The sequence below is a fragment of the Ranitomeya variabilis genome, chromosome 1 (assembly GCF_051348905.1).
Source record: "Ranitomeya variabilis isolate aRanVar5 chromosome 1, aRanVar5.hap1, whole genome shotgun sequence".
Classification (NCBI taxonomy): domain Eukaryota; kingdom Metazoa; phylum Chordata; class Amphibia; order Anura; family Dendrobatidae; genus Ranitomeya; species Ranitomeya variabilis.
This window is the reverse complement of record NC_135232.1, coordinates 881087378-881375735: the sequence shown is the minus strand read 5'-3', so window position 1 is coordinate 881375735 and position 288358 is coordinate 881087378. Positions and strand designations below refer to the sequence as shown.

Sequence of the window (288358 nt, the reverse complement as noted above, 5' to 3'; positions counted from 1 at the left end):
TTCTTGCTGTAGTTTTTATAAAATCACTATTTTATTAGGAGGAGATTATCACTAGAGGACTACTTGGTCTGCTGCCAGGTAGTCCAACCACACCCACATCACTGACTGGCAGCATTTTTCCTATGCACAGTGTACACAAGTCTACCAATCAGTGGTGTGGGCGGGGTTATGCAGGGCTCAGCATTTAGAGAACTGGTTGATCTGCAGCAAAGAAACACATACATTCCCCCGGAAGAAGCAAGACGCGAAACGCGCGTTGGGGCCTTCAGGACTACACGTGCAGGTTATGTATAGCACCCATTATTCATGCTGGTACTATAAGTTTAATATGGGGCATGGCGTGATTGCCAGCCCCCTATGCACAGCACTATTATGATTTCAAATAGACTAGTGGCAGAAATACTAATAGGCTTACTAAGCACTTAGCACTTTACTCTAAGTATATTTTCTCTTGGTACTGATCCAGGCATATTGAGGTAAGGGGTGAAACCCCTACTAATAAGTGATATATAGTAAAAAGCCTGGGTTCACTTTCCAATAGAAACTTTATCTGTTTATCCATTGATTATTCTAAGTGCTTTGGAGCATTTGTATGTGATTGCTGCATGTAGCTTTGCACCTGTGGCCTAAGATTGTATGTGTATTAGGGTTGAACAATTAATATAAATGTTCAATTCTCTAGTTGCCTACTCCTGGCCTAATGGATATTGATCATGTGCACTAAAGAAATACACCAGACACAGTCAGCTGTAACTCTCCTTGATCAATGTGTGGCTCAGCTCCAAGAAGAGATTTATTAGTCAAACACAATGTTATATATCTCCTGTAAGGGGGCTCGGTTAGCTCTAAAATGGGAGTGATCGGATGTATTCCATTGGTTAGTGGGTTGGGCATGAGCAAGTCCATGGGCGGATCCATGAGGTCATCAAGGTGGGTTGGTCCGTGAGGTCATCAGGATGGGCGTCACTGTGGGTGGATCCATGAGGTCATCAGGATGGGCGTCATCTTGGATACCAGACCATGCGGCATGCTAAAACAGGAAATGGCGGCCATCTTCAGTGTCTTCATTGTTCTTCTTGGATACCAGAGCACATGGCTCTGGTATAGGAGATGGCAGCCATCTTAAGTGTCTTACTTTGTCTGAGGAAAACTTATGTAAGGTTAAACAATACATGTTATGGGTTACTTCTCTCAATTACCTTATGTGTTGAGGTTAATTAAGTATTTGATCTTATGGCTCTCCTCAACAGTCCCCCCTAAATACTTTATTAACCTTTTCTTTTATCTTGATCCCACCGTGGTTCCCTAACCCATCGATGTTAAGTGTTATTATGACATCAGAGGCTTCATGACAATATGGATGCTATAGACACCAGAGAATGTGTGACCGATTATGGGTATACTGCGGAGGTATATCGGAGCGTGTTACCAGTGTCCTCGGGACTTCCCAACCTGCTGGATCTATTACTCTCCAATCTCCCATCTCCATGGTTACTTACAGTAAAATACACATGTGCGACTAACCCTGTTGTACACATCCTAGATCTGACCGTCTTGCCCGGGAGGGGGAATTGGAGTTTTCACCAGTTTGAGACAAGTTTTCCCTTGTGGAAAACCTCCCTTTGTAGCTGGACTTTGACAAGCAGGTCAGATCCTACTCTGTCCCTACCTGTCTAAGAAGTTTACAATGTGAGAGATGGATCCAGGAGGCGCTCAGCAACCCTGACCGAAGTATGAGTAGTCAGGAGCACTTGGTAGGGACCCTTAAATCTCGACTCCAGGGATGTCTTTCTGATGAACTTCTTTACCAGCATGTAGTCACCAGGTTAGAAAGTATGGGTACCTTCACTGGAATCTGGACCTGGAATGGATGATAAAACTCGTACATGTGTTACTGACAGTTCTTTAGTAACAACAATTAACAACAATTACAGAATTTACAAGAGTATCACTTCCCAAGGCTAGCTGTTGTGGAAAATATTGACCCAATCTTGGAGGCCCCCCCAAAAAGAATCTCGTATGGTGTGAGTTTGGTGGGACCCCTTGGAGTGTTTATAACTGAGTATAAGGCAACGGGCAAAATGTCTGTCCAAGGAAGTCTGACCTCCTGACTGGCTTTCAGTATTTTATTTTTGAAGGTGCCATTCAGTCTTCCTACTTTCCCACTGCTCTGAGGGTGATATGGAGTATGTAAACCCAAATCCGCTCCCACCAGTGTCCATAGTTCCTTAGTCAGTGCTGCAGTGAACGCAGGTCCTTGGTCACTCTCAATTACCTCTGGGACCCCATATCTGCAGACTACTTCAGTCACCAGTCTCTTAACAGTCACTCTGGCAGTCATGTTTGTTACTGGATAGGCTTCGGGCCATCCTGAGAACATGTCAGTCACTACCAGTACATACTCGTACTTCCCTACTTTTGGCATTTGAATGTGATCAATCTGAATCCTCTGAAAGGGATAAAGTGGTTTAGCCAAATGTTTCTGAGTAACTTTCTGAGGCGGTGCTGGATTGCATGTTGCACACACAAGGCAGGACTTGAAATATTTTTGGGTGACAGTAGAGATTCCAGGTGCCATATAAGTCTTCCAAATTAGGTCATTCATCTGATTCTTGCCTCTGTGGGTGATACCGTGTGCCCATTCTGTCACTGAAGGGTACAGATTACGGGGTAGACAGACCTTTTTGTTCATCCTCCAGACTCCATCTTCATCCTTTTTAGCTCCTCCTTCTTGCCATGACTTCTTCTCATCATCTGATGTCTTGTCTTGATGTAGATGGATGATCCTCATAAGAGAGCCTTTAGTCCCTTCTTCAGTGTCTTGTGACACGTACACCGCTGCTTTTTCTTTCCCAAATGGATCCACAGCATAGGTTTTTGCTGTTTTGTCAGCAAAGAAGTTCCCCCTTGCTTCTGGAGAATCCAGTCTCCCGTGAGCTTTGATCTTGATCACTGCAACCTTTGAAGGTAGATCCAGAGTGACCACAAGTTCTTGCATGGTAGCAGCATGTTTTAGAGGAGTTCCACTGGACGTTAGGTATCCCCTGGCTGCCCAGATACTGCCGAAGTCATGAGCCACTCCAAAAGCGTATCTTGAATCCGTGTAGATGTTGACCACCTTCTCCGTCGCTTCCTGACAAGCCAGCATCAAAGCTTTAAGTTCCGCTTCTTGTGCAGACATGTGCGGTGGTAGCGATCCAGCTGAGATGATCAGGTCATGTGTAACCACGGCATATCCCGTATGGAATCTTCCTGTTTCATCTGCAAATCTGGAACCATCAGTGAAGAACGTCACGTCAGCATGAGGGAGTGGGTCTTCAGACACATTTTTTCTGGGAGGCTGCTTCTTCCTGCATTTGTTCAAGACAGTCATAATCCTCTGAGTGTGTAGAGGCATCTTCTCCGAGAGCATCAGTATCATCCACATCCCCCCTGGAAAGAGGAAGCAGCGTGGACAGTTCTGAGGCAAGTCGGGGAAGCTTGAGACACAGAGTCCAGGCGGGCAGAGTAGTAGCCGATTGGTCTTGTTCTTCCCCCATGTTTTTGTGCTAGGACTCCGGAAGCATGTCCTGCTACTTCACTGACAAACAAGTAAAAAGGTAGTTGATAATTTGGGATTCCAAGAGCTGGTGCAGACTGTATGGCCTGTTTAAGAGCGTAGAAAGCTTCCACGGATTTAGTACATAGTGGAAACGCTGACGTCTTGAGGTCATCGTACAATGGCTGCATCAGCTTTGAGGCATCTGGAAACCTTTGGCAACAATAATAATTGATAGGTCAGCCAACTCATCCGAGGCCCTTGTCTTAGGTTCTTGGCAGAACTCAACACCAGAGTCCCATGTCTCGTCATGCTCCTGTAGAAAGGCATCGGCTGTTTTTCTGGATCTAGAACTTGGTTCAACAGAGTAGCAGCTTGCTGGGGTGTAAACTTGACATAGATGGTGGGCTCCTCAGACATGAGCATTGGCACTGTTGGCGGTGGCACCTGAGGCGGGAGTAGAGATGGCACCGGGAGTGCAGATGTAGTCCCTTGTTTATGAGGAGCAGGAGGAGGTAACAGTCCTGGAATGAGGGGCTCTATTTGGGCAGCTCCAGTATCATGGTATGGGCTCCAGGTGACGCAGGCAGTCTTAAAAGCTTTAACAGTCCTGTCCTCATTAATGCGAGTTATTGCTGCACGAAGTTGTTGAGCACTAACGTCTGGATGAATAGGGTCATAAGTAGGGGTCACAGTGTGTATGATCATTCTACACAGGAGATTGCCAGCTTTAGTCACCGCTACGTCCCCAACAGCTATCTGACCACGTGACTCAACAATGATTCGACTGTCAGCTTGAATAGTCTCCCCTCCTGCTTCCACTATAGCTCTAGCTACACCTCCATTGTGCTCTAACCGAGAATTGGCAGCATTAACAATAGCGTCTGTCTTCATTGTTGTTATGTCACCCTTTCCCACCACTAACAAGGGTCCCTCAGGAAGTTCTTTTTCAAAAATAGGTTGCCAACATTCCCTCCCCTTTGTGCTTCCTGTGCTATTGGTATCCCCCTCCCACATTGAGCCCCCCCTTGATACAGTCGCCACCGTCCCATACAGGTGTGCGCTTGGCTGCGAGACAGCCTGTGAGGTACTGGGCATAGGGTTATGTAGGCTGCGTGAGAGTGCTGTTGTGGAAGCATTGGGAGGAGAGGCCGCTGCTTGGAGCATCTCATGTGGGTGTGCGGCTAAATTGGCAGTGGAAGTTACAGTAGAAAGGGTAGGTGCTGGGGACGATCCAGGTGGGAGGACTGCTGGATTCACAACAGGAGTGATAGAGGAAAGGGTTGGTGCCCCATTGGAAACAACTGAGATAGGAAACATGGGTAAAGCCTGTTCACTTCCCGAAGGAATATAGTATTGGCCGTTAGTGGTCATTACTGGGTAACAAGGATTTGGTGATGTGGCGTGTAGCCTTAGTCTGAGATGTTCACCACCAGAACCAGCACATTCGCCATCCACAACATGGCCGCCGTCAGAATTATATTTACCACCAACAAGATGGCCGCCATCAGAATTATATTTACCACCAACAAGATGGCCGCCATCAGAATTATATTTACCACCAACAAGATGGCCGCCATCAGAATTATATTTACCACCAACAAGATGGCCGCCATCAGAATTGTATTTACCACCAACAAGATGGCCGCCATCAGAATTATATTTACCACCAACAAAATGGCTGCCGTCAGAATTATATTTAGCACCTGGCTCTGGGCCACCATTTTGGCTGCTATTACATTTAACACATTGGCCATTAACAAAATGGCCACCATTACATTTACCACATGGCTCTGGGCCACCATTTTGGCTGCTATTACATTTAACACATTGGCCATTAACAAAATGGCCACCATTACATTTACCACATGGCTCTGGGCCACCATTTTGGCTGCTCTTACATTTAACACATTGGCCATTAACAAAATGGCCACCATTACATTTACCACATGGCTCTGGGCCACCATTTTGGCTGCTATTACATTTAACACATTGGCCATTAACAAAATGGCCACCATTACATTTACCACATGGCTCTGGGCCACCATTTTGGCTGCTCTTACATTTAACACATTGGCCATTAACAAAATGGCCACCATTACATTTACCACATGGCTCTGGGCCACCATTTTGGCTGCTATCACATTTAACACATTCGCCATTAACAAAATGGTTTTGTAATACACAACTCAAAACTCTATTCTTTCTATTCCTTTTCTCTTCTACCCAATTTCCAATTTTTCCTTTTTTTTTTTTTTTTTTTTTTTTTTTTATATACAGACTTTCAGAGACTCTTTCTCCTGCCCTAGCAATAGACAACAATCCATTATCTTCTAGGATACCTTTTCTTTCTTTCAAGACAAGCTTCCACTCCAGGGGCTGTAACCATCCCCCCTTCTGGCATTCCACACAATTTCCACTAATGTGCATGAGTCTAACTTGCCATCTGAATTTGGCTTAGTGCCCATACGGCAGAACTGCATTACTTTCTCCATCTTTCTATAGATACACAGTATATATATCTATCTATCAAGATAACAAACACCAAACAAACAATAAGACGGGGGAGATGACTCAAACCTGAGATTCTAAAGGGAACTGAGTCTGCAGTACCCAGTTCCTATTGCTTCTTGTCACGTGGTCCCTGTCTGACTTCCGTGCTCCGTACTTTACAAACCAATTATTCCCTACTTTGTCAAATTGCTCCCTAACTTACCGGTCTCCGTGCAGAGTCAACTCACTCGATGTCACGGGGCAAAAAAAAAGAAAAACTATAAATTTAATTGGCCCAAACTGAGCCAATTCGCTCCAAGTTTCAATGAGCCGCTACACAATTTATTATGCCCGAACTGAGCCAATTCGCTCCAAGATTTACCGGGCCCCCCTAGGCCGAGTCAATTCACTCCAGGTCCTAGTCTCTCTTGTACATAACTGAAAATCTTATCACAGGCGACAACCGTATACCACAGACAAAAATTATTTTTCTACACTTGCTTGCATTCCTTCTCTATAAAAAAAACCTGCTTATCCCGTTCTCCACATGCTTTTCTTGCTCATCCTGTTCCAAACACAATGCTTCTCCTTCTGTAAACACTTGCTTATTCTTTCTTTCCTAGAAACCTGTTTTTCCTGCTCCAAACACAATGCTTTTCCTAACTACCAGCCATCTCCTTCTGTAAAAACCTGTTTTATCACTTGCCTATAGCCCTCTGTAGAGAAAAAAAACTTGCATCTTTTTAACTTTTAAGTCATCTCCCCTCTTCACAACATGTAACAGGCAGTAGGCAACTAAAACGTGACGGTTCTTGCAATTAAATGACCAGCAGCGGAGAGACCCTTTCTGCCGTCTTACAGATACCAAGAAAACCGGACACGGTCAGGCAATCTGCACAGGATACCCCGAAAGACACAGGTAAAGACTACAGATTATAAAAAAAATCAGCAGACTTACCGTGTTCTGTTAAAGAGGTGATCAGTCTCCAGATTCGGGGTACTCAGTGCATCCAGCCGTTCCACCCGCCGGTTTTCAGGGTTCAGGGCTCTCCTCTGCTGGCCCCAGGTTGGGCGGCCAAATATTAGGGTTGAACAATTAATATAAATGTTCAATTCTCTAGTTGCCTACTCCTGGCCTAATGGATATTGATCATGTGCACTAAAGAAATACACCAGACACAGTCAGCTGTAACTCTCCTTGATCAATGTGTGGCTCAGCTCCAAGAAGAGATTTATTAGTCAAACACAATGTTATATATCTCCTGTAAGGGGGCTCGGTTAGCTCTAAAATGGGAGTGATCGGATGTATTCCATTGATTAGTGGGTTGGGCATGAGCAAGTCCATGGGCGGATCCATGAGGTCATCAAGGTGGGTTGGTCCGTGAGGTCATCAGGATGGGCGTCACTGTGGGTGGATCCATGAGGTCATCAGGATGGGCGTCATCTTGGATACCAGACCATGCGGCATGCTAAAACAGGAAATGGCGGCCATCTTCAGTGTCTTCATTGTTCTTCTTGGATACCAGAGCACATGGCTCTGGTATAGGAGATGGCAGCCATCTTAAGTGTCTTACTTTGTCTGAGGAAAACTTATGTAAGGTTAAACAATACATGTTATGGGTTACTTCTCGCAATTACCTTATGTGTTGAGGTTAATTAAAGTATTTGATCTTATGGCTCTCCTCAACATGTGTACAGGTCCTTCTCAAACAATTAGCATATAGTGTTAAATTTCATTATTTACCATAATGTAATGATTACAATTAAACTTTCATATATTATAGATTCATTATCCACCAACTGAAATTTGTCAGGTCTTTTATTGTTTTAATACTGATGATTTTGGCATACAACTCCTGATAACTAGTGTTGAGCGATACCGTCCGATACTTGAAAGTATCGGTATCGGAAAGTATCGGCCGATACCGGCAAAGTATCGGATCCAATCCGATACCGATACCCGATACCAATACAAGTCAATGGGACTCATGTATCGGACGGTATCCCTGATGGTTCCCAGGGTCTGAAGGAGAGGAAACTCTCCTTCAGGCCCTGGGAACCATATTAATGTGTAAAATAAAGAATTAAAATAAAAAATATTGCTATACTCACCTCTCCGACGCAGCCTGCACCTTACCGAGGGAACCGGCAGCGTTGTTTGCTTAAAATTCGCGCTTTAACTTCCTTACGCGAAGTCCCGGCTTGTGATTGGTCGCGCGCCGCCCATGTGGCCGGGACGCAACCAATCACAGCAAGCCGTGACGTAATTTCAGGTCCTTCAGGATTTTAAAATTACGTTCCGGCGTTGTGATTGGTTGCGTCGCGGTCACATGGGCGACGCAACCAATCACAAGCCGTGACGTCACGGGAGGCAGGAGACGCGCGCATTTTAAAATGTGTCCATGGCTACACCTGACCGTTGTAAATAATAACGAGAATCAAACATAAAAAAAATTTTTATGTTTGATTCTCGTTATTATTTACAACGGTCAGGTGTAGCCATGGGTGCGAAATTTTCACCTTCTTTGGCTAACCTGGTCATGGCTTTTTGGGAACATAATTTTATTTTTTCAGTTTATAATCCTTTTCTTTCCCAAATTAATTGGTATGGCAGATACATCGACGATTTACTCATCATTTGGGCCGCCGATGTATCTGCCATACCTGATTTCATTAGTTATCTCAATTCAAATGAATATAATTTACGGTTTACGTATAGATGTGAACAAAAACAAATTGATTTTTTAGATTTGAATTTAACGGGTAATGATGGCCAAATTATTGAGACGAGGACTCACCATAAATCTCTGAGTGGTAATACCATACTACATGCTGAAAGTAGCCATCCGGTACACACCATTCAATCTATCCCCGTTGGGGAATTCGTTAGAATCAAACGTAATTGCAGCAATGCAAATATTTTGAAAAATGAAATTGATGTAGCTTCGGGTAAATTGAGACGTCGTAATTATCCACCTTGGATGCTTGATAGAGCTCAAAAAATAGTTGCTTCAAAGGAACGTGAGAATCTAATTGTACCTAAAAATTTGATTTCTTCAGCACCTATGTTTGTCGATAGGAACAGCAAACCATATGTTTGTTTTCAGTTCAGCTCACAGTTTAACAAGATGAAAAACATAGTTAATAAATTTCTACCAATTCTCTATGAAGATGCTAGTCTGGCCACAATTTTGAGCACAGGAATTAATGTAATATCTAGGAAAGCTTTGACTATCGGCAATAGGGTTTCACCAAGTATGTTCCGTACCCATATAAATAGTAGTAGAACCTGGTTAAATTATACGGGTTTCTACAAATGTGGTGGTAACAGATGTATAACATGTGCTCATGCACTAGTTACCAAGACATACAAAGATTCTACGGCTTCTCAGTGTTTCAACATAAAGCAATATATCAATTGCAATACAGCCTTTGTAGTTTATAAGATAGATTGTACTATATGCAATCTATCTTATGTAGGCTGTACCTCTCGTAAATTAAGAGTACGAATCACGGAGCATTTGCGGGATATAGGGAGGTCGGGTGATTTAGGTCGTTCTATGTCGGCAGCATCCAGACACTTTAATGTTCAACATGCTGGTAGCACAGAAGGTTTTCGGGCATATGGTATTGAACGAGTTAATAAATCCTTGCGAGGAGGTGATCTCAGACGCTGTCTTCTAATGCGGGAGGCGTTCTGGATTTATCACCTGAACACTCGCTCCCCTGCAGGGCTTAATATACGCAATGAGTTGATGTATCATTATTAGGATTTTTGTGTCATGAATATTTGAAGATAAAGCTTATTTTAATTATGTTCATATTTGAATAATTGTATAAATGTAATAATGTCTTGATTTTTGCTTTTATGTGTGTATATATATATATTTTATACATCAGCAGGACCTTTCTCTGTCATGTGATTTTGGGTCAGTTGGTCATTGGCTGATGGTAGCTATATGAAGTCAAATGTTCATTTATGTGTAGCTTTGACAAAGATCTGCTAAGATCGAAACGCGTAGCTCGTTTCCTACCGTGCCATGAAGAGTTATTCAGCCTGTGTTTTTAATATGGACTAATAAAGAATTGGAATTTTATATTTTGGAGCTGGAACGAATCCTTTCTTCCTTTGTCAATGCAGCTAGCTATCAGGAGATTTTGGAGCACTTCATGCTTCCATCGGCTGAAATGCTTTATGGAGATGAAGATTTCATTTTTCAGCACGACCTGACACCTGCTCACAGTGCCAAAACCACTGGTAAATGGTTTACTGACCATGGTATTACTGTGCTCAATTGGCCTGCCAACTCTCCTGACCTGAACCCCATAGAGAATCTGTGGGATATTGTGAAGAGAAAGTTGAGAGACGCAAGACCCAACACTCTGGATGAGCTTAAGGCCGCTATTGAAGCATCCTGGGCCTCCATAACATCTCAGCAGTGTCACAGGCTGATTGCCTCCATGCCACGCCGCATTGAAGCAGTCATTTCTGCCAAAGGATTCCCGACCAAGTATTGAGTGCATAACTGAACATTATTATTTGATGGTTTTTTTGTTTGTTATTAAAAAACACTTTTATTTGATTGGACGGGTGAAATATGCTAATTTATTGAGACAGGTTTTTTGGGTTATCAGGAGTTGTATGCCAAAATCATCAGTATTAAAACAATAAAAGACCTGACAAATTTCAGTTGGTGGATAATGAATCTATAATATATGAAAGTTTAATTGTAATCATTACATTATGGTAAATAATGAAATTTTACACTATATGCTAATTTTTTGAGAAGGACCTGTATTCCCCACAGTACGGTACTATATTGTTATTTTTATATATTTATTCATAGTTGTTGTCCTAATTGACACTTAATAAAATTTGTTAGATTTTATACTGTGACTCTGCTTCCGCCAGTTTCCTTTTTTTTGGGTATTAGCAAAGAAACACAGTTTCTAATAGAAACTGAAGCTTCCAAAAAAGTGATGCATCGTTTGCATATAGCTGTAGGGTGGGCCCCTAGAGTCCATTCCCCCTGTGGGCCTCAGACACCCCAGTCTGACCCTGCTCTGCAGTATACTTTTGCAGATCATCTCTTATAATAACTTCAAAAGTTACGCACACTACTGATGTCAGACTTACCGGATGGGCGGTGCACAGAACTAACTTCGTATCTTTCTTAAATATCGGTACCACATCAGCCATCCTCCAATCCTGTGGCACCACGCCTGTTACAAGAGAGTCTAAAAAGATGATATACAGCGGTCTGTACATTTAAAAAGTTTTTCTCTTTGAACACCTCAAATACTTGAAAGTAAATGATAGGAATGGGATTTGCCTAGAGTGTGTGACAGAAAGCAAATTTCCTTTTCAAAGAGCTGTTAAGCCACCAGCAGTGCTCTAGTCTGGCAGCTCAGGCGGAAAAGTGTTCCACCGAAAGCTGTTATGTGCCGCCCGTCGGTATAAAATGAGCAACAAAACAGCTGAGATACGTATTAAAACTTGTCAAGCAGTGCTCAGCCTGATGGCAGAAACATGCTTTATATTTCTCTTTACAGTACAGACAAAAGACTCTGTACTGTACTGCTACCACCTTCACGAGGAGTGAAGATGATGATCCCCTTGGACTGGACCCCACATTTCCCATAATAAAATAACCAGAAAATCGTATCATAAAATTCACAGGATATAACAATACAAAATCAGTAAGGATTGACATGTTATTGCAACATGCGGTCCCCAAGTGGGGGTAATGCACTGGATCATTGGTAACAGTAATCTCCATATACAATGAATAGCCTACAAATATACGACTGGAGTGCTTTTTTATGAATAAAAGGTATTTTTTATTGAGGTAATAGAATACAATTTGTAAAAACATATAATATACATGCAGGATAGACCACTATACAATCCCATGGTAATAAAAGAAGATAGTAGTGCAGCGCCCCAGAGTCCTGGTCGTTGCAGTACTGTTGCTCCGCCACTAAGGGGGGCTATGGTACGTCTGATGGCACTGAAGGAGTTCACCTGACCAGGTATCACAGACACCAATACATTTCACAGTCTGGCCTCCAGGGGGAGCTAAGGGCACTATGCATTAGACCACTCCTCACAGTCTGGTAAAACTGGGGGTTGGATAGGAAGTTAGATCAGAAAGCTGACTGGGTTGGAACCAGGCAACACCTTGTGGCAGAGGGTGTTGTAGGGGAAGATTCAGAGGGGTCCCTGTCAGGGGTGGGATCCTGACAGAGGCCTAGCAACCAGAGAGAACGTTACGGGACCGCGCCTGCACGACATAGCGGCGGTACCCCAAGAAAGGACAAGAAGCGAGGTTTATTGTGCTGAGTGAGAAACGAGATCAACGCAACAAGGAGAATACCAGTAGGAGTCGTGCTGTAAGACGAGCGCAGGAGAAGAAGAGGGGCGTGGAGTGGGCGTGGACCAGCTGAAGAGCGCGAAAGACAATGGCCGCCCAGTCTAAATATTTCTGCACTGTGAGGACGTGTCCGTCAGCAGCCGAGATGCGCCTTCTGATTCTCGATGGTGGGCGGAGACAGAGAAAACGGAACCGCCCACGAAGGAGAGAGCGGGAAAAGGATCAGGAAGCGACCCACGTGGAGGACGCCATGGCCAGCAGCTCGAGACCCGAATGTGGGGTTGAAGCAGAAGTCTCCCCCAACTACCCGGATGAGCACCGCAGCCAATTTTCCACGGACAGCGCTGATCTCTTGCAGGCTGAGATGGGGGCCTTGATCCACCAGCTCCTTCAGCTGAACGTGAAGGCTCAGGCTCCGCACCAGGTAGCGCCGGAAGGAAGTTCTCTGGCATCGGATCCTGTACCGCTACCGGAGTTGCTGCTGAGGCCCTCGCCGACACAGCCAGCGGAACCCGCCGTGGGGGAGGAGCCTGCATCGGCTGGTGAGTTTGCCGACCCCGTCCCGCTGGCAGAGGGCTTGTTAGTAGGCCCCGTTGCGGCACCCCCTCTCCCTGGGACCCATAGACCCCAGCGCCTGTTACCATGGGAGGAGACAACGGGTATGGAACGCTTCCTGAAAGCCCCAATCCCGCCAACTACCCTGCTGTGTGAGGCCCATGCGGAGCGCACGGTATGCCGCTGGGTGAACCCAGGATCCAACCTCATGGGGTTCCCCAGGGTGAAGACACGGGAAGGGGAGATGGTGCAGGCCCTGAGCTGGGAGGAGTACCAGACCCAGCTGGAACAGCAGTGGGAGAAGGAAAAGGCGTACCAGGCCGGGCTGGAGACCCACCATCAAAAAGACCTGGCGGTCAAGGACCGGGCCCGCAAGGACCCCACCGCTCACCAGGCCCCGCGCAGGCAGGGCACCATTGTCGCCTTCAAGCTCCGCGGAGGCTGGGGCTTTATAAAAGAGCCGGGCCTATATGCCGAAGTCTTTGTCAACCGGCGGGATGTGGAGTCGCACCTCAGAGAGGGCCACCCAGACTGGGATCTCTACCCGGGGGACGAAGTCAATTACACCCGGCATTTTGGGGAAAAAGGGTGGTTCGCCCTGAATGTCCACAAGAAGCGCAGCCCCGTGACACCCTCGACTGAGGTGTCGGAGAAGCTGTCCCCCATAGCCAAGGTGCTCCCTTGTGATCAGCCCACGGTCATCACCAAGACCACCATGGTCACTCCAACGTGCACTATGGTCAAGACCACGACCTGCAGCATCGTCACCTCAACCACCCTCGTGGCCAGGGAGGCGCCTCTTCAGGTGGGCGGTGCCCCTGCTGCTCCAGAACTGAAGACAGTGGGTACGCAGACCCCCGGGATGGGACAACGAACCCCCTTACGCAGTACCGGGCGGCAGGCAATACCCAAAGGGGTTCCCTCCGCCGGTGCTGCCTCCTGATTGGTTCAAGTAAATGTTCTAATCCTCCGAATATGTAAATAGTTAACTGTTTGTCCTTCTGATGTTTTTGCTGCTACAACCCGATCAGGGTTAACTCTTAAAGGGATCCCTTTGTTTACCCGGGATCCCTTCTTCTGCTTTTTGTTTTTGGTTTCCTGTTTATTCATCATTGAAAGAACTGCTGAATCATGAACAATGCATGATTACAAACTTTTTGTACATAGTTTGCACCTTCTTAAAGGTGCTCTCTACTGGTTTTACACAAGGAAAGGACTCTTTGCGAAGACACTGGTCTTGGAACCAGCACCGGAGTCCTTACTGCGAACAGACTTGCAGCGTGAGAAGTTGCACTACCTCATAGAGACTTGGTCCCCTCTTAAAGGGAATGTTCAAATATTGCACTTATGAACAGTGTTGCCTTAAGATGGTTAAATGGCAATAATGTCTTGAAAGAAGAAGTTAAATGTAGCTAACTAGTTGATTGTGAGAAATGTTTAATGATGTTGATAGAAGAATGAGGACAGAAAGTGAACCCGTACGGGGTTAGTCAGTGAGTCCTCCTAGGAGCCATACAGAGATGGCTCAGTAATCCTGAACTGAAAGATGGATGATAAGTTCTATACCGTGTATAGTAGTAGAAAGGCAGTAGGCCCGGGCGGAAAGGGGCGGTCCTGTAACAGAAAGGAGAGGCAGTAGGCCTGGAGCAGATAGGACAGGCGGTCCTGCAGATGTAAAGAAGGAGAATGCAGAAAGGTTGATTAGCCTTTTAGTGTTTTATGAGGCTGGAGTCACACTTGGCGTAAGACAAAACGCCACGTATAATACGTCCATACTACGGCCGTAATACGGAGAAATGTTCCCAAAATATTGATCCGTAGTCAGGGTGTGTCAGCGTATTTTGCGCATGGCATCCTCCGTATGTAATCCGTATGGCATCCATACTGCGAGATTTTCGCGCAGGCTTGCAAAACCGACATCTAATGGATTTATGTGCTCAAATGTTCGGGAAAACATATATACAGTATATATATATATATATATATATATATATATATATATATATATATATATATGTCATTGAGACACATATATATATATATATTCTGTATTTAGATTTCATTCAGCGCGATATCTGTGAACAGCCGGTAATTCAATTGCCGGCTTTTCATTTCTCCTGCACAAACCCGACAGGATATGAGACATGGTTTACATACAGTAAACCATCTCATATCCCCTTTTCTTTTGCATATTCCACACTACTAATGTTAGTAGTGTGTATGTGCAAAATTTCAGCGCTGTAGCTGCTGAAATAAAGGGTTAAATGGCGGAAAAAATTGGCGTGGGCTCCCGCACAATTTTCTCCGCCAGAGTGGTAAAAAGCCAGTGACTGAGGGCAGATATTAATAGCCAGGAGAGGGTCCATGGTTATTGGCCCCCCCGTGGCTAAAAACATCTGCCCCCAGCCACCCCAGAAAAGGCACATCTGGAAGATGCGCCTATTCTGGCACTTGGCCACTCTCTTCCCACTCCCGTGTAGCGGTGGGATATGGGGTAATGAAGGGTTAATGCCACCTTGCTATTGGAAGGTGACATTAAGCCAGATTAATAATGGAGAGGCGTCAATTATGACACCTATCCATTATTAATCCAATTGTTGGAAAGGGTTAAAACACACACACACACATGATTTAAAAGTAGTTTAATGAAATAAACACAGCGGTTGTTGTAATAATTTATTGTTCTCTCAATCCATCAGGAACACCCTCGCTTGGAAAAATAATAAACGCACAAGATACATACCCTCTCTGATGTCCTATCACGTCCCACGAGGTAATCCATCTGAAGGGGTTAACTAATATTACAGGCAGGAGCCCTGCTAATGCAGCTGTGCTCGTGCTTGTAATTCCCCGGCGAATGAATGAAATGTAGGTCAATGACCTACATTTCCTTCAGTCGCGGTGATGCGCCCCCTGGTGGATGTCCTCATATGACCCGGAGAGTGGGAAAAAGTTCCCAGGCTGCAGTTCATGAGAACATCCACCAGAGGGCGCCTCACCGCGACTCAATGTAAGTACAGATCCTGCTTTCCTTTCAGCACCCGGGGATTACAGGTACGAGCGAGTGGTTTATCGCAGCTCGTGCCTGTAATATTAGTTAACCCCTTCAGATGGATTACTTCGTGGGACGAGACGGTTCACCAGAAGGTATGTATCTTGTGCGTTTATTATTTTTCCAAGCGAGGGTGTTCCTGATGGATTGAGAGAACAATAAATTATTACAACAACCGCTGTGTTTATTTCATTAAACTACTTTTAAATCATGTGTGTGTGTGTTTTTTAACTCTTTCCAACAATTGGATTAATAATGGATAGGTGTCATAATTGATGCCTCTCCATTATTAATCTGGCTTAATGTCACCTTACAATAGCAAGGTGGCATTAACCCTTCATTACCCCATAGCCCACCGCTACAGGGAGTGGGAAGAGAGTGGCCAAGTGCCAGAATAGGCGCATCTTCCAGATGTGCCTTTTTTGGGGTGGCTGGGGGCAGATGTTTTTAGCCACGGGGGGGCCAATAACCATGGACCCTCTCTAGGCTATTAATATCTGCCCTCAGTCACTGGCTTTACCACTCTGGCGGAGAAAATTGCGCGGGAGCCCACGCCAATTTTTTCCGCCATTTAACCCTTTATTTCAGCAGCTACAGCGCTGAAATTTTGCACATACACACTACTAACATTAGTAGTGTGGAATATGCAAAAAAAAGGGGGGATATGAGATGGTTTACTGTATGTAAACCATGTCTCATATCATGTCGGGTTTGTGCAGGAGAAATGAAAAGCCGGCAATTGAATTACCGACTTTTCACTAACAGCGCTGCGTATTTCTCGCAAGTCACACTGCAGGTCCGTGTGGAATCCGTATTTTTCTCGCCACCATAGACTTTCATTGGCGTATTATTTGCGCAATACGCTGACAAACGCAGCATGCTGCGATTTTGTACGGCCGTAGAAAGCCGTATAATACTGAACCGTAATATACGGCTAATAGGAGCAGCCCCATTGAGAAGCATTGTGCCGTATGTAATGCGAGTTTTACGTACGTAGTTTTTGCGCTCTTACGTACGTAAAACACGCATGTGTGACCCCGGCCTTAGAAGGTCTTTAGTGGATTCAGTGTGTACGTCCTTAAAGGCAATGTTAAATTATTGTTCAAAAATTTGCACTTAGTAGAATACCCGGTTGGGTAAAAGAAGTTATTTATAGTATGTTACTTAAATATTTAACCATGTTTGTAACGTTCAAGTGTCCTCACCTCCCATAAAGGGAAGCTCTGTCAAAGTTTACTTGTTATTGCATTTCAAAAATTGTATGTCTTTTTGCTGACATGTATTGTTGTTTTCTTCCCAGTCCAGGAGTACTGGATTTAACTGGGGGGAGTGCAGTGCCCCAGAGTCCTGGTCGTTGCAGTACTGTTGCTCCGCCACTAAGGGGGGCTATGGTACGTCTGATGGCACTGAAGGAGTTCACCTGACCAGGTATCACAGACACCAATACATTTCACAGTCTGGCCTCCAGGGGGAGCTAAGGGCACTATGCATTAGGCCACTCCTCACAGTCTGGTAAAACTGGGGGTTGGATAGGAAGTTAGATCAGAAAGCTGACTGGGTTGGAACTAGGCAACACCTTGTGGCAGAGGGTGTTGTAGGGGAAGATTCAGAGGGGTCCCTGTCAGGGGTGGGATCCTGACAGAGGCCTAGCAACCAGAGAGAACGTTACGGGACCGCGCCTGCATGACATAGCAGCGGTACCCCAAGAAAGGACAAGAAGCGAGGTTTATTGTGCTGAGTGAGAAACGAGATCAACGCAACAAGGAGAATACCAGTAGGAGTCGTGCTGTAAGACGAGGCAACATCCTACTGAGGCGCGTAACCGGTGGCCGGAACGCCGAGGAAGTATAGAGCTCCAGGCCAAACTTCAAACCTACGGCAGGACAGTCAGTTATAGGCGGGCTGTCTCACCCAATTGACCTAGGAAGACACAGGGGGGTAACAACAGGAGTGGGGCGACGCTAGAGTCCCGGAAGAGCTCCGAGCCTCCCCGTCATACGGGTGCGTCCTAACCATAAGATCTGGGGGACGTGGAAGAACATCAGAATCGAGTTGTGAGGGAACACGAGAAACAGACACAACAGTTGTGGGGACTATCCCGTAAGCACAGCAGGGGAGGACCACAACACACAAGCGCTAGAAGGTAGGCACAGATTTCCACCTGCAAAGGGAGCTCTGGATGTGCCATCGGACCGGCCAGGCTTGCGCAGCCTGGTTAACCGTATTCCGGACTGAGGACCCTGAAGCCTTCAGTAAAGAGGTAAAGAGACTGCAACCTGGTGTCCTCGTTATTGACCGCGACCGGCACTTCACAGCATCATCACCACCCACACCCTCCATTGGGCGCCCCTCAGCAGGGTCACGGACCGGGTCTAGCCACCGTGACAACCCCAGAGCAGAGACTCAGAGGCCCGGTACCGGGTACCCCTCGGCCCTGCGGCAGTGGGGGCGCTACAGTAGTATTACATGTATAAAAAATGTAATGGGGTTTTGCCGAACATATAAGATTACAAGAATAGTCTATTTAGAAGGCAATATAGTTAAGTGAGGCACAAAGTGATCATTATTCTGTGCTATTAATTAGAGTACAGCTAATTTTTAAAAATTCGGTACCGATTATGATCGGCGGCGAATATTGCATTTGTAATATTCGCCGAATGTCATTGGAGTGAATGGGAGTAGAAATGAATGAATTTGTTCAGAGCCAATCATCAAACATAAATTTGGCACAAATAGGGCACTAATATGGTACGAATAGGCAAATTCATATTCGGCGACCTATTCTGAACATTTTTGATACCTCATTAGGTGATTTCACTAGCATGTGCTATAGTGAGCGCTAGGACATTTCTATATGTTGTTAATGAGACCGGCTGGTTTATTGATTGAAGTGCTGTATGTAATTGGATAGGGTCCCACCCCGTTGTATATCATATGGCAAAGAATCAGGTACTACAATTGAATAATGAAAAATCGGAGGAAACAGGAGTATTTAGGGTTAAAAAGTCGTAAACTTTATTACAAAAACATATAAAGTAATATAAATATATTCCAAAAAAGTAATATTAAAACCGGATTATGTGCCAGATCAATAGCGCCACCTATACCCCAATAGTATATAATACATAGTGAGAGGTAAAGAGAAATGTATGTTCCAAATACAAAATATCTATGTCCAGACCAAGTGGTCAGAATGTGCAAATATGCAGCAGGAACAACACTCACCAAAAGATAGATGGGGAAGGTGGCACTAGGTCGCATCCAAGAGCGGCCCAACGTACGTTTCGCTTTTTCAGTATGCCAGCTTTATCAAGGGGTAAAGCTGGCATACTGAAAAAGCGAAACGTACGTTGGGGCGCTCTTGGATGCGACCTAGTGCCACCTTCCCCATCTATCTTTTGGTGAGTGTTGTTCCTGCTGCATATTTGCACATTCTGACCACTTGGTCCGGACATAGATATTTTGTATTTGGAACATACATTTCTCTTTACCTCTCACTATGTATTATATACTATTGGGGTATAGGTGGCGCTATTGATCTGGCACATCATCCGGTTTTAATATTACTTTTTTGGAATATATTTATATTACTTTATATGTTTTTGTAATAAAGTTTATGACTTTTTAACCCTAAATACTCCTGTTTCCTCCGATTTTTCATGTTTACATGGAGTGGGGTAACCTTGTTCCCTATGGCGTAACTGTACGCAACATTTGAAGCATAATGTGGTTGTCTGGTAATCTGTTTATACAATTGAATAATGTAGAAAAAATTATTTAATTGTATGGTCCAATAGAGTGTATAGATAACATTTTGGTTAACGACCTTTATCAAACACACACTGTGAAAACCATGATATAATACAAGAAAAATGTAAAATAAAGTATATAAATATACAAAAGACACTCTTAGCAACTGAGACTATATTACAAAAGCAGTAAAGAAAAATCTGACTATATACACATGGTGTTAGGGTTGGCGGAATGCACCGAATATATATTTATTAGTAGTAGTTGGTGCGTTCGCAATCCGGGATCCACCATGCAGGAAAGAACCTGCTGCTAGATATGGCGGTACATTATAGTAGTATAAACGAACTCTGTTACTTCACAGAGTCCGTTAGTAAAGAGAATGCTGTACCCTGTTAGCTTCACAGGGGAACACAGCTACTTAGTAGAGCAGATGGTGGTCATGCAGTCAAATGCAAACACGCAGCTCCTCTCCGGTGGAGCCGGAATTCTGATGGCTATACGCCAGCCCTGAATCCACTCATGAAACTCCTCGCCGGAGGTGCCAGCATTCTAGGGGCTTATTTCAGTCGGGTCCCCGAATACACACGCATGAAACTCCTCGCCGGAGGTGCCAGCATTCTAGGGGCTTATTTCAGCCGGGTCCTTGAATTCACACACACACACATGACCACACTGGCGCTGAGCTCATACATAAATTGACACTAGCGCATGGCCGTGCGGTCGTGAGAACCTTTTATAGCTGCAGCAACTTCAGGACCTTCCAAGAAGGACCAATGGAAGACTTCCACAGAACTTGATCAGGTACATGACCTTCCTGGAGGACCAATGGAAGTTGCTGCAGTACCTGAGCATGTGACCCTTGATCTCCATTGAGAGATCTTACCCTGGGCATGCTCAGTGTGTGCAAAGCAGGACTTAGGCTGGTTTCACACTTGCGTTTTTGAACGCATGCGTTTTTTAAAAAAAACGCATGGTGCAAAAACGCATGTAAACGCATGTAAACGCTGCGTTTTTTTGACGCATGCGTTAAACGCGTGTGTCCAAAAAACGCAGCGTTTACACGCGTTTACATGCGTTTTTGCATGCGTTTGCGTTTTTTTTAACATTTTTCCAAAAAAAAAATAAATAAATAAAAAAAAACCCAGACACAACCAATGGGAATAGAGAGGGCGTATATGATTGTCTCTCAATATATTGACCCTAGGGGAACAGAAATTTTCAGAGCTTGCTACTGTTTCCGGTGTCACGATGGATCTTTCTATGGATAACTTTTATTTCAAACTGGAGTTCAGCTTCAAGATTTTCATTGCCTGTGTTTTTGCTTGGGAGCAAGACCGAAACCGCCAAAGATGGAGAAGGAGACAGCGTCGGCGTTTTTGGAGGCACCCCATCATTGAAGTGCGTGAGAGCCGTGGAGCATATCACACGCTCTATGCGGAGCTGAATGCCAACCCGGAGAAATTCCAGGATTATACCAGAATGTCTCAAGATTCTTTCCGGGATTTACTGGCTCGTGTTGAAGGATCCATAAGGCGACAGGACACACGGCTCCGTAGAGCGATTCCACCTGAGGAACGTCTGTTAGTGACATTACGGTACGTTCCTAAACTAAACCAATGACCGTCAACTTTGTTGTTATGACATGTTTTCTATGTTTTTTTTTTTTTATTATTTATTTTTTTTTAAAACACACCATTAGAGCCGATTTTTAATTTTTTTTGTTTTTGTTTCTTTTTCTTCTAGATTTCTTGCCACAGGAGAGAGTTTATCTTCCCTGCACTTCCAATATCGCCTTGGAATCTCAACCCTCTCCGGAATTGTTGTGGACACCTGTCGTGCGTTATGGAATGCACTCCGTGAGGAGTTTATACCCGTACCCACCGTGGACATGTGGCGGGAAATTTCAACGACATTTTTGAACGTGTGTGATTTCCCAAACTGTTTAGGGGCGGTGGATGGAAAGCACATCCGCATTGTCAAACCGGCCAGAACCGGATCTGAGTTTTATAATTATAAAAAATATTTTTCGGTAGTGCTTATGGCAATAGCGGATGCGGAGTGTCGCTTCATCGCCGTGGATATTGGAGCTTTTGGCCGTGGCAATGATTCCCAAACCTTCAAGACCTCGGATATGGGCCGTCGGTTGTATGGCAACAATTTTAATTTTCCCCCTCCACAGCCTCTCCCCAACACTCAAGGCCCACCGCTGCCATTTGTTATGGTTGGGGATGAGGCCTTCCAAATGTGTGAAAATCTCCTGAAGCCCTATTCTAGTAGGGACTTGGACCACACTAGAAGAATATTCAACTACAGACTGACCAGGGCCAGAAGAACCGTAGAGTGCAGCTTTGGCATTCTTGTTGCTAAATGGCGCATTCTTGCAACAGCCATCAATCTAAAAGTGGAAACAGTGGACGAGGTGGTCAAAGCCTGTGTGGTGCTACACAATTATATAATGGCTAAGGAGCGACCCCACATTGAACTTGATGAACCTGTTGCACACCCATTGCCTGATTTTCAGCATCACCCGATGCGGTCAACTGCAGCCGTTGGTCTTATGCGGGACCAATTTGCGGCCTATTTTGTGTCCGATATTGGACGTGTGTCATGGCAGGACAATGTTGTTTAAATGTCCTGTTGTATGTTTATGTTTACCAATTATTAAACACTGATAAACATTTTTCTAATTAATAAACTTTTTTGTGTTCACCATGTCTAATATCTTTTTCCTCTCTAAACAAAGGTTGACCAAAGATGGGCAGTAGATATGTATATCATATTTTGTAATCCAAAACCAGGAGTGGGTGATAGTTGTTGAGGTAATAAATTTTAAATTTTTCATCGTAATTTACCTATGTTGCACTCCCTATTTTGGTTTTCAAAGAATGATATAAACCACGGGCCCCATACTTATAATAATGGTACAAAATTTTTATTTATTTTTATTTATTAATTCTAATATTGTTGACGTCATTGCGTCAAGACTGTCACGGTCTCTATATCCATCAAGTCAAGTGTAAGCAATAATAAATTCATGATAAACATATACATGATCATGAATTCACAATTTCTTACACCTGGCCTGGTGAGCATAGATATGTAGAGTGTGAGAACACTTGTCCCATCTGTTTGACAACCATTGTCACATAATGAGCTATATAGAATATGGTGAATATACAAGGCAGTAATCAACTTAATCGGTCAGGTATATATTTTGACATATGACCGGTTCAGTTAAGTTCTGAACTTGATTTCCACCATTTTCTCTTTGTACAGTGACACTACACTAGGTACAAAAATAAAAGAGTATGGAAATAAGTACTATTTTTTTGGCCAACTCATATCTGTATACTAAAGAAACACATATAGATGTTGTCTTGTATTTTATACTACTGGAGATATGTGTAGGCCAAAAGAATAAGTGTGTGATGAAGTTTATTGGTGTGTATTGAGAAAGGTGATAGACACAATAAACCAAACATAATTTTTTCAAATAAACTTTTTTTTTATTGAGGAAAAAGAAAACAAATTTATTTTTTGGTACCGCGCCGGGTTGAACCACGCCGGCTTGGGGTTGAGTAACGTAACTGGGGGGTATTCAGAACTGAAGCCTGGCTCACCATGGAGGAGGCAGAGGTGGCAGGAGAATGGGCAAGAAAACTTGAAGGGTCTGGAAGTTCGGGGATGGGGCTTAAAACATGAGGGGCTTGAGACACACTGGAATGTTGAGACACATCGGTAGGTGATGGGGGAGGAATAATCAAAGTTTTTTGTTTTTTATGCGTTTTGCCAGTTTTACGTTGGGTTTTCCGGGTTGGGGGAAGTCTTCTTGGGCTATGTTGTAAAGTGTGGGCGGGAGACACGTCAGGACCCGGCTCCACACAGTCAGTCTCCATTGTGGAGCGCTCGGCAATGTCTGAGTCCAATGGGGGGAAAGATAAACTCACGCCTGGGTCCTGGTGCCTCGTTGGGGGGGGGGAAACAAAAACCCTTCCAGGATCCTGGTGCCTCGTTGGGGGGGGGGAAACAAATCCCATAACAGTGTCCTGCTGCATTGCTGGTGGGGGGGAACATAAAGCCATGGATGTGTCCTGCTGCATCAGGGTGGGTCCTGCCTGGAAAGGTATGGCTTGGTCGTGCTGCATCATGGGGGGCCCAGGGCGATACGCCATGGATGGGTCCTGCTGCATCGGGGGGTGTCCTGCCAGGAAAGCAACGCCTCGGTCCTGCTGCATCGGGGTGGGTCCGGTCCGGTATGCAACGCCTCGGTCCTGCTGCATCGGGGTGGGTCCGGTCCGGTATGCCAGGCCTCGGTCCTGCTGCATCTGGGGTGGGCCGGTCCGATATTGCATGGATGGGTCCTGCTGCATCGGGAGGGTGCCGGCCCGATAAGCCATGCCAGGGTCCTGCGTCCTCGTGGTGTCAGCGGAGGAGGTCCAAGCCGGAGCAGCGGTCGTCACGGTGGTGGCGGTGGGATGTCCAACAGCACTCGTCATCGTGTTGGCGCTGTAGTGAAGTACACCTGTAGAGGGAATAGAGGTGGCCGTGCAGTGGTATGCAGCAGAGGTAGGAATAGTGTTTACTTGTGACAGTGACGGCACAGTTGGATAGGCCGCCACATTACGACTCTGACTCTGCTGCATAGCCTGCACAAAAGCAACATTGCAGGCCTGCATCACACTCAGCTGGAGATCAGGGCTAAGGTGTTCCGACATGCCCTCTAGGATTTGATTGAAAAAATGATGAGCTGGCTTATTGAGGTCGGCTTTCAATTGATCAACGCTTTTGGCGACATCCTGGATGCGGCAATTTAAGAGATTATGGTTCACATCCATTCTGTCACCTAAAGCCTTGATAGCATCATGTAAAACCGAGCTCAAGTGTAAAAACTCGGGCATGAGGGACCTATCCGAAGCCCTCTGTCGCTGCCGGGATGAGCCCGCCAAAATGGGTGCAGCGAAAGAGGACTGCGAAAGGGGAAGACCTGAGGGGCCAGCCCCCTGGTCTCCAGTGAGTGTGGAAGACCCACCTGGTGCTGCGCTGCTGGATGGCTGTGACGGGTCCGTGGCTTCCGGCTGAAGGACCGCTCCAGCACCTGTGGCGACAGTCGTGCAGTGTGTGCTGTGAAAAAACAAAACAGAAAATTAATACCAAACTATAACAAGACGGTACATCCTGTGGAATTAAAAGTGACAGATTATGTCAATGCAATACAACCGGAGGCATGTGAGAAATACTTACGTTCTCATGAGAAGGACCGGTCTCAGGAAGGCCAACACACGGTGGTATTTGTAGAGCCGGTGCCTTGCTCCGGAACCACTAGCTGCACTCTTCTCTGCACGTAGGTCACAGTTGAAGCGGTCCTTCATGGAACGCCAACGTGTCCTTACTTTTTCCACTGTGAAATAACAATAAAATATAATGGTCAGAATAAGAACTTTTGGCCGTGCTCTTGTGACTGTGTGTGATGACAGAAACTACGAAAAGTTTCTTTCATCACACACAGTCAAGAGAGCATGGCCAAGGTCTGTTGCTTCACACTACCGTGCAATACTTACCAAATGCATTACGGACCCGTGGCGTGGAATTCTCCCAGCCATCCCACAACGCTTGGGCCACCTCACTCCACAAACGACGGAGAACAGTATTGACGGCGTGCTGTTTATCCCGGCTGTCCCACAACGGGACTCGCTCCTGGACCAGACTGATCAGCAGGTCATTATCAATCCGGTCGTCGTCCCGTTGTGAAACCTAAAATTAAAACAAAATCATTTAAGTTTGCTCAACCACATTTGTAAAAAATAAGACACGAAGATGAGAAAGGGCAGGAATATGAAAGACAACTTTCAGAAAAGGATGATATAAGAAATATGTATAGAAAAACAAGGGTACAGAAAGGAAGTTAAAAGAATATTACAATAAGGACAGTCTGCCTGGTATACATACCCGCTGCCGTCTTCCACCTGGACCTTGACTCCGCTGCTCAGTACCTCTCTGTCCCTCTGTTGAAGTGCTCTATAAAATTTAAAAAAAAAAATTGCCTCATGTGTCGATGTGACAGTCAATACTTACCAAGCTGACGTACAAAAAACATACCTCGCTCACGTGATCCACTTCTGATTGACGTGGCTGGAACTCCTCATCAGACGAGGAAACCGGAGAAGACATTCTGATGCGTGTTGAAAGAAAAAAAATAGAAGAAATTAGGAGATGTAGATCCAAAAAATTGAAAATGAATGCATTGGCTAGGATATACTCACATTGCTCTGTGTCTTGTCCAAGAATGCGTCCGGGCAGGGTGCTGTCTTCTTTGGAGTCTGATGAGAAGTGACCAGAAACTTCCCCCCACCTTCCCTTTATAACCTTGCTGCTATGGGGGAGTCTTATCAGTGTCTAGACATCTTTATCTACAGTTAATTCAGTGGTGCCAAAAAAAACGCATGCGTCAAAAAAACGCATGCAAACGCATGCAAACGCATGTCAAAAAAAACGCATGCGTCTCCATTGACTCCAATGCATTTTTTTGTCCAAAAAAAACGCATGTAAACGCATGCGTTTTTTTAGGAAAAAAAAACGCCCCTCAAAATACTACAAGTTGCATTTTATAAAATGAACGCATGCAGTTAAAAAACGCATGCGTTCACAAACGCGTGCAAACGCGTACACCAAAAAACGCATGCGTTTTCAATGTTAAATATAGGGGAAAAAAACGCATGCGTTTTTTTTGTAAAAAACGCAGCGTTCAAAAACGCAAGTGTGAAAGCAGCCTTAGTCCCAGAAAAGCCTGCTCGCCGCAGACCAGTGCAGGGTACAATAGCAGAACCTGGAGAGGCAGCAGTAACCCTTTGCACAGTACCAGATTCAGTGAGACGCTGGGACTGATGTCTCCGCTGAGCAAGCTCCACTGCGGCTGATGCAGAATAGGAGACCGCAGCAGACATGGCTCGAGATTCCCCCTGGGCAGTGGCGGGAACTCGACTGCTAACACGTGGTCCAAATTGATGGTACCTCTCGTTTAATGACAGAAAAACCCACAATAGTGACAGAAATAACTTAATTCTGACAAAAGTATTAATAAATAGAAAAAAATCTATGAAAATAAACAAATGAAAGTCAGACATTGGTTTTCAACCATGCTTCCACAGAATAAAAAAAAATAAAACTCATGAAACAGGCCTGGACAGAAATCACTGTACCCTTAACTTAATATTTTGTTGTACAACCTTTTGAAGCAATCACTGCAATTAAATGATTCCTGTAACTGTCAATGAGACTTCTGCACCTCTAGACAGGTATTTTGGATTACTCGTCAAGAGCAAACTTCTCCAGTTGTCTCATGTTTGAAGATTGCCTTTTCCAGACGGCATGTTTCAGCTCTTTCCAAAGATGCTCAATAGGATTTAGGTCAGGGCTCATAGAAGGCCACTTCAGAATAGTTCAATATTTTCCTCTTAGCCATTCTTGGGTGTTTTTAGCTGTGTTTTGGGTCATTATCCTGTTGCAAGGCCCATGACCTGTGACAGACCAAGCTTTCTATACACCCTGTGCCAGATGCAGCAAAGCAGCCCCAGAACATAACAGAGCCTCCTCCATGTTTCACAGTAGGGACAGTGTTCTTTCTTGATATGCTTCATTTTCCATCTGTGAACCTAAAGCTGATGTGCCTTGCCAAAAAGTTCCATTTTTGTCTCATCTGTCTATAGGACATTCTCACAGAAGCTTTGTGGCTAGTCAACATGTAGTTTGGCAAATTCCAGTCTGGCTTTTATGATTTTTTTTTCAACGGTATCCTCCTTGGTCGTCTCCCATGAAGTCCACTTTGGCTCATACAATGACGGATGGTGTGATCTGACACTGATGTTCCTTGAGCTTGAAGTTCACCTTTAGTCTGTTTAGAAGTTTTTCTGGGCTCTTTTATTACCATTCGTATTATCGGTCTCTGATTTGTCATCAATTTTCCTCCTGCGGCCACGTACAGGGAGGTTGGCTACAGTCCCATGGATCTGAAATTTCTGAATAATATGTGCAACTGTAGTCACGGGAACATCAAGCTGCTTGGAGATGGTCTTATAACTTTTACCTTTAACGTTTGTCTATAATTTTCTTTCTAATCTCTTGAGACAACTCTTTCCTTCACTTCCTCTGGTCCATGTTGAGTGTGATACACACCATGTCAGCAAACAGCACAGTCAGGATCTGTGGCCCTATATACAGGTCCACTCACTGATTCCAAGATTGTAGACACATGTGATGCTTGTTAGTGGACACACCTTGATTTAACATAGCCCATTTTATCATTTTATTTTCAGGGGAACCATCATTTCTGTCCAGGCCTATTTCCTGAATTTTATTTTATTTAATTCTGTGGAAGCATGGTTGAAAAGCAATGTCTGACTTTCATTTGTTCATTTTCATAGATCTTTTATTTATTATTACTTTTGTCAGATTCAAGTTATTTCTGTGACCATTGTGGATTTTTCTGTCATTAAACGAGGGGTACAAACAATTTTGACCACATGTGTAAAGGCACAAAAGTTGGAAACGTAATCAAATACATAATATGTAATGTTCTTTAGTGGTAAGTATAGGAAAAATAGGTCAACATGGGCACCAGATTCAAGATATCCATCTGAGTTTACTGAATTGTGGAGAGAATGGTAGAAAAATGACTGAACAATAGTGTATGGCTACTGTGTTAGCGTTAGGAGGGCAGCTCTAGGAGAATCACGGCCATCATCACTAGGAACAATGTGACACAGGAATGCAATGTGACCCTACACAGCACACAAAAACAAAAGTCACAGGGATAGTTGGGTTACTCTGTTACCATAGGTAAACTAGCTCTGATTTTACTTCTACCTGGTCCTTCTTTTTGGACCAGAGTGTTCATGGACTAACGATTCAGAGGTCTCAAGCACCATGTTCGTTAAGCCCAGTGATTGGTTGTAAATGTCACATGCGTTAGTCATGATGTCACCATATTAACAGAGACTGTGGCCACCAGTGGGAGATGCAATGCTGGAAAAGTGAGTCAAGCTCACTTTGTTATTTTTAAACTAGTCAAGTCTTGGCTATAAAAAAAGTTAATGCTGGAAAGAGGTACGGATTGGGGCTGAAATTCAGCCCTGGCATTTGAAAACACACAGGCCCATGCTGTCCCCGTCCCCAAGCACTAGATGGGATATATTACTAAATTTACCTTTACAAAAAACCCAAAACATAGTCAGCTTACCTGAATATCGGCAATTTCACACCTGTTCCTGCACGGAAAAGTTGAGCACTCAGTCCATAGAAAAATCGATGAATCCAGCAGGAATGTAGTAAAATCACTAAATTTATTTCTTCATTTTTTTTAAAAAAAAGGAAAGGGTTGTATCCTCGGCGTCGGAAGAACGCTGCCATGTGTGCATAATGCTGTAAGAAATTATAACTTATTTACAAGTGGTGTACCATAGGATACAACCCTTTCCTTTTTTTAAAAAAAAATTTCTGTAAATTTACCTTTGACTGAGGAAAGCAAGAATTACTACCAGACCAATATTTCTAATGATACCCGTGGCCTGCTGGGGTGAGTGATGGAGCCAGAAACTTTGTGCTGCATCACAACTCTTAACAGTATGGGTGTCTTGAGAACACAGATTCTGCTAACAACATAGCAGACAAGGCGGCCCACGACCAGACAGGCCCTTCTGGCATTTGCCAGAATTGCCAGATGGCCAGTTTGGCCCTGCATACAGGTATATACTATATACAGGAGGAGATTACATACAGGTACATTCTATATACAGGAGGAGATGACACACAGGTACATTCTATATACAGGAGATGACATAAAGGTATATACTATATACAGGGGAGATGACATACAGGCAGGTACGGACTGGGGCTGAAATTCAGCCCTGGCATTTGAAAACACACAGGCCCGTGCCATCCCGGTCCCTAAGCACCAGATGGGATATATTACTAATATTACCCTGGATGGAGGAAAGCAAGATTTACTGCACGACCAATATTTCTAATGATACCTGTGGCCTGCTGGGGTAAGTGACTGAGTCAGCCACTTTGTGCTCTGTCACAACTCTTACCAGTATAGATGTCTTGAGAACACTGATTCTTTTAACCCCTTCATGACCCAGCCTATTTTGACCTTAATGACCTGGCCATTTTTTGCAATTCTGACCAGTGTCCCTTTATGAGGTAATAACTCAGGAACGCTTCAACGGATCCTAGCGATTCTGAGATTGTTTTTTCGTGACATATTGGGCTTCATGCTAGTGGTAAATTTAGGCCGATAATTTTTGCGTTTATTTCTAAAAAAAAATCCGAAATTTGGTGAAAATGTTGAAAATTTCGCAATTTTCAAATTTTGAATTTTTATTCCATTAAACCAGAGAGGTATGTGACACAAAATACAGGTCCTTCTCAAAAAATTAGCATATAGTGTTAAATTTCATTATTTACCATAATGTAATGATTACAATTAAACTTTCATATATTATAGATTCATTATCCACCAACTGAAATTTGTCAGGTCTTTTATTGTTTTAATACTGATGATTTTGGCATACAACTCCTGATAACCCAAAAAACCTGTCTCAATAAATTAGCATATTTCACCCGTCCAATCAAATAAAAGTGGTTTTTAATAACAAACAAAAAAACCATCAAATAATAATGTTCAGTTATGCACTCAATACTTGGTCGGGAATCCTTTGGCAGAAATGACTGCTTCAATGCGGCGTGGCATGGAGGCAATCAGCCTGTGACACTGCTGAGATGTTATGGAGGCCCAGGATGCTTCAATAGCGGCCTTAAGCTCATCCAGAGTGTTGGGTCTTGCGTCTCTCAACTTTCTCTTCACAATATCCCACAGATTCTCTATGGGGTTCAGGTCAGGAGAGTTGGCAGGCCAATTGAGCACAGTAATACCTGGTCAGTAAACCATTTACCAGTGGTTTTGGCACTGTGAGCAGGTGCCAGGTCGTGCTGAAAAATGAAATCTTCATCTCCATAAAGCATTTCAGCCGATGGAAGCATGAAGTGCTCCAAAATCTCCTGATAGCTAGCTGCATTGACCCTGCCCTTGATGAAACACAGTGGACCAACACCAGCAGCTGACATGGCACCCCACACCATCACTGACTGTGGGTACTTGACACTGGACTTCAGGCATTTTGGCATTTCCTTCTCCCCAGTCTTCCTCCAGACTCTGGCACCTTGATTTCCGAATGACATGCAAAATTTGCTTTCATCAGAAAAAAGTACTTGGGACCACTTAGCAACAGTCCAGTGCTGCTTCTCTGTAGCCCAGGTCAGGCGCTTCTGCCGCTGTTTATGGTTCAAAAGTGGCTTTACCTGGGGAATGCGGCACCTGTAGCCCATTTCCTGCACACGCCTGTGCACGGTGGCTCTGGATGTTTCCACACCAGACTCAGTCCACTGCTTCCTCAGGTTCCCCAAGGTCTGGAATCGGTCCTTCTCCACAATCTTCCTCAGGGTCCGGTCACCTCTTCTCGTTGTACAGCGTTTTCTGCCACATTTTTGCCTTCCAACAGACTTACCATTGAGGTGCCTTGATACAGCACTCTGGGAACAGCCTATTTGTTGAGAAATTTCTTTCTGGGTCTTACCCTCTTGCTTGAGGGTGTCAATGATGGCCTTCTTGACATCTGTCAGGTCGCTAGTCTTACCCATGATGGGGGTTTTGAGTAATGAACCAGGCAGGGAGTTTTTAAAAGCCTCAGGTATCTTTTGCATGTGTTTAGAGTTAATTAGTTGATTCAGAAGATTAGGGTAATAGGTCGTTTAGAGAACCTTTTCTTGATATGCTAATTTATTGAGACAGGTTTTTTGGGTTATCAGGAGTTGTATGCCAAAATCATCAGTATTAAAACAATAAAAGACCTGACAAATTTCAGTTGGTGGATAATGAATCTATAATATATGAAAGTTTAATTGTAATCATTACATTATGGTAAATAATGAAATTTAACACTATATGCTAATTTTTTGAGAAGGACCTGTAGTTAATAAATAACATTTCCCACATGTCTACTTTACATCAGCACAATTTTAAAACAAAATTTTTTTTTGCTAGGAAGTTATAAGGGTTAAAATTTGACCAACGATTTCTCATTTTTACAACAAAATTTACAAAACCATTTTTTTTAGGGACCACCTCACATTTGAAGTCACTTTGAGGGGTCTATATGAGAGAAAATACCCAAAAGTGACACCATTCTAAAAACTGCACCTCTCAAGGTGCTCAAAACCACATTCAAGTAGTTTATTAACCCTTCAGGTGTTTCACAGCAGCAGAAGCAACATGGAAGAAAAAATGAACATTTAACTTTTTAGTCACAAAAATGATCTTTTAGCAACAATTTTTTTATTTTCCCAAGGGTAACAGGAGAAACTGGACCACGAACTTTGTTGTCCAATTTGTCCTGAGTACGCTGATACCTCACATGTGGGGGTAAACCACTGTTTGGGCGCACGGCAGGGCTCGGAAGGGAAGGAGCGCCATTTGACTTTTTGAATGGAAAATTGGCTCCAATCTTTGGTGGACACCATGTTGCGTTTGGAGAGCCCCCGTGTGCCTAAACATTGGAGCTCCCCCACAAGTGACCCAATTTTGGAAACTAGACCCCCCAAGGAACTTATCTAGAAGCATAGTGAGCACTTTAAACCCCCAGGTGCTTCACAAATTGATCCGTAAAAATGACAAAGTACTTTTTTTCACAAAAAAATTATTTTAGCCTCAATTTTTTCATTTTCACATGGGCAACAGGATAAAATGGATCCTAAAATTTGTTGGGCAATTTCTCCTGAGTACGCCGATACCTCATATGTGGGGGTAAACCACTGTTTGGGTGCACGGCAAGGCTCAGAATGGAAGGCGCGCCATTTGACTTTTTAAATGGAAAATTAGCTCCAATCGTTAGCGGACAACATGTCGCGTTTGGAGAGCCCCTGTGTGCCTAAACATTGGAGCTCCCCTACAAGTGACCCAATTTTGGAAGCTAGACCCCCCAAGGAACTTATCTAGATGCATAGTGAGCACTTTAAACCCCCAGGTGCTTCACAGAAGTTTATAACACTGAGCCGTGAAAATAAAAAATAATTTTTCTTTCCTTAAAAAATGATTTTTAGCCCGGAATTTTTTATTTTCCCAAGGGTAACAGGAGAAATTGGACCCCAAATGTTGTTGTCCAGTTTGTCCTGAGTACGATGATACCCCATATGTGGGGGTAAACCACTGTTTGGGCGCACGGCAGGGCTCGGAAGGGAAGGCGCGCCATTTGGCTTTTTGAATGGAAAATTAGCTCCAATCATTAGCGGACACCATGTCGCGTTTGGAGAGCCCGTGTGCCTAAACATTGGAGCTCCCCCACAAGTGACCCCATTTTGGAAACTAGACCTCCCAAGGATCTAATCTAGATGTGTGGTGAGCACTTTGAACCCCCAAGTGCTTCACAGAAGTTTATAACGCAGAGCCGTGAAAATAAAAAATATTTTTTCTTTTCTCAAAAATGATTTTTTAGCCCACAATTTTTTATTTTCCCAAGGGTAACAGGAGAAATTGGACCCCAAAAGTTGTTGTCCAGTTTCTCCTGAGTACGCTGATACCCCATATGTGGGGGTACACCGTTTGGGCACACGTCGGGGTTCGGAAGGGAAGTAGTGACGTTTTGAAATGCAGACTTTGATGGAATGCTCTGCGGGCATCACGTTGCGTTTGCAGAGCCCCTGATGTGCCTAAACAGTAGAAACTCCCCACAAGTGACCCCATTTTGGAAACTAGACCCCCCAAGGAACTTATCTAGATATGTGGTGAGCACTTTGAACCCCCAAGTGCTTCACAGAAGTTTATAACGCAGAGCCGTGAAAATAAAAAATCATTTTTCTTTCCTCAAAAATGATGTTTTAGCAAGCAATTTTTTATTTTCACAAGGGTAACAGGAGAAATTGAACCCTAATAGTTGTTGCCCAGTTTGTCCTGAGTACACTGATACCCCATATGTGGGGGTAAACCACTGTTTTGGCACAAGTCGGGGCTCGGAAGGGAAGTAGTGACGTTTCGAAATGCAGACTTTGGGAGGGAGCACCATTTGACTTTTTGAACGCAAGATTGGCTGGAATCAATGGTGGCGCCATGTTGCGTTTGGAGACCCCTGATGTGCCTAAACAGTGGAAACCCCTCAATTCTAACTCCAACACTAACCCCAACACACCCCTAACCCTAATCCCTACTCTAGCCATAACCCTAATCACAACCCTAACCCCAACGCACCCCTAACCACAACCCTAACCCTAATCCCAACCCTAACCAACTTTAACCCCAACATACCCCTAACCCTAACCACAAGCCTATTCTTAACCCTATTTCCAACCCTAGCCCTAATTCCAACCCTAACTCTAATTCCAACCCTAAGGCTATGTGCTCACGTTGCGGATTCGTGTGAGATTTTTTCGCACCATTTTTGAAAAATCCGCAGGTAAAAGGCACTGCGTTTTACCTGCGGATTTACAGCGGATTTGCAGTGTTTTTTATGCGGATTTCACCTGCGGATTCCTATTGAGGAACAGGTGTAAAACGCTGCGAAATCCGCACAAAGAATTGACATGATGCGGAAAATACAACGCAGCATTTCCACGCGGTATTTTCCGCACCATGGGCACAGCGGATTTGGTTTTCCATAGGTTTACATGGTACTGTAAACCTGATTAGAACACTGCTACGAATCCGCAGCGGCCAATCCGCTGCGGATCCGAAGCCAAATCCGCACCGTGTGCACATAGCCTAATTCTAACGTTAACCCTAGTTCTAACCCTACCCCTAACCCTAGTTCTAACCGTAGTTCTAACCATAGTGGAAAAAAAATAAATATTTTCTTTATTTTATTATTGCCCCTACCTATGGGAGTGATAAAGGGGGGGGGTTCATTTACTTTTTTTAATTTTGATCACTGTGATAGGTTTTATCACAGTGATCAAAATGTAGCTGGAACGAATCTGCCGGCACTGCGCATGGGCCCACCATTTTGGAAGATGGCGGCGCCCGTGGAGAAGACGGACGGACACCGGGAGGCTCGGTAAGTATGAGGGGGGGGAAATCGGAGCATGGGGGGTGGGATCGGAGCACGGGCGGAGCGGACAGGAGGACGGGGGAGCGGACAGGACTACGGAGGGGAGCGGAGCACAGGATGGAGGACTGGGGAGGAGATCGGTGGCGGTGGGGGGGACAGATCAGGGTTTCCAGCCATGGCCGATGATATTACAGCATCGGCCATGGCTGGATTGTAATATTTCACCAGTTTTCATAGTGAAATATTACAAATCGCTCTGATTGGCTGTTTCACTTTCAACAGCCAATCAGAGCGATCGTAGCCACGGGGGGTGAAGCCACCCCCCCTGGGCTGAAGTACCAATCCCCCTGTCCCTGCAGATAGGGTGAAATTGGAGTTAACCCTTTCACCCGATCTGCAGGGACGCGATCATTCCATGAAGCCACACATAGGCGTCACAGGTCGGATTGGCACCGACTTTCATGACGCCTACGTGGCGTCATGGGTCGGGAAGGGGTTAACAACATAGACAAGGCAGCCCATGACCAGACAGGCCGTTCTGGCATTTGCCAGAATTGCCAGATGGCCAGTCCGGCCCAGGATGGAAAACACATTTAAGGCTATGTTCACGCTTTGCGTTTTTGTCTGCGGTTTTCTGCTGCATTTTTTTAATGAAAATTAAAAGCAGCTATTTACAATACCAGCAAAAGCTATGAAATATCAGAAATCTCAAGCAAATGCTTGTTTTTACTTTCCTGACTGAATTGGAAAATTGCTGTATTTTTGAAAAGTGCAACATGTCAATTCTTTTAGCATTTTTCAGAAAGAAAGAAAGCAATAAGTGCAGAAACACTTGCTTTTACCTTTTGCAGTGTTTTGGAGGAAAAAAAAGCAGGTACAGCAGAATGTGAAACATTTATTTTTGTGATTTTCCCAAAATTAAACTATAATGTCTTGGTATCTTCACATTAGCATAGATGTAAGTATTAGTACGGTTTAATTAAATTTGTGATATTTGTAAAGTAAACCATGCATGACCTGATATGTGTGCTATACCAACTCAATGACCTACCAATGTGTAAAAGTAAAGAAAGTCCTGCCAACTCAATGCCCTACCAATGTGAAAAAATAAACAATTAACAAATGAATTTTTTCCTGGAGCATAATAATATTGATGTTCCCACAGGGCACTGGAACAGCAAATTTAACCAAAAAGAAAAATATGTTCCAGGACAAAATGTAATGATACAGATTGCCAAAAATATAATAAACTTTATTAAGTAGAAACCCTAAAGACAATTAAATACAAATAAATCCGACAGTGCAGACAAAAGCTAAAAATTGGTGGGTGACAACAGAGGGAACCCCAACTATAAATAGTTAAATATTACTTGCATTATAATTTAACAATATACTGTATATACAAATAAGTTGTAGGGTTTCTACTTGCTCAGTTGCGCTTGAGGTAGGCACAGAAAATGGTTTCAATAAAAATGTCCAGGCTGGTTTATTAAATACTTCATAAACTGCTCAGGATAACCAAACAAAAACAATCTCTTATGGCACGAAGTGAAAACACAAAGTAAATAGTAAATACAGTAGTGCGGGTTCGCCCGCTTGGATTAGCATCCAGCTCTTGAGTCCTTAGCAAACAGAAGCAATACTGGAGGTATGCACACCTCCTCACACAGACATTGAATGAGACAACTAGTCTCCTTTTTATATTCCTTACCATATCCCCAGGGTGGTGATATGTGAGCAGCCAGTCCCACTCATAATAATATAATAATAATATTTATTTATATATCGCCAACATATTCCGCAGCACTTTACATTATACATATACATCTCTCTGACTGCTCATAAACCCGTCCCTGACACAACTCTTTCGGCACTCTACTTGCTAGAGCCTGCTTTCGCGGGCTTACATCACTCAGGCTACTAATCTCGATGATACATATCTCCCATCGAGGACCTATTCGGTGGCCATCTTACAAAGTATCCAATAGTAAAAAAACATGTAGATATTTATACAGTGGCATGTAAATGTTTGGGCACCCCAGGTCAAAATACTGTTATGTATATTATGTGATATTGTGAACAATTAAGCAAGTTGAAGATGAAATGATCTCTAAAAGGCCTAAAATTAAAGATTGATAAATTTAATGGTATTGGAGTAGCACTGGAAACGTTTCAGCCCTTAACGAGCTTTCATCAGTCACGTGCTGTGCCTTTTAGTGTGTGTTAACCATATCTTGGTTAGAATACAGATCATAGATTGTGCAGTAAATGGCTGCCTAGTGGTAACGTGGTATATATTGGTGGTATGCAAAGTGCTTAGGAGCTCATATATGTCATATATGTCGTCAGAGGAAATAGCCTCACTGGGGAGGGCCCGCACTTTGGTAAAGGCTGGAGGGGAGTTGCCGGCATAGAAACGGGGGCTGGAGAGGAGCCGCCTCATGTATCAGTTACCCTCACAGACGCGGTATCCGCCGCTAGCGGCGGATACCGCGTCTGTGAGGGTAACTGATACATGAGGCGGCTCCTCTCCAGCCCCCGTTTCTATGCCGGCAACTCCCCTCCAGCCTTTACCAAAGTGCGGGCCCTCCCCAGTGAGGCTATTTCCTCTGACGACATATATGACATATATGAGCTCCTAAGCACTTTGCATACCACCAATATATACCACGTTACCACTAGGCAGCCATTTACTGCACAATCTATGATCTGTATTCTAACCAAGATATGGTTAACACACACTAAAAGGCACAGCACGTGACTGATGAAAGCTCGTTAAGGGCTGAAACGTTTCCAGTGCTACTCCAATACCATTAAATTTATCAAACTAAAAGATTTAAGTTGAGTGCGAGACTTTTTTATTGTACACTGTATGGTTTGGGAACCTAGTCTCTGCACCGAAAATACAGCTGTGCACACGGCGTTTATATATATAAAATTAAAGATGACACATTTCCTTTACACTTTAGACATAAAAATATATATATATATATATATATAGATAGAGAGAGATAAATAACCAGACATCCACATTATGTTATAAAGCACTGCATAAGTACCGGCAGGAAAAACACATATACCCTACTCCATATAAGCATGAAAAATCGGAGGAAACCGGAGTATAAAGGGTAAAACAAATAATATTTTATTATAACAACACATCAGAATATATAACACATTTAATAAAGCTAAAAACAGGATGATGTGCCGGATCAGAATGGCATCACCAATGCCCCAGGGGAGGGAAAGGCTGCTCCAAGTGTAAAACTGCATTCATCAAGGCCAAGTGGTCCAAAAATATATTTCAAAATAAGCAGCAAGAGCAGCACTTACCAAGGGGTGAGATGGGGAAGGTGAGCCGGGATCACATACACGAACGCCCCAACGCACGTTTCGCTATTAGGTGTGTCAGCTTTCTCAAGGGGATAGCTGAATGTACCGGTAAGGACCTTTTTATCTCATTGGTGGTAACAGTGGGGCTGGTCACATGTTGTGAACCAGCCAATTGTCCCAGCACTAGCGGCGCGTGCGCGCTGCGAGCCGCAGGTCCTGCGCCGGCCGTGGCGTCAAGCCCTACCGCGCATGCGCAGGAATATGAATTCACTGCGCAGCTGCGGCAGGCCTGGAGACGCCAAGGCAGGAGAAGGAGCCGCGGCATACACAGCGCGCACGCGCACGGCTGAATGGACATAACCCACACAGCTCCCCACAACATCTAGCGCCAATGCACGGTAAATATACAGTAATGCAGAGAGAGGGCTTTCATCGTTTTCATATTCATAATTTCTTTTTCTGAGTAGAAGTAAAGATGCCCTTATGTCAGGCGCAATGTGTGGGAGACTTGAAAATCCTGCTGGAAACATCTAGGAATATGTCTGGGATAAGCGGATCGATGCCAGGATACATACAGACTAAAACATAAAAAAACAAATAAATATTAAAAACAAATATACATTATTAAGATCCAATTATATGATCCAGGGGATGCAAAATGATGGAAAAGAAAATGGGGAGTCAAATAGGCCCCAGGATATAGTAACATCTTACAGGAAAGAGGAAAAACTCAATGCCTCATTGAGTCCATTAGGGACCAAGGTGTTGAGGCGAACTATCCAGTTCGCCTCATGTTGGGCTAAGAGTTTTTTGTAATTCCCACCCCTCACCCCAAGATGTAGACTTTCGATCCCTCCGATCCGAAGAGACCCCGCGTCACAATTATGGAAAGTCCTAAAGTGACGCGGGATAGTCTTCAGCTCAGAGGGATCGACCACCAGCCTGGCTGCGCCAATGTCACGGACATGCTCACGCACCCTAATTCTAAGTTCCCTAGATGTTAAACCAATGTAGATGCGGGGGCAGGCACATGTGGCATAATATATTACATTACTTGTACCACACGAAATGTGCTGTCTGATCTGAAACTGTCTGAGCCCATCTGATGTCTCAAAAGTAAAAGTCCGTTCGACATTGGCGCAAGCCAGGCAGTGGCCACACCGAAAACACCCCAGGAGAGGGCCCCGAGTGCCAAAAATATTTTTAATTGGTGGAACATAATGGCTCCTAACCAGGAGATTACCTAAATTCGGTGCCCTCCTGGCTGTCATAGCGGGGAATTCACCTAGACTCTTCCCCAGGGCGGGCTCTGTCATCAAAATAGACCAGTGTTTCTTCAGGATGCCCCTCATGTTTTGCCATTCATGATTATATGTACCAATAAATCTGATGGTATCATCATTGGTATTAGTTTTCTTTCTTTTATTAGCATATAATAGGTCACTGCGCCGAGTTCTTCTTGCCCTATCAAACCCACGCTTGATACTCCTGCGGCTATAGCCGCGTGCCAAAAAGCGGGATTGTAGGTCCACCGCTTGATTTTGGAATTTTTGGTCGGATGAGCAGATCCGTCTCATCCTAAGGAACTGTCCGACCGGGACAGCTCTGATAGTGGTAGGATTGTGTGCTGAATCTGCACGAATCAAAGCATTGACAGAGGTTGGTTTTCGAAAGACGTCAGTCTGGATATATCCGGCATCGTCAACCTCCAGAGTGACGTCTAAGAAATCAATTCTTGTAGAATGGTACTGATAAGTCAATCTAATATTAAATGGATTCGTGTTTAATTGGGACATAAAATCCTCGAGCTGCCGCGGGGTACCCGCCCACATGAAAAAAATATCATCAATATAACGAAGCCAGCACAGCACATGGTCAGCGGCCCCCGCGCCCCCGTCGCCAAACAAGGATCTCTCCCAAAATCCAAGGAAGAGATTAGCATACGAGGGCGCGCAGGCCGCACCCATGGCCGTGCCGCGCTTCTGTACATAAAAAACATCTTTAAAAACAAAAAAATTGTGGGTCAGGACAAACCGCAGCAGCTCAAGGATAAAATCACACACAGAGCTGCCCAGGTCGGAGGCCCCCAGGAAGAAACGGACCGCATCCAGACCATGAGTATGATCAATGCATGTATATAGGGTTTGAATGTCGGCGGTGACCAGTAATACATGTGGTTCCACTGAGACGCCATCGACCCTCGTGAGGACGTCCGTAGTGTCCCGGACATAAGATGGAAGATTTTCCACCAAGGGTTTTAAAAAATAGTCGATAAATTTGCATATCGGGTCGGATAGACCATCGATGCCAGACACTATCGGACGCCCAGGAGGGTCAACGGCGTCTTTGTGGATTTTAGGCAGAAGGTAAAAAGTTGGCGTCTTGGGGGACCTGACCGTCAACCCCTCCAGCATCCTTTTGTCAATAATACCTTTCTCACGAGCCTTAATAAGAATTAGCTGTAACTGAGATGAAAAAGAGGCAACCGGATTATATGATAATTTTGAGTAGGTATCAGCATCCCTCAACTGTCGGAATGCCTCCCTCTCATATTTATAGCATGGCCAGACCACGATGTTGCCCCCCTTGTCCGCTGATTTGTATACCACGTCTTTATATGATTGTAGCTCTTTGATGGCCTGTCGTTGTTGTTGTGTAAGATTATCGAATCGACGTCTGGTGGATAATTCCTTGAGATCTTCAGATACCAACTTTGTGAAGATCTCAACGGCTGGACATAAAGAAAAGGGGGGAAACCTCGTGGACCTGGGCATAACAGTTGATGGAAACCTACCTGGATGAAACGTGGTTTGTTCATCAAGGAGGTCTTGTAAATTCCGTAGTGCCTCCACTTCCATCTCAGTCAGCGTCTCAGTTGAAGATGTTTGTTTGTAATGTAATTTCTTTAAGATAAGTTTTCGGGAGAAGAGGTGCAAATCTTTTAATGCTGAAAAATAATCAAAGGAATTAGTGGGGGAGAAGGTCAGGCCCCTCCCAAGAACATCCAACTGGGCATCTGAAAAAACACGGGATGACAGATTAAGTACCTGTAGCCCACCCTGGGGTCCGGGTGTTGGCCGTCCTCCTTGAGGAGCTTTATGTTTGGCAGCTTGTCGGGTGACAACCCCCCTGATGGGTGCAGCCGGTGTAGAAGTCTCACCAGAGGCTTGTGAGTGGTTGGTGGGTTTATCAAATGTTGTATAGGGTCTCCTGGAGGTGGACCTTGATCGTGAATGAGAGAAGGGTCTATCACGAGGGCGAGATCTCTCATTAGGCCCGCGCCATCTATAGACATTGCTGGTCATCCTATCATTGGTGTCCCTTTTGAATTTTTTGGCTTTTACAGCCTGTATCTCATTAACCCATTTTTGCAATTCTGCATCAATTTCATCATTGAATTGCTTCAGGGCATCTACTGACATATCTCTTTTAAGGGTGACCTGCAATATTTCCATTTCAGTTTCAATCTCATTCAAATTCTTGGTATCAATTTCTTTTAACAATTCCATGTGGCCTTTGGAGCAGGTGTTAGAAAATTCTTCCCATCTGGTTTTAATCTCCTCATCAGTAATTGGAAATGATGGGAACACCTGCACCCTAAGGCCACGAGGGATCAAGCCCTCCTCCAGGTATTTTTCTAAAAAGGTTTTATTCCACCAGACTCTTGTCCTTTTACGTAATAGTTCCTTAAATCGAATCATAGTTTCCCGGAGGTCATTATTCGCCCCATGGGCACCCCCATTACCATCATCCTTAAGTGTTAGATCAATCTGGGCACGCCAAATCGAGTCCTGTGCCCTATAATCCATGGAACACTGGAAAATAACTGTGAAAAACACAGCGGCAATTAATAGAGATAAATAACCAGACATCCACATTATGTTATAAAGCACTGCATAAGTACCAGCAGGAAAAACACATATACCCTACTCCATATAAGCATGAAAAATCGGAGGAAACCGGAGTATAAAGGGTAAAACAAATAATATTTTATTATAACAACACATCAGAATATATAACACATTTAATAAAGCTAAAAACAGGATGATGTGCCGGATCAGAATGGCATCACCAATGCCCCAGGGGAGGGAAAGGCTGCTCCAAGTGTAAAACTGCATTCATCAAGGCCAAGTGGTCCAAAAATATATTTCAAAATAAGATATATATACACAGTCCAGACCAAAAGTTTGGACGCACCTTCTCATTTAAAGATTTGTCTTTATCATCATGACTATGAAAATTGTACATTCACACTGAAGGCATCAAAACTATGAATTACCTTATGTGGGATTACATACTTAACAAAAAAAGTGTGAAACAACTGAAATGGTGTCTTATATTCTAGGTTCTTCAAAGTAGCCACCTTTTGCTTTGATGACTGCTTTGCACACTCTTGGCATTCTCTTGATGAGCTTCAAGAGGTAGTCACCGGGAATGGTTTTCCAACAATCTTGAAAGGGTTCCCAGAGATGCTTAGCACTTGTTGGCCCTTTTGACTTCACTCTGCGGTACAGCTCACCCCAAACCATCTCGATTGGGTTCAGGTCCGGTGACTGTGGAGGCCAGGTCATCTGGCGTAGCACCCCATCACTCTTCTTCTTGGTCAAATAGCCCTTACACAGCCTGGAAGTGTGTTTGGGATCATTGTCCTGTTGAAAAATAAATGAGGGTCCAACTAAGCGCAAACCGGACGGAATAGCATGCAGTTGCAAGATGCTGTGGTAGCCATGCTGGTTCAGTATGCCTTCAATTTTGGATAAATCCCCAACAGTGTCACCAGCAAAGCACCCCCACACCATCACCTCCTCCTCCATGCTTCACGGTGGGAACCAGGCATGTAGAGTCCATCCGTTCTCCTTTTCTGCATCGCACAAAGACACGGTGGTTGGAACCAAAGATCTCAAATTTGGAATCATCAGACCAAAGCACAGATTTCCACTGGTCTAATGTTCTTTAGCTCAAACAAGTCTCTTCTGCTTGTTGCCTGTCCTTAGCAGTGGTTTCCTAGCAGCTATTTTACCATGAAGGCCTGCTGCACAAAGTCTCTTAACAGTTGTTTTAGAGATGTGTCTGCTGCTAGAACTCTGTGTGGCATTGACCTGGTCTCTAATCTGAGCTGCTGTTAACCTGCGATTTCTGAGGCTGGTGACTCGGATAAACTTATCCTCAGAAGCAGAGGTGACTCTTGGTCTTCCTTTCCTGGGGCGGTCCTCATGTGAGTCAGTTTCTTTGTAGCGCTTTCATGGTTTTTGCCACTGCACTTGGGGACACTTTCAAAGTTTTCCCAATTTATCGGACAAATATATACATAAATGAGAATTTACGAGCAGGACTAGTATTATGGCGCCGTTTCATTGATGACATCCTCTTTATTTGGAATGGCTCATCCACAGACTTACAATCTTTCATTTCAAATCTAAACAACAACGATTATGGGTTAGAATTTACACCTACTACCAGTAAAACTAGAGTCAACTTCTTGGATTTAATCATTTGTGTGGAAAATGATAAATTACAAAGTGTTATCGTAAAGATACTGACTCAAACAGTTTTATACACATAACTATTTGTCACCTACCCATCTGGCTCACATCCATCCCTAAGGGACAATATACGAGTATTAGACGCAATTGCACAAATATTAAAGATTATCGCACTGAAACCAACCAACTAATGGCAGAATTTGTGACAAAAGGGTATGACCTATTAGCTCTGAAACAATCCAGACTAGAAACAGACAATGTCACTAGGGAGTCATTGATCCATAAAACAAAGGAAAATACTCTCCAAGAACAGATATCCCAACTACCAATTGTAACCCAATTTCATTCTGATTACAAAAATTTAGAAATATAATACATAAACATTGGCCAATATCGCATGGGGATAAACATATTGTTGACCTATAACCACATCAACCCAAATTTGTGTATACTAAAGAACAGAATTTGGGCCTCCTACTTGCCCCGACCACAAAACCAGTAGCAACTAACCACAACAATAAACTACTAATATCCAAAATTACAGGTTTTATACCATGTGGCAAATGCCCCTGCTGCCAACGCACTAAGTGTGGCAGAAAAATACATACTTCCTTTAGGCTATGTGCACACGTTGAGGATTCACAGAGTATTTTTCCGTGCAGAAACGCTGCAGATCTGCAAGTGATTTACAGTACAATGTAAATCAATGGAAAAAAAAATAGCTGTGCTAATGGTGCAGAAAATTCTGCATGGAAAACGCTGCGGATCAAAAGAAGGAGCATGTCATTTATTTGTGTGGATCTGCAGCGTTTCTGCACCCATTGACTTGCATTGAGTCGGGCACATCCACAGCAAAACCGCAGATGTAAAAAAGATTTGTGGTTTATCTGCGGGGGAAACGCTGCAGATCGGGAAGAAGGAAGTGTGTGGGTGGAGACTGTGCGTGTCTGTGTGTGCAGGCCAGGGCTGTTGAGTCGTGGAGTCGGAGATAGTTTTGGTTGGAGTCGGAGTTGGTAGAAATGTACCGACTCCAACTCCAGCTTTAAAAAAAATGTATTAATATTTCATAATTAAATTTTCACATGAATTTTATAAATGTTACTCAAATATATATGTTCTATCAAACTATGAACAACAGTGATAAGCAGTTCTGCTGGAGATAGAGACATTTCTTACTTCTTGTGTGTCACTGTTCTCCAGTGCCCTTATCTAATCTTATACTTGGTTAACCTCATGGTGCCCCAAGCCCCCTACTTACAATGTATGAAACTAAAAGTGAAAATGTGTTGCAAATTCTTAGTAGTAAAGCTCCTCCTCTAGACAAGATGTTTACTAGGTGTGCATCTTCCAAGCATCTCACAGCTGCTACTCAGAAGAGGAAGACTGTAAGTAGTATTATCCTTTCAACAAACTTTGCATCAGTTAACTGTGAGTACATGAGGAATAACAGTATTACTGACCACTATATCAGTTGTACGACCTGGCAATAATTTTGTACAATTGTTTTTAGGAAAAACAATTGTCATTTGGATTGTGAATGCAGAATTAAAAACCTGAGAATGTCAAAGAAGCGTCACATTAAATCAGCTGTATTTGAACATTTCACCATCACTCAAGATAGAAAACATTATGTCTGTCAGTGTATGACAAATGATCCAGACGAAAACAAATGCTGTGAAGCCAAGATCAGTGCATATTCAGGCAAAGATAAAAATGCTCCTACCAGAGCTTCTAATCTAAAGAGACATTTACAGCGCTTTCATCCAGAAGTACTGAAAGCAGTGGATGAGAAAATGGTAATTAGTTCTTACCGGTAATTGTATTTCCAGGAATCCACCTGACAGGACCATTGGAGGACGTCCTTCTTACCCTCAGTGGGACAGGAACCACAAGCAGTTAAAAGGACCCTCCCCACTCCACCCACCAGTGATTTTCTAAGTACCACATCTGGATGGATGCAAAAAGAGAGTTTATTAACAATTATACACCAATGTTACATCACATTAGTCAGTAGTATAAGTTTGCAGTGGGAGGGAACTAGTAGTGCTGTCAGGTGGATTCCTGGAAATACAATTACTGGTAAGAACTAATTACCGTTTTCCAGTCCACCACCTGACAGCACCATTGGAGAAATACCAAAGGATGTTTAACTAGGGTGGGACTACTGCATGTAATACTTTTCTACCAAAGGCTAATTGGTCCGATACGACATCTAATTTATAGTGTCTAGCAAAGGTAGAAAGACTAATCCAAGTCGCCGCCCTACAGATCTGCTCAGCTGAGGCACCCCCCTTCTCTGCCCATGATGTAGAAATGGCTCGTGTTGAGTGGGCCCTAAGAGTGTCTGGGGGATCTTTCCCTTGGTCTGTATATGCTAGGCTAATCATGTTTTTAATCCATCTAGCAATGGTTGATTTTGCTGCTTTACAACCCCTATTTGGACCACCGTATTGTATAAATAAGTTAGTGTCCCGTCTCCAGCTTTCTGTCGCCCCCAGGTATTTTAGAACAGTCTCCCTAACGTCAAGGTTATGGTAGACCCCCTCTTTTGCGTTTTTAGGGTGTTGGCAGAAAGAAGGAAGGATTATCTCCTGATTTATATTGGTAGAGGATACTACCTTGGGGAGGAAAGCTGGGTTAGGTTTGAAGACTATTCTGTCGTCAAAGATTTGAAGATATGGGTTCTGGATAGAAAGAGCCTGCATCTCCCCCAGCCTTTTAGCCGATGTGATGGCAATTAGGAAGGCAGTCTTAAAGGAGAGATTGGCTATGTCCATATCTTCCGACAGCAAGTAAGGGGTTTTACACAAAGTGTTAAGGACCAGGTTTAGGTCCCAAGGAGGAGTTAATTTCCTCACAAGTGGCCTCATTCTCTGCGTGGCCCTGGAAAATCTCGCTATCCAGGGATGGGAGGCTAGTGATGTATCAAAAAAGACACTAAGTGCTGCAATCTGTACTTTTAGAGTACTAGGCCGAAGGCCCTTGTCAAATCCGAGTTGCAGGAAATCGAGGATTCTGGGAATATCTGGTTTTGAAGTATCCACAGGACCCTCTCCCAGGAAGGAGCAATATCGCTTCCAGATCTTGTTGTAAATCGCCGAAGTCACCGGCTTTCTGCTTGCCTGGAGTGTGGTAATGACATCTTCTGACAAGCCTCTGGATCTTAGGGTTTGCCGTTCAGGATCCAGGCAGATAGGTGAAGAGAGTCTGGATTCTTGTGGAATACCGGACCCTGAAGTAGAAGGTCCTGTCTGTTCGGTAGAAAGACTGGTTCTTCTGTTGACATCCTGGACAGTAGAGAAAACCAGCTTCTTTTCGGCCAAAAAGGAACCACCAGGATTACAGTTGCTCTCTCGTCTTGTATCTTCCTGAGTGTATTCGGTATCAGAGGAAGAGGCGGAAATGCGTACAGGAGACCTTCTCCCCAATACTGAGACAAGGCGTCTACTCCTATGGCTCCATCTAGAGGATTCAGAGAAAAAAATGCTCTGATCTTTGCGTTTGACCTGGTGGCAAAGAGGTCCACCTGAGGTGTACCCCATTTGTGGCATAGACTGCTGAATACTTCCGGGTTCAGTTTCCACTCTCCGGGATGTACCGACTTTCGGCTCAAGAAATCTGCTACCTGATTCTTGGCACCTTCCAGGTGAACTGCCGAGATGGATTTGACAGATCTTTCTGCCCACCTGAAAATCTGGTCTGCTAAGTGTTGCAGTGGTGGATGTCTCGGACCTCCCTGGTGTCTCAGAAATGCCACTGCTGTGACATTGTCGGACAGTATTCTCACGTCTCTGTCTCGGACCAATGACTGGGCCTGGCACAACACTTTCCAGATCGCATACAGCTCCCTGAAATTTGACGATCTTGCCGCAATCTGAGGAGTCCATTCTCCCTGGTAGTATATTCTTCCTATATGACCACCCCACCCATATTGACTGGCGTCTGTGGTAACCGTAACACAGGGATCGAGTATCCATGGTACTCCCTCTCTCAGGTTCCTCGGGGTGGTCCACCAGGTTAGGGATCTCTTTACCGACGGAGACACAACCATCTTCCTGTCTAGGGAACTCTGTTTCCTGTTCCAGGATCCTAGGACTTCTCTTTGCAACTCCCGCGAGTGGAATTGGCTCCATCTCACACAGGGTATGCATGCTGTCATGAAGCCGAGTATCCTCATTGCCTCTCTTATGGAGGGGGTACTTCTTCTGAATCGACGGATGTGCCTGATCAAGGCCTCTTGTCTGTCTTCTGGTAAAAAAGATGTTCTTAGATTGGAATCTAAGATCACCCCCAAAAATGTTATTCTGGAACTTGGGACCAGGCAGGACTTCTTCCAGTTCCCAATCCACCCCAGCTCCTGTAGGATGGAAAGAGTGAAAGTGCAGTCTATTTTGAGGAGTCTGTGATTTCGCCATTATCAGGAAGTCGTCCAGGTATGGGACTATGGTTACATTCTGGTTCCTTAGATAGGCCACAACTTCCGACATCAGCTTGGTAGAAATTCTGGGCGCTGAAGCAAGCCCGAAGGGGAGACATCTGAACTGGAAGTGATGTACAATCCCCTTGTTCATTATGGCAAATCTCAGGAATTTTTGGTAGGAGATGTGTATCGGGACATGATAATATGCGTTGCTTAGGTCTAGGGTACACATTACCATGTCCTTGTCTATTAGAGGCGTCGTGGACTTTATAGATTCCATCCGGAATCTTTTGTACCGGACCCATTTGTTTAGTGGTTTTAAATTTATAATCGTCCGGGAGTCCCCGGATGGTTTCTTTATTGAAAACAAATGAGAATAATGGCCTTTGCCTCTTTCTGAGATGGGAACTGGCACAATCGCCTCTAAATCCAACAGCTCCCGGATGTTTGTCCACATGGAGGAGTCGGAGAGCGGGCAGGGTCGGGTTACTACAAATCTTTCTGGGGGACTGCTGGAGAACTCTAATTTGTATCCCTGTGCAATCACCTGAAGAATCCAAGGATTCTGGGACACCTTCTGCCAACCCCCTAGAAATTTTTGTAAATGACCTCCCACCTTGATGTCATTTATTTGACTTTGGTGTACCTGCACTTGGGAAGATAGAGTCTCTACCTTTTCCTCCCTTGGGATAAGACCACCTCCCAGTCTTCCCTTTCCCCCTGTAGTCTGTCCTCTGACTAGGTCGGGATCTACGAAAGGGCTGATATTTTTTGGTATTCTCCTCAGGGAATCCCTTCTTTTTATCTGAGGCTTTTTCTAGGATATCGTCTAGAATAGGCCCAAATACTTTATTCCCTGAGAATGGGATTCCACACAATTTATTTTTTGACTGGAGATCCCCCGACCAGGTCTTTAGCCATATGGCTCTTCTGGCCGCGTTAGACAGAGATTCGCTTCTAGCCGCGAAACGTACAGATTCGGCAGAAGCGTCTGCCATAAAGCCTGTTGCGAGTTTGAGCAATGGCAGGGATTTTAGGATAACCTCTCTGGAAGTTTTGGCTTTGAGATGATCCTCTAAATCGTCAATCCATAAATGCATTGACCGGGCTACAGATGTTGCCGCTATATTGGCCCGTATTATTGCCGCGGAGGACTCCCAAGTTCTCCTTAGCAAACCGTCCGCTTTACGATCCATAGGATTTTTTAACGCGGAAGAGTCCTCAAATGGAATTGAGGTCTTCTTCGCCACTTTTGCTAGTGGGACATCGATCTTGGGAACTTCATCTGTTATGATCCTAGTGGCAAGGATCGCAAGTTTGACTAGCTAAGAACTAAACCGACGACCAGCTCTGTGAAAGTGGTATCTGGATTGACCGCAACCTGATCCTATCCGCAAACAACTATAGGCAGCCGTGGAACGTTACCTGGAAATCCTAGACGTCTCTTCACGGCCTGAGAAACTACCTATTCCTAGAGGGAAAGTAAAGTCCTTACTTGCCTCAGAGAAATGACCCCAAAGATATAGAAAAGCCCCCCACAAATATTAACGGTGAGTTAAGGGGAAAGCACAAACGCAGAGATGAAATAGATTTAGCAAATGAGGCCCGCTAACACTAGATAGCAGAAAATAGGAAGGGAGCTGTGCGGTCAATAGAAAACCCTAAGCAAAATATCCACGCAGAGATTGCTCGAGCCCCCGCACCAACTAACGGTGCGGGGGAAGCAACTCCATACCCCAGAGCTTACCAGCAGCAAGAACTCACATATTAGCAAGCTGGACTAAAACTCATCATACACTGAAATCATATTGCAGACTGATGAGCAAAAAATAATCAAACTGAAACTTAGCTTCTCCAGAAGAGACTGAAAACGAAGATAATCAGGGGAGATCAGAATAGCACTGAATACATCGACAGCCGGCAACAAGTGGAGGTGAAGCAGAGCTAAATAGGAAACTCCCTAGTGCATAACGAGGCAGCTGTTCCAGCCACAGATCCGCAGGATAACAAACAAAGCCACCAGGGGGAGCCCAAAAACAAAACTCACACAATACCACCTGTGACCACAAGAGGGAGCCCGAAAACAGAGTTCACAACAGTACCCCCCCCCTTGAGGAGGGGTCACCGAACCCTCATCAAAAACCCCCAGGGCGATCAGGGTGAGCCACATGGAAGGCACGAACCAAATCAGCCGCATGAACATCAGAGGCGACAACCCAGGAATTATCCTCCTGACATAGCCCTTCCACTTAACCACATACTGAAGCCTCCGTCTAGAAATACGAGAATCCAAGATCTTCACCACGTATTCCAATTCTCCCTCAACCAGCACAGGGGCAGGAGGCTCAACCGAAGGAACCACAGGCACCACATACCTCCGCAACAACGACCGATGGAACACATTATGAATAGCAAACGATGCTGGGAGGTCCAAACGAAATGACACAGGGTTAAGGACTTCCAAAATCTTATAAGGACCGATAAACCGAGGCTTGAACTTGGGAGAGGAGACCTTCATAGGAACAAAGCGAGAAGACAACCACACCAAGTCCCCAACGCGAAGTCGGGGACCCACACAGCGACGGCGGTTGGCAAAGCGCTGAGCCTTCTCTTGTGACAGCTTCAAATTGTCCACCACATGATCCCAAATCTGATGCAACCTATCCACCACAAGATCCACTCCAGGACAGTCAGAAGGCTCCACCTGACCCGAGGAAAAACGAGGATGAAACCCCGAATTACAAAAAAAAGGCGAAACCAAAGTAGCAGAACTAGCCCGATTATTAAGGGCAAATTCGGCCAATGGCAAAAAAAGCCACCCAGTCGTCCTGATCAGCAGAAACAAAACATCTTAAATAGGTTTCCAAGGTCTGATTAGTTCGCTCGGTCTGGCCATTCGTCTGAGGATGGAAGGCCGATGAAAAAGACAAATCAATGCCCATCTTAGCACAAAAGGTCCGCCAAAATCTAGACACAAACTGGGATCCTCTGTCGGAAACAATATTCTCAGGGATCCCGTGCAAACGAACCACATTTTGAAAAAACAGCGGAACCAACTCGGAGGAGGAAGGCAACTTAGGCAAGGGCACCAAATGGACCATCTTAGAAAAACGATCACACACCACCCAGATGACAGACATTCTCTGAGAGACAGGGAGATCTGAAATAAAATCCATGGAAATGTGCGTCCAAGGCCTCTTCGGGACAGGCAAAGGTAACAGCAAACCACTGGCACGAGAACAGCAAGGCTTAGCCCGAGCACAAATTCCACAAGACTGCACAAAGGAACGCACATCCCGCGACAAGGAAGGCCACCAAAAGGACCTGGCCACCAAATCTCTGGTACCAAATATTCCAGGATGGCCTGCCAACACCGAAGAATGAACCTCGGAAATAACTCTGTTGGTCCATCTATCTGGGACAAACAGTCTCTCCGGTGGACAACGGTCAGGTCTATCCGCCTGAAACTCCTGCAGCACTCGTCGCAAATCTGGGGAGAGAGCAGACAAAATCACCCCTTCTCTGAGGATACCAGTCGGCTCAGAATCTCCAAGAGAGTCAGGCACAAAACTTCTAGAAAGAGCATCAGCCTTCACATTCTTCGAACCAGGCAGGTACGAGACCACGAAATCAAAACGAGAGAAAAACAATGACCAACGAGCCTGTCTAGGATTCAGCCGCTTGGCCGACTCGAGATAAATCAGATTTTTGTGATCAGTCAAGACCACCACACAATGCTTAGCTCCCTCGAGCCAATGTCACCACTCCTCAAATGCCCACTTCATAGCCAACAACTCCCGATTACCGACATCATAATTCCGCTCGGCAGGCGAAAACTTTCTTGAAAAGAAAGCACATGGCTTCATCACAGAGCCATCAGAGCTTCTCTGCGACAAAACAGCCCCCGCTCCAATCTCAGAAGCATCAACCTCGACCTGGAAAGGAAGAGAGACATCTGGCTGCCATAAGACCGTAGCCGAGGAAAACCGGCACTTCAGCTCCCGAAAGGCCTCCACAGCCGCAGGAGACCAATTAGTAACATCAGAACCCTTCTTGGTCAAATCCGTCAAAGGCTTAACAACACCAGAAAAATTAGCCATGAAGCGACGGTAAAAATTAGCAAAACCCAAGAACTTCTGAAGACTCTTAACAGATGTAGGCTGAGTCCAGTCATGAATAGCCTGAACCTTGACTGGGTCCATCTCAATAGTAGAAGGGGAAAAAATGAAACCCAAAAAAGAAACCTTCTGGACTCCAAAAAGACATTTTGAGCCCGTCACAAATAAAGCATTGGCACGCAGGACCTGAAACACCATCCTGACCTGCTTAACATGGGACTCCCAATCATCAGAAAAAAACAGAATATCATCCAGATACACAATCATAAATTTATCCAGATACTCGCGGAAGATGTCGTGCATGAAGGACTGAAAGACAGAAGGAGCGTTAGAAAGTCCAGAAGGCATCACCAAGTACTCGAAATGGCCTTCGGGCGTATTAAATGCAGTTTTCCATTCATCACCCTGCTTAATACGCACACGGTTATACGCACCACGAAGATCTATCTTGGTGAACCAACTAGACCCCCTAATGCGAGCAAACAGATCAGATAACAATGGCAAAGGATACTGAAATTTGACCGTGATTTTATTTAGAAGGCAATAATCAATACAAGGTCTCAGGGAACCATCCTTCTTAGCCACAAAAAAGAATCCCGCACCCAGGGGGGAGGAGGAGGGGCGAATAAGTCCTTTCTCCAAAGACTCCTTTATATAACTCCGCATAGCAGCATGCTCCGCAACTGACAAATTGAAAAGTCGTCCCTTAGGAAACTTACTACCAGGAATCAAATTTATAGCACAATCACAATCCCTATGAGGAGGTAGAGAACTGAGATTGGGCTCATCAAATACATCCTGGTAGTCCGACAAAAACGCAGGGACTTCAGAAGGAGTGGATGAAGCAATTGACACCACAGGAGCGTCGCCATGAATTCCCTGGCAACCCCAACTTGACACAGACATTGCTTTCCAATCCAGGACTGGATTATGAGTCTGCAACCATGGCAGACCCAACACGACAACATCATGCAAATTATGCAGAACAAGAAAGCGAATCACCTCCTGATGAACAGGAGTCATGCACATGGTCACTTGCGTCCAGTACTGAGGTTTATTCATAGCCAATGGTGTAGCATCAATACCCCTTAGTGGAATAGGGAATTTTAAAGGCTCCAAAACAAAACCACAGCGCCGGGCAAATGACAAATCCATCAGGCTCAGGGCAGCACATGAATCTACAAAAGCCATAACTGGGTAAGATGACAGGGAACAAATCAGGGTAACAGACAAAATGAACTTAGGCTGTAAAGTACCGATGGTGACAGATTTATCAATCTTTTTTGTGCGCTTAGAGCATGCTGAGATAACATGAGCTGAGTCACCACAGTAAAAGCACAACCCATTTTGCCATCTATAATTTTGCCGTTCACTTCTGGTCAGAATTCTATCACATTGCATAGACTCAGGTGTCTGTTCAGAAGACACCGCCAAATGGTGCGCAGGTTTGCGCTCCCGCAAACGCCGATCAATCTGAATGGCCAGAGTCATTGACTCATTCAGACCTGCAGGCGTAGGGAACCCCACCATGACATTCTTAATGGCTTCAGAAAGACCCTTTCTGAAATTTGCAGCCAGGGCACACTCATTCCATTGAGTAAGCACCGACCATTTCCGAAATTTCTGGCAATACACCTCTGCTTCATCTTGCCCGAGAGAGGGCCAACAAAGCTTTTTCAGCCTGGTTCTCAAGATTAGGTTCCTCATAGAGCAATCCAAGGGCCAGAAAAAACGCATCCACACTGAGCAATGCAGGATCCCCTGGCGCCAATGCGAAGGCCCAATCTTGTGGGTCGCCGCGCAAGAAAGAAATAATAATCTTAACTTGCTGAACGGAATCACCAGAGGAACGAGGTTTCAAAGAAAGAAACAATTTGCAATTGTTCTTAAAATTCAGGAACCTAGATCTATCTCCAGAAAACAACTCCGGAATAGGTATTCTAGGCTCTGACATAGGACTGTGAACAACAAAATCCTGAATACTTTGTACCCTTGCAGCAAGATGATCTACACTGGAGGCCAAACTCTGAATATCCATGTCAGCAGCTGAACTCAGAGCCACACCAAGATTAAGAGGAGGAGAGAAGCTAGACACACAGCAGCTAGACACACGGCAGCAAAAAAAAAAAAAATTCCTCAAGGCTTCTCTTCTCCTGCTTCTGCCATGCAGTTAACACTTTATGGGCCGGCTGTACTGTTATGATCCTAGTGGCAAGGATCGCAAGTTTGACTAGCTAAGAACTAAACCGACGACCAGCTCTGGGAAAGTGGTATCTGCATTGACCGCAACCTGATCCTATCCGCAAACAACTATAGGCAGCCGTGGAACATTACCTGGAAATCCTAGACGTCTCTTCACGGCCTGAGAAACTACCTATTCCTAGAGGGAAAGTAAAGTCCTTACTTGCCTCAGAGAAATGACCCCAAAGATATAGAAAAGCCCCCCACAAATATTAACGGTGAGTTAAGGGGAAAGCACAAACGCAGAGATGAAATAGATTTAGCAAATGAGGCCCGCTAACACTAGATAGCAGAAAATAGGAAGGGAGCTGTGCGGTCAATAGAAAACCCTAAGCAAAATATCCACGCAGAGATTGCTCGAGCCCCCGCACCAACTAACGGTGCGGGGGAAGCAACTCCGTACCCCAGAGCTTACCAGCAGCAAGAACTCACATATTAGCAAGCTGGACTAAAACTCATCATACACTGAAATCATATTGCAGACTGATGAGCAAAAAATAATCAAACTGAAACTTAGCTTCTCCAGAAGAGACTGAAAATGAAGATAATCAGGGGAGATCAGAATAGCACTGAATACATCGACAGCCGGCAACAAGTGGAGGTGAAGCAGAGCTAAATAGGAAACTCCCTAGTGCATAACGAGGCAGCTGATCCAGCCACAGATCCGCAGGATAACAAACAAAGCCACCAGGGGGAGCCCAAAAACAAAACTCACACAATACCACCTGTGACCACAAGAGGGAGCCCAAAAACAGAGTTCACAACATTCATCCCACACTTTAATGTCCTCAGGATTGTAGGGTAGACAAAGTCTAAATTCCCTGGGAATCACTAGCTTCTTCTCCGCTTCCTGCCACTCTTCCAGGATCATGGAGCGGATGTGGTTGTTGACGGGGAAGACTTTTGACACCTGGGCATGTAATCCGCCAAACATCTCGTCCTGGATCGAGGTCTCCTCTGGTGTATCCTGTAGCTGCATGGTGTTACGTACAGCATAAAGAAGCTCATCTGTGTCTGCTGCGGAGAAGAGATATCTCTTCCCTCTGCCCACAGATCCGTCTCTTTCTTCCTGGTCAGAATCCTCCGAAACCTCACCCTCGGAAGAGGGGCTAGACTCCCTTGGCCTCTTCCGTGAAGTCTGCGGTTCTGACTGAGTTGCCTGGGAAAGATTCAAGCTTGAGATAGAAGCCTGAACTTCCTGTCGAATCATGGTCCTCATACTGGATAGTAGCGTCGTCTGCTCATCACCCACAATTTTGGATGTGAACGATTTGCACAATGGTTTTCGCCAATTTTCTGGAAACTTAGTGGCACAAATCTGGCATTTATTTTTCCCCGATTATTTTCTTTCAGTTGTGGGGATGGGGGGCTCAGCCTAGGACAAATAGACATACGTGGGCACCGTAAGTAGGGAAGCAGGGGGGAGGGTTGAGCTTTGTGGTATGGCTTTTACATAGCCTACTCACGTGCCCCTGAAGCTGGTCAGTCCCCTCAGCTCTGGTAGTCTCCTCCATGATGAGGATAATATTACTATACAGCCGTGTGCACCCTTGTCAGGATAGCCGGCGGAAAAAAGACCCCCATAGAATGTTTATATAGGTTTCACCTGGTTGATCCTGCCTCCTTACCGCGCCCCGCGCGGACGACCGTGCTGAAAGGCCTTCCAGAAGGCCGGCGCCGCCGCTGGCGTCCCCCAATCCGATGCTCGTCGTACCGGAAGTGATGCGGCCCATCGACCGGAAGTGACGCGGCCGCGGGTCCTGGAGCCGGCAGCGGCTGCTCCTGTTGTGAATTCCGTTCTCGGGTTCCCTCCTGTGGTCATGAGTGGTACTGTGTGTTTGTTCTTGGGCTCCCTCTGGTGGCCTTTAGCGATATGGCTGGTCTGTGGCTGGGCTCAGCTGCTTCATTTCCTGCTATGCTGTTCCTATTTAACTCACCTGGACCTTCACTTGTTGCCTGCTGTCGTTGTATTCAGTCCTGATTCTGATCTCTCCTGGATCTCCCTTGTGACCTGTCTCCTACTAAGAAGCTAAGTCTTGTTGGTTCATTTTGCTCATTATTTCCTTGAAAACGTTTCTTAGTATATATGAGTTCAGTCCAGCTTGCTTTAATGTGATTTTTCGCTTGCTGGTTAGTTCTGGGGTGCAGAGTGCGCCCCTCACATCGTGAGTCGGTGTGGGGGTTCTTGCATTCTCTGCGTGGTTTGTTTTTGATAGTTTTTGTACTGACCGCACAGATTCCTAGCTATCTTCTGTCTGTCTAGTGTTAGTGGGCCTCATTTGCTAAACCTGTTTCATTTCTATGTTTGTATTTTCCCCTTAACTCACCGTTATTATTTGTGGGGGGCTGTCTAAAACTTTGGGGTTCTCTCTCTGAGGCAAGTGAGGTCTTTGCTTTCTCTCTAGGGGTAGCCAGTTCCTCAGGCTGTGAAGAGGCGTCTAGGTTTTTAGGAAACGCTCCACGGCTGCCTTTAGTGTGTGTGGATAGGATCAGGATTGCGGTCAGTATAGCTTCCACATCCCCAGAACTTGTCCTAATATTCTGGTTTACAGGTCAGGTCAGTTTTGTGATCCTACCACCGGATCATAACAGTACAGCAGGCCACAAAGTGTTAATGCAGCAGAAGAGGGAGAAGAGAAGTCCTGAGGTCATTTTTTTTTTTCCTCTACAGTGTGTTTTGCCTCTCTCCTCCCCTTAATCTCTGGGTGGTTCTGAATTCAGCTGCAGATATGGACATTCAGAGTCTGTCTTCCAGTGTGGATCATCTCACTGCAAGGGTACAAGGCATTCAGGATTATGTAGTCCGCAGTCCTATGTCAGAGCCTAAAATACCAATTCCTGAGCTGTTCTCCGGAGATAGATATAGGTTTTTGAACTTTAAGAATAATTGCAAGTTATTCCTTTCTCTGAGACCTCGCTCCTCTGGTGACTCTGTTCAGCAAGTTAAAATTGTTATTTCTTTGTTACGTGGTGACCCTCAAGATTGTGCATTCTCTCTGGTGCCAGGAGATCCTGCATTGCTAAATGTGGATGCATTTTTTCTGGCGCTTGGATTGCTTTATGAGGAACCTAATTTAGTAGATCAGGCAGAAAAGATTTTGCTGGCTCTTTCTCAGGGTCAAGATGAAGCTGTTTACTGTCAGAAGTTTAGGAAATGGTCTGTGCTCACTCAATGGAATGAGTGCGCCCTGGCGGCGATTTTCAGAAAGGGTCTTTCTGAAGCCCTTAAGGATGTTATGGTGGGGTTCCCCACGCCTGCGGGTCTGAATGAGTCAATGTCTTTGGCCATTCAGATTGATCGGCGTTTGCGGGAGCGTAAACCTGTGCACCATCTGGCGGTATTTTCTGAGCAGAAACCTGAGCCTATGCAATGTGACAGGATTCTGACCAGAATTGAACGGCAAAATCACAGATGTCAGAATGGGTTGTGCTTTTACTGTGGTGATTCTGCTCATGTTATCTCAGAGTGTTCTAAGCGCACAAAAAGATTCGCTAAGTCTGTCACCATTGGCACTGTACAACCTAAATTCATTTTGTCTGTTACTTTGATTTGCTCTCTGTCATCCTACTCAGTTATGGCTTTTGTGGATTCAGGTGCTGCCCTGAATTTGATGGATTTGTCATTTGCCACGCGCTGTGGTTTTATCTTGGAGCCTTTACAATTCCCTATCCCACTAAAGGGAATTGATGCTACGCCATTGGCCAGGAATAAACCTCAGTACTGGACTCAAGTGACCATGCGCATGGATCCTGTACATCAGGAGGTGATTCGCTTTCTTGTGCTACATCATTTGCATGATGTTGTCGTGTTGGGTCTGCCATGGCTGCAGGCTCATAATCCAGTCCTGGATTGGAAAGCAATGTCTGTGTCAAGTTGGGGTTGCCAGGGGATTCATGGCGATGCTCCTTTGGTGTCAATTGCTTCTTCTACTCCTTCTGAAGTCCCTGAATTTTTGTCGGACTACCAGGATGTATTTGATGAGCCCAAATCCAGTGCCCTACCTCCTCATAGGGATTGTGATTGTGCTATAAATTTGATTCCTGGTAGTAAGTTCCCTAAGGGACGACTTTTTAATTTATCTGTACCAGAACATGCCGCTATGCGGAGTTACGTAAAGGAGTCTTTGGAGAAGGGGCATATTCGCCCGTCCTCGTCCCCTTTGGGTGTGGGGTTCTTTTTTGTGGCCAAGAAGGATGGTTCTCTGAGACCCTGTATAGATTATCGCCTTCTAAATAAAATCACGGTCAAATTTCAGTACCCCTTGCCACTGTTGTCCGATCTGTTTGCCCGGATTAGGGGGGCCAGTTGGTTCACCAAGATAGATCTTCGAGGAGCGTATAATCTTGTGCGCATAAAGCAGGGCGATGAATGGAAAACAGCATTTAATACGCCCGAAGGTCATTTTGAGTACTTGGTGATGCCTTTTGGGCTTTCTAATGCCCCCTCTGTCTTTCAGTCCTTCATGCACGACATCTTCCGAGAGTATCTGGATAGATTTATGATTGTGTACCTGGATGATACTTTGGTCTTTTCTGATGATTGGGAATCTCATGTGAAGCAGGTCAGGATGGTATTTCAGGTCCTGCGTGCCAATGCCTTGTTTGTGAAGGGCTCTAAATGTCTCTTCGGAGTCCAGAAGGTTTCCTTTTTGGGCTTTATTTTTTCTCCTTCTACTATTGAGATGGATCCAGTCAAGGTCCAGGCTATTCATGACTGGACTCAACCTACATCTGTGAAGAGTCTTCAGAAATTCTTGGGTTTTGCTAATTTTTACCGTCGCTTCATCACTAATTTTTCTAGTGTGGTTAAGCCTTTGACGGATTTGACCAAGAAGGGTTCTGATGTTACTAATTGGTCTCCTGCGGCCGTGGAGGCCTTTCAGGAGCTGAAACGTTGGTTTTCTTCGGCTCCTGTCTTGCGCCAGCCCGATGTCTCTCTTCCCTTTCAGGTCGAGGTTGATGCTTCTGAGATTGGAGCAGGGGCTGTCTTGTCGCAGAGAAGCTTTGATGGCTCTGTGATGAGAACTCACAGTGCTTTCTTTTCAAGAAAGTTTTCGCCTGCCGAGCGGAATTATGATGTTGGTAATCGAGAGTTGTTGGCAATGAAGTGGGCATTTGAGGAGTGGCGACATTGGCTTGAGGGAGCCAAGCATCGTGTGGTGGTCTTGACGGATCACAAGAATTTGACTTATCTCGAGTCTGCCAAACGGTTAAATCCTAGACAGGCTCGATGGTCGCTGTTTTTCTCTCATTTCGATTTCGTGGTTTCATATTTTCCGGGTTCGAAAAACGTGAAGGGTGATGCCCTTTCTAGGAGTTTTGTACCTGACTCCCCGGAAGTTTCTGAACCGGCTGGTGTCCTCAAAGAGAGGGTGATTTTGTCTGCCATCTCTCCTGATCTGCGACGGGTGTTGCAGGAGTTTCAGGCCAATAGACCTGACCGTTGTCCACCGGAGAGACTGTTTGTCCCGGACAGATGGACCAGTAGAGTTATTTCCGAGGTTCATTCTTCGGTGTTGGCGGGTCATCCTGGGATTTTTGGTACCAGGGATTTGGTGGCGAGGTCCTTTTGGTGGCCTTCCTTGTCGCGGGATGTGCTTTCCTTTGTGCAGTCCTGTGGGATTTGTGCTCGGGCCAAGCCTTGCTGTTCTCGTGCCAGTGGATTGCTTTTGCCTTTGCCTGTCCCGAAGAGGCCTTGGACGCATATTTCCATGGATTTTATTTCGGATCTTCCTGTCTCTCAGAGGATGTCTGTCATCTGGGTGGTTTGTGATCGTTTTTCTAAAATGGTCCATTTGGTGCCCTTGCCTAAGCTGCCGTCCTCCTCCGATTTGGTGCCACTGTTTTTTCAGAATGTGGTTCGTTTGCATGGTATTCCGGAGAACATTGTGTCTGACAGAGGATCCCAGTTTGTGTCCAGATTTTGGCTGTCCTTTTGTGCTAAGATGGGCATTGAATTGTCTTTTTCGTCGGCCTTCCATCCTCAGACGAATGGCCAAACCGAACGAACTAATCAGACCTTGGAAACTTATTTGAGATGTTTTGTTTCTGCTGATCAGGATGATTGGGTGACTTTTTTGCCATTGGCTGAGTTCGCCCTCAATAATCGGGCTAGTTCTGCTACTTTGGTTTCACCTTTCTTTTGCAATTCTGGTTTTCATCCTCGTTTTTCCTCGGGTCAGGTTGAGCCCTCTGACTGTCCTGGGGTGGATTCTGTGGTGGATAGGTTGCAGCAGATTTGGAACCACGTGGTGGACAATTTGACGTTGTCACAAGAGAAGGCTCAACGCTTTGCTAACCGCCGTCGCTGTGTGGGTCCCCGACTTCGTGTGGGGGATTTGGTATGGTTGTCTTCTCGTTATGTCCCGATGAAGGTTTCCTCTCCTAAGTTCAAGCCTCGGTTCATCGGTCCTTATAAGATTTTGGAAATCCTCAACCCTGTGTCATTTCGTTTGGACCTCCCAACATCGTTTGCCATTCATAATGTGTTCCATAGGTCATTGTTGCGGAGATATGTGGTGCCTGTGGTCCCTTCTGTTGATCCTCCTGCTCCGGTCTTGGTCGAGGGTGAGTTGGAGTATGTGGTGAAGATCTTGGATTCTCGTATTTCGAGACGGAAGCTTCAGTACTTAGTTAAATGGAAGGGCTATGGTCAGGAGGATAATTCCTGGGTTGTCGCCTCCGATGTCCATGCGGCCGATTTGGTTCGTGCCTTTCATTCAGCTCGTCCTGATCGGCCTGGGAGCTCTGGTGAGGGTTCGGTGACCCCTCCTCAAGGGGGGGGGTACTGTTGTGAATTCCGTTCTCGGGTTCCCTCCTGTGGTCATGAGTGGTACTGTGTGAGTTTGTTCTTGGGCTCCCTCTGGTGGCCTTTAGCGATATGGCTGGTCTGTGGCTGGGCTCAGCTGCTTCATTTCCTGCTATGCTGTTCCTATTTAACTCACCTGGACCTTCACTTGTTGCCTGCTGTCGTTGTATTCAGTCCTGATTCTGATCTCTCCTGGATCTCCCTTGTGACCTGTCTCCTACTAAGAAGCTAAGTCTTGTTGGTTCATTTTGCTCATTATTTCCTTGAAAACGTTTCTTAGTATATATGAGTTTAGTCCAGCTTGCTTTAATGTGATTTTTCGCTTGCTGGTTAGTTCTGGGGTGCAGAGTGCGCCCCTCACATCGTGAGTCGGTGTGGGGGTTCTTGCATTCTCTGCGTGGTTTGTTTTTGATAGTTTTTGTACTGACCGCACAGATTCCTAGCTATCCTCTGTCTGTCTAGTGTTAGCGGGCCTCATTTGCTAAACCTGTTTCATTTCTACGTTTGTATTTTCCCCTTAACTCACCGTTATTATTTGTGGGGGGCTGTCTAAAACTTTGGGGTTATCTGTTATGATCCCAATGGCAGGGGACCTCAGAGATTACAGCAAAGTCTGCAAAACATAAATACCAGCTCATAGGGAAGTGGTAACTAGGCTGACCATATACCTGATCCTAGCACAAAACACTAACAGCAGCCGGGGAACGTGCCTACGTTGATCCTAGACGTCTCGCGCCAGCCGGAGAACTAACTAACCCTATCAGGGAAAATAAGACCTCTCTTGCCTCCAGAGAAAAGACCCCAAAGTAATACAAGCCCCCAACAAATAATAACGGTGAGGTAAGAAGAAAAGACAAACGTAAGAATGAACTAGATTTAGCAAAGAGAGGCCCACTGACTAATAGCAGAATATAGTAAGAAGACTTATATGGTCAGCAAAAAACCCTGCAAAATATCCACGCTGAATATCCAAGAACCCCCAAACCGACTGACGGCGTGGGGGGAGAATATCAGCCCCCTAGAGCTTCCAGCGATAACAGGAATCACATTTTGTACAAGCTGGACAAAAAATATGAACAATGCAAATGATCAAAAGCACGAAAGCAGGACTTAGCTTATCTTGCAAAGAACCAGGACCTGCAGACAGGAGCAAACAGAAGTGAACTGATTACAACGATGCCAGGCACTGGACAGAGAATCCAGGAAGTTTAAATAGCAACACCCCAGGCCTAACGAAGCAGGTGAGTACCAACCTGGGAAAGGACAATCCAAGTGCCAAACCACTAGTGACCACAAGAGGGAGCCAAGAAGTATAGTTCACAACAGTACCCCCCCTTTAAGGAGGGGTCACCGAACCCTCACCAAGATCACCAGGGCGATCAGGATGAGCAGCGTGGAAGGCACGAACCAAATCGGCCGCATGAACATCCAAAGCGACCACCCAAGAATTATCCTCCTGACCATAGCCCTTCCATTTGACCAAATACTGAAGCCTTCGTCTAGAGAGACGAGAATCCAAGATCTTCTCCACCACGTACTCCAACTCGCCCTCAACCAACACCGGAGCAGGAGGCTCAACAGCAGGAACCACAGGCACAACGTACCGCCGCAACAAAGACCTATGGAACACGTTGTGAATGGCAAACGACACAGGAATATCCAAACGAAAAGAAACCGGGTTAAGAACTTCCAAAATTTTATAAGGACCAATAAAGCGAGGCTTAAACTTAGGAGAGGAAACCTTCAGAGGGACATACCGAGAAGACAACCAAACCAATTCCCCAACACAAAGTCGGGGGCCCACACCGCGGTGGCGGTTGGCAAAACGCTGAGCCTTCTCCTGTGACAACTTCAAGTTGTCCACCACATGATTCCAAATCCGCTGCAACCTATCCACCACAGAATCCACCCCAGGACAGTCAGAAGACTCAACATGACCCGAGGAGAAACGAGGATGAAAACCAGAGTTGCAGAAGAATGGCGAAACCAAGGTAGCGGAACTAGCCCGATTATTAAGGGCAAACTCAGCCAACGGCAAGAAGGTCACCCAATCATCCTGGTCCGCAGAAACAAAACATCTCAAATAAGCCTCCAGTGTCTGATTAGTTCGCTCCGTTTGACCATTAGTCTGAGGATGGAAGGCAGATGAAAACGACAAATCAATGCCCATTTTAGCACAAAAAGAACGCCAGAATCTGGACACAAACTGGGATCCTCTGTCGGACACGATATTCTTCGGAATGCCGTGCAAACGAACCACATTCTGAAAAAACAAAGGAACCAGATCGGAAGAGGAAGGCAACTTAGGCAAGGGTACCAAATGGACCATCTTGGAAAAACGATCACACACCACCCAGATGACAGACATTCCTTGAGACACCGGAAGATCAGAAATGAAATCCATGGAAATGTGTGTCCAAGGCCTCTTCGGGACGGGCAAGGGCAAAAGCAACCCGCTAGCACGAGAACAACAAGGCTTAGCCCGAGCACAAGTCCCACAGGACTGCACAAATGACCGCACATCCCGTGACAAGGAAGGCCACCAAAAGGACCTAGCCACCAAATCTCGGGTACCAAAAATTCCCGGATGCCCTGCCAACACCGAGGAATGAACCTCGGAAATGACTCTGCTGGTCCATTTATCAGGAACAAACAGTCTGTCGGGTGGACACGAGTCAGGTCTACCAGCCTGAAATCTCTGCAACACACGTCGCAAATCCGGAGATATGGCCGACACGATTACTCCCTCTTTAAGAATACCAGCTGGCTCCGAGACTCCAGGAGAGTCAGGCACAAAGCTCCTAGAGAGAGCATCAGCCTTAACATTCTTCGAACCAGGCAGGTATGAGACCACAAAGTCAAAACGAGAGAAAAACAATGACCAACGAGCCTGTCTAGGATTCAGGCGCTTAGCAGACTCGAGATACATCAGATTTTTGTGATCAGTCAAGACCACCACACGATGCTTAGCACCCTCGAGCCAATGACGCCACTCCTCAAATGCCCACTTCATGGCCAACAACTCCCGATTACCAACATCATAGTTCCGCTCAGCAGGCGAAAACTTCCTAGAGAAAAAGGCACATGGTATCATCACAGAACAACCAGAGCCTCTCTGCGACAAAACAGCCCCAGCACCGATCTCCGAAGCATCCACTTCAACCTGAAAGGGAAGTGAGACATCAGGCTGGCACAAAACAGGCGCCGAAGTAAACCGGCGCTTCAGCTCCTGGAAGGCCTCCACGGCTGCAGGAGCCCAATTAGCCACATCAGAACCTTTCTTGGTCATATCCGTCAAAGGTTTAACAACGCTAGAAAAATTAGCGATAAAGCGACGGTAGAAATTAGCAAACCCCAAGAACTTCTGAAGACTCTTAAAAGACGTGGGCTGAGTCCAATCATGAATAGCTCGGACCTTGACTGGGTCCATCTCCACAGCAGAAGGGGAGAAAATAAAACCCAAAAAGGAAACCTTCTGCACTCCAAAGAGACACTTTGAGCCCTTCACAAACAAAGCGTTATCACGCAAAACCTGAAACACCATCCTGACCTGCTTTACATGAGAATCCCAATCATCTGAGAAAACTAGAATATCATCCAGATACACAATCAAAAATTTATCCAGATACTTCCGGAAGATATCATGCATAAAGGACTGAAACACTGAAGGGGCATTAGAGAGCCCAAAGGGCATCACCAAGTATTCAAAATGACCTTCGGGCGTATTGAATGCAGTTTTCCATTCATCTCCCTGCCTAATGCGCACAAGGTTGTACGCACCACGAAGATCTATCTTGGTGAACCACTTGGCACCCTTAATCCGAGCAAACAAGTCTGACAATAGTGGCAAAGGATACTGAAACTTAACAGTGATTTTATTCAGAAGCCGATAGTCTATACAAGGTCTCAAAGACCCGTCTTTCTTGGCCACAAAAAAGAATCCCGCACCGAGAGGGGAAGAGGATGGACGAATATGCCCCTTCTCCAAAGACTCCTTGACATAAGAACGCATCGCGGCATGTTCGGGTACAGACAAATTAAATAATCATCCCTTAGGAAATTTACTGCCAGGAATCAAATCTATAGCGCAGTCACAGTCCCTATGAGGAGGAAGAGCACTGGACCTGGACTCACTGAATACATCCTGATAGTCACACAAATACTCAGGAACTTCTGAAGGAGTAGAAGTAGCAATAGACACCGGCGGAGAATCACAATGAATTCCCTGACAACCCCAACTTGAGACAGACATAGCCTTCCAATCCAAAACAGGATTATGGGTCTGTAACCATGGCAGACCTAAAATGACCAAATCATTCATTTTATGCAAAACAAGAAAACGAATCACCTCCCGATGTTCAGGAGTCATGCACATGGTCACTTGTGTCCAATACTGCGGTTTATTTTCCGCCAGTGGCGTAGCATCAATTCCTCTAAGAGGAATCGGAACCTTTAAAGGCTCCAGGACAAAACCGCAGCGCTTGGCAAACGACAAGTCCATAAGACTCAGGGCAGCACCTGAATCCACAAATGCCATAACAGGGTAGGAAGACAATGAACAAATTAAAGTCACAGACAAAATAAATTTAGGCTGCAAATTACCAATGGTGACAGGACTGACAACCTTGGTTAGGCGTTTAGAGCATGCTGATATAACATGTGTAGAATCACCACAGTAAAAACACAGCCCATTCTGACGTCTATGATTTTGTCGTTCGGTTCTAGTCAGGATTCTATCACATTGCATTGAGACAGGTGTCTGTTCAGACAACACCGCCAGAGGTTTAGCGGATTTGCGCTCCCGCAAACGCCGATCAATCTGAATAGCCAGCGCCATAGAATCATTCAGACTTGTAGGAATTGTAAAACCCACCATCACATTCTTAATGGCTTCAGAAAGGCCATTTCTGAAATTTGCAGCCAGAGCACATTCATTCCATCGAGTAAGCACGGACCATTTCCGAAATTTTTGGCAGTACACCTCAGCTTCATCCTGGCCCTGAGAGATGGCCAGTAGAGCTTTTTCTGCCTGAATTTCAAGATTAGGCTCCTCATAAAGCAATCCGAGCGCCAGAAAAAACGCATCAACATCCGCCAATGCAGGATCTCCTGGCGCTAACGAGAAAGCCCAATCCTGAGGGTCGCCACGCAAGAAGGAGATAACAATTTTAACTTGCTGAGCTGAATCTCCAGACGAACGAGGTTTCAAAGATAGAAACAATTTACAATTATTCCTAAAATTCCTAAATTTAAATCGATCTCCAGAGAACAGCTCAGGAATAGGTATCTTAGGCTCTGACATAGGACTGCTAACAACAAAATCCTGAATGCCCTGCACACGTGCAGCAAGCTGATCCACACTAGTAATCAAGGTCTGAACATTCATGTCTGCAGCAAAGCTTCAAGCCACTCAGAGATAAAGGGGAGGAAGAAAAAAAAAAAAAAAAAAAAAAAAAACTCAGAACTTCTTTTCTTTTAATCCCACTTCAGCAATGCATTAACTATTTATAGGCCTGGCATACTGTTATGATCCCAATGGCAGGGGACCTCAGAGATTACAGCAAAGTCTGCAAAACATAAATACCAGCTCATAGGGAAGTGGTAACTAGGCTGACCATATACCTGATCCTAGCACAAAACACTAACAGCAGCTGGGGAACGTGCCAACGTTGATCCTAGACGTCTCGCGCCAGCCGGAGAACTAACTAACTAACCCTATCAGGGAAAATAAGACCTCTCTTGCCTCCAGAGAAAAGACCCCAAAGTAATACAAGCCCCCAACAAATAATAACGGTGAGGTAAGAAGAAAAGACAAACGTAAGAATGAACTAGATTTAGTAAAGAGAGGCCCACTGACTAATAGCAGAATATAGTAAGAAGACTTATATGGTCAGCAAAATCCCTGCAAAATATCCACGCTGAATATCCAAGAACCCCCAAACCGACTGACGGCGTGGGGGGAGAATATCAGCCCCCTAGAGCTTCCAGCGATAACAGGAATCACATTTTGTACAAGCTGGACAAAAAATATGAACAATGCAAATGATCAAAAGTACGAAAGCAGGACTTAGCTTATCTTGCAAAGAACCAGGACCTGCAGACAGGAGCAAACAGAAGTGAACTGATTACAACGATGCCAGGCACTGGACAGAGAATCCAGGAAGTTTAAATAGCAACACCCCAGGCCTAACGAAGCAGGTGAGTACCAACCTGGGAAAGGACAATCCAAGTGCCAAACCACTAGTGACCACAAGAGGGAGCCAAGAAGTATAGTTCACAACAGTTATCTCTCTGAGGCAAGTGAGGTCTTTGCTTTCTCTCTAGGGGTAGCCAGTTCCTCAGGCTGTGAAGAGGCGTCTAGGTTTTTAGGTAACGCTCCACGGCTGCCTTTAGTGTGTGTGGATAGGATCAGGATTGCGGTCAGTATAGCTTCCACATCCCCAGAACTTGTCCTAATATTCTGGTTTACAGGTCAGGTCAGTTTTGTGATCCTACCACCGGATCATAACATGCTGCGCTGAGAGCGCTTGCCGAAAATGGCCGCGGCCGCATGCTAGGAACAGCCGCCGTCTGCCCCCAGCCGACAGCGCCCGGACCGAGAGCCCCCAGCATGGAGAAACGGACCTTGGACCCAGGAGCAGCGCTACACTGGGGAGGCTGAGGGACCCCCCATCGCAGGTATCAGCCGCAGATATCTTGCGGCGGGGAAGGGAAAGGCTGGGCCCCCCGATCCCCACCATCTGCACAGCACCGTCGGAGGATATGCTTGCAGTTCCTATCTGCAGTGGGACAGGAAAAACACTGGTGGGTGGAGTGGGGAGGGTCCTTTTAACTGCTTGTGGTTCCTGTCCCACTGAGGGTAAGAAGGACGTCCTCCAATGGTGCTGTCAGGTGGTGGACTGGAAAGACTGCATCCAAACCAATGAACCAGTGCCCAGCTCTTCCAGCCAAACAAAGGAGCAGAGAACTTTGCAGCCATCAGTTGCAAGATATTTTGTCAGTGACAAAGTTACTGTGACAATGACAGTTGATATATTTAAAAAACAGATCATAGAGCTTGTTGTAAAGGATAGTGTGCCTATTTCATTATTTTCACGAACAGCTTTTATGTGTCTGAATGGGGAAATGGCCCGCAAGCTTGGTGTTTCTCTGGAGAGAGAGAGAGTATTAGAAAATTAGTAATCGAAGAAGCTTTTAAGCAAAAGGAAGAACTTAAAAAAAACTCTCAAGGGACGCTTTCTGTTTCTTAAAATGGATGCCTGCACAAGTCAGAGTGAACTATTTTGCCATCAATGTCCGATTTGTTTGTGACAAAAATGAAATAGTTACCAAGACATTGGCAGTAAAAGACACCAAAGCTCATCACACCAGTGAGTTTCTCCAGGTCTTGGTGGAAAAGGTTCTGCAAGACTATGAACTTAAAAAAAAGCAAGTTCTTTCTGTCGTAACTGACAATGCTTCAAATATGATAAGTACTATTAAGCTAATGAATGAGAGTAATGATGGTGACCAGCAGGTAGAAGAACATTCTGGGTCCACAGACACAGAAATGTTTGAAATAGAGGGACACAGTATTGTAACTGAGGAGCAAACTGAAGTTGCTTCAGATGAACAGCAACATGATAGTTTAGATGATCTTGTTGAAACTGTGTCAATACGTTCTTTCATTCATCACATGCGCTGTGTTGTGCATACGCTACAGCTGGCTATAAGAGACAGTCTGCAAGAAGGACATGCTGCTGCACTGATTGGCAAGGTGAGAAAATTGGCTACTGTTGCCAGAACCCCTAAAGTTGACTCAATTTTGAAGAGACGTGCTGGAAAAGGGGCAATTATTGATCAAGCCACACGATGGGGCAGTACTTAATGATTCAGCGCTTGGTTGAACTGAAAACCTTTCTTGTAGACATAGCTAACCCTCAACTGACGCTAAATGAAAGTCAGTGGAATCAGGTGACTGAGCTGGAAAAATTGCTAGAGCACCCATTTACAGTGACTAAAAAATTACAAGCAGAGGACATAACTCCAGGTATTTTCTTAAAGGAGTGGAAGAAACTGATGTTTCGCCTGTCCCAAAGAGGAGGGTTAATTGCAAGTGGCATTGCTACATCAATGAAACGGAGAGAGGAGCTACTATTACAAAATAACATTCTTTTGGCAGCTGCTTATGTACACCCAGAATTTTTCATGAGCACTAAAAGAAATTGAGAAATTTGACCGTTCATCAAAAATAACAGTGCAACAAGCGATTCCTCTGTATCCTGACATTGTCAAAGATGTTGCCCAAGTGGTTACTGCTTTGCCACCAACCCAAGTTAGTGTAGAGAGGTTGTTCTCTGCTCTCAAAATAATTAGATCAGATTTGAGGGCATCCATGAAGGAGGATCTGGCAGAGGCAATACTTTTTCTGAGGACAAATTTATAGATTTCTTCTTATTAACTGCATAACCGTGTTTATTGCATATTTACTTACAAGAGTTTATAAAAGTTTATAAAAGTTATTTGCTATATTCTAATTGTATTCTAATAAATATAGTTTTTGCTCTAAGTGGTCTGATTACTTATATGATGGTGAGAAACTGAATAAGCACGATGTTAATATTTTATAACAGTAAATTTATTGTTACGAATTGGCCATTTATGAAGGAGTTGGAGTCGGAGCCGGAGTCGGAGCCTGATAAAATCCAGGAGTCGGAGTCGCAACTGTGGCTTACCGACTCCACAGCCCTGGTGCAGGCAGGCTGTCTGTGCGTCTGCCGGGGCGTGTGCGGGGCTGCCGAGGGTCTGCGGAGCTGTCACGGGGCTGCTGGGGTCTGTGTGGGGCTGTCGGGAGTCTGCGGGGCTGTTGGAAGTCTGTGCGGGGCTGCCGGGGGTCTGTGTGGGGCTGCCGGGGGTCTGTGTGGGGGTCTGTGCGGGGCTCTCGGGAGTCTGCGGGGATGTCGGGAGTCTGTGTGGGGCTTCCGGGGGTCTGTGCGGGGCTGTCGGGAGTCTGTGTGGGGCTGCCGGGGGTCTGTGCGGGGCTGTCGGGAGTCTGCGGGGATGTCGGGAGTCTGTGTGGGGCTTTCGGGGGGGGAGGTCTTTGGGGGGGGGGGGGTGCGTGTGTGTGTGCAGGCATCGTCCGATGGGACTGCAAGTCCCATCGAGCTATGCCTGCTACAGTGACAGTGAGTGACACATTAGCCAATGATGGGTCAGTAGTAGTCCCATCATCCGGCTATTGTGTTGAATGTAAAAAAAAAAAAAAAAATTAATACACACATACAGTACATACAATATACAGTAAATACAACATATGACATACAGTACACACAACATACAACAGTTCATACAACATATGACATACAGTGCATACCACATATAACATACAACAGAACATACAACATACAGTACATACAACAGAACATATAACATACAACAGTACATACAACATGACATACAGTGCATACAACATATGACATACAGTACATACAACATACAGTACATACAACATATGACATACAGTGCATACAACAGAACATACAACATATGACAAACAGTACATACAACAGAACATACAACAGTACATACATATAGAAATACAGTACATACAACATAGAGTACATACTCACCATCACCTTGATCCCCGATACCATTGCTCACCTGTAAAAAATATTAAAATAATAAACAAACACTATACTCCCTGATCCGCAGAAATCCAATTAATATTTGTTTTTTCGGCTGAAAACTAGTTTTTAAATTGGGTTTCAATAAAAATGCCTTTTATAGCCTGTGTGCTGCACTGTCTATGGCTGGTGCAGAATGAGCTATTGATTTTACTCACTTATATAGCGCAATTAATTCCACAGCGCTTTACAGACATTATTGGCACTGTCCCCATTGGGGCTCACAATCTAAATCCCGTAGCGGTATGTCTGGGAGGAAACCCACCAAACACGGGGAGACATACAGACTCCTTACAGATGATGTCCTTGGTGGGATTTGAACCCAGGACCCCAGCGCTGCAAGGATATAGTGCAGAGAGGCCACTGCTCCTGCCCTGAGTTAACTGAGAATCCATCAGTGAGTTCGTTCTCCCAGACTTAAAGGGTTTATCCCTGGGCGCAGTTTAGTATTAGAAAAACAAAGCACGCTGTACTCACCTTACCCAGGTCCACCAGAATCGCCATTGCTCTCGTGTATGGCATTGCCTGCGGTGCACACGTCACATTGACAGCCCTGTAGCCAATCAGTAGCTCAGAGCCTCTGCCAGTACGGATGGACCGCCCCTCTCAGCACTGCTGAGCTCACTGATTGGTTGCCCCGCTGTCGGTGTGATGTTAGCACTAAAGCCATTGGCAGACATTGGGAGCAGCGGTGGAGCGTTGGTGGTGGACGCGAGTTAGCGCGGTTGGTCTCTCACACCAAACAGCGCCCAGGGACACAATAAAAAGGAGACAAATGTTTTAAAGGCTTAAGACAGAGTCTGGTGACGATAATTCATGGCCACAGACCACATAACATGCAGAGACACTGGGCCTGAGGTAAAAGCAAGTTAGGGCAACATTTGTAACGAAACCCAATTGGAAAAATGATGCTAAGCCCCAAATACACAAAATTAGATAAAAAAAGGTTATCTCCAATAGATGGGCGACCCCTATAACGCCCCGCTGCGGTATGCGCCCCTCAGTGGCACACAAATGGGGTCAGCTCCTCCCCACCACTGGGCTGTGAAGCCCCTGGGCCCCTGTGTAAGTCCTGGGGCCCACAATCAGGCTGCAGTGCATGTGCCCCCTGCAGGTGAAAACAAAGACTGACAACTGCAGATGAATCTGCATCACCCTGCATAGAGCACAGCCTTCCCCGAGCCGTGACCCGCAGTGCCCGCCGACATAGAAACCAGAGCAACGCCTTCATCATCATCACGCCGATATTCGAATTTCGCAATGCTAAGTAGTTTGTCCCTCTCAGCGTTCCGTACACAGGCACACTGGAATAGACCATTTTCACCTTATGCCGGGGGAAACAATGTGCGGCATGTTTATACTACAATTAGATCCAAATCTGTAACTATTACTTATCTAAGTATATTGTGCCCTCCAGGTCAACTACAGTTATGAATGTGTTCTGCTTTATCTAAGGCATGAAATGCTATCAACTCCGAATGGTATAGTCCGGCCCGGATGACGACACGTAACGTCACTGGGGAGAGTAACCAATCAGCGCTTCGTTCCAGGGAAATTCAAATTCATAGCGTCGCTGGCAGCTGGGATGGGAGGGAGAAGATAGCAGCTGTACCTGGTGGCGACATGTCTGTGGAGGACGCGGTGAAAGTGTGCCTGAGGGTCCGGCCGCTCATCCTGAGGTAACCGCCGGCAATGGCCCCAGCTCCGTATATGTGGGACTAGGGTGGGCTGCGGCCGGGGAGAGGACACCCAGCGCGGCCCTGCCCTCCTGCTGTCACCAGAGGAATGGCGTCCGCTCAGCCTGGAGTAAGGGGCCAGTGTCGGCCGCAACCACCATCCCATTGAGGAAGCGGTGCAGGTCCAGCCACAGGGAACAGCTAATAAGACGGGGGGGCCTGGTGTCACCCCCCACCAAACAGACAATGATGACATATCCTAAGGACAGCCATTAAAGGGATCCTGTCACCAGAGGAATGGCGTCCGCTCAGCCTGGAGTGATGGGGCCAGTGTCGGACTGGGGTGACAAGGGCCCACCAGTAACATTGACTTTAGGGGGCCCAGTTTTCACCTGCATACAAATATTACACTACCTTCATTCCCAAACTTACCTACATCTCTATCTATATATATATAATTGTCTAAGGGTCACTTCCGTCTGTCTGTCACGGATATTCATTGGTCGCGGCCTCTGTCTGTCATGGAATCCAAGTTGCTGATTGGTCTCGCCAGCTGCCTGTCATGGCTGCCGCGACCAATCAGCGACGGCCACAGTCCGATTAGTCCCTCCCTACTCCCCTGCAGTCAGTGCCCGGCGCCCGCTCCATACTCCCCGCAGTCACGGCTCACACAGGGTTAATGCCAGCGATAACGGACCGCGTTATGCCGTGGGAAACTCATTCCGTTACCGCCGCTATTAACCCTGTGTGATCAAGTTTTTACTATTGACGCAGCCTATGCAGCGTCAATAGTAAAAACATCTAATGTTTAAAATAATAATAAAATAAATCATTATATACTCACCTTCCGACGCTCCGGTGACCGGTCCATGTAAGCGGCACGTTCCGGTGGTAAGGATGGTCCGGGAGAAGGACCTTCCATGATGTCACGGTCATGTGACCGCGACGTCATCACAAGTCCTGCGCGAGAAGGACCTGCCGTGACGTCACGTGACCGCGATGTCATCACACCCTGGGACTGGAAGCTGCAGCCTGCACCCTACGCAGGCGACAGAACTACAACGCGCCTGCAAAAGGTGAGTATATGTTTATTTTTTTAACCTGTGACATACGTGGCTGGGCAATATACTACGTGGCTGGGCAATATACTACGTGGCTGGGCAATATACTACGTGGCTGGGCAATATACTACGTGGCTGGGCAATATACTACGTGGCTGGGCAATATACTACGTGGCTGGGCAATATACTACGTGGCTGGGCAATATACTACGTGGCTGGGCAATATCCTACGTGGCTGAGTAATATCCTACGTGGCTGGGTAATATCCTACGTGGCTGGGTAATATCCTACGTGGCTGGGTAATATCCTACGTGGCTGGGTAATATCCTACGTGGCTGGGTAATATCCTACGTGGCTGGGTAATATCCTACGTGGCTGGGTAATATCCTACGTGGCTGGGTAATATCCTACGTGGCTGGGTAATATCCTACGTGGCTGGGTAATATCCTACGTGGCTGGGTAATATCCTACGTGGCTGGGTAATATCCTACGTGGCTGGGTAATATCCTACGTGGCTGGGTAATATACTACATGACTGCCCAATGTACTACGTCGCTGGGCAATGTACTACGTCGCTGGGCAATGTACTACGTCGCTGGGCAATGTACTACGTCGCTGGGCAATGTACTACGTCGCTGGGCAATGTACTACGTCGCTGGGCAATGTACTACGTCGCTGGGCAATGTACTACGTCGCTGGGCAATGTACTACGTCGCTGGGCAATGTACTACGTCGCTGGGCAATGTACTACGTGGACATACATATTCTAGATTACCTGATGCGTTAGAATCGGGCCACCATCTAGTATAATAATAAGCTGGGTAGTTTAGTCAATGAATGATGAGATGCTGTTTTTTTCTGTACAGAGTGAATAAAGTGAATTATGCCAAGTACTGCCCATACAGAGGGATTGAGGGCTCAGATCTGCACAGGGGCCCACCGGGGGATTTCCCTGTTAACCTGTGGGCCCGTCCGAGCCTGGATGGGGCTGTCAGGAAACCGCTGTTTTCATAATTAAAGGGGTTATCTGGGACTTTACCACTAAAGGGAATCTGTCACCCCATTTTTCGCCTATAAGGTGCGGCGCAGAAATAAATGTTAGATTATACTCACCCAGGGGCGATCCGATGGGTGTCGCGGTCTGGGGCCTCCCATCTTCTTACGATGACGTCCTCTTCTTGTCTTCACGCTGCGGCTCCGGCATACTTTGTCTTTGTCTGTTGAGGGCAGAGCAAAGTACTGCAGTGCGCAGGCGCTGGGGAAGGTCAGAGAGGCCCAGCACCTGCGCACTGCAGTACTTTGCTCTGCCCTCAACAGACAAAGACAAAGTACGCCTGCGCAGGAGCCGTAGCGTGAAGACAAGAAGAGGACGTCATTGTAAAAAGATGGGAGATCCCGGACCGCGACGCCCATCGGACCGGACCGCAGCGGGTCCGCCCCTGGGTGAGTATAATCTAACCTTTATTTCTCATCTTTCAGGTTACATCGGGGGCTTATATACAGCATTCCAGAATACTGTAGATAAGCCCCTGATGGCGGTGGCCACAGCTTACAGGCGAAAAAATGGGGTGACAGGTTCCCTTTAATGGCTGTCCTTAGGATATGTCATCATTGTCTGTTTGGTGGGGGGTGACACCGGGCCCCCCTGTCTTATTAGCTGTTACCTGTGGCTGGACCTGCACCGCTTCCTCAATGAATGGTAGTTGCGGCCGAGCATCCCTTGCTCACATCAGTAAGGGGTAGGTGTGCAGTGCCCGGCCGCAGCCCCTATTCCATTGATGTAGCTGTACAGGTCTGGTCACCGGGGACAGCTGATTGGTGGGGCGGCCATATGTCACTTCTACCGATGAGACTTTGAGACCTATCATAAGAACAGACCATTCATGCTAAAAGTCCCAAACAACCCCTTTAAGTCTCCTGTTAGGACTGCTCACTAGACTAAGTCCCATCAGTGATTGACAGCTGTCTCTGCAGGCACCGCTTGCTCTGTGAAAGATCACGGCCATGTGACTTGCCCTATAGACTATCACAGGTAGGAATAATATGTTGTATGCTAATGACGCTCCGTCCCGGCTCTGCTGCGAGTGTCAGTGCTCCGGATCTCTTCCATGAGGGAAGCACAGCACAGCTGCAGAGGAGACGGAGAAAATAACTTCTCAATCTACTGAAGTCGGCATGAGAACATAGTGGCAGATCTGCCGTGTCCCATAGCATTACATTGGTCCGAGCGCTGGGCAGTGTGTTATACGCCATACAGGCTGTGTCCATGAAAATCAGACATCTGACTGAGACCTGATACGAGAGCCGTCATCAGATAGGACACTCGCCTGTAGATCCCAGGAAGGGCATAGCTGAAGCAGTTACCCGGTACTCTTAGCTTTGCATATGGGGATGAGGACTGACGGACCGGTGGTTCCTAACTGCCTGCTATTCTACCCTGTGACTATTTCTGCTAGCTTAGAGCGATCACAGACTGAGCCTGCCGGCGACTCTTCTGTTTCTGCTGACTTCCTGGTGACAGAGCAGCTCCTTTTCTTCCACTGCTCTGCTGAAGGAGCATCTCTACCGATGTCATGCTGATTGACAGCTGAGCTGTTCCTCCACTGCCTAATTGCGGGAAGTCGGCTGTCAATCAGGATAATATCGGCATCACATCTCCATCGATAGCAGCTCTTCTTCTAGGCTGCTCTATGTTGATGTGAGGTGAAAAAAAGGGGAGATGCCAGCAGAGCGAGTCCCGGGGCCGAACATCAGGTAGTTGTCGCCTGCCTGTTGGTTCTTAGCCCCATATACAAGAATAAAGTCCCGGATAGCCCCTTTAAATGATGAAAACACAAGTTATACTGGATCTCTTCCGAAAAACTATGCATGAATCTTCTCAAGTCCCCCTGCTCTATACTATGGGGCATGCAGATTATTTTTTTTTTATTGTGACAGGTTCCCTTTATTTTAGCTGGAGCAAAGTGTCACTTAGTCACAGGAAAGGCGATGATTTTTAGATCGATGGGATCCCACCGAGCACGAGAAAGTTCTCCCCCTTAGGGCTCATTTCCACTGGCGAGAGACAAATCGGTCCGTAATCTGGACCGAAAAAAGGGATGTAGCGTATGCGATTGTCATGCGAGTGCAATGCGATTTTTAATCGCACCATCCGTATGACATCCGTATGCAATCCGTTTTATTTCTCTGCAACTATTTTTATACAGTCATTTACAGGACATGGACAGTGTTCTAGGCCACAGAATGGTGATGTATCCGTAAAAAACGGACGGAATACGGATGGTCCGTATTCCGTCCGTTTTTTTTCTCGCACCCATTGACTTGCATTGGCGATTCTCATCCGAGACTCGCAGCAAATCGCAGCATGCTGCGATTTTTTTCTCAGTCCGATTTCGGCTGAGAAAAAAAATCGCAAATGAAAAGACACCTATTGAATAACATTGGTCCGAGTGCAATCCAATTTTTTATCAGATTGCACTCGTCCGTTTTCCTCGCCAGTGGAAATGAGCCCTTAGAAGGGAGTGTCAGTGTGCAATGTATTAGAGTTGGTCACACTCCAAATATTTCTTATCTCCATTGTATTCTATAGCTTAATCAGGCCAGCCCTCCTCCTGTGTCACAGGGATGGCAAGGAGGATCTCTCAAGGAGTGGAGCTTGTTGACAAGGGATGGCTGGGAGAACCCGTGAGGAGAACACTTAGGCCGGGGTCACACTTGTGAGTGTGATGCAATAAACTCTCATCAGTACCCGGCACTTGGACCGAAGCGTACGACTGCATAGAAATACACGCAGCCACATCTCTGGTCCGAGCGCTGGCGGCAGTGCCAAACTCACAAGTGTGACCCCAGCCTTACGAGTGGCCACAGCTCTGCAACAGCCCGGAGTCCATCAATGTTTTATTCACTTTGACAGTAAATCCATTTGGTATCATGATGGGCGCAGTGATCTGTATTACACTAACGTCCATCCTCTAATTTACAGAGAACAAGGAGAACAAGTGAATCTAGTATGGAAAGCTGAGAACAACACCATTACTCAAGTTGATGGCTCACGGTCTTTCAATTTTGGTAAGCACTTGTAGTTCTTGATATTTGATATCTTGCTGTTTTTAAGGCAATGTTTTATGCTCTATATAAACCTACTGTACTTTCTGATTTAAATTGAATCTGTCACTAGATTTTTGCTAAGTAATCTGAGAGCAACATTATGTAGGGGCAAAGACCCTGATTTCAGTGATGTATCACTTACTGAGCTCCTTGCCGCAGTTTTGATAAAAATCACTGTTTCTTTCTCACTTCATTGGGGGCACAGGTAACCATGGGTGTGTGCTGCTGTCGCTAGGAGGCTGACACTATGCAAATAAATAAAGATAACTCCTCCCCGGCAGTATACACATTCTGACAGGCACCAGGCAACTCAGTTTTTGCTTAGTGTCTGTAGGAGGAGGACCTGGATCTAACACCAGATCCGCTTTATTTTTCCTTACAGGGTTTTGTTGTGTGTTATTAATCATTTCCCCTTTCTTTTTCAGATTTCTCTTCTGGGTAACAGGGTGCAGTTTTTTTCTCACCCTGTTTTCCCTTCATTATGCGACCAAGATATGTGGTATCGTCCACTTCGCACCCTCTCGGTCTCGCTGGGCAGGACTCTGTCCCCTGTCACCCTTATGGGTGTTTCAGGGGGACTATCTTGGTGGCCAGTCCTCGCCCTATCCCCTCCTCATCCCTGAGAGGAAGACGGCGGTCACCTTCGGTGGCCTCCCCCTTGTCAGGGGTTGACACCGTCTTCTGTGCCGGCTCCTGACGTGATCCTCGACTGGGACAAGATCAGGTACAGAGAATCTTTTCTCTCAAAGTCCGTCCTCAGTCAGTCCGTCCTGCCTTTTCATAGGGACTTAGCTTCTTTAAGCACAGCCTCCGCAGCGCTACCTTGTGCAGCGCTTTCCACAGTTTCGGGCGCTCCTTTTATGGGGGCACGTTTGGGGGGACATAGCGGACACTCCTTTACTTGAAATTCGCCCCTTTTCTTCCCTGCAGCGTGCGCTTCCCTGCCGCTGCTTCCGGCGGGCTTCGCACGGTAAGGTCACACCCCAATGCTTTTCAGCGCTCCCTCTCTGGATATTCTCAGCGCTGGGTACGTCTCTCCATCGAACCCAGCGCTGGTATTGGTCATACTTAGGCGGGCCACGTCCCTCTATACCGCCGTCCTATCAGGTCGCCGGTTTTTATTTGCTCGACCATGCCCCTTCTGCCCCTTGACCAAGGGGCAGACTTGAGAAAAGAACCAGAAAGCGGTTTCTGTCTAGTTCTTCATCCACTTCTCCGGACCCCACTGCGTCAGCTGGAATACCCCCTCTCTGCCTGTTTCCCCTCCTCACAGGCGGACGTCGGGTCAGATGTATCGTCTCAGTCGGAATCTGACTCAGATGCAAATCAGACTTCCGAGACGCAGGATATGGTTGACAGCCTTATCTCGGCCATTATTCAAACGCTTGAGCTTAAGGAAGAAGAGGCCGCTTCTCAGGACATCTCCGTTTCTTTCAAACGGATGAAGCGTCCTTCTAGAGTTTTTCCCAATCACAATGAATTTGACAGCACTACGTCTAGACACTGGGAACATCCCAGTTAAAGCTTCCCGGGAAGGAAACGTCTGGACATTCTATACCCTTTTGATTCAGACCTTGTTAAGAAATGGTCCGAATCACCCAAGGTAGATCCTCCTGTGTCTAGATTATTCTCCCAGACAGTGCTGTCCATACCTGATGCGGCTTCTCTGAAGGACCCCACGGATAGGCAAATCGTCCTTTGAAGCTACTGGCGCCTCTCTCTGTCCCAATTTCGCCTCTTCTTGGGTGGCGAAAGCGGTGTCAGCATGGGCCAAGACCCTACGCAGAGGCATTGTAGCTTCGGCTCCTGCACAGGAGTTAGCGGATTTAGAAGATCAGATTTCACTTGCTGGGAAATTCCTCTTGAATGCCTCTCAGGATGCTGCTGCTTGCTCCGCTAGGGCAAACGGCAACATTGTCGCCATTCGCCGTGTCCTTTGGCTGAAGGCGTGGAACGCAGATCCCGCTTCCAAAAAATCCCTCACAGGTCTGCCATTCCAAGGATCCAGGTATTTTGGCGCACAGCTAGACCAAATGATTTCAGACGCCACTGGCGGTAAGAGCACTTCTTCAGCAATCTAAGCCTAGGCGTCCCTTCAATAGAAAGGGTCCCCAATCCTTTCGCTCCTTCGCTTAATCGGGTGGTGCCTCTCAGAAAGACTGGCCCTTCTCTCAAAGGGAACGAAGGAAGCCTTCTTTACGACCTACCCCTCACTGGAGAGCTAAAAGCCGCTCCTCCAAGTCTTCCGGTCCTCGCGACCACAGATTTTCTTCTAAATGACGGGTCACCCCCACCTGGAAATCTTTCCAGGGTGGGAGGCAGGCTTCTTCGCTTCAGAGGCTTGGTTATCGGTGGTCGACGATGCCTGGGTCAAGGAGATCGTTACATCAGGCTACAAAATAGAATTTTTTTTCGCCCCCAGGAAGACGTTTCTTCCTCTCTCGTCCACCCAAACAGCCCTCCCATGTACCAGGGCTTCTCTGGGCTGTCGATTCCCTCCTCGCCTCCGGGGTAATTGTCCCAGTCCCTTCCAACCAGCGGTTTTCCGGCTTTTATTCAAATCTTTTCGTAGTTCCGAAAAAAGACAGCTCTCTTCGCCTGATTTTGGATCTCAAACAGTTGAACCGCCACCTCTGGATTCGGCATTTCAAGATGGAGTCTCTGTGCTCTGTGATCGCTTCCATGGAACCGGGGAAATTTCTGTGCTTTTGTGGACATTCGGAATGTGTACCTACACATCCCGATTTTTGTGTTCAGCACCAAAGGTTCCTTCGTTTCACGATCCAGGACCAGCATTTCCAATTCACGGCCCTTCCGTTTGGCCTGGCATCCGCTCCCATGGTCTTTACGAAGGTAATGGCGACGGTCATGGCCATCCTCCGATCGAAAGGTATTTTCCAGTTCACCATCCTGACAGCACCATTGGAGAACGTCCTTCTTACCCTCAGTGGGACAGGAACAACAAGTGGTTAAAAGGACCCTCCCCACTCCACCCACCAGTGTTTTTCCTGTCCCACTGTGGATAGGAACGGCAAGCTTTTCCTCCGACGGTGCTGTGCAGATGGTGGGGATCGGGGGGCCCAGCCTTTCCCTTCCCTGCCTCAAGATATCTGCGGCTGATACCTGCGATGGGGGGTCCCTCAGCCTCCCCAGTGTAGTGCTGCTCCTGGGATCGGATCCGTTCCTCCATGCTGGGGGCTCTCGGTCTGGGTGCCTGTTTGCTGGGGGTGTATACGGGGGCCATCTCCAGACGGCGGCCGATCCCAGCATGCGGCCGCGTCCATCTCCGGCAAGCGCTCTCAGCGCGGCAGCCGCTGCTGGCTCCAGGACCTGCGGCCGCGTCACTTCCGGTTGCGACGAGCGCCGGACAGAGGGACGCCAGCGACGGCGCCGGCCTCAGGAGAGGCCTTTCAGCACGGTCAACCGCGTGGACGCGGTAAGGAGGGCAGGATCAACCAGGTAAAATCTATATAAACGCTTTACGGGGGTCTTTATGCCGCCGGCCATCCTGACACAAGGAGCACACGGCTGTATGGTAATTTTGTCCTCACTATGGAGGAGACTGCCAGACCTGAGGGGACTGACCAGCTTCAGGGGCACGTGAGTAGGCTATACTAAGCCATACCACAATGCTCACCCCTCCCCCTACGTCCCTGTCTACAAAGAGCCACGCAGAGAATGAGACCACTTCTGAGAAAATCAACTCCTTGTGACCTAAACCTGGTCCTTAATACCCTGTGTAAACCCCGTACTTGTTATCAGAAGATATGGGCATAGCCAATCTCTCCTTTGACCCCTTCCCGACATCTGACGTTATAGTACGTCAGATGTCGGGTCCCCTGCTTTGATGTGCGCTCCGGCGGTGAGCGCACATCAAAGTCGCGACATGTCAGCTGTTTTTTACAGCTGACATGTGCGCGCAATAGCGGCGGGTGAAATCGCGATCACCCGCCGCTATTAACTAGTTAAATGCCGCTGTCAAACGCAGACAGCGGCATTTAACTACCGCATCCGGCCGTGCGGCCGGATATGAGCGCATCGCCGTCCCCCGTCACATGATTGGGGGTCGGCGATGCTTGTACATTGTAACCATAGAGGTCCTGGAGACCTCTATGGTTACTGATCGCCGGTGGCTGTGAGCGCCACCCTGTGGTCGGCGCTCACAGCACACTGGCATTTCTGCTGTGTAGCAGCGATCTTATGATCGCTGCTGCATAGCAGAGCCGATCGCGTTGTGCCTGCTTCTAGCCTCCCATTGAGGCTATAGAAGCATGGCAAAAGTAAAAAAAAAAAAGTAAAAAAAAAATCTGAAAAAAATAAAAAATATAAAAGTTTAAATCACCCCCCTTTCGCCCCAATCAAAATCAATAAAAAAAAAACCCAACCTACACATATTTGGTATCGCCGCGTTCAGAATCGCCCGATCTATCAATCAAAAAAAAAAGCATTAACCTGATCGCTAAACGGCGTAATGAGAAAAAAAATCGAAACGCCAGATTTACGTTTTTTTGGTCGCCACGACATTGCATTAAAATGCAATAACGGGCGATCAAAAGAACGTATCTGCACCAAAATGCTATCATTAAAAATGCCAGCTCGGCACGCAAAAAATAAGCCCTCACCTGACCCCAGATCACGAAAAATGGAGACGCTACGAGTATCGGAAAATGGCGCAATTTTGTTTTGTTTTGTTTTTTGCAAAGTTTGGAATTTTTTTTCACCACTTAGGTGAAAAATAACCTAGTCATGTTAGGTGTCTATGAACTCGTACTGACCTGGAGAATCATAATGGCAGGTCAGTTTTAGCATTTAGTGAACCTAGCAAAATAGGCAAGCAAAAAACAAGTGTGGGATTGCACTTTTTTTGCAATTTCACTGCACTTGGAATTTTTTTCCCGTTTTCTAGTACACGACATGGTAAAACCAATGATGTCGTTCAAAAGTACAACTCGTCCCGCAAAAAATAAGCCCTCACATGGCCAAATTGACAGAAAAATAAAAAAGTTATGGCTCTGGGAAGGAGGGGAGTGAAAAACGGAAAAAGCTCCGGGGGTGAAGGGGTTAAAACTGCCTTTCTGATTGCCATCACATCGGCTAAAAGATTGGGGGAGATGCAGGCTCTTTCCATCCAGGACCCATATCTTCAGATCTTTGACGACCGGATAGTCTTAAGACTTAACCCAGCCTTCCTTCCCAAAGTAGGGTCCTCAACAAATATAAATCAGGAGATAATCCTTCCCTCATTCTGCCAACACCCTAGAAACACAAAGGAAGGGGTCTACCATAACCTTGACGTTAGGGAGACTGTTCTAAAATACCTGGGGGCGACAGAAGGTTGGAGACGAGACACTAACTTGTTCATACAGTACGGGGGTCCAAATAGAGGTTGTAAGGCAGCAAAATCAACTATTGCTAGGTGGATCAAAACCATGATAAACCTAGCGTATACAGACCAAGGGAAAGATCCCCGGATATTCTTAGAGCCCATTCAACTCGAGCTATCTCTACATCATGGGCGGAGAAAGGGGGAGCCTCAGCTGAGCAAATTTGTAGGGCGGCGGCTTGGACCAGTCTTTCTACCTTTGCTAGACACTATAAACTAGATGTCTCATCAGATCAGTTAGCTTTTGGTAGAAAAGTATTACATGCAGTAGTGCCACCCTAGTTAAACATCCTTTGGTATTCCTCCAATGGTGCTGTCAGGATGGTGAACTGGAAAACGGTAATTAGTCTTACCGGTAATTGTATTTCCAGGAATCCATCCTGACAGCACTGCTAGTTCCCTCCCACTGCAAGTTTATACTATTAATTATAGTATGATTAATTATTAATGTGATGTAACATTAGTATATACTGTTGTTAAACTCTTTTTTGCATCCATCCAGATGTGGTACTTAGAAAATCACTGGTGGGTGGAGTGGGGAGGGTCCTTTTAACCGCTTGTTGTTCCTGTCCCACTGAGGGTAAGAAGGACGTCCTCCAATGGTGCTGTCCTGATGGATTCCTGGAAATACAATTACCGGTAAGACTAATTACCGTTTTTGTAATCCCCTACATCGATGACCTCCTCATGAAAGGTCCGTCTCGCCGGACTTCGGTCAGAACCTCCAGATCACTCTGGACACGTTGACCCGCCTCAGTTGGATAATCAACGACCAGAAGTCCACCTTGATTCCGACCCAACGTCTAGAATTCCTGGGCATGGAATTCAACACCATTCAGGCCCAGGTCTTCCTCCCAAGGGAGAAGTTCCTTTCTCTTCGGAGGGGCATCAAAGCCCTAAAGTGTCCTACTCCTCTACCTCTAGCTTTGCATGAGGGTTCTGGGAAAGATGGTCGCTTCCATGGAAGCGGTCCCTTATGCTCAGTTCCATTCTCGCCCTTTCCAACTGGCCCTTCTGTCCGTTTGGGACAGGAGTCCACTTTCCCTAGACTGCCCCTTTCTCCCTCTCAATGTGAGACAGTCTCTCACTTGGTGGACGCAATCCACCTCCGTTCTGCGCAGGAGGTCGTTTCTCCCTCTCCGCTTGCAGGTCACCACTGACGCCCGTCTCCAGGGGTGGGGTGCGGTCTTTCTCTGCCTCACAGCCCTCGGTCGCTGGACTGCTCAAGAGGCACATCTCCTGATCAATCTCTTGGAGATCAGGGCTATCTTCCTAGCCCTCCTCCGCTGGCAGTCCCTCCTCTCGGGAAAATCAGTCTGCATTCAGTCGGACAACGCCACAGCTGTGGCTTACATAAACCACCAGGGAGGGACTCGCAGCATGCAGGTCATGAGGGAAGTGACAAAAATTCTATGGTGGGCAGAGAACCACGTCCCCTCTATTTCTGCTGTCCACATCCCAGGGGTGGACAATTGGAAAGCAGACTTCCTCAGCCGTCAGGGGCTCATGTCAGGCGAGTGGGCTCTTCTCCCCTCTGTCTTCGACCAGATTTGTCAAAGGTGGGGCGTGCCGGACGTCGACCTCATGGCCTCAACCACAAGGTTCCCCAGTACGTATCCAGATCTCGGGATCCGATGGCCGTCGGCTGCGACGCCTTTGTGATTTCGTGGGCCCAGTTTCAGATGCCTTATCTGTTCCCTCTTCTCCCCTTGCTTCCAAGGGTCACCAAAAAGATAGTCAGAGGGAGTTCCCGTTCTCTTAGTAGCTCCAGATTGGCCCCGCAGGGCCTGCTATTTGGAGCTGGTGAACATGTTAGCGGACGTCCCCTGGAGACTTCCAGACCGTCCAGATCTTCTATCGCAAGGTCCTCTCTTCCACCCGAATTCTCGGTCTCTGAATTTAATGGTATGGCCGTTGAGGCTTGAGTCCTAAAGGATGCAGGTTTTTCTCAACGTGTCATACAGACCATGATAAGGGCTAGGAAACCAGCATCTTCCCGTATCTACCATAGGTGTTGGAAGGCCTTTTTCCGATGGTGCGATAACGGTCTGTCTCCTATATCTTTTTTTTTTTTTTTTTCCCTGCCTTCACTTCTTGGCTTTCTCCAATCAGGTCTCGATTCAAGCCTCTCTCTGAGCACGTTAAAGGGTCAAGTCTCGGCTCTGTCAATTCTTTTTCAAAGAGACTTAGCTTCTCTTTCCCAGGTGAGAACCTTCCTTCAGGGGATTGCTCATATATAGCACCTTCTTACCATCCTCCGGTTGATCACTGGGACCTCAACCTTGTGCTCAGCGCCCTCCAGTGCGTGCCTTTTTGAACCGATTTGGGACATTTCTTTCCCGCTTCTTTCTTGGAAAGTAGATTTCTTGGTCGTCATCACCTCAATCAGGAGAGTTTCTGAGTTGGCGGTGTTGTCCTGTCGTTCTCCCTTCCTGATCCTACACCAGGACAAAGTTGTCTTTCGGCCTGTTCCTTCCTTTCTGTCGAAGGTGGTTTCGGCTTTTCACATCAATGAAGACATCGTCCTTCCTTCGTTGTGCCCTTGTCCAGTTCATCCTTTGGAGAAATCTCTCCACAATTTGGATGTGGTCAGGGCTAATCCGAGTCTTTCTTTCCAGAGCTGCTCCTTTTCGTAAGTCTGATCCTCTGTTTGTTGTCTCGGAAGGGGCTCCCCGCCTCAAAATCCACAATTGCTCGGTGGATCCGTTCGGCTGTCCTGGAGGCATACCGTGTTCAAAATAAACAGCCTCCCCCGGGGGGAGAGAGCTCTACCCGGGCTGTGGGAGCTTCCTGGGCAGTTCGTCACCAAGCTTCGGCCTCACAGGTTTGCAAGGCCGCAACGTGGTCCTCCATGCACACCTTTGTAAAATTCAACAAGGTGCACACTCAGGCTTCTGAGGATGTAGGCCTGGGTAGGAAAATACTGCAGGCGGCGGTTTTGCACTGGCCGACCTAACTCTTTTCATATTATCCCGCCCTTGGGACTGCTTTTGGACGTCCCATGGTTACCTGTGTCCCCCCAATGTAGCGAGAAAGAGGGATTTTTGGTTCTTACCGTAAAATCTTTCTTGGAGCCTTCATTGGGGGACACAGCACCCTCCCTTAATTTTGTACCGTGTTGGCTAACGGGCCGTTGTTTTGGGTTGGTACATAGGTTGAGTTTGTTTATACTGGCTCCTACTACTGCTTTTGCACCAACTGCGTTGCCTGTCGGAGGGTGTATACTGCCGGGGAGGAGTTATCTTTATTTGCATAGTGTCAGCCTCCTAGCTACAGCAGCATACACCCATGATTACCTGTGTCCCCCAATGAAGGCTCCAAGAAAGAGATTTTACGGTAAGAACCAAAAATCCCTCTTTTCTGTGCTGCAAATCTACCGCTTCTCTGAATGCTGAGCTCTGTATAACTCCGCCCACATCACTGATTGGCAGGTTTCTCCCTATGCACAGTGTACACAGAAAGCTGTCAATCTGTGGTGGGATTATACAGAGCTCATGAATATGGAGGGTTACCTGGCAGTAAGTTTACTAGTCTGCTAATGATCTCCTGCTGAGAAAACCCTGCAACAAGCAGGTTCAGTAAGTGACACATCGTTGCTCTCATATTAGGTGACAAAAACCTGGTGACAGATTCCCTTCAATTAGTGCCATTGTTGGCTAAAGGTACCTTCACACGAAACGACTTTGAAACGATATCGCTAGCGATCCGTGACGTTGCAGCGTCCTCGCTAGCGATTTCGTTTCGTTTGACACGCAGCAGCGATCAGGATCCTGCTGTGATGTCGCTGGTCGCTGAATAAAGTTCAGAACTTTATTTGGTCGTCCGATCGCTGTGTATTGTTGTGTTTGAAAGCAAAAGCAACGATACCAGCGATGTTTTACACTGGTAACCAGGGTAAACATCGGGTTACTAAGCGCAGGGCCGCGCTTAGTAACCCGATGTTTACCCTGGTTACCAGCGTAAAAGTAAAAAAAACAAACAGTACATGCTCACCTGCGCGTCCCCCAGCGTCTGCTTCCTGACACTTACTGAGCGCCTGCCCTAAAGTGAAAGTGAAAGCACAGCGGTGACGTCACCGCTCTGCTGTTAGGGCCGGAGCTCAGTCAGTGTCAGGAAGCAGACGCTGGGGGACGCGCAGGTGAGCATGTACTGTTTTTTTTTTTTTTACTTTTACGCTGGTAACCAGGGTAAACATCGGGTTACTAAGCGCGGCCCTGCGCTTAGCAACCCGATGTTTACCCTGGTTACCCGGGGACCTCGGCATCGTTGGTCGCTGGAGAGCGGTCTGTGTGACAGCTCTCCAGCGATCAAACAGCGACGCTGCAGCGATCGGCATCGTTGTCGCTATCGCTGCAGCGTCGCTTCGTGTGAAGGTACCTTAAGGTTGTGTGCAATCTTTGTGAGAATAAGAGCTGCTTCTCACTTGCGAGAAATACATCCGAGTCTCGCAGAGCGGAGCGTGCGGCTGCATAGCAATACATGGAGCTGCACGCTCCGCTCTGGAGTGCCAGAGCAGGGTTTTAACCTGCGAGACTCGGACGTATTTCTCGCAAGTGAGGAGGAGCCCTTAGTGTTTGCCCCCTTCCTGATTTCCTATTCTTTTGCAAGTTCGTCACATTAATCACAAAATGCAGTTTTTAAATGTTCTTTATTAAGGGGAAAAAGAAATCCAAACCTACAGGGCACTGTGGAAAAAAGTGATTACCCCCTAAACCTAATAACTGGTTGGGCCACCTTTAGCAGCACAACTGCAGTCAAGCATTTGCAATAACTGGCAATGAGTCTTTTACATTGCTCTTAAGGATTTTTGGCCCACTCATCTTTGCAGAAATGTAATTCAGCCGCATTGGAGGGTTTCCGAGCATGAACCGACTCTTTTTAAGGTCTCAATCGGATTAAGGTCAGGACTTCGACTAAGTCACTCCAGTCTTAATTTTATTTTATCAATCGCCCATGAGGGCACCACGAGAAATGGGATCTACCCACTAAGGACAGGAAATCTACAGACTGAAAAGGGCAACAGCTCTCCTTCGCATCAGTTAGTTTCTTGTCCTTGACGAGGGAACCTCGCACAGTCTTACCTGTATCTGTGGAAAAGATGAAGATTCTATCCCATTCCTGGCCGGCCGGTTCAGGCAGTGATCCCTTCTCTGCCTTCGCCAGTCCAGGATCCTATGCGGGCGCAAAGTGAGCGGCATACCCAGGCAGGTGATTGGCAGTTCTGGCATGGCAGGGGCGCGGCGGCTGTTATGACCAATGATGCGTCCGAAGGGTGGGCTCATCTAAGGAATCATGTTCAGTAAGAAGGGGAGCGTGCCCGCTTTGACTGGTAGGTGCCAGGAGGCGGGCGGATGTATCTGGGGTACCGGAGTGAGCACAGAGGCCAGTATATAAAGAAGCTGGCGCCTCTGCTCTGGTCCTTCCCTGTCTATTCATGAAAATGGAGACTGATCCAGGGCGGCAGCAGGAGCACGTTCGGTGGCGTCCTGTGCCAGTGTGGGGGGCAGCAGGACCTCAGAGATGGGGGTTCTGCAAGAGATGGCAGATCCCGTCAGTGAATCTCGAGCAAGGTGGACAAATCTGCTGCCTTCAGAGATGATCTCCCAGCTGAGAGCCGTCCTTCCTTTTAGATGGAAAAGAAGTGTGTGGCTAAAGCCAAGCATAAGGAGTGCGCTCTTTCTAAGACTTTATTGCCCAACTCCTATCAGAAAAGGCTATGTCAATCCTGCATAGAACAGACAATGGTGGAGACCCCTAACTTTGCCACTTAAGATCCACCACTTATTTAGCTAGGTAATTCAACCCAGTAATAAGACGTAAATGGCAAATGGGTAAAAATAACTTTTATTTAACTCAAAAAAACAAGAACAAAAAAGTCACGTTATGACTTATTAAAAAGTGCTATGTGCAAGTGAGTGATGTGCAAACGGACCCAAGCAAAATGTAGAAGGTCATTGTGTGGGTATCTAACACAAAATTCAGAGATCCCGTTGCTTATAAAGTGCAGCAGAGCTTACTAGCATTGCCCCATTGGGTCCTATAAAAAGGGCCAAAAGTGTGGATACAATGTAAGCCTAATAGTTTTGATACGCCAAGCATCAATTTAATAATGACAGGTTCTCCTGCTATTGTATCTTCCCTAGTCATAGCATGATCATAATCAAATGGTAAACATGCTTCTAGAGAACCAACCTGAGGATATAGCAAGCACAAAACATATTACAGAAAACGTTATATAAATGAAAAGCATTCAGGATAATGCATGATCTGATGCCTTTTAAGTCCATAGTACATGCAGCACAAATATAATGTAAGTATCAAACTACTGATTATGACCCATTAATATTGTGGTCTATGTAGTAATACAGGAACGTTCTCTCCATGTATGCGGGAGTTATTTATACCATGATACTCCCTATTCGGTATCTGGTGGAAGTCCTTCCCATAGTCTCCCCTTGGGTATGTGGAAGGCAGGATGACACTATCCCTCCGTTAGTGGTTAGTTGGATCAAATCAGTCCAGTGGAGTTCCACAAGTTGCTAAGATCACATGGGTTGTCGCCACTGATTCAAGCCCCACAGGGTGGGGGCCTCATCTATGGAGGGAGTTCATCCAGGGAGTCTGGACTAGGAGTGATAGAACACTTTCATCAAATGCAAAGGAATTGCTAGCGGTAGACCAGGCTGTAAGTAAATTCCTTGTATCCCTGCAAGGACAGCATGTCTGGATACTCTTGGACAATCAAGTGTCAGTGATTTACATAAGATAAGTCTCCGGGAGGGAACTCTGTCCAAATCATTGATGGAAGTGACAGATTGCTTGTTCCAGCTATCAGCTTGTCATCTCCTTTCCCTGATGGCTCTACATACTTAAGGGAACGAACTTCTTAAGCCAAAATCTGCTAAGACTAGGAGAATGGGAGATGAATCAGCACATCTTCAATCAGATAGTTCGGATGTGGGGTCTCCCAGTTATAGACCTGTTTGCCAGCAGACTAAACCAAAAGGCGAAGGAGTTTTGTTCCTTGGATCCCAGGGAGAATTTCTTGGTGGTAGAGTCTTTCCTGGCCCTGTGAGATTTCAGTCTGGCATATGCCTTCCCTCCAGTAGCCCTGACTCCGCTAGTCCTAAGAAAATCAGGACCGCAAAGGGACATGTTGATTGCTCACTTCTGGCCCAAGACACTGTGTCTTGTGGCTATGAACTATGTCGGTGTGTGATCCATGGGTTTTTCCGAAGGTCCTGAATCTCCTTTCTCAAGGGCCAGTATAGCATCCATGAGCTGCCAGCCTCCACTTGATGGAATTTGAAAGGGTGCTGTTAAGGGAGAGAGGTTTTTCCCTTAAGGTACCTTCACACTAAGCGACGCTGCAGCGATATCGACAACAATGCCGATCGCTGCAGCGTCGCTGTGTGGTCGCTGGAGAGCTGTCACACAGACAGCTCTCCAGCGACCAACGATGCCGAAGTCCCCGGGTAACCAGGGTAAACATCGGGTTGCTAAGCGCAGGGCCGCGCTTAGTAACCCGATGTTTACCCTGGTTACCAGTGTAAATGTAAAAAAACAAACACTACATACTTACATTCGCGTCCCCAGGCGTCCGCTTCCCTGCACTGTGTAAGCGCCAGCAGTAGCAGGGCACAGCGGTGACGTCACCGCTGTGCTTTGCTTTCCGGCCGGCACTGACACATTCAGTGCAGGAAGCTCTGAGCAGCAGCGCGGACGCCGGGGGACCTGACGGACATCAGAAGGTGAGTATGTACTGTTTATTTTTTTACTTTTACAATGGTAACCAGGGTAAATATCGGGTTACTAAGCGCGGCCCTGCGCTTAGTAACCCGATATTTACCCTGGTTACCATTGTAAAACATTGCTGGCATTGTTGCTTTTGCTGTCAAACACAACGATACACGCCGATCTGACGACCAAATAAAGTTCTGAACTTTCAGCAACGACCAGCGATATCACAGCAGGATCCAGATCGCTGCTGCGTGTCAAACACAACGATATCGCTATCCAGGACGCTGCAACGTCATGGATCGCCGTCGTTATCGCTGCAAAGTCGTTTAGTGTGAAGGTACCTTCACATTAAGCGACGCTGCAGCGATATCGACAACGATGCCGATCGCTGCAGTGTCGCTGTGTGGTCGCTGAAGAGCTGTCATACAGACAGCTCTCCAGCGACCAACGATGCCGAAGTCCCCTGGTAACCAGGGTAAACATCAGGTTACTAAGCGCAGGGCCGCGCTTAGTAACCCGATGTTTACCCTGGTTACCAGTGTAAATGTAAAAAAAACCAAACAGTACATACTTACATTCTGGTGTCCGTAACGTCCCCCGGCGTCTGCTTCCCGCACTGACTGTGAGTGCCGGCCGTAAGGCACAGCACAGCGGTGACGTCACCGCTGTGCTCTGCTTTTACTTTACAGCCGGCACTCAGTCAGTGGGGAAGCGGATGGCGGGGGACGTGTGACAGACACCGGAATGTGAGTATGTACTGTTTGTTTTTGTTTTTTTACATTTACAATGGTAACCAGGGTAAACATCGGGTTACTAAGCGCGGCCCTGCGCTTAGTAACCCGATATTTACCCTGGTTACCATTGTAAAACATCGCTGGCATCGTTGCTTTTGCTGTGAAACACAACGATACACGCCGATCTGACGACCAAATAAAGTTCTGAACTTTCAGCAACGACCAGCGATATCACAGCAGGATCCAGATCGCTGCTGCTTGTCAAACACAGCGATATCGCTATCCAGGATGCTGCAACGTCACGGATCGCTATCGTTATCGTTGCAAAGTCGTTAAGTGTGAAGGTACCTTTAGTCTCCTCTCCGCCCTGCTCCAGATTAGAAAGGCAGTCACGACCAAGATTTATGCTAGAACTTGGAGAAGGTTCTTGTCCTCCTTGGGGTCGAGGATAGGGCTCCTGTGAGCAAGATTTTGGAGTTTTTATAGAAGGGTCTTGAGTTAGGATTGTCCACCAGTACCCTAAAAGTGCAGGTGGCGCTTCTCAGAGTGCCATACAGCTGTGATTTGGCCGGTAATTTATTGGATATCTCGGTTTAAAAGCTTTGTTGAGATATAGGCCCATTTCTAAGACAAATTTAGTACCATTAGATTAAATTTGATACTGACAGCTTTATTTGAGCCCATAAAATCTGTAATTCTTAAAATTCTTTCACTCAAAACCGCTTGTTCGTAGTGTTAACATCAGCCAGAAGAGTCAGTGATATTCAGGCTCTTTCCATCGCTATGCCATTTACCCACATTAGATGATGGGGTAATCTTTAAACCAGATCCAGCTTACCTTCCCAAATTAGCGTCTAGATTCCATAGACTACAAGAAGTTGTCCTTTCCTCCTTTTTTGTTCTAATCCAAAGAACCAGAAGGAGGAAAGACTTCGCATGCTGGATGTCAGAGGATGCGTAATCAGATACCTGTCCACCATAAAGCTTGAGAAAGTATAGGTCATTGTTTGTCCTTCAGGGGTCTAGAAAAGGGTTTTAATGCAGCAAAACCCACAATTGCTAGATGGGTTAGGGAGGCTATTTCTTTAGCCTAGTCATCAAGTGGCACAGCGGTCTCTGAGAGGTTGAAGGTTTATTCCACTCGGGCTGTGGAATCCTCCTGGCTGGAAAGATCAGATGTCTCAGTAGAAGAAATATGTAAAGCAGCAACATGGTCTTCTTCCACTTTCTATAGGCATTATAGATTGGACGTGGGTACATCTTCCTATCTCGCCTTTAGGGAGAAGGGTGCTCCAGGCTGTGGTCTTTCCCCTGAATTTTTGTTCTCTGTAATTCTCTACTGGTGCTGTCATGAGTGATTGGTAAAGTCTAACTTACTTTACTTTACCGGTAATGGGATTTTTTGGGGGATCCAATTACCGGTAAGTAAGACTTTCCTTGAGCCATATACAGGTCCTTCTCAAAAAATTAGCATATAGTGTAAAATTTCATTATTTACCATAATGTAATGATTACAATTAAACTTTCATATATTATAGATTCATTATCCACCAACTGAAATTTGTCAGGTCTTTTATTGTTTTAATACTGATGATTTTGGCATACAACTCCTGATAACCCAAAAAACCTGTCTCAATAAATTAGCATATTTCACCCGTCCAATCAAATAAAAGTGTTTTTTAATAACAAACAAAAAAACCATCAAATAATAATGTTCAGTTATGCACTCAATACTTGGTCGGGAATCCTTTGGCAGAAATGACTGCTTCAATGCGGCGTGGCATGGAGGCAATCAGCCTGTGACATTGCTGAGATGTTATGGAGGCCCAGGATGCTTCAATAGCGGCCTTAAGCTCATCCAGAGTGTTGGGTCTTGCGTCTCTCAACTTTCTCTTCACAATATCCCACAGATTCTCTATGGGGTTCAGGTCAGGAGAGTTGGCAGGCCAATTGAGCACAGTAATACCATGGTCAGTAAACCATTTACCAGTGGTTTTGGCACTGTGAGCAGGTGCCAGGTCGTGCTGAAAAATGAAATCTTCATCTCCATAAAGCATTTCAGCCGATGGAAGCATGAAGTGCTCCAAAATCTCCTGATAGCTAGCTGCATTGACCCTGCCCTTGATGAAACACAGTGGACCAACACCAGCAGCTGACATGGCACCCCACACCATCACTGACTGTGGGTACTTGACACTGGACTTCAGGCATTTTGGCATTTCCTTCTCCCCAGTCTTCCTCCAGACTCTGGCACCTTGATTTCCGAATGACATGCAAAATTTGCTTTCATCAGAAAAAAGTACTTGGGACCACTTAGCAACAGTCCAGTGCTGCTTCTCTGTAGCCCAGGTCAGGCGCTTCTGCCGCTGTTTATGGTTCAAAAGTGGCTTTACCTGGGGAATGCGGCACCTGTAGCCCATTTCCTGCACACGCCTGTGCACGGTGGCTCTGGATGTTTCCACGCCAGACTCAGTCCACTGCTTCCTCAGGTTCCCCAAGGTCTGGAATCGGTCCTTCTCCACAATCTTCCTCAGGGTCCGGTCACCTCTTCTCGTTGTACAGCGTTTTCTGCCACATTGTTTCCTTCCAACAGACTTACCATTGAGGTACCTTGATACAGCACTCTGGGAACAGCCTATTTGTTGAGAAATTTCTTTCTGGGTCTCACCCTCTTGCTTGAGGGTGTCAATGATGGCCTTCTTGACATCTGTCAGGTCGCTAGTCTTACCCATGATGGGGGTTTTGAGTAATGAACCAGGCAGGGAGTTTTTAAAAGCCTCAGGTATCTTTTGCATGTGTTTAGAGTTAATTAGTTGATTCAGAAGATTAGGGTAATAGGTCGTTTAGAGAACCTTTTCTTGATATGCTAATTTATTGAGACAGGTTTTTTGGGTTTTCAGGAGTTGTATGCCAAAATCATCAGTATTAAAACAATAAAAGACCTGACAAATTTCAGTTGGTGGATAATGAATCTATAATATATGAAAAGTTTAATTGTAATCATTTCATTATGGTAAATAATGAAATTTAACACTATATGCTAATTTTTTGAGAAGGACCTGTAGAGGTGGACTTGCTGGTGCGTTTTGGATCATTATCCTGCTGCATAACCCAAGTGTGCTTCAGTTTGAAGTCATGAACAGATGCCTGAACATACACCTTCAAGATTTTTTTCATAGACAGCAGAATTCATGATTCCATTTACCACAGCAAGTCTTCCAGGTCCTGAAGCAGCAAAACAGCCCCAGACCATCACACTACCACCACCATATTTTACTGTTGGTATGTTGATCCTTTTCTGAAATGCTGTTATTTCTATGCCATATGTAATGGGATATACACATTCAAAAAAGTTCAACTTTTTTCTCATCAGTCCACAGAGTATTCTCCCAAAAGTCTTTGGGATCATCCAGATGTTTTCTGGCAAAACTGAGAGGCGCAAGCAGGTCCTATTCATGTGATTTCTTAATTGAGAACAGTTGTGACAGTAATCAGGCATGCGTGTGGCTAGGGAATTTGAACTCTGCTTCCCAAAGGTGTGATAAACCACAGTTAATTTCTGTTTTAAGGGGTTGGTGGACAATCAATTTTTCACACAGGGCCCTGTAGGTTTGGATTTTTTTTCCCCCTTAATAAGTACCTTCATTTTAAAAACTGCATTTCGTGTTATCTTTGTCTAATATTTAAATTTTGTTTGGTGATCTGAAACATTTAAGTATGACAAACAAAACAAAGAATATGAAATTAGGAAGGGGGCAAACACTTTTTCACACAACTGTGTATAGTTAGAATCACTGTCTCCTATGAACATCATCCACAGGGTTGTCTTTAGCAGAACTTGCCCCAGCCTGCACATTACATAAATACCTCTGTCAGAGATGGATAGCAGAATCTGGCTGTGCTCTGCTCCACTTTCAGCTGATAGCTGGATAACAGCCATCTTCTGCCTGATGTATTGCATCTCCTGAGCTCACACCCTATGAGTGCCGTACATGTACAATGATTATTGTTAGAGCGGTTGCCCACTCAATCCTTAACAAATGTGTTTTGACTATGATTTGTGGATTTTACTAATGATCAAGTATTAAGCTATGTCTGCACAGATGTGTGTGGTGTGTTTTTTGTTTTTGTTGTGTGGGGGGTGTTTTTTTAATTTTTTTTTTTATTTGAGACGGCCATGGACTGGTCTGGTCACATTCTCCTCCATTATCCACCATTTTGAGAATAGTAGCATCCTGCACTTAGCCCATAAGCGTTCTGAAGAATGAGTATATCTGTTTGTTTTTTTTTTGTTTTTGTTTTTTTTTTAAAAAACATTCATGCCTAGGGAAAAAAAAATGTATTCAAGCATTAAACAACCCTTTTAAGCCCGATATAAAGTGCTGTTTGCACAAGGTGGTTATCTTTTGACTGTTACATCCACTTGGCAAGGATTTGGAATTATATTGATCATATCTTTTACAACATCCTAAAATTAATTTAGGATACTTTTGAAGTCTGGAGTTATTTATGCCAGTCTTGAACCTATGGAACCCTACAGTACTGTGCGTCCGTTATTAAAACGCCGTTTTATAGATTTGGCTAAAGTTTGTACTGACCTGCACCAAAAAAAGGCAAACTATTGTGAGCTCGTGTTTTTAGTTATAATTAGTGATGAACGAGTGTTATCTGAGTATCTTAGGCGTGCTCGATTTAATATGTTTGAGTCCCTGCTGTTGCATGTCTCGCGGCTATTCGACTGTCACAAAACATCTAGACTCTATGCTTCTGTTAATACATCCCAGAATTGCATGTCTTTTTTGCTGCTGCATCACACTGTTGACTCATGTTCAGTTTATGATCTATTAGTATACCCAAGTCTTTTTCACATGTGCTGATTCTTAGCCCTATTCCTTCCATTCTGTATATGCTTTTTTTTTTTTTTTCTTTTTTTTTTTTTTTTAATTGCCCAGATGTAGTACTTTGCATTTTTCCCTATTAAAAAAAATTAAAAACTATTCTGTTAGTTGCTGCCCACTGCTCCAGTTTATTTACCTTTTTTTGAACTCTCTCTCTCTCTCTCTCTCTCTATTCTATCCTATCCTATTCTATCCTATCCTATCCTATCCTATCCTATCCTATCCTTCCTAGCTTTGTCAGCAAATTTAATCGGTGTACCCTCAATTCCCTCTCACAAATCATTGATAAAGATGTTGAAGAAAACAGGGCCAAGGACAGAACACTGTGGTACCCCACTTGACATTCTTCCAACTGGACATGCAGCCATTTACGACCACTCATTGAGTCCAATCACTAAGTCGGTTATGAATCCACAATTGCCTTGTCCATTCCATACTTATTTTTTCAATAAGGATGGTGTGAGATACTTTGACAAAAAACTTGCTGAAGTCAAGATATACTATATCTACAGCATTTCCCAGATCCACCCAGTCAGTGATTGTCATAGAAGGAAATTAAGTTAGTCTGACATGACTTATTAGTTACAAACCCATGCTGACTCTGGTTAATCACTTCATTCTTATCCAGGTACTTGCATACATGTTGTTTAATCATTTTATTCAAAGATCCTGGTATAGAAGTTAGACTTACCGGCCTATGGTTCCCTGAGTCCACCTTTTTCTCCTTTTTGAAGATTGGAACAACATTTGCTCTTCTCAAGTCTTCTGGGACTTCTCCTGTTCTCCATGAATTTTCAAAGATTATGGAGTGGTTCAGAAATTTCATCTGTTATCTCCTTCAGTACTCTGGGGTGTAATTCATCTGACCTGGAGACTTGAATTCATGTTAAGTGTTTCCTCACTATCTTTCTGTTTATAGATATCCTGGATTCTTCTATTCCTTTAATAGGACAGTGAAGATCAGTCCATGGTACATTTCCTTTCTGAGAGAAAACAGATGCAAAATAGGAATTTAAAAGCTCGGCCTTCTCAACATCCTTTCTTACCTCTTCATCATTTTCATCCTGTAAAAATCCTATAGAATCTTTGACTTTTCTTTTACTTTTGACATATCCCCAAAATCCTTTTATATTGATTTGTCAGCTTTAGATAATCTGATTCGTGCCCTGCAGGTTCTGCAGAGAGCGTTATATTCTTCTTTATCAAATGGAAAGAGGGATGCATATATAAACATTTTTCTTCCTTTTAGCATGTATTTTAAGTTCTGTGTTCATCCAGCTTGTTTTCCTTAAATGCTTCGTATTCTTCCCTCTTTTTGGAATTGATAACGATTGTGCTTTGAGAATCTAATTTTTCAAGATTTCCCATCCTTCCTGGACATTTTTGTCCTTAAGGATATCCAACCATTGGATCCCTCCGATTCTCTGAGTCCCTTTTTTAAAATCTGCCTTTCTGAGATTTAACCTTGAAGTCTGAGTCTTCACAGGTCTTCCTCCTAGTTATCCAAAATTCTAAAATAGCATGGTTGCTACCTCCTAGGGTCCCAGCCACTCTTACCTCCTCAAGCCATTTCCTCCCTGTTTATAAGGATTAGATCCAAGGTAGCAGATCCCCTTGTTTTCTCCCCTACCTTTTGGAAGATAAAGTTGTCAGCAAGAGAGGATAAGACTTTGCTTGACCTGTTAGTTTTGCCTGAGAGAGATTCCCAACAAATGTCTGGATAGTTGAAAGCTCCCATGACCACTATATCATATTGTTTGGAGAACTTGGCCATTTGATGCATAAAAAGTTCATCCATAGCTTCAGCTTGCACAGGCGGCCTGTAGTAAATGCCTACAATGGTGGTCCTTTTCCGTTGTCCTCTCCTTGTATTCTTAGAAGACTAGGTATAAGGGTATTGGAATGAGCACTAACATGAAAAAAAAAACTTGTATTCTTACCCAGACAGTTTCCGTTGAACTCCAAGTCTCTGAAGCTTCAATCTCTGCAGATGTACGCTTTTCTAACATGCAATGCAACACCAAGTCTGTTTCTTGCTAATAAGTTGTATCCTTCTAGTCTTGTATTCCAGTCATGTGTATCGTCCCACCAAGTTTCAGTGATTCCAATGACATCATATTTATTTTCCTGTGTTAGTAGTTCCAATTCTTCTTTTTGTTTGCCCATGCTTTGTGCATTTGTATAGAAACATTTTGGTTTGTGATTGGTTTCTCTTTCTCTAATATTTTTATTATTTAGATTTTTTTGGTCTTTGTTCTTCCCTTCTACTTTTAATAGCAGAATTCTCAATAGTAGTTGTCGGGTGTAAGGTCTTTTCTGGCCTTTTGCTTCCCTTCCCATATTCTAGTTTAAAGCTCTCCTGATGAGTGTAGCAAGGCGACTTCCAAATACATGTTTTCCAGTCCATCCAGTTTTCCACCCCATCTCTAGCAAGCAGTCCATTGTATAAATAATTCACTCCATGATCCAGAAATCCAAATCCTTGCTGACGGCACCATCGACGTAGCCCGTGGTTCACCTGCAAAATCTTATTCCACCTCCTACCTAAGTTTTCAAAGTCACTGCAGATGGTTTCCAGGTCCTTTCTTGTGGTGTCATTTGTCCCCTCATATTAGCAGGAATTGGTGGTCGTCTGAAGAGTCCTGCTATCCTGTCCGACACATCTTTAATTTTTGCACCTGGAAGACAGCACATTTCTCTTGAGGTTATATCCGGTCTGCAGATTGCGGCCTCTGTTTCTCTCAACGGGGAATCCCCCATGACTACAACTCTCCGTTTCTTCCTCACAACATTTTTCTTTCTCCATCCAGGAGGACTCCTGAGGGCGTACAAGGTTGTTGTTTGTGGGCAAAGTCTTATCTTGATTGTATTTCTCCATTGTTCTCCTGTGCGAGAGCCTGGTACAGTTTCCTTGAGCAGTATGGGTGCTGACAGCCTCCCAATCCTCCTGCTTATGTGTCACATGCTCCCATTTCTCTGTTTCTTCAGGTGTACTTAAAATTTCTTCTTTCTGCAACATGAAGAGATAATTCTGCTCTAAGAACTCTTCACTTTCCTTAATGATTTTCAATGTAGCTAACCTCTCTTCTAGATTTTGCAACTTTTCCTCCAACAGGGACACAGGCTTGCTTTTCTGGCATTTGAAGTTTGTCTTTTCCACTGGTAAGTCTGTGAACATGTAGCAAGAAATGCAGCTCACCAAATGGCTCCTGGCCTCTTCCATGTGTAATAACGTGCAGGTACTGAGTATGTCACCACGGAACAGACAGACCAACAGTTGAGGGGTTTAATAACAGGAATTAGGTTCTCCTCGCAGGGAGGAAGCAATGGAAAATAACTAGCAATAAAACAATGCAAAAATACGGGAGTTAAACAATAAAACAGAATTAATCAGGATTTCTTGAGAAAAGAACACTTATCAGTCTCATGAGGCCTTGCTTGGAGGGTCGTCTTCTCCAACGTAGGCGCCGAGAATCAGCGGCACTTGTCGTTCCTCTGTGGTCCGTGAGCAGAGTAGTCTCTGAGAGCCTGCTGCCTGGGGTTTCGGGAGTTAGTGTGGTATGCACAGGCTCTGAGTCTTTAACTTTTATAGCACAGCCAGAAAATCAGGGCTCCGCACTGTTGTCTCTGTACCAGGAAAACAGGGGCTCTGCACTGTTAAGTCTCTGTACCAGGAGTCAGGGGCCAGGGTGTAGTAGTCTCTCAACGGGTCTCAAAGCGCCCCCCTAAAGTCACAGCAGAGTCCGCTTTAAGTACTCACTGGATGCAGTCTTTCTGGGCAGTCTCTACAAGATGCAGTCTTTCTGGGCAGTCTTTCTCTCTCTCTCTTCTGGAGCGCAGCTGCACCCGGCTCTGCACGCTGTTCTGCAAGCTGCTCTCTCCTGCATGCGTCCCTTTCCCGCTCTCTGGCTGCTTCCCTGCTGTCCCAGTCTACAAGTCTCTCCCCTAGGGAACCTGCGGCACAGCTCAAAGGTTCCGGGCACATCGCCGAGAAGGTAACCGCCCCCAGACTCTTCTTGTACTTTTAACTCCTTACACATGTTCTTACTGTTAAACAGAAATCAAAGAGGTGAAAAACATGCCAAAATTTGCACGCCGAGTGCACCAAGTAAGCCTAGGAGTGTGTGGGTATGCTTGCACATCTTGTGCATTAGCGCTTGCTATTCCCTCCTCACCCTATATGCTTGACACAGTGTCCATATGATAAAGACCCAGGACAAATCGAAATGTTCTTTTTGGCTTTATCTCTCTGTCCTGATACCTCACATGTGTTGCTGTGCATATTTCACAATAAAAAAAACTGCAATTGATTTTTAGAATGTGGTGTATACTGAGTCTGGCACCCTGGAATAATACCCCCATTCTACCAGCACCTTCCCCTATATCTGAGCGCAGACCAATTAGCTCCATCTCAAGATATTCTTAGTCACCACTCCCATTTTTTTTTTAGTGAGCTGTGACTGTTGCCACTCCACGCACGCTTGGACCAAATAAGCTCATTTTCCAGCAGACGTTGCAGTTTCCGCTGCCTGGGCAGCATTGTAATGTTATTTACCTGCAGATTAACTGTACATCTGCAGGTAAATAGCATTTTGCAAGGTGACCGTTCCTTTTTAACCATTCAGCATTTCTGGAAACCTAAAGCAGTTAAGGCCTCTTTCATAATTCCGTCTGCTGGCAGGCGTTGTGACGTATCGACGGACGTCGTGCAAATAGTGAACGTGTGTAACGCATCCAGTGTTTCGACGGATGCGTTACACACGTTGTTGCCTGAATTTTAATGGAGAAATTTCCGGGACACGAGAGAGAGACTGACTTTTCCCCGGGTTGGAATATGCTTCCAGGCATGCTCAAAAGTAAAAACTGCATCCGTCACCGGATTCCTGCGTTTCACAGTGTGTGCAGGATCCAGTGTTCATAGGGTCCCATTCTGTTTTTTTTTTTTTGCTCTTGGGTTTTGTCTGTGGAATGGTCGTAGTGTGAGCGTGCTCTTAGGGTACCGTCACACAATACCATTTACATCGCTACGACGGCACGATTCGTGACGTCGTAGCATCGTATGATTATCGCTCCAGCGTCGTAGACTGCGGTCACACGTTGCAATCACGGCGCTGGAGCGATGCCGAAGTCCCCGGGTAACCAGGGTAAACATCGGGTTACTAAGCGCAGGGCCGCGCTTAGTAACCCGATGTTTACCCTGGTTACCAGCGTAAACGTAAAAAAAACAAACAGTACATACTTACATTCCGGTGTCTGTCCCCCGGCGTTCTGCTTCTCTCCACTGTGTAAGCGCCATAGCCGGAAAGCACAGCGGTGACGTCACCGCTGTGCTCGCTTTCCGGCTTGCCGGCGCTCACAGTGCAGAGAAGCTGAGACGCCGGAGGACAGACACCGGAATGTGAGTATGTACGGTTTGTTTTTTTTACGTTTACGCTGGTAACCACGGTAAACATCGGGTTACTAAGCGCGGCCCTGCGCTTAGTTACCCGATGTTTACCCTGGTTACAAGCGAACACATCGCTGGATCGCTGTCACACACAACGATCCAGCGATGTCAGCGGGTGATCAAGCGACGAAAGAAAGTTCCATACGATCTGCTACGATGTACGATTCTCAGCAGGATCCCTGATCGCTGCTGCGTGTCACACTGCGATATCGTATGGATATCGCTAGAACGTCACGAATCGTACCGTCGTAGCGATCAAAATGGCACTGTGTGACGGTACCCTTACACATGCACATATGTCAACTTATCCTCCAGCTTATTTCCTTGGCTTTGTAGAAATCTCACTCCAGTCTTTGACTAGAGTGAGATTTCGGGTGTAGGGAGTGCCGCCACACATCACAAATTTTTAGACGAGCTGTGGCATCCTGCCCCGGCACAGCCAGAATGAGAAACTGAAGTGGAAATGCCAAAAGTTGCCAAATTTTTGTGCAGCTCCTAGTTGCACCTAAGTTTTGAAAAGTCACAAAACTTTTACGTTTGACTTCTGGTGGGGCCTTTTTGATCGGGGCCCTTGTCTGCACATGTCCTGAGGGCCGCTCTATAGAGTCTTATCAGGAGGGTACAATAATCCTATTTATTGCCTTCTTAATTTACAATACTTGGCCCTAATGCCATTATCTTGGCTTATAAAAATGACATGTAAAGTCTTCTATTTCATTTTTCAGATCGTGTCTTTCATTCTCATGAAACGACAGCTCAGGTTTATCAGGAAGTAGCGGTTCCCATTATCCGTTCGGCTTTACATGGTTACAATGGTGAGTAGCTTCTGCCTCTGATCCAGCGTGACTACAGGAGGTGCTGAGTTGGTGATAATGTTGTTTATATTTCTATTAGGCACTATTTTTGCCTATGGGCAAACCTCTTCGGGAAAAACATACACCATGATGGGTGCACCAAATAACTTGGGAATAATCCCTCAAGCTGTTGGAGAGGTTTTTAAAATCATTCAGGAGGTAAGTTTATTGGCCGCTCGTCGCATCACTTGCGTTATTTTTTTCCTTGCATATTTAAATCTCCAGCATGTAAATTTTCAGTGTTTTTGCGGAAGATTTCACTCCTCCTAATAAGTAGAAAAAAATCTGCATCTAAAAGGCCCCCCTATGCATTTTTCCTGCCAAGAGATGCAGAATTTCTTTTTCTCCTACGTATCATTGGGGGACACAGGACGAATGGGTGTTATGCTGCTGCCACTAGGAGGACACTAAGTTAAACACACACAAAAGATTAACTCCTCCCCTGCAGTATACACCCACGGGCTGGACAATCCAGACCCAGTTCTTACTTAGTGTCTCAGGAGGCACTTGGGTCCTCTGGACCCCACCAATTTTTGGATTTAACGGAGAGAAGGGAGCGACAGGCAAATTTTCAGCTCTGATCTCTCCCGCACCAACAACTGGCAAGTACATGGAGCGTTCCTCCTGTATCCTTTCCCGCGACGATGGATGCCAGCCCTGGCTCACTTTTCAGTGTGGCGACGGTTCCTTAGCGTTCCGATCTCCCTCCCTCCCTCCCTCTCAGGCGACCACGGGGACTAATCATCCACCTAAGTTTCCTGGAGCCAGGGCACAGCCGGACAGACTGACATGGCGTCCGTGCAGCCGCCCACTGCATCACCACTGAATATAGCGGATGACGCACGGCGGCAGAGGCTCTCCACCCTCTCCCTACCAAGGTGAAGGTGGATGGAGCATCGGTTCCATCGCACAGGGTAAGTGCGGGGACCGACGAGCTGACAGGAGGGGGCCCCCTTTCTCTCTTACTAATGCGGCTCTGCAGCCGCGGGGCAGCGTTGTACTTCTGAGGGGGCACGGCGGGCATTCCGGCGCTTCGTTGGTGCACTGGCAACCCGGCCCGGGCCGGACTCCAGCGCCCGCCTACATGCACGCCAACGCCCGCCCATGACACGCCCCCTCCCTGGGCGCTTCTCGTTCCCGAGAAGCGCCCTTCTCACATCTCGGCGGCCATCTTGGACCGGGAAGTACGCTGGTGGCTCTGCAGCTCCGCAGCGCACAGGACTTCAGGATCTACCTGCCAGGCCACCGCAGACACTTTGGTGAGACGCACGCATTAGGATTGTCTCCCCCCCTGCCAGTACGCTCACTTAAATCACAAACATGTCACAGTCTAGGCAAAAACGGATTGGAAAGACCCACTCTGTTATTTTTGCTGTGTGCACCTCCTGCAAGGTATCTCTGCCCCGAGGTCACACTGCTCCGCTGTGCACCGCCTGCGAAATGTCTGCGGCACAGGATACTCCGGCCTCTGTCCCGGAATGTAGCGAGCCTAGTACCCCCGCATGGGCGTCCTCCCTTGCTCGATCTGTGGCATCCTTGGAAAGGACGATACAGTCCCTCCGTGAGCCGTCCCTTACCCAGGGCACTTCCACGGATGATGTAACGCGGTCTAAGAACCCCTCTCGGCCTAGAGGTCGTACCGCTTCCAGAAGCCCTCACTCATCTAAAAGGTCCAGGGTAATATCTCCGGTCCGTGATCAGCCCTCCGGCTCAGAGAGCGATGTCTCTCGCCACTCATCCCCGACTCATAGCAGGGAATCCTTCCTGGACGACGCATCCAACGCGTCCTGTTCCCCAGAGTATCATCACGATCAAGAGACCCTAGATTCTCTCATAGACTCTGTAAGTCAGACCCTACAGTTAGAGGAGGAAACCCCGTCCAAGGCGGTTCATCCCGTGTCATTCGGGCGAACCACAAAGGCTCATAAATTTTTTCCTACGCACCCTCAATTCAAGGACATTGTCGATCTCCATAGAGTCCGTCCGGATAAACGTTTCTCGGGTCAGAAGGCTATGCAATTGAAGTATCCGTTTGCTCAGGACCTAGCTAAGGAGTGGTCTCAGTCACCCTCCGTGGACCCGCCAGTGTCGCGGCTAGCCACCAAGGCGGTTCTATCTTCCTCCGAGGGTGCGTCCATCAAGCATCCCACTGATAGACAAATTGAACAGATGGCTCGTTCGGCCTTTGAAGCCTCCTCGGCTTCTCTCTTTCCTTCTTTTGCCGTCACGTGGGTTGCAAAAGCCATGACCCATTGGGCTGAGTCTTTAACCTCTACAGCACTACGTGCCGACTTACCCCCCGAAATTTCACACCTGACCACTCAGATTGCCAGAGCGGGGGACTTCGTAGTTTCCGCATCCTTAGACGCGGCCAACTGTGCCTCACAGGCAGCGGCCAATGCGGTCACGATCCGCAGATCCCTTTGGCTCAGGGACTGGAAGGCGGACTCGGGCTCCAAAAAATCCCTCACGTCTCTTCCATACCAGGGCGAACGCCTTTTTGGGGACAAACTAGACAAAATAATCGCAGACTCTACAGGAGGAAAGAGCAAATTCCTTCCCCAGCAACGAACTTTTCGGCCCTTTCGCAACCAACAGGGCCGAGGCCGATATTTCCGTTTTAACTCCAATTGGTCCAATCCCTCCTCCGCGCCACCCGGCGTCGGGAGAGGTCAGCGCAAGGACAGAGTCTCCCAGCCGTCTTACAAACCTTCTCCCTCCTGGAGAGGCAGACCCAGACAACAGGGATCCCGAGGGCCCAGACCTAACAGGTCTCCACCTCAATGACTTTTGGCAAATGCCGAGGGACACCGACAGAGTTGGCGGCCGCCTACTTTTTTTTCGGGACGCGTGGCTCTCGGTAGTTCCCGACCGATGGGTCCGCGACCTAGTGTCCTTCGGTTACAAGATAGAGTTTGTCTCTCTTCCCCCATCTCGTTTCTTCCAGTCCCCTCCTCCCAGAGCAAGGGTCCGTCAGTATTTCCAGGCCATAAAGTCGCTATGGGAAGACGGGGTCATCATCCCGGTACCTCAGAACGAGAGGTACCAAGGTTTCTATTCCAATCTTTTCATCGTACCAAAGAAGGACGGATCAGTACGTCCAATATTAGACCTCAAGCTTCTCAACAAGTACGTTCGCGTACGTCAATTCCGCATGGAGTCTCTCCGCTCGGTAATTGCCTCTCTGGAAGAGGGCGAGTTCCTTGCATCTCTAGATGTTCAAGACGCTTACCTGCACATTCCCATCCTACCGTCTCATCAGCGCTTCCTCCGCTTCGCGGTCCAGGGGCACCATTTTCAGTTTGTCGCCCTACCCTTCGGGCTGGCCACCGCTCCTCGGGTGTTTACCAAGGTCATGGCAGCTGCCGTGGCCATTCTCCATGCTCGAGGCATAGTGGTGTTGCCCTACTTGGACGACATCCTCATAAAGGGCTCCTCTTTTCGATCCTGCTCAGAAGCAGTAGACGTCACCATAAATACCTTTTTGCGCCTGGGTTGGAAAATCAACTTCAAAAAATCTTCCCTAGTCCCGGCTCAATCCATATCCTACCTGGGAATGATCCTAGACTCCTCTCAGGGTCTAGTACTACTACCTCCGGAAAAGGTTTCCACTCTACAGAGAGAAGTCCGAAAGCTTATCCAACCTCGCCCTCACTCCCTACGCTTCTCCATGAGGGTACTCGGCAGGATGATGGAGGCAGTGCCTTTTGCTGTTTTTCACCTCCGTCCCCTACAGCACGCCCTTCTAGCAGTATGGGACAGGAATCCCGCCTCGCTCGACCGCCGTCTCCTGCTCTCTCGCCCAATCAGGCAGTCTCTCAGGTGGTGGAACAAGAGGTCCTCCCTGACTCGGGGGAAGTCTTTCCTTCCGGTGCACTGGCTGGTTGTCACAACGGACGCCAGTCTCTTCGGCTGGGGTGCAGTGTTCCAATGCCACTCGACTCAGGGTCGCTGGTCCCTGCAGGAATCCCAGCTGCCCATCAACATCTTAGAGATTCGGGCAATCAGACTGGCTCTCCGCCAGTTTCATCCGTTCCTTTCCGGCCGCGCGGTCAGAGTCCAGTCCGACAACGCCACTGCGGTAGCCTATATCAACCGCCAAGGGGGCACTCGCAGCAAAGCGGCCATGGCCGAGGTAACGCTCATTCTCCGCTGGGCCGAGACCAACCACTCCATACTCTCAGCAGTTTACATCCCAGGCGTGGAAAACTGGGAAGCGGACTTTCTCAGTCGCCACAGTCTCGATCCCGGAGAGTGGTCTCTCCATCCCGCAGTCTTTCACCAGATATGTTCTCGATGGGGGACTCCGGACGTGGATCTAATGGCATCTCGCCTCAATTGCCAGGTTCCCGTTTTCGTGGCCAGGTCTCACGACCCCTCAGCCCTCGGAGCCGACGCTCTCGTCCTCTCATGGCAGGGTTTCAGACTCCCATACATCTTTCCTCCAATTCCCCTTCTGGCGAAGGTGATCAGGAAGATCAAGGCAGAACGGATTCCAGTAATTCTCATCGCTCCGGACTGGCCACGCAGGACATGGTACGCCGAGATGGTTCAACTGGTCTCAGACGTACCTTGGAGGCTGCCGAGCCGCGCAGACCTCCTGTCTCAAGGGCCCATTTACCACCCGATCTCAGAGGTCCTGTGTTTAACGGCGTGGCCGTTGAGTCCTGGGTACTGAGGCAGAAGGGGCTGCCCCAGACGGTTATATCTACCATGCTCCGCGCACGCAAGCCTTCTTCCATGCGCATCTACCACCGCGCCTGGAAGGCATACTTCGCCTGGTGCAGGGATCGGAGACGTTCTCCCCTCCGTTTTTCTATTCCTCACATTTTGGAATTCCTTCAATCAGGCGTAGACTTGGGCCTTGCCCTCAGCTCTCTTAAGGGCCAAATTTCTGCTCTCTCGGTTCTTTTCCAGAGAAGGATTGCAAACAGACTGCAAGTCAAAACCTTCATCCAGGGAGTTTCTCATATGGTTCCGCCTTACAAAATGCCCTTGGAACCATGGGACCTGAATCTGGTCCTCTGTGCTCTTCAAGAGCCCCCCTTTGAGCCCTTACATGAGGTGCCCTTGCTGTTCTTGTCGTGGAAGGTCGCCTTCCTCGTGGCTGTCACGTCTATTAGACGTGTCTCTGAGCTGGCGGCTCTGTCGTGCCAACCACCTTTCCTCGTTTTCCACCAGGACAAGGTAGTTCTGCGGACATGTCCGACTTTTCTTCCGAAGGTCGTTTCCTCTTACATCTTAATGAAGAAATTGTCCTTCCCTCACTTTGCCCTGCTCCTTCCCACCGCACGGAAAGGGCTCTCCACACTCTGGACTTAGTGAGGGGTCTCAAACGTTACGTCTCCAGAACGGCGTCTCTCCGTAGGTCAGACGCCTTGTTCGTTCTTCCGGAGGGGCCACGGAAGGGTCTGCCCGCTTCCAAGGCCTCCATTGCCAAGTGGATTCGTTCCGCCATCCAAGAGTCCTACCGTGTCAAGGGTCACGCCGCACCTCCGGGGATCAAGGCTCATTCTACCCGGTCAGTCGGTGCGTCCTGGGCCATCCGGCACCAGGCATCGGCTACTCAGGTCTGCAAGGCTGCTACATGGTCCAGCTTGCATACATTCACGAAGCACTACCATGTGCACTCTCAGGCTTCGGCAGACGCGTCCGTCGGTAGGCGAATCCTACAAGCGGCAGTGTCTCATCTGTAGCTCGTAGGCACGCACAGCATTTATAACTTCTTGTTACCCTCCCAGGGACTGCTTTGGGACGTCCCATTCGTCCTGTGTCCCCCAATGATACGTAGGAGAAAAGGAGATTTTTGTGTACTCACCGTAAAATCTTTTTCTCCGAGTCAATCATTGGGGGACACAGCACCCTCCCTGTTAGCCTAGTTGGCTCGGTTATTCTCTTCAGTCCGTGTTTTGACTATAACATGTTTACTGTTTTTAACTGGTTTACTCCTACTGCTTTGTTACCGAACTGGCTCTGGATTGTCCAGCCCGTGGGTGTATACTGCAGGGGAGGAGTTAATCTTTTGTGTGTGTTTAACTTAGTGTCCTCCTAGTGGCAGCAGCATAACACCCATTCGTCCTGTGTCCCCCAATGATTGACTCGGAGAAAAAGATTTTACGGTGAGTACACAAAAATCTCCTTATCGCCTCATTGGGGGACACAGATAACTGTGGGTGTATGCTGCTGCTGCTAGGAGGCGGACACTATGCAGAAAAGGAAAAGGGTAGCTCCTCTCTGGCAGTATACACCCACCGACAGGCACCAAGTACCTCAGTTTGTGCTTAGTGTCTGTAGGAGGCGGACATGGATCTCCCCAGATCCGCAGCTAACCTTTCTTTCTACAGGTTTGTTGTGTTTTATTAATTCTTTTTGTTTTTGAGATATTAAAGCTTCTGGGAAACGGTGTTCATTTCATTCTGCCTTCCCCTGATAGGCGGCTGAGCGACCAGTGTGGTGTCACCCACTCTGTCTCTCTCAGGACCGCCGGCAGGACTAGCTCCCCTGTCACCCTCACAGGTGCTCCAGGGTTGATTTTGGTGGCCAGTCCTTGCCATGTCCCTCCTCACCCCTCTCCTCGGAGAGGGCTGAGAGGAAAACGGTGGTCACCGGCGGTGACCTCCCCCCACCTCCCTAGGGGGTTGATGCAGTCTTCTACACAGTTCTGGAGTCGGTGTGGGACGAAGGTTTCATTTATCCAGCGACCCTCCCACTCCCCGGGCCCCTGGACGAGTCTAGCAGACTACGGACAGTCAGGTAAGTATTTCAAATGTCCCGCGCTCAATCGCTCAGTGCCGCTCCATCGCTAAGTGCGGTCGCCCCATACCTTTCCCTGGCAGGCACGCTTCCCCGCACTTTCACTTTCGTGCGGCTGGACTGGCCTCACCCCCTCCCTGCATGCGTCCTTCCAGCGTTGTCTATCTCTGGCCGCCGATCCTATCACCTTGCAGGGACATGCTCCTTTTCCGTTGTCCTATCACTTCGCCTTTTTAAATAGGCCACGCCTCCCTTCTTCACACGGCCGGCTTTGCGTTCCTCTATCTTGGAAACAGCACAGCTCCTCGTGTGCCACTCTGCCGCGGAGGGATTCTTTGCCCTGGGGGACACAGCTACTCTCTGCCGCTATCGCTGGGTCCAGTAGGCCCCATCTTTAGGCTAGCTCCTCTCTGTCAGTATATCCTCTAGCCCTCTGTGGCATAAGCGTATCAGACTCTACATATGTCCATCTCTGCAGGGGCTTCTCTTCCCAAGCCTACTGTAATACATTACACTTGCGCTCGCTGCAAGAAAAAGTGGTCAGGCCAATCATCGCCTTTCTGCCAGTCCTCCTACCATGTCTGCTCCGCAGGAAGCCTCCGACTCTCGGGAGGAGTGCACTCCCCCCTCTCCCAGAGTGGGACGTTGCTGCTATGTCCCAGTCGGTCTCTGACCTGACTAAGGTATCCCAGTCTCTGGTCCTGGCGCTTGAACGATTTCCACTGCTCTCTGCAGCCACCAGTGCTCCGAACGTCCCTCATGGCGATTCGCAAGCACCTGATATCGTCCCTCAAAGAGACAGACCAGCCAGCCGTTCTAGGAAGAGGACTCTGTCTGGCTCTTCATCCACCTCTCTGGGTCCCTCCGCACCACCCAAGCTGCTCTCCTCTTCCCAATTCCTCTCTTCGGAGGTGGACCTTGGGTCGGACATAGATTCCCAGTCCGGGTCTGACTCTGATTCAGTCCAGACTTCTAGTATGCAGGCAATCGTTGATAGTCTCATGTCGGCTATCTCTCAAACCCTCAAACTTAAGCAGGACGAGGCTCCTTCCCAGGATGCTTCCGTTTCCTTTAAGCGAGTAAAACTGCACTCTCGTTCTTTTCCCAACCACGAGGGGTTTGAGTCTACCTTGTCTAAGCACTGGGAGCATCCCGAAAAGCGTTTTTCGGGCAGAAAACACCTGGACCTTCTGTACCCTTTTAGTGCCGATCTTCTTTCCAGGTGGGCAGAGTCCCCCAAAGTGGACCCGCCTGTTTCTCGTCTTTCTGTCAGAAGTTTCTGTCCTTACCGCTTGTAAGCTTGTGCGGCCAGAGCAAGTAGCAGCATCGTGGCTATTCGCCGCATCCTTTGGCTGAAGACGTGGAGCGCAGATACCACTTCCAAAAAGTCCCTTACCAACTTAGCCTTCCAGGGTTCCAGGCTGTTTGGATCTCGCCTAGACCAGATAATTTCGGACGCCACCGGAGGCAAAAGCACCTCTCTCCCTCAATCGCTCATTTGCAGCCTCGGATTCCTCATCACAACAGGAACGCGCCTCGGGCGAATGACGGAAACCCTCTTACAAGCCAGCCCCCAGCTGGAGGCCTAAGAGCCAACCTTCAAGGGTCTCTGGGTCCTGTTCCAACAGATACTGTTCTAAGTGACAGGTCGCCCCCACCTGGAAACCTTTCTAGGGTGGGAGGCAGACTTCTTGCTTTCAAGGACGGCTGGTTGTCGGTGGTCAGCGATGCCTGGGTCACGGAGATCGTCACCTCCGGTTACAAGATCGAGTTTTCTTCCCTCCCAGTAAATATCTTCTTTCTTTCTCGTCCACCAAGACAGCCTTCCCAATTACCTGGCTTTCTTCGAGCAGTATCTACTCTGGTCGCCGCAGGTGTAGTTGTTCCCGTCCCTTCAAACGAACGTTTTTTGGGATGCTACTCGAATCTCTTCGTAGTCCCGAAAAAAGACGGCTCTCTCCGTCCTATTCTGGACCTGAAATTGCTGAATCGTCACGTTCGTCTCCGCCACTTCAGGATGGAATCCCTAGGGTCAGTGATAGCCGCCATGGTGCCGGGGGAATTTCTCTGCTCAGTAGACATTCAGGGTGCTTACCTACATGTCCCTATATGTCTGAGGCACCAGAAATTCCTTCAGTTTGCAATTCAGGACAATCTCACTACCAAATCACGGCCCTCCCTTTTGGCCTGGCATCTGCCCCGAGGGTTTTCACCAAGGTCATGGCCGCTGTCATGGCCATTCTTCATTCCAGGAGATTCTCATTATCCCTTACCTGGACGATTTGCTGATCAAGGGATTTTCTCATCAAGACTGTGCACGGAGTCTTCAAATTTCTCTGGACACTCTGACCCGTCTCGGCTGGATCATCAACCGAGAAAAGTCCTTTCTGACTCCCTCTCAGCGTCTGACATTCCTGGGCATGGAATTCGACACGAACTTGGCTCGGGTATTTCTCCCGAAGTACAAGTTTTCCATTCTCCGCAAGGCAGTCCAGTCTCTAAAACATCCATCCCCTGTCCCCTACGATTCTGTATGGGAGTTCTGGGAAAGATGGTTGCTTCTATGGAAGCCATGCCTTTCGCCCAGTTCCACACTCGCCCCCTCCAGCTCTTCCTTCTGTTCTGTAACAGGACCTCGACTTCCCTCGACCGTCCAGTTCGTTTGCCTTTCCATGTACGGCAGTCCCTAACCTGGTGGACCCTGTCCTCCTCCGCCCTGACGGGGAGGTCCTTTTTCCCCCCTTGGTGGCAAGTCATCACCACCAACACGAGTCTCCTCGGTTGGGTAGCAGTCTTCCGAAAACACACAGTGCAGGTTCGCTGGTCCATCCAGGAGAGCCTCCGAGTTGGCAGCTTTATCCTGCCGACCTCAGTTTCTCGTCCTACACCAGAACAAGGTAGTTCTTAGACATGTTCCTTCCCAAGGTGGTGTCCGCTTTCCACATCATTGAGGACATCATCCTTCCCTCTTTCTGTCCTTCCCTGTTCATCCTCTGGAAAAGTCTCTTCACAAACTGGACGTGGTCAGAGCCATCCGGATCTATCTTTCTAGAACTGCCTCTTTTCGCCAATCCAATTCTGTTTGTCATCTCTGAGGGCCGCCAAAAGGGTCTTCAGGAGTCAAAGTCCACGATCTCCCGTTGGATTCGCTCAGCTATAACTGAAGCCTACCGCATTCGTGAGAAACTGCCACCTCCAAGGGTGCAGGCCCACTCCACCAGAGCTGTCGGAGCCTCTTGGGCTGTTCGCCACCAGGCTTCTGCCTTGCAAGGCAGCAACTTGGTCGTCCTTGCACACTTTTACGATGTTCTATAGGGTTCATACCCAGGCCTCGTCTTGGTAGGAAGGTACTGCAGGCGGCGGTTTCGCATCGGCCGACCAGAGCCTTTTCTATTAGTCCTTTTCTACCCACACTTATCTGGGACTGCTTTTGGACGTCCCACGGTTATGTGTCCCCCAATGAGGCGATAAAGAAATAGGGATTTTTGGTTCTTACCGTAAAATCTTTCTTGAAGCCTTCATTGGGGGACACAGCACCCTCCCTGCTTGTTTTTTCTACCGTGTGGGGCCTAAAAGCCCTAGTTGAGTTGGTACTTATGTTTCTGAGTTCTGTCGCTTCTCCTACTGCTTTTTACACCAACTAAGGTACTTGGTGCCTCTCGTGGGTGTATACTGCCAGGGAGGAGCTACCCTTTTCCTTTTCTGCATAGTGTCAGCCTCCTAGCAGCAGCAGCAGCATACACCCACGGTTATCTGTGTTCCCCCCGATGAAGGCTCCAAGAAAGAGATTTTACGGTAAGTACCAAAAATCCCTCTTTTCTGCACCAAACACTTAACATGTGCCCACACCATAAAGTGGTTGGCCACTGTTTATTTTCAAAAATATACTCAAAAAACCAAATTATATGCCACTTGGTGATGTTATTAGCAGATCAGTGCTTATTTCTTGTTGGTAGTATTTTCCATGGGCTTCATTCTAAATATGGTCACTGATGGGGTAGTTTGTGAACCGACGCATCCATGAGTAGCCCTGTGTTGCACAATCAGAAGTCTCCCCTGTGCAATAACGGCCAGGAGCACCGGGTAGACTGTAGAGGACTGCACTAATAAGGGGGAAATCCTTCACAAAAGAAGAAATCAACACTTGTATACTGTTTCCACCACACTTGTGAAATTAAACATAAAGTGATCAACCCTCTTAAAGTGCTTTTCTCAAGTTTAAAAGTTATCCTCTATCCATGGAATAGGTGATACGTTTCTGCTAGGGGGTTTGACCCTCCATGGCCCCCACTGATCCAGAGCAACAAGCCCAGCTAAATGGAATGGAGGCCAGTCAGGCTTATAGTCTATGTCTTTGATGTAGGCCTTCGCTGTTATCCAACGTTTGTGAATGCAATTGTCCGTTCCATATTACACGTATAATAGATATGGTCCATGTTGGCTTCCAACAGATATAGCTATATTCCCATAGAACACACTATACCCAGCAAAATCCAAAACAGAACTTTTATAATATTCACAGAGATATATTTATAGCACTCATAAGAAGGCACACAAAGCATCTCTGAACCACCTGGCCGTGACCTATGGTTAAGTAATTTGGCTCCCATTTGGACAGATGCAGAATATATAGTGCGGTTACTCCCTTTAGGGTAGGTCTTTATTTGGAACAATTTCCTATCATCCAAAAATAAATGCAGCAATTGAATGGAAGATGGAATATTCACAAAAAAGAAGTGAACACCGCACCCATCGTCAGTTTAACTGGCTTTCTGGTGGACTGGTCTGGCCACGGGCTCCACTAGCCATTGTATGGACAGGACATCTGTGCTATATGTGAGGGAAGTTTCCCTGATAACTCATTCTGCGCGGTCAGCCTTAGACCGTGTAACACAGGCTATAGATTGCAAATTTTCTTAATGCAACCCAATTGCAACAAAACATGTTTTAACCCCCAATTACATGCATTTAAATAGAAAAAAAATTTCCCATAAAGGTGGAACTTTAGTGAATTAGCCATATCCTACTCCAGGAACTCTTCATTAAGAGTGGCGTGCACAACACCAATCCTAATGGCTCGTCCCTCTGTGTTCGTGTATTATAACGCTATATTACAGATTAATGCAGATGTCCTGGATCCATTACTCACCACACTATTACCAGACAGATGTATCTGTTACAGGTTTCAGCTTGTGGCTAAAGCCACATGTGCTAGGTTGGCTTCAATGTCTATCTGTGTACGGGCCCCAATGATTGGATTGGCCACAGGCCTCCTGACCGGATCTGGACAGCCTCACATATGCCTATGAAGCTGTTGAGATTGGAAAGCTAAGCAAGGACCTTAAAACCTGTCTTCCGTGCAATCTGCAAGAAGAGCTGACATAATTGAAGGGAATGCCAAACGTTGCTAGTACAGCTTTTCTCTGGCACATCTGGTTGTAACCTCCACATCATCTTTGTGTGACCGTAGCCTAACCGTATGAATTGATGAGGACTTGATTTGTTGTTGTTCTTAGATCCCAAACAGAGAGTTCTTATTGCGAGTCTCCTATATGGAAATTTATAATGAATCTGTCACAGATCTTCTGTGTGACAACAGAAAAAAGAAACCTTTGGAAGTACGTGAAGATTTCAATGTAAGTGGAAACTAAAAATCACTTTTTACTTTGCCAAATCTTATGAAAGCTAAAAATTCTGGCATAGTTATTGTAAGTTTTTGTAATTTACTTTCCTTGCAAAATGGCTAAGCTAAACCTATTTTCTTGTGTCATTGCTGATTTTGCAGCGTACAGTGTATGTTGCGGACTTGACTGAAGAGGTTGTCACTATACCTGAGCAAGTGATGCAATGGATTAAAAAGGGAGAAAGTAAGAATCTTATTGTTTGTATGGGGAACCCTACAGCACCTTGCCACGAGAAGACACTGGGTAGAAAATATACTACATCCTTCCATGCAGACAGCACCCCCTCATACAGGCACCAAACTGGTTAAGATGACCAGAGTAAAGGGAAAACTAAATGTTGAACTGTACCTTGGACATGAGCTTTTAAAGGGAATCTGTCCGTAGGATCAAACCTCCTAAGCCGCCTATATGAGCATGTAGGTCATAGGAAGCTGAATAAAGTGATATCTGCAATCTGATATCTTATTCCAGAGAGCCTCCCTTTTCTTAAATGAAAATAAGCCTTTCCAGGCAATGGGCCTGACTCTGACTTGGGTGAGAATTTTCCTCCAGCGATTATTATAAATAAAAGGGGGCGAGTTACCAGTGTGATGTGTAATGGTCGCTCTCCTGATCTCACTGTAGAATTGTGTGTGATTATGACTGACACATCTGTAAGTTCCATCTCACAGACAGGGTTGTAATATTGTTCCTATACAGCAGAGCTGTGAGAGCTGCAGCAAATGTGTTTGTAATGAGACAAAGTTCAGTTCTGCATGTTTTGCGGCTGGCTAACAGCTGTAAAACATGCAGCCGCAGCACGCCCAAAATGCTCTGCTAACGTGTGTGGTATCGGAGTACGTTCGCTCATCACTACTTCGGAAGTACTGATCCTACTGACGGATTCCCTTTTAAATACTTGCATATTAGTGACTCTGATATCAACATCTGTTGCTGCTGGCCACAGCCAACAAACTAGCAAATAATGGGGATATGGACAAAAGTTTTGTATGGGGCAGCATAACAGGACACACATGTTTCAGTTTATCAAAGACCAATAAAATATTTTGATGTTGAGCACCTTTTATACATCACTGCTAATGTTACAGAACGGCTTGGAGAGTGGTCACCGTTGTATTCTCTCTTGCAGAACACAGACACTATGGAGAGACAAAAATGAATGACCACAGCAGCCGCTCCCACACTATTTTTAGGATGGTAAGAGTTTTATTTTTTTTCTATTTGTGTGTGATAGTAGCCAAACCTAAAAAATATATTTATTTGTGAGTGTGCAACTAATTTTCCCAAGGGCAATAGACTGATTGAGGCTGGGGGTCACAGATGCATGCAAGAAATGGGTTAAATTTTTCATCCAGAAAAGTGGGATTGTTTTTGTTTTGGTTTCTTTTTTCTCACTTGTCACCCATGTGAAGTCCGTTTTGTTACTCTAAGGTTCTGAGGCTATGTGCACACGTTGCAGATTTGGCTGCGGATCCGCAGCCGGTTTGACGCTGTGGATCCGCAGCTGTTTTCCATGCGTTGTACAGTACCATGTAAACCTATGGAAAACAAAATCCGCAGTGCACATGCTGCGGAAAATAACGCATGGAATCACAGCGGTTTATTTTCCGCAGCATGTCAATTCTTTAATGCGGATTCCGCTGTGTTTTACACCTGCTCCATATTTGGAATCCGCAGGTGTAAAAACGCATGTAAATCCTGCGGATTATTCAGCATGTGCGCGGAAAAATCCGCACACGAATCCGCAAGGTGTGCACATACCCTGAATCATTTACAGGTGCCTATGCTACAGAATTGTAGTGAATGCTTTACTGCAAACCACGCTGCAGTTAAATAAAACCGGAGACTATCTACAGTATCTTTATTTTTGGGAACCAATTGAAAAAGGGGAAAAATAGAAAGAAGAGCAATCTTAGGGCTGAACGCCAAACTCCTACCCATAACCAAAGAGTAATTTGAAAAAAAACCTTTTCCCAGAATGGCTTGATTCTACTGCAGTCCCACCATATGTGTATCATATTACCTCTATCTCTTTCACATCGCCAACATGTCAGGAACAGATAGGAAAATAGCATGCAATTTTGAGGGATAATGATACCATCTTGTAGTAATTTTATAGTTATCTCCATGGGCAGGACAAGCGATTGATAGGCTTTCTATTTACACATATACTTTCTCCCACGCTGAGATAAAGATTGCCCAAGTTCCCATTCCTATGCCAACTGCTAGCCCGCATCCCTCTGTGATTAGGTAGTCGTTGTTTTTTTTTGTTCATTTGTTTTTTAATACAGTTTTTTCTTGTAATAGATTGTTGAAAGCCGTGAAAGAAATGACCCAGGGAATTCTGAAAACTGTGATGGAGCGATTATGGTGTCTCATCTGGTAAGTAATGTATTTAGAGACCAGAGCTTTTCCCAATAAATAAACAGGACTGGTGACAAATCTTCCCCCAATAGTGCCCCACTTACTGAGTTGAGTTGTGTTCTCTTGTCCCCCTTTATTTCTTCAGAATCTTGTTGATTTGGCTGGCAGTGAACGGGCAAGCCAGACTGGGGCAGAAGGCGTTAGGTTGAAAGAAGGATGCAATATCAACCGCAGCTTGTTTATACTTGGACAAGTCATTAAAAAACTTAGTGACGGCCAGGTTGGGTAAGTGTGTATTGAGATTTATTTTTTTTGTTTGTTTGTTTTTTCCTTTTATTAAGAAGTAGATTGTATGTAACTTTTTTGTGATTCATTGGTTAACTTGTTTTTTTTTGCCAACAGTGGATTTATCAATTATAGAGACAGCAAGTTAACAAGAATTCTTCAGAATTCATTAGGTGGAAATACAAAAACTGTAATCATTTGTACTATTACACCCATTTCTTTGGATGAGACCCTGAGTACTTTGCAGGTAAGTAGTGGTTGTATTTTTTGTTCTACTCTCACTAACCCCTTCCCAAAGTATGTCCTACATTGGGTGCGAGTGTATGGAGCTGGTTTGGAAGTGAAGCCTGCATCATACCTGGCAGATGCTGTATGTATTCTACAGCCAGCAGCTGCCTGGAACAGCAACAACCAGAGCGAGCTTCGATCGCTATGGGGAAACACACACTAATATATGTTAAAAAAAAAGAAAGAACTATATGAGTTTGGAATCGCATTAATTGTACTGATCAATCATGTTGCCAGGTTACTTTTACCGCATAATGAAAATCAAAAATAAAATATCTGCGTGTAATAGCTATATAATCTCACACACTTGTGGCTTTTATTAACAACATATTCGTATAGCACATAATGTATTAGTCTGGGAACAAAAAGGAAGTGCCAAGTTCTCCCAGGTGGAGTACTCGTATGAACTATGAAAATAAATTTTGTGCAGGATAATACAACTTGGCACCTCCCCTTAAGGCAATAAGGTGAAACGCGCGTCGGGGTAGCATTGAGTCTATCTTGCACACCATGAGTAAGCAATGCATTGTGCATTTGACTATTTCTTTTTTTTTAAGGCATCGGTAGTTTGCGATTTGAACTATTTCCATAAACTCTGCATATTGTACCGTTTTTCACAGTTCTACACTTGTAATCGATATAATGGATATGGTTCCCATGGGTGATGCTATGTATTGATAGCCCTCGTTCATTCTCCTTTCCTCCTTGTTAATACCTTTTTATATGTACACGTTATTTGATAATTTTTAAAATGTTCAAATATTGTTTTACGCTGCTTGGTGGTTTATGGCTACTCCAGTAGTTATGTGTTTTTGTTTTCACTCTCATGGGTATGTTGACGGACGCTTTGCAGGAAGTAGTAACAATAAAATAATGTGGCGGGAAGGGGTTTATACTATTTTGATTAAAATTTCTACTGACTGCTTTGTTTTGACGGGTCAAATCTTGGGACCATTGACAAAGGGTACACTTTACCGTTTTATAATATCACTCCAGTTTATACATTTCTGCTACAGCCATTTTACCACATCTTTCATAATTGAGGTACTGAAAGAATGAGTCTCTTTTGTGCAGGATGCCTTTTCAAATCTGTTCTGATGGACGTCTGGGAGGAATCATCCCGCTCATTGCTTCTAGTGATAGGGCTGTGCAGACCCCAAATGACCGAAAAGGATCGTGTGTACGTAGGAAATGGCCTTGTGACCAAATGCACTTTTAATATTATTTATTTTTAATTTTTTTTTCAGTTTGCAAGTACAGCAAAGCATGTAAAAAATACTCCTCAAGTTAATGAGGTACTGGATGACCATGCTCTTCTTAAAAGATACAGGAAAGAAATCCTGGACCTGAAGAAACAGCTAGAAGGGTTGGAAGTAAGTGTGTTCTTGACCTGCTAGCCCAGTCCTTTCTACATGTATATGTCAGTAGTGTTTAGTATGGACTGTATGCATATCCAGTTGGACATGATCACCTACACCATTCCCTCTTACACAGGCTTCAACTGATATAAAAACACAAGCTATGGCTAAGGAAGAATATAACCAATTACTATCAGAGATCAAAGAGCTTCAAAAGGAAAAGGAAGACCGGATATGTAATTTGGGAAACATGATGGTTGCATCTACACAACAGTCCCAAGAAGACCAAAGGGTAAACTTTTTTTTTTTTTTCTCACAATTTTATAATTTCAAGATTTATTTTCAACATCTTTCCACTTTGGCTTATAATTCTTCCCAATTTCTTTCCCTTAATATTTTAAAGTTTAAGAAAAGGAGGAGAGTCACATGGGCTCCTGGAAAACTTCAGGATAGCTTGCACTCTGCCGGGATCTCGCACTTCGATATTGCTTCTAAAGTAACTGCGAACGTTGCCAAGAGACCAAAGCTTTCTGAGTTTTCAACAATCCCAGAGGTTGATGATTGTGAGTGATTTGTGATCGAGTAGTCAGAACTTCTTGCTGCTTGAATGTTTATTAATCATGTTAATTGGAGTGTTTTGTTTTGTTTGCATGTTCTCTCCAGCAACTTGCACAGATTTTTCTGAATTTGATGAAACAGGCAGAATACTTGATGATCTTGCTTTGGATGCAGATTGGAATTCTGGAAATGTTGTTACTTACAGGGAACGGACGGCTCTTTCTTATTCAATGATGGATTTTTCAGCAGAAAGCTCAAGGTTTGTGGAGGTTTTATTAAATAGATGTGCAGACTGTATGGGCAGAAGTATTGGGACACCTATACATTACACCATCAGGAGCATTTGAGATCCCTTTTAAGGGCTCTTTAACAAGTTAGTGTTTCCATTACGTGACAGTTTTCACACATACCGGAAATACTTACACACCTAGACCCATGCAAGTGAATCAGTCTGTGCACATGTAAATGTGTTTCCATGGACTTTTTAACAGCAGCATGGTCCATAAAATGTCCTGGACACGTTCACACAGATGACATCCGTGTGACACGTACCAGCACCTGGGAATCAACGGTACTGTTCATGCTGTTCCATTTGCATAGGGTGCTGAAGCAACTCTCATTCTCCCCTGCTTGTGTTGCATATAAGTAAATTAAATAATTAATTTAAACTTAAAAAATTTTTTAAAAATAAGAAACGTGGGGGTTCTCCCCCATTTTTGACAACCAGTTACGCTAAAGCAGACAGCTGGCGACTGGTATTCTCAAGCTGGTAAGGGGCCATCGATGTACGCCCAGCCTAAAAATAGCAGCCGCCTGCAGCTGCCCAGAAAAGGCTCATCTATTAGATGCCCCAATTCTGGCGCTTTGCCTGACTATTTCCACTTGCGGTAACAGGAGGGGTTGATGTCAGCTTTGTATGGTCTGGTGACATCAAGTCTGTGAGATAACCTCTTTATTACTAATCCTATGATTGTATTGTAAATAAACACACAGCCAGAATAAAGTCTTTTATTTGAAATAAAAGCAAAACAATTATCCTTTTTTTATTTAAAAATAACAAACAGTTATAATCACCTAATGCCTAATTCCACTGAACACCTCGCGTCCTGAGGCTTCATTCCCAGCTGGGCTGAACTGCATTGACTTCAGCACAGTGAGAAAATCAATTCACCGCAGATTACTGTGACGTCAGCGCATTTCAACCTGGCTGGGAACGCAGCCTTGGTGACCCGTGGTAACCTCCATGAGGGTGGGACCATTAAATTATTGAAACATACAGCTTGTGGACCCCTCTATTCTTCACATCCAACCCTGTGAAAGCTGACACCTGTGGGTTGCAGCCCTCAGCTATCAGTTTTGGCTGGTTGGTCATCCAAAATACAGGGGAACTCCCACTCCCATTTTTTTTTTTTCCTCGTTCTTTATAGCGCAGAATGACAGCGGTCTTCAGCGCAGGGAACAGCGTGAACAGGAGCGCTGCTGCCCAGGCACCGGGACGATACATATGATGCTGATTTAAGCAAACGTCTGCCACAAGCATTACACACCACACACAACACTGATGATTCTGGTACTGGAAATATCAGGATGTGTAAACGAGTCCTAATATAGAGACCAGTAGTATGCAGTTGGTTTCCCCCTTTGCAGCTATATCAGCTTCTGCAAAGACATTATATAAGGATATTAAAATGTCTGAGGAAATTTGTACCAATTTACTCCTGAGAACAATTGAGGTCAGACCCTGATGTTGCTGAGCGGAATTGGCTCTTTTCTAGTTTGTACCAAAGGTGTTTGATGGGGTGGATGTCTGGGCTCTATACAGGTTAGCCACTATTGTCCACAGTAAACTTGCCCGACCCTGCCTTTATGGACCTTGCTTTGTACATTGGGTTACAGTCCTGCTGGAAGAAGGCCTTTCCTGAGCTGTTCACGCAAAGAATGGTCTAAAATGTGGTGGCATCCTGAAAGATTAACCCCCTCCACAACGGGGCCAATTTCCGTTTGTGCGTGTTTTTCTCCTCTTTTTCCCAGAGCTGTAACTTTTTTACTGTTCTTTTTAGTCCCTCAGGACTTGAAGCTGCCATCGCTTGTGCTGTATACAGCCACGTCACAGCATCACTGCATATAGTAAACCCACAGGCTGGGTTGCAAAGGAGCTCCATACTGATAAGCATGGGGGGTCTTCAGCAGACCCTCCGCTGTCATAGTAATCCATCGGCGACCCACGATTGTTGGAGGCAGGTCTTGTCTGTAACACAGCCATAATCTGCCAGGTATGTGACTGGCTCACCCTTTGAGTCCGATGCATACACCCGCTTTCAACTTGCACCGTACATGTATCTCAGATGTTGTGAAAGGGTTAATATTTCCTTTCTCAGAATATACGGGCCCTTGGCCAACCTTCTGAAGACCAGCTCAACAGCATTATCTTTTCACCACCAAACTTTACAGCTGGTGCAGTCGGGCATATAACATTCTCCTGGCATTCACACAGCCGAGACTCCTCCATCAGTCTGCCAGATGGACACACAATCCGTCTTTCCACAGAATACCATTCTGCTGCTCCCGAGTCCAGTGGTGGCATGCTCTATACCAGTCCATATGATGTAGTTGCTCAGCCATGGAAACCATGCTATGAAGCTTTTAGATCAGTCTTTGTGCTCTTAATGCCAGAGGATGTGACCCGCTCTAACTTTATGGGGCTGAGTTGATCTGGTTACTAAGTGCTCCTCCTTTCCAATAACACCAGACATGGTAGGCCATAGAATATTTAGGAGGGAAGAAATGTCATGTACCGACTTGTCACATCCTATTACAGTACCACACAGTACCATACATTTTATATATGTGTGTGTGTGTGTGTGTGTGTGTGTGTGTGTGTGTGTGTGTGTGTGTGTGTTTTACAAATTATCCAGGAGTATTTCCTCTTTCTTTCCAATCTACTCAGTGCTGTGATAAAAGACCCTTCCCTGCAAAAGTGTAAAGAAACGGAGCAGAAAGTTGCCGAGTTAGAAAACCAGTTAAAGAAGCGGACTGAAGAATACGAGGTGGAAGTTGGGAAAAGAGAATGTCTTGAGAAAGAGGTGGCAGAATTAAAGCAAGCCAAATCACGCGCTGATAAAGATGTACAAACTCCAGAACTGGAAGACACAAGTGTAAAAGACCAGACTGATGCCCAGCCCGGGAATGGCCAGCAAAGTCCGGTGACCGGAGGCCACGTGGAGGTCCCAGAAAAGCTGTCCCTGAAGACTGCCGATGGACAGGAGCAGGAAACATTACAGGATTTACCCCTACTCACCCAAATAGATGCAGTTTACCAGGATCCTGATAAAGAAGCCCCTTCAAGCAATGTTCATGATACGTGCTGGGAACAAATCCGAATGCTTGAGCAAAAGATAGCCGACTTGGAAGGAAGTGCATGTCCTGAAAATGTAAGAAGCACAGGGTTTGTATGTGAAGAGAATCTACTGAGTGTCTTCACCCCACGTTTTATCCATTTGTCAGGGCCTCCATCTTGGCTTAAGTCTGAAGCCCTGACAAATGGCATTCAGACGTTTTGCATTGTATGGGGCCATTGATTTTACTGCACAACTCCAGCGTTGTGGGAGGGTTGTTTTTTTTGGTAAACTGTTCTATTGAGATGAAATGTTTCGCTGCTAAACTATCGAAAGTCTACGGCAACTTTGTTATATTGCAAAGTTATGAAGTCCTGTCATCCTCATTCTAGAATGTTCCCACTAGTGTGAATCTACCACTGTTCAGGCAAAGTTCAGAAGTTTTTCTTCTGAAAGATAATAATGTTACTAGCTGTATGTGATTTTCTTACAGAATAGCCAAAATGACTTGATAGAAAGTCTTCAAATATGTGAAGCTCTTATGGCCGAGAAAGTAAGTGACAGTTTGGTGTCTTTATTTGAGCACGCTACGCACTGTTTATTTCTACAAAATGAACTGTATTTTTATTTTTTTCCTTAGGAAAGCGCTCATGAGCAGCTGGGCAGTATGCAACATGACTTTGATCATCTAATAGCTGAGAACGAAAGCCTGAAAAGAGAACTTGCTGACTTGGAAAAATGTCTCGAGGAGAAACGTGAAACCACTGAATTTGAAATGCTGGAGAAGGAAGCTCAAAAAGAGCATGAGGTGAATACTGGGGGCACAGTGACACCGTATGGAAAGGTGTACTGGATCTTAAATGGATACTTTGTGTCCTATTAAAGAGACGCCCTAAATCCAGTGATGTCAATCAGTTTGCTGGGTGCAGAAGTTGTGATACAAGGTTTCCTTTCCACATCACTGAAATATGGATCTCTGTCCCTACCTCATGCTGCCTTTAGATAACATGGCAAAGACCTGCTGCCAAATTCCCTTTTTTAAATTTTTTTTTCTGATTGTATTCAATCAGGTGGTGTATTGTGCACACAGGGGTTTGAGAATGTACTTACCTCAACACCTAAACTGAAATGCTGAAAAGAATCCTATTGAAACCACTTTTGCTTTTCACATTGTTTTTTTATACCGGTCTTCAGATTGTTCACAATACTTGGTGGGGGGGGTGCTTTTAAGTTATTGGGAGTGGGTGAACTATGAAGTCAGGCTCAATAGCTTCTTGGGGAAATGTAGCCTAGAAGCCCACAGGAAGAGCCGGCATGAAGTTCAGAATATAAACAGTGGTAGACCATGGGTGACAGAAGCAGGGCTAAAGAAGGAAGATGTACCCCTTTTAATGGCAATTTGACAATGGTTTTGCTTTTTTAATTACTAGGGGCTAGTGAACCTGCTGCCATGTACTATTTTTCGCTTTATAAGATGCACCTGATTATAAGACGCACCCCCAAATTTGGTGAAGAAAGAGAAAAAAATAATTTTTTGTTACATGGGGGTCTGTCTTATAATGCCAGTGTCCGTCTTACAAATCATATGTCCCTCATCCTGGTATCTATATAACCCCCATCCTTGTGCTGGCACATGCCGCCCCCCTGTGCTGCTGACAGGCACATGCCCCCCTGGTCACTATATGCCCCTCCGTGCTGCTGGCAGACACATGCCCCCCTCGGTCACTATATACCCTCCTTTGCTGCTGGCAGGCACATGCCTCCCCCTGGGTCACTATATGCCCCCTGTGCTGGCAGGCACGTGCCTGACAGTTACAGCCCCCCAGTCACTATATCCCCCCCAGTGTTGCTGGCAGGTACAGGCCCCCCCGGTCACTATATGCCCCCTGTACTGCTGGCAGACACATGCCCCCCTGAGGTGCTGGCAGACACATGCCCTTCCCTGTGCTGCTGGCAGACACATGCCCCCCCTATGCTGCTGGCAGACACATGCCTTCCCCCTGTGCTGCTGACAGGCACATGCCTTCCCCCTGTGCTGCTGACAGGCACATGCCTTCCCCCTGTGCTGCTGGCAGGCACATGCCTTTCCCCCTGTGCTGCTGGCAGGCACATGCCCCCCCCCCTGTGCTGCTGGCAGGCACATGCCCCCCCCTGTGCTGCTGGCTGACACATGCCCCCCCCCCTGTTCTGCTGGAAGACACATGCCCCCCCTGTGCTGCTGGCAGGCACATGCCCCCCCCTGGGTCACTATATGCCCCCTGTGCTGGCAGGCACAGGCCACCCCGGTCACTATATGCCCCCTGTACTTCTGGCAGACACATGCCCCCCTGCGGTGCTGGCAGACACATGCCCTTCCCTGTGCTGCTGGCAGGCACATGCCCCCCCCCCTGTGCTGCTGGCAGGCACATGCCCCCCCCCCCCTGTGCTGCTGGCAGACACATGCCCCCCCCCTGTGCTGCTGGCAGACACATGCCCCCCCCCCCTGTGCTGCTGGCAGGCACATGCTTTCCCCCTGTGCTGCTGGCAGGCACATGCTTTCCCCCTGTGCTGCTGGCAGGCACATGCTTTCCCCCTGTGCTGCTGGCAGGCACATGCCCTCGTGCTGCTGGCAGACACATGCCCCCCTGCGGTGCTGGCAGACACATGCCCTTCCCTGTGCTGCTGGCAGGCACATGTGCCCCCCCCCCCCCCCGTGCTGCTGGCAGACACATGTCCCCCCCCCCCCCCCCCGTGCTACTGGCAGACACATGCCTTCCCCCTGTGCTGCTGGCAGGCGCATGCCTTCCACCTGTGCTGCTGGCAGGCGCATGCCCTTCCCCCTGTGCTGCTGGCAGGCACATGCCCCCCCTGTGCTGCTTGCAGGCACATGCCCCCCCTGTGCTGCTGGCAGGCACATGCCTTCCCCCCGTGCTGCTGGCAGGCACATGCCTTCCCCCTGTGCTGCTGGCAGGCACATGCCTTCCCCCTGTGCTGCTGGCAGGCACATAGGGGTGCTGCTGGCAGACACATGCCCCCCTCCCTGTGCTGCTGGCAGACACATGCCCCCCTCCCTGTGCTGCTGGCAGGCACATGCCCCCCCCCCCTGTGCTGCTGGCAGGCACATGCCCTTCCCCCTGTGCTGCTGGCAGGCACATGCCCTTCCCCCTGTGCTGCTGGCAGGCACATGCCCCCCTCCCCTGGGCTGCTGGCAGGCACATGCCCCCCTCCCCTGGGCTGCTGGCAGGCACATGCCCCCCTCCCCTGGGCTGCTGGCAGGCACATGCCCCCCTCCCCTGGGCTGCTGGCAGGCACATGCCCCCCTCCCCTGGGCTGCTGGCAGGCACATGCCCCCCTCCCCTGGGCTGCTGGCAGGCACATGCCCCCCTCCCCTGGGCTGCTGGCAGGCACATGCCCCCCTCCCCAGGGCTGCTGGCAGGCACGTGATAAAATAACAAACACTTAACTCACCTTTCCCTGATGGCTCCGTGCTCACAGCTCCTCGGTTGCGCTTCCTGTTTCCCAGGCATCGGATCATATGATCTGGGCACACAGTGATGTCATCACTGTGCTGTGCCGATCACATGATCGGTTGTCAGCACAGACACAGGAAGCAACCGAGGAGCTGTGAGCACGGAGCCATCAGGGGAAGGTGAGTTAAGTGTTTGTTATTTTATCATGTGCCTGCCAGCAGCACGGGGGGAGGAGCATGTGCCTGCCAGCAGCACGGGGGGGCGTATAAGTGACCGGGGGGCCATATCCATGATGGGAGTGGGGGGGGGGGGAGATGCAGGCACATGTAATATCATGTAATATTCGCTGTTTCCCTGTGAATCAACTCGGCACAGGTTCAGCACCGAGGTGATGGACAGCAGCTGCAGTGAATAGAACATGAAGCTAATCAGCGGGAGCACAGGACCTCCTGCTGTCTCAGCAGCCCGCAGGCAGCCCACCCCAGCCCCCTGACACCACTCCAGAGCCGCCCCCCTCCTCTACAGCACAGCACACATTCGGATTATAAGACACACCCCCCACTTTCCCCCAAAATTTTGGGGAACAAAAGTGCGTCTTATAACCCGAAAAATACGGTAATCTTCCATGTTCATGAGCTCCATAGATAAGAGAAAAACTCCGGCACACTCTTTCAAAGATTCTGACAGTTTATTAATAAATTTTCAACAAAAAAATGTGGTTTCCAAGAATTAATCAAGTTGCTCTGGACATGGGTACATATAATTTCTTTCTCTCAACGTTTCGGCTAACAAGCCTTTTTCAAGAGATTACTTGTCCCTTTGTAAGTGCGCAGAACAGGATATGGAAATCCACTTAATAAGCGTCACGTTGGAGTGAGGTATCCATATGGAGGACCGGGGAAATGTGACCGCCGTGCCTTCCGCACGGCGGTCACATTTCCCCGGTCCTCCATATGGATACCTCACTCCAACGTGACGCTTATTAAGTGGATTTCCATATCCTGTTCTGCGCACTTACAAAGGGACAAGTAATCTCTTGAAAAAGGCTTGTTAGCCGAAACGTTGAGAGAAAGAAATTATATGTACCCATGTCCAGAGCAACTTGATTAATTCTTGGAAACCACATTTTTTTGTTGAAAATTTATTAATAAACTGTCAGAATCTTTGAAAGAGTGTGCCGGAGTTTTTCTCTTATATATGATTGTTTTCTCCTGAGCACCTCACATCATAAAGTGAGCACCCCCTTCATCGTGATTTTTACATGAGCTCCATAGAACCCTACCCTCACCACTGATTGGCAGCTTTCTGCCTATGCACAGTGTACACAGAAATCAGTGATGTGGGTGGGATTATATAGAGCACAACATTCAGAGAACTGGTATTTCTGCAGCAGATAAAGGTGATTTATTTATTTAATTTTTTTTAATCAAAACTGCTGAAATCAGCAAATTAAGTCATACAACACTGGAATCGGGTGTCTCTGCCCCAATGTCCTGCTACTTTGAGATATGGTAGGAAAAATCTGGTGGCAGATTCCCTTTTAATAAGTCAGATTCACTGCACTACCTATTTAGGTGTGTGGCTCATCTCCTGCATGTTCCCTACACAGGTAATTACTACTGGTGCTTAGGTTCTCTGCCACAATTAATAGTCCTTCAAAGAGTCCTGAGCGAGAAACTAAGAAACTTGTCGCACCCTCCATGTGCAATTACTGTAGATCTGTTTCTTTTGTATAAATCCACAAAAGGCAAGAAAATCAGGCAAGGAGAGCCTTAATAATAATTTTTATTTATAAAGCGCCAATGTGTCCTGCATCACTTTACAACTACAATGTAACACATTTCTACAGTTAAAGATAGTGATGGTCCTTCTCGTAAGCTTACAATATAATAACGAAATTCTACAATAGGTCCAGCCATCAGTATAATAAAGGTTTTCATATTAAGCTGCATGATTCGGTCATCAGCCAGGATATGTCAGGAGTGCAGTTACTGTGTGCTATTGGGTGTATGGAGGATGTGGAGGCAGATGAATAGGCAGGAGCCGATTATGATAAACATTAATGAGGGAATAGGGAAGAGTTAGGCTTGTTAGAACATATGTGTTTTTAAAGTATTTTTAAAAACATACTGGCTAGATGGTAGCCAGATCATTTTGGGGTAGTGCATTCAAGAAAATTGACACCGCAGTAGGGAAGTCTTGGACACAGAGGTGTGAGGTTCGAATTGTGGAGGTTGTTGGTCTTGGATCAGTTCCAGAACAGAGAGCAATTGTAAGGTGATAGACAGAGATGAGGGAGGAGATATAAGCTGGTGCAGATCTATGAAGAGCTTTGCGGGTGAGAAATGAGTTTGTATTGTATTCTGTAGAGAATGGGTAACCAGTGCAATGGCTGGCACAGGGTAGAGGCATCGGTGTAATGACCTAATAGAAATACGACCCTGGCTGCTGCATTCTGGACTGACTGGAGAGAATTTAGTTAGAGGGAGACCGATAATAATAATAATCTTTATATAGCGCCAACATATTCCGCAGCACTTTACAATTAAGCGGGGACATATACAGACAAATTCAATACAAGTTAAGACAATTTAAACAGTGACATTAAGAGTGAGGTCCCTGCTCGCGAGCTTACAATCTACAAGGAAATGGGGGAACACAATAGGTGAAAAGTGCTTGTTATTTCAGGTCTGGCAATTCTAATACATAGGGATTTTCATACAAAGCTGCATGATCCGGTCATCAGCCCGTGTGTTTAAGTGCAATAGTCAAGTATCAAGTGCAGTTATGTGCATGGAGGGTGTGGAGACAGATGAATAGTAGGGTGCAGATTTAGAATAATATTTGGAAGGAAGGAACAGGGCAAAGTTAGTTTACCGAGTAGTTGATGTGGTAGGCTTGTTTGAAGAGATGGGTTTTTAGAGCGCGCTTGAATAGGTCGGGGCTAGGTATCAGTCTGATCGTCTGGGGAAGTGCATTCCAGAGAGCTGGCGCAGCACGAGAGAAGTCTTGTAGACGGAGGTGCGAGGTTTGGATTAGAAGAGAGTTGCAGTAGTTAAGACAAGAGCGACAGTAAGTGTTTTTGCCGTATCAAAGGTGAGAAAAGGTCTGATTCTTGAGCTGTTTTAAAAGTACAGGTGACACAAGTGAGTGATTGGATATGGGGAATAAAGGAAAGTTCTGTGTCAAATGTGACCCCCAAGAAAGTGAGCTTGCAGTTTGGGAGTTATGGTTGCACCACCCAAGGAAATTGCAAAGTCTGGTATAGATAGGGTTAGTAAAGGGAGGAAACCCAAGGAATTTGTGAGAGCCAATTTCAAATAAAGGACACGATTTTAGAGATGACATAGACAATCACTGGAATTTTGTATTAAAGTTGGTGTGATATCAGGTGAAGAGGGTATATAGTTGGGTGTCATCAGCATAGAGCTGATGCTCGAAACCAAATCTGCTGATGGTTTGTCAAATAGTGGCAGTAAAGGCCCCGTCTCACATAGCGAGATCGCTAGCGAGATCGCTGCTGAGTCACAAGTTTTGTGACGCAACAGCGACCTCAGTAGCGATCTCGCTATGTGTGACACGTACCAGCGACCCGGCCCCTGCTGCGAGATCGCTGGTCGTGTCGGAATGGCCTGGACCTTTTTTTGGTCGTTGAGGTCCCGCTGACATCGCTGAATCGGTGTGTGTGACACCGATCCAGCGATGTCTTCACTGGTAACCAGGGTAAACATCGGGTTACTAAGCGCAGGGCCGCGCTTAGTAACCCGATGTTGACCCTGGTTACCAGCGTAAATGTAAAAAAAACAAACACTACATACTCACCATCTGTTGCCCGTCAGGTCCCTTGGCGTCTGCTTCCTGCTCTGACTGAGCCGCCGTAAAGTGAGAGCACAGCAGTGACGTCACCGCTGCGCTCTGCTCTCACTGTACGGCACTCAGAGCAGGAAGCAGATGGCAAGGGACCTGACGGGCAACAGATGGTGAGTATGTAGTGTTTGTTTTTTTTACATTTACGCTGGTAACCAGGGTAAACATCGGGTTACTAAGCGCGGCCCTGCGCTTAGTAACCCGATGTTTACCCTGGTTACCCGGGTGCTGCAGGGGGACTTCGGCATCGTTGAAGACAGTTTCAACGATGCCGAAGTCGTTCCCCTGATCGTTGGTCGCTGGAGAGAGCTGTCTGTGTGACAGCTCCCCAGCGACCACACAGCGACGCTGCAGCGATCAGCATCGTTGTCTGTATCGCTGCAGCGTCGCTGTGTGAGACGGGGCCTTAAATAAGGAGAAGAGGAGGGGGCCTAGGACTGAGGCTTGAGGAACTCCGATAGTAAAGAGAAGATTGGAGGACAAAGTGCTGCAAAAGATATTGTGAAGGAGCCAATAGAGCGGAACATGGTGTTGAGGAGCTCGTGATCCACAGTGTCAAATGCTGCAGAGAGATCCAGGAAAAACAGGGAGTAGTGATTATAGACTTTTTAGTAAGGGCAGATTCAGTAGAGTGGGAGGAGCAGAAACCTGATTGTCCAGAAGAGTTATCTGAGAGCTGGCGGAGATGGGAGTGGACTAGGCGTTCCAAGAGTTTAGAGATGAAGGGAAAATTAGAGACCGGCCTGTAGTCAGCAGCACAGTTCTAGTCCTGGGATGGCTTTTTAAATAAATGGGTTAAGATGGCATGTTTGAATAAAGAGGGATAACTACCTAAAGAAAGGTGTCAAATATTTTATTTGAGTGGGTAGTCCCATCTGGGGAGAGGGACTGAAGAAGATGTGAGGTAATGGGGTCACTGTTTCAGGGTGTAGGGCGAGAAGTCTGGTAATTTTTTTTTTTTTTTTTTCCTTCAGTGACAGGCTCAAAGATGGAAAGTGAACTTCAGGTGCAGGAGGGAAGGATCCAGGTTCTGAAAGATTTGTGCGAAAATGCCCTGACGGATATGATTGTTTGGTTTATTTTTATTTTTTTGGTGAATAAGTGGCCAGATTGTCAGCATTTGAAAGGCCAAAGGAGGAAGTTGAAGATGGAATATTAGAGGCAGATGGGGAGAGCAGCTCATCAATGGAGATGTTAAAACTCTCCATGATGAGTGAGAATATCACAAGATAGGATGTGTGGAAGCCAGGTGGCAAAGTGGTCCAGAAACTGAAGGGAGGAGCCCGGAGGGCTTTCACTTGCAGGAAAAAAGGGTTTGAACAGTCTATATGTGTGGACTTCAAAGGAAAGAAACAGAAGTGAGGGAAGCGGGTGGATTACCTGGAAAGCATATTGTGATGACAGTCTTAATTAAAAGTCTCCGTACTTGCTTTTATGGATTTATACAAACAATGAATGAGATTATTGTACATGGTAAATGCTTTTATATTATCAGCCTAGAGGATTCTCTAGTTGCTACCACAAGTATGGACGTGATCCAACTGAGAGCCTGCATATGAATTGGGTGAGAACCACACGATTTTTCTTCCTTGTTTCCTCCACTTTAATTGCACTTGGGCACTTGAATCGTTAATTTAGTCCTGTCAGTTTAGTCAGGACATAATGAATGTCTTGTATATCGTTACTTTCTTGTATGGATGGAGAGCATTTTTGTGACCAAACCTATCCTGACATTGGGAGAAAAAAAGGTTTTGTTTTGTGTCATTGCTGCTCTTAGTTATGGTTTATTATTATTAATGGTATAAATAATAGTTAATTTTTTAGAGTATTCTATAGGCTGATAAAATATCTGTATGGTTACACTGAGGAGGTGCCCTGTTAAGTATAAAATTAGGGCTTTCACTTTATATACATTTTCCTCACATTGGACTACGTTAGTCAGAAGGTTTTTTATATATATATATATATATATATATATATATATATATATATATATATATATATATATATATATATATATATATATATATTCTCTCTCAAATTTTCTGCTAGGGAGTGTGGATGCACTGCTTTTCATCTGATAGTGATTACTGTGCATTCTTCTACTTAGGATAACTCTGGTCCCAGCAATCAGAGCCAAGACTATATACAAGATTTTCTTCTGCATGTGCATCAAAAAAATCTGTCCACATTCTGCATGGTTAAAACTTTAATTGCTTATTTAGCATCAGATTGTGTCTGACAATCAGGTTTGCTAAGAAAGAATCATGAGACCCAAACACACACTTTTATGTTTTTAGAATGGTCCTCTAAGGCTGAGTTCACATTTTGTTTAAGCCTCAGTGGCTCCATGGGTCTGGAAAATGGGATTAGAGCATATGTGCCTTTGCCTGTAATGATGCAGATGGCGTCCATGGCCTCTGCCTGACATCACTTTCTTTCTTATCCGTCTATTTGATGCCGGCTCCAACTCAGTTGACTATATTTTGTAGGCGCCTCAAGGTGGTGCATATGGCCGACAATGATGTCTGACAGAGCACACAGTGTCTGCATCATTGCCGTCAATGGCTCATCAGTGCATACTTCTGAATCTCATTTTCCAGGGTCAATGGAGCCCCTGAGTGTAGACTAAAACGCCCTGTGAACCCAGCCTACGACCTCAAGTGTCTACTTTACTAAAAGGGTTAAGTATCTTGACTCAAAATCTGAATACATTTTTTTTATGAAGAAAGTGAATGGTCCATAACTGGTGGCTGAATTACTGGGGCGCTGGAATTTCACTTAATCTTGCTTAAATTAATCTTGTGATGGGGTTCTTGTTGTTTTTCTTGTGGTGATGGCTATCTAATCAGCAAGATGCTTGTTAATGCTTCCTGCTCTATTGCTAATTGCTTTTCAGGCACAACTAATGTATGAAAATTCCAACTTAAAGACGTTAATTGACAATAGCGAGGTGTACAACAAAGAACTTGAGGTGAGCTTTCCTTGTATCGATCAATTAATACTTATGGCAACTAAATTGATATTCAGCCTTTTCAAATACCAAAAAGAATGAGCACGTAATGTAATCAGTTTTTCATTGCATTGTCACAAGGTTCACATCCCCACCTCATTCCTCAAATGTTGAAGGCCTCCAAAGAATAAAGCATTGGTGTAAATTTACTATTTGGCAAAATTAGTCAGTCATATTTTGTCACGTTTAGTTTGTCCTATTTAGCTAAAATGTTTGCAGCTCATTCAAACATGTGGTGTTCCTTTAACCCCTTCCCGACCCATGACGCCACGTAGGCGTCATGAAAGTCGGTGCCAATCCGACCCATGACGCCTATGTGGCGTCATGGAATGATCGCGTCCCTGCAGATCGGGTGAAAGGGTTAACTCCAATTTCACCCGACCTACAGGGACAGGGGGAGTGGTACTTTAGCCCAGGGGGGGGCTTCACCCCCCGTGGCTACGATCGCTCTGATTGGCTGTTGAAAGTGAAACTGCCAATCAGAGCGATTTGTAATATTTCACCTAAAAAACTGGTGAAATATTACAATCCAGCCATGGCCGATGCTTCGATGCATCGGCCATGGCTGGAAACACTTATGTACCCCCCCACCGCCACCGATCGCCTCCCCGGTGCTCCGCTCCCCTCCGTCGTCCTGTCCGTTCCCCCGTCCTCCTGCCCGCTCCCCCCGTGCTCCGATGCCACCCCTCCATCCTCCAATCCACCCCCCATGCTCAGATTCCCCCCCTCATACTTACCGGGCCTCCAGGTGTCCGTCCTTCTCCATGGGCGCTGCCATCTTCCAAAATGGCGGGCGCATGCGCAGTGCGCCCGCCGAATCTGCCGGCCAGCAGATTCTTTCCAGGTATAATTTGATCACTGAGAGGTTATATCACAGTGATCAAAATAAAAAAAATAGTAAATGACCCCCCCCCTTTATCACCCCCATAGGTAGGGACAATAATAAAAAAAGAAAATATTTTTTTTTTCTTTTTCCACTAGGGTTAGGGTTAGAACTAGGGTTAGGGGTAGGGTTAGGGTTACGGTTACGGCATGTGCACACAGTGCGGATTTGGCTGCGGATCCGCAGTGGATTGGCCACTGCGAATTCGTAGCAGTTTTCCATCAGGTTTACAGTACCATGTACACCTATGGAAAACCAAATCCGCTGTGCCCATGGTGCGGAAAATACCGTGCGGAAACGTTGTTGTATTTTCCGCAGCATGTCAATTTTGTGCGGATTCCGCAGCGTTTTACACCTGTTCTTCAATAGGAATCCGCAGGTGAAATCCACCAAAAAACTACTGTAAATCCTCTGTAAATCCGCAGGTAAAACGCAGTGCCTTTTACCTGCGGATTTTTCAAAAATTGTGCGGAAAAATCTCACACGAATCCGCAACGTGGGCACATAGCCTTAGGGTTAGGGTTGGAATTAGGGCTAGGGTTGGAAATAGGGTTAAGATTAGGCTTGTGGTTAGGGTTACGGATATGCTTAGGGGTGTGTTGGGATTGCAGTTGTGGTTAGGGTTAGGGTTGGGATTAGGGTTAGGGTTGGGATTAGGGTTAGGGTTGGGATTAGGGTTACGGGTGTGTTGGGGTTAGGGTTGTGGTTAGGGGTGTGTTGGGGTTAGGGTTGTGATTAGGGGTGTGTTGGGGTTAGGGTTGTGATTAGGGTTATGGCTACAGTTGGGATTAGGGTTAGGGGTGTGTTGGGGTTAGTGTTGGAGTTAGAATTGAGGGGTTTCCACTGTTTAGGCACATCAGGGGTCTCCAAACGCAACATGGCGCCACCATTGATTCCAGCCAATCTTGCGTTCAAAAAGTCAAATGGTGCTCCCTCCCTTCCAAGCCCCGACGTGCGCACAAACAGTGGTTTACCCCCACATATGGGGTACCAGCGTACTCAAGACAAACTGGGCAACAACTATTGAGGTCCAATTTCTCCTGTTACCCTTGCGAAAATAAAAAAATTACTTGCTAAAACATAATTTTTGAGGAAAGAACAATTATTTTTTATTTTCACGGCTCTGCGTTATAAACTTCTGTGAAGCACTTGGGGGTTCAAAGTGCTCACCACACATCTAGATAAGTTCCTTGGGGGGTCTAGTTTCCAAAATGGGGTCACTTGTGGGGTGTTTCTACTGATTAGGCACATCAGGGGCTCTGCAAATGCAACGTGACGCCTGCAGACCATTCCATCAAAGTCTGCATTTCAAATGTCACTACTTCCCTTCCGAGCCCTGACGTGCGCCCAAACAGTGATTTACCCCCACGTATGGGGTATCAGCGTACTCACAACAAACTGGGCAACAAATATTGGGGTCTAATTTCTCCTGTTACCCTTGTGAAAATAAAAAATTGCTTGCTAAAACATCTTTTTTGAGGTAAGAAAAATGATTTATTATTTTCACGGCTCTGCGTTATAAACTTCTGTGAAGCAGTTGGGGGTTCAAAGTGCTCACCACACATCTAGATAAGTTCCCTTGGGGGTCTAGTTTCCAAAATGGGGTCACTTGTGGGGAGTTCCTACTGTTTAGGCACATCAGGGGCTCTGCAAACGCAACATGACGCCCGCAGAGCATTCCATCAAAGTCTGCATTTTAAAACATCACTACTTCCCTTCCGAAACCCGACGTGTGCCCAAACAGTGGTTTACCCCCACATACAGGGTATCAGCGTACGCAGGAGAAACTGGACAACAACTTTTGGGGTCCAATTTCTCCTGTTACCCTTGGGAAAATAAAAAATTGTGGGCTAAAATTCATTTTTGAGAAAAGAAAAATTATTTTTTATTGTCCTGTCTCTGCGTTATAAACTTCTGTGAAGCACTTGGGGGTTCAAAGTGCTCACCACACATCTAGATTAGTTCCTTGGGAGGTCTAGTTTCCAAAATGGGGTCACTTGTGGGGGAGCTCCAATCTTTAGGCACACAGGGGCTCTCCAAACGCGACATGGTGTCCGCTAATGATTGGAGCTAATTTTCCATTCAAAAAGCCAAATGGCGTGCCTTCCCTTCCGAGCCCTGCCGTGCGCCCAAACAGTGGTTTACCCCCACATATGGGGTATCATCGTACTCAGGACAAACTGGACAACAACATTTGGGGTCCAATTTCTCCTATTACCCTTGGGAAAATAAAAAATTCCAGGCTAAAAATCATTTTTGAGGAAAGAAAAATTATTTTTTATTTTCACGGCTCTGCGTTATAAACTTCTGTGAAGCACCTGGGGGTTTTAAGTGCTCACTATGCTTCTAGATAAGTTCCTTGGGGGGGGTCTAGTTTCCAAAATAGGGTCACTTGTGGGGGAGCTCCAATGTTTAGGCACACAGGGACTCTCCAAACGTGACATGGTGTCCGCTAGCGATGGATTTAATTTTTCATTCAAAAAGTCAAATGGTGCTCCTTCCCTTCCGAGCCTTACCATGTGCCCAAACAGTGGTTTACCCCCACATGTGAAGTATCGGTGTACTCAGGAGAAATTGTCCAACAAATTTTAGGATCCATTTTATCCTGTTGCCCATGTGAAAATCAAAAAATTGAGGCTAAAAGAATTTTTCTCTAGTCACCTTCCACGACGGCATACGGAGGTTGCCTCTTTGCCCTAATGGGGAACAGGAAATGGAGAGCTTAAAAGGCCCTCCCACCTCCCCCTCACCAGTGTCTTTCCTGTTCCCCATGGGTCAGGAGAGGTTTCCTTCGTGTGCGGTGGTGGCCGGTAACTACTGCACCTACTAAGGCTCTGCCGATAATAAATCCGGGCAGCATGGGGTCGTATCTCACCTCCCCCTTTGGTGCTGCTCCCGTCGCGCCGCGCTGCGGTGTCCTCGGGACCGTTCCCTGGCCTTCCCGCGCCCCCGTGAGGGCAAAGCAGGCCAGTGATCCCGACCGGAGTCCTCCCTGAGCTCTCCGGTCTCCTCTCCTCCGCGCGCCGCTGGTGACCCGGAAGTGATCGCGCGCATCACTTCTGGTCTTTTCGGCGCTCACTGAAGGCACTTCCGCCGGCAGCGCCTCGTGCAGGACGCTGTCCTCCACCCAGAACCATGGAGGGGGGAGGAGGATTCCACAACCACTGGGGGCAGGGACATGCCACAGAGCATAAAACCTGCCAGAAAACGTCGCAGGTAAGACCTTCCCTGTCATGGAGAGCATTACCTGCCCTGCGTCTGCAGAGCCCAGCGCTGCCCCTGCCACAGTAAGTGTTGCAGGGACAGGGGTCCTTAGGTAGTGATCTAGGGGTATTATTAGTTGTGACTCTCTCTCCCCTCTCATTTCAGGGAGAAAAGTCTGCCCCTAAAACTGCTACTAAAAAGAAGTGTGCCATCTGTAACATTAAGCTACCACCCTTATGGGAGAAAAAACTCTGCAGGACCTGTACTGACAAAATTGTCAGGGCAGAACAACCTTCTTTATTGGAAGAAATCCGCTCCTTGGTCAAGCAAGAGGTGCAATCCTCCCTAGCGGCCTTTACCCCCCCACCGCCACTCTCCCCAGCTAAGAAAAGGAAAATCCAGGATGAGGATTCTGAATCAGACCTCTCCTATGCTTCATCCTCCGGTCGTCGGGAAGAACCTACGTCCCCTATAACCTCTGAAGCTAGGAAATATCTTTTTTCTTCAGAATGGGTCGAGGATTTAGTGGCTGCCGTGCGCAGTACTATGGGGCTGGAGGAAGAGTCAGAACCTCAGTCCATACAGGACCAAATGTTTGGTGGTATAACTAAGGGTAAACGGGTGGGGTTCCCAATTCATTCAAATATATCTGATCTGATTGAGCAGGAGTGGGAACTACCTGAAAAACGTCTCAGTACCCCATCAGAGATGAAGCATAGATTCCCCTTAGAAGGGGATTCGGCCAGATGGGATGTCCCCAAGGTTGATTCACAAGTGGCAAGAGTGGCTAAAAGAACGGCTCTTCCATTTGAAGACTCGTCACAATTAAAAGATCCGATGGACAGAAAAATAGAGTCTGTTGAAAAAATCGTGGGAGACGTCCACGGTAGCACTCAAAGCCAACATTGCATCCACATGTGTGGCTAGAGCTCTTTTTCGCTGGTTAGGAGAACTGGAATCTCACATATCCCAGGGCACCTCTAGAGCTGAATTATTAGACTCTCTACCCAGTCTGCTTAGAGCCACAGGTTTCCTAGCAGATGCATCCATGGAAACCATTAGAATTGCTGCAAGGTCTTTGGTACAGACTAATTCAGCCAGAAGGGCGCTTTGGCTAAAAATGTGGTCTGGTGATATCACCTCAAAAGCCAAACTATGCGCCATACCGTTTAAGGGTAACTATGTTTTCGGACCTTCCCTTGATGACATCTTGGAAAAGGCAACCGATAAGAAAAAAGCCCTCCCGGAACAAAAAGCTCCCAAAAAGAAGTTTTTTCGTCCCTTTCAGTCCCAAACCCCTCAGAGAGGGAAAGGCAAGTCCGGGAGATGGAGTTACCCGAAAGGAGGGGAAAGAAATATCCTTATCCCTCAACAGCAGTCTCCGCAGGAAAAGCGGTGACTCCGACCCAGTGGGGGGGAGACTCTCAAAATTTGTACTCCAGTGGCAAAACATCACCAATTGTCCCTGGGTCCTCAACGTCATCAAAGAGGGTCTCTTAATAGAATTCATTTCCTCCCCCCTCGGGGTCTAAAGATTACCGCCCTTCCCTCCTTGAAAGACCAGGCCATATTGGAGTCGGGTCTCAGGGCCCTAAAAATGTCAAATGCAATATCTCGGGTTCCGGAATCAGAGAGAGATCGGGGACATTTCTCCCGCCTGTTTCTGGTTCCCAAACCATCGGGCGAGTCCCGTATTATTATAAATCTAAAGGGTCTCAACCGGCATACCAAATACCGAAGGTTCAAGATGGAATCAGTGAAAAATGCCATCCCCTTGATAAGCCCGCACTCCTACATGGCTACGATCGATCTGAAAGATGCCTACTTTCACATCCCCATTCACCAGAGACATCGTCAGTATCTCAAATTTTCAGTACAGAAGGGACATCTAATAGAGCACTATCAGTTCAACATCCTTCCGTTTGGGATCTCCTCTGCTCCAAGAGTATTTTCCAAAATAATGGGGGAAGTAGTCTCCTTTATCCGGAGGCAAGGCGTCTGTATAGTGCCTTATCTAAACGACCTTTTGTTAGTGGCTCCTACCAAACAAATAGTCCGGTTCACTATGTAATTTCGCCGGAATTTTCTGGAGAGTTTCAAATATGTACATTTTTGGAAAGGCTATGGTATAAGCAATAAGAAAAACAATGTTTCCATTTGCCCCGAGTCCTAAGTGGCCGCCATCTTGGATTTTACAAAATGGCTGATTTACATCGATTTTCGTTAATATCTCAGCTTGTAAGTAACGTAAAACTTAAATTTTGACAGCTAAACATACATTTTGAGTACTAAGAAATGCAGTGGTATCCAAATAAATACTCTATATACGACTACAAATTGTATCGGTTTATATTTGAACAAATTTTCGAACTCGAAAAGCAGAGAGTTAATGTTTTTAACTTTTGAACAACCAGAGTGTCTTTACATACATTGTACATACATATATATACAGCTCTGGTAGCAGTGGTAAGGCTCCAACGTTGGTAAATCGCTTGCTTTCGGACAACAGTGAGTTGTATCCTGACCATCCAGGAATTTTGCTCGATGCTTTCTCTAGTTGCTGCATTCTGGATACAGCAGTAGCAACAATCCATCCAAATTGTGAAAGTTGGAAAGAACCTGATATTTCCTTGTTTGTGACAAAGTGTTCTGATCTTTGGGTATGTTGTACTTTTGGCTTGTCACAGTGCAACATATGTACATGGTATGGAGTGACAGATAAAGTGTGGGCATCTGTTATCTTCAAGGGTGGTGCAACTGGTTCTCCAACAGCATCTACTTGCTGATATACAGCAGTAATAGTTCCATGTGTGGTTCCTTTCCCATCAGGGGTATCCTCTGCAAAGTCTGTGTTATCAACTGCAAAGAACACAAAGGTACCCTTCTTCAAGAATGGTGGCACGTAAAGACCTTTTAACTCTCGGGTGTTTTCTACAACAGCATTAGCCAAAGCAGTTTCCATTCGTAGGGTACGGCCATAGGGAACACAAAACCCATGTGAACTAAGAAGATTCATTAATTTCTTATCGCGAGTGGTGTGATGAACAGTCAGAGCTAGCCCCAGGACCTGTGGGTTTTCTCGTGCGTTGGGTTGTCTGAATACTGATGATTCGGTTTTTGGCTTGTAGTTGACCTGGCGTTTTGATTTGAATTCATACATGATGTTCTGACTCATAGTGAGTGCTGCTCGGTCAACAATTTTGGTCCTTCTTTGAGTTTCAAGGCTGTTAATCGGCCCTGTTATGATCCAACGGATAGCGGAATATAATTCTGCTGGAACGTCGTGTATGTCACTAGTGACCGTTATGGTGTTTTTATCATTGACTTCCGTTGTAAAATTAGCAATGCTTTTCCTAATTAACTGTGCTGCTTTGTAGATTGTCTGCATGTTGTCTGCATCATCACTACGACATTCCATTGCAGAATTAACCATGATTTCCTCACAGGCTTCTGGTGAATAAAGAACTGCTGATTCCCTTCTGTTTTTTGAAAGACAGGATTTCAGATGTGGCAAGGCATTCATTATAATTTCTTTGAGCCACTTTCTAGTGAATGTAGGTTTGTGATTTTCCACGCCTTCTATACCAAGCATATTCAAATAAGTGGTTTCGATATCTTGTATAGATAGATATGATTGGTTCTGTGTTTGAATATCCACTAGGTTTAGCAACTCTAGCAGACTTGCACGTTGTAATAAGGGTTCTTTGTGGTCTGTTCTGTTGGTACTACGTTCTCGTTGTCCATGAAAAACATGCTTTGTCCAACAGCTTTTGTGGTACCGGACGTCAATAGAATGTGCATCCCCTGGTGCAATGCATGTGTTCAGTCTTGTTTTCAGTGTTAAATTATCTGATGTTTCAATAGCTTGTTTCAACGATTTCCCTGCGTTGACTGTCCTCACATTATAAAGCTTCTCATTCTCATCGTTCTGACAAAAGAAACATTTTTCCTTATCCAGTGGCCATGTATGTGACCTCGTGAATGGTGATGAAGAGTCAGATGTTAATGAACCTGATTCGTCCATTTCAGCACGTCCTCTTTTTAATCCTCGTTTCTTGGTAATGTGGCTACCAGTAGCTAATGCATGTGCATAACGGTCCCGGGCTCGTTGTATTTGGTCGTTGTTAATTGCATTTGTGTAACAACTTCGATGGTAGACTGCCTGATGTGTAGCGATTGTGTCTTTCCTGTTGCTAATCCGTCGATGGATATCAACATAGTTGCCATCTTGTAAACTTGCCCTCTCTGCTACTATGTCCAAAACGCGCTGGTAAGACTGTATCCGAGGATTTTGCACCAACTTCTCATTGCCATTGGAAGACTGACAGAGCATACATAGCTTCCAGTTGATAGGTGCCTCACCTTCACAAGTGACTTCAGTAGCTTGTGGTTTGTCTGTCATGTTCAACTCCTGTAATAAAAGAAAAAAAAAACATGTGATTCCTGTCATTATGTATTATGTCAATACTAATTAATTATAAAAAACTGCTGTAGTAAATATCTAAAACACATCTGCAACTAGTAATATTGCATTTCTTAGCCCTAAAATGTATGTTTAGCTGTCAAATTTTATGTTATTTATAAGCTGAGATATTAACGAAAATTGGTTTTACGTCAGCCATTTTGTAAAATCCAATATGGCGGTCACGTGGGACTCGGGGCAAATGGAAACATTGTTTTTTGTATTGCTTATACTATAACCTTTCCAAAAATGTATAGTTTTCAGACTCTCCAAAAAATTCCGGCGAAGGCCTAAATCAATACATAGTGAACCGGGCTAAAACCCTGGAGTCTCATGTATCAAAGACTCTCAATATTCTGACATCTCTTGGATGGGTTCCAAATCTGGAGAAATCACACCTGAGACCCTCCAAATGCCAGAAGTTCCTGGGAGTTCTCCTAGACTCTGCAAGTCAAATGTCCTTCCTTCCATTGGAACATCGTCTAACCCTAATATCAAAGGTCAAGACGTTAGAGATGCCAGATCCCCTACAATCAGAGAAGGCATGTCTCTTCTAGGATCTATGACAACCTGCATTCAATCGGTACCATGGGCTCAAGGCCATTCCAGAATACTTCAGGCACATATCCTGCAGAATTGGAACGGTCGTCCCAGTTCCTTGAACAAAAAGTTGTACACACCAGGTCGTGTCAAAGCCTCCTTGGCGTGGTGGATAACCCCGAGAAACTTACAAAAGGGGGTCAGTTGGACTCAAGTCCCTCTGACTACAGTTACAACAGATGCCAGCGAGAGGGGCTGGGGGGCCATGATAAATCACATCCCCTTCCAGGGTCTCTGGGACCAGTCGACAAGCAGAAAGTCATCCAACTACAGAGAACTAAAAGCTGTAGAGGAAGCTCTGCTAGTAGGGAGTCACCTTATCAAGGGATATCACGTCTGAGTATATTCAGACAATATGACTAAGGTGGCTCACATCAGGCGTCAAGGCAGTTCCAAGAACAACAACCTGAAGAACATATCTGCCCGACTATGCTCCTGGGCAGAGAGACATCTTTTATCCCTGACGGCAGTTCACCTGAAAGGTTCGTCCAACACTCAAGCAGACTATTTAAGCCGCAAGGACATACATCCGGGAGAATGGTGTCTGAGCAACCGAAGTTTCGAGATGCTGGTGACCAGGTGGGGTCTCCCAGAAATCGACCTATTTGCATCGCGCCAAAATGCGAAAGTCAAAGCCTTCTTCTCCCTAAACCCCAGAGATGGCTCCAAGGGAGTGGATGCTCTGGCCCAGAAATGGAATTTTCGGCTGGCCTATGCATTTCCACAAATTCCAATACTTGCAAAAGTTTTGCAGAAAGTTCGGGAAGAACGGACACCTACTATATTAGTAGCCCCGTTGTGGCCGAAAAGAAGCTGGTACAACCTAATAATGAATTTACAGGTAGATGGCCCGTTCCAATTTCAGATGGAGAAAGACCTTCTTTCTCAAGGACCAATCCATCTCCTGGATGCTCAAAAATGGAATCTGGCGGCATGGCTACTGAAGCCCAGGTATTGATAGCCAAAGGACTATCAGAGCCAGTGGTTTCCACGCTTCAAAAATCAAGGAAACCAGTAACCATTGCAATATACAATAAGGTCTGGAAAAAATTCTTATCCTTTTGTCTTCCTCAAGTTCCAGATCCCTTCAATCCAAATATATCACAAATTCTAGACTTTCTGCAAAAAGGATTAGAAATAGGCCTCAGGCCTACCACTCTTAAAGTCCATGTTTCCGCCCTCAGTTCAATATTTGATCAGGATCTGGCAAATCATCGCTGGATTAAGAGGTTCATGATATCAGCTTCCAGGATGAACCCTAGAAAACGAACAACTGTACCACTATGGGATCTCAATCTGGTATTACAAGGGCTTATAGGTCCACCCTTTGAGCCATTATCCTCCTGCTCCCAGAAAAACCTGATCTACAAAACAATTTTTCTAGTGGCCATTACATCAGCAAGGAGGGTGGGAGAATTACAGGCCCTCTCAATGAGAGAACCATATTTGTCTATTCAAGATGACTCTATAATACTGCGCCTAGTCCCGTCCTTTCTTCCAAAAGTCGTTTGATTTTCACCGCTCTCAAGAAATCGTTTTACCTTCTTTTTGTCAAAATCCTACAAATCCAAAAGAAGAGAGATTTCATATGCTGGACGTCAGGCGCGTTGTATTATTTTACCTAGAGCAAACCAGCTCTTACAGAATTGATCAGAATCTATTTGTCCATCCATCAGGACAAAACAAAGGAAAGAAGGTAGCCAAAAAGTACTATTGCCAACTGGATCAAGAAAGCGATAGCAGAAGCATACCTTGCTCAGGATAAAACCCCTCCAGTGGGAATCAAGGCTCATTCGACTAGATCAACCTCAGTCTCCTGGGCAGAAAGAGCAGGTGCATCAGCAGACCAAATCTGCAGGGCAGCTACATGGTCTTCGTTGCATACTTTCTCCAAACATTACAGATTAGATGTAATGCCCAACAAGGATTTAGCCTTTGGCCGGAAAGTACTCCAGGCCGTTGTCCCTCCCTAGCGCCAAATTAGTTGGTATTCCTCCGTATGCTGTCGTGGAAGGTGACTAGAGAAAATAGAATTATTCTTACCGTTAATTCGGTTTCTAGGAACCTTCCACGACGGCGCTAGTTCCCTCCCTATACTCCTGGATTTAAATCTGGGATTCAAGGTAAAACGGTGCTATGGTTTTCAGTTATAAGTCACTGGTGAGGGGGAGGTGGGAGGGCCTTTTGACCTCTCCATTTCCTGTTCCCCATTAGGGCAAAGAGGCAACCTCCGTATGCCGTCGTGGAAGGTTCCTAGAAACCGAATTAACGGTAAGAATAATTCTATTTTTTGTGGAAAAAAAAGTACTTTTTCATTTTTACGGATCAATTTGTGAAGCACCTGGGGGTTTAAAGTGCTCACTATGCATCTAGATAAGTTCCTTGGGGAGTCTAGTTTCCAAAATGGGGTCACTTGTGGGGGAGCTCCAATGTTTAGGCACACAGGGGCTCTCCAAACGCGACATGGGGTCCGCTAAAGATTGGAGCCAATTTTTCATTCAAAAAGTCAAATGGCGCTCCTTCCCTTCCGAGCCCTGCCATGCGCCCAAACAGTGGTTTACCCCCACATATGAGGTATCGGCGTACTCAGGACAAATTGGACAACAACATTCGTGGTCCAGTTTCTCCTTTTACCCTTGGGAAAATAAAAAAAATTGTTGCTAAAAGATCATTTTTGTGACTAAAAAGTTAAATGTTCATTTTTTCCTTCCATGTTGCTTCTGCTGCTGTGAAACACCTGAAGGGTTAATAAACTTTTTGAATGTGGTTTTGAGCATCTTGAGGGGTGCAGTTTTTAGAATGGTGTCACTTTTGGGTATTTTCAGCCATATAGAACCCTCAAACTGACTTCAAATGTGAGGTGGTCCCTAAAAAAAATGGTTTTGTCAATTTTGTTGTAAAAATGAGAAATCACTGGTCAAATTTTAACCCTTATAACTTCCTAGCAAAAAAAAAATTTGTTTCCAAAATTGTGCTGATGTAAAGTAGACATGTGGGAAATGTTATTTATTAACTATTTTGCGTCACATAACTCTCTGGTTTAACAGAATAAAAATTCAAAATGTGAAAACTGCAAAATTTTTGCCAAATTTCCGTTTTTTTCACAAATAAACTCAGAAATTATCGACCTTAATTTACCACTAACATGAAGCCCAATATGTCACGAAAAAACAATCTCAGAATCGCTAGGATCCGTTGAAGCGTTCCTGAGTTATTACCTCATAAAGGGACACTGGTCAGAATTGCAAAAAACGGCCAGGTCATTAAGGCCAAAATAGGCTGGGTCATGAAGGGGTTATAATGTGACTGTAGCCCAAACTGTACACGAGCCAACCAAGAGATGATGTAACAGAAGACTAGGATCATGCTGCGTGAGATGTCGCCCAGCAAGAGTCCCACGTCTTACATCAGTACCTTGCAATGAATTTTTATATTGCTTGCTGGAAAAGATTTCACTAGTTGCTTTCGTGGGGGCAAATAAATGCAAGGTGTTTATGTTCTCTCCTGAATTGACCCAAGTTTATGCTTCCCTAGATTTGATGGTGGTGTTTCATTGTTGGGGTTATCTTTTAGTGCTTAGCTCCCTACCGGCAAGTGGGTATAGGTCATGTCAGACTTTTTTGCTTAGTGTTCAGTTTGTACTTGCAGAAGCCTGTAGCTTGTGGTTGCTTTGCCCACAATGAGAGATTTTAGAGTGTGTTAAGTCCCATTTTTTTTTTTCCCCATGTCGTTTACTCTTTTTACACAGTTAATAAATTTGCTGATATGCCATAAAACGTCCTGCTGTGAGCCCAGCATAATGGTATGTTCTTATTCTTAACATTTCAGAATGAAGTGGAAAGCAAATCCAAACTATTGTTAGAACAAGAGAAGCAAATAACAGAATTAAAGAGAGAATCCGAAATCCTACAGAAGAAAGTCAGATATTCTGATCTCATGGCATCCATGGTATGGAGATCTCCATTCCAAGCTATAAAATACTCCAGGTCATATGATTGTCTACATAATACTTGGCGTCTCTTTTTAGGGCAGCGGTGAAAAGCTGTGTGAAGAAGTGTTCCAGATGCAGAAATCTCTTACTGATGCTGAAACAGTGACCCGTGATGCTCAGAGAGAAGCCGCCTTCCTAAGAAGCGAGAATCTGGAGCTAAAAGAAAGGATGGTAAAGGCAGATCATTACTTTAATGTAGATGAATGCAGCAATAGTGCAGTTGTCGGACACTTCAAAGAGCATTGGACAGTAACGCTACCCTTACGCAAGCAGTGGTGATGCCGCATAGGGCAGTGTAAATGGAAGAGGCCCGTTCCTGTGCCACTAATTCCACTGTGCCTTAGTTGTCGTCGTCACTGTCTCCATTGTGACTCACAATTTAAATTCCCTATTAGTATGTCTTTAAAGTGTGGGTGCAAAAGCAAGCATGGGAAAGCATACAAATGCAGATGTTCTCCTTGGTGGGATTGAACCCAGGACCCAACACTCCAAAGCAACCATTCTAGCCACTGTGCAGATCAGTGCACTTGAAGAATTACTCTTCTCACTTATTGATTGACAGCAGAGACTAAGACTCTGCTGCATAGTCACCTCTGCTTTCTACTCTCAATCAAGTGTTGGGCAGTACTGGCTGGAAAAGGTAAAAGGGAACCATGAACTGCAAGTGCATACACCCACCAGTGCACTTTCAGCCATAATTTGCACATAAATAAAAGCCATGTTTTAGCCCAGCAGATGGTGCCAGAAGAGGTATCTTTCATAGTGTTTTACTCCTTAATTCCCAGCATTCTCTTCTTTCACAGAGGTAGTGTTACTGACCCATTCTCTGTTAAAGCTAACCAGTCCAGATGGGGTTTTTGTTTTGGTTCCTGGTTTGAGAGAAGTTGAGCCTTGATATACAGAAAAGTGAATGAGTTGCTGCTGTAGGCAGAATAGCCCCTGACAGGACACATGAGTCCTTCTTACCCCATCCACACACAGGGCCGCTATCCGTGTGTATATGGAGAAGGCTGCAGATTTTATCTTTCTTTAATGCGTTTTGCAAATGTGTGTTGCTTAGGAAGAGCTCTTGGTTCGCTGTGAAAAAGGGGAGAAAGACGCCTCCGATTACGAGAAGAAATTGGAGTTTGAGAAGTCAAAATACAAAATGATGCTGTCTGACTTGCAGAAGGAATTGCAACATGCCTTCAATGAAGTTAACCACCTCAATGGCCTCATGGCTGGAAAAGTTCCCAACGGTTGGTCAGGTCATAATTTTTCTGTTTTGTTGTGTTTTTATAATTTCTATGTATATATTAAAACCTACAAGACTACATAAACCTTAAGGTCTGGGTAGATATTGGCATTTTTGACTCTTAGGATTTGTGTGTGTGCAGGGCTGTATTTAGTTTCTGCTGCCCTAGGCACTTTTAGTGCTGCCTCTTCCTTTGGTGAGTATGACACTATCAGCAGTGACTTTGGCAAAAATCGCTGATGTGAAAGTAGCCTTTTTCAGCAGATCCGGCAGTTTTTCCGCATCTGCCGCATGACTGATCACTTACGGCAACACTGCGTTCGGCCTCATTCATTCCCTATGGGATTTGTGGACATTTGCAGCACTTGCCGCGATCTGGCAAATGCGGTATCGTACCTCCCAACTTTAGAAGAAGGGAAAGAGGGACAAATTTTAGGCCATGCCACTGACCACACCCATTTCACAACTAGTTACACCCATATCCACGCCCCAACCACACCCATTTAGTACTGCTGATCACACTTTTTCATAAACAATAATTATAAACAAAAAAATATGGCCACACAGTGCTCCATACTGTATAACGACCCCACATGATGCTCAATAACTGTATAATGGCACCACATGACGCTGCGCACAGTTTAATGGCCACACAGTGCTCTATACTGTGTAATGACCACACATGATGCTTCATACTGTATAATGGCCACACAGTGCACCATACTGTATAATGACCACACGGTGCTCCATACTGTATAATGATCACACAGTGCTCTATACTGTATAATGGCCACACATGATGCGGCCACACATGATGCTCAATACTGTATAATGGCCACACAGTGCTCTATACTGTATAATGGCCACACATGATGCTCCATACTGTATAATGGCCACACAGTGCTCTATACTGTATAATGGCCACATATGATGCTCCATACTGTATAATGGCCACACATGATGCTCAATACTGTATAATGGCTACACATGATGCTCCATATTGTATGATGACCCTGCATGATGCTCAATACTGTATAATGACCCCACATGATGCTCCATACTGTATAATGGTCACATACTGTATAATGCTCTATCTTGTATAATGCCTCCCCATCCTGTATGCATGGCTCATCTCCTCCCCCCCCCCCCATCCTGTAGGCATGGCTCATCTCCCCCCTCCCATCCTGTATGCATGCTCATCTCATCCCCCCTCCTATCGTGTATGAATGGCTCATCTCCCCTCTCCCATCCTGTATGCATGGCTCATCTCACCCCCTCCTCCCATCCTGTATGTGTGGCTCTGCTCCCCCCTCCTCCCATCTTTGTATGCGTGGCTCTGCTCCTCCCATCTTTGCGTGGCTCTGCTCCCCCCTCCTCCCATCTTTGTATGCGTGGCTCTGCTCCCCCTCCTCCCATCCTTGTAAGCGTGGCTCTGCTCCCCCCTCCCATCCATGTATGCGTGGCTCTGCTCCCCCCTCCCATCTTTGTATGCGTGGCTCCGTTCTCCCCTCCCATCTTTGTATGCGTGGCTCCGTTCCCCCTCCTCCCATCCTTGTATGCATGGCTCCGTTCCCCCCCACCTCCTCCCATCCTTGTATGCGTGCCTCCGTTCCCTCCCCCCTCCCATCCTTGTATGCGTGGCTCCCTGTCCTCCTTCTCCTCCCCCGCCCGTCATACTCGCCCTCCTGACAGCGCGCTGAATGGACTCTTCCTCCTGCACCTCTGTCCCGACTCCCGGCGCCAAAGCTTCTTCCTGTGTGAGTGGTCACATGGTACCGCTCATTATGGTCATGAATATACGTCCATATTCATCACCTTAATTAGCAGTACCACGTGACCGCTGTGAGCACAGGACTTTCTGCCGGTGCTGAGACCAGGCACCGCTGGAGGAGGGTGAGTATATCGTCTTCAAGGAGGTGGTGGGTAGGGAGGGGTGTGGGCGGGCGGACCCCCTCCTTTTTAAAAAAACAAAAAACAAAAAAAACCTTGCTCATGTGCCGCCCCCCGCATCCTGGTGCCCTAGGCACGTGCCTTCACGTGCCTAGTGGCAAATACAGCCCTGTTTGTGTGCATGTTATTACATGATAGTTGGGCTGGCAGCTGTCTCGCCAAGCTCTCCCATACACAGAAGCGCCCACGCTGCCATCTCTGGTGGTGCCAACTCTGGTGGCAGCTTCTCTGCTTAAAGAATAGCAGAACAATTGAGACTTTTTTTCTTTTTTTTGCAATGTCTAAAACAAAAATGTGCACATTTCAATGCGGAGAGTGTTGGGCGTATAGAAGCGGTCTTTGCTAAATGGCTTATAATTGCATGTGTTTTCCCTTTGTATTTGCAGAGCTCCTGTCTCGCATAGAGCTTGAGAAAAAGGTTGAAGATTACTCAAAGCAGTTGGCTAATATTTTGGAGGAGAAGAATGAGCTGGAGCAGAAAATTGCCAGCTTTTCAGAATCCTTGCATTTATGTAGTGAAGTCAAAAACCTTAGGGACCAGGTGAGTTTACTCCCACTAACACAATACCCCAATTCTTGTTTGCAAAGTACAAAATCTCCGAATTTGATGCCAAATGTTTATAAAAGGTCTGTCTCTGTGTGTGCATCACACTAAGACAATCTTAATATTTCACTCATTAGGCACAGAGAACCTCAGAGGAGCTCGTCTTATTAAAGTCTGGAAAAGAACAGTCTGCCTCTATAATAAACGACCAGGAGCACAAGTTAGAAGAACAAAGTGAACAGCTTGAGAAACTATCAGGGGAGGTAACACAACTGCAGGTGAAATACCAACAAGCCGAACAGCAATACTCTGAACTGAAGATGCAGCATGAAAGCTGTTCACTTACAGTCGTCGACCAAAATAAAAATGACAGTGAAGCACAATGCTTATTGATGGAAGTGGAGTGTGCGGAGCGACAAGTAAGATATTCCAAATGTGCATGATGTGTGTATTGTCCACCTAGACTAGCGGTGGGCAAATAATTTTTTTTTTAAAATGGCCCCATGAGACTGTGACAGTGGTACCGACAGGCAGAACTTAATTCTGGTTATTGTATTAATTTATATCCCTTAATATTGAGCAGTTAAGTATGCTGACTATCTGCTACTGCTATAACACGTTAGTTATAGGGCTTATAATGTGTTCTTACTTGTAGCAGCCAATTCACACCATCAAATTTACTGCTTTTTATACAGGTTATAAAAAGCTATAAATCATTCTGCCCCTATTATTCAGGTCATGTATCAACACACACTTCACACAGTAAGTTGCTCCCATAGCATCCCACACACATGGTATGATGGCCCTCATGGCTACCCTGCACAGTATGATGGACACACCCAGACTAGTAGAGTCCGTGAGAAGTTTCCCAGTATTGTGGCCAATGCAGTCTTCACACAAGTCAATAAATTAAAACAAACACTATTGTCCAGCTGCGTTCATTTCGTTGCACTGCTCTAGTCTGTGGAGTGAGGCTCCTCGCAACTGGTGCGATTTTAGTGTGGTCATAGCCCCTGCTCCGTGCAGCCGCAGACTCACCATTGTGTACGTTCTCAGGATGCAGATACCAGTGAAATTAAGAAGCTGATGGGTGTTGGCTGCATGCCTCGGGCCACTGTTTGCAGGGCTTTAGCTGCCATAGTCCAAGGGCCGCACTTTTCTCACTCCTGACCTATATAATTTCTAATCATTTATGGTTTCATCCTCCAAATGCAGCTTTCAGCCATACTGGAGAGGAAACATGATCTGCTTCAGGCTAAACAGGTAATTGTGTTTTTAAGATCATTTGACTGAAACGGTCGCTATCATTGATTTTTCAACTTCCGTTATATTTTTCTAAAGGGAATGGAAACTCGTCTTAAAGAAATGGATGAGTTGTACAAATCTTCTTGCATGGAGAATCACAAGCTCCAAGGTCAAGTGGACCATGTAAGTTCAGTTCTATAGAATTCCTATATAATAATCTAAAAACACAGTGATACAAGGAAAAGGTCCAGTGGTGCTCCTGGCTAGCCTGAAGTAAAGCCTATAGAAAGGGCAGCATCATGTAAACCCCAAAGACCACACTTGTATAGATTGACGAGAGAATTTTAAAGTGCATGGTGCCACTGTTTGGCAGATTTACAATAAATAAAATACTTGGGAGCAGCGGGAATAACCTTGGAACAGAACCTGGCCACAATATACCTGGCGAAGGTCCTTTATAAGAGCATTGCACGTAAATGCCCAAGTCCATGTATATCTTGAATGGCTTTGTTTTATATAAAGAGACTTATTATTCATGAAAACGCTAAACTATAGGACAGTAAAAGGGATTTTAAACTTGTGCAGAGTATTTAATTCTGCCATTCACTGGACGCTGAAGAGATTGAGGGGATATGGCTGGTCTCCTAGGACATATTTCTCAGTTTTAATTGCATTATGACGCAACATACCATTAAGGGAAAGGAGTAAATTTTAGGCAAAAGTTCTGCACTAGCTTTATACTAATCACTTTACGGACGCCTTATTTTTCTCATCTTGTGTAATGTTTACATTTTCTTTCCTTTTCTCCCCACTTAGCTATTCTCAGAAGTTACTTCCCTTCAGCAGCTATCAGAAAAGCAATCTGAGCTGTGCAAGGAGAAACAAGATTTGGAAGAAAAGTACAATGCATTGTTGTCTGTAAAGGAACAGCTTCAGGAGCAATTACATGTCTATTCTTTGAGTGTTCTGCAACCAGAAAATGCTGAGCCTTCCAGCAAACTGCAAGAACTCCAAGATGAGTTAAATGTTATCATTCAGCATCGAGATGAGCTTCTTGTTAAGATGGAAGGCCTGGAAGCTGAGAAGAACAACTTAAAGCAAGACTTAAGTGACAACATTGAGCTGGTGATGACTTGCTATTATTTGCTTTCACAAATGGGCGGTTATTATTAAACTGTGCGGAGCAGCGGCCATCTGACTATCTCTCCTGTTTAGTTTTTCATGCTCAATAGTGTTTTATATCTTTACCATTTCTGTTTTCTACCATGAATAGTCCATTGAGACGCAGGAGGAGTTGAGGACTACACAGGAGGAACTCGAGCAGCAGAAGAAACTTGTGGCTGACCTAAGACAACAACTTGCTGACACTGGAGACTCTCTACCACAAGAAGACCAAAAAGACATTCTAGCGGAAAAGGTCAGCTACAGTAATGTCCCCCTGTCTGTCCCCCCACAACTCCTTGCAATGTACAATGTCTTCCTCCTGCCCAGTGCCATCTCCACTTCTTCTTTCAGCAAGCTGTAAGTTGCCTTTGGGTCCCCCTGCATTTTCTACCTGTCATCCCACGGACATCACTTTATATAGTGCGTATTCATTGCACAATACTGATGATTGTCAATTTTCAAACATCGATCTTAATGGGAAAACCTTATGACCCATGAATGAGGTGGGCATTCTAGCATCTGCAGGAGCTGGCTGTAATATAATATAGTATCTGCTGGGACTGGAGCTAGCTTTCATCCTGACAATTTAACCTCTGAGTTGCTGCCGTTAATAGCAACCAATGCATTTGAGTTGTTGACAGAAGGAGATTGCACACTCTGTTAATCTCTTTGCAGTGAGATCACGGAGTGTCAATAGGCTGCGGGTCTAAGGAGGGCTTTGTGCCTGTTGTACACCATAGCCTATTTATTCCCGTTTCCAGCAGAATCTAACTAGAAACCAATAACTATCTCTACAATCAAACGTTTAGCAAGTAACAAATGTGGTTAAAAACAAACACAGATTTGGTGTTTATGTTCATCCCACCTTACAAAAAAAACTATCCACACTATGTACCCAAAATCTAATGCTTTTTAGGTTTATAAAAAAAAAAAAAAAAAACCTTGTATGGCTAGCTATGCCAACAAAATGGTGAAGTATGGCTCTTAGACTGCAACAATGGAAGAAAGGAAAAAAACGGACTCAGTCAATCACCTTCTTCTTTCCATCTCCTTGGCTTTCCTCCTCTTTAATGGGGTATTCCTGCTCCCCTCACTTGTGCACTGGAAGGTGAGAAAGCAGAGTTGCATGTGTGAATGGCAGGTATTGTGCACCTCCTTTTTTTTTTTTTCTAAGTTGGTAGAGCTGGAATAAGCCTAATGGGTGACCATATGTCCCCTATGTGGCCAGCTAATTTCCATTGCTTGAAAGAATGCTAGCTCTAGGACTTTAATTTTAGCAAAAGATCTATAAATGCTGAGAAAATGTATGTAAATTAGCTTATCTAACCTGCACTGTTGGAGGGATCAGTCGAGCATAATAATGGCAAAAACACTTTTTTTTTTTCTTTTTTTTTTTTTATTAAGGGGTTTGTCAGAATTCTAGTTTAAAAATACCGTAATTCTCCTTAACATCTCCAAAATGGCACAAAAATATTGTGACTTTTGGTGTTATCTTCTTGGTCTCAGCTAGCTATGCCAATGTAAGTGGAGCTTCTGAAGTTTATGGATTCTTCAACACTGCGCACCTTACGTGTTGGATCTAATATCTCCTGTAGGATTTATCCACCAGCCATGGAGCAGTTGTTGTTTTCCTTCATGCCTACACAGAAGTTGTGCCTGCTTCAACTCCTCCAGATGAGCGTAACCAGCCCTTCTCCCTCCATGGTGTTTGTTCTCCACTTCTAGATGTATTCAATATGAGGAGAGTGTGGCTCTGCCTACGACTGCCTGCCCAAATCATGAAAAGTGGCGTATCTTATTTAAGCAATGTAATCCAGTCCCCTGGAGGCACATGCTACTTGAGATGCGTCCAAATCATTCAGTGGAGTGCACCTCTTACTGAATTGGGTGCTCTAGCAGGCTCATTCATTAAGACTTGTGTATGGAGCGCCTGTCTTATTGAATGTGCCCCTTAGACCTTTCCAAGAAACCATTGAGATCTATACTTGACTCTTTTAATTTCCTAGTCTTGAAACCCCTCTAGGAGATATCCTATAGAAGCAAATTGCGACAGATTGGCCTGTTTTGCATATTGCCATTGATCTATTGGACCTTCCTACAGAACCACCACATTTTGTGTAATAGTTGGCTTCCCCACTGAAATCTTCCAATGGTGCCATCTCTCCCCTTGTAATTTACTGGATTCTAGTACAATGCAGTCTAAGCTCTAATGACTTGTTCCAAAGGAGCAGATAATTTACCCATCATCGAGGTAACTTGGCTGTACCTTCACAACCAAAAACTGGGTGCAACGTTGTAACAGGAGGTGGGGTGCCCACAGCCCAGCTGATTTTGCTTAACATTACTTTTATTTTTTAAGCTGTCTGCGATGACTGAAAAACTACACGAAAATGAAACCAAGTGTGAAAGTCTTACCAATGAGAAACTAGAGCTTGAAAGAATGCATCAGAACCTGGTTTCTGAGATGAAGCTTCTCCAGGAACGTATGCACTCTGCAGAGCTGGCGCTGTCTAAGGTGGAAGAAGAAAATGCTGAGCTCAGGCAGAATATTAAGGAACCGCCAAAATCCTGGGAACTGGATGAGATGCCGAACATTGGAAATCTGGAAAGTGATCCCAGTAAACAAGTGAAACAGGTTTGTAACATATGTCATAAGATTTTAAAGGCTTTAACAAGTGTGTTTTTTCCTTCTCAGTAATGAGTTAATCTGTAGCATGCGTAATGTGAGTATTGGTGCAGTTATAGGGACACCTTTATGTTACAGGAAGAGGAGGGAGAAGGCCTCCAGCTTCAAGGACAGATTTCAGCCATGCTTCAAGAAAAAGATGTATTACATCAAACCATGAAGGACCTAACGGCTGAAAGAGACCAACTGAAACTGGATTTGCAGGAGAACATAGAAATGGTAAGGGCTACAGAGAAACAGATTCCTTGAGGATTCTATTGGTTGTCCCAGTGTTCGTGCTTTATGGGTATTTTTATTCTGTTGCAGTCCATAGATATACAGGAAGAATTAAGAAGCGCCCTAGATGAACTGAAGGTCAAAACTCAGTTATTGGACTCTCTGAGCGCCCAAATGAATGAAATCAAGGTTGGAGAAAATGTAAGAACTTTGTTACAATACTAAACACCATTCAATTCAAAGAGAATCTACTCCAATGATTTTAGTATATGTGGTGGTATAAACTGTAGGTCCTTGTACAATAATAGAAATATCTGCTCTGTTATGATCAGATGTGTCAGGAAATAAATCTCTGAAGCACGTGCCGATTAATAAGATAGTTACGTCACTGAGAGGTTGGCACTAAATTTATGAAGTGGCATGTGCCTGTTTAATGAATTCCACATATTGTGTTCTTGCACGTCTCTCGTTAAAGGGAATCTTTCAGCAGGTTTTTGCTATTCAGAGAGCAGTATAATGTAGGGGCAGAGAGCCTGATGCCGTCAATGTCACTTATTAGGCTATGTGCTTTTTCAGTACAATCATGGTTTTATCAGCTGGAGATCATCTCTTCCAGACTGGATGTCCAGCTAATCTGCCTCCACCACTGCCCTCTTGCTGACAATGTACATTATATACTTAAAACTGCCAATCACTGGTGGGGGCGAAGTTGTACACAACGTCGTATTTTGACCACTGCTACATCTACAGCAGAGAAAACTGATTTATATGCAAACTACACCTAACAGTCCAGTAGGTGATGCATAGTTGGAATCGGTCTATGCCCTTATGTTATGCTTCTCTCGGATTACATGACAAACCTACTGATGGATTCCCTTTAAACCTGTCATGCAAAACTCTGGCCTTAATGAATTGGGTCTTGTGAACTGCTTTTTAATTAGTTTTTATGTTTTGTAAAACTTTAATTGCTTCAGCAAAAGACACAATTTCCTCAAAGAGGTTGTATTGGATCTAAAAAGAATGTCTGTTTTTTTCCGTCTGGAGTAGCCACAACAGAGGTGGCGTGATCAGATTACGCTGTTTTTGGCATTGAGCAGCTGCGTTTTCTAATTCTGGACAACCGTTTCATTGACTTTTCTTCAAAAACATTAGAAGATGATCTTTCCTTATCTAGCGTCATCTTTTTTCAATATGTGCTTGTTTTAAAATAAAAAAAAAATTGGTCACTAGGAAAGAAAACAGTGGTAGTGTACTGCTCCGTCAGTGTATCCTGATCAGAAGTTTGGGGACTTTAAAGTAGGTTGTTTTTTTTGTTTTGTTATTTTTGAGATATACTTTTATAAGTAAACCAAAATCTAATACTTATTTGAAATGTTCTGTTAAGATAGAGGGGGAAAAAAACAAGATAAAAAGAATTAAAACAAGAAACCTAAAGAGATGAACTGCAATATAAGTTAAGGTGTAGGTGCGTGTTCACACTGGCCCCTGAACAATTAAACCAAAGATAAAAACATTACAGTATATGCAAATACCCTGCAGTAAATAAACAGCAATAGTGCATGAAAATAATATAGCGTGCTTAGTTAACATAATTAAAAAAAACAAAAAACTTTAAACCACCTGCCCACGCCGGTCACTGAGACCTTGAGTTGAGCAGAAAATGTTAATTTTTTTTTTCTCCTCCAAAAGCAGCATGATTTTGCACATGAAAGAATATCACCAGAATTCATGACATTTTGCCTATTAAATTCCCTTTTAGGGAGAATCCAACAGATCTGCGCTCCAAGGTGAGGTGGAAGAAAAGAGAAAGAAGATCGAGGAGCTTGAAACTAAAGTGGAAGATGTTCTCAGAAACCTCCAAGACGCTGGTAACTTCAGTAGTCCAATCTGTATGTGAACATGCAATTCTTATACTCTCACATTTACTCTGATCTCCATCAATCTAGAGTTAAAGTATGAGAACATGGTAGAAACGCTCGAATTGATCACAAAGGAAAAGGACAATTTAATATCCTCCTTGACTGTCATCAACAACAATTTGGTTAATGATCTTGCAATGTGTAAACAGGTAAATTTTGGGAAATGGAGCATGTGTGTTTTTGTTTATTTTTCAGAATTTTAAATTTTATTATCTATTTTCAAGGACAAATCGACGCAAGACTGTGCATTACAGGTATCTATTGAGATGTCCACAAATGATCAGGTTGATATTGCAACCATACAGGAAGAGATTGAAACTGAAATAAGTGAGCTGAAAGAGACCCTCGGTCAACTGCAGCAGCAACTCAACCTAATTTCTCAAGAGAAAGAGGAACTTCAGCAGTCAATCGATACTTTTAAGGCTGAGAGATGTGAACTCTTGACTAATCTGCAGAGATATGTAGAGAATGTAAGTGGAAATTAATTTGGAACGTTGATATTTTAATCAAAAGGACTTTATGTAGCTTAAATTCTATATGCCAGCTAGCTGAGGGTTCAAACTATGGCTGCTTATTGAAGTCTATGGGAAGGGGAGAAGAGACAAGAAAAACTGGAGGTATGGAGGCTTCCAATATGTGTTTTATCTCACTCCAGTGCTGATTCATAGGTATGCTGCTCCATGGTCTTTTCCTTGTTGCTGCTGAATATGTGCTACTTGCGTAGGAGAGCAGGAATAGTATGTGTATGTGAGAAAGTATAGCAACTAGTCCCCACCTGCTAACCCACAGAAGTTTCTCAGGTAGTGCAGCTCATCCATGATGGCACATCAATGCGAGCTATGGCAAGAAGGGTAGCTGTGTCTGTCAGCACAGTGTCTAGAGCAGGGAGTAGATACAGTACCAGGAGACGTGGAGGGGGCCGTAGGAGGGCAACAACCCAGCAGCAGGACCGCTACCTCCTTTTTGCAAGGAGGAGCAGTGCCAGAGCCCTTCAAAATGACTAACAGCAGGCCACTAACATCCGTATATCTGCTCAAACTGTCAGAAACAAACTCCATGAGAGTGGTATGAGGGCCCGACTTCCACAAGTGGGTGTTGCGCTTACAGCCCAACACTGTGTAGGGCTGTTAGCATTTGACAGAGAACACCAAGATGGGCAGATTCAACACTGGATCTGTTCTCTTGACGGATGAGAGCTGGTTCACGCTGAGTACATGTGAAAAAGTCTGGAGACGCCAAGGAGGACATTCTGCTGCCTGCAACATCCTCCAACATGACTGGTTTGGCAGTGACTCCGTATTTGTGTGGGGAGACACTTCTTTGGAGGGCCGCACAGCTATCCACGTGCTTTCCAGAGGTACCCGGTCTGCCATTAGGTGATGGGATGAGATCCTCAGACTCATTGTGAGACAGTATGTGGTGCAGTGGGCACTGGGTTCCTTCTAATGCAGAACAATGCTAGGCCTCATGTGGCTGGAATGTGTCAATAGTTTCTGTAAGATGAAGTCATTGATGCTATGGACTAGCCTGCCCGTTCTCCAGACGTGTATCGAATAGAGCACATCTGGGACATCACGTCTCATTCCATCCACCAACGTCACGTTACACTACAGACTGTCCAGGAGTTGATGCTTTAAATCCTGGTCTGGGAGGAGATCCCTCAGGAGAACATCAGCCACCTCATCAGGAGCATGACCAGGCGTTGTAGGGAGGTCATACAGGCACGTGGAGGCCACACACACTACTGAGCATAATTTCCTTGTCTTGAGGAATTTCCACTGAAGTCAAATCCAGACCTCCAGGGGATATTATTTTTGGTTTACATTGATCATTTTTGTTTTATTATTCTCAAGGCATTCCACTATATAATTAATATTTGCAACTGGATTATTTCTTTCAGTGATATCTAGGATGTGGTATTTTGGTGTTCCCTTAATTTTTATTTTTTTAAGCAGTGTATATATTTTTTCTATTCCTATAAGGAGGCCTTGAGATCTGAAGGAGATCTAAAAAATAAACTTGAGAAGCTGAAAGAACAACTAAAGGCTGTTAAAGAACAACAGTTAATGGCTGCAGAATCTGAAGATGCAGGAGATTCTACTAATATGGAGATAAACATGCCTGAAGAGAATGTCACAAAAAATCCCACCTTGTTAGAAGAAATTCAGGAAGAGAAGTTAGAGCTTCTTGGCAAACTAAGTTTACTTCAGGAAGAATTGCAGAAAAAGACTGCACACACAGGTGAACTCCAGTGCAAGCTGGAGGGGATGATAGATGAGAATGCTCGTCTTAGAGAGAACCTGGAATCCGTCTTATCTTGTGTAAGTTAACTAGTGAAGTTATTTGAAATCTTTATTTCTATTTTATTATTTTTATCCCTGTGCTTCTTTATTCAGAATCCTTTTTTGCTACTCCATCTGAGAGCAGCATGACATACGGTCAGAGACCATGATTCCTGCAATGTATTCCGTACTAGGCTGCTTGCTGCAATTTTGTTTAAAATTGCTGTGTTTCTCTGCTGAAAATCTGTTCTCTGAATGCTGAGCTCTGTATAACCCTGCCCACAGCACTGATTGGCAGCTTTCTGTACACTGTGCATAGGGAGAAAGCTGTCAATCTGTGCTACCTGGTAGTAGGTTTCCTAGTTCTCTAGTGATGATCTCCTGATCAAACTGACTTTATAAAACTGCACTAGGCAGCCATGTGAGTGACACATCGCTGCAGTCAGGGTCTTTGTCTCTACATCATGCTGCTTTCAGATTGGGTAGCAAAAACCTGCTGGCAGAGTCCCTTTAAAAGTCTTTGCATCTACCTTTTATTTAAAGGGAAACTGTCACGTGAAGGCAAAAAAAATGCAATTAACCTGCAGATATGAGGTTAATCTGCAGGTTATTGGCGCTCTGAACCTGTTCGGTGCCTGGAGGAAATGAATTTTGCTTCTCCTGGCAACATTCAGGCTTCAGTCATGAGGGTGGCACTGGCATGGTTTGTCACAGGTCTGTGTACGGAGCGGCAGCTGTAACCGGGCACATTCAGAATGCTTTTACCTGCAGATATGGGGTTAATGTGCGGGTGAATAGCTTTTATTGTTTTTAGTTTTTTCATGACAGGTTGCTTAAAATAAATTGGTAGAGCTTAGCCATTCATTTAGAAGCGAAAGTTCCTGTGTAACAATCAGTACAACAATCTCTTGTATGAACACCGCAATCCCTTCATTGTGCTGATTGTCTGAGGCTGATCCACCGTGATGACTTGAAGGACTCTGCAGATCGGAGAATGGGCTATCAGTAGTTCATGTCTGACAGTCTGGCTTCCAGAGATGCTTCTGTCTTTTCAGGAGCAATATGAGACCACTAACCAGTCTGTCTCATTCTTGATCTGTGGGGCCAAATGTATACTTAACAAAGCCGCAAATTATAAATTAGATTGGAATAATAAAATATGCCCTTACCAGAAAGTAAAACTACTATTTTATTTTTTTAACCTAGTCTTCTAGAACACAGGAAGAGCTACAGAGATGCCAAGAAGAATTACACCAGCACATCACTTTGGTTACTAATCTGAGAATGGAGGCTTCCTGCAGTACCCCGAAAGTAGAAAAGGAAACTATAACAGACTTGACTCCATCCTTGGAAGAGGTAGATTTATCTCCTTTTTATGACCAGAATTATTTATTGGATGTAAAAGGACTGATTTATATTTTACTGTGACTTTTTGAGCAGATTTAATAGTTTTGCATATGGACTACTGTTCTTTTAGGTACTTGACTTAAAAGAAAACCCTCAATATCAACAGCTTCTAAAGGAGAAAGAAACACTTGAGCTGGAAAAGAACAATTTAAGCTCAGAAATAAAAGGCCTTATGGAGGTTATTAAGGAAACTCAGTCAAAAGTTGTTTCCTTACAAAATGAAAATCTGGAAGCTGAAATGCAACGTATTGATCTTCAGCAGCAAATCGAAGCTGTTGTGCAAGAGCGGAATCATCTGAAAAGTGTACAGCAAAGATGTGTCTCTGAAATGAACCAAGAAACTCAGACAGAATATAAAGATCAGGTATTTTAATTTAAACCTTAGAGAACCTTTCACTTGCTCAGAAAAAAATAAGTTAAATACATTGTAAGAATTGGAGTTCCCCTTATTTCTCCGTTTTTGTCATTTTTGCGCTTCTTCTCTATTTCAGAGATGTTCACATTTGTGGCTTTTGGTGTGCAGTATGTGAGATCTCTGCTTGCAGACCAACTGGGTATTTCTTTAGGGTCTTCTAAATCTTAACTTAATTCTTCAACTTTCCCCAGAGTTGTCAAAGGGTGTATAGGTGAAAAAATAGAACATCGATTTTAACCCCGTTAGATGACTTGGTCAATAGCACAGTAATGGCATCTGAGCAGTCTGACTGGAGGGAATATCTTCATGTTATGGCTGTAAGTTTTGGTGGTTAAAACTGAACTTATATCAGAAACTTTACTGTAAAAACCTTTTTTGTGGGTAGTTTGTCGTTTTAGTGGGGTATATATCCGTTATTGCTTTATGAATTCAGAGGGGCCTCATTGATCTGCTAAACTGCTTCCTAAATCCTTTTTTGATATATTGTTCTGCTTATTTGGACATTTTGTTTTCAGAGTCCAAGCGCATGGATTCTTATGACATTTTACCCCCAGCTAATTATATAATATATATAACATAAATGGGGGTAAAAAATCATTAGAATCCAAGAGCGAGGACTCTAAAAACAAAATGTCCAAATAAGCGGAGCAGTACATCAAGGATATCCCCAAGATGTCCGTTTCCCTTTTTATACCTTTTTATTAAAAATGTTGCAGAACACTGAAGATGGCAACTTGCAAGACATGGAAGCGCAGTTTGCATCCATGAGTAATGAGAAATCAAAGATTGAGGAAAAGCTTCTCCATCTTCAGCAACACATGGAAATTATGACAAATGAAAGCAATGAGCTGAGGGTCACAATTCAGAGTCTGCAGTCAGAAAGGGACCAACTGAAGGAAGACCTTGGAGAGAATGTACAAATGGCAAGTATTGGTTTTTGAACGATCTATTAAAAGGTTGGGGGTTTGTTACTTGTGGTGTTTGGTTTTTGTTTTTAAGCTTTGTGTAAGCGTTTTAATATCGCTGCCTCAGGAGCTTGTGACATTGTACAGTTCATTAATAATTAAGGATGATTCTTCCAATCACGGCAACCTGTCAGCAGTTTTTACCCCACTAAATGTCCACTACTAGTTTATATTATGGGACAACCTTTCTGATTATGCACCTATATGCATTTCTTCGTGTGTTTTGCATTATTTTCTGCAAATTCTACAGATGTGGTTTCCCCTTTCTGGCTGGAATACGTCATCTCAAGGCAACTCTGAAGACCTCACATGTATGTGCAGCACACCCATGAAGCGGAGGCCATGTTATTACACGTGCGGGATGCAGATGGACCTGCCTTGGGATTACGTGTCTCCTACTGAGGGATGTCTGATACCAATGATAAACTACCTCCACAAGAAATGAAGCTATACAGATTTTGTATTTCTGCATTATGTTCAGTAACCTCATGAGCTCCTATGAATTAAGGCCCCGTCTCACATAGCGAGATCGCTAGCGAGATCGCTGCTGAGTCACAAGTTTTGTGACGCAACAGCGACCTCAGTAGCGATCTCGCTATGTGTGACACGTACCAGCGATCAGGCCCCTGCTGCGAGATCGCTGGTCGTGTCAGAATGGCCTGGACCTTTTTTTGGTCGTTGAGGTCCCGCTGACATCGCTGAATCGGTGTGTGTGACACCGATCCAGCGATGTCTTCACTGGTAACCAGGGTAAACATCGGGTTACTAAGCGCAGGGCCGCGCTTAGTAACCCGATGTTTACCCTGGTTACCAGCGTAAATGTAAAAAAAAACAAACAGTACATACTCACCATCTGTTGCCCGTCAGGTCCCTTGCCGTCTGCTTCCTGCTCTGACTGAGCCGCCGTAAAGTGAGAGCACAGCAGTGACGTCACCGCTGCGCTCTGCTCTCAGCTCTCACTGTACAGCGGCTCAGTCAGAGCAGGAAGCAGACGCCAAGGGACCTGACGGGCAACAGATGGTGAGTATGTACTGTTTGTTTTTTTTTACATTTACGCTGGTAACCAGGGTAAACATCGGGTTACTAAGCGCGGCCCTGCGCTTAGTAACCCGATGTTTACCCTGGTTACCCGGGTGCTGCAGGGGGACTTCGGCATCGTTGAAGACAGTTTCAACGATGCCGAAGTCGTTCCCCTGATCGTTGGTCGCTGGAGAGAGCTGTCTGTGTGACAGCTCCCCAGCGACCACACAGCGACGCTGCAGCGATCAGCATCGTTGTCTGTATCGCTGCAGCGTCGCTGTGTGAGACGGGGCCTTTAGTAGTGTTTGTTTAATGAGGCAAACGATCTTGACATGGTGCCTTCAATTACAGCAAGTTGCCTTATGAATTGTGAGCAGTTTCTGAGTCGTCTTGTGTCTTCTTCCTTAGTCTATAGAAACTCAGGATGATCTTAGAAAGGCACAAGACGATCTTCGGCAGCAGATACAGATGGTAGAAGAGCTAACCTGTAAAACTGCATGTTTAGAACAAAAGGTATGGTGTTGGTATCAATACTATATTTTCTGTTCATATTACACAGATATGATATAGCATCTTTGTCTTCTTTACTTTTTTTTTTCCCCCCTCTACCAGTTGGCTTCAGCCGATAGTGAGCGAGAGCTTATTGAGCTGTCAAAGGAGAAACTGCTATTAGAACGTGAAGATCTTCACAATGAAATAGAGACCAAAAACTTGGCTCTGGATAAGTGTGAAAAAGAGGGATCTGAAGCTGGCCAAAAAATATTGGACCTCACTGCACAACTGAAAGCTGCGTCAGAGGAGCGGAACAAAATGGAGCTGAGAAATGAAGAATTGCAAAATCTGGTAAAGGACAAACTAAGCTAAACTTATTGCAATGTTGCTTTAACCATTTTGCTACCAGGACAATTTTCGTACTTGACATAAACACCCCCTCTCCCCACGAATAATAAAGTAAAATCAAGTTATGCTCCCACACTAATATATCACCTGAAAAGCTCTGCAAGTGCCACCTCACACTTAACTTCCAAGGGCACATTAATTTAGTTTTGCATGAAAACATGGACCCCAATTCATTGGGTTTTTTTTGTTTTTGTTTTTAAAGAAGCACTCCTCCCATCAGCATTTTTATATTGCAATCATCATGTTATATAGCACTGTGTACTTACAATTGCTCATTTTGCCTTTTTAGAGCAGAGAAAATAATTAGCTGGGTAGAGGCTAAATAAGCAATGGTAAGTGCACTGTGCTGTATAATATGATTGTAATAAATAAAGAAGCACTCCCAAAGTTTTATCCTCTGAAAGTGATCACCCTCTCTACTATCTGGGCTGGACTAAAGGTCTCGGTCTAGAACCATTTATTTATTTTTTTTACTAAATTCAACAAGTCATATGTTTAAGACCTAGCGGGTCGGGCCTCCACACTGGAATACTCTCTGCCCATTCATGAGTATTAACCCCCATCTGGGCAAGGATCTCGCCTTTTATGAGCTTCACATAGTCTTGGGTGTCCTCCTGGGTGCAGTCAAAATAGGCCTTCTCAGCATCTCCATCTGGAACGGGGCCACGACTTCAGCCCACTGGGAGATCAGCTAACTGTCCCGCTCCTCTTTTCTCTCTAACACAGTGAGAAAGGTTTCCATATCGTCCTTCGGACTAATCTTCCTTGGGGCCGACCTGCCGGTGGTGGGAGGCATCTCTCGCAGAGAGAGGTTAAAGAATCGGGTTGTCAGTCTGCTGTTGCTACTGAAACTTCTGCTGCACTTTGTGGATCAGATACTTCAGTAGTTCCTCCTTCTCTGCGGGCCTGAGTTGCAGCATAGCCGGTTTAATCAGACATGCGGTTTTCTTCGGAGTATGCATCAATTCACACTGCCGCCTTCTCCACCATATGTAAGGCAGTGGCTTTCACGTTCATGCGGTAATGAGACAGTGAAGCAAGAAAGTTCAACTTAAATGTCTTTATTTGCCAATTTGCAAAATAAATCCAAACATTATCATCAAGTTCACAGCCAGAACGTCCATATCAATCTGTTAGCAACTGCACCACTTTATAACTCACGGGTGCGGTAATGGCTTTGCTCTAATCTCTGGCTCAGGTCTGTGTTCAATTTCAGAGACAGGCCTACACAAACTTTTGCTCTGCTTCTTGCAAACCAACAGACATACCCAACCCTTACCTGAAAGTTTAACCCCTTCGTGACATGCGCCGTACTAGTACGGCGCTGCCGGCACTGCATTAGTGCCAGCCGCAGTACTAGTACGGCGCCCCGATCACCGCGGTCTCGCGCTGAGCGCCGCGGTGATCGGGTGCGGGTGTCAGCTGTATATGACAGCTGACACCCCGCAGCAATGCCCACGATCGGCGCTGTCGCCGATCGCGGGCATTTAACCCCTCTGATGCCGCTGTCAATAGTGACAGCGGCATAGAGGGGGATCGCGCAGGGACGGGGGCTCCCTGCGCTCTCCCACCGGAGCAGCGCGATGAGATCGCGCTGCTCCGGTGACCTGGAAGGAGTCCCCGGATGCAAGATGGCCGCGGGACTCCTTCCGGGTCATAAGATGACCCTGCTTGCCGGCGTCTGCTGAGAATCCTCATAGCAGGCGCCGGCAAGCCTGTGGAACGTGCCTGTCACATCGATGATCAGACCGAGTGCTATGCACACGGTCTGATCACCGATCTGTGATGTCCCCTCCTGGGACAAAGTAAAAAAGTAAAAAAAAAAATTTTCCAAATGTGTAAAAAAAAAAAAAAAAAAAATTCCTAAATAAAGAAAAAAAAAATAAATATATTCCCATAAATACATTTCTTTATCTAAATAAAAAAAACACCACACAATAAAAGTACACATATTTAGTATCGCCGCGTCCGTAACAACCCCACCTATAAAACTATATCACTAGTTAACCCCTTCAGTGAACACCGTAAAAAAAAAAAAAAAAAACGAGGCAAAAAACAACGCTTTATTCTCATACCGCCAAACAAAAAGTGGAATAACACGCGATCAAAAAGACGAATATAAATAACCATGGTACCGCTGAAAACGTCATCTTGTCCCGCAAAAAAAAAGCCGCCATACAGCATCATCAGCAGAAAAATAAAAAAGTTATAGCTCTCAGAATAAAGCGATGCAAAAACAATTATTTTTTATATAAAATAGTTTTTATTGTGTAAAAGCGCCAAAACATAAAAAAATTATATAAATGAGTTATCGCTGTAATCGTACTGACCCGAAGAATAAAACTGCTTTATCCTTTTTACCAAACGCGGAACGGTATAAACGCACCCCCTAAAAGAATTTCAGGAATTGCTGGTTTTTGTTCATTCCGCCTCCCAAAAATCGGAATAAAAAGCGATCAAAAAATGTCATGTACCCGAAAATGGTACCAATAAAAACGTCAACTCGTCCCGCAAAAAACAAGATCTCACATGACTCTGTGGACCAAAATATGGAAAAATTATAGCTCTCAAAATGTGGTGATGCAAAAACTATTGTTTGCAATAAAAAGCGTCTTTTAGTGTGTGATGGCTGCCAACCATAAAAATCCGCCCAAAAAACGCTATATAAGTAAATCAAATCCCCCTTCATCACCCCCTTAGTTAGGAAAAATAATAAAATTTTAAAAAATATATTTATTTCCATTTTCCCGTTAGGCTACTTTCACACTAGCGTCGGTACGGGGCCGTCGCGCTGCGTCGGCCCGACATACCGACGCATACTGTGCAAGCGCCGCACAACGGGGGCAGCGGATGCTGTTTTTCCACGCATCCGCTGCCCCATTGTGAGGTGCGGGGAGGTGGGGGTGGAGTTCCAGCCGCGCATGCGCGGTCAGAAATGGTGGACTGTCGGCACAAAAAAAGTTACATGTAACGTTTGTTGCTGCCGGCTGTCCGCCACAACATGACGCAACCGTCGCACGACGCTTGCGACGTGTGTCAATACGTCGCTAATGTTAGTCTATGGGGAAAAAACGCATCCTGCAGATGACTTTGCAGGATGCGTTTTTTCGCCAAAACGACGCATTGCAACGTATGCAAAAAAACGCTAGTGTGAAAGTAGCGCTAGGGTTAGGGTTGGGGTTAGGGTTTCAGTTAGAATTGGGGAGTTTTCACTGTTTAGGCACATCAGGGGCTCTCCAAACGCGACATGGCGTCCGATCTCAACGCGTTTGTTTGCGTTAAAAACGCATGCGTTTTTATAGAAAAAAAACAGAACACACTGAAAAGTCACCCACCACCATCAAGGTGATAAAGGGATCCAAACCCTAACCCTACCCCTAAACTCATCCCTAACCGTTTAATGAACATTTTCTGACAGTCATAGTGCCACGTATTTCAGTGCCACGTATTTCAGTGCCACGTATTTCAGTGCCACGTATTTCAGTGCCACGTATTTCAGTGCCACGTATTTCAGTGCCACGATATTTCAGTGCCACGATATTTCAGTGCCATGTATTTAAGTGCCACGGTATTTCAGTGAAATACGTGGCACTGAAATATCGTGGCATTTACGTGAAATACGTGGCACTTAAATACGTGGCACTTAAATACGTGGCACTTAAATTCCCTGGCACTTAAGTGCCACGTATTTAAGTGCCACGTATTTAAGTGCCACGTATTTAAGTGCCACGTATTTAAGTGCCACGTATTTAAGTGCCACGTATTTAAGTGCCACGTATTTAAGTGCCACGTATTTAAGTGCCACGTATTTAAGTGCCACGTATTTCACGTAAATGCCACGATATTTCAGTGCCACGTATTTCACTGAAATACCGTGGCACTTAAATACGTGGCACTGAAATATCGTGGCACTGAAATATCGTGGCACTGAAATATCGTGGCACTGAAATATCGTGGCACTGAAATATCGTGGCACTGAAATATCGTGGCATGTACATGAAATACGTGGCACTTATATACGTGGCACTTATATACGTGGCACTTATATACGTGGCACTTATATACGTGGCCACTGAAATATCGTGGCACTTATATACGTATATACGTATATAAACGTATTTCAGTGCCACGTATTTCAGTGCCACGTATTTCAGGTTAGGGGTAGGGTTAGGGTTTTTGGTTTTTTTCTTGTTTTCTTGTGTTTTTCTATAAAAACGCATGCGTCTAAAAAAACGCATGCGTTTTACCGCGATTACATGCGTTTTTTCACACATGCGTTTTTAAAAAAAACGCAAGTGTGAAACCAGCCTTATCCTTGGGAAAATAAAAACATGGGGGCTAAAATATAATTTTCGTGGAAAAAAATATATTTTTTATTTTCGCGGCTCTGCGTTATAAACTGTAGTGAAGCACTTGGGGGTTCAAAGTTCTCACAACACATCTAGATAAGTTCCGTGGGGGGTCTAGTTTCCAATATGGGGTCACTTGTGGGGGGTTTCTACTGTTTAGGTACATCAGGGGCTCTGCAAATGCAACATGACACCTGCAGACCAATCCATCTAAGTCTGCATTTCAAACGGCGCTCCTTCCCTTCCGAGCTCTGCCGTGCGCCCAAACAGTGGTTTATCCCCATATATGAAGTATCAGCGTACTCAGGACAAATTGGAGAACAACTTTTGTTGTCCAATTTCTCCTGTTACCCTTGGGAAAATAAAAATGTGGGGGCTAAAATATAATTTTCGTGGAAAAAAAAAATTTTTTATTTTCATGGCTCTGCGTGATAAACTGTAGTGAAACACTTGTTGGTTCAAAGTTCTCACAACACATCTAGATAAGTTCCGTGGGGGGTCTAGTTTCCAATATGGGGTCACTTGTGGGGGGTTTCTACTGTTTAGGTACATCAGGGGCTCTGCAAATGCAACATGACACCTGCAGACCAATCCATCTAAGTCTGCATTTCAAACGGCGCTCCTTCCCTTCCGAGCTCTGCCGTGCGCCCAAACAGTGGTTCCCCCCAATGTATGGGGTATCAGCGTACTCAGGACAAATTCGACAATAACTTTTGTGGTCCAATTTCTCCTGTTACCCTTGGGGGAAAAAAATTGCGGGCTAAAACATCATTTTGTGGAAAGAAAAAATGATTTTTTGATTTTCACAGCGCTACATTCTAAACTTTAGTGAAACAACTGGGGGTTAAAAGTGCTCACCACACATCTAAATAAGTTCCTTAGGGGGTCTTCTTTCCAAAATGGTGTCACTTGTGGGGGTTTCCACTGTTTAGGCACGTCAGGGGCTCTCCAAACACGACATGGGTTCGGATCTCAATTCCAGCCAATTTTGCATTGAAAAGTCAAATGGCGCTCCTTCCCTTCCGAGCTCTGCCATGCGCCCAAACAGTGGTTTATCCCCATATATGAAGTATCAGCGTACTCAGGACAAATTGCACAACAACTTTTGGGGTCCAATTTATCCTGCTACCCTTGGGAAAATAAAAAATTTGGGGCAAAAAGATCATTTTTTGTGAAAATTAATATTAATTTTTTTTACGGCTCCACATTATAAACTTCTGTGAAGCACTTGGAGGTTCAAAGTGCTCACCACACATCTAGATTAGTTCCTTAGAGGGTCTACTTTCCAAAATGGTGTCACTTGTGGGGGTTTCCACTGTTTAGGCACGTCAGGGGCTCTCCAAACACGACATGGGTTCCGATCTCAATTCCAGCCAATTTTGCATTGAAAAGTCAAATGGCGCTCCTTCCCTTCCGAGCTCTGCCATGTGCCCAATCAATGGTTTACCCCAACATGTGGGGTATCGGCGTACTCAGGACAAATTGTACAACAACTTTTTTGGTCCAATTTCTCCTGTTACCCTTGGTAAAATAAAACAAATTGGATCTGAAGTAAAAATTTTGTGAAAAAAAAGTTAAATGTTCAATTTTTTTTAAACATTCCAAAAATTCCTGTGAAGCACCTGAAGGGTTAATAAACTTTTTGAATGTGGTTTAGAGTACCTTGAGGGGTGCAGTTTTTAGAATGGTGTCACTTTTGGACATTTTCTGTCATATAGACCCCTCAAAGTCACTTCAAGTGTGAGGTGGTCCGTAAAAAAAATGGTTTTGCAAATTTTGTTGCAAAAATGAGAAATCGCTGGTCAACTTTTAACCCTTATAACTTCCTAACAAAAAAAAATTATGTTTCCAAAATTGTGCTGATGTAAAGCAGACATGTGGGAAATGTTGTTTATTAACTATATTATGTGATATAACTCTCTAATTTAAGGGCATAAAAACGAAAAATTTGAAAATTGCTAAATTTTCATAATTTTCGACAAATTTCTGTTTTTTTCACAAATAAATGCAAGTCATATCGAAGAAGTTTTACCACTATCATAAAGTACAATGTCACGAGAAAACAATCTCAGAATCACCAGGATCCGTTGAAGCGTTTCAGAGTTATGACCTCATAAAGTGACAGTGGTCAGAATTGTAAAAATTGGCCGTGTCACTTAGGTGAAAACAGGCTTTGGGGTGAAGGGGTTAAATGGAAATCGTGGACATGGGCCACTCCCAAGACCCAAAGCAGAGTGAGAGACCTGTCCCGCTACTTTCCTATAGATCTCTTCAAAATTAAAAATCCATGTCCTGTTGTTCTAAATCTGACTTTATTATTATTAATAATGATAATAACTTTATTTCTATAGCGCCAACATATTCCCACACTTTACATTTTAGAGGGGACTTGTACAGACAATAGACATTACAGCATAACAATAAACACATAGATCAAAACCGATACCAAGAGGAGTGAGGGCACTGCTCGCAAGCTTACTATCTATGAGGGAAAACTTGAGACACAAAAGGTGGATGGTAACAATTGCTTTCGTTGTTCGGACCAGCCAGTGTGTAAGAATCAGGTGTTCATGTAATGCTGCATGAGCCGGTTATCAGCCTAAGTATGTAACAGTACAGACACAGAGGGCTATTAACTGTATAAAGTGTATGAGAACATGATGCGAGGAACCTGGTTATGGTAAAAATTTTGAATGGGCAACACAGGGATAGTTAGGTTAATGTGTTGAGACGGTAGGCCAGTCTGAACAAGTGCGTTTTTAGGGCACACTTAAAACTGTGGGGATTAATCTTATTAACCTGGGTAGTGCATTACAAAGAATTGGAGCAGTACATGAAAAGTCTTGGAGACGGGAGTGGGAGGTTCTGATTATTGAGGATGCTAACCTCAGGTCATTAGCAGAACGGAGGGCACGGGTAGAGTGGTAGACTGAGACCAGGGAGGAGATGTAGGGTGGCGCTGAGCCATGGAGAGCTTTGTGGATGAGGGTAGTAGTTTTGTACTGGATTCTGGAGTGGATGGCTAACCAGTGTAATGACTGGCACAAGGTAGAGGCATCGGTGTAACTGTTGATGAGGAATATTATCCTGGCTGCAGCACTAAAGACAGATAGGAGTGGGGAGAGTTTGGTAAGAGGGTGACTGATTAGTAGAAAATTACAATAGTCCGGACGAGAATGAATGAGAGCAACAGTGAGAGTTTTTGCGGAGTCGAAAGAAGTAAGAAAAGGGCGAACTCTAGAAATGTTTTTGAGATGCAGATAACAAGAGCGAGCCAGTGATCTGTTGTGGGGGGTGAATGAAAGCTCGGAATCAAGTATGACCCCAAGGCAGCGGGCATGTTGCTTGGGAGTAAAGGTGGAACCACACACGAAAATGACCGTGTCGGGCATAGGTAGGTTTGTAGAGGGAGTGAACACAAGGAGTTCATTTTTTGACAGGTTCAGTTTCAGATAGAGGGAGGACATCATGTTAGAGACAGTGGTAAGACAGTTACTGGTGTTTTCTAAAAAGGCAGGCGTCATATCTGGAGAAGTGTATAATTGGGTGTCATCAGGATAGAGATGGTACTGGAAACCAAATCTACTGATTGTTTACTGACCCTTTTGGTCGAACTAAGAGAAGAGGAGGGGACTGATCCTTGAGGAACCCCAACAGTAAGGGGAAAATGAGAGGAGGAGGAGGAGGAGGAGCCAGCAAAACATACAGTGAAGGAGCTGTCAGAGAGACAGGAGGGGAACCAGGAGAGAACGGTGTCCTTGAGGCCGATGGAGCAGAGCATAGTGAGGAGGAGCTGATGATCCACAGTGTCGAATGCTGCTGAGAGATCCAAGAGAATTCGCAGGTAGCAGTGACCCTTAGATTTAGCGGTTTCATCAAATAGCTTGACCAAGTCCACATTCGCTCTTATTTTACGTTGTAACCACAGCTATGGTTGTAATTACGAAGCTCTCCTGTGGGTTCAGTATGTTTCTATGTAGAACCTGGGGTCACCTAACAACTGTCGTATACGATTGGCCTCACTGCCTCACAGGGCGTATAGGAGTCTAGGCAAAAACCATCACATAATCCTCAATTATGTAAATCTGGACTATACCTGTAGCCATTTGAGTTACTGATTCAAAACATGCCCTTAGTTGCAGGGTTCATTAGACGTGCATCTAAACAACCCACTTTTAATATAGGTAGCCTGATTTTAAGAGTGGCTGTTTCCATCTTTTTATAGGAATGATGTTTAATGGCATTTTTCACCCTTCAGTCTACAGAAATCCAAGATGATCTTCAAAAGGCTCAAGAAGAACTTCAGCAGCAGAAGCATAGAGTGGAAAAGCTGACAAATGATATTTCATTACTTGAAAAAAAGGTATGAATTTCCCCATTGTAAATCGCTGAATAGCAGCCTTGTTTGCAGGGATGTCTCACTTGTTTTTGTTGGGATATCTATCTATCTATCTATCTATATATCTATCTCCACAAAGACCTCTTCATTAGTGGGAGAATTAGTAGAAAAAAATCATATCCTGGATAAGCTGCTAAAGACAGATGTGTTTTTGGTATGCAGTATGTGAGATCTCTGCTTGCAGACCAACTGGGTATTTCTTTATAGTCTTCTAAAACTTAAACTGAACCTGTCACCAGGTTTGATACGGCCATCACATTTCAGGGCTGATATACAGCATTCTATACTGCTGTATATCTGCCCCCAACCCGACTTGCAACAGAAGAAAAATAACTTTCTCCTTCGCCTCATTGGGGGGACACAGGACCATGGGTGTATGCTGTTCCCACTAGGAGGCTGACACTAAGTTAATACAAAGAAAGTTGGCTTTTCCCCTGCAGTATACACCCTCATGCTGGCTTTCAGAGAACCAGTTCTTGCTTAGTGTGTCCGTAGGAGGCAAACGGGGCTGCTATTCAGACCAAAAACTGTTTTGTTTTTTTTTTTAATTCTTAAGATTTTTTACCTGGATGAAGGCTCCAATCTCCCCAAACCAACAGGCAAGCACGTGGAGTGTCGCCTCCAAGTATCCTCTCCTGAGACATGGGTTGCCATGCCTGGGCTGATTTTTAGAGACGACGGGTCTCTTAAAGGGCACCGATCTCCCCGCTCCATCAACGGACCAGCACATGGAGTGTCGCCTCCATGTATCCTCTTCTGCAGCCAGGCTTAATGCTGGACAACCAGGCCTGTCCACAAGGATTAAACCCGTTGGATGCACAGAGGCACCCTCCGTTTTGGCGTCCGTGCAGCCCCCACTGCTCCACCACTGTCTAGCGAATGAAGCAAGGAGGTGGACGGGTCCTCTCCATCTCCCTGTGAAAGGGAGTGTGGATTGAGGTTTTTTTTATCCTTATCCCTGCACCGTCCAAAAATCACCAGCGACAGCAGCTGCACAGTGGAAGTACCTGCACTACGGCGAAGGTACCTGCAGCATCGTCTGAAGGACATCTCCAGCCTCTCCAAGTAAGTGCTGAGAAGGAGTGGGGGCTCTGAGCAGACTTTTCGTGGCGGCGGGCGTTTTTCGTGCCTGGGGAAATATTTAGTCCCAGATTTTGGCCTTGTACAGGCTGAAGCTCTGCCCCCACTATTGTGCGGTTTGGTGGCCCCACCCACTTTCTGGACGCTTTTTGTTCTGAGCGAGAGTTGCCCATGAAATCTCGTTGGCCACCTTCCTACACCCTGTTGCAAGCTGACAGGTCCTCCGGATGCTCAGGAAGCCTCCTACTTGCCCGGATAGCGACGTGGTGTGTGATTTTCATGGCTGGGAAACAGGACCTGGATAAAGAGCGCTGCATTAGCTCTCTCTTTCTCTCTCTTTATCTTTACCTTTCAGTATCCTTTCCTCTGTAGGAACCCTGATTAAGGGGGCACATAGGAGTACACCATGCCCCAGCCTCGGGCACCTAAAAAGCCCCATAAGACTGTTACGGTCTTTTGAACTTCATGAAACTCCTGCCAGTCTGCGTTTCCAAAAGCTCAGAGTTCCCAAATGCGCTCAGTAGCCCCCCGCTGACACTGAGCCCAGTGTCCTTAGTCCCCCTGAGTGGGTTTCGTCTCTGTCGCAATCTATGACTTCTCTGGCCAAAGCGCTTGAAACCTTCAGATTTGCTTCTGGGGATCATGGTGTTCCCACATCTGACTTATAGGGACCTTACCCTAAACGGGAACAGTCGGCTAGCAGGGGCTGCACACAATCTAGAAAAGTACAAGTGTCCAGGAAAAGGATACGTAGTACGTCTCCCGTACAGTCACGTGCCCTGACATCCGTGAGCCCCATCTCTCGCACTCCCTCTCCAGTCTTTGATAGCGAACTCTATTCTGAGTATGAATCGGACATCTCCTTAGATCCGGATTCGCCAGACTTTCAGAGGACGTTAGATTCTCTGATTGAGGATGTCAACCAAACTCTGAAGGTTGATGAAGACTCTGGCTCTTTACCGGATCACTATGTGCTTAAAAAAAAAAAATTAGAAAAAAAGCTAATCGTCCTCATAGAAAATTTGCCATTCAACCGGAGTTTCGGGTAGTTAATCGGCACAGGGAACAACCGGATAAGCGCTTTACAGGACAAAAACCGCTTGAGTCGAAGTACCAGCCGATCTGAGAAAAGATTGGGCCAAGTACCCTGTAGTAGACCCGCCAGTCTCTCACCTGGCATCCAAAACCCCTTCTATCCCTGCCGGATGGATCATCTATTAAAAATCCCACATACCGCCAGATTGAAAATTTGGCTCGATCTGTCTTTGAGGCCTCAGGTACGGCTCTATATCCTTCCTTTGCTGCAGCATGGGTATCTAAAGCAATGGTTTCCTGGTCGGAGACCTTGGCTAATTCCATTCAGAGCAGCAATCTTCCTCCAGAAGCAGCGCAGCTGGCTAGCCAAATGTCTCAGGCAGGAGATTACCTGGTACATGCTTCTTTGGATGGCGCATTCTGCGTCTAAAAAGTCTGACATCTCTTCCTTACCAGAGTGTGCGTTTATTTGGAGAAAAGCTGGATCCGCTTATCTCGGATGCTACAGGAGGAAAGAGCGAATTTATTCAGTCTCCATGACAGCACCACGAGAGAGAGGATCCTCCTTTCAGGGACAGGAAACCTACAGACATAAAAGGGCGGCACCTCTCTCCCGCATCAGTTGGTTTCCTGTCCCTGGCAGGGGAACCTCTTCAGGCATGCCTTGTGAAGGTCAAAGAAAAGAAGATAACCCAGTCCTGGCAGGCCGATTTAGGTAGCGGGGGTCCCCTACCTCGGCCTGTCCAAGACGCCGGAAGCACCACACGGCAGGGGAACTTCTGGTGTCGATGTCAGCAGAGAGGGGCAGCCTTTATTCAAATGCTTGCCTCTTAAGTGATCCGTCGCCGTCAGGTACCGGGTGAGTATGTGGGGTCTTCTGCTGTGGCCGCTCCCGGGGTCTGTCCGCGGCCTGGCGATGAAGTGCTCGTCGGTTCGTGCGGCGCTGGCTTCCTCGACCGCGCGTCAGCTCGCTCACCGCGGTCGCGACCGGAAGGGGCGTGTCCGGATGACGCGGCTGGCGGCACGGCCTGATGGCGAGGCATGCGCAGTGGGACCGCGCCGGCTAATGACGTTGCTATCGCGTCCAAACCTGATACAGGTACCCGGCGATTGTGCGGTGGAGGCGCGGGTTTGCGGGCGGACCTTTGGAGGGGGTGCGGAGACCTGTTTACGGTCGGTCCGGGGCGCAGTCCTGGGGGAGGCACTCCAACATTTAAACATGGTACCGGGCAGATCACCTGAAGAACCTGCTGACCCCCATCAGGGGGCGGTCCCTTGGGGGCATATTTAATGAGGAGTATGACGACTGCTGAGTGCTTCTGACTCATTGTGATGATGGAGTCGCTGGAGCAGGGAGCACCACTGCCTGACAAGCAGCAGCAGATTCAGCCCATTGAGGAGCCTCGAATTATATCCCAGCTACGATCTAGTGGCAGTAGTCGCTCTGGTGGAGACAAGAATACCCAAAAGTCGAGGCAGAGCAAGTCCTCAAGCTGCAAAACATTGCCGGCTAGGACGGACCCCCCCACTGATTACGGTACCAATCACTGCACGTTTTGGTAAGTGATCTACGTGAAAGTTCACTTAGTGATTTCCTGTTCCTCCTTATATTCCCTCTCTCCTTGTTAGGGGAGAAAATGTTCCGCCAAAGCCAAACATGGGGAGTGCGCCGAATGTGGGGAACCACTCCAAGATGGCCATGACAGGAAGCTATGTAAACCCTGCATACAACGCTTAATTGAAGAAGAGGTTGTTCTTCCCTCATTTTGTCCTAATCCCACTAATGTTAAGGAACATAAATTTCATACTTTGGATGTTAAAAGTTGTCGTCTTAAATATATTTCAGCTACAAACACTTGGAAGGAAGATAATTCCCTATTTATATCCTTACAGGGAGTTAGAAACGGACTTAAAGTATCTAAAAACACACTAGCTAGATGGCTCAGGGAGGCAATCTCTCTGTCTTATACAGCAGGTGGCATGGAGATCCCAGAAGGTGTTAAAGCTCATGCCTCTCGAGCCGTGGCCACATCCTGGGCGGAGAGATCAGAAGTGTCGATTGAAGACATTTGTAAGGCGGCCACATGGTCTTTTCCGTCTACTTTCTTTAAACACTATAGACTAGATCTCGGTAGCTCCTCTGACCTCACGTTTGGGAGAAAGGTGCTTGAAGCAGTTGTCTCTCCCTAGTCCTTTTACTTCTCTGAAAAGTCTCTCGTAGTGCTGTCATGGCGACTGAATAAATACGTGAGCTACTTACCGGTAGCAGTGTTTTTCAGGACCCCATGACGGCACCCTTTTATTCCCTACCCTTTTTCTTGTATGGGTCAACACTTTCTCTTTTCCTTTCTATATTTACTCACATGGTGAATTGTACCATATATTAAGTTGATTTTATGCTACTAACCTAGGAGGCCCTCTCATTCTCTGTAAACCAACTGATGCGGGAGAGAGGTGCCGCCCTGTTATGTCTGTGGGTTTGCTGTCCCTGAAGAGCGGATCCCCTCTCTCGTGCTGTTGTCATGGGCTCCTGAAAAACACTGCTACCGGTAAGTAGCTCACGTATTTCTTCCCCAGCAGAGGCTTCGGCGTCCTTTTCGGCGTCGACAACAAATCCGTTTTTTGATCCTTTTGCACCTATTCGCTTTGGTCCACTACCTCTTCAGGACCACGACGCTCGCCATGCAGGAACAGAGGTCCCCAGACATCCTATAGGTTCAATCGGCAATGGAAGGGTTGGCATAAACAGTCTGGATCTAAAGCATCTAGGTCCCAAAGATTTTCCACTTAATAACTCATGGCGTTATCCGGTTGACACCAGCAGGGTAGGCGGTCGCCTGCTTCTTTTTCACCAGGTCTGGCTCTGTTGTTCACGACGAATGGGTCAGAGACCTGGTGTCTTCCGGATACAAAATCAATTTTTCTTCGTATCCCCCATCTCATTTCTCTCCTTCCCTGCTTCCAGCGTCAAGGACAAGGGCAAAAGCTTTTTCCCGAGCCATAGTTTCTTTGAGCCGCGATGGCGTCATTGTCCCGGGTCCGGAAATAAAAGGTTTGAGGGATTCTACTCCAACCTATTTGTTGTCCCAAAAAAGGACAGAAAATTGAGACCCATACTAGACCTCAAACTTCTAAGAAAGTTTGTCAAGGTCCGTCACTTCTGCGTTCGGTCATTACCTCAATAGAGAAGGGGGAGTTTCTAGCATCCATTGATATTTGAGATGCTTACCTGCACATCCCGATTTTTTTTTTTTTTTTTTTTTTCCCCCCATCTCCCCCCCCCCCCCCCAAACAAAGATTCTTGCATTTTGCCATTCCCAAATAGCATTTTCAATTCATGGCTTTGCCCTTCAGTCTCGTTACTGCTCCTAGGGTATTCACAAAGGTCATGGCGCCCATCATGTCCATTTTGCACTCTCTGGGGCGGTCGTCCTGTTCTACCTAGTCAAGGGTCCGCCTTTGCATGACTGCGCAGAGTCCGTTCGTATCACTTGCAATACTCTCTCATCTGGGTTGGCTGAAAAACTTAGCCAAGTCTTCCCCCGTTCCAGCACACACATATGCTTTTAGGCATGATCCTGGACACCTCTGGAGGGTTGGTGATTCTCCCTCGAGACAAGGTTCTAGCCCTTCAGCAAGGAGCCCACGCACTTTCTCAGTCATCCCCTCATTCCATACACTTTGCGATGAAGGTACCGGGGAAAATGTTGGCAGCAATGGAAGTGGTTCTTTTAGCACAGATGCGCAACCATCAAGGGGGTCCTAGAAGTCTTACTGAAAGCTCTTTTTGAACCGCTTTAGGACATTTCGCTCACCTTTCTGTCCTGGAAAGTTGACTTTCTCGTTGCAATCACATCAATCAGGCGAGTTTTGGAGCTGGCTGCTCTGTCCTGTCGGGCGCCTTTCCTTATTTTCCACCAGGACAAGGTTGTCCTTAGGCCGTCCACATCCTTTTTGCCCAAGGTTGTCTCATCTTTTCACCTTAACGAGGACATTGTTCTTCCTTCATGTTGTCCTACTCCAGTCCACAGGGTGGAAAGTGCTCTCCATACTCTGGATGTAGTCAGAGCCCTGAGAAGGTACGTCTCGAGGACGGCATCCTTCCGAAGGTTGGGTTCTTTGTTCGTTCTTCCTCAGGTTCACAGGAAGGGTCTAGCCGCTTCAAAGGCCCCGATAGCTAGCTGGATTCGTTCCACCATTCAGGAGTCCTACCGCATCAGAGGTAAGCCTATCCCAGCGGGGATCAGAGCACACTCCACTCGGTCATTGGGTGCTTCCTGGGCCATTCGGCATCGGCGGAGCTGGTCTGTAGAGCCGCGACTTGGTCCAGCCTACATACTTTCTCGAAGCACTATAATGTTCATACTCAAGCTTCGGCTGATGCGGGGCTGGGCAGAAAAATTCTGCAGGCTGCGGTGGTGCACATCTAAGCAGTTGTTACGTGAAGCCTGATGTTTTCGGTTGTTTTTCCCACCCAGGGACTTCTTTGGCACGTCCCATGGTCCTGTGTCCGCCAATGAGGCGAAGGAGAAATAGGGTTTTTTGTGTACTCACCGTAAAATCCTTTTATCCCAGCCACTCATTGGGGGACACAGCACCCACCCTGTTGGCCTAATGGCTTGTGCTTGTTCTTTAGTTTGACATGTTGTACTCTGTCGTGTATTGTTAATGTTCTCCTACTGCTTTTGCACTGATCTGGTTTTCTGGGAGCCAGCATGAGGGTGTAAACTGCAGGGGAGGTGCTAACTTTGTTTGTATAAATGTCAGCCTCCTAGTGGCAACAGCATACACCCATGGTCCTGTCTCCCCTAATGAGTGGCTCAGAGAAAAGGATTTTACGGTGAGTACACAAAAATCCCTATTTTTCATTATATTTACCTGCTGGGAATTAATGGTCTGATGCTGACCACCTGCTTGCATTGTGTGGATGACGCATCTCCTCGGCACAGCGCTTCTGCACAGGCAGTGTGGATGACCAAGGGACTCGTCATCTACACGAAGCAAGCAGGAGGACGAGGATTGTAAGATGGGAGGGGCTGGACCAAGACCAGCGACATGCATCGAATCAACAACACCGGACCGCCCCGCAGATGAGTATTTTAAGTTATTAATCACGTCATTGGGGACACAGGTAACCATGGGTGTATGCTGCTGACACTATGCAAAAAAGGAAAATAGCTCCTCCGCCATATACACCCACTGACAGGCACCAATTATCTCAGTTTAAGCTTAGTGTCTGTAGAAGGCGGACCTGGATCTGCACCCAGATCCGCAGGTTCCCCATTTGTGTTAATCTTTTTCCCTTTTGTTTTTCAGGTTCCCTTTTCTTAGTGTAACAAGGTGTAGTTTCTCACCCTGTTTTCCCGTATGTATGCGACCAAGAGAGCAGTGTGGTGCCACCCACATCACCCACTCTCTGATCCGCAGGCAGGACTTTATCCCCTGTCACCCTTACGGGTGTTTCAGGGTGATTCCAGGTGGCCAATCCTTTCCTTTTCCCCACCCCTCTCCTCGGAGAGGGTTAAGAGAAAGACGGTGGTCACCAGCAGTGGCCTTCCCCCTTCTTGAAAGGGGTTGACGCCGTCTACAGCACCATCCGGAGACGGTGCTGGAAGGTGGATAACCGATTACAGTGACCCTCACCCACCCTGAGGACTTCTGATGTTGGCCTCATCGCTGCAGAGGGACTGGGACTCAGAGACAGGTATGTCTCCATCCTTTCCCTTCGCAGCGGCAGGCGTCATCCCTGGGAGCACTGTCCCCTTCACCGCAAAGGGACAGGGCGGCGTCCGTTGTAGGGAGCAGCCAGCACAGCTGCAGCCATTTTTTTTTTTTTTTATCATAGCTGGACTTTGTATTTCCGGCACTCCCCCTCCCCTTTAATACTCTCCGCCGCGCGTTTAAATCTCGCACGCTTTTGGCCAATAAGAGGCTTCTTCATCCTCTTATTTTGGCCACGCCCCTTGCAGCGCGAGCTTTTTCTGTGCTTTTTTCTCACTCCCATCACGGAGCTTCCTCATCCCGGCTGGCACGTCCCTGGGAATGCTGCAGGAGCTGGAGCACGTCACCACCAGGCACTGCTCCAGCTCCTGCAGCATTCCCAGGGACATACCCCTTCCGTGCCATTCCGGATCTCCACATGCATTAACCATAGTTCGTACTGGGAATTTCTCCAAATTTTTCTACACTGCATCTCCATTTTGCTATCCTTATCCTCTTTCATGTGAGGTTTGACAAAGACCCACCACGGGGTCGAAACGTTACCTACTTACCTACTTTATGCCCACCACGGAGTCCCTCTCCTAATTGCCTTAACACTGTGGTGACTTGAATAAACTTTTTGCTCCTGCTCACAGGGGGACACAGCTTTCTCAGCTCTTTCTGCTGGCATCGGGTAGGCTCTGTTTCTTTTTGTCTTGGCTCCTCCTCAGCAGTATCCCCAAGCTCAACTTATGCCCAACCCTAGAGAGGCTTCTTCTTGCCTCTGAGGCTGGGTTCACACTTGCGTATCGGGGCTTTGCAGAGGGCTGCGTACTTCCTCTGTTAAGCCCTGCCCACTTCAGCACTTCTTCCGTTAATTCCCACCTACTTCTGCATGCGTCCTGCGTACCTATCTTTAACATTGGGTATTCAGGACATTCGGATGCGTTGTTTTGAAGAGCTTGCCGTCTGCACAAAACGCAACAAATTGCGTTCCCATGCGGTTGGCGGGCGCGTCACAACGCATCCGCATGTCCTGCGTACCTAATGTTAAAGATCAGGACGCATGCAGAAGTAGGTGGGGCTTAACGGAGGACTTGCGCAGCCCTCCTCAAAGCCCCGGTATGCAAGTGTGAACGTAGGGTAAGCCCACTGTTGTTCACTACGCCTGTGCAATCTGCAAAAAGAAGTGGTCTTCAGGCCAGCCCTCCCATTTCTGCCTGTCCTGCAGTCCCTCCACCATGTCTACCCCGCAGGAGCCCTCAAACGCCCGGGATGAGAGCACTCCCTTCCGAAGTGGGCTGTTGCCATGTCTGTCAGTCTCCAACCTGACAAGTTTCAGAGTCCCTGGTCCAGGTCCTCGAGCATCTTCCACATTTACTTAATGCCACCAGTTCTCCGAATGCCTCTCAAGGTGATTTGCACGCACTTGACCGCAACCTTCACAGGGAAAATCTGCTTCAAAGCAAAGGAAGCAGACTCTTTTTCTGTTCTTCCTCTGGTTCTCCGGGTCTCTCTGCATCCTCCTGGAGGCATTCCTCTCCCCATGCCCCCTCCTTGGAGGTGGCTTTTGGGTCGGATGTGGATTCTCAGTCTGAGACTGATGAGGACCAGACCTTAAAGATGCAGGATATGGTAAGTAGCCTCATCTTGGCAATTACCCAAACTTCGAGCTTAAAGGAGGATGAGGCACCTGCTCAGGAGCACTCACTTTCCTTCAAACGGGTAAAACGTCCTTCCCAGACTTTCCCTAATCATGAGGAGTTTGAGGCGATTTTATTATCTAAACACTGGGAACACCCTGAAAAGAGCTTGCCAGGAAAGTAGCAGCTTGACATTCTCTATCCCTTTACCCAGACCTCGTTGGTAAATGGGCAGAATCCCCTAATGTGGATCCGCTGGTTTTTCGCCTGCCTTCCAAGACAGTCCTGTCTCTACCACATGGTGCATCTCTTAAGGATTCTACGGATAGACAGATTGAATCCTTGGCTGAGTCAGATTTTGAAGCAGCTGGCGCCTCCTTCTGCCCTGTTTTTGCCTCCACCTGGGTGGCAAAGTCCATGTCTGCCTGGGCAAGAATGCTTCTTCAGGGTTTTCTAGCGACAGCTCCTCCGGAAGAGATGGCAGATCAGATTGCCCATGCTTGCAAATATTTTTTGACCACTGCCTTATATGGGGCAGGTTGCTTTGTCAGAGCTTCTAGCAACATCGTGGCTATACACCGCATCCTCTGGTTGAAAGCGTGGAATGCAGATCCACCATCAAAAAGTCCCTAACTGGTCTGGCCTTTCAGGGCTGTAGACTTTTCATCTCAGTCCCCAAGGATTCTTCAGTCCGTCTCCTCCCTGCTACGCTCAGGAGTAATTGTACCGCCGAAACGAACGGTTTTCAGGGTTCTACTCCAATCTCTTCGTAGTCCCAAAAAAAGATGGTTCAAGCGACTGAACAGTCATGTTCGGACCTGCCGGTTCAGTATGGTGTCCATACGTTCTGTAATCGCCTCCATGGTACCGGGAGAATTTCATTGTTCTGTAGACATTCAGGATGCTTATCTCCACATTCCTGTTTGTATTCAGCATGAAAGATTCCTACGGTTTGCGATCTAGGAGGATCATTCTCCATTCACGGCCCTTCCTTTCGGCCTGGCTTCTGCCCCCAGTGTGTTCACGAAGGTCATGGCAACTGTCATGGTCATCCTTCCCTCCAAGGGAATTCTCATAATTCCTTACTTGGATGATCTCCTGATCAAGGGGCCGTCCCGCCGAGACTGCGACCAGAGTCTTCAGATCACTCTGGACACTCTGGTCCAGCTCTGCTGGATGGTCAACATAGAAGTCCTCCCTTACCCCAGCTCAGCACCTGGTGTTCCTGGGCATGAGGTTCGATGCGACCCAAGCCCGTGTCTTCCTTCCAAAGGAGAAGTTTTCATCCCTCTGCCAGGGGATCCGCACCCTAAAGCGACCAGCTCCCCTCCCACTATGGTCCTGCATGAGGGTTCTGGGGAAGATGATCACCGCCATGGAAGCCGTTCCGTTTGCCCAGTTCCATACCCGTCCTTTTCAGCTGGCCCTCTTGTCGGCTTAGGGCAGGAGGTCCGTCTCCCTGGACTGGCCCGTGCTTCTGTCTCTCAAGGTGAAGTAGTCCCTGACCTGGTGGACGCTAGCAGCTTCAGTCCTACGAGGGAAGTCCTTTCTTCCTCTCCGGTGGCAGGTCATCGCCACCAATGCCAGTCTCTTCTGTTGGGGAGCGGTCTTTCTATATCACACAGCGCAGGGCCGCTGGAACTCCCAAAAAGCCTCTCTCCCCATCAATCTCCTGGAGATCAGGGCAATTTTCCTTGTCCTTCGCCACTTGCAGACCCTCCTCGCAGGCTAGCCGGTCCGCATACAGCCAGACAACGCCACCGCCGTGGCTTACATAAACCATCAAGGTGTTATTCCCAGCAAACAGGTTATGCTAGAGGTAACAAGGACTCTGCGTTGGGTGGAACGTCACGTTCCCGCCATATCAGCCGTTCACATTCCGGTGGTAGAAAATTGGGCTGCCGATTTATTTATTTATTTATTTCTTCCTTTCTTAGCCGTCAGGGTCTTGCATCGGGCGTGTGGTCTCTCAGCTCCTCCGTCTTCAACCAGATTTGCCAGAAATGGGGCACCCCGGACGTCGACCTGATGGCTTCTCTGGTGAACCACAAGGTTCCTCAGTTCGTTGCCAGGTCCCGAGATCCACTGGCCATCGGTTGTGATGCTCTAGTGATCCCGTGGTCACAATTCCAACTGCCTTATCTTTTGTCCTCCTCTCCCCTTGATTGTGAGAGTTGTGAAAAAGATAAAGGCAGAAGGGATCCCCTGTAATCCTGATGGCTCTGGACTGGCCACGACGGGCCTGGTACGCGGAGCTGGTAATCATGCTCTTGGGCACTCCCTGGAGGCTTCTAGACCATCCAGATCTTCTCACACAAGGTTCACTCTTCCACCAGAGTTCAATCTGAGATTAACGGCATGGCCGCAAGCAGATCTTGACCTGGGTCTATCGCTCAGTAATTTTAAGGGGCAGGTTTCTGCTCTGTCCATTCTTTTCCAGCGAAATCTGGCTTCCGGTTTCCAGGTAAAGACCTTTCTTCAAGGAGTCGTCCACCTGGCACCTCCTTATCGTCCTCCGATAGATCCATGGGATCTTAACCTTGTCCTTGGAGCTCTCCAGCGCTCTCCTTTTGAGCCTATTCTTGATATTTCATTTTCACTCCTGTCACGGAAAGTTGCCTTCTTAGTCGCCATTACGTCCATCAGGAGAGTTTCTGAGATAGAGGCATTGTCCTGCCGTTCCCCGTTCCTGATTATACATCAGGACAAGGTAGTTTTCAGGCCTGTTCCTTCCTTCCTGCCTAAGGTGGTCTCTTCATTTCACATCATTGAAGACATTGTCCTTCCTTCTCTATGTCCCTCTCTGGTCCATTTCCTGGAGAAGTCCCTCCACAAGCTGGATCTGGTCAGAGCTATCCGAGTCTATCTCTCAAGGAATGCTTCCTTTCATCAATCCGATGCCCTTTTCGTCATCTCTAAAGGTCGTCGTAAGGGACTCCCAGCTTCTAAGTCCTCTATTTCCTGTTGATTCGTTCGGCAAAACTGGAGACATACCGTGTTCAGGACAAACTGCCTCCTCCGGAAAGGAAAGCTCACTTCACTCGGGCCGAGGGAGCTTCCTGGACAGTTCATCACCAGGCTTGGGCTTTACAGATTTGTAAAGCTGCTACCTGGTCTTCATTGCACACCTTTGAGAGGTTTTACAAGGTTCATACTCATGCCTCGTTTGATGCAGGCCTGGGAAGAAAGGTGCTTCAGGCGGCAGTTACGCACCAGGCAGCTTAAGTATGTTTTCTTTTTATGAAGCAATAAAAAAAAAGAGGGATTTTTGGTACTCCCCGTAAAATCTTTCTTAAAGCCTTCATTAAGGAATACAGCACCTTCCCTAATTGTTTGTACCACTTTTTGGCCTACGTGCCTTTGTTGTTGTGTTGGTACATATGTTGTGTTTGGTTGCTTCTCCTACTGCTTTTACACTAACTGAGGTACGTGGTGCCTGTTAGTGGGTGTAATACTGCGGAGGACGAGCTATTTTCCTTTTTTTGCATAGTGTCAGCCTCCTAGCGACAGCAGCATACATCCATGGTTGCCTGTGTCCCCCCAATGAAGGATCCAAGAAAGAGATTTTATGGTGAATACAAAAAGTCCCTCTTTTTCTTCTCTTGCTGATTGGGGACAAATTTACAGCATTATAGAATGCCGTTTATCAGCCCTGAAAGGTGATGGCCAAACCTGGTGACCGGATCCCTTTAAGGCTGTGTGCCCACAGTGCATTTTTAAGCGTTTCCGCTGTAGAAACACTAACAAAACGCATCCCGTTAATTTTAATTGCATTTCGCAATTGCAGTGCCCATGCTGCGTATTTTTCCGCAGCGGAAAAGTATCGTGGAAAAATACGCAGCATGTTCATTAATTTTGCGGAATCGCGGCGATTCCGCAGCCATAGACTTGTAGTGGAAAAAAACACGGCAAAAACGCATTAAAATCCGCATGCATTTTTCTTGGCAAGGGTGTGCGGATTTGATGAGGAAAAAATCTACTTATATTCTGCAATGTGGGCACATAGCGTAACTTAATTCTTCAACTTTCCCCAGAGTTGTCAAAGGGTGTATAGGTGATAAAATGGAGTAGCAATTTTAGCCCCGTTAGGTGACTTGGTCAATAGCACAATAGCGGACGGCATCTGAGCAGTCTGACAGAAGGGGAATATTTTCATTTTATGGCTTTAAATAAGTTTTGGTGGTAAAACGGAATTTATTTTAGAAACTCTAATGTAAAGACATTTTTTTCGTGGGTAGTTTGTCGTTTTAGTGGGGTATATATCAGTTATTGCTTTAGGAATTCAGAGGGGCCTCATTGATCTGCTAAACTGCTTCCTAAATCGTTTTTTGATCTATTGTTCTGCTTCTTTGGAATTGTTGTTTTCAGAGTCCAAGTGCTTGGATTCTAATGACATTTTACCCCCAGCTAATTATTTAATATATATAACATAACTGGGGGTAAAAAATCATTAGAATCCAAGAGCGAGGACTCTAAAAACAAAATGTCCGAATAAGCGGAGCAATACATCAAAAGTTTCTCCAAGATGTCCGTTTCCCTTTTTATACCTTTTTATCAAAAATGTTGCAGAACACTGAAGATAGCAACTTGCAAGACATGGAAGCGCAGTTTGCATCCATGAGTAATGAGAAATCAAAGATTGAGGAAAAGCTTCTCCATCTTCAGCAACACATGGAAATTATGACAAATGAAAGCAATGAGCTGAGGGTCACAATTCAGAGTCTGCAGTCAGAAAGGGACCAACTGAAGGAAGACCTTGGAGAGAATGTACAAATGGCAAGTATTGGTTTTTGAACGATCTGTTAAAAGGTTGGGGGTTTGTTACTTGTGGTGTTTGGTTTTTGTTTTTAAGCTTTGTGTAAGCGTTTTAATATCGCTGCCTCGGAGTTTGTGACATTGTACAGTTCATTAATAATTAAGGATGATTCTTCCAATCACGGCAACCTGTCAGCAGTTTTTACCCCACTAAATGTCCACTACTAGTTTATATTACGGGACAACCTTTCTGATTATGCACCTATATGCATTTCTTTGTGTGTTTTGCATTATTTTCTGCAAATTCTACAGATGTGGTTTCCCCTTTCTGGCTGGAATACGTCATCTCAAGGCAACTCTGAAGACCTCACGTGTATGTGCAGCACACCCATGAAGCGGAGGCCATGTTATTACACGTGCGGGATGCAGATGGACCTGCCTTGGGATTACGTGTCTCCTACTGAGGGATGTCTGATACCAATGATAAACTACCTCCACAAGAAATGAAGCTATACAGATTTTGTATTTCTGCATTATGTTCAGTAACCTCATGAGCGCCTATGAATTAGTAGTGTTTGTTTAATGAGGCAAACGATCTTGACATGGTGCCTTTAATTACAGCAAGTTGCCTTATGAATTGTGAGCAGTTTCTGAGTCGTCTTGTGTCTTCTTCCTTAGTCTATAGAAACTCAGGATGATCTTAGAAAGGCACAAGACGATCTTCAGCAGCAGATACAGATGGTAGAAGAGCTAACATGTAAAACTGCATGTTTAGAACAAAAGGTATGGTGTTGGTATCAATACTATATGTTCTGTTCATATTCCACAGATCTGATATAGCATCTTTGTCTTTTTTACTTTTTTTTTTTTTCCCCCCTCTACCAGTTGGCTTCAGCCGATAGTGAGCGAGAGCTTATTGAGCTGTCAAAGGAGAAACTGCTATTAGAACGTGAAGATCTTCACAATGAAATAGAGACCAAAAAATTGGCTCTGGATAAGTGTGAAAAAGAGGGAGCTGAAGCTGGCCAAAAAATATTTGACCTCACTGCACAACTGAAAGCTGCGTCCGAGGAGCGGAACAAAATGGAGCTGAGAAATGAAGAATTGCAAAAACTGGTAAAGGACAAACGAAGCTAAACTTATTGCAATGTTGCTTTAACCCTTTTGTTACCAGGACAATTTTCGTACTTGATATAAACACCCCCTCTCCCCACGAATAATAGAGTAAAATCAAGTTATGCTCCCACACTAATATATCACCTGAAAAGCTCTGAAAGTGACACCTCACACTTTACTTCCAAGGACACATTAATTTGGTTTTGCATGAAAACATGGACCCCAATTCATTGGTTTTTTTTTGTTTTTAAAGAAGCACTCCTCCCATCAGCATTTTTATATTGCAATCATCATGTTATATAGCACTGTGTACTTACAATTGCTCATTTTGCCTTTTTAGAGCAGAGAATATAATTAGCTGGGTAGAGGCTAAATAAGCAACTGTAAGTGCACTGTGCTGTATAATATGATTGTAATAAATAAAGAAGCACTCCCAAAGTTTTATCCTCTTAAAGTGATTACCCTCTCTACTATCTGGGCTGGACTAAAGGTCTCGGTCTAGAACCATTTTTTTTTTTTTTTTACTAAATTCAACAAGTCATATGTTTAAGACCTAGCGGGTCGGGCCTCCACACTGGAATACTCTCTGCCCATTCATGAGTATTAACCCCCATCTGGGCAAGGATCTCGCCTTTTATGAGCTTCACATAGTCTTGGGTGTCCTCCTGGGTGCTGTCAAAATAGGCCTTCTCAGCATCTCCATCAGGAACGGGGCCACGACTTCAGCCCACTGGGAGATCAGCTAACTGTCCCGCTCCACTTTTCTCTCTAACACAGTGAGAAAGGTTTCCATATCGTCCTTCGGACTAATCTTCCTTGGGGCCGACCTGCCGGTGGTGGGAGGCATCTCTCGCAGAGAGAGGTTAAAGAATCGGGTTGTCAGTCTGCTGTTGCTACTGAAACTTCTGCTGCACTTTGTGGATCAGATACTTCAGTAGTTCCTCCTTCTCTGCGGGCCTGAGTTGCAGCATAGCCGGTTTAATCAGACATGCGGTTTTCTTCGGAGTATGCATCAATTCACACTGCCGCCTTCTCCACCATATGTAAGGCAGTGGCTTTCACGTTCATGCGGTAATGAGACAGTGAAGCAAGAAAGTTCAACTTAAATGTCTTTATATGCCAATTTGCAAAATAAATCCAAACATTATCATCAAGTTCACGGCCAGAATGTCCATATCAATCTGTTAGCAACTGCACCACCGTATAACTCACGGGTGCGGTAATGGATTTGCTCTTATCTCTGGCTCAGGTCTGTGTTCAATTTCAGAGACAGGCCTACACAAACTTTTGCTCTGCTTCTTGCAAACCAACAGACATACCCAACCCTTACCTGAAAGTTTAAATGGAAATCGTGGACATGGGCCAATCCCAAGACCCAAAGCAGAGTGAGAGACCTGTCCCACTACCTTCCTACAGATCTCTTCAAAATTAAAAATCCATGTCCTGTTGTTCTAAATCTGACTTTATTATTATTAATAATGATAATAACTTTATTTCTATAGCGCCAACATATTCCCAAACTTTACATTTTAGAGGGGACTTGTACAGACAATAGACATTACAGCATAACAATAAACGCATAGATCAAAACCGATACCAAGAGGAGTGAGGGCACTGCTCGCAAGCTTACTATCTGAGGGAAAAGTTCAGACACAAAAGGTGGATGGTAACAATTGCTTTTGTTGTTCGGACCAGCCATAGTGTAAGGCTCGGGTGTTCATGTAATGCTGCATGAGCCGGTTATCAGCCTAAGTATGTAACCGTACAGACACAGAGGGCTATTAACCGTATAAAGTGTATGAGAACATGATGCGAGGAACCTGGTTATGGTAAAAATTTTGAATGGGCAACACAGGGATAGTTAGGTTAATGTGTTGAGACGGTAGGCCAGTCTGAACAAGTGTGTTTTTAGGGCACGCTTAAAACTGTGGGGATTGGGGATTAATCTTATTAACCTGGGTAGTGCATTGCAAAGAATTGGAGCAGTACATGAAAAGTCTTGGAGACGGGAGTGGGAGGTTCTGATTATTGAGGATGCTAACCTCAGGTCATTAGCAGAACGGAGGGCACGGGTAGGGTGGTTGACTGAGACCAGGGAGGAGATGTAGGGTGGCGCTGAGCCATGGAGAGCTTTGTGGATGAGGGTAGTAGTTTTGTACTGGATTCTGGAGTGGATGGCTAACCAGTGTAATGACTGGCACAAGGTAGAGGCATCGGTGTAACTGTTGATGAGGAATATTATCCTGGCTGCAGCACTAAAGACAGATAGGAGTGGGGAGAGTTTGGTAAGAGGGTGACTGATTAGTAGAAAATTACAATAGTCCGGACGAGAAAGAATGAGAGCAACAGTGAGAGTTTTTGCAGAGTCGAAAGAAGTAAGAAAAGGGCGAATTCTAGAAATATTTTTGAGATGCAGATAACAAGAGCGAGCCAGTGATCTGATGTGGGGGGTGAATGAAAGCTCGGAATCAAGTATGACCCCAAGGCAGCGGGCATGTTGCTTGGGAGTAAAGGTGGAACCACACACGGAAATGACAGTGTCGGGCATAGGTATGATAGTAGAGGGAGGAAACACAAGGAGTTCATTTTTTGACAGGTTCAGTTTCAGATAGAGGGAGGACATGATGATAGAGACAGCGGTAAGACAATCACTGGTGTTTTCTAAAAAGGCTGGCGTCATATCTGGAGAAGTGTATAATTGGGTGTCATCAGGATAGAGATGGTACTGGAAACCAAATCTACTGATTGTTTACTGACCATATTGGTCAAACTAAGAGAAGAGGATGGGGCCTAGGACTGATCCTTGAGGAACCCCAACAGTAAGGGGAAAATGAGAGGAGGAGGAGCCAGCAAAACATACAGTGAAGGAGCTGTCAGAGAGACAGGAGGGGAACCAGGAGAGAACGGTGTCCTTGAGGCCGATGGAGCAGAGCATAGTGAGGAGGAGCTGATGATCCACAGTGTCGAATGCTGCTGAGAGATCCAAGAGAATTCGCAGGGAGCAGTGACCATTAGATTTAGCGGTTTCATCAAATAGCTTGACCAAGTCCACACTCACTCTTATTTTACATTGTAACCACAGCTATGGTTGTAATTACGAAGCTCTCCTGTGGGTTCAGTATGTTTTTATGTAGAACCTGGGGTCACCTAACAACCGTCGTATACGATTGACCTCCCTGCCTCACAGGGCGTATAGGAGTCTAGGCAAAAACCATCACATAATCTTCAATTATGTAAATCTGGACTATACCTGTAGCCATTCGAGTTACTGAATCAAAACATGCCCTTAGTTGCAGGGTTCATTAGAAGTGCATCTAAACCCACTTTTAATATAGGTAGCCTGATTTTAAGAGTGGCTGTTTCCATCTTTTTATAGGAATGATGTTTAATGGCATTTTTCACCCTTCAGTCTACAGAAATCCAAGATGATCTTCAAAAGGCTCAAGAAGAACTTCTGCAGCAGAAGCATAGAGTGGAAAAGCTGACAAATGATATTTCATTACTTGAAAAAAAGGTATGAATTTCCCCATTGTAAATCGCTGAATAGCAGCCTTGTTTGCAGGGATGTCTCACTTGTTTTTGTTGGGGTATATATATATATTTATCTCTATCTATATATCTCTATCTCCACAAAGACCTCTTCGCTAGAGGGAGAATTATAAGAAAAAATTCATATCCTGGATAAGCTGCTAAAGACAGATGTGTTTTTGGTGTGCAGTATGTGAGATCTCTGCTTGCAGACCAACTGGGTATTTTTTAGGGTCTTCTAAAACTTAAACTGAACCTGTCACCACGTTTGATATGGCCATCACATTTCAGGGCTGATATACAGCAATCTATACTGCTGTATATCTGCCCCCAACCCGACTTGCAACAGAAGAAAAATAACTTTCTCCTTCGCCTCATTGGGGGGACACAGGACCATGGGTGTATGCTGTTCCCACTAGGAGGCTGACACTAAGTTAATACAAAGAAAGTTGGCTTTTCCCCTGCAGTATACACCCTCATGCTGGCTTCCAGAGAACCAGTTCTTGCTTAATGTGTCCGTAGGAGGCACACGGGTCTGCTATTCAGACCAAAAACTTTTTTTTTTTTTTTTAAATTCTTAAGATTTTTTACCTGGATGAAGGCTCCAATCTCCAAAAAACCAACAACAAGCGAGCACGTGGAGTGCCGCCTCCAAGTATCCTCTCCTGCGACATTGCATGCCATGCCTGGGCTGATTTTTAGAGACGACGGGTCTCTTAAAGGGCACCGATCTCCCCGCTCCATCGTCGCCTCCATGTATCCTCTTCTGCAGCCAGGCTTAATGCTGGACAACCAGCCCTGTCCACCAGGGTTAAACCCCTTGGATGCACAGAGGCACCCTCCGTTTTGGCGTCCGTGCAGCCCCCACTGCTCCACCACTGTCTAGCTAATGAAGCCAGGAGGTGGACGGTTCCTCTCCTTCTCCCTGTGAAAGGGAGTGTGGATTGAGGGTTTTTTATCCTTATCCCTGCACCGTCCAAAAATCACCAGCGACAGCAGCTGCACAGCGGAGGTACCTGCACTACGGCGAAGGTACCTGCAGCATCGTCTGAAGGACATCTCCAGCCTCTCCAAGTAAGTGCTGAGAAGGAGTGGGGGCTCTGAGCAGACTTTTCGTGGCGGCGGGCGGGCGTTTTTCGTGCCTGGGAAAAATTTAGTCCCAGATTTTGGCCTTGTACAGGCTGAAGCTCCGCCCCCACTATTGTGCGGTTTGGTGGCCCGACCCACTTTCTGGGCGCTTTTTGTTCTGAGCGAGAGTCGCCCATGAAATCTCGTCGGCCACCTTCCTACACCCTGTTGCAAGCTGACAGGTCCTCCGGATGCTCAGGAAGCCTCCTACTTGCCCGGATAGCGATGTGGAGTGTGATTTTCATGGCTGGGAAACAGGACCTGGATAAAGAGCGCTGCATTAGCTCTCTTTCTCTCTTTATCTTTCCCTTTCAGTATCCTTTCCTCTGTAGGCCCCCTAATTGAGGGGGCACATAGGAGTACATCATGCCCCAGCCTCGGGCACCTAAAAAGCCCCATAAGACTGTTACGGTCTTTCGAACTTCATGAAACTCCTGCCAGTCTGCGTTTCCAAAAGCTCAGAGTTTGCCTTATCCTCTTTCAAGTGAGGTTTGACAAAGACCCACCACGGGGTCGAAACGTTACCTACTTACCTACTTTATACCCACCACGGAGTGCCTCTCCTAATTGCCTTAACACTGTGGTGACTTGAATAAACTTTTTGCTCCTGCTCACGGGGGGACACCGCTTTCTCAGCTCTTTCTGCTGGCATCGGGTAGGCTCTGTTTCTTTTTGTCTTGGCTCCTCCTCAGCAGTATCCCCAAGCTCAACTTATGCCCAACCCTAGAGAGGCTTCTTCTTGCCCCTCTAAGGCTGGGTTCACACTTGCGTATCGGGGCTTTGCAGAGGGCTGCGTACTACCTCTGTTAAGCCCCGCCCACTTCAGCACTTCTTCCGTTAATTCCCACCTACTTCTGCATGCGTCCTGCGTACCTTTCTTTAACATTGGGTATTCAGGACATTCGGATGCGTTGTTTTGAAGCGCCTGCCGTCTGCACAAAACGCAACAAATTGCGTTCCCGTGCGGTTGGTGGGCGCGTCACAACGCATCCGCATGTCCTGCGTACCCAATGTTAAAGATCAGGACGCATGCAGAAGTAGGTGGGGCTTAACGGAGGACTTGTGCAGCCCTCCTCAAAGCCCCGGTACACAAGTGTGAACGTAGGGTAAGCCCACTGTTGTTCACTACGCCTGTGCAATCTGCAAAAAGAAGTGGTCTTCAAGCCAGCCCTCCCATTTCTGCCTGTCCTGCAGTCCCTCCACCATGTCTACCCTGCAGGAGCCCTCAAACGCCCGGGATGAGAGCACTCCCTTCCGAAGTGGGCTGTTGCCATGTCTGTCAGTCTCCAACCTGACAAGTCCCTGGTCCAGGTCCTCGAGCGTCTTCCACATTTACTTAATGCCACCAGTTCTCCGAATGCCTCTCAAGGTGATTTGCACGCACTTGACCACAACCTTTTTCTGTTCTTCCTCTGGATTTCCGGGTCTCTCTGCATCCTCCTGGAGGCATTCCTCTCCCCATGCCCCCTCCTTGGAGGTGGCTTTTGGGTCGGATGTGGATTCTCAGTCTGAGACTGATGCGGACCAGACCTCAAAGATGCAGGATATGGTCAGTAGCCTCATCTTGGCAATTACCCAAACTTCGAGCTTAAAGGAGGATGAGGCACCTGCTCAGGAGCACTCACTTTCCTTCAAATGGGTAAAACGTCCTTCCCAGACTTTACCTAATCACAGGGAGTTTGAGGCGATTTTATCTAAACACTGGGAATGCCCTGAAAAGAGCTTGCCAGGAAAGTAGCAGCTTGACATTCTCTATCCCTTTAGCCCAGACCTCGTTGGTAAATGGGCAGAATCCGCTAATGTGGATCCGCCGGTTTTTCGCCTGCCTTCCAAGACAGTCCTGTCTCTACCACATGGTGCATCTCTTAAGGATTCTACGGATAGACAGATTGAATCCTTGGCTAAGTTAGTTTTTAAAGCAGCCGGCTTCTCCACCTGGGTGGCAAAGTCCATGTCTGCCTGGGCAAGAATGCTTCTTCAGGGTTTTCTTGTGACAGCTCCTCCGGAAGAGATGGCAGATCAGATTGCCCATGCATGCAAACATTTTTTGACCACTGCCTAATATGGGGCAGGTTGCTATGTCAGAGCTTCTAGCAACATCGTGGCTATTCACCACATCATCTGGTTGAAAGCGTGGAATGCAGATCCACCATCAAAAAGTCCCTAACTGGTCTGGCCTTTCAGGGCTGTAGACTTTTCATCTCAGTCCCCAAGGATTCTTCAGTCCGTCTCTTCCCTGCTACGCTCAGGAGTAATCGTACCGCCGAAACGAACGGTTTTCAGGGTTCTACTCCAATCTCTTCGTAGTTCCGAAAAAAGACGGTTCAAGCGACTGAACGCGTCATTTTCGGACCCGCCGGTTCAGTATGGTGTCCATACGTTCTGTAATCGCCTCCATGGTACCGGGAGAATATCATTGTTCTGTAGACATTCAGGATGCTTATCTCCACATTCCTGTTTGTATTCAGCATCAGAGATTCCTACGGTTTGCGATCTAGGAGGACTATCAGTTCACGGCCCTTCCTTTCGGCCTGGCTTCTGCCCCCAGAGTGTTCACGAAGGTCATGGCAACTGTCACGGTCATCCTTCCCTCCAAGGGAATTCTCATAATTCCTCACTTGGATGATCTCCTGATCAAGAGGCCGTCTTGCCGAGACTGCGACCAGAGTCTTCAGATAACTCTGGACACTCTCTGGTCCAGCTCTGCTGGATGGTCAACATAGAAGTCCTCCCTTACCCCAGCTCAGCACCTGGTGTTCCTGGGCATGAGGTTCGACACGACCCAAGCCCGTGTCTTCCTTCCAAAGGAGAAGTTTTCATCCCTCTGCCAGGGGATCCGCACCCTAAAGCGACCAGTTTCCCTCTCACTATGGTCCTGCATGAGAGTTCTGGGAAAGATGATCACCGCCATGGAAGCCGTTTTGTTTGCCCAGTTCCATACCCGTCCTTTTCAGCTGGCCCTCTTGTCGGCTTAGGGCAGGAGGTCCGTCTCCCTGGACTGGCCCATGCTTCTGCCTCTCAAGGTGAGGTAGTCCCTGACCTGGTGGACGCTAGCAGCTTCAGTCCTACGAGGGAAGTCCTTTCTTCCTCTCCGGTGGCAGGTCATCGCCACCAATGCCAGTCTCTTCTGTTGGGGAGCGGTCTTTCTATATCACACAGCGCAGGGCCGCTGGAACTCGCAAGAAGCTGCTCTCCCCATCAATCTCAATTTTCCTTGTCCTTCGCCGCTGGCAGACCCTCCTCGCAGGCTAGCCGGTCCGCATACAGCCAGACAACGCCACGGTCGTGGCTGACATAAACCATCAAGGTGGGACACCCAGCAAACAGGTTATGTTAGAGGTAACAAGGACTCTGCGTTGGGTGAAACGTCACGTTCCCGCCATATCAGCCGTTCACATTCCGGTGGTAGAAAATTGGGCTGCCGATTTATTTATTTATTTATTTATTTATTTATTTATTTATCTATTTCTTCCTTTCTTAGCCGTCAGGGTCTTGCATCGGGCGTGTGGTCTCTCAGCTCCTCCGTCTTCAACCAGATTTGCCAGAGATGGTGCACCCCGGACGTCGACCTGATGGCTTCTCTGGTGAACCACAAGGTTCCTCAGTTCGTTGCCAGGTCCCGAGATCCACTGGCCATCGGTTGTGATGCTCTAGTGATCCCGTGGTCACAATTCCAACTGCCTTATCTTTTGTCCTCCTCTCCCCTTGATTGTGAGAGTTGTGAAAAAGATAAAGGCAGAAGGGATCCCCTGTAATCCTGATGGCTCTGGACTGGCCACGACGGGCCTGGTACGCGGAGCTGGTAATCATGCTCTTGGGCACTCCCTGGAGGCTTCTAGACCATCCAGATCTTCTCACACAAGGTTCACTCTTCCACCAGAATTCAATCTGAGTTTAACGGCATGGCCGCAAGCAGATCTTGACCTGGGTCTATCGCTCAGTAATTTTAAGGGGCAGGTTTCTGCTCTGTCCATTCTTTTCCAGCGAAATCTGGCTTCCGGTTTCCAGGTAAAGACCTTTCTTCAAGGAGTCGTCCACCTGGCACTTCCTTATCGTCCTCTGATAGATCCATGGGATCTTAACCTGGTCCTTGGAGCTCTCCAGCGCTCTCCTTTTGAGCCTATTCTTGATATTTCATTTTCTCTCCTTTCATGGAAAGTTGCCTTCTTAGTCGCCATTACGTCCATCAGGAGAGTTTCTGAGTTAGGCATTGTCCTGCCGTTCCCTGTTCCTGATTATACATCAGGACAAGATAGTTCTCAGGCCTGTTCCTTCCTTCCTGCTTAAGGTGGTCTCTTCATTTCACATCAAAGACATTGTCCTACCTTCTTTGTCCTTCTCCGGTCCATTCCCTGGAGAAGTCCCTCCACAAGCTGGATCTGGTCAGAGCTATCCGAGTCTACCTCTCAAGTAATGCTTCCTTTCATCAATCCGATGCCCTTTTCGTCATCTCTAAAGGTCGCGTAAGGGACTCCCAGCTTCTAAGTCCTCTATTTCCTGTTGGATTCGTTCGGCAGTACTGGAGACATACCGTGTTCAGGACAAACTGCCTCCTCCGGGAGTGAAGGCTCACTCCACTCGGGCCGAGGGAGCTTCCTGGGCAGTTCATCACCAGGCTTCGGCTTTAAAGATTTGTAAATTTGCTACCTGGTCTTCATTGCACACCTTCGAGAGGTTTTACAAGGTTCATACTCATGCCTCGTTTGATGCAGGCCTGGGAAGGAAGGTGCTTCAGGAGGCAGTTACGCACCAGGCAGCTTAAGTATGTTTTCTTTTTATGAAGCAATAAAAAAAAGAGGGATTTTTGGTACTCCCCGTAAAATCTTTCTTGGAGGCTTCATTAAGGAATACAGCACCTTCCCTAATTGTTTGTACCACTTTTTGGCCTACGTGCCTTTGTTGTTGTGTTGGTACATATGTTGTGTTTGGTTGCTTCTCCTACTGCTTTTACACTAACTGAGGTACGTGGTGCCTGTTAGTGGGTGTAATACTGCGGAGGACGAGCTATTTTCCTTTTTTTGCATAGTGTCAGCCTCCTAGCGACAGCAGCATACATCCATGGTTGCCTGTGTCCCCCAATGAAGGATCCAAGAAAGAGATTTTATGGTGAGTACAAAAGTCCCTCTTTTTCTTCTCTTGCTGATTGGGGACAAATTTACAGCATTATAGAATGCCGTTTATCAGCCCTGAAAGGTGATGGCCAAACCTGGTGACCGGATCCCTTTAAGGCTGTGTGCCCACAGTGCATTTTTAAGCGTTTCCGCTGTAGAAACACTAACAAAACGCATCCCGTTAATTTTAATTGCATTTCGCAATTGCTGTTCCTATGCTGCGTATTTTTCTGCAGCGGAAATGTATCGTGGAAAAATACGCAGCATGTTCATTAATTTTGCGGAATCGCGGCGATTCCGCAGCCATAGACTTGTATTGGAAAAAAACGCGGCAAAAACGCATTAAAATCCGCATGCATTTTTCTTGGCAAGGGTGTGCGGATTTGATGAGGAAAAAATCTACTTATATTCTGCAATGTGGGCACATAGCGTAACTTAATTCTTCAACTTTCCCCAGAGTTGTCAAAGGGTGTATAGGTGATAAAATGGAGTAGCAATTTTAGCCCCGTTAGGTGACTTGGTCAATAGCACAATAGCGGACGGCATCTGAGCAGTCTGACAGAAGGGGAATATTTTCATTTTATGGCTTTAAATAAGTTTTGGTGGTAAAACGGAATTTATTTTAGAAACTCTAATGTAAAGACATTTTTTTCGTGGGTAGTTTGTCGTTTTAGTGGGGTATATATCAGTTATTGCTTTAGGAATTCAGAGGGGCCTCATTGATCTGCTAAACTGCTTCCTAAATCCTTTTTTGATCTATTCTGCTTCTTTGGAAATGTTGTTTTCAGAGTCCAAGTGCTTGGATTCTAATGACATTTTACCCGCATACATAACTGGGGGTAAAAAATCATTAGAATCCAAGAGCGAGGACTCTAAAAACAAAATGTCTGAATAAGCGGAGCAATACATCAAAAATATCTCCAAGATGTCCATTTCCCTTTTTATACCTTTTTATTAAAAATGTTGCAGAACACTGAAGATGGCAACTTGCAAGACATGGAAGCGCAGTTTGCATCCATGAGTAATGAGAAATCAAAGATTGAGGAAAAGCTTCTCCATCTTCAGCAACACATGGAAATTATGACAAATGAAAGCAATGAGCTGAGGGTCACAATTCAGAGTCTGCAGTCAGAAAGGGACCAACTGAAGGAAGACCTTGGAGAGAATGTACAAATGGCAAGTATTGGTTTTTGAACGATCTGTTAAAAGGTTGGGGGTTTGTTACTTGTGGTGTTTGGTTTTTGTTTTTAAGCTTTGTGTAAGCGTTTTAATATCGCTGCCTCAGGAGCTTGTGACATTGTACAGTTCATTAATAATTAAGGATGATTCTTCCTATCACGGCAACCTGTCAGCAGTTTTTACCCCACTAAATGTCCACTACTAGTTTATATTACGGGACAACCTTTCTGATTATGCACCTATATGCCTTTCTTTGTGTGTTTTGCATTATTTTCTGCAAATTCTACAGATGTGGTTTCCCCTTTCTGGCTGGAATACGTCATCTCAAGGCAACTCTGAAGACCTCACGTGTATGTGCAGCACACCCATGAAGCGGAGGCCATGTTATTACACGTGCGGGATGCAGATGGACCTGCCTTGGGATTACGCGGCTCTGCCTGAGGGATGTCTGATACCAATGATAAACTACCTCCACAAGAAATGAAGCTATACAGATTTTGTATTTCTGCATTATGTTCCGTAACCTCATGAGCTCCTATGAATTAGTAGTGTTTGTTTAATGAGGCAAACGATCTTGACATGGTGCCTTTAATTACAGCAAGTTGCCTTATGAATTGTGAGCAGTTTCTGAGTCGTCTTGTGTCTTCTTCCTTAGTCTATAGAAACTCAGGATGATCTTAGAAAGGCACAAGACGATCTTCGGCAGCAGATACAGATGGTAGAAGAGCTAACATGTAAAACTGCATCTTTAGAACAAAAGGTATGGTGTTGGTATCAATACTATATTTTCTGTTCATATTACACAGATATGATATAGCATCTTTGTCTTCTTTACTTTTTTTTTTTCCCCCCTCTACCAGTTGGCTTCAGCCGATAGTGAGCGAGAGCTTATTGAGCTGTCAAAGGAGAAACTGCTATTAGAACGTGAAGATCTTCACAATGAAATAGAGACCAAAAACTTGGCTCTGGATAAGTGTGAAAAAGAGGGATCTGAAGCTGGCCAAAAAATATTGGACCTCACTGCACAACTGAAAGCTGCGTCAGAGGAGCGGAACAAAATGGAGCTGAGAAATGAAGAATTGCAAAATCTGGTAAAGGACAAACGAAGCTAAACTTATTGCAATGTTGCTTTAACCCTTTTGTTACCAGGACAATTTTCGCACTTGACATAAACACCCCCTCTCCCCACGAATAATAGAGTAAAATCAAGTTATGCTCCCACACTAATATATCACCTGAAAAGCTCTGCAAGTGCCACCTCACACTTAACTTCCAAGGGCACATTAATTTAGTTTTGCATGGAAATATGGGCCCCAATTATAATTTTTTTTTATTATTATTTTTTTAAAGAAGCACGCCTCCCATCAGCATTTTTATCCTCTTAATATATTGCAATCATCATGTTATATAGCACTGTGTACTTACAATTGCTCATTTTGCCGTTTTACCTGTTAATTCTTCTGTTTTCCGTTAGGTCTATGACATCACGTGATTTAAAACCGACTAGCTGAATCCTTCTAAGCTCTATGCAGAAGCAGGAGGTCAACTTTCCCTGTGTGAGTCATGAGTCGCTGCAAAAATCCCAGACAGGGAGGAAAGGAGCAGCTGAGTCAGGAGTTGAAGAGGGGAATGATAAATGCAGAGAAAAGAGGCTTCCTGTTTCTACATACAGCAGAGAAAAGAATTAGCTGGGTAGAGGCAAAATAAGCAACTGTAAGTACATAGTGCTGTATAATACGATTGTAATAAATAAAGAAGCACTCGCAAAATTTTATCTTCTTAAAGTGATTACCCTCTCTACCATCTGGGCTGGACTGAAGGTCTCGGTCTAGAACTATTTATTTATTTCTTCTTTGCCTCATTGGGGGACACAGCCCGTGGGTGTATGCTGCTGCCACTAGGAGGCTGACACGAAGTGATACACAGAAAGTGATCTCCTCCCCTGCGGTATACTCCCTCCTGCTTGCTCTCAGCTAACCCGTTCTTGCTTAGAGTCCGTAGGAGGCACACGGACGGGTCTGCTATTCAGGCCCAAAACTCTTTATTATTTTATTTTTACCTTTTACATTTTTGATTTTACTTTCTACAACAAAGGGGCGATGGATCCTTTCAAGGCTCTGATCTCCCCGAACCATCAACAGGCGAGCACACAGAGTGTCGCCTCTCTGTATCTTCTCCTGCGACGTGGGATGCTAAGCCTGGGCTGATTCTTAGTGGCGAAGGGCCCCTTCAAGGGCACCGATCTCCCCGCACCCTGAACAGACAAGCACATGGAGTGTCACCTCCATGTACCCTCTTCTGCAGCCAGGCCTATTGCCGGACAACTGGCCCTGTCCACCCGGGGGCTGAACTCCGTGGATGTACAGAGGCCCCTCTCTATGGCGTCCGAGCAGCCCCCACTGTCCCACCACTGTGAAAGCGGATGGCACAAGGAGGCGGATGGTTCCTCTCCACCTCCCTAACAAAGGGATTGTGGATTGATGTTTATTCCTCTATCCCTGCACCATCCACGCTGCAATACCTGAACCGCAAGAACAACAGTAGAGTGCGTGCGCTTTCCTCGGCGCTGAAACCCAGTCATCCGCGGCGGCTCCTTGCCGCCACCGATGGTGAGTGGATCCAGTCAGCGATGGGCCTCTGCAGTGGGATATTCACATGCTGACAGGCAGCCTCAGCTTCCCTGTGGCCCACCTCTCTGAGGTAACGATCCAGATGGCTGCAAAAATTTAGCCCCCGGCTTCGGCCAATGTGTAAGCCGCATCCTGGAAACCGCGCCCGCACTATGGCACGCTAGGGCGGCTCCACCCACATTTTCTGGCGATTCTTCCCTGGCACAGGAGCAATTGCTTCTCTCTGCAATGCCCCTCTATTATACCCCTGGTATTGCTCACGCCGGCTGCAGAAATTTAGGCCCTGGCTTGGGCTTATTCACGGAATTCACTAGGCTCTGCCCACATCACGTATGTGTCTCCGCCCCCCGAATTGTCACCTCTCGCTCTCTACGAGACCTTACCACCTCTCCAACTCCCGGTGGCCATCTTGGTCCACCCTACCGGCACACAGGTGCTATGGTTTTGCATTAAAGGAGCACAACGACTCTGCAACCGGGTACGGAAGTACTGCTCTCTTCCCCTGCATCTTCCCCCTGTGCTTAAAGACACATGTCCAGTATCTCCTGCCTGGTCTTAAAGGTACACATCCAGTATTCCTGGTCTTGAAGGCACATGACCAGTATTCCCTGGTCTTGAAGGCACATGACCAGTATTCCTTGGTCTTGAAGGCACAGGACCAGCATTCCCTGGTCTTAAAGGCACAGGACCAGCATTCCCTGGTCTTTAAGGGCACATAACAAGCCCAGGAGCCCTCCGCTGCCGATCCCAACTTATCCCAAAGTACCTAGTTCCCTGAGTGGGCTTTGTCACTGCCGCAACCCATGGATTCTCTGACAAGAGATTGAATCCCTCCGTGAACCCTCTGTGGCTCGGAGTGCTCGCAGGACCAATATAGATGGTCCCTTTCATTCATGGGAGCAGTCGGCTAGCAGGAGCCGCAAGTCTTCTAGAAACGTACAGGCGTCTAGAAATGTACATTCGCCTAGAAAACGGAAGTTTCATTTCCTGATCCCTCACCAATGATTTGCTCAGAACAAGTCTCTGAATATGGATCAGATATTGCCTTGGTTCTGGACTCCAGAACTTCAGAAAAGGATGGATTCGCCTGTTGATATCATCTACCAATCTCTAGATTGACGAGGACTTCGGTTCTACTCTAGATCACGCAGTGTCCCTCATAAGGAGACTAAACTCCCAGCAGAGCATTTGCCATTCACCCTCACAGGGAGTCCGGATAAGCGATCCACTGGATAGAAACCTCTGCAATCGCGGTATCCTTTTTTCATCCAATATGCAAACACGTGGGGTGTCCCCTCCACGTATACCCACCTAAGATGTGAGATGCCATGTCTGGTCTGACTCTAAGGGGCGACGGGTCCTTTTAAAGGGCACCAATCTCCCCACACCATCAATAGATGAGCATATGGAGTGTCGCCTCAATGTATCCTCCTCTGCAGCCAGACCTAATGCCAGACAACCAGCCCTGTCCACCCAGGGACCTGAACTCCGTGGATGTACAGAGGCACCCTTTTTGGCATCCGAACACTCCCCTCTGCATCTCCACTATTTTGCAGATGATGCAAGAAGGCGGACGATCCCTCTTCACTTCCTTGTTAAGAGGATGGTGGATCGAGGGTTCATCATTTTAACTCTGCACCATCAAAAGAGAGCGGCGATAACAAGAGACGGCTTTTCCTGACCTTCTGCATGCAGCCGCGCATTCGGCCACTTGGCATTTTAACCAGGTAGAATATCCTGTTGTATACCTACCAGAATCCCTGCCCGATGGGTCATCAATTAAAAATACAACGGGCTGTCAGATAGCCATTCTGGTTCGTTCCGTCTTGTGACCCCCGTTTCAGCGCTCTACCCTTCCTTAGCCGCCGCATGTGTTGCTAGAGCAATGGTCTCCTGGTCAGCGACCTTAACTACGTTGATTTCCAACAGTAACCTTCTCCGGAAGACAGTACAGCTGGTCAATCAAATTTCTTGAGCGAGGAGACCAGCTGCTTCACGCCTCTTGGATGCGTCTACTTGCGTGGCGCTGTCAGCAGCAAATGCCATTACACTAAGAAGGACATTATAGCTCAGAGAATGGAAGCGTACTCTGCGTTCAAAAAGCCTCTAACATCACTCCCTTACCAGAGTAATCGGTTATTCGGTGAGAATTTGGGAGTGTTCACCACGCAGGAACAAAGGATCACATATTTCCCATAGACCCAACCAGAAGTGGATCAGTTGTCCAGGACGGTGTAGATCTAAGGGATCTTGGTTCCAAAAAGGGGACTGAAAAGTAAGACCGACCCTGAACCTCAAACTTCTACCAAGCTTGACAAGGTCCCCCTTCGGATAGAATTCCTCCGCTCAGCCATTACTTCAACGTAAAAGGGTTGAGTTCCTGGCATCTACCGACATTCGGGATGCTTACCTTCACATTCATAGGTTTTCCCCTCTTCAAAAATTCCTTAGCTTTCCCTTTCGCGAACAGCATTTTCAAATCACCACCTTGTCCTTCGGCCTTGCTACCGCACCCAGAGGGTTATGTTGGCTGTCATGTTCCTCTTGCACCGTAGAGGCGTGGTCGTCCTGCCCTATCTGGTCGACTTTCTAGCAACTCTTCCAGACCTGCGCTGAGTCGTTTATATCTCTTGCGATACCCTCTCTCTCCTGGGCTTGCACCTAAACTTAGACAAGTTTTTCCTCATTTCCAGCCCAGCAGATATCCTTTATGAGGATGATCCTGGAATCTTCCAGAAGGTTGGTGATTCTCCCTTGAGATAAGGCCCGTGGCCCTTCAACAGGGAGCTTGCGCACTTGTTCATTCACCCCCCTCATTCCATTCGATTTGGTAGGAGGTTTCTAAGGAAATTTGGTGACGACAATGGAAGCGGTTTCCTTCGCTCCTCTCGTTTTCTGCAGGTCAAACAGGCTTTCAAAGGTTAGTTTCTGAGCTCCTCCTTCATCCAGGAGAGATCCTTTCTCCCGGTTCAATGGTTATTAGTGACTACCGATGCCAGTCCTCTTCTCCTGATCATTGTTCTGGGGATCCGAACGGTACGGCTAGTTCTACAGCAGGTCCACTGCCTTCTGGCGGGTCACCCCATCCTATTCAATTAGAAAATCTTACGTCTTTGCCATATGTCAATCATCTAGCAGGTACCCACGGTCAGGCATCATGGCCGAGGTACCTCACATTCTCTGTTGGGCCACGATCTATTATTCGGTGATCTCGGCACTACACATCTCAGGCGTAGAACTCTGGGCAGCAGACACCGTCGGGGTCCCGCCTCTTGTGAGTGGGAACTTCACCCGGAAGTTTTCCATCAGATCTTCCTTCCTCTGGAGCACTCCAGATGTAGGTCGCATGGCGTCCAGACTGAACGCCAATGTACTCTAGTTCATGGTTTGGCCTCGAGATCCAAAAGCCATCGCAGTGCATGCTCTGGTTCTTCCATGGTACCAGTTTCCATAACCCTTCTTCCACTACTTTCAAGAGCCTTTCGGGGAAGCAGGAAGGGCCCCAGTGATCCTGGGAGATCTGCACTGATCACGTCAGATTTTTTTTTCATTTACGGAACTAGTATTTTAGCATCTTATTGAAACAAAACTGCAAGTAGGAACTTCCTTGCAGGGAGTTTTCACATGTGGTTCTTCCCTATCACAAACCGTTAGATCTTTGGGACCTTAATGGTCCTGGGAGTCTTACAGTAGACTCCTTTTGATCCTGGACAGACTTTACTATCAGGGAAGGTCGCCCTTTTTTTCTCTGCTTTCTTGTCATCCTGATGACTCTTCGGAGCAAGCTGCTCTGTTCTTTCGGACTTTTATTTTTTTTTTCTGTTCTTCCCTTATTACCTTCAAGTCTAGGTTGTCTTCAGGCCATCCCCGTCCCTTGTTACCAAGGTGGTATTGTATTTCCACAGTTATGAGGGCATCGTTTTTCCCTCATCTTTCGGCACCAGCCAACAAAATGTAATGGGTTCCCCATATTCTGGACGAGGTGAGTGCTCTGAATAGGTACGTCTCGAGGACAGCGTCCTTCCGAAGGTTGGACACTTTATTTGGACTACCTCACGGTAAGAGGACGGCTTCCTGATGGTTACAGGAAGGGTTTAGCCGTTTCATCGGCTATGTTAGCCTGGTGGATTCGTTACACCATCCAGGAGTCTTTCCGTGTTATATGTCAGCCCATCTCCCTGTCTATCGAGGTTTCTTGGGTTCTAGGCACCAGGCGTTGGCAAAGCACGCCTGCAAGCTTGCGGGTTCGTCTAGTCCGCATGCATTCTTGAAGCGCTATAATTCCCAGACTTTCACAGATGTGAATCTGGGCAGGCGGACTCTGCAGGCCGCAGTGGCACACTTGTAAGTTGTAGTTTCACAAGGCCTGATCTGATGTTGTCCCCACCCAGGGATTGCTTTGGGACGTCCTACGGTCTGTGTCCCCCAATGAGGCGAAGGAGAAATAGGGATTTTTGTGTACTAACCGTAAAATCCTTTTCTCCGAGCCATTCATTGGGGGACACAGCTCCCACCCTATTATTAGCTTATGCTTGTTATATAATTTGACATGCTATACACTCATATATAATGTGACCTGCTATACGCTCATATATTGTTATTGATCCTCTACTGCTTTTGCACTAAACTGGTTAGCTGAGAGCCAGCAGGAGGGTGTGTACTGCAGGGGAGGAGCTAACTTTCTTTGTATTACTTAGTGTCAGCCTCCTAGTGGCAGCAGTATACACCCACGGTCTGTGTCCCCAATGAATGGCTCGGAGAAAAGGATTTTATGGAGAGTGCACAAAAATCCCTTTTTTTTTTTTTTTTAACTAAATTCAACAAGTCATAGGTTTAAAGGGACTCTGTCACCTGAATTTGGAGGGAACAATTTTCAGTCATATGGGCGGGGTTTTCGGGTGTTTGATTCACCCTTTCCTTACCCGCTGGCTGCAATATTGTATTGAAGTTCATTCTCTGTCCTCTGTAGTACATGCCTGCAAAAGGCAATCTTGCAGCCAGCATGTAGCCAGCTGGTAAGGAAAGGGTGAATCAAACACCCGAAAACCCCGCCCATATGACTGAAAATTGTTCCCTCCAAATTCAGGTGACAGTCCCTTTAAGACCTAGCGGATCAGGCCTCCACACTGGAATACTCTCATGAGTATTAACCTCCATCTGGGCAAGGATCTCACATTTTTTTGAGCTTCCCATAGTCCTGGGTGTCCTCCTGGGTGCGGTCAAAATAGGCCTTCTCAGTATCTCCATCAGGAACGGGGCACGACTTCAGCCTACTGGGAGATTGGCTAACTGTCCTGCTCCGCTTTTCTCTCTAACACAGTGAGAAGGGCTTCCCTGTCATCCTTCGGACTAATCTTTCTAGGTGCCGACCTGCCCTTGTCCTGGGCCTCTGGACGGTCGGTGGGGGGGGGGGGGGGAATCTCTCGCAGAGAGAGGTTGTAGAATCGGGTTGTCAGTCTGCTGTTGCTGCTGAAACTTCTGCTGCGCATTGAGGATCAGATACTTCAGTAGTTCCTTCTTCTCTGCGGGCCTGAGTTGCAGCATAGTTGGTTTAATCAGACATGCGGTTTTCTTCGGAGTATGCATCAATTCAATTCACACTGCCCGCATTCTCCACCATATGCAAGGCAGCGGTAATGAGACAGTGAAGCAAGAAAGTTCAACTTAAATGTCTTTATTTGCCATCTTGCAAAATAAATCCAAACCTTATCAAGTTCACAGCCAGAACGTCCATATCAATCTGTTAGCAACTGCACCACCGTATGACTCATGGGTGCGGTAATGGCTTTGCTCTAGTCTCTGGCTCAGGTTTGTGTTCAACTTCAGAGACAGGCCTACACAAACTTTTGCTCTGCTTCTTGCAAACCAACAGACACACCCAACCCTTACCTGAAAGTTTAAATGGAAATCGTGGACATGGACCACTCCCAAGACCCAAAGCGGAGTGAGAGACTTGTCCCACTAGCTTCCTACAGATCTCTTCAAAAATAAAAGCCCATGTCCAGTTGTCCTAAATCTGACTTTATTATTAATAATAATGATAATAATAATTTTATTTCTATAGCACAATATATTCCGCAGCACTTTACATTTTAGAGGGGTCTTGTAAATACAATAGACATTACAGCAAAACAATAAACACACAGATCAAAACCGATACCAAGAGGAATGAGGGCCCTGCTCGCAAGCTTACTATCTAGGTGGAAAAGGGGAGACACAAAAGGTGATGGTAACAATTGCTTTCGTTGTTCAGACCAGCCAGTGTGTAAGAATCGGGTGTTCATGTAATGCTGCATGAACTGGTTATCAGCCTAAGTATGTAGCAGTACAGACACAGAGGGCTACTAAATGCATAAAGCATGTTAGAACATGATGCGAGGACCCTGGTTATGGTAAACATTTTGAATGGGCAACACAGGGATAGTTAGGTTAATGTGTTGAGACGGTAGGCCAGTCTGAACAAGTGCGTTTTTAGGGCACGCTTAAAATAAAACTGTGGGGATTGGGGATTAATCATATACACGGTGATAGTGCATTCCAAAGAATTGCGCAGCATGTGAAGTCATGGAGACTGCAGTGGGAGTTTCTGATTATTGAGGATGCTAACCTCCGGTCATAAGCAGAACTGAGGGCACGGGTAGGGTGGTAGACTGAGACCAGGGAGCAGATGTAGGGTGGTGCTAAGCCATGGAGTGCTTTGTGGATGAGGATAATCAGTTTGTACTGGATTCTGGAGTGGCTGGGTAACCAGTGTAACAACTGGCACAAGGTAGAGGCATCGTTGTAACAATGGGTGAGGAATATGATCCTAGCTGCAGCATTCAAGACAGATTGGAGAGGGGAGAGTTTGGTAAGCGGGAGACCAATTAGTAGAGAATTACAATAGTCAGGACGAGAATGAATAAGAGAAACAATGAGAGTTTTTGCAGAGTCGAAAGTAAGAAATGGTCGAATTCTATAAATGTTTTTGAGGTGCAGATAACAAGAGCAAGCCAGTGATCGGATGTGGGGGATGAGTGAAAGCTCGGAATCAAGTATGACCCCACGACAGCGGGCATGTTGCTGGGGAGTAAGGGTGGAAACACACATGGAAATGGCAATGTCGGGCATAGGTAGGTTAGTAGAGGGAGGAAACACAAGGAGTTCAGTTTTTGACAGGTTCAGTTTCAGATAGAGGGAGACATATAAGAAAAACCTGGCACTCAACTTGCATGAAGATGCTTTTTAATAATTCCAAGCGGAGATAGTGACAGCAATAGCAAAATGTTTCGGTCATAAATGTCTGACCTTCATCAGTTGCAAAAAGTGATTACTGGTGGCGTGAGTGTTGTCACTAACAGATCGTTTGTGGTATGAATAGCCCTAATTAGAAAGGCACTGTTCAGTATAATAAGATATGGGCGCTGCCCTGTTGTGGCGCTGCCTGACGCGGGGTCCACCACTTGTCTCCGCGTCAGGCAGCGCCACAACAGGGCTGCGCCCATATCTTATTATACTGAACAGTGCCTTTCTATTTAGGGCTATTCATACCACAAACGATCTGTTAGTGACAACACTCACGCCACCAGTAATCACTTTTTGCAACTGATGAAGGTCAGACATTTATGACCGAAACGTTTTGCTATTGCTGTCACTGTATCTCCACTTGGAATTATTAAAAAGCATCTTCATGCAAGTTGAGTGCCAGGTTTTTCTTATATGTATCACTATGGTTTTGGAACCTACCTGGGCACCATCCTATTGAGCAGTGCACACGGTTTTTTGTTTATACTCCGATAGAGGGAGGACATGATGATAGGGACAGCGGTAAGACAATTACTGGTGTTTTCTAAAAAGGCAGACGCGATATCAGGAGAAGTGTATATTTGGGTGTCATCAGCATAGAGATGGTACTGGAAACCAAATCTACTGATTGACCAATAGGGGCAGTATACAAAGAGAAGAGGAGGGGGCCTAGATCCGAACCTTGAGGAACCCCAACAGTATGGGGAAGGTGAGAGAATGAGGAGCCAGCAAAAGATACAGTGAAGGAGCTGTCAGAGAGATAGGAGGTGTCAGAGAGATAGGAGGAGAACCAGAAGAGAACGGTGTACTTGAGGCTGATGGAGCGGAGCATAGGGAGGAGGAGCTGATGATCCACAGTGTCGAATGCTGCTGAGAGATCCAAGAGAATTCGCAGGGAGCAGTGACCATTAGATTTAGCGGTTTCATGAAATAGCTTGACCAAGTCCACACTCACTCTTATTTTACATTGTAACCACAGCTATGGTTGTAATTACGAAGCTCTCCTGTGGGTTCAGTATGTTTCTATGTAGAACCTGGGGTCACCTAACAACTGTCGTTTACGATTGACCTCACAGGGCGTATAGGAGTCTAGGCAAAAACCATCACATAATCCTCAATTATGTAAATCTGGACTATACCTGTAGCCATTCGAGTTACTGAATCAAAACATGCCCTTAGTTGCAGGGTTCATTAGAAGTGCATCTAAACCCACTTTTAATATAGGTAGCCTGATTTTAAGAGTGGCTGTTTCCATCTTTTTATAGGAATGATGTTTAATGGCATTTTTCATCCTTCAGTCTACAGAAATCCAAGATAAACTTCAAAAGGCTCAAGAAGAACTTCAGCAGCAGCAGCATAGAGTGGAAAACCTGACAAATTATATTTCATTACTTGAAAAAAAGGTATGAATTTCCCCATTGTAAATCGCTGAATAGCAGCCTTGTTTGCAGGGATGTCTCACTTGTTTTTGTTGGGGTATATATATATATTTATCTCTATATATATATCTCTATCTCCACAAAGACCTCTTCGCTAGAGGGAGAATTATAAGAAAATATTCATATCCTGGATAAGCTGCTAAAGACAGATGTGTTTTTGGTGTGCAGTATGTGAGATCTCTGCTTGCAGACCAACTGGGTATTTTTTAGGGTCTTCTAAAACTTAAACTGAACCTGTCACCACATTTGATACGGCCATTACATTTCAGGGCTGATATACTGCATTCTATACTGCTGTATATCTGCCCCCAACCCGACCTGCAACAGAAGAAAAATAACTTTCTCCTTCGCCTCATTGGGGGGACACAGGACCATGGGTGTATGCTGTTGCCACTAGGAGGCTGACACTAAGTTAATACTAAGAAAGTTAGCTTCTCCCCTGCAGTATACACCCTCATGCTGGCTCCCAGAGAACCAGTTCTTGCTTAGTGTCCGTAGAAGGCACACGGGTCTGCTATTCAGACCAAAAACTTTTATTTTATTTTAATTCTTAAGATTTTTTTAACGATGAAGGCTCCAATCTCCCCAAACCAACAACAGGCGAGCACGTGGAGTGTCGCCTCCAAGTATCCTCTCCTGCGACATGGGATGCCATGCCTAGGCTGATTTTTAGAGACGACGGGTCTCTTTAAAGGGCACCGATCTCCCCGCTCCATCAACGGACCAGCACATGGAGTGTCGCCTCCATGTATCCTCTTCTGCAGCCAGGCTTAATGCTAGACAACCAACCCTGTCCACCAGGATTAAACCCATTGGATGCACAGAGGCACCCTCCGTTTTGGCGTCCGTGCAGCCCCCACTGCTCCACCACTGTCTAGCGAATGAAGCAAGGAGGTGGACGGTTCCTCTCCATCTCCCTGTGAAAGGGAGTGTGGATTGAGGGTTTTTTATCCTTATCCCTGCAGCGTCCAAAAATCACCAGCGACAGCAGCTGCACAATGGAGGTACCTGCAGCATCGTCCGAAGGAAATCTCCAGCCTCTCCGAGTAAGTGCTGAGAAGGAGGGGGGCTCTAAGCAGTCCGGGCACAGGCAACAGACTTTTCCTGGGGAGGGGGTGTTTTTCAGGCCTGGGTAAAAATTTAGTCCCTGGTTTTGACCTTGTGCAGGCTGAGGCTCCTCCCCCGCTATTATGCGTGTTGGTGGCCCCACCCACATTTTAGGCGCTTCTTGTTCTGAATGAGAGTTGCCCATGAAATCTTGTCGGCCATCTTCCTACACCCTGTTGCAAGCTGACAGGTCCTCCGGATGCTCAGGAAGCCTCCTGCTTGCCCGGATAGCGACGTGGAGTGTGATTTTCATGGCTGGGAAACAGGACCTGGATAAAGAGCGCTGCATTAGCTCTCTCTCTCTTTCTCTCTCCCTCTCCTTTTCCCTTTCAGTATCCTTTCCTCTGTAGGAACCCTGATTAAGGGGGCACATAGGAGTACATAATGCCCCAGCCTCGTGCACCTAAGAAGCCCCATAAGACTGTTACGGTCTTTTGAACTTCAAGTAACTCCTGCCAGTCTGCGTTTCCAAAAGTCTCGTCTCTGTTGCAATCTATGACTTCTCTGGCCAAAGCGCTTGAAACCTTCAGATTTCCTTCTGGGAATCGTGGTGTTCGCACATCTGACGTAGAGGGACCTTCACCTACACGTGAACAGTCGGCTAGCAGGGGCCGCACTCAATGTAGAAAAGTACAAGTGTCCAGGAAAAGGATACGTAGCACGTCTCCCGTACAGTCACGTGCCTTGGCATCCGGGAGCCCCATCTCTCGCACTCCCTCTCCAGTCTTTGATAGCGAACTCTATTCTGAGTATGAATCGGACATCTGCTTAGATCTGGATTCGCCAGACTTTTGGAGGACGGTCGATTCTCTGATTTGAGGCAGTCAACCAAACTCTGAAGGTTGATGAAGACTCTGGCTCCTTACTGGATTACTCTGTGTGCTTAAAAAACAAACAAACAGCTAATCGTCCTCTTAGAACATTCACCATTCACCCGGAGTTTCAGGATATAGTTAATCGGCACAGGGAACAACCGGATAAGCGCTTTACAGGACAAAAACTGCTTGAGGCGAATTAACCTTTCTCAGCCGATCTGAGAAAAGATTGGGCCAAGTTCCCTGTAGTAGACTCGCCAGTCTCGCCTTGCATCCAAAACCCTTCTTTTCCTGCCGGACGGATCATCTATTAAAAATCCCACATACCGCCAGATAGAAAATTTGGCTCGATCTGTCTTTGAGGCCTCAGGTACGGCTCTATATCCTTCCTTTGCTGCAACATGGGTATCTAAAGCAATGGTTTCCTAGTCGGAGTCAGAGCAGTAATCTTCCTCCAGAGGCAGTGCAGCTGGCTAGCCAAATGTCTCAGACAGGAGATTAACTGGTACACGCTGCTTCGGATGGCGGATTCTGCGTCTAAAAGTCTGACATCTCTTCCTTACCAGAGTGTGCGTTTATTTGGAGAGAAGCTGGATCAGCTTATCTCAGATGCTACAGGAGGAAAGAGCAAATTTCTTCCCCAGCAGAGGCTTAGGCGTCCTTTTCGGCGTCGACAACAAATCCGTTTTTGATCCTTTCACACCAATCCGCTTTAGTCCACTACCTCTTCAGGATCAGGACGCTCTCCACTCCGGAACAGAGGTCCCCAGACATCCTATAGGTTCAATTGGCAATGGAAGGGTCGGCACACACAATCTGGATCTAAAGCATCTAGATTCCAAAGATTTTCCACCTAATGACTCATGGCGTTATCCGGTTGACACCAGCAGGGTAGGCGGTCGCCTGCTTCTTTTTCACCAGGTCTGGCTCTGTCGTTCACGACAAATGGATTTGCCACGCCGTGCGTAGTTCGCAGAGTTGGTGCGCCTTGTCGCCGACGTACCCTGATGACTGTCGATCGTCCAGATCTGCTCTCCCATGGACCGATTTACCACCAGAACTCAACGGCCCTGTACTTAACGGCTTGGCTGTTGAATCCTGGATTCTGACCCAGGCTGGTTTTTCACAACTGGTCGTGTCCACAATGATCAGTGCTTGTAAGCCTGCGGCGGTACGCATTTGTCACAGTACCTGGAAGCCATTTTTTGCTTGGTGCAAGGATCTTGGACGTCTTCTCCTTGTCTTCTCTATTCCCACCATTCTAGAGTTCCTACCGATCGGCCTGGAGCTCAGCTCACTCAAGGGCCAGATATCTGCCTTATTGGTCTTATTCCAACGTAAGATTGCGACAAAACGTCAGGTGACGATGTTAATTCAGGTGGTTTCACATGTGCTTCCCCCCCCCCCCATCACGTCCCTTTAGACCAGGACCAAGTTAAGGTCCCAAGGGAAGTCTTACAGGAAGCTCCTTTTGAACCGCTTCATGACGTTTCGCTCACCTTTCTGTCCTGGAAAGTTTACTTTCTCATTGCAATCACATAAATCAGGTGAGTTTTGGAGCTGGCTGCTCTGTCCTGTCGGGCGCCTTTCCTTATTTTCCACCAGGACAAGGTTGTCATTAGGCTGTCCACATCCTTTTTGCCCAAGGTTGTCTCATCTTTTCACCTTAACGAGGACATTGTTCTTCCTTCATGTTGTCCTACTCCAGTCCACAGGGTGAAAAGTGCTCTCCATACTCTGGATGTAGTCAGAGCTCTGAGAAGGTACGTCTCGAGGACGGCGTCCTTCCGAAGGTTGGTTTCTTTGTTCGTGCTTCCTGAGGGTTACAGGAAGGGTCTAGCCGCTTCAAAGGCCACGATAGCTAGCTGGATTCGTTCCACCATTCAGGAGTCCTACCGCATCAGAGGTAAGCCTATCCCAGCGGGGATCAGAGCACACTCCACTCGGTCAGTGGGTGCTTCCTGGGCCATTTGGCATCAGCGGAACAGGTCTGTAAAGCCACGACTTGTTCCAGCCTACATATACGTTCTCGAAGCACTATAATTTTCATACTCAAGCTTCGGCTGATGCGGGACTGGGCAGAAAAATTCTGCAGGCTGCAGTGCTGCACATGTAAGCAGTTTCATGAAGCCTGATTTTTTTTTTATTTTTTTTTCCGGTTGTTTTTCCCACCCAGGGACTTCTTTGGGACGTCCCATGGTCCTGTGTCCGCCAATGAGGCGAAGGAGAAATAGGGATTTAAGTGTACTCACCATAAAATCCTTTTCTCCCAGCAACTCATTGCGGGACACAGCACCCACCCTGTTACTGTAATGGCTTGTGCTTGTTGTTTAGTTTGACATGTTGTACTGTTATGTATTGTTAATGTTCTCCTACTGCTTTTGCATTGAACTGGTTCTCTTGGAGCTAGCATGAGGGTGTATACTACAGGGGAGGTGCTAACTTTCTTTGTATAAATTATTGTCAGCCTCCTAGTGGCAACAGCATACACCCATGGTCCTGTGTCCCCCAATGAGTGGCTCGGAGAAAAGGATTTTATGGTGAGTACACAGAAATCCCTATTTTTAATTATACTTACCTGCTGGGCATTCCAGTCCGATGGCCATTAATGGTTTAATGGTCCGATGCTGACCTCCTGCTTGCATTATGTGGATGATGTATCTCCTCGGCACTGTGCTCCTGCGCAAGTGTACTTCTCTGCCTTGAGGGCAGAGCAAAGTACTGCAGTGTTGGGAAAGGTCAAAGAGCCCCGGCGCATGCGCACTGCGTTGCTTTACTCTGCCCTCGACAGGGCAGAGAAGTATGCCTGTGCAGGAGCGCTGTGCCGGGTAGACTGTGTGGATGACAAAGGGAGTCGTCATCTACACGAAGCAAGCAGGAGGATGAGGATCGTAAGATGGGAGGTGCTGGACCAAGACCAGCGACATGCATCGAATTGACAACACCGGGCCGCCCCGCAGATGAGTATATTAAAAGTTATTTATCACTTCATTGGGGACACAGATAACCATGGGTGTGTGCTACTTTCACTAGGAAGCCGAGACTATGCAAAAAAGGAAAATAGCTTCTCCACCGTATACACCCACTGACAGGCACCAATTACCTCAGTTTAAGCTTAGTGTCTGTAGGAGGCGGGCCGTGGGCCTGGATCTCCTCCCAGATCCGCATTTTCCTTTGCAGGTTCCCCGTTTGTGTTTATTAATCTTTTTCCCCTTGTTTTTCAGGTTCATTTTTCTTAGTGTAACAAGGTGTAATTTCTCACCCTGTTTTCCCGTATGTATGCGACCAAGAGAGCAGTGTGTTGCCACCCACATCACCCACTCTCAGATCCGCAGGCAGGACTTTATCCCGTTACCCTTACGGGTGTTTGAGGGTGATTCCAGGTGGCCAGTCCTTTCCTTTTCCTCACCCCTCTCCTCAGAGAGGGCTGGGAGAAAGACGGTGGTCACCAGTGGTGGCCTTCCCCCTTCTTGTAAGGGGTTGACGCCGTCTTCTGCACCGTCCGGAGACAGTGCGGGGGAAGGAGGATACCCGATTTACAGTGATCCTCACCCACCCTGAGGACTTCTGATGTTGTCATCATTGCTGCAGGGGGACTGGGACTCAGACACGGGTATATCTCCCTTCTTTCCCTCCGCAGCGGCAGGCGTCATCCCTGAGAGCACTGTCCCCTTCATTGCAAAGGGACAGGGCGGCGTCAGTCGTAGGGAGCAGCCGACACAGCCGCAGCCATTCATTTTTTTTATCATAGCTGGGCTTTGTATTTGCCAGCACTCCCCCTCCCCTTTAGGCCATGTTCACACTTTGCGGTTTTTACCGCGGAACTGCCGCAATTTTGCCGCTGCGGGTCCGCTGCAGTTTCCATTGCGTTTACATTTACATGTAAACCTATGGAAACCGCAAACCGCTGTGCACATGCTGCGGGAAAAACCGCGCAGAAACGCAGCGGTTTACATTCCGCAGCATGTCACTTTGTGCAGAATCGCTGCGATTCTGCACCCATAGGAATGCATTGAACCGCTTACTTCCCGCATGGGGCTGTGCCCACGTTGCGGGAAGTAAGCGGATAATGTGCGGGTGGTACCCGGGGTGGAGGAGAGGAGACTCTCCTCCAGGCCCTGGGAACCATATTTGTGTGTAAAAAAAAGAATAAAAATAAAAAATCATGTTATACTCACCTCTCAGCGCTGCACGCGGCCAGCCGGTCAGAGTTGTTGTGCGAACAGGACCTGCGGTGACGTCGCGGTCACATGACCGTGACGTCACGAAGGTCCTTCTCGCACATCATCTTTGGAACCGGACCGCCGGATGCAGCGCCGAGGAGATCGGGAAGTCAGAGGGTGAGTATATAAACTTTTTTTTTTATTATTTTAACATTACTATTGATGCTGCATATTGCTGCATATGCAGCATCAATAGTATAGGCGGAAACCCACAGCGGAAACCGCGGAACAAACCGCGATAAATCTGCAGGGATAACCGCAGCGGTTTTGCCCTGCAGATTTATCAAATCCGCTGCGGGAGAACCCGCAGAGGTCACCCGCAAAGTGTGCACATAGCCTTAATCCTCTCCGCCGCACGTTTAAATCATGCGCTCTTTTGGCCAATAAGAGGCTTCTTCATCCTCTTATGTTGGCCACGCCCCCTGCAGCGCGAGCTATTTCTGCACTTTTTTCTCGCTCCTATCACGGAGCTTCCCCTTTCTGGCTGGCACGCCCCCGGTGTGGCAGCCAGTCGCAGGTGTACTTTGGTTTTCGCCGGCAGATCTCCCTGGTGGTTCACACCCCCGGCGTGTCAGCCAATAGGATAATAGCTCTTCCTTTCACTGGCCGGCAGGCTTCAGTATGCATGGGACAAGCCGAGACTGCATCTGGCTTACAATGCCGCCGTATTGTGCACTGGCTACAGACCAGAGGACGCTCTGCACATGGGGGAAAGCCACATTCTGCAGACGCTCTGCTCACAGGGGGACACAGCTTTCTCTGCTGGCATCGGATAGGCTCTGTTTCTTTTTGTCTTGGCTCCTCCTCAGCAGTATCCCCAAGCTCAACTTACGCCCAACCCTAGAGAAGCTTATTCTTGCCCCTCTAAGGCTGGGTTCACACTTCCGTATCGGGGCTTTGCAGAGGGCTGCGTACTTCCTCCGGTAAGCCACGCCCACTTCAGCACTTCTTCCATTAAGCCCCACCTACTTCTGCATGCATCCTGCGTACCTATCTTTAACATTGGATACGCAGGGCATTGGGATGTATGCGGATGCGTCTTTTTGAAGCACCCGCCATCTGCACAAAACACAAGTTGCGTTCCCGTGCGGTTGGCTGGCGCGTCAAAACAACGCATCCGCATGTCCTGCGTACCCAATGTAAAAGATAGGTACGCAGGACGCATACAGAAGTAGGCGGGGGTTAACAGAGGACTTACGCAGCCCTCCTCAAAGCCCCGGTACGCAAGTGTGAACGTAGGGTAAGCCCACTGTTATTCACTACCTGTGCCCTCTGCAAAAAGAAGTGGTCTTCAAGCCAGCCCTCCCATTTCTGCCTGTCCTGCAGTCCCTCCACCATGTCTACCCCGCTGGAGCTCTCTAACGCCCGGGATGAGAGCACTCCCTTCCGGAGTAGGCTGTTGCCATGTCTCAGTCAGTCTCCAACTTGACAAGTTTCAGAGTCCCTGGTCCAGGTCCTCGAGCGTCTTCCACATTTATTTATTGCCACCAGTTCTCCGAACGCCTCTCATGGTGATTTGCACGCACTTGACCGCAACCTTCACAGGGAAAACCTGCTGTATCGACATCCTCCTGGATGCACTCCTCTCCCCATGCCCCCTCCTCGGAGGTGGCTTTTGGGCCGGATGTGGATTCCCAGCCTGAGAGTGATGCCGACCAGACCTCAAAGATGCAGGATATGGTCAGTAGCCTCATCGTGGCAATTACCCAAACTTTGAGCGTAAAGGAGGATGAGGCACCTGCTCAGGAGCACTCACTTTCCTTCAAACGGGTAAATCGTCCTTCCCAGACTTTCCCTAATCACGAGGAGTTTGAGGCGATTTTATCTAAACACTGGGAACACCCTGAAAAGAGCTTGCCAGGAAGGTAGCAGCTTGATATTCTCTATCCCTTCAGCCCAGACCTCGTTGGTAAATGGGCAGAATCCCCTAATGTACATCCGCCGGTTTTTCGCCTGTCTTCCAAGACAGTCCTGTCTCTACCACATGGTGCATCTCTTAAGGATTCTATGGATAGACAGATTAAATCCTTGGCTAAGTCCGCTTTTGAAGCAGCTGGCGCCTCCCTCTGCCCTGTTTTTGCCTCCACCTGGGTGGCAAAGTCCATGTCTGCCTGGGCAAGAATGCTTCGTCAGGGTGTTCTAGCAACAGCTCCTCCAGAAGAGATGGCAGATCAGATTGCCCATGCTGGCAAATATTTTTTGACCGCTTCCTTATATGCAGCAGGTTGCTTTGCCAGAGCTTCTAGCAACATCGTGGCTATACACCGCATCCTCTGGTTGAAAGCGTGGAATGCAGATCCACCATCAAAAAGTCCCTAACTGGTCTGGCCTTCCAGGGCTGTAGACTTTTCGTCTCGGGCCCCAAGGATTCTTCAGTCCGTCTCTTCCGTGCTATGCTCAGGAGTAATCGTACCCCGAAACGAACGGTTTTCAGGGTTCTACTCCAATCTCTTCGTAGTCCCGAAAAAAGACTGTTCAAGCGACTGAACAGTCATGTTCGGACCCGCCGGTTCAGTATGGTGTCCATACGTTCTGTAATCTCCTCCATGGTACCGGGAGAATTTCATTGTTCTGTAGACATTCAGGATGCTTATCTCCACATTCCTGTTTGTATTCAGCATCAGCGATTCCTACGGTTTGCGATCCAGGAGGATCATTATCAGTTCACGGCCCTTCCTTTCGGCCTGGCCTCTGCCCGCAGAGTGTTTACGAAGGTCATGGCAACTGTCATGGTCATCCTTCCCTCCAAGGGAATTCTCATAATTCCTCACTTGGATGATCTCCTGATCAAGGGGCCGTCCCGCCGAGACTGCGACTAGAGTCTTTAGATCACTCTGGACCCTCTGGTCCAGCTCTGCTGGATGGTCAACATAGAAGTCCTCCCTGACCCCAGCTCAGCACCTGGTGTTCCTGGGCATGAGGTTCGACACGACCCAAGCCCGTGTCTTCCTTCCAAAGGAGTAGTTTTCATCATTCTGCCAGGGGATCCGCACCCTAAAGCGACCAGCTCCCCTCCCGCTGTGGTCCTGCATGAGAGTTCTGGGGAAGATGATCACCGCCATGGAAGTTTTTCCGTTTGCCCAGTTCCTAACCCACCCTCTTCAGCTGGCCCTCTTGTCGGCTTGGGACAGGAAGTCTGTCTCCCTGGACTGTCCCGTGCTTCTGCCTCTCAAGGTGAGGCAGTCCCTGACCTGGTGCACGCTAGCAACTTCAGTCCTACGAGGGAAGTCCTTTCTTCTTCTCCGGTGGCAGGTCATCACCACCAATGCCAGTCTATTCTGTTGGGGAGCTGTCTTTCTAGATCACACAGCGCAGGGCTGCTGGAACTCCCAAGAAGCCGCTCTCCCCATCAATCTCCTGGAGATCATGGCAATTTTGTTTGTTGCCAGGTCCCGAGATCCACTGGCCATCGGTTGCGATGCTCTAGTGATCCCGTGGTCACAATTCCAACTGCCTTATTTTTTTTTCCGCCGCTCCCCTTGATTGCGAGAGATGTGAAAAAGATAAAGGCAGAAGGGATCCCCTGTAATCCTGATGGCTCTGGACTGGCCACGACGGGCCTGGTACACGGAGATGGTGAGCATGCTCATGGACGCTCCCTGGAAGCTCCAGATCATCCAGATCTTCTCACACAAGGTCCCCTCTTCCACCAGAGTTCATTTTCTGAGTTTAACGGCATGGCCTCAAGCTGGTCTTGACTCTGGTGTATCGCTCAGTACTCTTAAGGGGCAGGTTTCTGCTCTGTCCATTCTATTCCAGTGAAATATGGCATCCGGTTCCCAGGTAAAGACCTTTCTTCAAGTAGTCGCCCACCTGGCACCTCCTTATCTTCCTCCTATAGATCCATGGGATCTTAACTTTGTCCTTGGAGCTCTCCAAGTGCGCTCCTTTTGAGCCTATTCTTGATATTTCATTTTCTCTCATGTCTTGGAAAGTTGCCTTCTTAGTCGCCTTTACGTCCATCAGGAGAGTTTGAGTTAGTGGCATTGTCCTGCCGTTCCACCGTTCCTTTTTCTACGTCAGGACAAAGTAGTTCTCAGGCCTGTTCCTTCCTTCCTGCCTAAGGTGGTCTCTTCATTTCACATCAAAGACATTGTCCTTCCTTCTTTGTCCTTCTCCAGTCCATTCCCTGGAGAAGTCCCTCCACAAGCTGGATCTGGTCAGAGCTATCCGAGTCTACCTCTCAAGGACTGCTTCCTTTCGTCAATCCGATGCCCTTTTCGTCATCTCTAAAGGTTGTCTTAAGGGGCTCCCATCTTCTAAGTCCTCTATTGCCCATTGGATTCGTTCGGAATACTGGAGACATACCGTGTTCAGGACAAACTGCCTCCTCCGGGGGTGAAGGCTCACTCCACTCGGGCCGAGGGAGCATCCTGGGCAGTTGATCACCAGGCTTTGGCTTTACAGATTTGTAAAGCTGCTACCTGGTCTTCATTGCACACCTTTGAGAGGTTTTACAAGGTTCATACCCATGCCTCGTCTGAAGCAGGCCTGGGAAGGAAGGTGCTTCAGGCGGCGGTTACGCACCAGGCAGCTTAAGTATGTTTTTGTCTTTGCGTTCCTTCTGTTTCCCACCCTTGGGGCTGCTTTGGGACGTCCCATGGTTACCTGTGTCCCCCAATGAAGCTAAAAAGAAAGAGGGATTTTTGGTACTCACTGTAAAATCTTTCTTTGAGCCTTCATTGGGGGATACAGCACCTTCCTTTTGTTTGTACCACTTTTTGGCCTTTGTTGTTGTGTTAGTACATATGTTGTGTTTGGTTGCTTCTACTGCTTTTACACTAACTGATGTACGTGGTGCCTGTCAGTGGGTGTATTCCTTTTTTTGCATAGTGTCAGCCTCCTGGCGACAGTAGCATACACCCATGGTTACCTGTGTCCCCCAATGAAGGCTCCAAGAAAGAGATTTTATGGTGAGTACAAAAAGTCCCTGTTTTTCTTCTCTTGCAGATTGGGGACAAATTTACAGCATTATAGAATGCCGTATATCATCCCTGAAATGTGATGGCCAAACCTGGTGACAGGTTCCCTTTAAGGCTGTGTGCCCACGATGCATTTTGAAGCGTTTCCGCCGCGTTTTTCCGCAGTGGAAACGCTTAGAAACGCTAACAAAACGCATCCCTTTAACTGCATTCTGCAATTGCTGTGCCCATGCGGTGTTTTTTTTAAGCGGAAAAATACGCAGCATATGTTCATTAATTTTGCGGAATCTCTGCAATTCCGCAGCCATAGACATGTATTGGGAAAAAAAAGCGTCCAAAACGCATTAAAATCCGCATGCGTTTTTCTTGGCAAGGGTGTGCGGATTTGATGAGGAAAAAAATCTACCGTATATACTCGAGTATAAGCCGTGATTTTCAGCCCCAAAAAATGGTCGGAAAGTGCCCGTCTCTGCTTATACTCGAGTCATGGTCGGCGGGTGAGGGGAAGCGAGATTGTGACATACTCACCTGCTCCTGGCACTCCTGACGCAGTCCCTGCGTGTCCCATGGTCTCCGACGCTGGCAGCTTCTTCCCCTGTTCAGCGGTCACGTGGTACCGCTCATTAAAATAATGAATATGGACTCCACTCCCATAGGGGTGGGGCTTCATATTCATTACTGTAATGAGCGGTACCAGTGACTGCTGAACAGAGTAAGAAGCTGCCGGAGACCATCTGTCCGGGATAAGCTGCCAGGGACCGCGCCGGGAGCGGGTATTTCATATTTACCTTCCCTCGTTCCACCGTTTCCCCGTCTTCCGCGTCCTCTGCACTGACTGTTCAGGTCAGAGGGCGCAATGACCTATTAGTGTGCCCGCCGCCCTCTGCCTGAACAGTCAGTGCGGAGAGATGGGACTCTAAGGAGCAGCGGGAAGCAAGGAGAAGAGTGTCATATTTTTTTTTTTATTTTTTTTTTATTATTGCAGCAGCAGCATCATATGTGGCACATTGTTATATGGAGCATCTTATGGGGCCATAATGAACTGCATGGAGCATTATATGGGGCACATTGTTATATGGAGCATCTTATGGGGCCATAATGAACTGTATGGAGCATTACGTGTGGCACATTGTTATATGGAGCATCTTATGGGGCCATAATCAGCATTTGTGCAACATTATATGGGGCATATTTTAATATGGAGCATTTTATGGGGCCCATCATGAACTGTATGGAGCATTATATGGGGCTCCTGATTTCAATATGGATATTCAAAAACACAACCTACTGATGTCTCAGTTAATTTTACTTTTATTGGTATCTATTTTTATTTTTGACATTTACCGATAGCTGCTGAATTTTCCACCCTAGGCTTATACTCGAGTCAGTAAGTTTTCCCTGTTTTTTGTTGCAAAATTAAGGGGGTCGGCTTATACTCGAGTATATACAGTACTTATATTTTGCTATGTGGGCACATTGCCTAACTTAATTCCTCAACTTTCCCCAGAGTTGTCAAAGGGTGTATAGGTGATAAAATGGAGTAGCTATTTTACCCCGTTACATGACTTGGTCAATAGCACAATAACCCCATCTGAGCAGTCTGACAGGACGGGAATATTTTCATGTTATGGCTTTAAATAAGTTTTGGTGGTAAAACGGAATTTATTTTAGAAACTCTAATGTAAAGATTTTTTTTCGTGGGTAGTTTGTCGTTTTAGTGGGGTATATATCCGTTATTGCTTTATGAATTCAGAGGGGCCTCATTGATCTGCTAAACTGCTTCCTAAATCGTTTTTGATATATTGTTCTGCTTATTTGGACATTTTGTTCTCAGAGTCCAAGCGCATGGATTCTGATGACATTTTACACCCAGCTAATAATATTATATAATATATCACACATAACTGGGGGTAAAAAATTATTAGAATCCAAGAGCGAAGACTCTAAAAACAAAATGTCCGAATAAGCGGAGCAATACATCAAGGATATCCCCAAGATGTCCATTTCCCTTTTTATACCTTTTTATTAAAAATGTTGCAGAACACTGAAGACGGCAACTTGCAAGACATGGAAGCGCAGTTTGCATCCATGAGTAATGAGAAATCAAAGATTGAGGAAAAGCTTCTCCATCTTCAGCAACACATGGAAATTATGACAAATGAAAGCAATGAGCTGAGGGTCACAATTCAGAGTCTGCAGTCAGAAAGGGACCAACTGAAGGAAGACCTTGGAGAGAATGTACAAATGGCAAGTATTGGTTTTTGAACGATCTCCTATTAAAAGGTTGGGTTTGTTACTTGTGGTGTTTGGTTTTTGTTTTTAAACTTTGTGTAAGCGTTTTAATATCGCTGCCTCAGGAGCTTGTGACATTGTACAGTTCATTAATAATTAAGGATGATTCTTCCAATCATGGCAACCTGTCAGCAGTTTTTAGCCCAATAAATGTCCACTACTAGTTTATATTATGGGATAGCCTTTCTGATTATGCACCTATATGCCTTTCTTTGTGTGTTTTGCATTATTTTCTGCAAATTCTACAGATGTGGTTTCCCCTTTCTGGCTGGAATACGTAATCTCAAGGCAACTCTGAAGACCTCACGTGTATGTGCAGCACACCCATGAAGCGGAGGCCATGTTATTACACGTGCGGGATGCAGATGGACCTGCCTTGGGATTACGTGTCTCCTACTGAGGGATGTCTGATACCAATGATAAACTACCTCCACAAGAAATAATGCAGAAATACAAAATTTGTATAGCTTCATGTTCAGTAACCTCATGAGCTCCTATGAATTAGTAGTGTTTTATTTAATGAGGCAAACGATCTTGACATGGTGCCTTCAATTACAGCAAGTTGCCTTATGAATTATGAGCAGTTTCTGAGTCGTCTTGTGTCTTCTTCCTTAGTCTATAGAAACTCAGGATGATCTTAGAAAGGCACAAGAGGATCTTCGGCAGCAGATACAGATGGTAGAAGAGCTAACATGTAAAACTGCATCTTTAGAACAAAAGGTATGGTGTTGGTATCAATACTATATTTTCTGTTCATATTACACAGATATGATATAGCATCTTTGTCTTTTTTACTTTTTTTTTTTTCCCCCTCTACCAGTTGGCTTCAGTTGAGAACCAATTGCAGGAAACGGTTTTGCTTTTGAAGGAAGCCAATAGTGAGAGAGAGCTTATTGAGCTGTCAAAGGAGAAACTGCTATTAGAACGGGAAGATCTTCACAATGAAATAGAGACCAAAAAATTGGCTCTAGATAAGTGTGAAAAAGAAAGATCTGAAGCTGGCCAAAAAATATTGGACCTCACTGCACAACTGAAAGCTGCGTCCGAGGAGCGGAACAAAATGGAGCTGAGAAATGAAGAACTGCAAAAACTGGTAAAGGACAAAATAAATCTAAACTTATTGCAATGTTGCGTTAACCCTTTTTCCTACCATGACAATTTTCACACTTAATATAAACACCCCCTCTCCCCACGAACAATAGAGTAAAATCAAGTTATGCTCCCACACTAATATATCACCTGAAAAGCTCTGAAAGTGCCTCCTCACACTTTACTTCCAAGGGCACAAGTATTTAGTTTTGCATGAAAACATGGGCCCCAATTAATTGCTTTTTTTAAAGAAGCACTCCTCCCATCAGCATTTTTATCCTCTTTATATTGCAATCATCATGTTATATAGCACTGTGTACTTACAATTGCTCATTTTGTCAACTTTCCCTGTATGAGTCATGAGTCACTGGAAAAATCCCAGACAGGAAGGAAAGGAGCAGCTGAGTCAGGAGTTGAAGAGGGGAATGATAAATGCAGAGAAAAGAGGCTTCCTGTTTCTACATAGAGCAGAGAAAAGAATTAACTGGGTAGAAAGGCAAAATAAGCAACTGTAAGTACACAGTGCTGTATAATATGATTGCAGTGGATAAAGAAGCACTCGCAAAGTTTTAGCCTCTTTAAAGTCATTACCATATGTGCTCGACTGGTGTATGTTTTTAGTTTTCATTACCCAAGTCTCAAAATACAGTTTAAGGCAGGAATTCCGGTTTTTGGCTTTGCGTTAAATTCATGAATTGCGTTCAGCATTTTGATGACTTTGGTGCCAAAAATAGCCTCTACCACAAGACAAAAAAGTAAATTAAATGATATTAAAAAAACAAAAATAAGGCTGACAAAATAGCCGGAGACTCTCAACACCTTGGGGAAGGAAAATAAGGCAGTGACCCAAGAAAGACCAACTTAAATTTATTTATTTGCCAACTTACACAATTAATCCAAACACTATCATCCAGTTCACAGCCGGAATGCCCTTATCAGTCCCTTGCTGTTGGCGACTGCACTGCCATATAACTAATGGGTGCGGTAATGGCTTTTCTTTCTCTATCGCCTCTCATTGGGGGACACAGGAACCATGGCTGTATGCTGCTGCCACTAGGATGCTGACACTATGCACAAAAATGCTAGCTCCTCATCTGCAGTGTACACCCCACCGACTGGCATTATACTCTTCAGTTTAGCTTAGTGTCAGTAGGAGGTGGACACGGGTCTTTCATTAGACCCTTATCTACCTCAATGTGCGTCGTTTTTCTTTCAGGTTTTCTTCCAGAGGGATACAGGGTGATCAGTCACACCTGTAGTCCCACAATACGGACTATGAGTACGGTGTGTACTGCCACCCCGTATCCTCATAGATCCGACAGCAGGACCAAGATCCTGGCACACACAAGCGTGCTCAGAAGTCCGGTCCTGCCTCTGTCCCCCACCCACTCGCCCACAAGAGCCTGTCGGTTGGAGGAGACAAGGACGTCCATCACCAGCTCCATGGACGTCTAATACCTTCCACGTTTTAAGGTTAGTACCAGACGGCGTGGGATGTTTAGGTGAGTATCCTTTTTCCTCCCTATCAGTCTCTCCTTGGGGGGTCTCTGCGGATTCTCTGCTACAAGAGCGGGGAAATATGGGCAGGGCATGCTCTTTTGACTCTTCCACACTACTTTTCCTGCGGCCGCAGCCACACTGCTGTTACTGCGGCCGCACTTTTTCTGGCACAGACCTCCGATTCGTTTGCGCGGCGGCCCTGGTTACCGGCCGTGCTGCTTCCTCCACGGCGGCCGCACTTTTACAGGCAGTCGCACTGCCTTGCCTGCGGCCGTATCCTTGCTCTGTGCGGCCCCCCTACAGGCACTGCGCCGTTTTTCCTGGCGGCCGTACCTTTCAGAGTTGACTCGCGGTCCTCTCCAGCGGCCGCCGGCTTATAATATATACTTCTGGTGCCGTGACTCTGCCACTTCTGGTTTGCTCGGGCGGGCTTTTCTCCCGCCCGACGACCTCCCCGCATTCTCCGCCCTCCAGCGCCATCTTAGTGCTCCTGGGCACTCAGCAGACTCCGCCCCCCCCCACACTTCGCTGGCGCCACACATCGCCGTTCGATCACGTGCAGAGCGTGCAATCAGGTGTTTTTATCCTGCGGTTCCTCGTGTATTGCGGCAGGAGCCCTTATCGCCTTCCTGTCTATAGACTTCCACGGAGGTCCACCTGCAAGCCAGATGACGTCCTCCACCTGGATTCAGCTTTCGTCTGCCGTGAGTAGCTCTGCACTGCAGACTGACACTCGCCTCTGCCCCCTGTCCCCTCTAAAGGGGGCCGCACTCGTCCTCCTACTTCTTCCTCTAAGTCCTCTGCCTTAGTCAAATACTCTGCATGTTCGTCTTGTAACTTCAAACTTCCCTCAGGTCAGTCCTCTCCACTCTGTCAGGCCTGCAGCAACCTGATTGTTCCCACTGCCCAGGATCCCCCGGCTGCTCCGCTTGAGAGTGATACCCCCACCCCTGGCTGGGTTTCCTCTCTGTCACAATCGGTGGCGGATCTAACACGGGTGTCTCAAACACTGGTGTCAGTGCTAGACCGATTACCCCTACAGACTCCTGCAGTAGCCAGCGGGTCGCAGGAAGCTCCATCCGAGCCCTCCAGCCGCAAAAGGTCCAGACAGGAACGCCGGTCTGAGTCCTTTTCTTGCTCCATCTCGCCACACGGTCCTTCTCTGCGGTCCCCCCCCCCGGTCCTCCTCCCCTGAGTCAGGCGAGGCGTTCTCTGATGCGCCTTCGGAGGATGTTTCGGAGCTGGATTCGAACCAAATCGCTACCATGAGGGATATGGTTCAGAATCTCATTGGAGCGATAAATCTAACCTGTGGCATCAAGGAGTCCTCTACGGAACCCGCAGATCAGGCGGTTTAGTTTAGACGGGCTAAACCACCTTCCAAGTTTTTCGCTCCTCACCCGGAATTCGAGGAGATTATGACCAGAGAAAGAGAGAACCCGACCAGACGCTTTCAGAGAGGAAAGCGACTTGGCGTTTTATATCCTTTTTCTCCGGAGCTCACCGCTAATTGGACTGCTTCTCCTTCGGTGGATCCTCCAGTTTCCAGACTGTCCACCAACAACACGGTCCTTCCACTGTCCGGCTGAGCATCTCTGAAGGATTCCAACGATAGTCATAGAATCCTTCGCGAAGTCAGCCTTTGAAACGGCCTCAGCTAGTCTTTGCCCGGCCTTTGCTTCCAGTTGGGTTTCAAAATCCATATTCAAATGGGCCAAACAACTCCGTCGGGGCATTCTGGACGGGGCTACACCCGGACAGCTGGCGGAACCTGCCAACCAGATTTCTCACGCGGGTGAATATCTGGTCTCCGCCTCCCTGGATGCCGCGTATTGTGTGGCTCAGGCATCCAGCAACGCGGTTGCCATCTGCCGGACCGTTTGGCTTAAGGCCTGGCAGGCGGATTTGTCTTCTAAAAAGTCCCTTACCAGCCTGCCTTTTCAGGGGTTTCATCTCTTTGGTTCTAAGCTGGACGAAATCATTAAGGACGCCACCGGGGGCACAAGTTCTCTTCTTCCCCAGTCCAAACCTCGTCGTCCTCCTCCTAGATGTCAATTTTGGCCTTTTCGCCGCTTCGCGGCGGCGTCAAACTCCTTTTCACAGCAGCAACAGAGGCCACGGACACGTCAGGAGAAGAAGCCAGTATCCTTTAGGCCCACTCCTTCCTGGCGTCCTCGCTACCCCCAGGGTAGATCCTCCAGGTCCTGGACTGGAAGATCCACATCGGCATGACTCTCCGCAAGACCCCGGCCCACCTCCCACTCTGGCCGGCCGTCTCCTCTTCTTCAGGGACGTCTAGATCTCCTCAGTAGAGGACGCATGGGTCAGGGAAGGTGTATGCTCGGGATACAAGATAGAGTTCGTTTCACGACCCCGGGATCGTTTCTTCGAATCCCGACCTCGAAGAGACCCCGCTCTAGTTCCAGGTTTCTTCGCAGCCATCGCTTCTCTCCTCAAAGCCGGGGTAATCGTCCCCATCCCAGAAAAAGAACGGTTCACAGGTTTCTATTCAAACCTTTTTGTGGTACCGAAAAAAGATGGCAAGGTTCTTCCCATTCTGGACCTCAAATTACTGAACCGGAGAGTTCGTCTGAAGCACTTCAGGATGGAATCCCTTCGTTCAGTAGTTGCTTCCATGGAGGCTCAGGAATTTGTGTTCCATAGATATTCAGGACGCCTACCTCCATGTCCCGATATTCCCGGGACATCACCGATTACTGCGCTTTGCGGTGCTCCAGGAACATTTTCAGTTCGTCGCCCTGCCGTTCGGTCTTGCAACCGCCCCAAGAGTTTTCACGAAGATCATGGCGGCGCTGATGGCCATCTTGAGGGTCAGAGGCCTGGTTCTGTTTCCATACCTCGACGACATCCTCATCAAGGCTCCGTCCTTTTCTCAGGCTCACTAAAGCCTGTCCATCGTTCTCGACACCCTAGCCCGTTTCGGGTGGCTGGTCAACCGGAAGAAGTCCTGCCTTATTCCTTCTCAGCGCATCCTCTTTCTGGGCATGCTCTTCGACACTCATCAGACCAAAGTCTTTCTTCCCGAAGACAAGAGATCCATCCTTCGTCGGGACATACGCTTGCTCCAGGGTCCTCTGCCTCCCTCCTTCCGATCGGCCATGAACGTTCTGGGGAGGATGGTAGCAACATTGGAAGCGAATCCCTTCGCCCAATTTCTTTCGCGACCCCTCCAGCAAGCAATTCTGTATCAGTGGGACAGGTCTGTCTTCTCCCTGGATCGTCCGATCCGACTCTCTCCCCGGGTCAAACGGTCTCTCAACTGGTGGCTGACGTCACCTCTCAACTCCCAGGGCAGGTCCTTCCTTCTGGTTCACTGGCAAGTGGTGATGACGGAAGCCAGCCGTGCTCGGCTGGGGTGCGGTGTTTCGCCATCTGACTGTTCAGGGCCGTTGGTCGGTGAAGGAGTCAACTCTGCCGATCAATGTCCTCGAGATTCGGGCCCCGCATTCTCCACCATATTTAAGGCAGCGACTTTGATGATCGTGCGGTAATGAGACAGTGACCCAAGAAAGTTCAGCTTAAATGTCGTTACTTGCCAACTTGCAAAATAAATCCAAACCTTTATCATCCAGTTCACAGCCAGAACGTCCATATCAATCTGTTAGCAACTGCACCACCTTATATCTCACGGGTGCGGTAATGGCTTTGCTCTAGTCTTTGGCTCTAGTTTGTGTTCAATTTCACACAGACAGGCATACACAAACTCCTGCTCTGCTTCTTGCACACCATCACAGACACACCCAACCCTTACCTGAAAGTTGAGTGATCGATCTGTCCCACTGCCTTCCTACAGATTTCTTCAAAAATAAAAGGCCGTGTCCTGTTTTCCTAAATCTGACTTCATCAATTAACTTGGCCAAGTCCACATTCACTTTTATTTTGCGTTGTAACCACAGCTGTGGTTGTAATTACAAAGCTCTCCTGTGGGTTCAGTATGTTTCTATTTACAACCTGGGGTCATCTAACACCCGTCGTATACGATTTACCTCACTGCCTCACAAGGCGTATAGGTGTCTAATCCTCAAATATGTAAATCTGGACTTACCTGTAGCCATTTGAGTTACTGAATCAAAATATGCCCTTTAGTTGCAGGGTTGATTAGAAGTGCATCTAAACTTTCCACTTTTAATATAGGTAGTCTGATTTTAAGGGTGGCTGTTTCCATCTTTTTATAGGAATGTTGTTTAATGGCATTTTTCACCCTTCAGTCTACAGAAATCCAAGATGATCTTCAAAAGGCTCAAGAAGAACTTCAGCAGCAGAAGCATAGAGTGGAAAAGCTGACAAATGATATTTCCTTACTTAAAGAAAAGGTATGAATTTCCCCATTGTAAATCGCTGAATAGCATCCATATTTGCAGGGATGTCTCACTTGGTTTTGTTTTGTTTTTTTTTATATATGTATATTTTATCTCCACAAAGTCCTCTTCGCTAGAGAGAGAATTAGAAGAAAAAAATCATATCCTGGACAAAGCTGCTGAAGACAGATGTGTTTTTGACATGTCTAAACAAAATCTGACTACTGAATTGGAGCAGGTTGTGGAGGCCTTAAAGAGCAAGGACTTTGAATTGAAAGAAGCTGAGAAAGAAAAAGCGGCAACTTCTCAGATAATACTTGAACTCACCAAAGAAATAAAAAGTGTTGCACAAGAAAGGGATGACCTGCAGAATTCCAGACAAAAACTGGAGGAGGAGGTATGTTTTATAGAACTGTGCAATTTGTACGAAAAGGGGATATATCACTTCCTTTATGCAGACTGTCCCGTTTACGCACAACATGTCGGCCTCCCTGACTAGGTCAGCATTTAATTAAGTTTTAGTTGCCAGAAGGAAAATGAAAAATGTATTTTATATGTACCTTGATATGAACTTAGTGTGGCTCGGGGCAGGTGCAATGTTGTATCCCCCTCAATTTGCATTCTGAGCACCTGGTCACATCTTGCCCAAACTCAGTCAGCAGCGCTACACCTCTGCACAGACATTGCAGAAGCTTAGAACCACTCAGTGTTGGCACAACCCCTGTCTGTTTAAGATGGTACAGAATGAAGGCCACAACAAACCAGCGGCGGTAGTGACATTGAGTGGAGGTACAGAGCCACTGACTGAGTTATGGTAACACACTTGAATGATTGATTTAAGTGCTCAGTATGCAAATTAAAGGGGTGTAATTGGACACTGCGTCCTTGGCCACGCCAAGGGTGCATTGAAGACGAAAAATATGATCCAGCTTCCAAAAAGCAAAGATTTATTGATTAAAAGATGGGTGTAGACACAGCTACGCATTTTGAACATGCATGCTTTCTTAAACCTTTGTTGAAGAATGCAATGGATGTTTGAAGTGCGTAGCTGTGTCTACACCCATGATGGAATCTTTTAATCAGTAAATCTTTGCCTTTTGGAGGCCTGGTCATCTTTTCTCCTACGCCTCATTGTGGGACACCGGACCATGGGTGTTATGCTGCTGCCACTAGGAGGACACTAAGTTAACACAGAAAGATTAACTCCTCCCCTGCAGGATACACCCTCTCGCTGGGCAATATTCAGCCAGTTCTTGCTTAGTGTCTGTAGGAGGCACTTGGGTCTGTTTCAGACCCCAACATTTTTATTTTCTTTTTGATTTTCCATAAATTTTTATTTTTTAATTAACCGAGTGAAGGGGGCGACGGATTCCTTTCAAGGGTCCGCTCTCCCCCGAACCATCAAAAGGCGAGCACGCGGAGTATACCTCCCCGTACCCTCTCCTGCGACGGTTCCTATACGGTTCCAATCTCCCCCCTGTAAGATGGCGAGCACATAGAGCTCTGGGTCTTATGTGCCTCTCCTGGGCTCCTCCGCATATCAAGGCCTTCACCTGATGGCGTCATGTAGTCCCCACGACAGCTGTAAGTCCCCTGCGGCAGGCACAGATGAAGATGAACGGAGGGTCCTCTCCATCCCCCGACAAAGGGAGGATGGATTGAGCTCATACCCTCGCAATGGAGGCTGCATTCCTACTCTGTGACGGTGAGTAGTTCCCTTCCTCACACTGCCTGCGTGGGAAGGTGCGGTTCTGGTCCCCGGGGAGAGGTGCCGCTGGCTGGACGCTAGCGGCGGTCAGCCGGCGCTCCGTCGCGGCTCGCCAGTGCGCACCACCGGCAGGCTCCAGAAATTTAGTCCCCAGCTTTTCAGCCGGACTAGGCCGCAAGCTTAATTCCCCGCCCACTATCCAGGCACTTCTGCGGGGAAACCGGCCGAAACCACTGACCTGACTGCTCTGAAGGCGCCGATTTTCTCCTATTTCTCCCTGGGGACACAGGCACAGGACCGGGGGGTAAGCTGTACAGGAGAGCTTAACCATTCCCTGCAAGCGCATACCCTGCATATCTGGCCCTCATCTTTAAAGGCACACTGTCTCACCCTAAAGAGGCCAAAAAGGTTAGCAAAAAGCACACTGTGTTTTTTACCTCATGTGCCACTTGTCATACTGCCTTGCCTCGAGCTCACAATACCCTGTTATGTGCGGATTGTGATCCGGCCTTTGTACAGTCACCTCCCGCCACCTCTGACCCTGCGGAGCCTAGTTCCCCTGAGTGGGCCGCTTCCCTGTCACATTCTATGACTTCACTGGCCAAGGAAATTGATTCCCTCCGGGGTTCCTCTCTAAGTCAGAAAGCCATGTTGTCTACCGCAAAGGACTCTGGCAATGGTACGGATCCGTTCACCAGCAGCGGGTGCACCCAGTCACTAAGGGCTCAGGGTGCCAGAAAACGGACCCATGTCGTGTCCCCTGTCCACGGCCCCGTTTGTGCTTCAGCCTCCGCGAGTTCAATGTCTCGTTCCCCTTCTCCTGAGAACCGCAATGCACATGACTCTGAATATGAGTCCGATGCATCTTTAGTTCATGATTCCTCGACTTCTCAAGAGACCCTTGATTCTCTTATTGAGGCGGTCGACAAGACCCTGAAAGTGGACGAGGAATCTGTTTCCACTCGGGAACACGTCGTGTCTTTCAAAAAGTCAAAACGTGTCCAAAGGGTATTTGTCACTCATACTGAATTTAAGGACATTGTCCAGAAACACAGGGACCGGTCCGATAAACGTTTCACGGGTCAAAAGCCGATTGAGTCCAAATACCCCTTCGCTCAGAAACTAATGAAGAACTGGCTGCAGTCTCCTTCAGTGGACCCTGCAGTATCGCATCTCGCCTCCAAGACGCTCCTTTCCTTGTCTGACGGTTCTTCAGTAAAAATCTCTGACCACCAAATTGACTACCTGGCTCGATCTGTCTTTGAGGCGACAGGAGCGTCGCTCTTTCCATCTTTTGCCGCTACTTGGGTGGCTAAGGCTATGGTCGCTTGGGCTGAGGTACTGACCACAACCATCCACGACAGTAATCTCCCCTCAGAGGCAATCAACGTGGCCAACCAGATCGCTCAAACCGGGGACTTCGTAGTTAACGCCTCAATAGACGCGGCCAATTGGGCTCCACAAGCAGTCGCAAATGCAGTCTCTATCAGAAGAGTCCTGTGGCTCAGATTGGAGAGCAGATTCGGCTTCCAAAAAATCTTAGGCATCTCTGCCATACCAAGCGGGTCGCCTATTCGGTGAAAAGCTAGACCAAATTTTCTCTGACGCTACCGGAGGAAAGAGTAAATTTCTTCCTCAACAAAAGCCTACCCGGCCGTTTCGGTATCAACAACAACCTTGATTCCGGCCCTTTTGCAAGAATCCTAATTGGTCTTCCACCTCCTCCGGATCAGGACGAGCTTCGCGCGGACACAGAGGTTCCCAGGTCTCATACAGACCTAACCGTAGCTGGGAACCCAGACCGAGGGCATCTGGATCTAAGGGATTCAGATCCCTTAGACCTGCCACTCAATGACTCGTTGCAACATCCAGGGGAAATCGACCAAGTAGGCCGTTTACTTTCATTCCTCCAAGCCTGGCTCTCGGTCGTCCACGAGAACTGGTGTCCTCCGGATACAAAATAGTTCCCCCCTCCCAGACACGTTTCTTTCAGTCGTGTCCTCGCGAAACAAAGACAACGGCTTTTCTCCAGGCCATAAGGGCACTACAAGGGGACTGAGTCATCTTTCCGGTTCCCCTAGATCAAAGGTTCAAGGGGTTTTACTACAACCTATTTGTGGTCCTAAAGAAGGATGGATACTGGACCTAAAGCTTCTGAACCACTTTGTAAAAATTTGGAGCTTCAGAATGGAATCCCTCCGCTCTGTCGTCTCATCCATGGAAAAGGGAGAGTTCCTAGCATCCATAGAGATCAAGGATACTTACCTCCACATCCCAATTTTTCCCCCTCATCAACAGTTCCTTCGCTTCGCTTTTGTGGCCTTACCTTTTGGCCTTGCCACCGCTCCCAGAGTTTTCACCAAAGTCATGGTAGCCTTCATGGCTATCTTTTATGATCGGGGAGTGGTGGTACTTCCGTACCTGGACACCCTGCTGATAAAAGGCCTGTCATATCCAACCTGCGAGGAGTCCGTCGACATCACGGTGGATACTCTTTCTCGCCTGGGTTGGAAGATGAACTTCGAAAAATCTTCCCTGGTTCCAGCTCAGCGGATTTCCTTCTTGGAAATGACCCTGGACACTTCCCGCGGCTTGGTCATTCTCCCTCAAGAAAAGGCCTTGGCCTTGCAGCAGGGAGCACAGAGTCTCTCCCGCCCAGTCTCTCACTCCATTGATTTCAGCTTGCGCATTCACGGCAAAATGGTAGCTGCCATGGAAGCGGTTCCGTTCACGCAGTTCCATCTCCGTCCCTTACAACATGCGCTGCTGTCAGTTTGGAACGGGAACGCGTCTTCTCTCGACAGCCACTTCCGTCTGTCTTGGCCGGTCAGGCAGATCCTCAGGTGGTGGACGCTGAAGTCCTCTCTGAACCAGGGGAAGTCCTTTCTCCCAGTGCGCTGGCTGGTGGTGACCATTGATGCCAGCCTTTTGGGCTGGGGTACAGTCTTCAGTCACCACACAGCTCAAGGGTAGTGGTCCACTCTAGAGTCGCGCCTCCCCATCAATATCCTGGAAATACGAGCGATCAGACTAGGTTTGCTCAGTTTCCACCATCTCCTTGCAGGTTGACCCATCAGAATCCAGTCCGACAATGCCACAGCGGTGGCGTACATCAACCGTCAAGGGGGAACCCGCAGCAAGACTGCCATGCTCGAAGTGACCCACATCCTCCGCTGGGCCGAGCTCAACCATTTGCCGATCTTGGCGATCCACATACCAGGTGTGGAGAATTGGGCGGTGGACTTCCTCAGTTGCCAGGGTCTCGCCTCGGGCGAGTGGTCCCTTCACCCGGAAGTTTTCCAGCAGATTTGCCATCGCTGGGGGACCTCGGATGTGGACCCCATGGCCTCAATGCTCAACAACAAGGTCCACAAATTCATTGCCTGATCACTCGATCCATGCGCCATCGGAGCAGATGTCTTGGTTCTACCGTGGCATCAATTCCGCCTTCCGTACATTTTTCCTCCTCTCCCCCTGCTACCGAGGGTGATCAAGAAGATCAGGGCAGAGGGGGTACCAGTGATCTTAATTGCGCCAGACTGGCCGCGCCGGGCATGGTACGCGGAGCTGGTTCAGCTGGTCGCCGACGTCCCCTGGCGGCTTCCAGATCACATGGATCTCCTCTCACAGGGCCCGATTTACCAACAGAACTCCGGGGCTCTGTCTTTGATGGCGTGGCTGTTGAATCCTGGATTCGAGCCCAAGCTGGATTCTCTCCTGAGGAGTCATCCTCCATGATTCGTGCTAGAAAGCCCGTGTCCATGCGCATTTATCACCGTACCTGGCGAATCTTCTTCGCGTGGTGCAATGATCCCCTTTGGTATTTTCCATCCCTTCCATATTGGAATTTCTCCAATCAGGACTAGAATCGGGTCTCGCACTTAGCTCCCTCAAGGGACAAGTGTCAGCATTGTCAGTCCTTTACAACGAAAAATTGCCACCAGATTACTGGTTAAGAAGTTCATTCAGGGAGATTCCCGTGTGGCGCCTCCCTATAAAATGCCTTTGGATCCATGGGATCTTAATTTGGTCCTTGGAGCTCTTCAGGAGGCCCCTTTTGAGCCACTGCAGGACGTCTCTGACCTTTCCTGGAATGTAGTTTTTCTAGTGGCTATTACGTCAATCAGGCATGTCTTGGAGTTGGCGGCTCTCTCCTGCCGACCCCGTTTTCTGATTTTTCACCCGGATAAGGCAGTCTTGAGGACTTCTCTTTTTTCTACCCAAGGTCTTTTCCTCCTTTCACCTCAATGAAGAGATTATTCTGCCTTCATTCTATCCGGCACCAGTCCATCGCGTTGAGAAAGCTCTGCACTCTTGATGTGGTTAGAGCTCTTCAAAGGTACATCTCACGGACGGCTCCCTTCCACAAGTCAGATGTCCTGTTCGTGCTTCCAGAGGGACAACGGAAGGGCTTACCCTTCCAAGGCCACTCTAGCCAAGTGGATCCGATCGGCCATTCAGGAATCCTATTGTGTCAAGGGTGCTCCTATCCCAGCACCTTAGCTGTAAGTCTATGGTACATGGGGTAATAGCAGCTATTATGCTCCCCACCCAGGGACTGCTTTAGCACGTCCCATGGTCCTGTGTCCCCCAATGAGGCGTAGGAGAAATAGGGATTTTTGTGTACTCACTATAAAATCCTTTTCTCCGAGCCAATCATTGGGGGACACAGCACCCACCCTGTGTTAGCCTTTTGGCTTGTTGTTAGTTCTTTGGGTTTGACATAGTTTTATTGTCTTTCGTTTAATACTCCTACTGCTGTGCACCAAAGCCCCCTCATTTGCATATGTAATAGATTTTAATGGTTTACTTGCCAGAAGGAAAAAAGACCTCTACATGCCAGGCTTTTTTTTCCCTGAACGTTAAAATTGGATGTCATCTGTGGCTATAAATCAGCTGAGAAGAGCTTGGGAGAAGACAGTTAAGAGTTACAAATTTGTCATAGCGAGCTCACTAACAGATTCTGGTAACACATTTTGCAGCCAACAATAGGCAGTGCAAAGAAGAGTTTCTAGAAGGCAACATTTTTAATAAAAACCAATTGCATTAACTCGTCATGTAATGCTGTAGAAGAACAGGCTTTCACAATTACTGGATCCCCTTATTTAGACGAAGCCCATAAGTTATATCCAGTTGGATTTCTTTTCCATAAATTCCAGCTTTATTCAACTAGGCTTAATTTTAAGTTTGTTTTTGAAATAATCCCATTTAACCCCCTTCTGACATTGGATGTAATATTCAGTCCATGTGTCCTCGGCCTATTTGACCATGGACAAAATATTAAGTCATCGCGATCGCCCGTGCTGTTATGGTCTGGTGATGTAGGAGCGACATGCGACTAGCTCTGAGCAGGTGGTAACTATACAGACCGCAGTTCCTGATCTTAACACAGACACTAGCAGTAGCCGTGGGATGTTCCTGTCACTCCCTGGACACCTCGTCACAGCCGGAGAACTAGCTACCCCTAAAGGTAGAAACAGGAAAGCTATCTTGCCTCAGAGAAAATCCCCAAAGGATAGACAGCCCCCCACAAATAATGACTGTGAGAGGAGAAGGAAATGACATGCGTAGTATGAAACAAGATTTAGCAAAGGAGGCCACTTCTAGCTAGATAGAATTAGTACAGGACAGAACACTGTGCGGTCAGTAATAAAAACTAGAAAAAGTCCACCGCAGAGAAATGCAAAAATCTCCAAACCTGACTAAAGGTGTGGAGGGCAAACTCTGCTGCCCAGAGCTTCCAGCTTAGCTGAATAGGTTCATACTGATAAGCTGGACAAATGAGCAAAACATAGAAAGTAAACAACAAAGTCCACAACAAGTGAACTGCAAAAGGACAAGCAAGGACTTAGCTTTGCTGAACTGGTCAGAGTGTCAGGGAAATCCAAAGAGCCGTGACTCCAGGCTGGAACAATTGACAACTGGCATTGAATGAGGGAACAGGCAGACTAATATAGCCGAGCCAGAAAGACGATCAGAAAAAACAGCTGCTGAAGCTAAATCCCAGAAGCAGCCATACCACTCAAAACCACAGGAGGGAGCCCAAGAACAGAATTCACAAAAATGCCACTTACAACCACCGGAGGGAGCCCAAGAGCGGAATTCACAACAGTACCCCCCCTTGAGGAGGGGTCACCAAACCCTCACCAGAGCCCCCAGGCCGATCAGGACGAGCCAAATGAAAAGCACGAACCAAATCGGCGGCATGGACATCGGAGGCAACCACCCAAGAATTATCCTCTTGGCCATAACCCTTCCACTTGACAAGATACTGAAGCCTCCGCCTCGAAAAACGAGAATCCAAAATGTTCTCAACCACCTATTCCAACTCCCCCTCAACCAACACTGGGGCAGGAGGATCAACAGATGGAACAACGGGTACCACATATCTCCGCAACAAAGATCTATGGAAAACATTGTGGATGGCAAAAGAGGCTGGAAGGGCCAAACGAAAAGACACTGGATTTATAATCTCAGAAATCTTATAAGGACCAATAAACCGAGGCTTGAACTTAGGGGAAGAAACCTTCATAGGAACATGACGAGAGGATAACCAGACCAAATCCCCCACACGAAGCCGAGGACCAACACACCGACGGCGGTTAGCAAAACGCTGAGACTTTTCCTGAGACAACGTCAAATTGTCTACCACATGAGTCCAAATCTGCTGTAACCTGTCCATCACGGAATCTACACCAGGACAATCAGAAGGCTCAACCTGCCCTGAAGAAAAACGAGGATGGAAACCAAAATTACAAAAGAAAGGCGATACCAAAGTAGCCGAACTGGCCCGATTATTAAGGGCAAACTCGGCCAACGGCAAGAAAGCCATCCAATCATCCTGATCAGCAGACACAAAGCATCTCAAATAGGTTTCCAAGGTTTGATTAGTTCGCTCAGTTTGGCCATTTGTCTGAGGATGGAACGCCGAAGAAAAAGACAAATTAATGCCCATCTTAGCACAAAAGGCCCGCCAAAACCTGGAAACAAACTGGGAACCCCTGTCAGACACAATATTCTCCGGAATGCCATGCAAACGAACCACATGCTGAAAAAACAATGGAACCAAATCAGAGGAGGAAGGCAATTTAGGCAAAGGCACCAAATGGACCATCTTAGAGAACCGGTCACAAACCACCCAGATAACAGACATCCTCTGGGAGACAGGAAGGTCCGAAATAAAATCCATGGAAATATGCGTCCAAGGCCTCTCCGGGACAGGCAAAGGCAAAAGCAACCCACTAGCGCGGGAACAGCAAGGCTTAGCCCGGGCACAAGTCCCACAGGACTGCACAAAAGAACGCACATCCCGCGACAAGGAAGGCCACCAAAAGGACCTAGCAACCAAATCTCTGGTACCAAAAATCCCAGGATGACCGGCCAACACAGAACAATGGACCTCAGAAATTACCTTACTTGTCCATCTATCAGGAACAAACAGCTTCCCCACAGGACAGCAGTCAGGTTTATCAGCCTGAAATTCCTGAAGCACCTGCCGCAAATCAGGGGAGATGGCAGACAGAATCAGCCCTTCCCTAAGAATGCCAACCGGCTCAAGGACTCCAGGAGAATCAGGCAAAAAACTCCTAGAGAGGGCATCCGCCTTAACATTCTTAGATCCCAGAAGATATGAGACCACAAAGTCAAAACGGGAAAAAAACAGGGACCACCGAGCCTGTCTAGGGTTCAGCCGCTTGGCCGACTCAAGGTAAATCAGATTCTTATGATCGGTCAAGACCACAATGCGGTGCTTGGCTCCCTCAAGCCAATGTCGCCACTCCTCAAATGCCCACTTCATAGCCAACAACTCACGATTGCCGACATCATAATTACGTTCCGCAGGCGAAAACTTTCGGGAAAAGAAGGCACATGGCTTCATCAAGGAACCATCAGAATTCCTCTGTGACAAAACGGCCCCTGCCCCAATCTCAGAAGCGTCAACCTCAACCTGAAAAGGAAGAGAAACATCCGGCTGACGCAAGACAGGGGCAGAAGTAAATCGGCGTTTAAGCTCCTGAAAGGCCTCAACAGCCTCAGAGGACCAATTAGTCACATCAGCGCCTTTCTTCGTCAAATCGGTCAGGGGTTTAACCACACTAGAGAAGTTGGCAATGAAACGGCGATATAAATTAGCAAAGCCCAAAAATTTCTGAAGGCTCTTCACAGATGTGGGTTGAATCCAGTCATGAATGGCTTGGACCTTAACAGGATCCATTTCTATAGATGAAGGAGAAAAAATAAACCCCAAAAAAGAGACCTTCTGAACTCCAAATAGGCACTTAGACCCCTTCACAAATAGAGCATTATCACGAAGGATCTGGAATACCATCCTGACCTGCTTCACATGAGACTCCCAATCATTGGAAAAAATCAAAATATCATCCAAATACACAATGAAGAATTTATCAAGATAATTGCGGAAAATATCATGCATAAAGGACTGAAATACAGAAGGAGCATTAGAAAGGCATCACCAGGTATTCAAAATGGCCTTCGGGCGTATTAAATGCAGTTTTCCATTCGTCACCCTCAGTTCCGCTCTAGTCAAAATCCTATCACATTGCATAGGCTCAGGTCTCTGCTCAGAGGACGCTGACATATGGTGCACCACTTTGCGTTCGCGCAGGCGCCGATCAATCTGAATGGCCAGAGACATAGATTCGCTCAAACCAACAGGCGTGGGGAATCCCACCATAACATCCTTAAGGGCTTCAGAAAGACCCTTTCTGAAAATTGCTGCCAGAGCATCCTCATTCCATTTAGTGAGCACAGACCATTTTCTAAATTTCTGGCAGTATAATTCTGCCGCTTCCTGACCCTGGCACAGAGCCAACAAGGTTTTTTTCCGCATGATCCACAGAGTTAGGTTCGTCATACAATAATCCGAGCGATTGAAAAAATGCATCTACATTAAGCAATGCTGGATCCCCTGACTCAAGGGAGAATGCCCAGTCCTGAGGGTCACCACGCAGCAGAGAAATAACTATTTTAACTTGCTGAGTGGGGTCACCAGAGGAACGGGGTTTCAGAGCAAAAAACAATTTGCAGTTATTTTTAAAGTTCAAAAACTTAGATCTATCCCCGTAAAACAAATCCGGAGTAGGAATTCTAGGCTCTAAGGCCGGAGTCTGAACAACATAATCTTGAATACTCTGTACTCTTGCAGCAAGCTGATCCACACGAGAAAACAACCCCTGAACATCCATGCCCGCATCCAAATCCTGAATCACCCAGAGATTAAGAGGAAGGAAAAAGACAAAACAGACTAAAGAAAAAAAAATGGCTCAGAACTTTTTCTTTTCCTTCTTTTGAGATGCATTCAGTTCATTTTTGGGCCAGTTGTACTGTTATGGTCTGGTGATGTAGGAGCGACATGCGACTAGCTCTGAGCAGGTGGTAACTATACCGACCGCAGTTCCTAATCTTAACACAGACACTAGCAGTAGCCGTGGGATGTTCCTGTCACTCCCTGGACACCTCGTCACAGCCGGAGAACTAGCTACCCCTAAAGGTAGAAACAGGAAAGCTATCTTGCCTCAGAGAAAATCCCCAAAGGATAGGACAGCCCCCCACAAATGACTGCGAGAGGAGAAGGAAATGACATACGTAGTATGAAACAAGATTTAGCAAAAGAGGCCACTTCTAGCTAGATAGAATTAGTACAGGACAGAACACTGTGCGGTCAGTAATAAAAACTAGAAAAAGTCCACCGCAGAGAAATGCAAAAATCTCCACACCTGACTAAAGGTCTGGAGGGCAAACTCTGCTGCCCAGAGCTTCCAGCTTAGCTGAATAGGTTCATACTGATAAGCTGGACAAATGAGCAAAACATAGAAAGTGCTGAACAACAAAGTCCACAACAAGTGAACTGCAAAAGGACAAGCAAGGACTTAGCTTTGCTGAACTGGTCAGAGTGTCAGGGAAATCCAAAGAGCCGTGACTCCAGGCTGGAACAATTGACAACTGGCATTGAATGAGGGAACAGGCAGACTAATATAGCCGAGCCAGAAAGACGATCAGAAAAAAACAGCTGCTGAAGCTAAATCCCAGAAGCAGCCATACCACTCAAAACCACAGGAGGGAGCCCAAGTACAGAATTCACAAAAATGCCACTTACAACCACCGGAGGGAGCCAAGAGCGGAATTCACAACACCGTGCACACGGGGGCTGCACGGGTGATTGCTGCCGGGTGTCAGCTGATTTTGATAGCTGACACCCAGCACTTGGTGCCAGTAGCGGTCACAGACTGCTCCCGGCACTTTAACTCTCGAAATGCTGACAGCCCCTCTGCCTTTGGATCGGACACCCCGTTGCATGACGTGGGGTCCTGATCGTTGCCATGGTGACCCGATGATGTCATGGCGACATCCGGGTCACCAGAGCTAGGAAACTTGCTGATCATGCGCAGTGCATGATAAGCAAGTCTCAGTCAGTGCAGAGCTATCAGTTTCTATAGCACGGAGAGGTTGCTACATCTGCATGCTATAGAAGCGATCAGCCTGCAAAAAATTATTGTCCCATATTGGGACAAAGTAAAAAAGTTAAAGAAAAATAATTTTAAAAAAAGTTTAAATTGTAAAAATATTTTTAAATAGAATATATATTGATTTTGTAATTATTTATCTTTCTCTTTATAAATACCGTATATACTCGAGTATAAGCCGACCCGAGTATAAGCCGACCCCCCTAATTTTGCCACAAAAAACTGGGAAAACTTATTGACTCTAGTATAAGCCTAGGGTGGAAAATGCAGCAGCTACCGGTGAATTTCAAAATTAAAAATAGATGCTCCATACTGTTCATTATGGCCCCATAGATGCTCCACATAAAGCTGTGCCACATATAATGCTCTGCACCGTTCATTATGGCCCCATAGATGCTCCACATAAAACTGTGCCACATATAATGCTCTGCACCGTTCATTATGGCCCCATAGTTGCTCCACATAAAGCTGTGCCATATATACAATGCTCTGCACCGTTGCCCCATAGATAGCTGTGCCATATATATAATGCTCTGCACCGTTGCCCCATAGCTGTGCCATATATATAATGCTCTGCACCGTTGCCCCATAGCTGTGCCATATATACAATGCTCTGCACCATTGCCCCATAGCTGTGCCATATAGTGCTCTGCACCGTTGCCCCATAGCTGTGCCATATATATAATGCTCTGCACCATTGCCCCATAGCTGTGCCATATAGTGCTCTGCACTGTTGCCCCATAGCTGTGCCATATATATAATGCTCTGCACCGTTGCCCCATAGCTGTGCCATATAGTGCTCTGCACCGTTGCCCCATAGCTATGCCATATATATAATGCTCTGCACCGTTGCCCCATAGCTGTGCCATATAGTGCTCTGCACTGTTGCCCCATAGCTGTGCCATATAGTGCTCTGCACCGTTGCCCCATAGCTATGCCATATATATAATGCTCTGCACCGTTGCCCCATAGCTGTGCCATATATATAATGCTCTGCACCGTTGCCCCATAGCTGTGCCATATATATAATGCTCTGCACCATTGCCCCATAGCTGTGCCATATAGTGCTCTGCACCATTGCCCCATAGCTGTGCCATATATACAATGCTCTGCACCATTGCCCCATAGCTGTGCCATATAGTGCTCTGCACCGTTGCCCCATAGCTGTGCCATATATATAATGCTCTGCACCATTGCCCCATAGCTGTGCCATATAGTGCTCTGCACTGTTGCCCCATAGCTGTGCCATATATATAATGCTCTGCACCGTTGCCCCATAGCTGTGCCATATAGTGCTCTGCACCGTTGCCCCATAGCTGTGCCATATAGTGCTCTGCACCGTTGCCCCATAGCTATGCCATATATATAATGCTCTGCACCGTTGCCCCATAGCTGTGCCATATAGTGCTCTGCACCGTTGCCCCATAGCTGTGCCATATAGTGCTCTGCACCGTTGCCCCATAGCTGTGCCATACAGTGCTCTGCACCGTTGCCCCATAGCTGTGCCATATAGTGCTCTGCACCGTTGCCCCATAGCTGTGCCATATAGTGCTCTGCACCGTTGCCCCATAGCTATGCCATATATATAATGCTCTGCACCGTTGCCCCATAGCTGTGCCATATAGTGCTCTGCACCGTTGCCCCATAGCTATGCCATATATATAATGCTCTGCACCGTTGCCCCATAGCTGTGCCATATATATAATGCTCTGCACCGTTGCCCCATAGCTGTGCCATATAGTGCTCTGCACCGTTGCCCCATAGCTATGCCATATATATAATGCTCTGCACCGTTGCCCCATAGCTGTGCCATATAGTGCTCTGCACCGTTGCCCCATAGCTATGCCATATATATAATGCTCTGCACCGTTGCCCCATAGCTGTGCCATATATATAATGCTCTGCACCGTTGCCCCATAGCTGTGCCATATATATAATGCTCTGCACCATTGCCCCATAGCTGTGCCATATAGTGCTCTGCACCATTGCCCCATAGCTGTGCCATATATACAATGCTCTGCACCATTGCCCCATAGCTGTGCCATATAGTGCTCTGCACCGTTGCCCCATAGCTGTGCCATATATATAATGCTCTGCACCATTGCCCCATAGCTGTGCCATATAGTGCTCTGCACTGTTGCCCCATAGCTGTGCCATATATATAGTGCTCTGCACCGTTGCCCCATAGCTGTGCCATATAGTGCTCTGCACCGTTGCCCCATAGCTGTGCCATATAGTGCTCTGCACCGTTGCCCCATAGCTATGCCATATATATAATGCTCTGCACCGTTGCCCCATAGCTGTGCCATATAGTGCTCTGCACCGTTGCCCCATAGCTGTGCCATATAGTGCTCTGCACCGTTGCCCCATAGCTGTGCCATACAGTGCTCTGCACCGTTGCCCCATAGCTGTGCCATATAGTGCTCTGCACCGTTGCCCCATAGCTGTGCCATATAGTGCTCTGCACCGTTGCCCCATAGCTATGCCATATATATAATGCTCTGCACCGTTGCCCCATAGCTGTGCCATATAGTGCTCTGCACCGTTGCCCCATAGCTATGCCATATATATAATGCTCTGCACCGTTGCCCCATAGCTGTGCCATATAGTGCTCTGCACCGTTGCCCCATAGCTATGCCATATATATAATGCTCTGCACCGTTGCCCCATAGCTGTGCCATATAGTGCTCTGCACCGTTGCCCCATAGCTGTGCCATATAGTGCTCTGCACCGTTGCCCCATAGCTGTGCCATACAGTGCTCTGCACCGTTGCCCCATAGCTGTGTCATACAGTGCTCTGCACCGTTGCCCCATAGCTGTGCCATATAGTGCTCTGCACCGTTGCCCCATAGCTGTGCCATATAGTGCTCTGCACCGTTGCCCCATAGCTGATGCATATAGTGCTCTGCACCGTTGCCCCATAGCTATGCCATATATATAATGCTCTGCACCGTTGCCCCATAGCTGTGCCATATAGTGCTCTGCACCGTTGCCCCATAGCTGTGCCATATAGTGCTCTGCACCGTTGCCCCATAGCTGTGCCATACAGTGCTCTGCACCGTTGCCCCATAGCTGTGCCATACAGTGCTCTGCACCGTTGCCACATAGCTGTGCCATATAGTGCTCTGCACCGTTGCCCCATAGCTGTGCCATATAGTGCTCTGCACCGTTGCCCCATAGCTGTGCCATATATATAGTGCTCTGCACTGTTGCCCCATAGCTGTGCCATATAGTGCTCTACACCGTTGCCCCATAGCTGTGCCGTATATATAATGCTCTGCACCGTTGCCCCATAGCTGTGCCATATAGTGCTGCACCGTTGCCCCATAGCTGTGCCATATAGTGCTCTGCACCGTTGCCCCATAGCTGTGCCATATAGTGCTCTGCACCGTTGCCCCATAGCTGTGCCATATAGTGCTCTGCACCGTTGCCCCATAGCTGTGCCATATAGTGCTCTGCACCGTTGCCCCATAGCTATGCCATATAGTGCTCTGCACCGTTGCCCCATAGCTGTGCCATATAGTGCTCTGCACCGTTGCCCCATAGCTGTGCCATATAGTGCTCTGCACCGTTGCCCCATAGCTGTGCCATATAGTGCTCTGCACCGTTGCCCCATAGCTGTGCCATATAGTGCTCTGCACCGTTGCCCCATAGCTGTGCCATATAGTGCTCTGCACCGTTGCCCCATAGCTGTGCCATATAGTGCTCTGCACCGTTGCCCCATAGCTGTGCCATATATATAGTGCTCTGCACTGTTGCCCCATAGCTGTGCCATATAGTGCTCTGCACCGTTGCCCCATAGCTGTGCCATATATATAGTGCTCTGCACTGTTGCCCCATAGCTGTGCCATATAGTGCTCTGCACCGTTGCCCCATAGCTGTGCCATATAGTGCTCTGCACCGTTGCCCCATAGCTGTGCCATATAGTGCTCTGCACCGTTGCCCCATAGCTGTGCCATATAGTGCTCTGCACCGTTGCCCCATAGCTGTGCCATATAGTGCTCTGCACCGTTGCCCCATAGCTGTGCCATATAGTGCTCTGCACCGTTGCCCCATAGCTGTGCCATATAGTGCTCTGCACCGTTGCCCCATAGCTGTGCCATATAGTGCTCTGCACCGTTGCCCCATAGCTGTGCCATATAGTGCTCTGCACCGTTGCCCCATAGCTGTGCCATATAGTGCTCTGCACCGTTGCCCCATAGCTGTGCCATATAGTGCTCTGCACCGTTGCCCCATAGCTGTTCCATATAGTGCTCTGCACCGTTGCCCCATAGCTGTGCCATATAGTGCTCTGCACCGTTGCCCCATAGCTGTGCCATATAGTGCTCTGCACCGTTGCCCCATAGCTGTGCCATATATATAGTGCTCTGCACCGTTGCCCCATAGCTGTGCCATATAGTGCTCTGCACCGTTGCCCCATAGCTGTGCCATATATATAGTGCTCTGCACTGTTGCCCCATAGCTGTGCCATATAGTGCTCTGCACCGTTGCCCCATAGCTGTGCCATATATATAATGCTCTGCACCGTTGCCCCATAGCTGTGCCATATATATAATGCTCTGCACCGTTGCCCCATAGCTGTGCCATATAGTGCTCTGCACCGTTGCCCCATAGCTGTGCCATATAGTGCTCTGCACCGTTGCCCCATAGCTGTGCCATATAGTGCTCTGCACCGTTGCCCCATAGCTGTGCCATATAGTGCTCTGCACCGTTGCCCCATAGCTGTGCCATATAGTGCTCTGCACCGTTGCCCCATAGCTGTGCCATATAGTGCTCTGCACCGTTGCCCCATAGCTGTGCCATATAGTGCTCTGCACCGTTGCCCCATAGCTGTGCCATATAGTGCTCTGCACCGTTGCCCCATAGCTGTGCCATATAGTGCTCTGCACCGTTGCCCCATAGCTGTGCCATATAGTGCTCTGCACCGTTGCCCCATAGCTGTGCCATATAGTGCTCTGCACCATTGCCCCATATCTGTGCCATATATATAGTGCTCTGCACCGTTGCCCCATAGCTGTGCCATATAGTGCTCTGCACCGTTGCCCCATAGATGCTCCACATAAATCTGTGCCATTGCTGCTGCTGCTGCAATAAAAAAAAAAACACACACACTCACCTCTCTTGCTTGCAGCTCCTCACGTCCGGTCCCGGCGTCTCTCTGCACTGACTGATCAGGCAGAGGACGGCGCGCACACTATATGCGTCATCGCGCCCTCTGACCTGCACAGTCAGTGCAGAGAGAGAGACGCCGGGAAGACAGAGCGGCGTCCGGCGTGTGGAACGAGGGAAGGTAAATATGACATACTTACCTGCTCCCGGCGTCCCGCTCCTTCCCCCCGGACAGCTGGTCTTCGGTGCCGCAGCCTCTTCCTCTATCAGCGGTCACCGGCACCGCTTTATTAGAGAAATGAATAGGCGGCTCCGCCCCTATGGGAGGTGGAGCAGCCTATTCATTTCTCTAATGAGCGGTCCCACGTGACCGCTCAGGGGAAGAGCTGCAGCACCGAAGACAGTAGGACGGGCAGGGGGAGCGCCAGGATCGCCGGAACTAGGTGAGTATATGACAGTCCTCACCCGCCGACCCCACCACCGATCATGACTCGAGTATAAGCCGAGAGGGGCACTTTCAGCCCAAAAATTTGGGCTGAAAATCTCGGCTTATACTCGAGTATATACGGTACTTGAATGAATATTTGGTATTGCAGTATCCGCAACAATCCGACATATAAAACTGTCCCACTATAGATGACTCCTTTAGTGAACACCAAAAAAAAATAAAAACAAGGCTAAAAACAAAGCTTTATCATACCGCCAAAGTGGAATAACACGTGATGAAAAGGATGGATATAAATAAACATGTTACCTCTGAAAACATCATCTTGTCCTGCAAAAAACAAGCCGCCATACTGCTCCTTCAACAGAAAAATAAAAAAGTTATAGCCCTCAGAATAAAGCAATGCAAAAATAAATGTTTTTTCTATAGTTTTTATTGTATAAAAGCGACAAAACATAAAAAAAATATAAATGAGGTATCACTGTAATCATACTGACCAGAAGAATAAAACTGGCTTATCAATTTTACCCCACACGGAACGGCATAAACCCCCACAAAAGAAATTCCTGAATTGCTGATTTTTGTTCATTCAAAATCGGAATAGAAAGCGATCAAAAAATGTTATGTGCCAGAAAATGGTACCAATAAAAACGTTAACTCGTTCTGCATTAAACAAGACCTCACATGACACTCTGGGCCAAAATATTTTTCCAAAATATGGAAAAAATATATCTCTCAAAATGTGGTGATGCAAAAACTATTTTTTTGCAGTAAAAGGCATCTTTTAGTGTGTGACAGCAGCCAAACACAAAAACCCGATATAACGTCTCTTTTACACGTGCTGATATTTCCGGACATGTCAGTGTTCATGTGTGTGTGTAAGCCTTGCGGCACATGTATGGCATGCGTGTGCCACATCCGTACCACACAGATTGGCGCCAGGGAAGAAGTGTTACAGTAAGCGCTGTTCCCCGGCGTCAGGGGGCTGAACACTGCTCTTATCATTCTTTCCTCCTCTGCCAGGGATCGGCTCAAGCAGGGGAGAGTTATATTTAAGTGATAAGAGAGACAGCAGGCTGTGGCTGTTTGGACTATTACTCTACTAGCTCACGGTGATAGCGGGGATCTCGCCGCAGTTCAGCTCGGTTGGGAACAGAGCCTCAGTGACCAGAGGTAAACGTCTATGACGTCACCTCCAGTCACTGACTGCGCTTGCAGCAGCTCAGGCACCAGTGATCCTCAGCCTGGACTTTCGCATCTTGACGCCGTCCAGGTTGAAAACTAATTATCCCCCCAGACGTGGATTACAGCGTGGGACAGAACGACCAACAGGTGAGGGATATTGTTGTTTTGATTTTTGTTTTATTACAGGAGAATGAGGGCTTAGGTGAAATAGGCATTAAGTGAGTATAGTTGTGTTTTGTTATTTTTAAATAAAAATGGAAAACTGTTCTTTGTTTTATTTCCAATAAAAGACTTTATTCTGGCTGTCTTTATTTACCGTGTAACTATAGGATTAGTAATAGATAGGTGTCTCATAAACACCTCTCCATTACTAAGCCGTGGGCTTGATGTCACTTGACAATTCAAAGGTGACATCAACCCCACAAATATGAACCCCACTTGCCACCGCTACAGAGCAAGTGGGAAGAGCCAGGCAAAGCGCCAGAATTGGCAGATCTAATACATGTGCCTTTTCTGGGCAACTGCAGGCTGCTATTTTTAGGCTGGGGGTTCAATATCCATGGCCCCTTACCAGCCTAAGAATACCAGGTGTCGGCTTTAGCAAGGCTGATTGGCGAAAATGAGAGGGACCCCACGCCGTTTAAAAATAAACAAAACAGCGTGGGGACCCCTCTATTCTTAAAAACCATCCTTGCTGACAGCTGAGGGTTGTCTGGATGGTTATAGAAAATACAGGGGAACCCACGCCTTTTTTTTTTTTTTTTTTTTTCATTTATTGCGCAGGCAGTGGCTGATGAATACCCCCATCATCCGCTCCTGCTGTCACTGTTATTAGCAGCAACAGGGGTAGGCTGATGGGAGTAATAGTCTCAACAGCCGCTGCCTGCTGTCTCTTATCACTTAAATATAATTCTTATCATTCTTTCCCCTGCTCGCGCCGATCACCGGCAGAGCGAGGGAGAATTATGAGACATGTTCAGCACCAGGCGCCGGGGAGCAGCGCTTACTGTAACACTTCTAGTCCCGGCACCAATGTGTGTCACACGGATGACATCCATGTGTGTTATCCGTGTGTGTGACGTTTTGCAGCCCATGCGAACATTAAAAAAAGAAAAAAACGGACATGTCAGCGTGTTTTGCCCATGGACACATGGTCCATGGAAACACATTGACGTGCACAGACCCATTCAATTGCATGGGTCTACGTATGTACGTTTCCCCGATACGTGTGAAAACTGTCACCACATATACCGGAGACACGGACGTGTGAAAGAGGCCTAAATCTGGTTTCCTAATCGCACCAATTCGAAGAATAAAGTCACTTAATCACTTATAGCGCACATGAAACGGCATAGAAATCGATTCTTCACATGCAGTTTTTCTTCATTCTACCTCCCAAAGATCACAGTAAGGCTCAGCGCACATTTATCCTGCACTGAGTGCTTACATGGGGGTTTCCGCGTAAATCTCTGAAATAAGTGATTCAGACAGAACCTCTGGTGGAAGATTCCCTATAATAAGGTAGATGGAGGCACTGTGGATGCCAACTGACCTGTGACCCGGCGATGTCCGTCTTTTTAGGATTGCATAAAAGTACCGTCGACCACAGTTTTGTGCACTTCTAAAAAGGACACCACTGAATAGAGGCCTGACGGAGTCCAGAGTAACTCTGCTGCCTCATTATAGTGAATGGATTCCTCAGGGGTTTCATCTGTATCACGTCACTCACATATTTAGATGGAAACCCCAAAGTAAGTGGTCAGCTTAGAGCGCCGGACAAATGTGATCCCAAACATTATGTAAAATGTTCCCAATAAAAGCTTCAACTCAATCCACAAAGAAAGCAAGCCCTCACTCAAGTTCGCCATCTGTTAACGGAAATGTAGGGGGCTTCCACGTTACCGGTAGCACAAAGGCTCTGGAAAAGCAAAATGGCTCCTCACCCGGCAAAAGAAATTCGGCAAATTCTCCGCTCCTAAATCCAAATGCCCCCCTCCCTTCTGAGCCCCAGTGTGTGCCTAAACCACATATTGCCTTTACGTTTGGCATTTCTGAAGCGATGAGAGCCCGCCTAACTTAGAGGTGCATGGCTAAAGAAGCACGGGTTGGGCATAACGTACTGGTGACCGCAACGTACTGGTTACTACAACATACTGGTCACTACAGCGGCAGTTTGCAATTTTCACTCGGCAACATTCATTGCTGCTTGTTTCTGAAAAATACCCATGAAGTCAAAATTTTCACTACACCTGTAGATAAATTCCCCAAGGGGTATAGTTTCCCAAATGGGGTCACTTGAGGGGGGATTCTGCTCTTGTAGCAATTATGTGCTTTGTATATGGAGTCGACAAACTATTCTAGGAAAATCTGCGCTCCAGGAGGCAAATAGCGCTCTGTTCCTCCCGAGTCTCTGTACGGCTAAGGCTTCTTTCACACTTCCGTCTTTTTGTTTCCGTCAAAATCCGTCGTTTTGTGAAAAAAACGGATCCAGCAAATGTTTCTGCTGGATCCTTTTTTTTTCCTCATAGACTTGTATTTGTGACGGATGGCCTTCCGTTTCATCTGTCGTGCGCTGGATCCATCTTAAAATCGCTGTCCGTCGGGTGGAGACAACACACATTGAAACATTTTTTGTGTATGTCGGAAAATCACTCGACGACGGATCCTGCACTGTCCGCCGTTCGCTATAATGGAAGCCTATGGACGCAGGATCCGTCGCTAACCATCAAAAGCAGGAATCCAGCGACGGATGCCGTCTTTCAAAACTGCATGTGTGGAAGTATTATGTCATCACAGGTCATTGTCTTGCAAGGCATCACTGGGAACAGGAGCATCGGGTAGGCTGCGGGGGACGCCAGAAGGTGAAAATATCAACATTTTTTATTTTTAACATCGGTTGTGTATGCGTTTTCGCAGTGAAAAAACGCGGCGAAGACGCATACGCAACGTGTGCACATAGCCTTAAATTCTGGCAACAACTGCCTCGACGGATCCGTCACAAAATGGATCCAGTGCTTCAGTTTTTTACAATCTGCACAGGATCCGTCTTTTCAACATTTTGACGGATTGTGACTGATTGTAAAAAACTGAAGTGTGAAAGAGGCCTCAGCAGTACTGTACAGCCACATATGGGGTATTGCCATGTTCAGTAGAAATTGTGGGGCAAATTTTAGTGCCATTTTCACCCACTTCTTGTGTGAAAAAGTAAAACCTTTGACTAAAACAAAATTTTGGTGGTAAAAATGTAGTTTTGTCCTCACTGCCCAATGGTGTAAAATTCTGTGACACACCCATAGTGTCAGTAAGTCTGCTTTGACACTAGCGTCGGTACGGGGCCGCAATTTCTCTGGTTGCCCTTATGAAAATGCAAAATTTGGAGCTAAATTAACATTATTGTGAGGAAAATGTGATTTGTATTATTTTCAGGGCTCAACTTCTGTGAAGGACCTGGGGTTCAAAGTTCTCACCACACATCTAGATAAGTTCCAAAATGGTGTCACTTGTGGAGGGTTTCCACTGTTTAGGCACATCAAGGGCTCTCCAAACGTAATATGGCGTCTGATCTCAATTCCAGCCAATTTTGTGTTGGAAAAAGTCGAATGGCAATCCTTCACTTCCGAGCTCTGCCATGTGCCCAAACAGTGGTTTACCCCCACATATGGGGTATCAGTATACTCAGGACAAATTGCACAACGTTTTGGGTCTAATTTCTCCTGTTACTCTTGGGAATATAAAAAAAATTGGATCTGAAGTACATTTTTTGTGAAAAAATGTAAATGTTCACTTTTTTTTTTTTTTTAAACATTCCCAAAGTTCCTGTGAAGCACCTAAAGTTAATAAACTTCTTGAATGTGGTTTTGAGCACCTTGAGGGCTGCAATTTTTAGAATGGTGTTTTGGGTATCTTTTATCGTATAGACCTCTCAAAGTGGCTTCAAATGTGATGTGGTCCCTTAAAAAAAAAAAAAAAAGTGTTGGAAAAATGAAAACCTCGCTGTTCAACTTTTAACCCTTATAAGAAATATTGGTTCCAAAATTGTGCTGATATAAAGTAGACATGTGGGAAATGTTATTTATTAACTATTCTGTTTATAAAAGAAACGTTATCACTATTATGAAGTACAGTGTCACGAGAAAACCGTCTCGGAATCACTGGGATCCGTTGAAGTGTTCCAGAGTTATTACCTTATAAAGGGACAGTGGTCAGAATTGTAAAAATTGGCCTGGTCATTAACATGCAAACAACCCTCGGGGGCTGACATGCACCAACTTCTTTCTGAAAGACAAAAACAGAAAACAAGCAAAATATAAGGATTTGTAGTATGATCGTAGTTTTCTCATTAGCTACTGTTTTATTGCAATTTCTGCAGTTTTCCAGAAACCCATCTGTGTTTATTATAAGCGGAGCTAAGTCCTCTTTTAAATGTTGTGAGATGTTCTTGACTCTTTAACACAGTATCCCAAAATGTACAGTCGTGGATTTTTTTGAGTTCTGAAATCTGACTTTTTCTGTAAACATCAGGCTGAGAAATTAAGAGAGGAAATACAGCAGCAAAGACATGAGCGTAACCTGCTCACCGCTGAACAAGTTAGGAAGACTAACCAACTAAATGAACTAGAAACTGAGCTCCAACAGCTACAGGAGAAGATGAGTCTCAGTGAGGCCTCCACCAAACAAATAAAGACTGATAACATTGCACTACGCGAGCAGCTGCAGCAGTGTGAACTGGACGTAGCATCTCTTCACCAAGAACAGGAGCAGTTCCAGCAGTTGCTCCAGAGAGCACGAAGTGAAAAGGAAAATATATATAGCACCTTGCAAGATCAAGAAAAAGCAGTAAGTATACCAGCCATACAAGTTACTACCTCCGTGGTAAAAAATGATTATCTACCACAAATGGAATAAATATGCATTTTTTCCTTACTTTTTTTTTTAACTAAATTTAAAAGGTCACTGGTTGCATATGGAAATTAAGTGATGCTACTAGATATTACGTTTTTACGAAGCTCCCAATTTTACACCTTTTTTAAATTTGAAATGTTGAAACTTCACTACAGTTGTTGGGTTGAGCTGTCCCCCAGTGAGTGCCCATGCTTAAAGAGGACCTTTCACCAGTTTGAGCATGTTAAACAGGCCACATCATGGCATAGTGGTTGCAGAGCTGAGTAAACTGTAGTTTTTATTTTTAATTTATCAGTTTGTAAAGTTTAGGTTAGAATTTGTTGTAGTTCACCCTGGCATTACCAGAGATTTGTCTCTAAGGGCGTGTTCTTTTCTCCTCTGCATGACACTCTGGTTACAATTGGTCAACATCTAGCAGTGGAAGAAGTACACGCCCCCTAGGGACATCTGTGGTAATGCCCAGATGAAGAAAAAGGGGCCTTTTTCAGACTTTGCTTTTACCCATTTCTGTTTTGGTTTGTAGCAGCTTTTTTTTATTATTTAATAGAAAAAAAACTAAATTAAATTTCCTTAAGTTCACATGCTAATAGTGTGTACATTTTACAAACATAATATTTTTAAAACGATGTAAACAAGGCCTCATGTAGTTGAATTCATGCACAACTTCTACTTTTCATGAATAGAGTGAAGATTTTTGTGAATGGATGGAAGCTAACCTAACTCTTCTGGCTTTTCCTATAAACTCATTGTTTTTCTGATGTAAAGATGCCGTGTTAACTGTCTTAACTGCTTGTTAGGTTGCACAGGTACAAGATGAGCTGATTACTTCTCAGGAAAAACTCCAAACCGTGATAAAGGAGCGTGATGAGAGCCGTGAGCATCTACTTGAGAAGGTCAATGAAGTAAAAGAAAGGTTACAAGAAATCTCTTCTTTGCAAGAACAAATGCAACAACTGCACGAGGTAATTCTGTTGCCTTGCAAATTAGATACCACACGATATTTCAAGGGACCCTGACATGTTGAAAATCCTATAGAACTGGTGGAACTGATGAGATCAATTTTAAACATTTTTGTAGGAAAAGCTTCAGGAAACCATTCATTGAAATTGTAAGTGTTTTGTGAGCATGTGAGTCCAATGGGTCCTAATCGGTGATTGACAGCCGTTCTACATGCACTGACGCACAGAAAAGACTGTCATTCACTAAATAGGACCACCCAGTGGACTAATCTCTTCACAAATGCCAGGGATTTCAGTGCATAATGTAAGTTAAATGGACTCTTTCCCGACAAACCTATATATCATTCTGCTCAGCTTTTCTCCATACCATGCTGTTTATAGGTTGGACTGGATGTATAACATGACATTCACTTTCTTTTTATGCTTTTCATCTAATATAATCAGGACATCCGATCAGTATGAAAGAAAAAAGGAGGGACACATTGGCACTCATGGGCAGATGGTGGGCTGAAGCCGCTGGTAGTTGGACAGACTGCGTTATCTGTCTGATAACACATGTGCTGAAACTGTACAAGAAGAAACTACCGCACTACAGACACAAACACTGTATATAATGTGCAGAGATGACTGTCCTGTAGCTGGTAGAGGTGTGGGTGAGAGTTGGCAACTTACTCAGTTCCCGGTGAGCACGATGCACATCCTGATGGTCCGGTGTTGGGGCAACTCCATGTGATGAGCGAAAAGCTTAGGGGAGCGTCCTCCCATAGCTATGGATTCCCTCGTGGTGACGGAAATGCAGGCTGGCGATGACCTCCAGCCGGAAGCGCTGCCGTGCAGTGGCGAGGTTAGCGGGGGGCATGGTTAGGGTGACGTCACCAGTCCTAGGTGGCGGGTGCGTGATGGGACCAAGAAACCGATGCGTTTTGAAATGCGCCGGCTTCTTGGTCCTATCACGCACTCTTCGCCTAGGACACGGCTGCTCTTCTGGCCGGAGCTCATCGCCAGCCTGCATCTCCGTCCCCACGAGGGAAACCATAGCTATGGGAGGACGTTCCCTAAGATTTTCACTCATCACACTGAGTCTGCCCCAACACCAGACCATTTGGATGTGCATCGTGCTCACCGGGAACTGAGTAAGTAGCCAGCTCTCACCCACACCTCTACCAGCTACCGGGCGGCCATCTCTGCACATTATATAGTGTTCTATGTCTGTAGTGCAGTAGTTTCTTCCTGTACAGTTTCATCCTATCAGTATGGCATATCACTTTACAATCTGTGGGAGTACAACTTCTGGGATCTTGCTGATCCTCAGAATGTTGAGGCTTCCGTGCTGCTGTCCCTTTGCTTGAATGGAGCTGTGCTGCAGTCTCCCTGCACAGGGTGGCCAGGGTGCTGCTCTGCAGGAAAAGACTGAATGAGCCCCCAGAGTTGAATCTGCACTGTGACCCATTCACAATTGAGATTGTTGGGTTTCCCAGAGACTTTACTCTCATGATCATAGAGTAATTGCATGCAATAACAGTACGCCATCACTTCTTCAGGTTGGAATACCCCCCTTCTTTAGGTTACATATGTTTGCACAACAGTAATTCCAAAATTACTGCGATTTGTTAGAACAGAATTAAATCTGCTATATTGGATTGCATTTCTTGTGCTGAATATTTAATACTTTTTAATCCAGGAGGTGAAAGCAGAAAAGAGGAAGAACTTTGACTTGTTAGAAGATGTGGATCTTCTGGAGAAAGAAGTCAGAGCTCTGCGTCTAATGCAGAATGAGCCTGTGCAAGAAGTGGATGAACTAGCTGGGTGTACTGAAATTTTGGAAGAAAAGAATAATGAATGGAAGGTAATATAACAGGTTGGGTTGTAAGACATTATTTACTAGGAGTTGGCTAAATTAAATATAACAATTTATCTCTAAAAAAATTTTTTTTTTTTCTTATAAAGGATCTCATGGTTAAAATTTACACAGTTTATTCAGATCATCACAGCTCACTGAATAACGTCTCCTGCGAGCTCCAGACTATGACCCAAGCTCAAAATCAATCCATGAGCACTATAAAAGAATCTCTCTCATCAACTTTCTCTAGGACGTTTGGAAATCTGCAAACTGAACATGTCAAGCTAAATTCTCAAATGCAAATGCTGCTCAATAAGTTTAAGGTATAGTTCTGGTCTACAATGGTTTGCGATCTAAGGGTTGTTATGCCAGTCTCGGGAGGTACGGATTGTCCTTGCAGAGATTCAGCTGGCACAGGAGTGTTTTTTGGGAAAAGCCTTTTATTTGTGCAGTATTCACAGGCAGCCCAGATTTTGAGTGCTGTAAAGTCACATCCAGCTTTTTACACTGCCAGAATATGTAGGTTACACACTGAACAGCTAAATGAAGTTGGTCTACAGATAGTTTTGTAACTTATGTATTTTGTAGGTCCTATATAAGAGTGCTGCTGTCAAGGAAGAACATTACAGTTCAGCCGAAGACTTTGAAAATGAATTATGTGTACTGCAAAAGAAAAACGATCAGCTCCTTCTACAGTGCCAATCGCTTGAGCAATGTGGCTCAAAATGGTCAGAGACCGTGGCGGAGGAGCTTAAGTTCTGTGAAATCGAATTTATGAATCAAATGATATTCAAGAAAGTAGATGTGCTAAAGGTATGTATGCCGCTTGACAATGTTTTACAAGCTAAGGTTTGCCACTTTGGGATATTTTGCTAGTTAATTCTTTCCATGTCTAGAATGTTGAAGGTGGCTTTTCTGAAGTCCAGGTTGTTCTAAACAGTATAGAAAATGAGCTAAAACAAGAAATGAAAAGCAAAGAAGAATTTATTGAATGGCTAAGTGAATTTCAAAGCTTACATTTTGATGCCAAAAGGCTCAACGACGGTGTACATCAGGAGAACAGGCGGATTGCTGGAGTAATTCAGAATTTAACAAAGAAACTGAAGGTAAATCTGAATTTACTGAAACTATCTTTCAATTCTATATATATATATGTATTCTCTAGGGATTCCTCACTGACAGCAATTGAGGTGGGTACAGACTCGATGTAGTTTAATAAATCTCCTTGTTTTGCATCAACGTCCATAAATCATCACAGAAAAGAAGCAGCCTTTCCTTGGCACAAAAGTAAAATTAAAACAAACCTCGGTACAACAGACAGGCTGTGCCATTAAAGCACAGTAACTTCTGGTCAGACTTTTCATAACACAACTATATTCATCCTTCCACGCACACAGCCCCCAGTGAGGAAGCACCCGCTGCCTTAAATAGTCCATTCCAAGTCTTGGAACTGGAGATAAGGGAGCAGCCAATCCCTCCCAGCTGTAATGTCTGCTTCTAAATCCCGGATCAAAAAATCCAGGCCCATTGAAATATCTCTCAGCTATATATGTGCTGGAGTCTACTTCTTTGGGTCTTACTTTTTCTCCAAGGCTTGGCACGTTAAATCCTTCACTGAGGGACACAGTAGACCATGTGTGTGTGCTGCTGCCACTAAGAGGCTGACTTGAGGCAAAAAGTTAGCTCTTCCAAATCAGGTTACACCCACCAACTGGCACAAAGCTAAGCAGTAGGAGAAGCAAAAAGAGAAATTCAAACAGGCACAACAATGGAGTGAGAGAGATATTTTTAAGGTGAGTACCCAAATTCCTCTTATCTCTATCGCTTCATTGAGGGACACTGTAGACCATGGGATGTCCTAAAGCAGTCCCAAGGGTGGGAGAGAGAACACTCAGAACAGGTCTAATACTGGGTGACTTCCGCTAACAGAACCTTCCTACCTCTACCTAAGCTTGCGTCAGCCAAGGCATCCATATGGACTGTGGTCCTTCATGCATACCTTTGCAAGGTTCTACAGTTAGCCTTGCAGAGCTGTAATGCAGAGGTTTGATGAGCAGCCAAGGAAGCACCCACTGCACGGGTGAAGGCTGTGTATTTTGTGTTTGATACTCCAGGATGGCAGAGAGGATCCAATGAGCGACTGTGGTCTTGGGGGCTGTAAGTCCCCTGCAGTGATCCACATCAATCGCAAAAAAGAATCTGGCTGTTTGAAAGATGCTGTTAAGGAAAATGGAGACACAGAGCTCTAACCAGATCCATTTTGTGGAGGAACTCTTCCCGGGATGGACAGAAGTATGCTAGGACTATGTCCTCATTAAAGTGGAAGGGGGAGACCACTTTGAGGGAAGAAAGGAGGGAACAGGATGCTCACTACTTTGTTCTGATGAAGGAAAAGGAAGGGCGAACAGTGGGATAAGGCCATCGGCTCTAAGACACACCTAATGGAGATGATCCCCACCATAAAATCAACCTTCCAGGACAGAGAAACGTCAGAAATGGGCTCTAAAGGGGGGCCCTTGAAGTGCGTTGAGGACCAGATTGAGGTCCCAAGGATCCACATGAGGATGATGGGGAGGAATCGAATGAGCGACTCATGCAAGAAGGTTCTGACTTGGGAGCAGGTAGCTAGATTCCTCTGAAATAGGATAGAAAGAGCAGAGATCTAACTCTTAAGAGAGCTGAGACAGACCTGACGTAAGAAATGCCAGGAGGGAAGGGAAGGGAGAGAGAAGGAGATGGAGGTTGTCTGGTTGCCTTTGTACCAGCAAAATAGGAAAGAACCGTGCTTCCTTGCTTTAATCGTGGTCTGAATAATCTGGCTGGAAAACCGACATCTGTTAAAACAGCGGCTTAACAGCCATGCCAATAAATTGACCGTGAATTCTGGTGGAAGAGGGGACCCTGGGGGAAAAAATGTCTGGTCGACCTGGAAGCTTCCATGGGGCATCTGCGATGAGGTTGACCACTTATGCGTACCAAGCTCTTCTGGGCCAGTTGGAAGCCCTGAGGATGACTGGTTCCGCCTTGATCTTTGAGCCTGGGGATCAGGGGTGGAAACTGATAGGGAAGGCTGAACTGAGACCACAAGGCAACTAGGGCATCTGAGGGTCACGGGACCTGGGCATGAAGCGAAGAACTTTATTATTCACCCTGAATGCCATCAGGTCGAAGTCTGGTGTGCCCCATCTTTTGACAGTTCTGACTGAAGACAAATGGGTTCAGTGACCACTTGTCCAAGGAAAGGCCCTTGCGACTTAGAAACTCGTCTGCCCAGTTGTCCAAACCGGGAATGTGTACTGCTGATATCGTTGCAACTTTCTGCTCTGCAAATGGCAGAATATGAGGGACCTCAAACAGGACCTATCTGCTTAGAGTTCCGCCCTGATGTTTGATATAAGTAATGGCCATGGCATTGTCGGACTTAATGAACACTGGCTGGCCCACTAGGAGTTCTTGCCAATGTAGGAGAGCAACATAGATGGGAAATGAGAACTCCCAAGATTTCCAGTGCCCCTAGACTGGGAACTGATGAAACACTGCTCTTCACTCAAGCAGGCTGGCATCTGTCATGATGAACTGCCAACTTAAAGGGAGAAATTGTGTCCTAGGATAGAGAGCATATACAACATGTGGGCTAGAGAAGGTTTATATGGCAAGGAAACTAATTGCAAAGCCCTGGCTCAGACTGTAACGACAACTGAAGAATTTGTTAATAAAACATGCTCACTATTGGTCATGGAGAGGGCCGTATATCTAAAAGAAATATGGAGTCATGGCTCGAAAAAGCTGATGAGGATTAGCCTATGCTTGCTGTGCATTCCTTAAGTCTGACTGTCTGTATACCACTTCTAGAGTGTTTAGCACGGAACCATGGGGCTCTCTGGTGTGAATAATGAAGTCATAGTAAATTAAACCTGAGAAGAGGTTGGTGAAATACTTATATGTCTGACAATTCTTGCCTCGATGATTCTCCTGGTCTTTTTGTGTATTATAATGCACAGTTTGCTCTCTATGTATTTTGTAAGAGAGTTGGGTAACAAGACTGGGATAGGGTAAGGGGTTGGAGCAGTTTTCTTTAATGCTTTTTTTTTTCTTATGAAAAATTAATGAAAACACAAGATTAAAAACCATACACCCTGTTGCTTACAGCTACATCAACTCGCTTATTGAGATCTGAGCAAAGTCTGCCTTTAAGGCCGGTTTCACACAACCATGACACACGGTAAGTTTAGGCCTTGAAAAATGAGTGATTTTTAAAAAATGTCCCCACTTTGTATTTTGGCAGACTTGATGCTTGCTTTATTTGTAAGTATTAAATCTGCTAGAATGCAAAGTAGAAAAAAAACATTCTAAATATTGCTCTGATTTTTCAAGGCCAAAATTGATAGTTTTTAGATTACGATACCTGGCCTGACTGCCCTGTCTCCTAACATCAGTGAACTGCCTTACAGATGCCAATTTCTCCATCGCCTCATTGGGGGACACAGGACCTTGGGTGTATGCTGCTTCCACTACGAGGCTGACACTAAGTAAATACAAAAAGAATTAGCTCCTCCTCTGCAGTATACACTGCCCACTGGCTCCGGATAGAACCAGTTCATGCTTAGTGTCCGTAGGAGGCACACTGGGGTCTGTTATTCAGACCATACTTTTTTTTATCTTTTTCTTTATTTTTATATTTTTAACCGCATTTTGCGTAAGGTGAAGACTGGGGCGACCGACCCTTTCATGGGGCCGTTCTCCCCCAAACACCATCACGCCTGAGGCCCTGCCCACCGGTCTGGCGCTTCTCGCACACTGCGAGAAGCGCTCTCCTAATCTCGGCAGCCATCTTCAGCCCCCCTAATGCTGAAGGGACAGACAGGCACAGACAGGGACAGCGCTGCACCGCTGGGGACATGGGCACAGGACCTGGGTAAGTGCTCTGCACACTGCCGCAGGTCCCTGATTCATATAGCCACCAGACGGGCTCTGCTGACATTACAGCCGCACACAAAGTGCCTTGCTAACCTTGCAGCATATCCCTGCAGTATTTTTGGAGGTTAACAGGGTAGAACATTTCTCTACCTAAAACCTCCAAAAAGTCCTTGAAAACAGTGTTTCACTTCTTGCACCTCCTGTCAGGCTGCGCTACCAAGCTTCCATACTGCTCCGCTCTGTCATGCTTGTGACCCTAAATGCTCTCAGGAGCCCCCCAACACGAACGAGCCAATGTTGACCAGTCCCCCTGAGTGTGCTTTGTCACTCTCGCAATCTATGGCTTCCTTGACTAAAGTGATTGAGTCCCTCCAGGATCAATCCAGAATCAGGACCACTAATCCGCCTGTGTCAAAAAATTCCCCTACCGCAGGGGAACGATCGGTCTGCAGGGGCCGTTCTCATTCGAGACACAAACGGGCATCCAGGAAGCGTGTACATAGCTCGTCCCCCAAGCCCTCCGGTGCCTCGGCGTCCGTTAGCTCCGCTTCCCGCTCTCCCACTCCAGGCGCCTATAGCGACCGTGACTCTGAGTCTGATGGGCTTCTTGATCTAGAGTCACCAGGTTATCAGACTACTGTAGATAGTCTCATTGAGGACGTCAACCAGTCGCTGCAGGTTGACGATGAACCCTTTACTTCCCATGCGGATAATGCAGTGTCCTTTTAAAAGGACAAAACGTCCTCATAGGTTCTTTTCCAATCACCCAGAGTTCCAGGACATACGGTAGTTCAGACATAGGGAGCGTCCGGACTAACTCTTTGCAGGTCAGAGATCTCTTGAGTCCAGATATCCTTTCTCTCCTGACCTCCGCAAACAATGGACTCCTCCAGTGGATCCTCCCGTATCCCGCTTGTCCTCCAAAACTCTTCTGTCCCTGCCGGATGGATCCTCCATTAAGGATCCCACAGATCGCCTGATTGACAGTCTCGTCCGTTCGGTTTTTGAAGCATCAGGCTTGGCACTTTTTCCCTCGTTTGCAGCTACCTGGGTAGCCAAAGCCGTGACTTTTTGGGCAGACTCTCTGCAGAAGGCCATACAGAAGAGTGATCTCCCCTCCGAGATAGCGGAGTTGGCTAATCAAATTTCTTTGGCTGGTGATTGCTTAGTAAATGCTTTCCTGGACGCAGCTAATTGCTCTGCACTTACAGCTTCAAACGCAGTGGCGATTAGAAGGGCACTATGCCTGAGGAACTGGCGAGCGGACTCTGCATCTAAAAAGTCCTTAACGTCCCTTCCGTGCCTTAGTGGCCGCTTATTTGGTGAAAAGCTGGACCAACTGATTTCGGATGCTACAGGATGGAAGAGTAAATCCCTTCCCCAGCAGAGATTTAGGCAACCAATCCGTTTTCAGTCCTTTCGCATCAATTGCGGGTGGTCCTCTACGGCCAGTTCCCCCGGTTCGGGGCGTCACGCTGTCAGAGACAAAAGTCCACAGACCTCGTACAAGCCCAACCACTCGTGGAAGAGCCGTCCCATGCAGTCTAGATCTAGGGGATCCAGACCCCAAAGATCTTCAACTAAATGACTCGCAACTTTGTCCGGACGACACCAGTAGAGTAGGCAGCCGCCTACTCCTCTTTCGCCATATCTGGCTTGCAGTCGTTCACGACGAGTGGGTCAGGGATCCGGTGTCCTTCGGTTACAAAATTGAATTTCCCCCCCCCCCCCTCTCCAACCTGGTTTTTTGCCTCCCGAACCGGGAACACGAGCTCGGGCTTTTTTCCAGGCCATCGAGTCTCTTCGCCGAGACGGGTCATTATCTCGGCCCCAGAGAACGAAAGGTTCTAGGGTTTTTATTCAAATCTGTTCACGGTCCCCCAAGAAGGATGGTACAGTCAGGCCCATTCTGGATCTAAAGCTCGTAAACAGATTTGTCAAAGTCTGACATTTCAGGATGGAGTCTCTCTGTTAAGTCATCACCTCGATGGAGCAAGGTGAATTCTTAGCCTCCATCGACATTTGGGATGCGCATCTTCTCATTCCAATCTTCCCTCCTCACCAAAGGTTACTTCGCTTCTCTGTCCGCGGGGAACATTTTCAGTTCACGGCCTTACCTTTTGGCCTCGCCACCGCCCCCAGAGTCTTCACAAAGGTCAAGGCGGCTGTCATGGCCATCCTACACTCTCGGGGCCTAGTCGTTCGCCCCTATCTGGACGATTTACTGGTCAAAGGCCCATCTTTCCAAGCCTGCGAGGAGTGCGTAAGCATTTATTTGGATATTCTTTCTCGACTAGGCTTGTTAATTAACTTTAAAAAAAGGTCCGTCTCCTGGTCAACTCAGCAAATTTCCTTCCTGGACATGACTCTGGACACTTTCCGAGGGTTGGTGATTCTCCCTTGGGACAAGGTCCTACCTCTTCAGCAGGGGGTCCGGAAGCTCTGTCAACAGTCTCCCTGTTCCATCTGTTTCGGCATGAGGATTCTCGGGAGGATGGTAGCCGCAATGAAGGCAATTCCGTTTGCGCAACTGCATCTTCGTCCCCTACAGCACACACTGTTGGACGCATGGGACAAGTCCTTTTTCCCTATATCAGCCGTGTCCACTGACCCCTCGGGTCAAGCATGCGCTCCAATGGTGGACGCTCCAGGCCTCCCTTCTCCAAGGAATGTCCTTCCTCCTAGTCCATTGGCTGGTAGTCACTACCGATGCCAGCCTCCTCGGCTTTGTCATTACACTGCCCAGGGGAGTTGCTCTCCTCACGAGTCTCGCCTTCCAATCAATGTCCTGGAGATCCGTGCGATTTGGCTGTCCCTGCGGCTGTTCCATCATCTCCTCGTAGGCCGCCCCATCCGAATTCAGTTGGACAGTGCCACGGCTGTGGCATATATAAATTATCAGGGGGCACCCACAGGAAGGCTGCAATACGCGCGAGGTAGAACACATTCTTCGAGGGCCGAAAGAAACCGCTGGGTCATATCGGCCGTTCACATTCCAGGGGTGGAAAATTGGGCCGCGGACTTAGTCAGCCGCCAAGGCCTTGCCTCGGGAGAGTGGTCACTCCATCAGGACATTTTACAGCAGATCTGCCTTCGTTGGGGTACTCCAGACGTAGACCTGATGGCTTCCTGGTTCAATGCCAAGCTACCTCAGTTTGTGGCCCGGTCCCGGGACCCGAGAGCAATCAGGGTAGACACGCTGGCCCTCCCTTGGAGTTATTTTCGTCTTCCTTACCTGTTCCCTCCCTTGCCCTTTCTTCCAAAGGTCATCAGGAAGATCAAGGCGGAGAGGGTACCGGTGATCCTCATCGCTCTGGATTGGTCTCGCCGAGCGTGGTACATGGAGCTGATCCAACTGAATGCAGACGTTCCTTGGCGACTACAAGATCGGCCGGATTTGCTTTCTCGGGGTCCGATTTACCTCCAGAACTCAGGGGCCCTGTGTTTGACGGCTTGACCGTTTAATCCTGGGTTCTGACTCAAGTGGGTTTTTCCAGCGAAGTAGTTTCCACCTTGATCAATGCCCGAAAGCCGGTGTCATTGCGCATCTATCATCGGACCTGGAAGATCTATTTTGAATGGTGCAGAAGTAGAGGTTGCCCTCTGCTGGTTTTCAACATTCCCACCATCTTGGAATTCCTCCAATCTGGTCTGGACTTGGGCCTATCGCCGAGCTTCCTCAAGTGGCAGGTCTCGGCCTTGTCAGTACTTTTCCAGCGTTAGATTGCTTCTAAACCCCAGGTAAGAATGTTCTTTCAGGGAGTCTCCCACGTGGTGCCTCCCTATAGAGCACCTCTAGAGGCTTGGGACCTAATCTGGTCCTAGGCGTCCTGCAGGAATCTCCCTTTGAGCCGTTGCAAGACATGTCTATCTCTCCTCTCTTGGAAGGTAGCTTTTCTTATTGCAATTACTTCGATCAGAAGAGTCTCTGAGTTGGCTGCTTTTTCCCGAAGAGCGCCTTTTCTCACATTCCACCGAGACTGGTCCTCAGACCGTCTCCCACCTTTCTTCTTCCCACCTTCCTTCCACCTGAACGAGGATATCGTACTTCATTCGTTTTGTCCTGCTCCGGCACACTGCGTGGAGAAGGCTCTTCACTCTTTGGATCTTGTAATGGCTCTCTGAAAGTATGTGTCTAGAACGGCTCCTTTTTCGCCAGACGGAAGCTCAGTTCGTGCTCCCAGTGGGACACCAGAAGGGATTGGCTGCTTCTAAGACGACAGTAGCCTGATGGATTCAGTCAACTATTCAAGAAGCTTATCGCGTCAGAGGCAAGCCTATCCCAGCGGGATCAAGGCACACTCCGCTCGGTCGGTGGGTGCTTCATGGGCCATTCGGCATCAAGCGTCTGCTGAGCAGGTTTGCAAAGCTGCGACCTGGTCTAGCCTACATAGTTTCTCAAAGCATAATGTCCATACTCAGGCATCTGCAGATGCGAGCCTGGGTAGACGAATTTTGCAGGCAGCGGTAGCGCACCTTTAGACAGCAGGCGCCGTGAGTTGACTCTGTTATGTTGTAATTACCTACCCAGGGACTGCTTTGGGATGTCACACGGTCCTGTGTCCCCCAATGTGGCGATGGAGAAATAGGGATTTTTGTGTACTCACCGTAAAGTCCTTTTCTCCAAGCTACTCATTGGGGGACATAGCACCCACCCTTTTTGGCCTGTTGCCTTTGATGAGTGCTATAGTTTTGACATGTTGTACCTACGGTTAATTTTTTGTTGATCTACTGCTTGGTCACTGAACCGGAGCCAGTGGGCGGTGTATACTGCAGAGGAGGAGCTAACTTTTTTTTACTTACTTAGTGTCAGCCTCCTAGTGGCAGCAGCATGCACCCATGCTCCTGTGTCCCCCAATGAGTGGCTCGGAGAAAAGGATTTTACGGTGAGTACACAAAAATCCCTATTTTAACCTTTGCATTGTTTTTTCGTGAATGTGTGACACTGGCTGTAGGGTTATTCTCCTCTTCAGTTATCACTGTTCCTGTGGGACCCCCCACCGATTACTAGAAGAGGGTTCTGAAATGCCCAGACAGGATGGAATGGGTGACCAAACCTGCACACCACCGCTCCATTCATTGTCTATGGGACTGCCGGAGATTGCAGAGTACCGCACAAGCCTGTTGTTGATGTCCATAGACAGAAACTAACTTGGTTATATAGATTGTGGGGTCAACTACTCTTTACTATTTGTCTCATGAATGGTGACCTTTTTATTTTGTTCGCAGATAATTGCTCAATCTAAAACAAAGCAAGACACCATGCTATACCTCAATACTCTGAAAGCAGAATTGCATGAAAAAAAAGAAAAAAATATGGATTTGTTGCAAAGGATGCAGAAAATTGCCCCATCTGGTGATTCTAACATGTTGGAGGAGGAAAACGCACGTTTGTGTGGAACTCTGAAAAATGTTCAGGGAGAATTAAAGGTATAGTATTTCTAACCACTAGTAAAGAGGAGTTTTACCTGGGCTGTACTTATGCAAGCCTTTACTGGACAGTGTATGGGTTACACATGTCATCAATGGTTAGTTTCTTCAGGTGTCCTGACCCTACACCATAGATAGCCTCAAAACTCAAGGATTGTTTAGGTGCAATTGAAATATTAGTGAAACTTTATCGAAATCCCTTTATATTCTACAGAATAGTTGTGTACTGGGCATTTATTATTCTCTCCCACCTCTAATAGAAGCTACATTTTAATTTGCTTTTTTTTTCTTAGGGCATGCAATAATTCACAAAGGTAAAACCTAAATGATGTGGATTTTGTAGGAGCATGGAATTCTAGGTAGAAGTGCAAAAAGAAAGCACAACAGATGTTAGTGTTCTGAGCAACACCCCTTAGGGTTTGTTCACTCATTAAGTTTTTTTGCTTGTAAAAAAAAAAAAAAAAAAAAAACTGCAATGTTTTAAATTGTACCAAAAAATGAAAAAGGCTTTCTGAAATCTCATGCAAATGCTGCTTTTTTTATTAATTTCCTTGCAGATTTGAAGCCATTTCACATCAACTTTCTGCGTTTTTGCATTGTTTTTCACCAGTTTAAATGAATGAGAAAATAGATACAAAAACACGAGTATTTTATGCAGCAATTTTTTTTCCTGCCAGCACTCCAGTAGCAGGTTTTTCTGCTGCAAACACTAAAGTGTGCATGTACCCTTACTCTTTGGCATGTCATGTTAGAAGCATTCGTTATCTGTTTATTAAACAGGTCGGCCATTTTTTCTTGTTTTAGCACATCTCTTCAGCATAGAGTATGAGCTCAACAGGTAGAAATGCATGCACTTGCACGCCTTGGCATGCTATAAATGAGGTTATTAATGGTTGTCTGAGGAATGTTCTGCCAAAATCCGCTGCTGCCAGCTCCTATTGCATTGTCGACCAATGACATCCCAGATGTGCTCGATGAGGGACAAGTCCTGAGATGCTGCAGGCCAAGGTAGCATGTTCAGGCCATTCAGGCTGCTCAAAGTAACACAAGCAACATACGGCCTGGCGTTGTCATTTTGGAAAATTAGCTGTGCCACTGGTTCCATGATTGACCCATTCTGTACTGCAAGTGAAATTGGACATCCTATACCAAATTTATGGCAGCAAACCATGTCTACCCAAACAATCAGGAGGCTTCTCGGTCCCCCATGACAGCACTACGGAGAGGGGGGATCCGCCCTTCAGGGACAGGAAACCTACAGATAAAAGGGCGGTACCTCTCCCTCGCATCAGTTGGTTTCCTGTCCCTGACGGGGAACCTCTTTTCGGCAGTACCTGACACGAAGACGCCGTTTCCAAAGGACCGGGACCGGACAGTCGGGTTCCGGCAGCGAGGAGGCTCCTGCCGCGGCTCGTCCGGCACCCGAAGCCGCCACCGCTGGAACCGACAGGTTCTTCAGGGTGTGCGGGGGAGAGGCCGCCGCCAGACTCCGAGGGAGGAAGGGGCGCTGGTCACCCGGAGCTCCGGTGCCGGCTGCTGCACGCTCCGGGTGAAGAAAGATGGCCGCCGCTCCGGAAATGCGGCGTGAACTTCCGGGTCATCTCCGTGCGCATGCGCGGTACTCTCTCCTCTCCCTGGGATGTGCGCAGGACCGGAAGTGAGGCAGAACGCCGGGGGTGGTGCCGAATTCAAAAAGGGAGATGGTGCACACATAGTTGTCGCACTATCTCCGTTTAACCATGGAGGACAGCGATCCACAGCAGCTGCAGCCCAGACAGCAGCACCATAAGAAAGGGGACCCAAGGAGCTCCAGAAGAAGTGAATCAAGCAGTCGGTCCACACAGCGCAGCAGATCTGCTGCAGGGACTAACTCTCCTCCTCAAGAAGCTCCACTGCCAGACCCGGGCCCACCTCCAGAATCGGTACCTGCCTCCACATCCGGATGGTGAGTGATCTCCGTGAAAGTGTACATTTTTTATAATAGGGCTTTTATAATAGGGCTCCCTCTTCTCCCTTACTAGGGTAAGAGCCTGGAGAAAAAGAAAAATAGGGTCTGTCCCACCTGTAACAAAGCTTTGCCGGTAACCTGGAGAAAAAAGCTTTGTAAATCTTGCATTCAGCGATTATTATGTGAAGAGACCCCTGACTTCGCATCTGAACTTAAAACTATAATAAGATCTGAAGTTCAGGATGCCCTGTTATCTTCCAAAAAAGGGAAGGAAAAGGTGAAGGAGACGGTATATTCTCACTCTGTCCGATCCTCGTCTGAGGACGCGGACTCTGACGATTCCAAATCCTCCCTATCTTCCTCCGATGAAGATTCGGGCCGTCATTGCTTCCCACTAGAGGAAGTGGACGCTTTAGTTAAAACCGTCAGAGCCACTATGGGGGTCGAGGATCCCAGACCGGATAAAACGGCTCAAGATATTATGTTCGGAGGTCTGGGACAAAAAAAGCGGAGAACTTTTCCGTTAAATCCCAATGTCCAGACACTGATCAAAAAAGAATGGGAAAAACCGGACAGGAGGAACTCTTCAGTACCCTCACTTAAAAGAAAGTATCCCTTCGATGATGAGGCGTCCACTTCTTGGGACAAGGCACCCAAATTGGACGTGGCAGTGGCCAAAGCCTCGAAAAAATTTGTGCTCCCGTTTAAGGGGTCTTTGAGGGTACCCATATCCTCAGACAAGAAAGCGGATACCTTTCTTAAAGGGGCTTGGGAATCGGCTGGGGGTAGCTTGAGACCTGCAGTTGCAGCGACCTGCACCTCCAGATCTTTGATGGTGTGGGTTGACCAGCTGGAAAGCCAGATCAAGAGAATAAATGGGAAGGGCTTTGGCAGACAAAGTGGCTCAGGGCATCTGGTCAATTCAGGAACTAGCATCCTCAAATCAAAAAGAACTCTGGGCGGTACATCATGCGCTTCTATCATTCCTTACCCACATTCGGGGACATCATGTCTGAATTTTCTCGGACAATATAGTGACAGTAGCCTACATAAATCACCAGGGAGGAACAAGGTCTCGGTCACTGATGAATTCCTCCGCCAAAATTTTCAGCCTTGCAGAAACAAATCTACTATCCCTTTCTGCACTGCATATTCAAGGTTAAAAAAACGAGAAAGCAGATTACTTGAGTCGAACCCAGTTGAAACAAGGCAAATGGTCCCTGAATCAGTCTGTCTACAACCAGATCACGAGGATGTGGGGAACCCCAACAATAGATTTGTTCGCCAATTACAAAAACAAAAAAGTTAGCAAATTTTGTTCTCTAAGCCCGGAAGGGAATCCTCAGGCTCTGGATGCCTTTCTGATTCCATGGACACACAAACTGACATACGCTTTTCCACCAACCGTTCTGATTCCGGCAGTCATTCGGAAAGTCAGAGAGGACAAAACAAAAATGATCCTTATTGCCCCATTCTGGCCCAAAAGGACATGGTTTTCCTGGCTAAGGATGCTATCGGTCTCAGACCCATGGGTTCTACCGAATTTGCCAGACCTACTACAGCAAGGACCGATCTTCCACCCAGGAGACGAACTTGCATTTGACAGCCTGGTTTTTGAACGGGAACTATTAAAAAAAAGAGGCTTCTCAGACAACTTGGTCACAACATCATTATTAAAATGTAGAAAACCTATTACTACTAAGATATATGGGAAAACATGGAAAAAATTCTTGTCTGTATCCAAAGTTAAAATCCAGGAGGGACCCTCAATTAATAAAATACTTGAGTTCCTACAAAAAGGTCTGGAACAGGGGTTAGCGGTTAGTACTCTTAAAGTACAGATAGCAGCCCTGGGTGCACTCTATAACCAGAATATTGCAGCCAACCCATGGATAATAAGATTCATTAAAGCGGTAACAAGAGCAAAACCTGTAGTTACCCAAAAAATGGCCCCATGGGACTTAAATCTAGTACTCTCGGCATTATCTGGTCCTCCGTTTGAACCAGTAGACATGATTCCCATTAAAATACTATCTCTTATGAACATTCTTCTAGTAGCCTTAACATCTGCGCGCAGGATAAGTGACATTCAAGCCCTGTCCTCTAACCCCCCCTTTACAAAAGTCATGGATGATAGTCACTCTAAGACCTGACCCGGCCTATTTGCCAAAAGTGGCGACAAAATTCCATAGGTCACAGGAAATATCCCTGCCGTCCTTCTGCCCGAACCCTAGAAATGAGAAAGAGCAGAACTTCCATAATCTAGACGTCAGAAGATGCCTAGTCCAATACCTAGATTCCACCAGGGAGTATAGGAAGGAAGGCTCTCTGTTTGTCTGTTTTCAGGGTCCCAGAAAAGAATTCCGGGCATCTAAAGGTACCTTGGCAAGGTGGATAAAAGAGGCAATAGCGTTGGCATATTTATCCACGGGGAATGCGATCCCGGACGGTATAAGAGCGCATTCCACAAGAGCAGTAGCTACCTCATAGGCTGAGAGGTCAGAGGTATCAATAGAACAGATCTGTAAGGCGGCCACCTGGTCATCACCGTCAACCTTTTTTAGGCACTCTAGATTAAATCTAGCCTCTGTGTCTGACCTGACCTTCGGTCGAAGGGTTCTTGAGGCGGTGGTCCCTCCCTAAGCTTAGTCTCTGCAATTCTCTCCATAGTGCTGTCATGGGGGACCGAGAAAGTCATAGTTACTCACCGATAACGGTGTTTCTCGGAGCCCATGACAGCACTCGCTTATTCCCTCCCATCACGAGTGCGGTGAGCACCTTTAATTACATATGATTTATATAGTTATATATTATAATTTAGGCACGGGGTTCCTTTTTTTAAGAAATGTTATAATATGGTATTTTCTCTGTTGTAAACTAACCTGGAGGTCCTCCGATGCTCTGTAAACCAACTGATGCGAGGGAGAGGTACCGCCCTTTTATCTGTAGGTTTCCTGTCCCTGAAGGGCGGATCCCCTCTCTCCGTAGTGCTGTCATGGGCTCCGAGAAACACCGTTATCGGTGAGTAACTATGACTTTTTGCACCACATTGGGCTACGAACCATAAGGCCAGCTACATATATTCCATTGGCCTTATGTCATTGCTCTCAAAGTCTATCATGGAGCAAGATGGCAGTGGAGGCTGCAATGTATGTCGATCCTCTTCGGCGAGGAGTCCTGCTTTTGCCTTGGACACAATAACCAAAAATTAGTTGGGAGAGACTATATGATCTGTGCCATGAGGATGCATTGATTTCTACAATTCCATGACTTTAATAAAAATAATAATAATCTTTATTTTTATATAGCGCTAACATATTCTGCAGCGCTTTATAGTTTGCACACATTATCATTGCTGTCCCCGATGAGGCTCACAATCTAGAATCCCTATCAGTATGTTTTTTTGGAATGTGGGAGGAAACCGGAGTACCTGGAGGAAACCCACACAAACATACAAACTCCTTGCAGATTTTGGCCTTGGTAGGATTTGAACCCAGGACCCTCGCTGCAAGGCTGCAGTGCTAACCACTGAGCCACCATGCTGCCCCGTTGACTGTTGAGTGTAGGTAGCAGGTAGCCATCCCTGTTTTTGAGCAGTCTGTAAAGTTACCATAATTGTATTAAATTAGTATCAATTACACATGAAGATACTTTCCTTATGGCTACTTCTACAAGGTTCCTAAGGGAGTTTCCATTATATTCATTATAATGCAAATGAAATGGTATTTCTAATTAACCGCTAATGTGGCGAACTTGTTTTTGTCGAACTGCATTATTATTGCACTAATCTTAATTCTGCTCACTTGCCTGTGTTAGGAATCATAGGGGCTTTACGTTGAGTGTGGTTCTGTTACAGTGCATAATTTAGAAGCTTTTTGAACTAAATTATGCCTGCCAACAACATTTGTGGGTGCCCTAGAGATAATTGTCTTAATTGGGGTTTTCCAGAAAATGCAGTGCCGGATCCAGGACTTGGAAAAGCAGCTGAGTGCTGTTGAATCAGATGCAAAACAAAAAGAACAACGGGCGTTACTGCTCGAAGACAAGCTGCGCTCCAAGGTCGCAGAGTCGGAGCTTTCTGAGATGCAGGTTAAGGTGAACGAAAAAGAGAAGCTTCTCCAAGCGGCACAGAAGGAAATACAGATTCTCCAGGTAGTATCCACATTATCGGAATGTATTTTAATAGCTGCTTTATTAATTATTGCTTAGCTGTATTGTTTGAGGCACAAATTTTAAGCAATATGAGCTTTAAGATTGTGCTTATATAAGGAGCGGAAGACCTAGTTTTCCTTTAGAGGTTATCCAGTACTTTAACATTGACGACTTTATCCTTGGGATAGGTCATCAATGTCTACTGACTAGTTGTTCTCTAGGCTGGCGGCAGCCGAAAGTGCACAATTTACAAACCTGCTCCTTCTCCCGATGGTGTCCGCGGCCACGTACCACATATCTTCCCCCTATTCAAATCAGTAAGGGGCAGAAGTGCAGTACTTGGCTGCAGACACGTAGCTGCTCGGTCTACTGATAGTAATTGACAACTTCTGAGGGTGCTGGGTGTCGAAGCCCACCGATCAGGCATTGAAAACCTATCCGAAGTATAAGTCATCAATGCTAAAGTAGTGGACAACCTCTTTAACAGAAATTAGTCCTGGTGTACAGTGGTGGGCATGATTACAGCATGCACACGGTGTAGTAAAGCGTGAGGCTGCAGGGAGAATGCAACATAATTTTATCCTTGCAGCCGCACTGTTTACCTGCAGCATATAGCTCATCTGCAGGTAAATACAACAGGTTTGTTTTTTTTCAGGTAATTTTGCTTCATCTGTCTTTTTAGATATCTGAGAAAAGTTAATTTACAGTTGTGGGCTTTTTATGTGTTTTTTTTCATAAGGAAAAAATCTCCAAAGGTGCAGCACCATACAAAGATGAAATAGAAAACCTCAAATCCCGAGTCGTATGGGTGGAGATGGAAAGGGTGAAACTTTCAAAATCTACAGAACAACAGTAAGTACTGTAGACTAAAACATCTTGATGTGTTGTTGTACATATTTACTTTACTTAAATACCCTTTTGCTTTCAATAACTTGGACTAAATGTGTGTGTGCCCTCTAGAATATCCTCTTTAAAAGCTTTTGTTGAAGACAAAGAAACGCGCTTACGAAAGCTAAAAGAAGAGCTCAGACGAACCCAAAAAGACACCGATGCTTCCAGTATGTATACAGAGCTTGATACTTGCCGTGGATGTGGCTTTAAAAAATGTGCAATACTCTAACAAATGTTTTCCCTCAGTTTGTTCCACCAGTTCAACTTCCCCTCAATACCCTCTGACATGTGGGGGTGGAAGTGGCATTGTGCAGAGCACGGCTATGCTTATGCTTCAGTCACAAAATGCTGCATTAAAGCGAGAAATTGGACAGTACAAGAAAAAAGTCCACCATCTTTCAAGGTATGGCTGCTATGTCTCATGCTCATTCATCTACCTGGTAAGTCTGGTTGGAGCTGAGGACTTGTTCTCCAACCATAGATCAGAAGTGTGTTTCTAAAATGCAAAAAATATTTCCACTAAACTGTCCTTAGAACGCATTATATCCAAAGGCAGTGCCACAGGAAGGAGCACTGATAAGGTCACACTCCTAATGTGCACTTCCTTCCTTACACAAGTCTGAAGTTGTTACCCATATGCATTTCAAACCCAATGATTTTGGCTGGATTGGCCGACCATCTAATATTTATGGGTCCTCCAGACTCTCCTTGTATGGCAGTGTCTTAATCCCCCTCTTCCTCCTAGATGTATGGACACTTCGCTGAGCTGTGTGGGAGAAGTTGGGAGAGATACCCACAATTATCCGATATTAAGACAAAACTCAAAGCTTTTTCCTGGCAGCAGATGTCATGGAAGATGAGGATTGGGCATGTTGAATTTTGTCTGCCCAATCCTGGTAGATGAATGGTTGTTAGAAGTGTCTGGCAGTGACTCACTGCATGCAATATTTTTTTGTTTGTTTTTTGTTCCATAGGAAGATCAGCCAATTTTCCCTGCCTTTTAGGAAACGGGGTGTTTTTAGAGTAGTCTATCACATCACTCGCCCACCAACACCTCTAATTGGACCACTATATGACATGCAACCACATTTCCGCAAAGCTTCCACTTTGCAACCACTCTGCCCAGTACTTTGAATTGGAGGAGCGAGGTTATATTAGTATGTTCTAGAAATGACTGAAAAAAAGAGAGCAAGAAGCCGCACCAACAGCTGGTTTATGTCACCTGCACACACTTATTCTATGTCCTCATAATGCGTAAATGTCCATGCAGATATCTGGTGCTCTCCATGAAAAAATCCAAACTTGAAGTACAACAGTCTATTAGAAAATGCGAGCACTCACCATCCGCTAAAATCCACTTCTTTATTATGACATGTAGTCAAAAGGCAGGACGAATCAGGGAACAAACGTGATTCCACAAGACGGCCGTTTCGCGCTTCCACGGGTCTTGATGCACACTGTGGATGGGTGGAGTCCTTTAAGCAGTATCCGCTCCTAGGTCACCACTCCTCCAACAGCATCATCACCAGATCCTACTTATCAAATAAAATACCATGATAATGCATAGAAAAATAAAAACCTGATTAAAAGAGACAACGTATGAATATACAGAGAAATCAAAATTACATAAACTGGTACAAAATTGCATCACAAAACCATGTACCTTCCCTTCTTAATAACACCAACAGGCAACTTTAAATGTAGCCATTGCAATTATTGTAAGTATGATTTGACTAATAACGTAATAAAGATAGGCCCTCATGTTCACACAGTACGAGACTTCATATCGTGTAGAACTACACATACGGTTTATGCATTATTTTGCCCCTGTGGTTTTTACTATATCGGGAAAACTATCAGGCCCCTTTTTGTGAGATTTACGGAACACTAAAATTCAATCAGCACTGGGTAGGGTGTCCCACGATTAATTTCGCACATGCGTACACAACATGGGGGAGAAGCGTCTGTATTGCGGTTTGCTGGTTTGGAGAAGGTCTCTTTACCCGAACAGGGAGGGGATCACAATAGGTTATTATTAAGAAGGGAAGGTACATGGATCATGCGTGTTAATGCTACGGGTCCTTTAGGGTTAAATGAGAGACTTGATATGTCGGTGTTTTTGTGATGCAATTTTGTACCAGTTTATGTAATTTTGATTTCTCTGTATATTCATACGTTGTCTCTTTTAATCAGGTTTTTATTTTTCTATGTATTATCATGGTATTTTATTTGATAAGTAGGATCTGGTGATGATGCTGTTGGAGGAGTGGTGACCTAGGAGCGGATACTGCTTAAAGGACTCCACCCATCCACAGTGTGCATCAAGACCCGTGGAAGCGCGGCAGCGCGAAACGGCCGCTGTCTTGTGGAATCACGTTTGCTCCCTGATTCGTCCTGCCTTTTGGCTACATGTCATAATAAAGAAGTGGATTTTAGCGGATGGTGAGTGCTCGCATTTTCTAATAGACTGATGTTCTAGAAATAGCTGACACAATCTGTTCCACAGCGGAGCCGTGTAATTTCTGCTTTATCAGCTGTGCTTTCTCTAAACCTAACAGCAGGGCTATGTTCCAGTATTTATTGTCTACAGAAAATGGTCGTAAAGTCTTCTTGGGCTCCATTTGATTTCTAGGAGAACTGCCAAAGATGGTTTAAAAAGGCCCATTAATGTGAAATTGAGGTTTTATTGCTCCACCTTACCATAAAAACAGCTGGCTGATATTTCTCGCCTTAACAACCTGCAGTCTTTAGAGTCTAATTCTGGCCTTGTAGTTAGGGCCTGATTTTATAAAGGGTTACTCACTGAGAACAGTAGCAAGTTGCATTTTCTGTGGAAACCACAATTTAGATCTTCAAATGTTTTTTCTTGTGTACTCCCTCCTTTTACAGGACTATATCCTCTTCTGAAGATGAAGTTAAAAAGCTGAAGGAACCGTCCCCGGAGACCCCTTCTCCCCTCCTTAGTTCATTGCATAGTGATGAAGTCGTGTATCACGGCAATGCTGACCCTTATAGAACAACACTAATGTCTCCTCCACGCAAGTTCGAGATGCCAAGTGGCCATATAGCTTCCCAGGCCAAAACAGCGATACATGGAGACAATCCACGTCTTCTAAGCAAGATTGATGTCCACAAACCTCAACCGATGTCTCCAAATAAGATGGAGCGGCACAGTGCCCCAGCCATGTCTCCAGATAAAACCAGGCTTTACGGAAAGCGCCCTTTTTCTCCACTGAAGACCGATGGTCCCTTGCTCAGCACTATAACTGAATCACCCCCCAAAAAACATACCATGCTGGAAAAAGTAGACTCTCCTAAAGAGAAATTCTTTGATGTGAGATCGAAATCTTTACCGTACTGCCCAAGCAAGTTTTTTGATAACTCCTCCCTTGGCACTTTCCCAGGTAATTGTGATGTCTGAGCCGGTTATGTCTTTGATCATATGGTTTTATGTACAATACGTGGTCTTCTCTTTATACCACTGGGATCCATTAATTGTATAGGCAGGTCTAGTCAGAAATGTTTTTAGGTGTGTGTAAAAAGCTGTCTGATTGGGCAGTGAGAGAATTATTGGCTTATGTAGGCTTCCCTAGTGTGACTGCAGTGTATTCGTAGCTGACCTGAGAATCCAAGTTAAACCTTGTACTAAATTTTCCCCAACTTTAGGACAGCCTAAAGTGATCACTTTTGAGTATGCAAGCTGGCTTTTGATAGGGTATAAATACATATGATGGAAAACTGCAGCTTCATTTTGCCACTATAGGGTAGTACTGCAAAGATTGCCTTTTAATACAAGGGAAAGTTCTTCATGTACTGTCTCAAAGGAAAAGTCTGCTTTTACTCTGTGCTGAATCGTGACCATGTGCAATGTGCGCACTGCCCTCTCTCACTGGTAATACAGGGGTATCATGACAGTTACTTGACACATGAATGCGATTTGTGTACCTGCGCTCACATGCTGCCCAGCCTCTCACAGTAGAGACTTGAGAGAAGCACAGGGGTCTACTCACTTGTGACCGCAGGTATATAAAGTTCATGCGTGCAATCTCGCACAACGTTTTTATTTCACCTTTCTGCTGCAGATATTCGTATTTAGCACCTAATGAGTTCTCAGGTAGGTTTCTCTCTTTTAATTTGGGGGCATGTACGTACACACGAAGATATTATGGGGGCGAGGTCTGTTTCTGCCAAGTTGCTGCTTACTTGTGATTTAGCCTGTGTCATAAATGGGGACAAAGTACAGTTCCCAGTGAAACGATCTGATAACTTATGTTAAAGGGGCTTTCCCATGAATTAAGTTAATTATAATCATTAGATGTTGGAATAATATTCACAATTGGATGTGTTTAAAAAAAAAAAAAAAAGTTCCTGTGCTGAGATAATCTTATAAATGTGCCCCTGCTGTGTACTGTGTAATGTCTGTGTCTGACCGTACAGGGACATGTTCTGATCATACCACAGCTCCGGGGCAGGGAGGAAGCAAGAGAGTATACGGACATTACAGCACAGGATCACAGCTGGTTCTTTGTGTGAGGTAAAGGAGCTGTGGTATGATCCAGACCATGTTCCTGTACGGTCAGACACAGGACACAGCAGGGACACATTTATAAGATTATCTCAGCACAGGAACATATTTTAAACACAACCAATTGTGGAACTTAGTGTTATTCCAGGATCTAGTAAGTAAAAAGAACTTTTGTTCCAAGTGAGTGTTAACTCATTAGGTGCCCAATACTTTGGTCTCTAAAGTCTCCCCATTCCTCTCTGCAGCCTGTTTCTAATTGGGCATAAAACATTTGGTGAATGGTCCTTTTTCAGACTAGGGTTATAGGAATACAATTTTATTAATAAGATGGAGGGGTATGTATCAGATTATATTAAAAATGGCTTCCCTGTGTCATTGACAGGTTTCTGTATGCCACCTTCAGAAAATAATACTAGCGAAGAATCTGGTAACTGTTGTCAGATGGTTTCCCTTGCACTCTGTCAAGACCTCACCCTTGCTGTAACTCTAAGGCTGCATACACACACACCCATAGTTTTTTATCCAAACGTTTTTTAAAAACTGATCCTTGAGACCAATTCTCATCTGTTTTGCAGATCAGTCTGGGCCATTAGTCTATGGAGATCCATTACAAATAGATGACCTCCTTTATCATCTGTTTTATCCATTTTAAAGGGAACCTGTCACCCCGTTTTTTCGGTATGAGATAAAAATACTGTTAAATAGGGCCTGAGCTGAGCATTACAATAGTGTAGTTTGTGGACCCCGATTCCCCACCTATGCTGCCGAAATACGTTACCAAAGTAGTCGTTTTCGCCTGTCAATCAGGCTGGTCTGGTCAAAAGGGCGTGTTGTCTTCCCCCAGATTTTGCGTAGTTTTCCGTTGGTGGCGTAGTGGTGTGCGCATGCCCAAGGTCCCGAATCCTCTGCCAGGGGATTTAAAAGAGCGCGCTGTTCGTTATTCATTGGTGATGGGTGGGCGCGGCCATCTTCCTTTGGCCGCGCGTGCGCAGAAGCGGCGCTCTGCTGGCCGCGGCGCTCTGCTGGCCGCGGCTTCAGGAAAATGGCCGCCGCGATATCCATCTGCGCACACGCGGCATCCCGCGGCCATTTTCCTGAAGCCGCGGCCAGCAGAGCGTCGCGGCCAGCAGAGCGCCGCTTCTGCGCACGCGCGGCCAAAGGAAGATGGCCGCGCCCACCGATCACCAATGAATAACGAACAGCGCGCTCTTTTAAATCCCCTGGCAGAGGATTCGGGACCTTGGGCATGCGCACACCACTACGCCACCAACGGAAAACTACGCAAGATCTGGGGGAAGACACCACGCCCTTTTGACCAGACCAGCCTGATTGACAGGCGAAAACGACTACTTTGGTAACGTATTTCGGCAGCATAGGTGGGGAATGGGGTCCACAAACTACACTATTGTAATGCTCAGCTCAGGCCCTATTTAACAGTATTTTTATCTCATACCGAAAAAACGGGGTGACAGGTTCCCTTTAACTGATTCTTTGCCGAGAGTCATTGTTGATGGAGGAACGAATACGGATGTGAATGTAGTCTAATAACTAGTCGCCAAATGGAGGACACTGATTACACATTTGTAAAAAATGTAGTTATTTTTTAATTGTAATACTACTAGTTATTTTATATTGAACGTGACTGGCTCAGAAAGGTATAACTGGGTATATTACTGGCACGGGTCTGATATCTCAGTTGTGCAGCACCACATGTGTGGATCCAATGGTTTCTGATGCTTTATTGTTTTCAATGTTACAGGTTTGGTCTTGACATAAGGCAGGTTTTCCCACTTCATATTTGGGTGTATTGTGTGGGTGGAGTGGCTTTTCTTACACTTTTTGAGCACATATTAATGACAATATGAGCAGTTGTAATAAAGCCAACAATTCATCATTTTGCGATTTATTGATGTCCCTCTTCTAAATCTTGTTTTGTGGTATTCCCTGACACTTTTTTTTTTTCTCCGACAAAATCTTTAAAATGACAAATTTTTTTCATGAAATTGGCACAAAATCAACAATGCTCTTTAGTTTTATTGCCAGGTTTTGCAACTTTTTTGAAAGAAGTCCACAAATCCTGAAGTCAATCGTTTTGTCCAAAAATTTGCACCAAATTGAACACTGTTACAGAAACCTCACTCCAGGCGAATACTGAAGTGAGATGCACCAATGTGACCCCTGGTAGAAGTCGCATTTTCTTTACTGCATGTGTCTGAAATATCTGGATAAGCAAAGTTGTCGAGAAAAAAAATAAAATAAAAAAAAAAACCTACCAACAAAACCTGAAGCCTATAAAAAGGAACAAATTCTGAAAAAAAACAAAAATTGGAGAAACAACAACATTGTTGAATCAGTGCCTAATCTCGCAAAACATGCAGCTTTACTTATTTGGGGTCCATAAATCAAGGCCCCAATTCATCATTCATCCGTTCCATTCCTTTTATGTCTTGTGGTTTGGTTGCTGTTTGTGAGTCGAATTTGGCAAGATGTCGCATTTGGTTTATGAATTTGGTGCAAAATAAAAAATGGGCTTTTTTATGGTCTTAAGTAGCATAAAAAACACAAAATTCTACATTGAAAAATACATCGGGGAATACTGGAGTGAAATTGCACCAAATTTGGCAATTGATGATTTGGGCTAAAACATCCGGAATTGCTAGACTTCACCCAGAAAGTGGAAAAAAAAAACAGGAGAGCGCACACAAAATAGATTTAAAAAAAAAAAAAGAAAAAGGTGTGAAAATTGGGTGGGGGAAAAAGAAAAAAAAGGTGCAAAACAAAGTTAAACTCAAAACAGACGCAAAGACAATGATGACTCAGGGGTCCAAGTGTCTGATAAAGGTTCTGTTACAAAGGCAATTGCTTCCTCCATTTGTGAGCTATCCACTACAGGACAGCCCCTTATCTGTTAACATGCCCCTCATAATTAAACACTTGGGGCCCCAATTCATCAAGACCTACATGAGATGTGCTGGAGTCATGAAGAGGTGTATGGCTCCTAATGAATCAGAAGCGTTGGATGAGTAGCGTGCTCCTTGACATAAGGCAACAAGTCCTATTCCAGTACCCGATGGTGTAAGATTTGTGGATTAGTTGTTGCCACCACTTGTTATGATTTTGACCAGGAGATCCATGCCCCCCCCGCTCTAGCTTCTCCCACTTTTCCAGAGCTAATCCAAAGTCATAAGTCAAGTTTTGCCAAAACTCAATGTCTTTTCAGAGCTTTTAACACCAGAATATGGGCGTAATAGCTTTGATGAATCGAACACAAACTTTCCTCCCAACTTGTGCCATTCCAGTGATGATGATGATGGTGTTGTGTGTTGGAACGTACCGTGATCACTGGCACTGGAATGGCCCCAGTTTAGAAATATGTGTGTGTTTTTTATTCTCGTTCTGCCAACCTTTTATAAGCTGACACGTGTCCCTTTTCTTTTGTAGACATAGATTTTTCTGCTGGAACTACTGCTGATAGTGCCATCAATGACTGGTGGGATAGAACTGGAAAAACTGAAAAGCCAAATGACTGTAAAACCTCTTGAGCATCTTTCCACGAGCCAGACGTTTGGTGCATACGTGTGACGTTTGTGCCCTGTAACCTTAATCATGGTTTTATTACTAATCATTGCAGAAAGTAATGGTCTTTAAATATAGGAATCTGTAAATATGTTTTCCACATTGGTAAATGTCTTTTATTTTTTGTCTGTCTCTTCTGATGTTATATTAATGTTTAATAAAAAAAGCAATGTCTGAATATGGCTCTTATTTTATTACATTCTGCACTACAGCACGCTTTTTTTTTCTTCAGAAGTCTTCCTTTTAAATATGTTCCAGGCCTGGAAAATCTTTAGCCTGGCATTCTGGCATTGGCTTGGGGCAACCTTGAGGTGCTCAATGTAGCGCCATGCCATTGCCAGGGGAAGTAGGTTATATAATGAGGTGGAGCTAAGGCTATGTTCACATATAGTTTTGGTGTTTTTTGTTTTTTTTTTGGGGGGGGGGGTGTCTATAAGTTGTGGGTTTTTTTGGGGGTTTTTTTTTTTAAGTAGTAGTTGCAGAAGCTATGAGATTTCAGAAATCTCATGCACACGCTCTCACTTTCTATGGGTGAAATAACGTGGAAAGAATTGACAGATTTCAAAATTGCTGCAGCTGTCCAATTCGGTCAGTGCTGAAAAGGTGGGAAAAAAATCACAGCACAGCTTTTCCTGAGGTTTTTGCTGTGTTTATGGGGAATAAAACTAACTTTAATAAACATGTACTGTGGACAAAATGCGCATGTAATCCACACCAAGAAACACCGTTAAAAATGCTGCAATGTAGCAAAATCTGCATTTTAAACGCAGTGTTTTTTATTGTGATGGGGATATGGTCTTAAACTGCGTGAACAGTCAGGAGGACCTATATCAGTCCTGTAAGATCTGCCAGAACTACCAATCCAGGAGTAGTATATAGCAAGGTAGTGGTGAAAAATTAAAATAGAACTTTTGATAGTCCTTTTTAAAATGGACCCTTGGTCTCTGTTAAATAAATGAGAAACAAAAAAACTATAAGCAAATATTCAAGGATTAGTCTGGGACTCCTAAATTGTGTATAGACACTGAATAACTCCACTAGGGAGACCTACACAGCCAGTTCTGAAATGTTTACCCTTCTAGTGCCTAACTGTGTCTGAACCCACATAAGTCCATACTAATGTGTCCCAACAAAGAAGCCAATGCTTGTAATAGTTCAGCTGTCACTATTTTCATACCTGTGTAGTAGGACACAAAGTATAATACATCATAGTGCAGTAAATGTTAGTACATCATTGTTCGTACTTATTTCGGAAGTAAGAAACCTTATATAATATATGGAACAATCTCACCCAGTTCGTTCATAGATGTGGCCAGGTTGCGTTCCAAACTTATCAATAAGGTCTTGGTTGCCCAAAGGAGAAAGGTAAAAACCCATTTACAATCATACCCCCACCACCTGTAACGGTTTCCAGGTGTCCCTTAGTGACCATATCCCCATAGACTCCTGATGCGTTTCATTTTCAAAATCATCAGGGGAGATAAAGGGGATGGGGGAGAAAAGAGGTTCCTTTACACTGAGATCCAGAGAGTGTGCATTTTCCGTGCATGATATGGTCCGGTGCAGGGAAAATGGGGATGTATCTTACAATACGAGTATACCTTACTGGCCGCGATAGAGCAGGGTCGCTGCTGAAGGAGGCAAGAGTGGACCGTTGCCGCAGGCTGGGATGAGGGGGTGTTTGGAAGTGTGACACTGCAAGTGTTCGGTGGTGCGGGGGCCCCGCTGACATTTTGTGAAAGCCCAGGACCCCCACACTTTCATGGTTTGCATTGTGGTGGACTTCGGGAAAATGGCTGCCGGGGGCAGCGCATGCACAGGAGATCTAGGCACCAAGATCTCCATCTTCACATGCCCCACCCCCGGCTGCATTTTCCCGGAGTCCATCACAAAGTAAACCATGGAAGTGCGGGGGCTCCGTGCTTTCACAAAATGTTGGCGGAGCCCCCGCAACACCAAACACCCGCAGCATCGCACATCCGAACACCTTCCAGTCTGGGGTCCGCAGCATCGCCCCACTCCTGCCTCTGCCACCAGCTACCCTGGGACCCGCTTCACCACAGCCACCACACCCGGTAAGCAATGAGACACATGGATTGTAAGCAGGGTTGGACTGTAAGCAATGAGACACATGGATTGTAAGCAGGGTTGGACTGTGGCCACCGGAGGATCCTCCGGTGGGTCCAGGCACTGACACCTGCTGGCATACAGGGCCAGCAGCTGCCTAAGGCCCTCACTGCTCCAGGTGCCCCCAGCCAGTGGTGTGTCGCTAATAGCGGCACACCACGCAGCTGCTATGGGGGCCCCCGGTGCCAGCAGAGCAGCAGCGGGTGACAGGAAGCCGAAGCCTGTTCCCACTGCTAAAGACAATGAATATTCAAGCTTCCCCACACCCCCATGGGTGTGGAGAGGAATTATAACTTTTCACTTTAATAGCTGGCAGTGTTTGCCGCAGTGTGTGCCAGGCCGACTGCAGTGCAGCCCCTGAAATCAGAGCAGAGCTACCGTTGGAATCAGCAAGGAGGAGAGGTGAGTATTGTGGGATATATCTCTATATATATATATATATATATATATATATATATATATATATATATATATATATATATATATATATATATATATATATATGTATATATATATCAAAAAAATACATGGATTACTTAAACAGAATATGAATGTAGCTCCAAGTAAATCAAACTTCTGTGGAATCAAACTGTCCACTTAGGAAGCAACACTGTTTGACAATCAATTTCACATGCTGTTGTTCAAATGGAATAGACAACAGATGGAAATTATAGGCAAATATCAAGACACACTCAATAAAGGAGTGGTTCTGCAGGTGGGGACCACATCTCAGTACCAATGCTTACTGGTTGATGTTTTGGTCACTTTTGAATGTTGGTTGTGCTTTCACACTCGTGGTAGCATGCAACTGTCTCTACAACCCACACAAGTGGCTCAGGTAGTGCAGCTCATCCAGGATGGCACATCAATGTGAGCTGTGGCAAGAAGGTTTGCTGTGTCTATCAGCGCCGTGTCCAGAGGCGGGAGGCGCTACCAGGAGACATGGAGGGGGCTGTAGGAGTGCAACAACCCAGCACCAGGACCGCTACCTTAGCCTTTGTGCAAGGAAAAACAGGAGGAGCACTGCCCGAGCCCTGCAAAATGACCTCCAGCATGCCACAAATGTGCATGTGTCTGCACAAACTGGTAGAAACCGACTCCATGAGGATAGGCTGAGTGATCAACGTCCAGAGATGGGGGTTGTTCTCACAGCCCAACACCGTGCAGGACGCTTGGCATTTGCCACAGAACATCAGGATTGGCAAATTCGCCACTGGCTCCCTGTGCTCTTCACAGATGAAAGCAGGCTGAGCACATGTGACAGTCTGGAGATGCCGTGGAGAGCGATCTGCTGCCAGCAACATCCTTCAGCATGACTGGTTTGGCAGTGGGTCAGTAATGGTGTCGGTTGGCATTTCTTTGGAGGGCCGCACAGCTCTCCATGTGCTCACCAGAGGATTCCTGACTGCCATTAGGTACTCTGTGGGATATTATTTGTGATTTACGTTGATAATTTTTAGATTTTATTATTCTCAACACATTCCACTATGTAATGAATCAAGAAGTATCGTTTCTCCTTGCGGAGAGTGACATGATAAGCATGTCAACGTAGTCCTCTTCCTCTCTGAAGAGACAATTTGCATATTTCCCAGAGGAGCATTGCGGCTTTAAGTCTCCTCACCTCGACATGCTTATCATGTCACTCTCCGCAAGGAGAAATGATACTTCTTGGATCCCAATCAGTTGCCTCTCAATCAGCCAAACCAGATCTCCACTTTGCACTGACGAGGGGCAGTACCCTGAAACAAAGTGTCTGCAAATTGAGATTCTGGTTTGGCTATTATCCTAAGTCATGTGACAAGGCTCGTTAAAGGGTCAACATTGACTGTTAGGATTGCTACTTCCAATAGGTGGCAATAGAGTTCTAGTCCTCTTCCTCTCTGAAGAGACAATTTGCACTATGTAATGAATAAAGATTTCAACTGGAAGATTTCATTCAGTCCCACACGCCCGATGCCTCGGGGTGATCCTCGACTCTGCCCTCTCCTTCAAGCCATATTTCCAAGCCCTTGCCTCCTCCTGCCGTCTCAAACTCAAAAATATTTCCCGTACCCGTGCATTCCTTGACACCGCAAAAACACTAGTGCATGCCCTTATCTCCTGCCTTGACTACTGCAACCTGCTACTCTCTGGACTCCCCTCTGGCACCACTCCAATCCATCCTACACTCTGCGGCCCGACTAATCTACCTGTCTCCCCGCTATTCCCCAGCCTCTCCCCTATGCCAAGCCCTTCACTGACTTCCTATTGCCCAGAGACTCTAGTTCAAAACCCTCACAATGACATACAAAGCCATCCACAACCTATCTCCTCCATACATCTGCGACATGGTCTCCCGGTGCTTACCTACATGCAACCTCCTATCCTCTCAAGAATTCCTTCTCTACTCCCCTCTCATCTCTTCTTCCCAAAACCGCATCCAAGACTTCTCTCGTGCTTCCCGCATACTCTGGAACTCTCTACCCCAACACATCAGACTCTCGCCTAACATAGAAACCTTCAAAAAGAACCTGAAGACTCACCTCTTCCGTCAAGCCTACAGCCTGCAGTGATCCTCAACCTACTGAACCGCCGCACAACCTGCCCTACCCTCTCCTAGTGTATCCTCGCCCATCCCCTGCAGACTGTGAGCCATCGCAGGCAGGGTCCTCCTGTGAA

The 288358-nt window shown here is 46.1% G+C and overlaps 1 protein-coding gene across 7 annotated transcripts; it reads left to right on the top strand.

The window, feature by feature from the left end:
• Nucleotides 1-72450: 72450 nt before the first annotated feature.
• On the top strand, nucleotides 72451-283745 carry CENPE (centromere protein E). 7 transcript variants are annotated; one of them, XM_077278132.1, is made up of 67 exons: nucleotides 72451-72598; nucleotides 77639-77724; nucleotides 102690-102779; nucleotides 102859-102977; nucleotides 115088-115207; nucleotides 115357-115438; nucleotides 116385-116452; nucleotides 117563-117637; nucleotides 117765-117904; nucleotides 118022-118151; nucleotides 119440-119565; nucleotides 119687-119842; nucleotides 119954-120113; nucleotides 120214-120367; nucleotides 123056-123539; nucleotides 123937-123996; nucleotides 124084-124251; nucleotides 133659-133733; nucleotides 146750-146869; nucleotides 146949-147083; nucleotides 147973-148150; nucleotides 150483-150637; nucleotides 150778-151059; nucleotides 151856-151903; nucleotides 151982-152068; nucleotides 152702-153010; nucleotides 153159-153302; nucleotides 155409-155684; nucleotides 155814-155954; nucleotides 156042-156152; nucleotides 157711-157819; nucleotides 157898-158019; nucleotides 158095-158340; nucleotides 159853-160191; nucleotides 161359-161508; nucleotides 161630-161923; nucleotides 162691-162897; nucleotides 164368-164472; nucleotides 164572-164802; nucleotides 173467-173571; nucleotides 187635-187841; nucleotides 188499-188603; nucleotides 188706-188936; nucleotides 192346-192450; nucleotides 199673-199879; nucleotides 200538-200642; nucleotides 200743-200973; nucleotides 211095-211199; nucleotides 224343-224549; nucleotides 225210-225314; nucleotides 225415-225687; nucleotides 231413-231517; nucleotides 231627-231899; nucleotides 254955-255269; nucleotides 256133-256297; nucleotides 257976-258140; nucleotides 258242-258457; nucleotides 258723-258947; nucleotides 259031-259240; nucleotides 268281-268481; nucleotides 274378-274581; nucleotides 275321-275433; nucleotides 275542-275639; nucleotides 275719-275875; nucleotides 278362-278876; nucleotides 280380-280424; nucleotides 283439-283745. In XM_077278132.1, the coding sequence occupies exons 1-67, from the start codon at nucleotides 72543-72545 to the stop codon at nucleotides 283537-283539; spliced, it is 11232 nt and encodes a 3743-aa protein (XP_077134247.1). In that variant the 5' UTR covers nucleotides 72451-72542; the 3' UTR covers nucleotides 283540-283745. The 7 variants fall into 7 exon arrangements, with proteins under 7 accessions (XP_077134247.1, XP_077134255.1, XP_077134225.1 ...); XM_077278140.1 differs by lacking the exon at nucleotides 151856-151903; XM_077278110.1 differs by having other exon boundaries at nucleotides 119687-120113.
• Nucleotides 283746-288358: the final 4613 nt, after the last annotated feature.

Coding starts and splice junctions, on each gene's coding strand:
- CENPE (XM_077278110.1), top strand. CDS start 72,543: ATGTCTGTGGAGGACGCGGTGAAAGTGTGCCTGAGGGTCCGGCCGCTC. Junction 117,638..117,764: donor CGATTATGGTGTCTCATCTG/GTAAGTAATGTA, acceptor TTATTTCTTCAG/AATCTTGTTGATTTGGCTGG. Junction 152,069..152,701: donor TCCAAGGTCAAGTGGACCAT/GTAAGTTCAGTT, acceptor CTCCCCACTTAG/CTATTCTCAGAAGTTACTTC.